The following is a 206,151-nucleotide window of genomic DNA, read 5'->3' on the forward strand; positions in this document are numbered from 1 at the left end:
AGCCGTATCAGCCCCTGGGCAGGCGAGGAAGTGGTTTTATTCCTCTAAAGATCCTGAATCCTTCCATAAATCTGGCCCTGGCCTAAATACAGCAAACAGCAATAATGCAACCCCGTAAATGCAAGGGGCTGCTTTATTCTAGCTTTTCACGATTTTAGCAAACCATGAAATAGCTGTTTCCCCTGAATATCCCTGCTAACGAGCTCAGATTGCTTGTGAGTCTAAGCTTTTATGAGAAAGCAAGTGAAAATGTTTCCAAATATCTGTCTGCAGCTCTCCTGGCCATGACACATGCCTTGAAAACCCAAAAGGGAATTTGCATTGTTTTGAAGGTGCTTTATGATTTTTAAAGGCTTCTGGACAGTAGCAGAGGGAGACGTAATGGCACGTCTCCAGCACTTATTTACCCTTCTTTTAAATCTGCCCCTCAGGCAACAAAAAGATGCACAGAAACAAACTGGCTGTTGTTACCGCAGATGATCAGGGACAAAAGGGTGTTAAAGAGGAAAGTGGATTCAGCTTTAGCCAGGAGAAGAGCCCTTGCTGCTTTTTAACTTGTTCTTGCTGTTGCTTACTCTGCAAGGTAGGAGCAAGGAGTCAGGACCCCTTTGCGTCGGCGAGAGTGTGCTGCAAGATGCCGGCAAGAGCTCGGCAGCGCTAGACTGCGTGTGTGCGAACCCCCCGTCACCGTTCCCAGCAGACGTCTCAACGTGGGGAGACGATGGGGGCGCCTGGTCCCCCGGGGAGGGAGCCCAGGAGCCGGGCTCTGTGCCACGCGGCGCTGAAGGCGGCTTGGAGTGGAGCCCGGCAGCCGGCGCACAGCTTCGGCGCTCTCCTGTTACGCCACCTCTTCCACCCTCGGCACCCTGCAGACGCTCTGGTTCCACCACGGAGGAGAAGACCTAGAGCCTTCGTCTTGTAGGAGGTGGCTGAGATACAGGCAGGGGGAGTAGAAGCGTATGGATAGGTATGAAATAATATTGCGTCGCTGAGAAACCTTCCCCAAAAGTGTTTTGGTTTTAAATAATATTGATTTTACTCTGGTGGTCGCCCCATCACACCCCCCCAAACTCAGAAGCACCAAGACACGTGTGCCCGGGTGGTCTGGCCGGGTTTCCTCGCGATGACACTGAGGGACTGCAGCATCCTCATCACAGCCCATGAATCGGTTTTGGACGTGCCCTTTTTATACCTCTTAGGAGCTGGTGGTGATTTTTCACTCCATCCTGTTCCCCTTCTCTGGGAGTTATGAGGATTCACTCTCTGGCTGTTGTCTCTCAACCCTGGTGTCCCAACTAGCTGGTGGTAGACGTCAACCAAGAGCTTGAGGACCCGCTGCCCGTGGTGCGTCACCACCGACTGTTTTGCTGCCTCTTTTCCCGCCTTCTGCTGCTCCCACAGCCAGACCTTCCCGCTCAACCTCTGTCCAGCCCAGTCTCAACACTTCTACTGTGGGTACGTCCCGTGTGGATGTCGCTCCGGTCCTCCAAGCCAACTTATAACTGCCGATGAGTCAGTTTATTCCATCCCAAGCTGCTTGCGCATCGCTGATGTCTCTGACGGAGATTCGTGGTGGTGGCTCGTGCAGATGATGCTTGTGGATTTTGGAGAAGGAGGTAGAAAACCTTGTGCCTGGGCACCAGGAACTGCCATCCCTCAAGGGTCCAATGTGCTGTTTCACAGAATCCCAGAATCGTCTGGGTTGGCAAAGACCTTGAAGATCCTCCAGTCCAAGCATTAACCTCACACTGACTGTTCTCAACTCCACCAGATCCCTCAGCGCTGGGTCAACCCGACTCTTCAACCCCTCCAGGGATGGGGACTCCCCCCCTGCCCTGGGCAGCCCATTCCAACGCCCAACAACCCCTTCTGCAAAGAAATCCTTCCGAAGAGCCAGTCTGACCCTGCCCTGGCGCAGCTTGAGGCCATTCCCTCTTGTCCTGGCGCTGGTTCCTTGGCTCAAGAGACTCATCCCCCCTCTCTGCACCCTCCTTTCAGGCAGTTGCAGAGGGCCATGAGGTCTCCCCTCAGCCTCCTCTTCTCCACACTGAACCCCCCCAGTTCCCTCAGCCGCTCCCCATCACACCTGTGCTCCAGACCCTGCACCAGCTCCGTTGCCCTTCTCTGGACACGCTCGAGTCATTCAATGGCCTTTTTGGAGTCAGAGGCCCAAAACTGAACCCACTCATCGAGGGGCGGCCTCACCAGTGCTGAGTTCAGGGGTAAGATCCCTTCCCTGTTTCTGCGCCTCTCTTGGCGCCGAAGGAGATTTGTCCCAGCTCCTGCAGAAATAATGTCACCACCTCGCTGCCGGCATCGCTCACTCCTTGTGTGCTCTCCTACCGACTGCTCCACGCTGCCGAACCTTCACCAGCACCCTGTAAATGAAGATTTTAGTTTAATTTTTTTTCTTACTTGGGTGTGAACGAGCTTGGCGCAAGACCCGGCCCAGGCGTGCCCCTATGGAGGAGCAGGGAACATACGCTCCATCGATGAGCAGCGTTCGCTCAGGACTGGCAGGTCCCATCCCCCTAGAGCTGTGTTCCCCCTCCAGCTTTTGCTCCTCCAAATATTAAAACCTTTTTTTTTTTTTTCCCTTCCAAACCACCGCAGCAGCATTTGCTCGCATTGATGGAGCTTCGCCCCGTTCTTCATCGGCCCCGGCCCTCTGCCCTTGGCCTTGCGCATCCTGGTAGACGCGGAGGACGCGGCTGCGCGATCAAATTAAGATGCTTTAAGCCCCGCGGGTGTCTAATCCGCGCTGGCGGCCCCCCAGGTGCGTAAGCAGCTTTCCCGTGGCCGCTGCATACATGCTTCCTCCCCACCTCACTCCTCTTAGTCGGGTCGTTGATCCACAGGGCGTTAAAATCAGCCAGGAAATTCCTGCCTTGCTTCAAGGAAGGGGTGGGCGGTGGAGAGCGGGTAGTGGTGAGGATTAAAAAAAACCCCAGCCCCTCTTAAATGCAAAAAGTGCAAAAAAACCCCTCGAATCTTGTCAAAAAGGCGCTTGTTTGTGGCAGCGCTGTGCTGTGGACGGGGGATTTGCCGCACCGAGCGTGATCCTGAATGAGAGCAAAAACTCTTCTTTGCGTATTTTGGGGTGAAAAGGGGGAAGTGGGAAAGGTGCCGTGTGCGAGAAGTGAAACGGGCGTTTGGGAAGTAGAAATACAGTGCAATTAGCGTCGTTTGTTGCCATAATTAACAAAGCCCTGTGGCCACTGGGCTGTGATGGCTGTGCGGGTACCCCCTGCGCGCCCCTTGCAGACGCCCGTTGCGCGAGCGTGGGCACCCGTGTCTCCATGTACCCATTGTGCGGAACAGGTATGTGCCCCTCACCCGGGCGCAGGCACGCACCCGTTGCACACTCACGCGTGCTCGTTGCACGCCCCACGCGCCTTTTGCACACGCAGCACGTGCACACGCGTGCGCCCCCCCCCCCGCCCCCGCCCATTTTGAGGAGGTGCTCGGCGCTGCACAAACCCGGGGGGGGGGGGGGGGGGGGGGGGGGGTGGCGCGCAGCGTTGCGCATGCGCGCCGCACCCTCACCACGGTGGCAGCGCCGGCGGAGCGGTGCAGCGCCCGCCCCTTAGCGACGGCGCGGCGAGCCAATGGCGGGCGGTGTCGGGCGGTGATTGGCAGGCGCGCGGGAGGGGGCGGCGCGGTCCCGCCTCCTCCCGGCGCGGTCTCTTCACGGCGGCGGCGGCGGCTCCATTTTCTCCCGCGCCCGCGGCCCCGCAGCGCCCGGCTCGCCTCAGCCTCGGCCGGCGGAGAGACACCCGAGAGACGCTTCCCCCCCCGCACCCCGTTCTTCCCTCCCCCGCGCCGCCATGAATGAGGAGTACGACGTGATCGTGCTGGGCACCGGCCTCACGGTGAGGAGGAGCCGTCGCCCGCTTGGGCCTCGGGCCTTGCCGCGGGCGGCCGCCGCCCTGCCCCGCCCCGCCGCCCCCCCCCTCCCCACACACCCCCACGCCGGCGCTTAGATCCTGCCTGTGTCTGGCCCCCCTCCCCATCGCTTCCACGGGTGCGGATCGCCGCTCCCCCCGGGCGTCGGTGGCCTTTTGCCCATCTCTCACCTGATTATTCCCCCCCTCGCTCCAGCTAGGACGCCTGGACTCAGAGCCGCCCCCCCCCCCCCCCCGCTTCGGGTACCCGCGTCTTGCTTCTCTCCCCAGGATACCAGGGTCCCTTCCCCAATTTCCCCCCCTGATTATTTCCCCCCCTCTTTTCCTCGCACCTTGTGGGCATTTTCTTCATCTGTCACCTCACCATCGTAGCGCCCCCCCCTCCCGCCCCCCTTCGGCTGGGGTGCCTGGGTTCCTGTACCGCCCCCTCCCCAATATTACACTGGGGTGTCTGATTTCCCCCCCCCCCCCAGGACATCAGCGTCCTTTCACCCATCTCTCATCTAATTATCACAGCACCCCCATCACTAACACCCTCCACCCACCCCCTCTCGGCCACCTGGGTTCTTTTCCCCCCTCCGTAACTAGACCCCCGGGTTGGTTTCTATTTTTTATAGGGTTATAACAGTCCCCCATGTTTGGATGTTTCCTCCATGTTCCCCCCCCCCGCCATCCCCGGCTGCCTGAGCTCCCCCCCCGCGCCCCGTGGGGCCGGGCCCAGCTCCCGGGAGGCCCCCGCTCCGCCGCGCTGCCTGTGGGAGGCCCCAGGAAATGCAGTTGTTTAGCGGAGAGAGGGCGGGGGACGACGGACAATAAAACGCCAACGGGGATTTATTGCCTGCTTTTTATTATTAATTTTTTTTAATCATTATTATGATTTTATTTTTCCCTTCACACCCCCCCCCCCCCAAACCCGATGTGGCTGCAGGTCCATTGAGCCGTACCCTCCCCAGAGCCGAGCTCGGCTTAGGGTGGAGGCAGACCTGGTTATCCCCCCCCCCTCCCCATCCCCGCTCCGCCTTTGCAGCCTTCGGCTCTCCATCCAGCCCTGACTGCAGCAGGAGGGGGATGGGGAGGCGGGCGAGCCCTGCACGCCTGTCAAATTTGTCTGTTTTTTTTCTCCCCCCCCCAAAACCAAAAATCCTTCTGCGTTGTCGCTTCGTCTCGGTCATCCCTGAGGAAAGCTGACAGCTGATGGCACTTGGGGGTGCGGCGGAGGGAGGGGGATGAGCCATGGTGGGGCTTTGTCCTATTGTGGAGGATGCAGCCCGCGCTGCAGGCTGCCGGGGGCGGGGGGGGAGAAAAAATGGCAGTGCCGCTGCCTGTGAGGTTTGCTAGTGGGGATTTCTTCTGGTTCCTGCCTTCTTTCGAAGGGGGAGATGCCTGGGGCCACTGGTAGCTTATCCGCTGTGGGTTTAGTAGGGGCTGAAGGGTGGATTGCAGGTTACGAATAAGAGGCATTGTTTGAAGAAGGGGGGAAGCAAATCCAATATGGTGGAGAGGAGGTTTTCCTCGCTGTTAAATAGCCTTTCCTGCTTTTGTTGCCTCCTGTTAATGGGCAGAGGTGGCTAGACAAAGAGATATCTTTGGGGTTGGCTGTGAGGGATTTCCCCCACTTCCCCTGTTGATGGTTAATTGTAAATAGAAATACATGCGCTTCCTCCTGTGGCTTCGTGCTGTGATTGACAGGGCTGTCACAGTGGCGAAGGCATCATGTCTGCTGACAGAGGACCGGGGCACGGCCGCTTCAGGCAGATCTGGTTTATCATCTCCCTCTTTGGAGTATGGGAATAATGGTAACAAAACCAGGATATGGCACAAAGAAAATGTGCAAAGTGTGGGAGCGTCTTTCCAGCTGCTGCCGTAGGGTAAACCCAACTTTCCTGGTTGCTTTCATTCCTTTCTCGAAAGGCTCTTCCTTTGAGGTAGCAGGAATGACTTCTGAAGGCAAAAGCTTCTTCCCTTTGATAAGGAAAGCTGTAGTCTGCCCTAAAACCTGTCTCTGGCTCAGCAAAGCAGGGAAACGGACTTTTGGGGAGGTGAAATATAATGAGCTGCTGGTGAAGGGGCCTCCAATAGATCTGAGCGCCATTAAAATGTTAATTTATGCTTTAGAGTGAGCTGCGGTATCAAGTTGGTAAGCACCGTGCTTAATCTCAAACTGACAAATGCCAATGTAAATTCGACAAAAGGCCTCTTGTGAAATCACTTTTAAGACAAGCTAATGCTAATGATCAGCAGTTGAGTTAAAAGGAATAAATTACGGCCGTATTTTAAGGTGTGCTGACCAAACTCCAGAGCCTGAGAGTGTGCAGGAGCGCTTATTTTGCATCTGATGTGCAGGCTTTCCCTCTGAAATACCAATTAGAGCAGGATGGACTTCATCTCGACTTGAGCAGCTTGTGTGGAAAAGCAAGTGAATAGAAACCAAAGGTCCTGGTGCAGCCGGGATGTTCCTGATCCTGAAACTTATGGTGTTGGCTCAACCATTCTGCCTGGCGAGTAGCGTCGGAGCGGAGCCTGGTTCAGGCTGGGCTGCCCAACTCTTTCTGCAGGCAGATGAGGTGTCAAACTGGAAGCTTGAAGGTTGCTCCTCCAGCTTTGGTCTGGTACCAGCGCTGGCAGAGTCAGGCTTCCTGAGGAAAAGGAACTGGAAAAATGTGCTGCGTAAACACTTTGAGTTGTTTCCTTTTCCAAAGAGCCTTGAACTGTCCTGATGATGTTTTCAACCAGCCGTTCTTAAAGCTGGCCCTTGCAGAAGTGGACTGTTGTGTTGGGAGTCCCATCAGGCTACTGTTGTAGCCAAGTGAGTTTGTGTCTCCTCTGTTGAAAAGCCCAACTTGCCACCTCAAAGTACCAATCTTGGTGCTGCCTGAACAAAACGGGATTAACTAGGGGTCCTGTTTGCTTGATACTCAAGCTCTGCACCCTTCTGGTGGGCTCCTCGTTGGGTTGTGCCTATCTTGTGTCTCGTCCCACGAGAGTTACTGGTTGACTTGTCCCAGTGTCCATCACTAGGACTTGTACAAAGCCCATAAACCAGCTGTAATCCAGACCATCTGGGAGAGGCAGCGAGCGGCTGCTGATCTGGAGGGCTTTTTCTTTCTCTTGCCAAAGTGAAAGTTCAGTTGTTGGTTTAAAGAGAAAAAAGAAATCGTTGGAGCCTTTGTAAAAGAGCCACAAATACATCTGTTGCAGCGGCCCTTATGCTTGGGTCTGCAGGGCCACCGCTACGTGAGTGCATACATAAATTCCACTTCTGATGGATCTGAAAGTGCAACATGAATATTTTGAGCGTTAGTCTCTTCTTGAACCAGTAACGAAGAGCTCAGGCAGCTTTAGGACTGCGATTACTGGCACTAAAATGTTTGTTTTTAACTTTTTCCCTTATGTATGCTAATCAGAAACCCCATTGCAGTGCCAAGCTTGTAAAGATGTTTTTTAGCAGTATGGGGAAGAATCATCCCAGCGCATTTTTTAATCCTGAATTACTGCTGATACGCCAGCCTCAAACTTACACAAGGTGTAATTAACTTCGTGGCACTCGTACGAGAGCGCTACGTTCCTCCCAATCCCTCCGTGCGCTGAGTGGCGAAGTGTCAGGCTGTGTGTGCTAACTACAGGACCTTTGCAAAACGTTGTGGGTCTGGCTGCCCTAACGCGAGAGCCCGTAGGTCTCTTTCCAGCTGCCCTGTCCTGGAGGTGCTGGTGGGAATGACTTCTCAAAGTTGCTCAAGTCTTAATAGCTTTAAGATCCTTGGCTTAGGCTCGGTAGGTGCGTCGTGCATTGCAGATTAGGCAGCATCTTTCTCCAGGCCTACTGCACAAACTCGTTTTTAATCGGGCGCGGTAATCGGCAGGCTGGAGAACACCTAGTGTTTTTATTTTCAGACTTGTCTTTTCAGTTCGCCTTAATTTACACCTTTCTGGTCTGGAAATGGCTCTGTACTTGCTCACAAGGACATTCAGGAGTGGGGTGTTGCGCCCTCTGCCAGGCAGTCGTTATCTGCTTTCTGTGCTCCAGATGACGTGGGTTATTTGATGTGAATTTTGGGCATAATTAAACCATCCTGTTTAGGCCTAGTAGATGGACACCATGTTCCTGCTGAGTTTTCACTCATTGCAGGCACCAGTGTGTTGAACTAAGCTTCTTACCTGCCAGCTGCCTCACCACGTTAAAGCTATATAAATCCATCACAGAGATACAGATTTGCTTTCTCTAGGAGCAAAGCAGCCAAACTCTTTGGTTCAAGATGTATTTAATCATATATGCACAGGCCTCGCTGCTTAGAGAGCCTAAATAAAGACATCAAACCAAATGAGGACCAAGTGGAGTGTCACTGTCTCTTGCATCGCCCCCTGGTACCTGAGGGGATTGCTCAAGTGCAGCGAGTGTTTGCTTTTGCAATTTGTGTGGCCAAGCAGAGCTTTGAGTCTTGCTCGTTGGAGTCTGGCATGGTAGACGTAGCCAGCTAGAGGTGGACTAGCCTGGGCGACGCTAACGAGCTGTGTGTAACTTGCTCCCCACGGCACAGCCCTGTCTTTCTAAGAAAACCCTCTTGCTGTGCCAGAACCCGTTCTCCAAGATGAAGGGATTTTGCTAAACGTTTTGCACAGAATCCTCCCCTCAGTGCTGTTAGATGGACTGACGCTGGCTCAAGTCTTCATCGGCCTGTCTGCGCCTCTCTGAACTGCCGCCCTACTTGGAGAAAATCCATGTAAACCTACTTGCTTCCCTCGATTCCTGAAGGCTTTTGCGTGAAGAAAGTCTATTCGTGACCAGTCGTGCAAGCGAGGGAAGAGCTGATGGTCTTAGCGAGAATGGAAACACGATACTTCCGAGTTACCCCTTACTCCTATTTCTTTTTTTTTTTTCCACGGATTTGTATCGAATGTACAGTCTCTTCGTTTCTGGTGCACATTGCTCGCTGGTTCTGGGCTCTCTGGCCGTTTAAAACGGCCGAGTGGTGCTGCAGACGACATCGATCACTGTTAAGACTTGCTCTGTCATTCATTCAGCAACACAATGCAAGCTCTCAGGAGCCCACCGTAACCTGAACTGGCTGAAGCGGTGGATTATAGTAGCACGGCGTGACTGTCATTTGCACAAAGATTGTGTTCGACCCCGGCTGGATACCTGGAGCTTTCCCTGCTGCGTCTTGGTGCCCTTTCTGCTGTCGCCAGCTGCTCGGTTATACCCGTTTGCGCGGGGTTGATGTTTATAATACGCTCAGAAAGCCACAGATTTGAACTCTGATGCTTCCCCTCTTTTATTTGCAGTCTAAACTGTTTCTAGCCCTTCCCTTATCAGTACAGGCTGTTTGTTTTCCTCGCTCCCTGACCCAAACGACATAATGACATATCAAGCGGTTCCTAGACGCAGACTAGCGCACCAGTGGATGGGTATAGCCAGCAGTCAGCTGGCGAAAGGAATTGCTGAGCTGGGAGGATAAATCTATTGTGCATCTCGTGTGTTTTATGACTGTGCTGTTGCCTCATCGCAGAGGCGAGCGACGGTGAAAGGCCTGCGTGGGATTTCAACGCTTCAGGGGCTCTGCAGGAGCCTGGGTGATAGAACGAACCTGTTAAATGAGCCTTGGATAAAATAGTATCGTAATACCTCCACCTTGATCTGTGTTTAATGGGTATGAAATAAGATTGAAAAGGTACTTAAGGCCTCTTATATCTTCTGCCGGTGCCCAAATTTGCTCCAGGGGGATGCTGGCAATTTGGGCAGGCAACCTGTGGAAGGAAAACGCGCTCACTGGGAAGCAATGGGTACGCTCTTCTGAGAAGATAGGGCAAGAAATGCTTTGAAGTTTCCTTAAACGGAGGAAGGAAATCAGCTGACATCTGGACCGAAGAATGTAGCTTCTGCAGCTTTTACTGTAACTTCATTCCTCCGTTGGATACTTATTTTGTTTCGAGATCCTGGTTGGCTTCCTTGTGGCTCAGCTCCAGTGCGGACGCTGGCAGTTCTGTACCACCATCTGGCAGAGCTGGTGAGCCAGAGTTTTGGAAGATCTTCCAGGGGGATTAAAACTGCAGGTTAGAGCAAAGAGTCGAACCAGAGCCCTTACGTAGGGCTCTGTGAATTCATTTTTTAACTGAGGAGATCGTGCTGGCTAGTGGTGATGCACTTGGTGTGATAGTCTCATGTTGTCTGTGGTAAATCATTAACATTTTTAACTGACACCATAAAAGCCACCCGTACTTTCACTTGTGCAGTTCCTCAGCCTTGTAGGACTCGTGGTGCTCTTGAGTAGTGTCTTAACACAGGGTTTGGTGCAGCTGTGTCTGCTGTAAGGGCCTCTGCTGTCTTCAGCCTGTCTGGAAAAAGTGGAGAGGTCTTGTAGGATGTGAGGGATCTGGAGTCCGTGGAGGATGGCATGATGCTGAAAGGAGCAGCTGATGGATCATGGAGAGGCTTTGTGGGAAGCACTGTGGTTAACACTGCCCAGGATCCATGGGGTGACCATGAAGGCTTGTGGGCACCATGTTTAAAATCACCCACGACTTCAGGGATTAAACTCGGAGCGTCCCATTCTTGCCATGCACCAGGCTTTGCTCTGTGGGGCCTTGGCTGAATTACCACGGCGTCCTAGGGGTATCAGGCTGGCATTGCCTTGCTCTCCCAGCACAGAAGATTTGCCCGTTGCCACCTGGAAGCACAAAACCAGCAAGTCCTCACGCCAACGATCCCTGCCAACCATCCACGCACCTACAGGTGTTGAGACACTTCACACCAAAATAATCCCTCCTGGAAGCTGCCTTTACCACGGGTTGGTCTTCGGCTGGTGAAGTTGAAGATGGTTTTAAAACCTTCCTTTACACCGAGGACTTACCAGAGTCAGGATTTGCAAGTCAAGTAAGAAGAAACCGTGGCTGGCTTCCTGCATGGCTGAAAAGACCTGCTCACAAAATTTTCAGCTGAGGCTCTATGTTAACATGCTGCTTTACTGTGCTTAGCAAACCTGACTTCATACTCCCCTTCTGCAACCCTTTCAGCTTGTCCCTCCTCCTTTCCTTCTCCCCCAAAGACTGATGAGCAAAAGCATTGTAAAGCAGATGTGGCAGCAGTTCAGTCTCTTGAGTTCAGTCATTTTGCGCAGTAATAATTGCTTAAACGATTGTTACTTCTTAATCTACTGCTCAGTGCTAATCATAAAGGTTGACTAATTCGACACAGTTGGATCTGTGCCTAAGATGTGGGTCCTTGTCTTAAATTAGAAAAGCATCAAAATACTACTTCTGCAAACCTCCACGGTTTCTCTTAAGAAATATACAATATTTCTAATAGAAATAGATTTTTTGTGTTATAGCCATGGTTTGGCTGAGCGTGCTAACTGATACCCGTATTGGCCAGCGTCGCCATAACAGAGTTTGAAATAACCCTCCTACGCGCCGCAGCAGAGGGGAAGTGACACACGAGGAGAGTCCTGAGCGCTCCGCGGGGTGAGATGGATGTGCAGTAAACACAAAGGATCTCACGAGGACGCAGATCTCTGCCAGGAGGGCCAAGCTGCTGGTTCTCTTGAATGAACGGCTCCTCCACTCCTGGGCGAGCAGATGTGCAGCAGTGGCATCTCTCAGCAGCTGGATTTGGGGTTTTACAGGCTGAATGAAAGATAATGTGAGATGTGGCCGGGACTTATAAATTAGATAATGTCGATGGCGAATGAGAGCTCAATTGCAAATGTAATTCTGCCTTCAGGGAGAGTTGGGGTAGAGCAAGAAAGATCAGTAAAACCTCCACCATAAGTAGTCCTAAACGTCCGAGTATTCAAGCGTTTGTTAAACTCTTTGGTTTGTGAATGCCCGAGCTGGGGACTGGGTTAGTTGCAAAGTTGTGTTTTAATGGGGATTTAGCCCGCGAGTCCTTAGCTGGGTCTGCAAGCTACAATTTGTGTCCCTCTGAGATTAGTCTCAGCCTCTTGGTGTTGTGTTCAGACATAGCAGCTGATCTGCTGCTCAGAGTAATCTTGGTGTTGTTAATCTCAGTGGGTAGCAAGGATAGCAAAGCATCTACTGAGATGATAAAGCTCCCAAAAGCCTTCATTTATTCTTTAGGCTACCACTTAAGATTAGCTGTTGACTCGTGTGTGTCCCAGTGTGGCAGATATCAGAGATTGTGGTTTTGAGGAGACCTTATTGAAGTCCAGGTTAGATTTCATGCTCCTGGTGTCACCCATAAATGAGGGTGCTGCCTCTGTGGACATCCTTAAATTGGTGGCTGGTGGTTTAGGAGTACAGATTTTCCTAATCTGGCCCAAGTGCATGAAGATTCCAGAAATATCCTCAGGGGAGCCCTGCTAGGTGGTGGTTGCGTCGTTAAAACCTCTTGGTTGGCTTGCCCAGAGCAGACAGCAAACCTAGTAAAGGGTTAATGTGTCTCAAACAGGAGTCTTTCAGCATATGTCTCTTAATTCTGGAGTGAGGCAACTGGTGTGTTTTGTTTTCAAAGGACTGTGCGGGTACCCTCAAATCCAGGCACGCAGCAGGCTGCCTGAACACGCTCTTTGAGAGAGCATCGTCAGGAAAAATGGAAGTAGGCTCAAAATGCAGCTAACACGTCCCTTGCAACCTTTTGTTTCCTTGCGTTCCTTTTGTAGGAATGCATCCTCTCCGGGATCATGTCAGTGAATGGAAAGAAAGTCCTTCACATGGATCGTAACTCCTACTACGGAGGGGAAAGCGCATCCATTACACCCCTGGAGGATGTAAGTATGGAGGCTGACGCCCACCTATTGTATCCTCCCCAGGCACACAAAGGGGGCTTTATTTCGAGTTATCCTAGGGGTGGATTCAAAGTAATTACTCTTAAGAGTTTCCTTTGAGTAAGAATGTTTTATGGCACTTCCACAGAGGATAAGTGGGGGAGAAACCAGGGTATGTGTTTATACTTGGTAGATAGCACTTGTTTTCTCTAGTTCCCAGCCCAAATTCAGGCACACAGCACTCGAGCAATGGTTTGGAGGCGTAACGCCTGACAGCTGGATGTTAAAACTCTCTGGCCTTAGCCAGGTTACTGCCGCGCTCACCGGCAAATGGCCTAACGAGTGCCACGTGCTCTCTGTGCCTCCACGTTACGCTTGGTCCTTGGTCTGTGAGCACTTCTGCCTAGATCGGCGCCATCTCGTTTGCTTACAGCTTGCACCCTGTGATTGTGTAGCACCTAAAGCTGTTAGTGTGGCTGATTAATTAGATGTCAGGAAATCACTGCTCTCCTTGCTGCTTAACTGGGTTAAATATTTATGTTGGGGAATATGATTTAAGCCTATGGAGGAGCCTGCCTTCTCCTGAAGTAGGCGCTTTGATCAGATTACCTTCAGCTATGTTAAACAGTATTTCGGTTCAGCAGGTCATAAATTCCCAAGCTTTAAGCCTTGGAGGAAGAAAGACGGGATGAGCAGAATAACGCTGCCCGATTCTTCCTGTAAGAATTTACTGGATGTGCAGCGTGGATTGCATCAAAAATCAACTTGGAGCTAAAACGCTGGCCAAAAGCTTGCTGTGAAGAGCTTATGTTCAGCTGGGGAGATGTGGGGGTGGAAAGTGTGTATGTGTGTGGGAGAAATTATACCCGTAGATATTTCCTCTGCTATTATAAGTTTCGTATTTTCTCCGAAGCTCTACAAAAGGTTTAACCTACCAGGAACTCCACCAGAATCCATGGGGCGAGGAAGAGACTGGAACGTGGACCTAATTCCAAAATTCCTTATGGCTAACGGTAAGTGATACTGAGCTCCCAATTCTGCCTCCTAAGCTTAGCCTGGGTTTGGGTTCAGTGTTGTAATCAAACAAACAGCCCTTCAGCCATTTCTTTGTGAACTTGTTGAAACATTAATCAAAGATTCTGTGATTCTGTGATTCTGTAAAGAGCTGGGGAAAGCTCCCTCGAGCTGACCTGTGTGCGTTTATGCCAGGAGCACCACAGCTTCTGCTCGGTGACTCCTTTGGGCTGGGGACCTTTCGGACTCAGAAGATGGCTCCAGCTTGGGGCACACAGCAATGGCACATCTGAAAGGTTTGGAACATCCATTTTCCAACATCCTCTCTTAACGTGTTTGTGTTTCTAGCCAGAGTTAAGGCCGTGAATTTGTGCGTTGTTACTTTTCTGTGGCTTAGGAAGAAACAGTTGATTCCATGGTGACTGTTAATTCCCTTTGTTCCTGTTTTATGGCTTGCAGACTCTGTCATCCCTTACTGATGCTACAAATTCTCGTTCTTTAATCTATGTTTCCATACTGGGAAAGGCCTTTTAGACCTGATCCACTGTCGGTGAAGTGGTTATTAACGCGAGCAAGTTCAGGGGCAAGCTCCCTTTGCCAAATACCAGCCACTTGCTGCTGGAACCTCTTGTCCCCTGAAGCACGAGGGATTCATGGAATCCCAGAATCATTCAGGTTGGAAAAGCCCCTTGGGATGATCGAGTCCAACCATCAGCCCGACTCTACAAAGTTCTCCCCTACCCCACATCCGCCAACATCTCATCCAAACGACCCTTAAACACACCCAGGGATGGGGACTCCACCCCCTCCCTGGGCAGCCTATTCCACTCTCTCACCACTCTTGCTGGGAAACATTTTTTCCTCATGTCCAGTCTGAACCTCCCCTGTTGCAGTTTAAAGCCGTTCCCTCTTGTTCTGTCACTAATTCCCTGGGAGAAGAGACCAGCACCAACCTCTCTACAATGTCCTTTCAGGGAGCTGTAGAGAGTGATGAGGTCTCCCCTCACCTTCTCCTCCTCACACTAAACAGTCCCAGCTCTTTCAATCGCTCCTCACAGGATTTATTCTCCAGTGTAGTGTGTAGTGCCAGTCGTGCTCAAGGCTAGCGCGGTGGAAGATTTGATTTGATTCCAGTCAAGGTTTGGTTACTCTAGTCTCAGCTTAGTCTCAGCTTGCACAGGAATCCCACTGTGGTGTGTTTCTAAGGGACAGTGTCCCCGTGGGAATGTGACAGTGCGGGGGGACGGGTAAGTGGGTGTGTGACACGAGCTGCCTGCAAGCCAGGGGAGAATTTGTGGTAAGTTGGCTGGACAACTAATACACAGGCTGTGTGAGATCTGAATAGTGAGGATGAGGAGCTGCTGGGGTCCAGACATGACCTTGTTTGTCACATTGAGTGTGAATGAACTACAAGGAGCAAAAAGCAGCAGTGTTCTGCAGCGGATTAACATGCTGCAAGATGGCTTTTACTCAGAGGAATGCTGGAAACAGCAGGAGTGACAAGGAAGCTGTTAATTGCCTGTATGAAAGCCTTAAAACTGCCTAATAATTGCACTAGTGAGTATCTGCCACACCCTGCCTGTTACACAAAGGTGTAAGAGCTGTGTGGGTTGAACGCGGTGCTGCCGTTGAAGGGTTTGCTGTGTTGGAAGAACTCTCTGCCTGGCGAGAAGCGCTGTCTCCCTGGCTCCTGACCAGCTGGTTGACGTGTGCCAAATCTCCTTTCCAGGTCAGTTGGTAAAGATGCTGCTGTACACAGAAGTCACTCGCTACTTAGACTTCAAGGTGATCGAGGGGAGCTTTGTCTACAAGGGAGGAAAGATCTACAAAGTTCCTTCCACTGAGGCAGAAGCCTTGGCATCCAGTGAGTAGTTGCACTTTACTTTGTTTCCTCCTGAGGCTACCGTCTCTGAACAAAGGTGAGACGGGTCTGTGCCACCCACGTATTCTGTACTCGTGTAGGAAATAAATCTTCACGCTCCTCACGTGGTGCTGCGTGTAGACTCCATCTCAGTAACAAGCTGGGTTTAGCATAGGATTCTCCTGCTTCTCATTTGACTTCAAACACCACTTGCAGCTTGAGGTTTGGGCTTCCTGAGCCTTCAGTTTTCTTGGAGGTTTCAGATAGAGCCAGACAAGCTGCCGGTTCTGTGGCTCCTCTGGTGAGAATTTGGCAGTATTTTACTTCCTCAAGAGGTTACATTTGGGGCTTATCCTCCCAGCTCTGCCATAAGTATTTTGTGTTGGGTCCTTGCTGGATGGAATTGTGTGTGTGAAAAATATTGTCACAGCGGGCAAATTGGAATGACTAATTCCGACATGTGGCACCTAGCTCAAATCTTAATTGTCGTCTACTTAAATTTCACTTTTCAGTGAAAACTACTGAACATTCATAATAGTGCAGTGCAGTACTTCAGGAGCTAGCAGAGGGCAGTCTAAGCTTCAGATGCGGGATGTATTTAGCAGCATCTCTGAAAAGTCTCGTGATAAAGTGACTCCTGCAGATAAGGCTCCCAATATGTGGCTTGTCTGTATGTTGGAGCCTTCCCCATGGCAGATATTCCTGTTTGTGGTGAAGTAATCAGTCGTTCCTTCAATTTGGCCACGTTGCCAACTCATAAGTGGTCTCTGAAGAGACTCGTACTGACAGGAGTAGGAGGTGCCTTTGGTGCTGTCTCCGCCTTCATGTTCCAGCAAGTCCAGTCTTGCTTCTCCAATTTGTAGAAAATAAAAGCACATAAACGGTGCCTTGTCCGATCTCGTGTTTGAAGTTTTGACCCTCGCAGCACTTCAGCTCCTTGGCGAGGCTGCAGGAGAGCTTGGCTTTGACGGAGCTTGGATCACCACACTTTAAAGCTAAGTCTGGTAGATGCCAAACACAGGTCTCTGCTTATGGAAGCTCAGGTTGGGCTTTAGGGCCAAGGGGAAAGTGCTCTCCGGGCTTTCTGCCAGCTGGAAGCAGTGTAGAAGCCCAGCCTCCAGCCGTGCCTTGGAAAAAGTTGGCCCTACCACCTCTTGAGGTCCAGTACACCAGGAGAGCTGTCAGCATGGACCAGCTTGGCAGATGTTTGTCTCTCCTGATGAACAGAGAGCCCTGGTTAGCCCTCAAGGCCAGCCTCCACGTTATGGCGCGATGTTTGAAACGCTTGGCCGTTCTTACCCGCTTCTGATACTCTGCGGCAATGGGAAAAACTGTTTAGTAGCTCTGTAAGTTCTGACAAAATACCTTGGTTTTAGGCTTAATGGGCTTGTTTGAGAAACGCCGGTTCAGGAAATTCCTAGTGTATGTTGCCAACTTTGATGAGAACGACCCCCGAACTTTTGAAGGCGTTGATCCCAAGAAAACCACCATGCGTGACGTGTATAAGAAGTTTGACCTGGGGCAAGATGTTATAGACTTCACGGGCCACGCCCTCGCGCTCTACAGGACCGACGAGTAAGTTGGGGTTGGGGGTTGCTCCCCCAAATCCGCTGGGGTGCTGGGTGCTCACAGCACGGCCTTTGGGAGGTGGGGGTAGGATGGCTCGCAAAGTGCTGCGTGAATCTTTAAATACTGGGTCCTCTGCTGATGGGATGTTTAAACTTTGTGGGTTCCTGGGGTTTGTAAAGCATCTTCTTCCTGAGTAAAACCACTTGTGACACTTAAGTGCTTCTAAAAGGGAACTTCTAGGGAAATACTCCCCAGGAGCAGCTGGAGGGTGGGGAAGGAAACTTCACGGGAGGTAAATGTTTTGCTCTCTGTGTTCTGCTCTAAGTCTTGGTTTGTGAAACGTTGCAAATCGTGTAACCGCCCTCTCCAGCTATCTAGATCAACCATGCCAAGAAACAATCAACAGGATTAAGCTCTACAGCGAGTCGCTGGCTAGATATGGGAAAAGCCCGTACCTTTATCCCCTCTATGGCCTTGGAGAGCTGCCCCAGGGATTTGCAAGGTGAGAATTTTTTTTTTTGCACTCCAGGGTTTTCTCAACCCTGTTGTGGTATCTGGTGGGAGATCAGATGTGTGGAGTCAGGCTTCCAGAATTTGACGCCGCATAAAAATACCGTGGTCGTTAACGGTTCTCTCGCTGTCTCAATTGAGAAGTGATCCCTCCGTGTGAGATTGCTTCTTTTCTGGGCTCATTTACCATGATTCCTGTTCGCGGTGGTAGTTCTGGCTTTGCTCAGAGAGAATGTTCGCGGCGTCTTGTCTATCCAAGAAGTCGGATTTGCCTCCATGCTGTAGCCCGCAGCTCTTAAGCTGTAGGACTGTCTGGGTTGCAGATTCTTTGTAGCTGGATGTAATTGCACCTCTGACGTGCTCCAAATACCAGCTGATGCCTCGCAGAAAGAACAGCAGACGGCATCTGCTGCCTGGATGTTTAAGCAGCGTATTTTGAAGCAGTTTTAAGTCTAATGTGGGGTCTGTCCAAGGGGAACAGAAACAAGGGGCTGGAAGGGCTGTTAAAAACCAAACTCGCACCTGTGGAACGTGCTGAAGTGGCTTTATTCTTGCAGGCTAAGTGCTATATATGGAGGCACCTACATGCTGAACAAGCCGATTGAGGAGATTGTGATAGAAAACGGCAAAGTGGTTGGTGTCAAGTCTGAAGGGGAGGTACGGTACTTCCAATTCTTCTTTCCTTACTCCCCACTCCACATCTTGCCTCTCCAAATTGAGGCTGTCGGGTCATCAATCTGAACAAATGAGGTAGAAAAACCCTCATCAGAGCCCTAGCAGAACCAAAACTGCTTGGCCAGTGCTGTTTTTTCCCCCCGTGTCAACTTTTCTTTTAAGACATGTTGCTGTTTTCATGGTGAGTACAGACTACTGCAGGAGTAGGAACAAGGTCTCCGTGGGCTGGAGAGGTTGTCTTCTGAATAAATCAGGTTGGCTAGACTGGAAACAAGCTGCTGGTGTCTAACCTGGGTATAAAATCAGCTCTGCCCTTGACATTAAATATTAGCTGCTGGGACAGCTGGCACCCAGCCTTGTGGCAGCTTCTTCTCTAAAGCTAGTGAGGGTGCTGCGAGCTGCTCAGAAGCTATAAATGTGCTCCCAGCTGGAGCGAGTGCTTCGCAGGACAGTTTAGTATTGCTGGTGGGGTAACGTGTCCCTTGTGGGGGAGGTGATGACGTGTCTTGGCGAGCAGTGGAGGTGCTAATCTGTCCTATGGACTGATGTGCCCAAGTGCAGGTGGCCTGGAGGATTCAAATTGATCAAATATTAAACAGTTACCATAAAAATGAGTTCTAATGCGAACTGGTCAGTTCTTATCTGTTTGATTTGGCCTTGACTGACACCCAGTTGGGTGGGAGTGTTGATCGGCTCGAGGGTAGGGAGGCTCTGCAGAGAGATCTGGACAGGCTGGAGCGATGGGCTGAGGCCAACTGGGGGAGTTTCACTAAGGCCGAATGCTGGGTTCTGCCCTTGGGCCACAACAACCCCCAGCAGCACTACAGGCTTGGGGAGGAGTGGCTGGAGAGCTGCCAGTCAGAGAGGGACCTGGGGGGGGATTGATAATGGGCCAGCGGTGTGCCCAGGTGGCCAAGAAGGCCGATGGTATCCTGGCTTGTATCAGCACTAGCGTGGCCAGCAGGGACAGGGAAGGGATCTTACCCCTGGACTCAGCACTGGTGAGGCTGCACCTTGATTCCTGGGTCCAGTTTTGGGCCCCTCACTCCAAAAAGGCCATTGAATGACTCGAGCGTGTCCAGAGAAGGGCAACGGAGCTGGTGCAGGGTCTGGAGCACAGGGCTGATGGGGAGCAGCTGAGGGAACTGGGGGGGGTTTAGTCTGGAGAAGAGGAGGCTGAGGGGAGGCCTCATGGCCCTCTGCAACTGCCTGAAAGGAGGGTGCAGAGAGGGGGGATGAGTCTCTTGAGCCAAGGAACCAGCGGCAGGCCAAGAGGGAATGGCCTCAAGCTGCGCCAGGGCAGGGTCAGACTGGCTCTTAGGAAGGATTTCTTTGCAGAAGGGGCTGTTGGGCGTTGGAATGGGCTGCCCAGGGCAGGGGGGGAGTCCCCATCCCTGGAGGGGTTGAAGAGTCGGGTTGACCCAGCGCTGAGGGATCTGGTGGAGTTGGGAACGGTCAGGGTGAGGTTCATGGTTGGACTGGAGGAGCTTCAAGGGCTTTTCCAACCTGGATGATTCTGTGAAGTTGTGGTCCTAGACTGGAAGGACTGGACTTGAGTGGTTAGAGCTTAACTATGTACTGAGTGATAAGGGGAAGATATGACTGATGACTCTGCTGTACGTAGGTTTTTTTTTTTTTTTAAGAGTAATACACTGAGATTTGGATTGGCCAAGTTGAAGCGTGCTGCTGGCAGTGAAATAAGAACCTGATACAGGAACAGCCGCCTCAAATTGCTCTTAGTTTTCCTCAAAATGGGCCGGTTCTTCACCTCTGCGGGGTGGTCACTCGAGGTTCCATCTGTCTCTGCAGGTTGCTCGCTGCAAACAGCTCATCTGCGACCCCAGCTACGTCTCGGATCGCGTAACGAAGGTCGGCCAAGTGATTCGGGTAATCTGCATCTTGAGCCACCCGATCAAGAACACGAACGATGCCAACTCGTGCCAGATCATCATTCCACAGAATCAGGTCAACCGAAAATCAGGTGCGTGAGGTGCCGGGGCGCGGGTCTCGTCGCGCTTGGGTTGAAGCGGAGTGGTCGTTAAACGGCCTCGCACCAAACGTGCTCTGGTGAGGTGTGAATTAAACAGAAAAATGCACTTATTGCTCTTGTGGGTCCACAAATCTTTCACGCCCCAGTGAGGCTGCACTTTAGCTTAGAGCCACAGTGAGGGAGGTGGGAGAAGCTGGGGTTCCTGTGGTTGGAAAACCGTGTGGGGAACCCGCCAAAGGACGTGCCCCAGCCCGGGAGAAGTGGGCAGGAGCCACAAGAAGCTGAATTTTGGAGAGTTCATGGGGCTGCTGGTGTCCAGGCCCCTCAGCCGAGACACTTGAGAGCACGTAGGGCTGCAGGGCAATGACGGAACTCATTCAGGTGTGGTTTTAAACTTGAGGAGGTGCCATGTGTCAGGGAGAGGGGTGTGAAATGGGCTTTGGGGAGGAGGCAGGGCCACCGCGGGCGTTGGCTGGCCGCTGACCTGCCGCCGTGCTGCGCTTCCCCAGATATCTACGTCTGCATGATCTCCTCTGCGCACAACGTGGCAGCGCAGGGGAAGTACATCGCCATTGCCAGCACCACCGTGGAAACCGCCGACCCAGAGAAGGAAATCAAGCCGGCCTTGGACCTCTTGGAGCCCATTGAGCAGAAGTAAGCCCTCGGCAAGGCCCCTCTTCCCCCTTCTCACCTCCCTGCTGCGAGCACTGGGGGCTGAGGCGTGAAGGCAGAGGGGATCTGAAGGCCCTTTGGCAGCGCAGAGGTGCTGAAACTCTGAATTTCTCTGCACCTTGACTGCGCTGGGCAGAGCGACGCCCTTTAATTCAGCCGTTCTTGCGCCAACACCGAAGCTCTAAAACCATTCTGAAGCTTTTTTTTCCCCCCCTCCCTGCAGGTTCGTTAGCATCAGTGACCTGTTTGCACCGACCGACTTGGGAACCGAAAGCCAGGTTAGTAAGCGCTGAGCTCGCGTTTGAGGGGGTGAGGCCACAGGCTCGACGCTAAACGGCTCCTTCTCTTTCCAGATCTTCATTTCTCGCACCTACGACGCCACCACTCACTTCGAGACGACGTGCGATGACATCAAAGATATTTATAAGAGGATGATGGGATCAGAGTTTGACTTCGAAGAGATGAAACGCAAGAAAAATGATATCTATGGGGAGGAGGAGCAGCAGTAATGAGAATCTCTAATTAGGAGAAATTAAAATCGGCTAATATGAATATATAAGGAACTTAATGAACACTGTACGAAATTCAATATTGTAAGGCCTGCTTTTGTAATCCCATCTCTGAGAGATTGAAGAGTACTGCACTGGTAATGTTCCCCTTTTGGATATCATGTGTTAATTATTTCATTCTAGTAGGGCTGCTGTCCAGAATCTGGCAAATTACTGACTGATTTAATGACTAACCTCGTAAGCGAAAGGCAGACTGAACCTTTTTTTTTTTTTTTTTTTTTTTTTGCAGACGTAGACGTTGGTGCAGATTTGAAATAACTCATTGACAGCTGTGTCTTACCTTGTATTTTTAATCATTTGTAAACATCCTTCACAATTATGTGCTTCTGGTGAGCTAGTAGATGTGACAGTTGTCACTCAAACCTGATTATCAAGGAAAATAGAAACTGAGCACTCCATTATTGTGGACAGCATCCCTAAAGTCTCTCCCATCAATCTAACTCTGTGGCAAGTTGTATTATGGACAAAGCCCACATCTATTGTAGCAGCAAATGTTGGCTTAGTTCTGGGCACAGAACTTAACCTCCACTTAAGCTTCTAAAACTGTTTACATCGGTTGGGACACAGCTGTGCCTAAGGCTCCTTTGTGTTTTAATCTTAATAAAATTGAGAGAACAAATTACAGAGCAGGCAAGATGTGGAAGTATTTTTCTGTACCCTGGTGGCTTCTCGGATGGACCAAACGGCACTGCGGTATCGGTATGACAGAGCCTGTGCTTCTCGTGTCTCCTGAAGGCTCCAAATGATTTCTGTACTGCGAAGTAAAGCCAAATTCTGGAAACCAGTCCTGGGCTCTGGTCTGATTCACTTCAGTTGTACGAGGAGCATCTCCTTTCAGAGATCCCTTGGATCTCTGCCCACCAGGGGCGAAAGGGGAGTAGTGCAGAGCGTTTCCTCCTAGAAAAGGGGCTCAGGCTTCTGTTGTTGGGCTGCCCAGCCCCTGCTGCTCCGGCAGCTCTCAGGGCTGATTTTGGCAGGGGAAAAGATGCTGCAGTGCAAGGCCTGGCTCTGCGTGCCACTCCCTGCAGCCACCCTGCTAGCACCTATGTCTGGTAATCCCAGAAGTACCTTGGTTGGAAAAGCCCTTGAAGATCCTCCAGTCCAACCATGAACCTCACCCTGACCGTTCCCAACTCCACCAGATCCCTCAGCGCTGGGTCAACCCGACTCTTCAACCCCTCCAGGGATGGGGACTCCCCCCCTGCCCTGGGCAGCCCATTCCAACGCCCAACAACCCCTTCTGCAAAGAAATCCTTCCGAAGAGCCAGTCTGACCCTGCCCTGGCGCAGCTTGAGGCCATTCCCTCTTGGCCTGCCGCTGGTTCCTTGGCTCAAGAGACTCATCCCCCCTCTCTGCACCCTCCTTTCAGGCAGTTGCAGAGGGCCAGGAGGTCTCCCCTCAGCCTCCTCTTCTCCAGACTAAACCCCCCCAGTTCCCTCAGCTGCTCCCCATCAGCCCTGTGCTCCAGTAATAGCACTTGCTTCAAGCAGTAGTAACTAACTCTTGCTTTTAAGGCTTCTCTACAGCACACTGAGATCTCTCTCAGTAAGATGCTCCTCTTCGGAGCGAGCTTTATCCATCCCCTGGCTGGGATCCTGCAGCCTGATGTCATCCTGCTGTCGGGGGGCAGGTGTAGAGTGAGGAGCAGGGCTTGTGTTTACACACAGTGAGGCCAAGGGCTGGGAAAAATGAGAAAACTCCTCGGAGCAGCTTCCTCCCCCTCAGCTGCCGCGCTTGGCCCAGCGACGGGCGCTGGTAAATTCATCCTTCCTTTGGCCGTAGCTGCGCCGCTGAAGGGAAACCGCGTCTTGACCGCGTCTCCTTCACAAAACAGCTCCGTTCCTTCCTCCCTCCCCAGGCTGAGGGGCTTTTGGCGCTTCCCCTCTCCGGGGCCTGGTTCCAGGAACCCCCTTGCCATTTTTAAGCTGTCGCCTCGAGGTGCAGAGCTGTGGCTGGGGAAGTTCTCCCTCGCCTTGCGGTTCCTCTCCTGAGCTGCTTCAGTGCTCGACGTTAAGCTGAGCCTTTTCAGAGGCAAGATGGATCCTAATACACGTGGAAAACGAGCCCGTTCCCCTCAACACTTCCGTTACCCCATTATTCCTCTGGCTCTTGGTGTGTCTCTCCCATGGGGAAGGAGGAGGGGGCTGAGCCTGCAGTCCTGCGTCTCCCTGAGCCCACCTTCCTCTCTCTTTCCTTCCTGTGTGGGCTTCGAAGTCGGGCTTAACACAGAGCAAAGCTGAGTTCTGATCTACGGGCGAGCTGGGAAAGCCGCCATCTTCCACCCCTGCTGAGGGGAGAAGCTGGGGGCTGAATGGGAAACCCCTCTCCAGAGAGCGGCGGTGTGGGAAACCGAAGTTTTTAGGTTTTATTAATCTAACTCTATACAAAAACATCCTGTACATAATGTTCTTGCATTCTTTTATTAAAAAAAAACAACAAAGAGGACAACCCTGTCCTCCACATGAAGAGGTTGGGTATCTTACAAAGGTCGTTAATGCGGCATTTCTCTGGGAGCGTCTTTGTCAGAGCTGCCATAAATAAGACTTTTTTTTTTTTTTTTTTTTGTTCCTGCATCCTGTTTTCTGGCTACTTCCAGGTGCTGGAATGCACTCGAGCAGTGAAATGGTACAAGAGGCAACAGGGGCGACTTGAAATGTAGTGCAGAGCGACTGCCGCAGGCTGAAAACATACCCCCGCCCCGCGGCCTGTGTACTGTAGGTACAGCAACAGCCACCTGGAAAGTGCCTTTATTACCATGGACTTGCATCGCTCCTAAACTTCAAGTAAACAGCTTTTTTATTTTCCTATTTCTTCCAATGTCAGCTGCACTACTCACTTGAAAACACTCCAATAATTTAAAACCGTGTAACGTTAAAATAATCTCTGTCCTATATGCAACTTGAGGGCAGGGAGTAAACCCCCGCGAGGAATTGCGTTAGCCATCTTTAAATTATTTCTATATACAGAACTAGAGTCAACCTTCCCCTGCCGCTTCTCCACACCCAGCTCCTGGGGTGCAGCACCCAAAACCCACCAGGCTGTCGGGGCTGTGGCCTGCAGAGGCCCAGGAGGCCCAAACCAGGGCTCCGGGGAGGAGCCGCGCCACGGCTTCGCTTCATCACCTGCAACACAGAGAGGTGGCCCCAGGTTACTGCTCCGCTCCCCTCCCTGCTCCGGGCAGCGCCAGCTCCTTGCAGAGCTTCCCCGCAGACAAGCCAAGAGCTGCTCCTGGCCTTTCTTTTATTTTTTTGGGGGGGAAGGGGTAGATTCCAAACTCCCCACTTACCAGTAGCTTCTTCGAAAGGGAGCAGCCGCTTTCTGCATCGTCTCAAGGAACGTGTTGACGTTGGCCACGAGGATTCCTTTGCTTTCAAGGACCTCCCTGCTGATGCTGGGCTCTTCTGCAAAGGAAGGAGCGGCACCGTAAGTCCAACAAGCAAAAAGGAATTTGTTCTGCAACCTACAGAAAATATCCCCAAATCCCACTGCAGTTACTGTTTTGCAAATGCGAGCAGATTGATAGTGCCGCTTGGCAAACAGCAAGGTCAGAATTAAGGGGGTGACCTAAAGCCATCCACAAGCTCGCAAAACTGCCAGAATTTAGCAGATGGCTAAAAATTTATTCATTTTGCCTTTTGCTGAAATGAATCAGCTTGCACCTGACCCACACCTCACATAAGTGATTCTAGCAGAAATGGGAGGGAAAATGGGGTGTTTCTGGTCCTTCCTTCACCGCCTCCCAGGCTAATCCAAGACGGTGCTTTTGGGGGGGTTGAGGACACCAGCCCAGAGCCCGGCCGTACCTGTGAGATACACAGCGAACCTGGCGCTGACGTGCTGAACCTGCAGGTTCAACAAGCACCTGACGTACTCGGCTTTAGGGGACCCCCCGGCGTCGCAGGCATGGTAGTGCAGCACCTCGATGAGATCAGCTCCTTGGCCCGATTTGAGGATCAAATGCTTCTTGTGGGCGTTAGTGTCCACCCTGTTGGGAGAGGGGAAAGATGAAACGGTGAGGGGCTTCCCCCCACTACCTCTCTCCCCTCCCCGGGTACGACAGGACCTGCCTTTCCCCCGTCTGTGGTTCTTCCAGCCTCGTGGGGGCTTTTGCACTTGCTACCCAGCACTAAACGGAGATGGCAGAAGCGTCACTGTACGCACGCAGCAGGAAAACAGCTCCCAGGCAGCTCCGACAGACTGGGCGTACTGGTTCTGGCTGGGGGAAGACTTAATTTAGCTGGTATGGGGCTGTGGTTTGGATTTGTGCTAGAAACAGTGTGGATAACACAGGGATGTTTTAGTTATCACTGAGCAGCTCTTACACAGGGCTAAGGCCTTTTCTGCTCCTCACCCCACCCCACCAGCGAGTGGCTGGGGGTGCACAAGGAGTTGGGAGGGGGCACAGCCGGGACAGCTGACCCCAACTGACCCAAGGGATGTCCCAGCCCATACGGCGTCACGCTCAGCCTGTAGAACTGGGGGAAAAAGAAGGAAAGGGGGGGACGTTCAGAGTGATGGCGTTTGTCTTCCCAAGTCGCCGTTACGCGTGATGGAGCCCTGATGTCCTGGAGATGGCTGAGCGCCCGCCTGCCCATGGGAAGTGGGGAATGAATCCCTTGTTTTGCTTTGCTTTTGCTTTACCTATCAAACTGTTTTGATCTCAAGCCACAAGTTTTCTCACTTTTACCCTTCCAATTCTCTCCCCTATCCCCCTGGGGCGGGAAGTGAGCGAGCAGCTGTGTGGGGCTCAGTTGTCATCTGAGTTTAAACCACGACACAGGGGCTCATGCTCCCACCACACTGACATCACAGGATGCTACGTGAGGGCCAGCGATGGAGCACAAGGTGCTCCACAGCGGCGTCCGCTGATGAGGTTGAGCCCTTGTCTCACAGACTATGATGAAACACCCAACCCTGAGCTTCTGCAACACCTCGCCGCTTGAGGACTGAAAACCAGGTCTTCAGAACAATTACTTTGTGCTATCACCGCAGATAAAGGCTGAGCGTGGTGAGGATGTGAGATTTCTCCCCATTTGGTGTAGCATTTTCTGCTCAGAGAGAATCAACCAGTTTCCTCTTTGTTCGCAGGTCGTTACTAGAAAGCTGTCCTTTCTGGCCTGTAATCTGGCACTAACAAAGGCAGCCTGCCCCATAAAAACCTCCCTCTCTGAGTGGAAATGTGATAAAAGTAGGACATTTCAGTGGATAGTATTCACTGTCTTACTTCTCTTTTTCAAATTGCATCATTTAAATACATGTTGTTGCAAATAACCTACAGTAAGTAGCAAATAGCAACAGAAGTAGTTCTGCTTTTCCCACCAGGGTTTGATTTTACACACTCCCCATGACACCCCGGTTCCTCTCCACGTTACAAGCTCAGAGCTCCTCATCACTCCCCCAAATCCCACATGTGATGCGACAGAAAAAGAAACAGCAAAGAGACAACAGGGCAGAGAGAAGCCCAGGAAGGTACCCCAAAGCTAAGGGCGGGGGTGTGTGCAGGAGCTGGGGTGAGCTGGTGGGGAGGGAGCTCACTTTGCAGAGGCAGCTTTCGGAATGTGCAGCTCCTCAAATTAAATTTGTGCCTTTTCTGAAGCCCCTTGCAGGCTGTAATGCTCACAAATGGCGTCTCTGCCAAAGAGAGGGGGGAACTGCCTTATGGAGATACAGCGGGGTGCAAGAAGCAGCTGCCAGAGCTCTGCCTCATCCAGGATCACGTGCAAGACACAACGTTTCAGGCCATCTGATCCTCTCCAGGTCCCACGTCCTGCTGCTCCATCTCATATAGGTATTAAAAAAAAAAAAAAAAAAAAAAAAAAATCTATCGCACTTTATTTGCTAGCTCTAGCAATGCTAGCTCTAGCAATTCCAGCAATTCCAGACTTGAGGCACATGGTCTCTCACCGGTAAGGGAAGTTCTTATTTAAACAAAACTCTTCAAACTTGTGTTGTAAGAGGCCAACACCCAACCAGAGGCACCTAACTTGCCCCGTGTCCCTGCACTGACTGGACACCCCACTCCACCACGCGGGTGCGTTGAGGACAGCAGGGGTGACACGGGTGCCACCGCAGAGCCGTTACCTGATGTCTTCTCTGAGCTTCTTGCTCTCCTTGTAGTGAAGGAGCCACTTCCACCTCCCGCTTCTGTTCAGTTTCTCCAGCACCTTCACCACCTCTTTCAGTTGGCCTGGGGAGACAGCAAGTGCCAGACGGTGACCGAGGGCGGAAGGGGTGTCTGGGGGGGGTCTCTGGCCCAAGCCTGGCTCAAAGTTGGGCCACCTGAGGTTGCTCAGGGCTTTGTCTAAGTGAGGTTTGAATATCTCCAAGGCTGGAGACTCACAACCTGGGTTGTGAAACTGGAATCCTGTACTGGCGTTTGAACACATTTGCTGTGATTTTTTTCCCCCCAATATCTAAAAGGATAAGTGCAACTTGTCCCCGTCACCTCTTGTCCCATCACGACGCATCTGCAGGAGGAGTGTGGATCAGTTTCCTCTGCCCCTTCCTAATGGGGCTGAAGAAAGCACCAAGGTCTCCCCTTTGCTCTCCCTTCTCTAGGCTGAACATCCTTGTACAACTCCTGCTCCAGCCCCTGATCATCTTCACAGAATCCCAGAATCACCTCAGTTGGAAAAGACCTTGAAGCTCCTCCAGTCCAACCATGAACCTCACCCTGACCGTTCCCAACTCCACCAGATCCCTCAGCACTGGGTCAACCCGACTCTTCAACCCCTCCAGGGATGGGGACTCCCCCCCTGCCCTGGGCAGCCCATTCCAACGCCCAACAACCCCTTCTGCAAAGAAATCCTTCCGAAGAGCCAGTCTGACCCTGCCCTGGCGCAGCTTGAGGCCATTCCTTCTTGGCCTGCCGCTGGTTCCTTGGCTCAAGAGACTCATCCCCCCTCTCTGCACCCTCCTTTCAGGGAGTTGGAGAGGGCCAGGAGGTCTCCCCTCAGCCTCCTCTTCTCCACACTAAACCCCCCCAGTTCCCTCAGCCGCTCCCCATCACACCTGTGCTCCAGACCCTGCACCAGCTCCGTTGCCCTTCTCTGGACACGCTCGAGTCATTCAATGGCCTTTTTGGAGGGAGGGGCCCAAAACTGAACCCACTCATCGAGGGGCGGCCTCACCAGTGCCAAGCACAGGGGTGAGATCCCTTCCCTGTCCCTGTTGGCCACACTAGTGCTGATACAAGCCAGGATGCCATTGGCCTTCTTGGCCACCTGGGCACACTGCTGGCTCCTGCTCAGCCGGCTGGCAATCAACCCCCCCAGGTCATCTTGGTCATCCTCGCTGTATTTAGATGGTTTTGGGAGCCCTGACCTGGACCCACAATCCGGATGGGGTCTGAGGTGTCAACCAGAGGGCAAGAATTGCCACTCCTAAAGCAGGAGCAGAGGACACTGACAGCAACTTTTCAGAAGGTGTCAGCAAACCAGTGGACAAGGCCGGGAGCCGACACGGCATGCTTGCATCCAAGCGAGAGGCCGCAGCGAGACTCACCCAGTGTTACCGTTTCCAACACCTCGCTGTCCGACACCACGAAGCCACCGGTATGAAACAGCTCCTGGTATGTGCGACCTGTTATATCTTCGGGGCTGTCCACTCCGGCGAACACCACATTCGGAGAGTGCTTTAGCTTCAGCAAGCACGGGACCTGCTCAGGGCAGACATACTTTTGCACACACAGCTGTGTTTCAACAGCATTTCCACCTCTCCACAGCTCACACCCGTTCCCAGGAGAGCTGGGGAGCCCATCCTGTCCTCATCTGCATCACCCCAACACTCGTGTCTCTACAGACCAACCCCAAAGCCATGGATGGTGATACAGGGAGCTACAGGTAGCTCAAGTCTGCTGCACTATTCACTGCAGCCCACGAGCCAAAGCCTGGCTAAACTGCTGCTTTACACAAGATAAGCCCAGCCTGACGCCTTTGAGCTGGGCTACTCACATTATTTAGTGATTAAAAATGGGAGACAGACGGAAAGCAGAACTGACAGGCTTCATGTTTTTGAACTATTTGTTTTTAACAGCTCTTCGTGAAGCACTGTTCTTTCAGTGGAGAGAACAGTGTATCTGCAGAGACTGACAATTAAATCTGCAGCTATATATAGCGTAAAATTAAAAAACCCCTTTAAAACAGATCCTGATATTAAAAAATAGTGCTGGTAGAACAAAAAAAAAGGACAGACTCAGGCCTTACATTGTGGATGTGTGAGGAAATGTCCTCGTTCCTGATGACGACGAGCAGCCGGTCAGCGTCCAGGCGTTCCGCTTCACAGAAGCTCAGAGGTTCGATCTCCACGCGGCCGTCTGTCTTCAGCAAGGTCTGAAACACAAATCGTGTAAGGAGGTTTGTATGGAGAATACCTTCCCAGCACACACGTGCCTGGGGACGAGGACAGAGGAACGAGACAACGACCCCAACCAGGTGTCAAGGGCACCCTACAGTGTCCGGTTGCCAAAGGCACTGTGTGCTCCAGGCTGGGGCTCCAGCCAGCGATGGAGGAAGCAGCCATTTACCTTTATTGGCAAAAACCTTTGAGAAAACCCCCTTGAGCATCTCACCATACCATGCATTGGGCTTCTTTGCTATTTCAGAGCAGCGAATCCTCCCATGCAATCATCCTCCCCAAGCTTCCAACCCATCACCAAGAGCTCAAGCAAAAGCCACTTTGTGGGGGTTGAGTTTGGGCTGCTCCTGCATGATCTGTTTTGGCCTGGGGGATGTTCAAGTGATAGGACAAGAAGAAACGGCCTCAAGTTGCACCAGGGGAGGTTTAGATTGGATATTAGGGAAAATTTATTCATTGAAAGGGTTGTCAAGCACTGGAACAGGCTGCCCAGGGAAGGGGTGGAGTTACCATCCTTAGAGGTATTTAAAAGACGCACAGACGTGGCGCTGAGGGACATGGGTTAGTGGTGGGCTTGGCAGTGTTGGCTTAATGGTTGGATTTGATGGTCTTAAAGGCCTTTTCCAACCAAAATGATTCTATGATTCTAATTTCTGCTGGTGGGAGCCAAGATGAAATGGCAAGAGGTGGCTCCTGGCTTAAGGAAACCAAATGCCACCCATGTTGGGTTGAGCAAGCTTGCCCTGCGCTGGCTCCTGCTGCCCTCAGCTCTCACCCCAGGGCCACCCGTCCCCGTCCAGGTTGGCGGGACCGGCTGTTACCTTCACTCTTGCAAAGAAAGGGTCCTTGCCCGTCTCCACCAGGTAGAACATGCCGGCGGGGCCGCAGGCCTCCTCAGCCACGCTGTGCAGGCGGAAACGCAGCGTGCTGCACAGCTCCGCGATCATCTCCTCGAAGGCGGCCATCCTCCCCGGGAGGGACGCACGCGTCCGCTCGCTCGCAGCCTCCCCATCTGCCGGCACCGGCCCTGCGCCCCGGCTCCCCGCGTCAGCCCTGCTCAACATCACCCTGTTCAACTCGGCATACTTGTCGAGGATGACGGCGATGTCCCCCTGCAAGTCCTTTAGCTTATTTTTGTACTTGAGCTGGCTGAGGTGGAAGGGAGCCATGCGGCCCTGGCTCGTGGTCTGGGCCCTGCTCCTCTCGTTGCAGAGTGTGTCCTGCCATGAGCTACACGGGTCCCCACACCAGCTGCTTCGCCGGTGCTGGCTGAGCCCGCTCGGCCGTGGGTCTGAGGGCAGGATCGTCACCTGCAAAGGGCTCCTGCTCCGCAGGGAGAGCAGGTCAGGAGTTTCTCGCACAAGCAATGTCTCAGACATCACCTGGGGAGAAAAGTCTTGTGGAAAGATGCTTTTGGAGGTAGAAAAGGGTGGTTTCCCATTCCTTAGGATTTGTTTTAGCTTATAATGGAAACGGAGACATTCCATGTCCAAAGTGTGCTGTGTGATTTCCTCAAAACCCCTCCAAGTCCCCATCAGTGACCTTAACAAATGAGACTGCCCAGCACAGTGGCTGTGCCCCTTGGAAGGCTGCGAATTTCCCATCCTCTCCTGGCACTTTTTGGTGACCAAGAAGTTCTGGTAGACCCTGGCGACCCCCTGGCTGTCCCTAATATTGACGTACAGTGGAACGTGCCCGCCGCTGGTTTCCCTTGGGCCAATGGGCCAGCCCGGCTCAGCCCATGAGCAGCCCACCGAGCCCCAATCCTCACTGCACCCCTCCACGTGCACTGAGCTCGCGGAGGAGGAGTCGCAGTTAGTCCTTGTGCCTGCAGCATCCCTGGATCTCGTGCTGTAGGAACCCCCGGCTGTAAGCAGGGACCGTGAAGTCCCCCCAAAATATTCCTGGTTTGAGTCGCTGGAGAAAGTCTCAAACAGATCTTCAGAGGTCAAGCCCATGTGTCTGTCTTTGCTGGGGAGCTGCTTTGCTCTCGGGAGCACGTCTGAAAGATCCTCAGCGTTGCTAAGCTCCAGGCTTTCTCCATCGAGCCTCCCGTGCGTGTGTAACGGCCACGTTGGGAAGGGGAGAGCGGGGATTTCTCCCTCTCCCACCTCCATGCCAGCACCGTGCAGATCAGCAAACGCGTCGGATGCCTTGGCCTCACCATGGTTGCACACAGAGTGGGGCTTGCACAGTGATACGAGCAACTCCCCCGCTGAAAAAGATGCAGGACTGGCGAGAGGGCTGCTGCTTCCTCCTTCTGAACCTTCCTGCATGATGGGTTCCTTCTCATAGCTCCCCACCCCGTCTGCTGCTTGTTCCTCAGGACTGGTACACCTGGAGCAGGTGCCTGGTGGCAGCTGTCCCACGCAGTAGGACCTTGGGGCACCATCCAGAGCCAAGTTCACGCTGGGGGAGCACGTTTTGGGGTGCACGGTGAGGACCGAGTCTGGCTCGATGCTGCGCAGACCTGCCTTGTGGTTGTGTGGAGGAGAAAGAGGCAGCGAGCTCGGGTTACCTGGCACGAGCACAGCCACAGGGGAGCTCTCCGCTGGCTCTGCACGGCACAGACCCGTGTCTTTTTTCACCTCTTCTGCATATCTGGTCTTTAAGGAGCTGCCTGGGCTCTCAGCAGCCACACTCACTTCTGCAGCAGCTGCCTGCTTGCAGGGCTTCCCATGTTGGCACAGGACTGGCCCCTGCTTGCTTTGCTTCAACGAGTGGTGGTGGGGGTCTGTGTCTTCGCCACGGGGGAGAGGGTCCTGCTCAGGGGGAGAAGCAGGAGCTGAGCCTCCACAGGCAGGTGAGGACAGGCCGTTTGCAGACCTTTGCTGCTGCCTGGGGGGCTCTTTCGTGGCAGACATCCCCTCTCTCACCGAGGAGGAGGGCTCTGATTCCAGGAGGTGATGAAGAGAGGTCTCTGGCTCCTGCAGTGCGTTAGCCACCATCACTGTGTTTGTTTTGTCGCTCCCGAGGCACACATCACCACTCAACTCAGCTTCAGAGTCACCTGCTAAGGCTGTAGAGTCAAAGATAAAGCCCCGGCCATCACCTTCTCCCAAGGACTCATCCAGCACACCTGGGTAGTTGGCAGAAGGGCCGCTACGCTGTTCTTCTACCAAAACCTTGTTCCCTTCTGGGTTTGATTCATCAGTGCTCAGCAAAGCAAGGTCAGCACAAACGTCGCCTCCACACCTTTGGGAAAGGCAGCTGCTCCCTCCCAAGCCGCTCTGTGATGGAGACTGGATGCTTGCCGTGGCCTCCCGGTCCTCTGGAGCAGCCCCAGGATCTGTTGTTTCATCCAGAGACATGAGGAAGACAGAGCTGGAGTCAGGCAACAAAGTTAGCGACAGTCCCTGGGTACACAGTGACTCGAGGTGAGCTGTGCTGCCAGTTTTGCTCCCAGCAGGCGCCTGCTTTTCTGCAGAGGGCGCACGATCGTCGTCTTTCTGCTCTAAGCCATCCCCGAGTGTCTCTCCAGCAGGTCCCAAGTCGCCTGTGATGCTGTCTGGCTGCACCCCACAGACAAGGCTGGGAGCAGATGGTAACGGCAGCATCAACTCGCTGTCATGGGGTGAACCCACATCGGCTGGACTGGCCAAACCAACACTGTCTGTCTCTGCACCTGAGGTGGCCAGAGCCTCCCAGGGCTCTTGCAGTGTGGCCAGGCTTGGTGCCACCTCACCAGGAAGCCCCTGAGGGCCAGTTCCAGTCCCATCTGACAGCACTGGGCGGGGGGATGTTACAGCAGTAGGGCTGGGCACAGGGCCCTCTCTGGGAACGCCAAAGTGCTTCAGACATATGAAATTCACTCGCTTCTGCTCACTGCGTTCATGCTCCGTGTCGGCATCACCACCTTCAGAAAATTCTATACCAACAGGCCGCAGGACTGTGCTTTCATATTCAGAGTCCTCTTTCTCTTTTTTCCCCTCCTCCACCTCTTCCTCCTCTTTTTTTGGATGTCTGAAGGGGTGTTGTGATTCCCTGCCTTCCCCACCGGCTCCATTAGGCTTTGCACTTTTGGGACTCGCTTCTAAGGACATCGAATCACAGGCACGTTGTGGTCCATCGCTGGTGGCCCAGCTGCCATCCACAACTTCCATACAGTGCCCAGCGTCTCTCATGCTCTTCCCATCCTCAGGAGGGCCAGGGCCACCCGCTGACCCTGCTGCCCACCCGCTCTTCTCCTGCTCTCTGCGTCCACCCAGCGCACTCAGTGCATCGCTCCAGGGAGATGTACTGGAATTTGGGGTTTGGCTGCACAGGTTTTCCCTGCCCAGTGCAGCTCGGGGCTTGCTGGCATCGCCGAGCTCAACGGAAGGGCTGGGGGCCATCGTAGCGTCCGACAGTCCCTCCCTGGGCAGCTCCTCCTGAAACAACACAATTCAGAGGTTAATCTTCAAGGGAGGCAAATACAGGATCCGAGACACCTGCGCAGGAGGACATGGATATTTTAAATGCTCAAACTTTGCGAGTACAACCACTCCAACAGCACCTGAGGACATTCATTTGAGTTTGTCTCATAAAATAAGTCCAGGTTGAATCCTGACCCCACGTGAGCCACTACCATCCCCATTGCAGCCGGCAAGCAGAGTCCCACAGACAGCCAGGGAAAAGTTTTGAAACTTTCTATCTTCTTTACACCATGAAATGGCTTAAAAATAGACCAAATTGTGCAGGGGTCATCAGCCAGTGCCCAGAAGTAATATGTGCAAGCAGCATCCTCTTATCTCTCCTGAGTTTATCTGTCCAAGCAAGCTATATGGAGACTACGGACAGTGACCCCACATTTCCCCCCAGAACACTTCTGCCTGCTCCACAGCACCGAGCCCAGGTGGTATAAAACACTGGGATATTTTTTTCTTCATGCAAAACAGTTGCAGCCCTATGGTAGCTGCCTGTTTGTCTAGAGGGGAAGTTTGAGAGGAATTATTTTAGTTCAAGAATTCAGGCTTGAAAAATGTCAGCAGACACCCATGTTTTGTATTTACCCAAGTACCTCTGCTCCTGACCATCTGCAGACCATAGAAACTGTAAAAATTAATTTTAAAAACCCTACCCAGAATGGAATATTAACTAACTTCACCAGAAGGCCGAGGGAAATGTTGCAAAAGCACGGCACTGCCATCTGTGTGGGGGAAATCTCTCCAAGCCAGCAAACCTCAGCTCTCCCAAACGAGCGGAGGAGAGGCTGCGCCGTGTCCCCTGACACGTCTGGACTGCTGCGACTGCGGGCAGGCAAAGGCAGCTTCCCACAGGAGACAGGCAGGCTTTTGAGTCCTGGTCTGGGGTGTTTGTGGTTCCTCTCTTCCCTCAGTTAAGCGCAGCTCTGAGACCTAATCCGAGCTCACACAGCTTGCAGCTGAAACCAGGAAGAGATGCCAAGCTCCAGACTTTAATTGCTCTAGTTCTTTGGGATTCCTCCCCCTTGGAGAGCACCCAAGTGGAGACCCTGCTCCCTTGGACAGGGCTTGAGCCAGAGCCTGGGGATTCCAGCTCAGTCCAAGAGGATATCCAAACCCAGACTGAGGCCTGAAAGCTGCTTTTTTATGGTGACTCTGAGCACATCTGTGTGGCAGTCACTTGGGGCAGCTAAATTCTGGGGGACATTCCTCTGTCCTGCTTTGGGGACCCCCACTGAGAGAGAGCCCACAAGCATGTCTGCTCCACTCCTCTCAAAATATCCTACTCCTATAAGTGCAAAAAGCGTTGTGTGCCTTGTAGACTCTTATCCCCCAAACTCCAAGCTCTTACCGCAGTGATGGTCGAGACATCACGCACACGATCCGCAGGAATGACTGCCAGCTGCTTGTCTTTCACAGCCAGGCTCTCATCAGTGTGGGAAAGGCTCTCAGGACAGCTTGTGGAGGAAGGCTCCTCCTCCCCACAGGACAGCTCCCCTGAAGAGGACGATACCGTACTATAGACAACACCAGGACTCCCATCAGCATCAGTCTGAGAGTCTGCAGGGCTCTCCTCTGGGTGGAAAACTCCCTGGCAATGTGTGCTGCGATCCAGAGAGCTGCTGGGAGTCTGGTCAGGGTCTGACCAAGAGTCTGCAGGGCACGTCTCCAACTCAAACCAATCCTCACCATCATCACTCAGCTCGAGGAAGTCCCCAGTGCTGTGTATTGAGACGTACTTCTTGGGGTTGCTGTGCTGCACCACCTTCCTCATGTTGCTCAGGAGCTTGCTGGGTTTGCTGTAGAAGAGAGCCATCCACATATGAAATATCAGCTTCACATCTTCCATGTCGTGGGGCAGATCAGGGTCCCAGGGCCTGGAAGGGAAAGCAAACAGCCTGAAATATCTTCATCCTCCCTCCAGTTGACTAGCACAAGGTAACTCAGCTCCTGGTTCCCCACAGTGCTGAGCCCCAGTGCCAGGCAGCTGCAAATGCCCAGCTGCAGACACAGATCACTTGACGTGATTTCCAGCTTGCTGAAAAAAAAAAAAAAAAAAGAAACTCACAGCCAAGGAGGATGTCGGTTCATGGCTCTAGGTACCAATTCTAGCTGCAGAGCCAAGGGAATCATAGAATGGTTTGGGTTGGGAGGGACCTTTAAAGACCATCTAGTCCTATCTCCCCCTGCCATTGGGGAAGATGCCAGGGACACCTTCCACTAGCCCAGGTTGCCCAAAGCCCCGTCCAACCTGGCCTTGAACCCTTCCAGGGAGGGGGCAGCCACAGCTTCTCTGGGCAACCTGTGCCAGGGCCTCACCACCCTCACAGGGAACAATTTCTTCCTTAGATCTCATCTAAATCTCCCCTCTTTCAGTTTAAAACCGTTCCCCCTGGTCCTATCCCTACACCCCTGATCAAGAGTCCCTCCCCCCTTTCCTGTAGCCCCTTTCAGTCCTGGGAGGCCACTCTAAGGTCTCCCCGGAGCCTTCTCTTCTCCAGCTGAACCCCCCAACTCTCTCAGCCTGTCCTCACAGGGGGGTGCTCCAGCCCCCTGAGCATCTTCGTGGCCTCCTCTGGCCCCGCTCGAGCAGGTCCGTGTCCTTCTGCTGTTGGTGCCCCCAGAGCTGGACCCAGCACTGCAGGGGGGTCTCATGAGAGCGGAGCAGAGGGGGAGAATCCCCCCCATCGCCCTGCTGCCCACACTGCTCTGGGTGCAGCCCAGCACATGGGTGGCTTTCTGGGCTGGCCATGCACATTGCTGGCTCATGTCCAGTTTGTCACCCACCAGTATCCACAAGTCCTTCTCCACAGGGAAGACACACCGGCTTTAACATAGTAAAACTGGGCATCTGAACATGGGGAAAAAGGCAATTATCATGCAAAGCAAAACGAAAAAGAGCAAAGCCCCTTCCAAAAGCATCTCAGATGTCCAGCAAGAGGCAGACAGCCTTCCAGCCTGACTTACCCATGCAGGGCGCGGATGACGGTTTTCTCCAGGGCATCGTTGGTGTACCTGCTGTCCAGATTGAAGAGATACTCTGCCTCCCAGTGGCACGTCACCTTCATGGACTTGCCGCGGATGTTCACTGTGTGGGACTTGGTGAAATCTTCCTTCTGCCTGGGGGAGAGCAGGCTGCTCCTGCGCCCCATGGCCAAGGCCTGGAAGGCCCGCTGCAGATGGGTACTGTTCTGCTGGTGGCGGAAAGGCAGGACTTTCCCCATCAGGAGTCCTGATTGGGGGTTCCTGGTTCCGTTTCTGAAGGGTACTAGGCCAGGGTAGGGGGCACCTCTGTGATACATGTGTTTCTTGGAGTGTTCAGGCATCTGTGAGGCGTAGGAGTGCTCGGCGGAGATGAAGCAGTGCTTGTTTACCTCGGCAGCTTCTTGAGTCTTTGTTGGGGACAATGCACAGGGTTTTGCAGGGCTGGGGCTGACACTGTTCTTCTTGCTGAAAATCCCAGGGTTTTTCTCCCTGGAAATAGAGACCAAGTCATTTAAGTCTGTTTTTTCATCAGGAGGGAGCTTCTGGTTTGGTGATGCTTTGCTAGTAGAGGTGGCTCCCTTGGCGAGCTTGTCTACCCGGTGGTATTCGTGGTCGGAAGCAACCCGCAAGGATTTGTGTTTGTGATGACTCTGCTGCTCCTTCGCAGAGTTGCTGGAGGAGCTGCAGGACGCAGCGATCACCCTGCTGTCCCTGGGGATAAACGAAGGAATACAAGAACCCAGAGCCAGATCAGCCAGCAAGTTCAAGGCGTGGGACTTGTAGTCGTTCTCCTTCAGATCGAAACCAAGATCAGCAACCCCGCCTGGGTGAGTCTCACTCATTTGGCTATCCGTTCCGTGGCACTGGCTAGAAACTTCGCTTGGGAGGACAGAGAATGGCTCCTTCCACTCTGCGTGAGGAAAACAAAGTCAGAGAATAAACAAAGGCTGCACAGCTCTGCCTCGAGAAGGGGTTCAAAGCAGGCTTTCAGTTTGGCAATGTCTCTCCAATGTGGAATTTGAACACTTAAAAAAAAAAAAATCATCTCCATGGTCATGTAGGCCATGGCTACTACAAACCAATCCAGAGTTGTGAATCTAAGTGACTTCAGGAAGGGGGGTTTATTCTCAGAAATAAAAGGTACTGGATCCAAAGTGACCAAACTCTCTCTTGGCCTCTGTGCACAGAGCAGTTTGGCCACTTAAATACAACCTGAGATATTTTAGGTGTTCCCTTAATCCTTTTTATTTTGCTTTAAATTTTCTTCTAGTTTGAGTATTTGCAATCTTCACAGATAAACCCTGTCCTATGCTTTCAATAATCCACAGTTCCAAAAAACCCCCAAATCTCTAAAACAGAGAAAAACCACCCATGCCCTCATGCTTCCCACTGCACACCCTCTCAAGAGCAAAACCTGCCCTTCAGCTACAACTCGGAGCACACACAGAAACCTGGGGGCTCCCAAAGGCAGCCAGAGCACAGCAGATAAGTGTTCATTTAGTTTTCAGCATTAAAAATGCCCCTCACATGGCTCAAGGCCCATGTTCGTAAAAACAGTATGAAGTCATTAAACAAGGTTAATGCCTTCTACTAAAACCCAGCACAAAAATCTCTCTTTAAGTAAAACCTTATTAAATCACATCTGTGCTAAAGTCCTACGTGTTACATTTAATTTCCTTGAGAACTGCATAGTAAGGCATATAAATTAAGTATTTCTTACTGCTAAACACTCTTATTTTGCATTTTTGGCAGATCCTGGCATTCAGCAGGACCCATCTGACACCCTGCCTGTGTGAGAGCACCGGCCAGATCCGCTCCAGGAACCCCCATGTGACAAGGGCAACAAGGGGCGGTGTTTGACACACACAGGCTGATGAAAAGTGCCACGTTTCAGGAACACGTGGCAAAAAAAAAAGATCAAGAAGAACAGATAAACCGAGCTGAGGTGGCTAAACCAGTCTTCAGAGCCTCCACCTCCCCCAGGAAGGGGGAAAAGAAGGACCAGAGGCAGATCTGAAAGAGGACATCAAAACACGAGTGTGAGGAAACATGACAAATTAACAGAAAATGACTCTCCTGTTCCATCATTTATTTTGGCACTGTAATACTGGTTCTCAGTTTAACAGCAGACTCCCGGCCAGCACCTGCAAATGCTACACCCAGGGGCTGTCCATGCTGCCTCTTAAATCTGCTGCAGTCTGTCTGCAAAGGCTGTGACAATTCAACATTTTTAAAATGACCGGATTTACAACGTAATGGACTAAAAATCTAGGCAGACGCTGGCTACGAGCAGAGGTTATAACGCTCTGTCCTCAACGCGGTTTCCGAGCTCAGCAGCTAAAAATCAAGCTTTTTAAACCATCCGAGCAGTCTGCTGAGGATGCAAACTGAAAGCTCAGGAAGACTCAGAAGAGACCCCATGTGGTTTGTACATTCTGTAACTGTGATTTTCACGATCACCTTTGTGTTTTATGCTACTACACATAACTGGGTGCCCACGGGCTGCGGGGCAGCAGCACTCAGACCCCAAATCTGACCCTCAGCACTAAATGTTGTAAGGCCAATGGTGACCCAACCGTGGTGTTTCACGGCTCAGCTTTTAAAGGAAAGATTTCCACAAGAAACAGCACTCTTACCACTTTCTGCTTGCTTTTTGGCTTGAGGTTTTGATGGGTTGTTAGCCACACTTTTTTGCATCTTACACTTCAGTGGCTTCGTGATGGTTTCAGCGACAGGAACCTTTTTCATGACTGGGGTCTTCAGTGTCTTTGGTCTCTTTGTTTCCAAGCTAGGATCGTCGGGAGCTGAGGTTTCCTTCAGAACAGGCTCAGACTGTGTTTTTTGCACAAATTCTGCAGACAGGACCTCTGCACCTGGGACAGGGAAAAGGGAAAGCGTTTCTTTTGGTTTGAGGCATATTCATATTAGAAAGGAGTAATTGCAAAATATCCAGTTAAGGAATGTGGAAGGACTGCTTTAGAAGTGATTGGCAGCAGCAGAGTACACTTCAGTGACTTGATTTATGCATCTGATCTTACAAAGGGGTTTCTTACCGATGCAAGTGATCTGTAAGCAGTTATTAAAAATTAAGCATCACTCCTTAAGCTCATTAAAAGCCTGCTTTCCTGACCTAGAATATGTGTTCTTGGAGGATAAGCCACGCTAATTCCCACCTGGCACGCTTGCAACCTGAGGGTACTTATCTCAACCTTAGGAAGGCTGAGATTCATCTCAACCCACTTGGAGCATCATAACAAATCAGGTGGAGGCTTGGGCTGGCTCAAAAGGACAGGCTTGGCCTACCCTCAGCAGTGAGACAGGAGCCTTCAGAGGACAATTTGTGCCACTGAGACACCTGAAATGAACAGCTCAGGCCAGATACCAGCTTTCAGCAGAGTAAGCTGGGTGTGATCAATCTCACACTTCTCATTTCCTCAAGGCTACAGCAAGAAAATTGACTTTCAGGGGGTCACAATGTGACCATGTAGGGTAGCTGGTTACACAGGCAGCCTGCAACGAGCACGGCTTTGGCAACTGCTCCTTCCCTGAGCCATCGACAGTCTGCAGACAAGGGATGCAATAACCAGGACTTGTCTGATTGCCCTGTGCACAGTCACAAAATCACAGAATCATCCAGGTTGGAAAAGCCCTTGAAGATCCTCCAGTCCAACCATGAACCTCACCCTGACCGTTCCCAACTCCACCAGATCCCTCAGCGCTGGGTCAACCTGACTCTTCAACCCCTCCAGGGATGGGGACTCCCCCCCTGCCCTGGGCAGCCCATTCCAACGCCCAACAACCCCTTCTGCAAAGAAATCCTTCCGAAGAGCCAGTCTGACCCTGCCCTGGCACAGCTTGAGGCCATTCCCTCTTGGCCTGGCGCTGGTTCCTTGGCCCAAGAGACTCATCCCCCCTCTCTGCACCCTCCTTTCAGGGAGTTGTAGAGGGCCATGAGGTCTCCCCTCAGCCTCCTCTTCTCCAGACTAAACCCCCCCAGTTCCCTCAAGCCGCTCCCCATCACACCTGTGCTCCAGACCCTGCACCAGCTCCATTGCCCTTCTCTGGACACGCTCGAGTCATTCAATGGCCTTTTTAGAGTGAGGGGCCCAAAACTGAACCCACTCATCGAGGGGCGGCCTCACCAGGGCTGAGCACAGGGGTAAGATCCCTTCCCTGTCCCTGCTGGCCACGCTATTGCTGATACAAGCCAGGATGCTATTGGCCTTCTTGGCCACCTGGGCACATTGCTGGCTCATTGTCAATCCCCCCCCAGGTCCCTCTCTGACTGGCAGCTCTCCAGCCACTCCTCCCCAAGCCTGTAGCACTGCTGGGGGTTGTTGTGGCCCAAGGGCAGAACCCGGCATTTGGCCTTAGTGAAACTCCTCCAGTTGGCCTGAGCCCATCGCTCCAGCCTGGCCAGATCTCTCTGCAGAGCCTCCCCACCCTCAAGCAGATCAACACTCCCACCCAATTTGGTGTTGTCTCTCAGTCCGCTGTAAGCAAAGGAAAGCACCAGCATGGACTACGGCACCGGGTTTCAGGCACCTTCACTGAAATCCCCCGTCACAGCCCTGGGGTCATTCCCAGGTTGAACCAGAGACTGTGGAGACATCACCACAAACCTGTGTGGATGCTCTCAGGAGATGTCTGCTTGCTCTGTGCACAGGGGGGTGGTGAGGGGACATGGCTCCTAGAGAACCCTGAGCACCCCAGCTGGATACCCCGGTGAAGCAGGAAGAAATCAGCCCCATTTATATAGCACTTACCTCTTTTCCTTCTATGTGGAAACTGCAAATTGGCTAATTTAAGCATGGGCTCATTGGAACTGGCCTTGAGCCCTGGCTTTTTAGGAAAAGAGAAAGAGATGTTGATTTTCTTCTTCTTGGTTGCTTTCCTGTTTTTGCCACTGTCCCCCATAGGATGCTTTTGCATCTTGAGGGGTGACCATTTCTTCCTGGTCACAACAGCTCGGCTGGATTTCCTCCCGCTCTGCTGCACCCATAGCTTGCTCGCCGAGTTGATGTCTTTTGTGGGCCCTTCATTGCTCTGGTCCAGCCCCACTGTGGGCTCCGGGTTTTCACTTCTGACTTTTCTTGCTGTGTTGGGAGGAACAGGGTCTGGTGGTGCAGCTGAAGAGAAATCCACTTTACAATCAGCCTCCGAATCACAGCAAAGAGACTGAACAGCACCAGCCAAACATCCTAAGGCAGCTGACATTTCCAGAGTATAGCTGCTGGGATCGGAGAGATAACGCTGCAGCTGGGAGAAGGACTGCTCTGAGTTTTTTTTGAAGGGATTAGCACATTCATCATCAGTTGGTGAGAGGACAGAGGAAAGGGGAACTTCACTGCTTTGGCCAGAGATGGGCTGTGTATTTTGACCAAGCTTTGCGTATTCCTGGAAGTGCTGTTTGATTCGTATGCTGGTACTGACTGCGTCCCCCCTCGAAGAACTGGCTTTCTGTAAGGCATAGCGAAGCCCAGGCAAAACTGAGGCTGTTTTTAGTGAGATGTCACTATCGTCACCATCTTCCCTATCACCTTTTGGATCGTGCTTTTCAGCTGCGAAAGGAAAATAATAGAATTTTACTCATATTAAAAAAAGATTATATTCCCCCAATCACCTCACCGTTACATGTGAAGAGAACGTGAAAGCTATGAAAAAGCCCCAGAAGCCTATCCACAAAAAGCTAGCCCCAGGGGCAACGTCCTGGTTTGATGGATGTTTGTAACTGCTGAAAGTAAAAAAGAATTGCACATGGGAGTCAAAAGTGGATTAAACTAAGATGAAAGACTGCTGTTTTATCAGCTAGCCCCATTCCGCAGGAAATTACATGGTGAGATCGCACACATAGTGGTCTAAGTCCCTTCACTCCAGCAATTCTTGCTAAATCCAACATTTCAGACAGTTGAAGCTCTGAAAATACATGGGTTTTGTTTTGGTTTTTTTAAACCTGTTTAACTTTAGGGTTGTCCACGCAGGGTGTTTAGATTAGCACCATTTTCAGATCACTTGTGTTTCAGATCACCGTTCAGATGCAACTTTCAGCAGCTCCATCTCTACCTGGGTGGATGCACTTCAAATGAGGACACTACTGGAGTGGGACGGGGGTATACAGACTTTCTCAAGCAGATCTGGGGACCGTATCAATAAATAACATGAACCTCTGGGTGATTTTCTAAAGCTGGAGGACTGATCCTACTGAAAACAGTTGGTGTTTCTGCTTCCAGCAGGACCAAGGCCCTACCCTGTACGCTGCACAGTATCGTAAGAGCCTTGGGTTTAGCTCCCAGCAGGGATCAGTGAGTCCCAAGGCTCGAGGGTGCCCACCCTCACATGTGTCACCATGGAAGTAGGCTCTGCTTGGCAGAGCAGTGTCCTCTTGGTGTTTGGAAATGCCTGGAGAGCTGGTGTGATATGCAGAGCCTCTCGGCTGAGCTCCTGCACAAGTCACACTTATCCGGCTTCATCTGCTGCAACCCAGCAGGCTGACGTTGGCGCTTTGCACACACAGGCTTGGCCCATCTGCGTGTTATGATCCGACATTTCTTCCCAGCCAGGCAAAGGCGTTTCTCTTCCCCTCCCAGATGTGAGATTTTCTTCATCTATTGGCCTGGTCTTGCACTGGTAATGCTGGTCCTTGTTACTGGCAAGCCCAGGCGTCCCCACGAGCCTGCTCCCAGCTGTCTGCCTCCGCTGCTGGCTCGGGAACGCTGCGGCACGTCTGCACAGCAGGCTGGTTACGCCTGCCCTACATTCCTCCCAAAGGCTGTCTGGACAGGAAGGGATCAGATTCAGAGGCTGCTTGTTTCGAAACGGGAAACATTATTTATGCTTTGAGTCTGAGCTGAGTGACTTCAAATGTGTCTGTCCTTCACCTTCCTCTTCTCTTTGCATCTCACCCCTGCCATCTTCGGTGACTGTCCCTTTTCAAGCCCAAACCCCTCTGCTTATCTTCATAGAAAAGAGAAACCCTAAAGCAAAAAGGGTTTATAATCCCAGCGACAAGAGGTCTTGGACCCAGGAGACAGTCAGGGCTGGCTGGGGCAACACCGCTTGCGGAGGCAGAACGGGACAGCATGTGCAGGAGTCCTGCTGGCACCAGAGGGAAAACATCTGGAAGCCATCAACATTCAGATCACAACACGTAACAACACTGAGCGTTTACTCAATGTTATCCTCTTCCCCTGCCTCTTTGCTTCACCACCAGCTGCTCTCTGGCTGCCCAGGCTTTGCCTTCTCTTTAGCATCAACACCAGCCACGGGCAACGTCTGCTGCAGCCCCAAACCTTCCCACCAGCCATCTTGCACCATCTTTGCTCGGGGATGTTCCTTACTCCTGGTGCCCTCTCCTGTCTCCACCACCTTCTTCCACAGTTACCCTCTTCAAGCTAAATACCTCCTTGCCCTGTTCTCCTCTCCCCCAACACACAGCCCTCACAGTCAGCCTTTCAGGAATAGATTTGTGGGAGTGTGAGCTCTGCGCAGCTGTGGGAGATTCAATATGTTAAGAGTCAAATCATGTGTTACTGGTAAATGATTAAGAGGCAAGTTGGCATTGGCCTGCCAGCCCTGCACAGCTGTGGGAGATTCAATACTTAAGAGCCAAATTGACATTGGCCAGGCAGCTCAGCCAGAGAGCTCTGTTTGGGGAGCTAAGTGAAGGTGGAGAGCTCTGCCCAGAAGAACTTTGCTTGGTGAGCCAGTCAGGAGTTCTGTCCTGTGCTGGCTTGGAGAAGCGTCAGCTCTACTCTGCACTGGCCTGGAGAAGCAGCAAGGTTTGGAGGAGAAACAGGCCTTCAAAGAGAGATACCAGGCTGTGCTAGTGTGGTGAAGAAAATGGCAGCACCGAGACTGCCTGTGTGGTATGGAACTGTTTGTGGGATAAGAGTGTTGATGACCATCTAGCTGCTGATTTGCTTATCATGAAGTAAGAGCTAAGGTAGCGAGAGCACAAGTATGTACCATTTTAATAATAAAGGATTTTCCTTCTGCACTTCAATGGAGAGTCCGTGCCTCAGTTGCCACAATAGATTCCTCTGCTCTGGAGGGTATTTTCTGCCTGTTGAGGAGCTGGTCAGCAAGATCTCAATATCTGAGTGGTCAGCTCCCACCTCCAGTCTACTCTCCAGGCGTTCTTTCCTTTCAGCTCACCCAACTTCAGGCCCTTGCTTCAGGCGTCACAGCAACAACCTGATCCCAGGTTTGACCTGGCACTTGGGATCTTCAGTTTGCCTCAGGAGGAGCCTGTCTCTCTCCTACACCTAGAAAAGAAACTAGAAGAGTTGCCACACTAAGACCAGTAGCATGTCCTTAAAGTTAGGTTGGCTGAATTCAGGCATCAAAGACATTTGCACGCTGTGTTGCCAAGTTGCTGTCATGTCTTCACCCATTTTACAAGACCACTTCATACGTGGATCCTGAAGGAGAAAGTTTATAGCTTAAACACCAAAAATGACAAAGCAATCCATGCTTGGATGTGCCAGTGGGTCCTGCTGGCTCTTCTGCCGATTCATCTTCCGGGGAGGGGAGATGGGTATGTCCTGCGCAGCTCCGTCAGCAACGGCGGCCACGGCTCACACAGAGGCGGACTGAAACACCCGTGTGTGCTGGCATAAACAGTCTTTTGGCTTATCCCTAGGATGACTCAACAAAAAGCAAGCCAGAAGTTCCACAGAGCGAAAGGCCCCTGTTTATACGTTGGCTTGGGGATCTACAAGGCTAAAAGTATTACTGGTAGGGTGGATGCAGTGAGAGGTGCGTGGATGAAGCTGTCCAGGGGAGGCAGAGCAGTAACTTTACGTCCACAAGAGGAAATGGTAGTGTGAATATTTCCACACACAGTGCAGCAAAAAGCCAATGCGTATAGAGAAAATTTGAGGCAAATGCAACAGAGGTTGAAGTTCACTCTTATTTCAAGACCTGCAGGTCCCAACTGTGCAATCTGTTTTCTTATTTAGTGCCTCTGTGTTTGTTTTGCATGAAAAGCAGCATGTTTTGGGGCTGCAAACAGCCTGGATTCACCTCCCAGGTCCCAGAGCCGTCACTCACCTTGATGGCAGCAAAGCACTGTGCCTCTGCCCAACACCCACCTCCCTCCCTCACTGGACACACACCCTGACCGGTCGTCACCGCTCTGCTACCAGCATTTATGGATCCTGCAGCAGAGAAGTCACACAATACAGCTGAGCCTCCAAACCCTTGCTGCTCTTTAGGGAGCATTTCCCCTTCCCCACTTCTCCCCTCCTTCCCCACACCAGCAGCGACCTTTCATGGAGCCCCTTTCACTTGTTATCTCAGCAGAAAATTCACTTATTTTTTAGGGCAGGCTTTTTTCCTGCTGGCTTAGCAAATCACATGAGCTTTGGGCAGAGTCCAGCAAGTCCCATGTGTCATTTTGCCTCCCTGAGCACGGCTCTGGTGCACCTTTAGGGATGTAAGCCAGGCTCTGCAGCAGTCCGACTCCCACGTGCACACACAAGACAGTTCAGGGAGTGGATGCTGCTGAAAACTGACTGAGAGGGAGAAAAGTAATTATCTGTCACTCCCATCAACTTCCTGCAAAGGGGCAAGAATGTGCAGTGAATGGGTGAGGCAGGGAACCTGGTTTAGATCAGCTTAAAACACAGCATAGCTAGAGAGTTGGGACTTCTCTCTCCTCTTTTAAAAACACCCTTTGTGCTAAAGCTGTAGGAGGTTCTGAGCAGAGAAATCAGCTCTTCGAGAGGAATGTGTCTGTGAGGATCCTCTGGTGAGGACCCCACACCCAAAACACAGTGTTTGAAGCCAGCAAAAGGAGCCTCCCTACCTCTCAGGCACACCGACCGGGATGAGGTGAACAGAAACAGGGCCAGGAGGCTGCCAGGCTCCTTGGGGTCAAACCCTATGAAAGAAAGCAAGAGGTTTTGTTTAGACTGAAGGCACCCACCGTCCGTCTCTAAAACACAGCAGGATGTTTAAGCACAGATATTGGTTTCTACATAGCCATGTCTTACCATCATCTCGTGCCAAGGCAGAGGACGTGAGGAGGATAAGGACTCCTTGGTCTTGTAAATATTTGATGATTGCCTATAATAAACACATATAAAGTTAGAGCAACCACTCCCTTTCCTCCTTAGCACACTTTTTATCATGCAGAACGACTGTCAACAAGTCCTGACTGTGTGCCAACACTACCAGCTCATTCCCTTTTGAGGAGGACACTGTTCATTTCATGCCACTTGGGGCAACTGGGGCCTGTAACCAAAAGCATTCCATTTATGTTGTTATTCAGCTCTCAAATTCCTCTCATCTGTTCCTTAAAAAATAAATAAGCTCAGCCAAACTAGGTGTAATTAATGAACAAGGTTACTACTTTTAGTGCCTTCAGTTCAAAAGCTCCTGGGCATCTCAGCCAGGAATTGCTTTCCACAGCCCCAGGGGAAGGTTTTCCCAGCAGGAAAAGCAAAGCTGGATACCAGCATCTGACAAAACACAACCAACTGTTCCAGCCACAAGTCTGACTGAAGTTCAGGCCACGCAGCTTGCTTATTAGCAGCATCAGTATCAATGAATATGTGAAAAAAAATCTGCTGAGTCTAAGAGACGTCTGCAACTTTGTCTCAGAGCTGGATGACCGCATGTCTAAAAAGATATGTGCACTTATTGAGGCTTTTCTCATCTTTGGGTGTTGCTTGATGCCTCATCGCAGAGCTTGGCTTGGACTGCCTTCCCCTCCATGGGGACACCCCTTTGGATCTCTTTCTTCCATGCAGACACATCTTTTCAGGAAACTTACAGGAACTGAATAACCCTGGGGCTTCTAATGCTCTGTGAAACGCCACAGATCCTATTCTGTATATTCAGACATAACAGAGGATTGGACTAATGCCCACAGCCTCACTTCTCCAGGACAACAGAACAACTTTGGAAATGCTGAATAATTTCAGTGTAATATTCACTATTCAGAACAGTAGCTCCGTGCTCTGGTTGTCTCAAGCCAGTGGAGCAGAAGGGATAAGAGCCAGCATCTCTGTTGCATAAATCCAGCTCAATGAAATAGCTGTGGTTTCTCAGGGACAGGATGATTTTCAGGCAGGTGAGGAGGAAAGTCAAGCCATAAGGCAGCAGTCACCTCACACAGAGTTGAGAGAGACATCAGTCAGCACCCAGAGGAGTACAACTGGCCTCAGGCAACCCCACCTAGCCCCAGCCACCCCTTCATTTTCACTTGGGCCCTGCACAAGGTGGGTACCTGGCCACTGAAAGGGAAAGGAGACGGAGGGCATTTTTCATCTGCACCTTGGGGAGCTGCCACCAAAGCAGATTCACTCATGGGCCACTCAACAGCACGCTAAGGGGAAGAAGCACACCCAAAAGGGGCTGTGCCTGCTTCTTCACTGAAATAAGGGAGATATATTCATTCAGTTTGACAGATATATGAGGGTAAGAAAGTTCTAGGGAAATGACATCCTGACGGCTTTCAATACCAAACTGCTCATGGCCACAACTCAAGCATCTCATCTTTGCCGACCCCTCCAGCGAGCCGAGCTCCACTGGGCTTGGCAGGATGTGTATTATAACCCTCAGTGCTGCAAACATGGTGTAATGCACCTGAACATGCAGTTGTCACAGATCCAGCAAGAAAGGCACTTGGACTCTGTAAAGTATTGATTAAAATATCTTTTATTGGCAAGAATGGGAGAAGAAAAAAGGGATAGCATCCGTAAGCTTATGTCCCCTCAGGTATCCCTGCTCACGGCAGGGGGGTTGGAGCTGGATGATCTTTAGGGTCCCTTCCAACCAAAAAATCGTTTTGTGATTCCATGATTCTGTGCTGGGAACCTCAAGATGAGCTGCAGCATGGACAGATCTGTGCCCCAACCAGAGATCCAACCAATGCTGCACAGTTCAGGGTTACCTACACGTGAATGGACATTAAGCTTGTCTTTGCTATCCCCTTTTTTTCTTCTCATGTTGTTACCAATAAAAGATAGTTTCATCAATACTTTAGGGAGTCTGAGTGCTTTTCTTACAGGGATCCCCAACGAACACTTGCTGTGGTACGTTGCTTGTGGGAAGCTGCACATCAGCAGGCAGCTCTTCAGCAGTGCAGCAACAACACTTCCAGGCAGTTCATGGGCCTCTGCCAACTTATAGTGAGGGGAGGATGTGCCCAGCCAGCTGTGAGTTCTCGGCTGTGAATTTACAACCTTGAATCTACAGGAAGCATCAGATGTGAGAGAGCAACCAGCAGCAGCAAAGCCAAACCCAACTTGACCACAAATCCCAGTAGAGGTGCAGGTGCTGTGCTCCACAGGGGAGAGGTTTATCCCCTGGAGTCACAAGGAGATGATCACACTGGGAACAAAAAGACCCCAGTGTGCCGGAAAAAAAGCCTGATCAGATAATAGATCGCAAGGGAAATCTCCCATTAAAAAAAAGGATAATTCTCAACATCTGCAGAGCTCCCAGAAGCTCATGAGTATTCAGCAGCGTAAGTATCCAGCTGAGTGGGGGCTATTTTTCAGCCACGAGGGAGAAAGGCAGGCATGTGATGTCTTTTGCTTGGCATTTATCATTTTGGCATTGGAGGTCTTCGCTTCTGCTTTCTTAATATATAAGAGCCCCTTGCAGTCCTTGTCCACCATGCTGTTTGCAATGCAAGGGGGAAAATCATGAATAAAGACAATAAAATAATGTCATCTGGCATAAACATGGCCAAAGAAGAGGTTTGCCTGGCATAATGCCTTCTGCTCAGCAGGGCATGCTCACCCTAGAAATCAGCTTCCAGCTCACAGTGGGTAATCTTCAGTTAACAGTTTATATACAGAAAGATTAAACTACGTTTGAGAATAACAAAGCAGAAAAATAACACTTAAAGCAGGGAAATTCATTCCATTTTGCATTAGTTCAGAATCTATGAATAACGTTACCAAAAGTTTCAAGAGATCATTTAAAAGGCCACTTTCCTCCCAGAACAATGTTTTAAAATACTTACCAAGTCCTTTTCCTTTAGATTTTCTACTAACCGATCCATTTTATATTGATCCTTATTTGATATTTCTACTTCATACAGACTGAAGTAAACACCCTGAAAGCATACTGCAGACAAAAGAGAGACAATGAACAAACAAGTGCTCCTGTATCAGGAAGATGGGTGTGCAATTGGTGGAAACTGTGTGTTTTAAAAAAAAAAAGACTTATCAAGATTTCCTAAGCTGGTATACGCATTCATATCACAGTGAGTTTCCTCTTCAACTCATGGTTCACAGGAGATGTTTCCTATCTGATCTGTGCAGCTAACAAAAGCAATTTAACCAGTGCTGTGTGCTTCAACAGAGACAGAGAGCTTTTCAGAGGGAAATACCTCATTCTAACATGCCATATTGTCCCCTGCTATGGAGCATCCTTATTGCACACTCTGATCCCCAAAGGAGTTTAACAAAGGCAAGATCTCGGACCAACCTTACTCCTCTGAATTTCACAGCAAAATTCTTCTGTTCAAGTATTTCCTCTCTTTCACCAGCCGATCTTAAGACTGTGGGTCCATGGCACCTTCATCAAGTGTTTCTGTGGCCTCCCCTCATTTTTCCTGCCTCCTCCCCTGCCCTGGCACTATCCCGTGTCCATCTGCACCGTAAGCTGAATGCTAACCCCCAAAACAGGCTGGCTGTCAGCCAGCCCCAACCTGGCTCAGCACAGCTGATACACAGAAGGGAGGCAACACTGCAACAGTCCATATTTATTTTGGTGCAAGATGACATGAAAACGCACCTGGAGATTCTGGAAATCACATTCAGAGCTCTCCACGTGCAACCTGCAGTATCTGTGTCAGTCACTGCATGTCTGCTGCAACACACAGCCACTGGGAGCTCGACACTTTGGGGCTGAGAGCTGCCAGGCCTGTCAAAACTCCAACCCAAAAATCAATCAGCAGTATGAACCCCAAAGCGTATATTAAACACAGGTTACACCACGTTTGGCACCTTGCAAATCAGGTCTGAAATCAGAGTCTCCCACCCTGTCCTGTCCCAGGAACAGGCTGATTAAAGGGCTGCTTTAGGAAGAGGATTGTATCACTCAAGGAGACCATATGAAGTGTGGGCAGGCAATCATCCCTCTGCTGCCTGGGCATCTTTCCTCATTTATCTGCAATCATCCACCCTTCAAGACAGGGCCCAGTGCTATGTGGACCTGAGCTTTGACCCCCCACGGCAATTCCTATGGCACAAGCATACGTTACTCATCACGCCGGCGGGTTTTGTGCACTCACCTTCATTCTCAATGTAATTTTTTTTCCCAAATGCAGCTTCTGGTAGCTTTTTCTTCAAGTCAGACAAACCCATGACATGGTAAACGTCCAGGTTGGGAGGCCTGTGGGGATAAAGCAGCAGATGGTGAGATCACAAGCGTAAAAGGCTCTCAGGGTTAAGCACAGCAAAGAGTCCTGGTTGCCCTGTCACTATGAAACCAGAGAAAGCAGCTCTGGAGAAGGCTGGAGAAGGTGCAGCTTGTTTAGCACTTTGCTGATTTGAGGATCCTGTTTGTAAACACCTCCAAACACTGATACTGGTGGCTGTGTTACTGGCTGTCACTGGCTGTTTCAAATTGCTGTCCGCTGGTTGGCTCTTCTGACTACGGAAAATGTTAAATATCTCATTTTTTTGAATGCCAGTTACCTCAATACTTTATTTGCCATTGTTCTGATCTATGAACACAACTGGCTGATCGTACCTGCACCATCAGGAAGCCCACTTCTCACAAGGAGAAAAATCCCAAGCAGGAATAACTGAGTTGCAATAACATCCCAAAGCAGTTAACAAAAAGAGATGACAAAAGACAGCCATTTCCAGCTGCAGTTCAGGGCCTGAACTCACATCCTCATCCAGCTGTTGCTGTGACACTGCACCGCCGGCTGCCCAACACAACCTTCCTGACACTGATGATTGTTCAGACAGTGCAGGTGGTTAAGTCAGTACAGCTGCAGGAAGATGTTGATCCACGAAGGGATGGGGCAGGAGACATAAAACTGGCTTTTGCTGGTACACAGACACCCAAAGGTGTGATGCCTCCCACTCCACAAATTGCACAGAAAGAAGAGAAAGGGGCAACTTACAGCTGGGCTGGAATCGTAGAGCTGTATGGGGTCCTTAGGGCGATGTTGCACAAAAGCTGGCCCCGGATGGAGAGCTGCCCCCTCCATGGACAGTACAATGCTACAGGCAAAAGTGAGAACTGCTCAGAGAAAGCAGGAGAGGAGAGGAGGGCAAACAGAGAAAGGTACGCTTATAAAACAGAAACAACCACCAGGTGCTCCTACCTTTGTGATTAAGCTCAGGTCTAGAGAAAAGGGAGAAAAAGAGGAACATTTAGCATCGGGAAAAGGAAAAACAGCCCACAAAAGCAATCAGGGTGTTTTGGAAGGACAGCAAGTTGCTTACAGGTTCTCTAGAGCTAAGACGGGCATTTCCTTCGGCTCCCTGTACTGGCAGGCGATGACTATGTAGGGGCAGATCTGCCTGGGCCGCTCGGCAGCGCTGCCATTGGACACTTCATACACGTAATACTGGGGTGAGAAGGGAAACACAGATGAAAAAACAAGGTGAGGAATGAGTGAGGCATCTGGGCCAGCACTGTGCTCCCCTGCTGCCTGCAAGCCAGCTGTCTGCCCAGTCCTGTTGCAAACTTATACCTGGCTCTGCTCGAAGGCCTGGCAGTGGCTGGTCTTTGACGGTGCGTTGTTTCTGCTCACGGCGATGTGGCAGTCATAGCCAGGAGATGGGCACGTATAGCTGGTTGTGTAATTCTCAGATACCGCCTTGACCTTCCCCTGGGCCAGAAAATTTACCAAAAAAAGAAAAAAAAAATCATAATTGTTCACAGAAACTTATTTTAAAAGACCGCTGAATCCTCCTTTTCTCCAAAGACAGTGTTGCTGGCAGCCCCACGCTCCCCACCACTGTGAAGGGGTTGTGTGTGTTTGTGTCCTTCCAAACATAAGGGCCTGACTCAGCCAAGCTTGGCACGGCAGACAAATCTGCACTGCTCACGAGAGTGAACGGGAAGAATGTGTTTTTGGTGCCAGCTACAGAGAGCAGGAGCCAGTGAGGAGGGGAGAAAGGGGCCACACGCCACCTCCATGGAGGAATAGAATGGGGCTATGATCTGAGTCACCTTAGGGCTCCCCCCTCAAACCTCCAAAATGTACAAGAGTCCAGGGAAAAAGGTGACCCTATGGGGAACTTCTGATCTCAGCAGTGGAATTTGGAAGGTTCTCTGCTACCCTGCAGGCCACCAGTCATGCCCAGTTGGATCTCTTGCCTGACACATCCCATAGTCAAAAATCCCAATGAGGTCTCAACAGAGCTGATTTTACACCCCACTACAGTTACGGGCACCACTGCCTCCTTAAGAACTACTTGCACTATACAGTGGCTTCTGAAAACTACTTCACACAAAGACAAACTTGCATTTTACCTTAATTAGCTTACAAATGACAATATAGCCTGATTTTCCGTGATACCAGGGTCTTGGATGAAGACAGTCTGCATACTTGGAAATATAAACCCCTGTGAAAACAAAGCAATGCAAAATAATATGAATCATTTGTCGTGTAAAGCTGATTGCCAAAAAAAACTCCGTAAAGGCGACCCTCCTTGCAGAAATGGGAGTCTCTGCAGAGCCAGTGCTGCAAACCAGAGTCGCACTTGCTGCCATAAAAAGGGTGAAACTCTGACTCTTTTCCTTTTTTTGACTGCTGGTATGGAACAGCATTATATGTTTCAGGGTCAGCTCTAGGAAAAGAGTTAACTTGGGTTTCTCCTGGGAGAAGCAGCCCAGCTAATGTCAGTTTTGGCCACACTACATGAAAACATACTGAGCCAGGGCTTGTCACTTACAGGAAGAAGTGGTGAAGGGCTTCCAGGTCAGACTGCAAGGGGGACAGGTACTTTGCTCCATTTGGAGTCACTCAAAGGCAAGGGGGATGTTTATAGGTGGGGAACACACACTGCAAGGTCCCAAGAGCAGGCCCATGGCATGGCATAGACCCTCCCAGGCCCCTTCCTTGGCTCTTTATGGCCATCTTCAGCACCCCAGATGTCAATGTGAACCTTCTACCCTGTGACAAGGCCTATTCTGATACAGTTTATTCCCCTCCCTTCTCCATGCTCAGGGCATATCATATGTGGATTTATTGGAGGGGTGTGGGTGGGTGTTGGCTCTTCACTCCTGCTTTATATTTGTAGACAAGATGGGTAGAAAAGTACATGGGGGGAAACAGCGACTGGGCAAGGGGAGGGCTACAAAGAGACACACCATAATATTCGTCTCAGTCCATCAGGCCTAAGATATGCACTCAGATAAATAACTAGTTCTTGCTTGGTTTTGCATTCACTGCCATTGGCTGTTCAGTAATTAGGTGTCCTGGCCTGCAAAGACTTGCAGGGTGAGACGTTCTGCTTCTGGCAGAAGGATTTCTTTGAGTAACGTGTCCTGCACTGCATGTCTTGAGGCCCCAGACCTTTGGGCAAGGAACAAGCACAATCTGAAAAGGGCTTTGACATGTCACGATCTGCTCTGGTTATTAACAGGACTGTTGGCAAAAACTCAGCAAAAAGACTCTGAAGAGCAAATCAGTGGGGAGAGCTGCCAAAAAGCCACTTTGGTGACACAAGTTGTTATTAACAAGGGAGGAAAAAAGCCTGAAATGGAGAGATGAAGAGACGATAACATTCCATGGGGAAGAACCCATCCTCATCTGGTTGAGGGGCCAGAAGCCAGAACGCTGCTGCTTGCTTGATCCAAATAAATGTAGTTTCCCATGTGAGAAACACAGGAGTTTCCATGGATCTTTGCAGTAAGTAACAAGGCAGTACCAGGAGTTTGTCTGGGCTTTTGCTTTTGTTTTTAAAGGAGCAATATCCCGTGAAGAGGTCTCTTGCTCCTCTGAATGGAAATCTTACCTTTCGCTGGGTCACCAAGCGTGGAAATAGAACTGGTGTTTACACGGAGGCCTGTCTGACACACCTCTCTTGCCTTCAAAAGAAGAGACAGCCTCTTTTACCATCTATTTTCAAAAATAAGGGACACAGCTACTGAAATCTGTAGCACAACAGTTCGTAAAATACTTGCGACAGGCAAACACATGCTGGTTACAGTCCCAAAACACCTAAGGTATAATGAAAACTAAACACAGTGTCCACAGGAAGAAAATTTGTTGTTTTGGATACTAAATACTTGTATTTAGCACGTGTTGTTACAAAAACCTCTGCGGAAGCAAAAGCTTGGAAAAAAATGGAAAAAATCCAGCATCTCCAGAAATCACCGCAAGCACAAGGCTGGACTTTGCACTTTCTTTATCTGCGTCAACAATTTGTGGAAAAATAAATGCAACAGTGCTGGCATGAAGGCAAAGGGCATTTGCTACTCTGTGCTCACTCCTCCACAGGCACAATTACTACCTTGGGAGCATCTCACCGGCTTTGATTTAATCCACGTCCAAAGCAGATTCATCAAAGTGTGCAAATCCAAATTTGTATCGACCAACGAGTGACAAGAGAAGCAGTTTGAACTCATTATGGGTGAGAAATAAAAGCAAACCAGTCAAACTGTAGTCAGCCCCTTTATAAGGCTCTCATCACACTGAACTTCTGCCTCCTAAAAGGCAAGTGTCTAGCTTAGACCAGGCACCTCCAGAGAGTGATTTAGCCCAAGGATTTTCAACGCCTGCATTAAACGAGGTCCAACTGTCCTCTGGAGAGCTCCTTCTTTCCTAGGGTCTGTACAAGGAGCTGTCATTTGGTGCAGCCTGTGCTAAATTTCAAACAGTCAAAATGAAGCGGGACAATTCCCACTCCCAAACTGAGACTGAAAGTGGTTTATTTTGCTGTAGCTCAATCCAAACTGAACAGAACTAAACTGCATTCAGGCCGCTCTCATCCTGAACAAAACCATCTCTACCGTGGTTTAGCATGGCATCATTAAATCACATTAAAAGTGAATTCCCACTAGATTTCCTGAGCATCCTTGTGAAAAGAGTTTGTCTTTTCACAAAATCAAAGCATCCTTGTGAAAAACAGGCAAGAATAACTTTCCCAATAGCTGTGTCAGGCTCTCTCTCCACCTAGTTGGCAAAACCAAGGGAACTTGCCCAAAACCACCTGAAAAACTCCTGTCACAAAAGCACTTTTCTGCTCTAAGCATACAGAAAAGGCTTCATCTGCCTGTACTTAACCATAAATCCACTGGGACAAAGGGAGATTCCTTCTATCTCCCTGCAGAGGGCAAAGGAGGCAGCCAAATCTCAAACAGTAATTAACTGGAGAGATGCAAAATAAGATCTGTTGCTAAAACCTCCCAGGAGCTGCTTTCAGAACTTGCTCTGGACTATTTATACAGTAGTATTTGCACTGGTAACTGGGGTACAGAGAGCCAGGACACTTCAGTCAACAGATCTGCTGGGCTTTGGTGGGACGCAGCACATGTGCAGGCACTTGGCACCCAACTTCTTAAGCTGAATAAACATTTCAGGTTACCTCTGCTTCATTATCAAACAGGAGAAATGCAAAGGTCTCCTCCAGCTCCTCCTGGCTGTACCCGGCAGCTTCCTTGGCTTGGGCAAAAGCTTTGAGCTGCAGAAGACACAACAACACCTTGTTCTAGTCCAGTCATGTCAGAGCTGAGTGACATGTGTTCATGTGTGAGGACAACGTGTCCCAGTACCTCCAGTTGTGGTCAGTGTGGGGCAGCTGGCAGCAGCCAGGTGATGCTGGACCAGCTCCTGCGCCCACACACCCTCCCTCAGGCCCACGTACAACCAGTCTTCCCCCACAAGGCCCCCGATCCACACATCTGTCTGTCCGTTTGTCCCCAGCAGAACATGTTCAATGTTCTCCAAGGGACAGCAGTGTCTCGCTGTGCTCATCACAGGCAAGTCCAGCCTTATCCCAGCTTGCCCCTCCTGCCACACATCGCTGGCTACTGGGGAGCTTGTTTCACTGAGCAGAACGTGGGCTGGTGGAGCATCACATTTAGTAGCCAGCTATGGCCATCATAAGACAAATTACCTCGGCCATAGAGAAGTTGCCTACAGAAGGGGAGATGCTCGGAGGCACCTCTTTTCCTCTCTCCACTGACCAGGGAAGCCTGGACTATTTGATTAGAGGGCAGGTGCTACCATGCGGCTACAGCCAAATAACACATTACTCCAATTTCTTTTGTCTGATAATTAAAGCAGAGCATGTTCTCAGTGCAGACAGGGAGAACATCATGGGGATAAACAGAGCTGGATACGACTCCATGATATTTTGGGGCTTTAATAAAAGAAGTTGTAGAAGGATAGGATTTTATAAACAGGGTTAGAAGATAAGAAAACAACATTCTCATCACTGCTTTTGCTTATTTTGGCTTTAGAACTCACAGGCAAATCAACGAAGGACTTGGTACCTGCTTTCCCACTTTTTTATCCAGCTCCACAAGGACTATCCCAGATTTAGGCAGCCAAAATATCTAAGCTCTATTTCACTCATGACAAGAAGCAGACTGGTCAGCTCCAGTGCCCAGAGAAGACTGCCTCTCTTCCCTGCCAATGACAGTGGGAGTGTAGGGACAGAGGCATTTTAAAAGTGGTTCCAGACATGCCCCAGTCAGCTGCAGAAAGGGAAATGGGATTAAAACTGGTGCCTGTACAGGTGTGAGGGCAAACAGAAGAAATACCACAGGGAAATCTGCCTTGCTGTGAATCAGCAGAAGTGCAGTAATGTTAAAATTCTCCTGCTAGGTATCAAATCAGGATTTCAAGCTGCCCCAAAGGCCCACTCCAGGAACTGCTGTTGAATGTTTGGCAACATTGGCTGAATGGACCTTTTGTTCCTGATCAGATTGGGAAGGAGGAAGTGCAAGAAAGCAAAGAAAAGGCTCCCTTCAGTCAGGAGCCGCAAACAGGGCTCTAGGAGGCAGGCAGATCAGCCACGTGTTGCAAAGGAAGGACAGACCTGCCAATAAACCAGCACTTACAGACCTCTGCAGCTCCCAAAGAAATGCCACCCCTTCCCAAACTGCCAGCAACACCCTGCTTCCCCACCGGCCTTACCTCACTTAGAAAAACATCGTTTTCCACTAGAATTGCTTGGCTGTACTGAAAACCGTCCTGAGATGTAGAGTCCAAGTAGGAGCTCTGCAGCACTGAAACCGCTGTCTGCAAAAGGGAACTCGACTCTTCTGACTCTGGATGAAAACCTGGAGGGAGAAAGCAAAAACCAGGTGTAAATATTAACTCTTGGCATCCCCAGATGAGTAGGGGGGCTTCAGCAGAGGCGGGTGGTAGCTGAGTCTAGCTGAGTGTGACTCCCCCACTCATGCCTCGTTTAACAAGCCCAGATCTGCTTGGAGCTGATGGCTCCCACTCGGAGCAGCAGATCCCCTCCAGCCACTGCAGCTCTCAAGTCTTTGTCTGCAAGTTAAATTGTCCTTTAGCAGGAGGAATACTGACCTTGCCAGTAAGCCCTTAAAGTTTTTCCTTTGCAACAGGAAAAAAAAAAAAAGAAATTATTAGCAACTACTAGAAGCAAAGCCTGGTGGTAAATTAACTTTACGCTGAGTTTTCTCTTGTGCTAAAAAGTTACTTAGATTCCTTGCACGCTCTTTTAAGGGTGTGAGAGCTGATGCCTGCACACAGGGAAAATCTTGGTGCATGCTCAGTTTCTCAGGGTTATCTGTTTTTCTATGAAGACCTTCACGTCTTGAGTGAATGTGGTTTTCAATACCACGAGAGCAAGCCTTCCTTCAAAGCCTCAAAGGGCTGAGCCTTCTTGAAGCCCAAATTCTCTTGACAACTCCAAAGGAAAACATCCCAGTAAACCACTTCCCAACAGCATCCCACCAAAAAGAGGTCTCAAAGCAGTTGACAAATTAAATATGGATGCAGAAACAAAGAAAAGCCCTGCAGTATTTGTGCTCTTGCAGCTGTTAAAATCCAAGTATTAAATAAAGCAGCCACTTAGAAACACAGGAAATCCTGGGCTCAGTCTCTGTTGCACATTTAAAAACCTTTATTACTGACGGTGATTCATGAGCTATGAGATTTCAAATCCCGAGCTGAGTTTTCAACACAGACACATTGAAAAGTTTTATTTCTTCTGACCCATAAACTTTAGAAAATAAAACAGTCATCTATAAGGAAAGAAATGTAGAATTGCTGAGCCCCACCCGAAGAACAGGTTTTGCACGCTGGTCGCTCTCTTAAGAAAAACCTCAGAGAAATTTTTGAGGACAAATACATAAATTGCCATTTTAATGTCCAATAGGTCCACATTCCTTTGGTGATGAGCAAGATAGCATCTGTTATCAGTCTGCAGCCTCTGTGGAGTTTTGATTCCTGTTTTTAAAGGGTTAGTTTTCATCATTTGTTTCTTTTCCTCTCCTCAATTAAAAAGAAGAAGAAAAGTCAGAAACATTCCCTATGTCACAAATCTTGTTATTCCTCTCAAATTACTTAAGGCCAAAGAAGGAACTAATAGAAGGAACAGGAAAAATAACAGTTCAAATTGAGTGTATTAAACTCATTGAGCTACATTGCTCTAAGCCAGATCTGCCAGTTTGCACTAAGCAAAAGACAAATCCACACAAGGCAAAAAGTGGGGGGAAACAGTATAAAGACAAGTCTAAAAAATGCTTCTAAGAAAAGCATGTAGAGGACAGGTGTGAATGGAAATTGGGAGCAGAGAAAAGAAAGGCTTTAAAAGAACTTTTGCCTCTCTTAACCTCGCTCTGGGGAATGAATGTCTTTTGTGGCCTCTTGTATTCGCTTCTAAACCTCCCACTTTCTGGTGATACCTCTGTTATCATTAGAAGTAGTAAAAAAGCAGGTGAACACAACTTGGCTCTCAAGCACAGAAAAATGAGAAATAAAGGGGTCTTCCAGCTCTCTGTCAGTATTACTGTTTTTTCTCTTTGAGCCCAATGAGGATAAGGGTTGCTAAATTTGCTCAGATTTTTCCTCACTTGTCTTTCATTTTGCTTTGTCCGTGTCTCTTGCATCTTGTGGATCTCAGCGAAGCAGTTAGGGAGTTCAGACTCCTCCAGGAAAATCAGAACAGGGAATTACATCCCAGCTCACAGCTCTGCTCAAAGGCTTTGATGGAACATAACAGCTCTTTTTGCTTCTTGCTGGAGCACCACAACGCTTGTGTCCGGAGTCATCGTCCGAGGAGAGACAGCCCTGTCCTCAGCGTCTTCTCCACCAGCCTAAACAAACCCAGCTCCTTATGTCCCTAAAGCACAGGACTGCAGCGGGTGCGATTTAATTTCACAGCTACTGCTCCAAACTATCTCACTTTTCAGAGTGTAATATTCTGCTCTTCCTAGTGATAGCGCCTCACAACACATCATCAAAAAGTTCAGGGTCTTGGAGTATGAGAAAGACCATGCCTAAACGTGCGAGCTGGGAGCCAGTCCTGTGTTTCCACACTGAGTATGTGAGACATGGAGTTGATGAAGAGAAATCACGGGGTTAAAAACCCCACCAGGTGCAGAAGACATATTGAGGGTGTGGGGTGTTAAATCAGCAAAAGCACTGGCTATTCAGTATCTTTCAGGGGTAAAAACTAAAGGCTTTAAAAAAAAAAAAAAAGCGCCTGGGAAGCTCTTGGAAATGCAACACGAACAGTGATTTTGCAGGTGATAACTCAAACATTTGTTCCTCCCTGCAAGTTCAGCTGCAGTGTAAAAATGAAAGTCCAAAAGGAAAAAAAAAAAAAAGTTGCTGTTGTAATACATAAATACATGAGATGAAACAATCAGAGAGCATGGCACTGAGCCCAGCAGCTTGCCGTGACCCTCATCTCCCTTTTCAGCTTTAAGAGGCTCCTTCAGATCTGTTCCGACCCTACAGAAGAGTCTGCAGTCACACAAATCCACGCAAAACCCTGACACATCCAGGTTCCATTTGAGGGAGCAGAAGGCCCTTGACAGTCTCTGTGCAGACTGTGAGGAGGCGAAAGTGAAAGTGCCTAAACCAGAAGTAAAAGTGAAAGTGTCCATTCCCCTCTGAGCAGCTTGGATGTGCCACTACCACCACACGGCATCTTCAAGAACCGAGATCGACTTCTCGCACGGGGTGGGTTGGAGAGCAGAGATGCATCACAGGACCGGCAGCTAGCGGGGAGCTGGAGAAACCCAGCACAGCTCTGCACCAGCATGGCCCAGCTGAACCCACAGTGGGTGTTATCTGTGCCCTGAAATCCTTGGGGAAGGGATTCACAGACTGTCCTGGTGATTTCCTAGCCGGATAGCAAGGGAGAAAAACCAGTCACTTTTGAAGCTATTAACAGTTGCCAACGCTGCAAGTAAGGCCGATCTTTCCCTTGTGCGGTGGCTGTGCAGAAGTCATCCTCCAAGAGCCTTGCATTCCTTGGAAGACTGCTAACCTCCTCCTTCCTCCTCCTTTTCTAGACTTAAAGCCAGCTCCTTGGATCTTTCCTCCCTGATCGTGTCTGCGAATGTCTCAACATGCCCCGCTCTGTTGTCTGAAAAGCACTGGCCAACGCGGATGTGCCTGACCAGCAGACGCACAGGGCCCATACAGAATCCCAGAATCATGTCGGTTGGAAAAGACCTTGAAGATCCTCCAGTCCAACCATTAACCTCACCCTGACCGTTCCCAACTCCACCAGATCCCTCAGCACTGGGTCAACCCGACTCTTCAACCCCTCCAGGGATGGGGACTCCCCCCCTGCCCTGGGCAGCCCATTCCAACGCCCAACAACCCCTTCTGCAAAGAAATCCTTCCGAAGAGCCAGTTGACCCTGCCCTGGCGCAGCTTGAGGCCATTCCCTCTTGGCCTGCCGCTGGTTCCTTGGCTCAAGAGACTCATCCCCCCTCTCTGCACCCTCCTTTCAGGCAGTTGGAGAGGGCCATGAGGTCTCCCCTCCGCTTCCTCTTCTCCAGACTAAACCCCCCCAGTTCCCTCAGCCGCTCCCCATCACACCTGTGCTCCAGACCCTGCACCAGCTCCGTTGCCCTTCTCTGGACACGCTCGAGTCATTCAATGGCCTTTTTGGAGGGAGGGGCCCAAAACTGAACCCACTCATCGAGGTGTGGCCTCACCAGTGCCAAGCACAGGTGTAAGATCCCCTTCCTGTCCCTCCATACGCTTCCAGGAGCTGCATGCCTCTGCTCCCCTTTCCAGTTCAGGTGCTGGATGCCTGTCAGGAGGCCCAGGAGAGGCCAAGAGACACGAATTTCCCAAAAACAGGATCCTCTTTTGGCTCATTCATTCTCATGTGACCTCTGGATGGCCTCACCACGCAGAGACTTCCAAAGCCAGTGCAGGAAGAAAACCCATGGCTTGTGAACCACTTACTTGTACAGACTTGTACAGAGAAAAAGGTTTGCTTTCCTTCCTGGACTTTTTTTTTTTTATCTTAAAATTTCAGTAGCAGTTGCTGCAGACGTTTGAATGCTGTCAAATCTCCAGAAGTCTGCAACCCAGCATGGCCAACGCACGCTGAACACAGCCACACTGCTCACCTACGGGGCTTTCAACCTGTCCTCAGCATAGCTGCTCCTGCACCATCCCTTCCCACAGCCCTTCTCCATCTTGCCTCTCTTCCACCAGGATTTCCTCCATTTTCCTGGCTTGGTCCCATCGTTATTATGAGCTATAACAGCAGGCACCACCAGCAGAGTCAGTTCTGGCACCACCACAAGCCACTCTGGACTGTCAACAGTTCATGTACTGCCAGCTGAGACGCCTTAAAATCACCCTCCCAACTTCAGCTCTGCTGAAATCCACTTTCTCTCTTCTTTTTATAATCTCCCATCCTGATTTTGCTGCTCTCACTCTTTAGTTTTACTTTCCAATCATTTCTAGCACGCAGTAATTATTATGACAAATTACATGAACAGTCCTTTTTAACTCTGCGTTATAAAACCCACAGTACTACATGTTTGACCAACTATTTATCAGCAAACTTCTTTTAGCCACAGCCTGCTGATGGAGCAGCCACAAAGGTGACCCGGTAAACACACTGACAAAGAAGGATGTCTTTTTTTCCAGGAGTCTTGAGACACCCTTGATAAGCTCAGCCAAAACCTCTCTGATGGAGAGCACTTGGCAGGACAAAGAAATTGAGATAATGAACTGACCTTCCAGGAAAACAGAAGTCAGCAACAACTATTCTGGGAACTGATGTCCTACGCCCGCTTACGTCCTTACACCAAAAAGGTATAAAAAGTAACTCGCTACCTACCCAAAATGAGCTTCTCTGCAAGAGCTTCCCTGTACGAGATCTCACGGATAGACCAGAGCCTTGCTGCAGACCCCTGGCTGACTGCAGACTCGGTGACACGGATCATCTTTGAAGGGAGACTTTTCCATCACCAATTTGCCCCACTCCTGGGAGCGGTTCGGTGAGTGTCATACTGGTAACATCTCACATAATATAGCTGCACACATAGGGAAAGGTTCATTAAGTATATCTTTGCTTTGCGAGCTGGAATTCTGTAAAAACTTGTAATATACATATATTTGCTTTACTCTTATATATACTTGCTTTCCTAGTGGTAATTTTGTAGTGACTTGTAGCATATATTTATATATGCATATATTTGTTTTTACAAACAGTTTTCTAATAATTTGTAATAAAAAAATTCTCAGAAACACAGACTTCCATGTCCTTGTGTATTGTAGAGTCCCGAGAACCCCATGGTCACAATCTTCACCCACCTGCAGGTCAGGTCACCTCACAGGTCGTGACCCTGACTGCTACACCTGCGCACCCCAACTTTTGTGATGAGTCTCGGCTCATTAATGCTGAAGCACAGAAGTCACCTTCCTCTTTCAGTTTAAGCCAAACACTTAGTGAAATTAAGCCAAACTAAGCCCAAAATCACCATGTCCCCACAAATGGCTAGGAGGAGGAACATGTCATGCCTGCAAAGTAACGAGATGTTGACTACAGTAAATGCTTCTGACTGTTATAGAAGTATTTTCAGTTAATGACATGATGTAAACTAAGCTTACATTTACTCTCCAGGAGTAATCGGGCAAGGAGCTGTAGCACAGACCATCACACAGCTAGCTGATACTAGGTGTATTTGCAAGCTGGTCACCCGAGGCAGACCGCAAAGACTGCTCCACGCAGCGTGGCAGAGCTGTCCCCACCATGGAGCAGCTGTCCTATGTCCACAGGGACCGGTCCAGGGTGCAGTTAGCTTGGCACCAAAGCAGAAAATTATTTGTGTTGGCACATTCAAGCCTCTCGGGATTTTCTTGTTTTAGAGTGGGTTCTTCAAAGCCTTTCAGTCTCAAAATACACTCTCTTACACCAGACAAGTGCCTTGTTCCTGCTGCTCCTGCTGTTACCAGCAACTTTTACAGCTTTGCTGCTTCCCAGCATCTTTTCCTTTCACTTCCTTGCCTTTTTCCTTCCCGTTTTTTCCACTTAGAAACAGACAACCTTGTATTTGTGAGGCTGAGCTGGCTGAACCTGCCACGTACAACAGAGCCAACACAGCCAGGATATTACATGTACCAGAGGCAGATGTTGGGCAGGGGATGGGCTACCAGGGCAAGCTTGTGCTCATGGCCCAGCCGAAACAAGACCTCTGGCTTAAATGGGGTGATGGAGGCACCCATTTGCAGACATGAGGAGCGAGTCTGTTGGCAAATGAAAGGGGAAAAGGCCTCCCACTGGGGATGGAAAAGGCAGCACAGGTTGTATCACGGGCTGTCTGGCAGAGCCAGGAAGGGTTCTAATAACAAACAGCGTTTTCTGAAGGTCTTGCTACAGGATGCTGCAGATGAGTTCAAAACTCAGCTTTGTGGGGAAAAAAGTAATCTATTAAATGGAAAGATTCCACCTCTTCCTCAGGCAGTCCCCGAGCCACAAACCTGTGCAAGTGGCATGCGTTTTCAGGAGAAAGAGCACTGTTGTTCACATACTTTTCCCTAAGCAGTCACTCCTGGGGTCAGGATACCAGCCAAGACGGATCTGCGGTCTCAGCTGGGACAGCGCATTAAACCAGCACAAGGTTTTACCCCTGCTCCGACGTGCGTGGAGCCAGGCTGACACCAGATGATGGATGTGCCGTGTCACATCAGCCTGACCACGGTAGGAAGCATCTCTATGCGGTGCTTTCATGGGCAAGACCAGCAACTTATTGAGTCAATTATTCCGCAACTGCTACAGGCCTCCTGCAAGTAAATCATCGTAACAGATCATTACAAACCACCTCTCTGCAATGGATGTTTCCTCGTACTCTCAGAAAGAGACTGGTTGCCTCACATGGAGGTTCAAGAGCTCTTGTAACCGTGGAGCTCTTTTTCCCCCAGAAGAACTGAGCATTCAAATCGCCAGGCAGGGGGGGAATTTTTGGATGGCACAGCTCTCTAAGCTTTGCAATGAACTGAAAAACGTAAGTGGGCTGATGCAGCTCCACGCTCCTAAATTAACGTCCTTGGTTTTAAACCCAGGAGTTATGTCCCTGTTTGGGGTGAGATGGCATCCTTTGTAATCTCCTGGTTTGATGTATTTAAAACACTCTTCCACAGTGAGACAAGGTGATTGCTGTTAAGCTGGAAAACTCAGGTGCTGGATTGTATTTTAAATTACCTCTGGGATCAGGTAGCCCGGGAATGCAGATATCTAGGCTGCAGGAGCTTTTATAACGCTTTTCATCTCAATATCAGAGCCTGGCAGTATTTATTTAGATCACTTTTAGGAATCAAGCAATGCAGGGAACCCCTGGCATCCGCTCAGGAGAGCTACCACTCTGCCCAGAGGACAGGCAACCTTTACACGGACAGCTCTACTTGAGCTCTGCCAACACAGATTTAATCTCACAGTGGTATCTGAATGCCTCTAGTTGGTTGGGGACAAAACATTACTGGTTTCCTCATGGGTAAGGAAGGTTATGTTCCTACACTATGTAAAAAAACCCCTGTGTCATAAGAAATTTCAACAAACCTGCTTGTTTCAAACTGTGCTCCGAATTCCCACCTGAAGAAGGCAGCCCCAACAAGACCATACATAATTACACTGAGAACAAGGGAGACGGGCTTGTTTAGTCTGGGGGAGAAAAGCTGGGGAGATCCAACTGCAGTCCTGATGGGGAGTCAGAGAGACGATGGAGCCTCTCTTCTGGCACTGGCAGATGGAAAAAATAAGGGGAAACACCTCAAGTTGCACCTTGGGAGGTTCAGAATGGATGCGAGGAAGAAATTTTTCCTCTGCAGGGTGATGCAGCCTTAGGACAGGTCACAGAGGTGGGGGTCCCCACCCTTGGCTGGGCAAAGTCACAGCTGCCCCACTCTGATGTTGGTGAAAAATCAACTCAGAGTAGGAGTTCTACACTAAAGAAACCTTCCAGGTAACATTTCTTTGATTTTATAACCTCCCTTCTGTTCCTTTCAGCTGCTCATGTAATTGAGGATGTGGTTATTACAGGTTTTCCCTCGTTAATTCATTGCAATGGCAGTTGTTGCTGCCTTTCATCTCAGCAGATGCTCCTCAAAGCCCCGTCCTGCCACAGCTCCCCTCTTCTATCATCTTATATAGGGTTGCCACCTGTTGTGGATTCACTCAGCTCCAGGTGTCTGCATTGACTCTTCTGAAATCTAGCACCAGCACAAGTATTTTAGCACTTAAACAACTAAAGACAACTCTTTCTTCACAAAACCAGCCAGCTGAGTGATTCTCCATGCTAGTGCAGTAGCCCGATGGCCTAAGACAGACAGGCTTGATGTGCTTTGAGCTTGTGGGAGAGCTGCAGACTACTACAAACTAAAAACCCGCTGAGGACAGGCTTGCCTTCGCTAGGTTACATTTTGAGGATCCCCTGCGCTCAGCCCACAAAACGCTACGTTGAAACCTGCATGTTGAAAGCCAGCCAACCACACAGCACCCTCAGAGCAACATCCAGCCTTCCCAAGAAACATCAGCCTGCTGCCACACCAGCTGGAGTTATTCTGCTGCCTCCCAGGACCCCAAAAAATCGACGCAGGGGATGGCCTGGATCTAAAGCCCACGTGCTGTCAAGGCGACTGCACGTGCTGCAGCAATGTCCGGGGTCTCCTAACACACAGGCAGCCTTGTGAGAGCAACAGCAACAGTTCATGTGTTAAAAACAACCTCCTCAAGGAAGAGCTGTCCCATTTGGGAAAAGGAAAAAAAAACCACAACTTGTTTGCAGCTGGAGAAAGCAGGCATACAGTTCCCCTGCCTGAAATCCTGCAGCTGCATTCCTCCAGACCGCCAGTTACTTACTCCTTTTGCCTTTGAGCAAGCCTGAAAACCTCCCAAACTGGGATATATCCTCCCTTAGGCGTGGTTTGTCACATTACTTTTGCTCTCACTACAAACACTCTCCTTTCAGCATTGACTTTCCTTCCCCCAGTCTCTTGTTCTGCTTGATACAGCAACAGAGCTCTAGCCGCACGATCTCTACGGACCCTTTGGCTGCGGAAATTACCAAGACACACTTATAGTTTCAAATAAAAACAGAACCAAAGCCAAGCACTATAATCCCCACACACATGCTCACTGATTCCAAACACCCCCATCAGTGGTAGCGGGTAGTTATCTCACCACCAAAAAACAAAAAAACAAACTGTGCGAAAATAGCGTTTACCAAAAATAATAGATATTTCACTTTCTTGTCTCAAAACAATTCTAACCAAGAATAATCAGCTGGTCACTTTGGCAGGTGACAGGGTGACCAACATATATATTTCATGTAATAAAACCAGCCCATTCCACCAAAGCTGTAATCCCACCTGCATTTCGGTGGGTGGCTACAATGACCTATACAAGCCCTTGCTCTGATGCTCCTTCTCTTCCCCTCCTGGCACAGCTGGAGCTGTGTAATGAAGAAAATCAGCAAACTGCAGCAGAAATTAAAGAGGCTATTTTTAATCCCGATAGGTTCAGCAATCTGGATTGCTGCACAGCTCCACAAAGAGTTATAGCAACACAGCTCGAAGTCGTGTGGGATACGGATGTTAGGGGGTATCAGGGGTGAGTATCTGGGAACGGGGAACACATAAGCTAGCTCTGCTACCACCAAAACCACCAGGTTTAAGAGGAACACTAAAAATAGACCAAACTAGTATGTAAAACCAGTTTCAGAGCCGGGTAATACAGTCTCTGGTCCTAGGTGAGTACTTACATTTATCAGAGCAGATAGGGAATTCTGACAAAATGATTTTTTGACTGGAAAACAGCAGTTTCTGTGAAACAAGACATTTTCTTGACAACACGCTGTATCTAACAAATTCATTCAAGTGCAGATTGGTAATTTCCAGGCTCAGCCATAGGACAGCTAGCACCAGCAGAGCCCCATGTTTGTCTCCCTGTTTGTTACCAGTCTCTTATAAGCACTGTAATGAGATCTCTCGAGCAGCACTAAGACACATCCACTTAGACCAAACTCTTGGGGTAAAACCACAAGGTTAATGTTCTGACTTGAATTCCCCACAGAGCTGAGCTTCACCCAGCATCTCCCTGCATCCACGATGAGCACCAAACCATCGGCCTACTGATTATTCTGGGCCAGATAGGCTTTCTTGCACATTTTTTTTTTAAAAAAAAGCCCCTTGTTCCCATGGAGTAAGGAACATATTTTACAACTATTTTTGTGCCATCCACCCTCCGGCTTGCTCTGTCTATCCCAGATATTTCTCCCTTAAGGAGTGCAGACCTACAACTCGGCAAGCCCTGCTCCTATCCTGGCCTCTGGGGGACAATTTGTTTGAGGACAACCTCGGAGCTGAAATGGACAGGACCAGAGCAGAAACCTATTTTCCCCCCCGCTCTTCTAGGGCCAATTTCTAGCCCTGTAGGGCAGTGCAATTGCTCTGAGGAGGAAGCAAAGAGGCCTTCTAGCCTTCAGCTCCCCATACAAGTCCCAGAAGGGGAACAGCACACTGCCAATCTGTTTGTATTTCCATATCCCGCTCCTGAAGGGCACCTGCATTGACCAACACAGCTTCCCAAGGACAGACGGAAGGTGTGTGCAGCCCTAAAACCAAAAAAAAGAACCGTCGCTCTCCCAGCTGCACGGGCCTTGGGGTCTGCTACCAACGCCATGTGGGAGCTTGGAAAAGCCCACGTGTCCCCAGTGAGCCAGACAAAATTAAATAAAACAGCTGCCTTCTAGGGGTTGAAGGCCTCCAGGCACCCAGGGGATCGGGGCCGTGAAGCGGAGGGCTTCTCCCCCTCATGCCGTGAGGAGCGGGCACCCCCCTTCAAGCTGTCCCCACAGAGCCGGGCAGCCCCGGCTTTGGAGAAACAGAGGGCCCAAGCCGGCTTGGCCTCTCCTCCCTGGACGAAGGCTGGGATGGAGCCGTCCGCCGTCCCCGTGGCTCGCTCCCCGCCCGCCCCCCGGTCCCCGCTCACCCATGCCCGGCCCGCCGATCTCCTCATCCCGCCGCTCGCCCATGGCCGGGGCTCGCTCCTCGCCGTTCCCCGCCAGCGCCGGCCCTCACGCCGCCCGCATGCCGCCCCGCCTGGCCCTCGGCGCGGCTTCGCTCCCGGCGGGGCCCCGGGAGGACGCGGCGCTACCGGGCCGGGCGGGCCGGCGGGCTCAGGCGACGCGGGGCGGCATACGGGGCGGGCGCGCTGCGGGCCGCCGCCATCCGCCGGCCCCAGGAAGTGGAAGGGCGCCGCGGAGGGACGGCGCGGGCTGGGCGGGGAGGCAGGGCCGGGGCCGGGGGCGGGCGGCGGTAGCGGGGAAAAAAACAGAAAGTGAAAACTGAACCGGAAAGAGAGACGCGGCCGCGCCCGCGGCTTTCCTCTTCCCGCGGGTCACCGCCGCGCCGGCACCGGCCCTCTGCGGCTCTTCTCGCCGGCCCCTCAGCGCCCTCATCGTTCTCCTCCTGCTGCGGGCACCATCCCTCGCCTCAGTCTTGGAGCCGGCCCCTTGGTTTGGGCCTTCCCTCAGCCCCTCAAACCCCCTCCCCGCTGAACTCAGCCCCTCGGCGCCTGCCTTCAGCTCTTCCCTCGTCCCCTCCGGCTTTACCTCCTGCCCTGGGTCCTGTCCCTCACCTCAGTCCTTTCCCCGGGCCCTCAGTGCTGTCGCCCGGCACCTTGTTTCAGACCTTCCCTCAGTCCCTCAACCCCTTTCCTCATCCCCTCACATCATGCCCTGGGCCCCTTTCCTCACCTCGATCCTTCCCCCTCAGTGCCTTCCATCAGCCCCTTTCCTCAGGACGTTCCCCCATCTTAAGCCCTTCTGGCCCTTTTCCTCACCTCAGTCCTTCACCCTCAGCCCTTTCCCTCAGGACCTTCCCCCATTTTAAACCCTCCTGGCCCCTTTCCTCTTTCCTTTTTTGTCACCTTTTTTACTTCAGCACCTCCCTGCATTCCTCATCCCTGTCCCCACTGCCCCCCTCACCTCTCCTGGGGTGGGGCTCCCCAGGGCCCCTCCTGGGGTGGCTCCAGGCCCCATTTCATGGAAGCAGCCCCCATGCAGTGGGGTTGCTTAGTCACCCCTTTTAAATAGGATTTTCCTCAGAGTGTTAAAAAGTGCCCTGTCCCACCCAGATACTTCGGGGTTTGTTCCTCTTGAAAATATGGAAGTGCATGGCCTGGGGGTGGATTTGCGTCAGGAGTAGAGGGAGTAAAAGAATGTTTAAGCAGAAAAAGTAGATAAATAATCCAGTTTCTTTCCACCACCTGGAATCTGTCTAGATTAGCCTGGCAGGGAGATGCCTTGTCTCTTGACTAGCTGTGTGTAAACCACTAGCCCAGGTTGCCCAAAGCCCTGTCCAACCTGGCCTTGAACCCTTCCAGGGAAGGGGCATCCACAACTTCCCTGGACAACTTGTTCCAGTGCCTCACCACCCTCGCAGTAAAGAATTTCTTCCTTATATCTAATCTAAATCTACCCTCTTTCAGTTTAAAACCATTGCCGCTTGTCCTGACGCTACAGACCTCGGTAAAAAGTCTCTCTCAATGTTTCCTATAATCTCCCTTTGTATATTGAATATATATCAGTTAGATTGTAGCCTTCTAGCTGCACAATGGCTTCCAGTTCCTTGTTACCCATGTTGTGTGTGTTGGTATAGAGGCACTTCAGGTGGTCTATCAACCATCACACCTTTTTAGAGCAACACACCCTAATTCTTCTGAGGCATTTCATTGGTGTTTCCATGTTGATTCCTAATGCATCAGCAGCCCCTGGCTCTCTATGGCTCAAAACTCCATCCCCCTTCATCACGACCTGGACTGGAAGCCCAGAGAATCACAACAGTTCTGTGATCCCCTCGAGTTAAATTAAGGTGAAACAACACCAAATGACCGGTTAAAATGTTTTATTTGTGGTAGAGAACAATTTAAACTTGGAAAAGGATAATAAGGAATGTGGTCTCTTATAAATCTATAGGAAAGAAAAGAAAGGAAAGAAAAAGAAAGGAGAGAAAGAGAGTCAAAGAAATCCAGATCACCACCCGTGGATCCAGCATTGTCTCAGGTAATCTTGGGTGGTGGGTGCACACACAGCAAAGTTTCTGTTGCCTTTTTAAGTTCATTTTATCAGCTGTTTAGCATACTAGATGAGGAGGGGCAGGTATTCCACAAATTCATTTCCATGAGAGACAAGGAAAAAGGTGGAGCATGAGTTCCAGTTGAGTCAGTGGGCAGGTGGTTGTTGCCCAGCTTTGGTTTTTCCTCTGTTCCCAGAGATCTCATCACTCACCCCAGAAATGCTCAGCTCTTCTCAGTTCTTGTTACCACTTCAGTGACGATGGTGTGAAGTCATTAGCAAGGCAGGCATTGGTGTCTGGCTTGCACAATCGAGCCACAAAATATCAGGCTTAGCAGTACTTGTGCTGAGGGGAAACACCTGGTTTAGTCCATGTCTCGCCCTCTGAGGCTTCTCTAAGGAGTTTGTCAATGCACCTGCAAGGGAGTGGGGGGTGCATCCTCCGATACACTCCCGCTTCCTTGGGGGACATCCCTTAGACTAGTCCAAAGGCCATAGCTTGTCCTTGAAGGTTTTCTGTGTCGATGAATGTTTGAGGCATTACTTCTTTCAGTTCCTTACGCCCTTCCCCGCTAGGTCTAGTTTAAAGCCCTCCATACAAGTCTGACCAGCTTGTTGGCAAAGACCCTCTTGCCCAACTTGGTCAGGTGAATCCCATCAGCTCCCAACAGATTCAGTTCCTCATGATCACAGAAGCCAAAACCTTGAGTATGGCACCAGCTAGGCATTCACCTGCTCAATTTGTCTCCTCCTTCCTAAACCCCTTCCACTGGGAGGATAGAGGAGAACACCACTTGTGCTCCAGATCCTTTTAATGTTGCTCTGGGGGACATATAGTCTCTTTTAATGGTTCTGAGTTGCCTTGTTGCACTATCATTGGAGCCTACATGGAATAGTAGAAGTGGATGATAATTTATAGGGTTCGTCAGGCTCAGCAGCCTCTCAGGAATGTTGTGAACACGAGCTCCTGGTAGACAGCAAATAGTCAATGTTGCAATAGACGTTGGAGCAGGGAACAGGGTGATCTAGGCTTGCCCAACCTCTTACGCAAGGAATTTTATGAACACAGTGTGCCGAATGATGGGTCAACGGTTACACCACATGAATGTGTGTTCGGCTGTGCCAAGCAAGTCTGGTGTGTGCTTTGGGGGGAGCCCACCTGGCATTTTTGGCAATGAGATCTGTGGTGCTGAGTCCGCACAGCGATGCACATCGCGGACACACTGTGTGGTCACCCGGCTGAGCTAATAAATTTGTGGAGAGGCTGATTCCTGATCCTTGCTGGTGCTTGCACAGCCCGTTTGGGTGTCTCTGTGCTCAGCTCCCCAGTGCCCAGGCTCTGGTTTAGCACTGCCGGCCTCGTTGGGTGTATTTTGGCACGCTGGGATAGTCATAGTGGGAAGGATTGGCAAACAAAGGAAAAAAGGAGAAAGAACAACGAGATGACAATGTGACGGCTCACTTATAAGTCACTTATTACTCAAAGCAATGCTGCAGGTCAGTGACATGCCGTTACAGATATTTCGCCGATCCTGAGAATTTGCTGCTGCAGCAGCAGAGAGTGCAAAATGCTACTACCCAGTGAAAAAACGAAGGCGTGGGAAGAGTAAGTGATTTTTCTGGTGTCCTGTAATCAGGAAGGGCCATGTCGATAGCAGTCTCGTGCTCTGACTGCCTAGCAGTGTGTCTCCTATTTGCCAGATCCTGCTGACCTATCAAAGACTGGAATTCTTGCTGGTGTTGCTGGTTCGAAACCCAGCTAGCCTAGGAGTGAGAAAAATGGCTTTCCGTGTTCCTGTGTACTACTCGGGAGAGGTGAGACAGAAATATCTTTGCAGGGTCAGTGTCCCCGGTTGCCCTGTGAGAGTGTAATATAAACAGCCCCGTGTAACCGTGTGCCTCGACCTATGAGACACAAGGAGGGCTCTGACCTTCTGTAGCGTTTGTAAGGAAGAGCAGATCCGCAGTCAGAGCGCCCGGGTTTCCACCTTGAGTGTGATCGTTCAACCACCACCATGAAACAGGAGAATTTTAGTATTAGGAATTATTTCTGAGGAGGAAATGTAGGATTTCTGGTGAGAGCTCCTTTCTCAATAATCTATTCCCGTTTCATCTATTAGAAAAACAAGGAATTTCAGGGAATTTTGTCATCGTTTTGCTGGGGAGAGTAACATCTGGAGCCTCTGGAGATCAGACTGTTTCAAACTGGAAATTCTATGGTGCTGTTTGGTGCCTCATGCGTTTTTGGGTGGTGGCACGTGCGGTCTGTGCAAGAGGGGAGCCCGTGATCTAACTGTGGTGTGGACCTAGTTCCTGCCAATACTCTATTTTGTCTTCCTTGAAAGAATGACTCACAAAGTTCTGGCATACTTGCAAGTCTAAAATAAAGAAGTAGTCATTTGAAGATCTATTTCCTCTTTTATTTGGAAAAAAATGAATGATGCCCACAGATGCTGCCAGTCACTTTGAGAAAGAAAATAGTTGCAATGAAATGAGTCAATGGGGAGGTGGAAGCAGCAGTTCCTGAAAACGGCAGTGTCCTCCTGCTGAAAACCAACACACAACAATAAAGCAAATAATTAGTTTGAGATCATTATTGAATGTGTGGGACAGTGTCAGGAGGCCCAGCTGCTGTGTGAAGTGTACAAACACAGCCTGTAAATGTCAAATGGCACAGGACCTGCAGGCTCTCTCCCCTTGTCCTGCCATATGTGAATCATGGGACAGCAGATGACACAGAAACATGTGGAAACACTGAGTTTCTTTTTGGTTTTCTCCCATTTTCTTATAATATGTGGCATGAGAGATTGGCTAGGCTTTCACTTGGTTTCCTAAGGAAACGAGGCTTGTGATCGTACTATTTCTGTCTATCTCTTCCATTAACTTTTGAAGCCAGTAGCCAGTTTCAGCCCAATTTGACAGCGAGGTAGTGGTTTCACAGACTCTTCTACAATTTTCTAGAAAATCAGTGGTCTGCTTTTCCTCTCCTGCCCATGAGAACATCCAAAGGGTGAACTGTCCCCTTAGCTGCTGCTGCTGCGGAGGTCCAGATCGGACGAGGTCACCAGTGGCTCAAGGTAATTCTGAATAAATGTCTGCATTTGTGTAGACCTCAAAGCCAAATCATGAAGCCCATGGCTGGCTGATACCGCTGATGTTCGGTGTGACTGTTATTTCATTGGAAATGTAAGCCAAAACATCTTGCTGACAGATATGGGGCACGCTCACCTTTGTGAAACTATTTGCATGTGCGCCCAGTGCTGTAATAAAGAATGCCTGCTTTCTGAAACTCCAAAATGAGTCTTAAAGAGTTCTTCTGCTGGCTATTATGGTAATAGCATGGCTGTCGGGACAGATTAAAGCAGGTCTAAAATGCAAGCACATGGAAATAACAAGTCTGCACCAAGAAATTGCCTGGTTTTGAATGGAAATGAGCCCGAACCAGAAGCCTCCCTAGATGCAGCATCACCAGGCTGATCTGGAGGGTCAGATAGGCCCCAGCATCTGTTTGAGGAACTCGTGCTGTGGTAAAATACCAAGTTCAGAGTCCTTTGGCTTGGAGAGTGTTGGCTCAGAACCTTAACTGAAAGAGAAGGCGGGGAAAGACAACTTGTGGGCTTGTTTGACCTCTTTGGTAGCCCATTAAATTTCATCATTCCTACTGGTATGCCTGGAAAAACTGCAGAGCTCTTTTTAAAGGTGCATGTTTAGACCATGAAAAGTTTATGCAAAGACTTCTGGGCACCTGAGAAGGGGTGGGAGCAGGCAGTTAGCTCAGAAATGACTGCTGCACATCACCACGAAGTTTGAGCCCTTCTGGTTTAATCCAGGTGGACAGAAAGAGGTTTGCTCCCACTCATTTCTGCTCTACTCTATTTTTCTGTAAAGGAGCGTCACACCAAACTGCAAGGAAAAGCGTGGAATGACCCAAAAGTCATTCTTTAGTCTATTTATTCTATTTTTTCTACTTTATTCTATTCTTTTTATACTTTATTCTACAACACTGTCATGGTCTATGTCATCCCCCATAAAGCTGTCTTGCTCCATCCTTCACTTGGCTCAAGCAAAACTTGCTGCAAGAAAACCAAATTTTGCCCAAGACCTTTAATTTGATCACGTCTTTCAAAATAATAAGGGAAAGTCTTCCAAAATACCACAGCAAATACCATCTCCAGCTCTACACAGATGCAGGAATCCTCCAGCACAATAGTACATGTATGTGCTTTCTTGGGGAATGACCATAACATTTATCGCGTGCTTTCCAAGTCTGTGGGTGACAGACAGATCGAGATTAAATGCAGAGGATTATTCCTCCCAGAGAAATAGCTGACTGAGTCTTTTCCCTCAAAATCTTCCTTCTTACCTTCCCAGCACATGCTTATCTAGATAGGCCAGCACGTTTTACGAGCCTACTGATCTGTCACAGGTCTTCTGTCTCTTCAAGGAAATCCTGAGTAACTCTCCACTTCATGATGTGCCCATTATTGACATTCTTGTGTTTGTTGGAAAATATGTTGTATTTTCATTGCCGTTGCACTCTGGTATTTGTTCACAATGTATTCATGCACTGTACACATCCCACAGCAAAGCACAGTTAAGATTTTCAGTTTCTGGTTTGATTTATTTTTGTGTTTGTTTTTTTGCCTATTTTGACACCTTGCAACTTCCTAAGAAACCAACTTTTTGTTTGAGTTGTGATGACAAACATTTAAATAGTTCTAGTGGCACTGAGGAATCAGAACCAAAGTTGTGAAAACAAACAACCAACCCCCACAAAAGCCTCTAACAAATCCCAGCTTGTTTTAGGGTGTTTTAACAACAGTGTAAAACCACACACCACACAGGCAGCTACAAGGTCCACTCAGGATATGAGTCAAAGATGACAAGAATGTGACAAAGTGCAGATGAGCATTTTCAGCGGTGAGCAAGTGATTTTTTTTTTTTTTTCAAATCCCTTTGCCATTTTTTCCCCCTTTTTTAAAAATAATTATTGAGGTAGTTATTACAAATTAATAGCTGTGCTGCTTATCCTTTATTTTTGCAATGTAAACCTGACAATCTTTGAAGATAGTGTTTTATGTAGTACTTTCTAAACATTAATTATTACTCCTTACCAGACACAAGACTGGAGCCAGGGGATAGAAGCTCTTTCTGTAACCAAAATGTTACTGTTTGATCATGGCAAAACACCAGGCTGTGAGTTTGAGACTGTCCAGATTTAAACAGAGTCTCTTTTTCTTCTCTTGCAGTAATCAGTCCTGTAGTAATTAAACAGGAGGAACATTTGCAGTTGAGCTGATACCAGTTTGTATGAGGCTGGAGTTAGTCACGCCACTCTTGTTTCAGACTATCTGCAGATGCAGGCAAGTGATCCTGTTCAGCTAAGTTTCCTATTTACAGTGGATGATTTTCTCATAGATGGAAATTTAAATTGTATCCATGATCCTCCTCCACAACAGCTTCTTTCCCACTTTGACTGTGCTATTTCCAACCTCTAATCTATCTCCTCCTGTGTAATCCTGCATTCTCCCTACCGAAGAGTCACCTGAAGAGGTGCTGGCTGGTCTCAGAGAATAAAGTTTCTCCTGCCATGAGCCATGTCAGCCCATTCAGTGATGCTTAAACTCCTCCATCAGGCAGACGTTATAAATCAGTAATACTCATATTTTACAGAGGAGAAAACTGAGGCAGCGAGCTCTTTGCTGGAGGCCAGATGAGGCATTGGAGAAGGTTAAAATGCCATTGTTTTTAGCCTTCTTCTTTCAGGTGTTGTGTATATAGGAATGTTTTGAAATAGGAACACTTACTCCCGATCTTATCAGACTGAGGCAGACACTGCATTTATCTCGTCATATTATTGCCTGTATCATAATGTCATTATCTACAGCTGATTAACCCCCAGCACTGTCTGAACTGCAGCTGACATTATAGGCAGGTCCACAGAGTATTTCCATCTCTACCTGGCACTACCTGCTATTCCCCTGCACTAAGCAGATGAGTTTATCCACTTCTTAAATTTATCCCTGGACCCACCTTGAGGCAAGAGGTGAGAGAATTTATGTGGTTTTCTGAGATTGCTTCCAGCTCTGTTGTCTGTATTTCTGTTAACGGTGCTGGCGTCCCAGCTCTTTGCATCTTTAAACAGGGAATGGAAACCCTGAATAATGTAAAAACATTTACACATCAGTCTCGTTCTGCCTTTGAGGCTGGCATGAATGCCTGCAACATATGGACATAAAAGCTAATATCTCACGTTTTGAGAGGTCTCATCCTGGGCTAATCCTCATACTGTTTCAGTTGACAGGGTGTAGGAATTTGAGTTTTTATGAAGTTAGGGCAAAACATACTTGATTTTCTTACTACATGGATGTGGCAGCATGTCCACCACTGTGCTGACCAGAAGTTTCCCACTAGAGTTATTTCATTTCATCCTCCCACAATAGAAAATTGGTTTTCTTCAGAATTAATGTTTTCAGGAGAAAAATGTCCACTGCTGGAAAACATTGATTTTTCCCTCAAAGTGGGGAACAAGCACAGGGTGGATTTCTATTTTAGAAGTGTAGTCACTGCAGAATAGCAAGAAGAAATAGAATTTTTTTTTTTCTAAAATTCTCAAATATGATTTCATCCTTTATCGTGCTATGGATGGAAGGGGGAAGCAGGTGTTCTTCAGCAGGCTGTGTACCCTAAAGCATAGCTCCCAACCACCTGTGAAATGCATATACAAATGCAAAGCCAGCGGGCAAAGTGAAAAACACGAACAGAATTGCAAATGTATCGCAGGACTGTGAAGTGACTGGACATTAGGAAAACATGTTTCCCAGAAAGAGTGGTCAGAGAGTGGAATAGGCTGCCCAGGGAGGGGGTGGAGTCCCCATCCCTGGGTGTGTTTAAGGGTTGTTTGGATGAGCTGTTGGGGGACGTGGGGTAGGGGAGAACTTTGTAGAGTAGGGCTGATGGTTGGACTCGATGATCCCGAGGGTCTTTTCCAACCTGAATGATTCTGGGATTCTGTGAAGGAATCCTGAAGAATCTCTCCTCCTCAGAGCAGCTCTCCTTGCAGATCTACTCCTGCAGAGACTGTTTGGGGGGAAGGGGATTTTTTTGGTCTCTGTTTTTAATGTTTCTTATGTCTCCTTGCTTACTCCAGCAATTTGGGAAGGACGTCAGGGGAAGACTGCAAGACTGGGAGTGTAATAAAAGTAGGACACACAAGAAAGCTGATACACGCCTCCTCTCTCAAGACCTGGATGTAAATGAGAAAAGGTTAATAACACTTATCACATGGCACTTGCCCAAGCTGCTGGCAGCTCTTGACAAAGCTTGGCTCCGCTAGCAAATTCAAGGCATCAGTGTTTTGAGTGCGTGGCACCTTTTTGAGAGTTCAGGAAGTGCAGAGTCAAGTTGTATTTCTCAAACCGGCACCCAAATTTAACTCCTTGCCCACACAGATGCCAACTCACAGGTCTGGTTGCTCTTCAGGTAAATTGCTTTGCCAAGGCAAAACAAACATACAGTCACCAAGGCCTCTTATGGAGCCCGCATAAATATCAGCTACCTAAATAATCTGTTGGGAATTAGGACAGCAAATGCTTTGTGTTTCTGGATGTAACTACGCAAGTGTGGGGCAGGAGAGGGAACCTGACACGCAGGGGAAGAAAATCCACGGATGAACGGCAGATTGCTGTACAGCCTGGGTTCTTTCTCCTACATCTCTAATGCAAAAAAAAGTCATTTAGAGATGGAGGAGGAGGGGAAGGTGGAAGATGAAGTTTGTGTATTACCTGGCTCTTTAGTTTTAGTCCTAGGTGATAAGATGGGAGAAACAGAGGAGAACATGCAAGATTTTAGGGCAGACATTTCTATTTCTATTTATTTCTATTTCTATTTCTATTTCGTGTGATACACTGACATTTGGCTCCGGTCTCCTGCAGTTTGGTTGCTGTGGCTTCTCTCCCACTCTGTGACCCTGGATAACTGATCAGCAATTTGCTGATGAGATGCAGTTGCTGTGCAGGGCTCCTGAGCCCAGGAAAGGGATGTGCTTGGAGCCCTGCCCCTGCAGCAGGTGAGCTGATGTGATGGGGACTGGATACCTGAGACACCAGGAACGCTGTCGATGGTTTCATCAGCATGGTCAAGCCTGGTACGTGGATGTCTCCTGCAGGTTCTGCTGCTGCCTCCATGTGGACATGGTTATTCTGGAAGCTTTAAAATAATGATTTTAATGAATGCATCTTACCCTAGCTCCTACCCTGAGAGAGCAGAAATCTGGGGTAGACAGTGAAGTGGCGTAAGGAACTGAAAGAAGTAATGCCTCAAACATTCATCGACACAGAAAACCTTCAAGGACAAGCTATGGCCTTTGGACTAGTCTAAGGGATGTCCCCCAAGGAAGCGGGAGTGTATCGGAGGATGCACCCCCCACTCCCTTGCAGGTGCATTGACAAACTCCTTAGAGAAGCCTCAGAGGGCGAGACATGGACTAAACCAGGTGTTTCCCCTCAGCACAAGTACTGCTAAGCCTGATATTTTGTGGCTCGATTGTGCAAGCCAGACACCAATGCCTGCCTTGCTAATGACTTCACACCATCGTCACTGAAGTGGTAACAAGAACTGAGAAGAGCTGAGCATTTCTGGGGTGAGTGATGAGATCTCTGGGAACAGAGGAAAAACCAAAGCTGGGCAACAACCACCTGCCCACCGACTCAACTGGAACTCATGCTCCACCTTTTTCCTTGTCTCTCATGGAAATGAATTTGTGGAATACCTGCCCCTCCTCATCTAGTATGCTAAACAGCTGATAAAATGAACTTAAAAAGGCAACAGAAACTTTGCTGTGTGTGCACCCACCACCCAAGATTACCTGAGACAACGCTGATCCAGGGGTGGTGATCTGGATTTCTTTGACTCTCTTGCTCTCCTTTTCCTTTTCCTTTTCCTTTTCCTTTTCCTTTTCCTTTTCCTTTCCTTTCCAAGAGACCACATTGCTTATTATCCTTTTCCAAGTTTAAATTGTTCCCTACTGCAAGTAAAACATTTTAACTGGTCATTTGGTGTTGTTTCACCTTAATTTAACCTGAGAGGATCACAGAACCTTTAGGACTCTCTGGGCTTCCAGTCCAGGTCGTGACAAGTGGTAGAGAAGGGTGGTGCTCTCCTGGGTAAATTAAGTTGGAATCAAGCAAGTCAGGCTGTAGTTTCAGCCTTGCACCAATTTCTTTTTGTAATTTTTGGTAAATCACTTCACCTTTTTGTGCTTCTGCTTCTGCTGTCTTACCTACTTGTAAATGTTGCAGAGCAGCCATCGACAGGATGACCCAGCAAGAGGGGAGAGCTGAAGCATAATAGTGATTTGCAGAAACAGACTCTGCAACTCAGAGTTATAAAGCAGGTATGCTTATTCCGACGCCGGGGTGCAAGGGGATTTCTCCACAAAGCTTGCACCCCCACAGCACATTTTACCAAAAACTTACAGAGTGTGGATATACATATTCATTGGATTACATTACACAAACATACATATGCATGAGTAAGGCTGGGTTAGTTCCAAAGGCTGCTGTCAGCAGTTTATGTTCTCTTTGCACCTGCGCATTGCCTCCTGGTGGTTGTCTTTGGGGGTCTTTTGGAGGAAGGCTCACAGTCTTCTTCACCTTGTACTTTTCCTCAGAGCATGCGCAGATTCTCTTAGCCAATGTCTTGAACCACAAGAGTGGTTCCCGCTGATTTACCATCTCTATCTTATCTAAAAGCACCAGTCTATTAATTTCTACCGCCCATATATGGCTATCTATCCATTACAAAGACTAAACTTGCTAGAACACATCTGCTTTCCAAGGACATGTCTCTTATTTTTGCCAAACGTAGTAATTCTTGGTGAGTTTCCACAGAAAACTCCTTTGTTTTGATGAACACAGTAGCCCTTGGTAAGCTTCCCCAGAACGGTCAGGGCAAGCAGGATTATGAAGCAATATTCAGAAATCATTATAAGTTGCTATAAGTAAATAATTGCAAAGTAGGTGATCATTTCCTTGTATCAATAGAAATCCCAAAGAAACACCAGCCCTTACGGAGAGGCCAGGAGACCCGGCTCCCTGCTCCGCGTGTGACACGCTGTTTCCAGGAGGTAATATCATCCCTGACAGAATTACCAAGGAACTCCCTCTGGTCCTTGTGACTCTGGAAGAGCAGCTCACTCAGCCCTGGGACCTGAGTGGACTCTGCTGCCATCTGGGACCCCGGGGAAAATAATCCCACCACATTTTTGGTACACACGTTGCCCCAGTTCTATCCCCCACCCAGAACTCACTCCAGTCAGCTCCAGCACACCCCAAATCTGTCTTTGCCACAGCAGCTCCCCCAAACACACTCTCACTCAGCTCCTGCACCCCATCCCGTGGCCGTATGGGTGACCTGTCCTTCCCCTCCATGCTGAGCCCCCTCCCCAGTTCTCCACAAGCACCAGCCCCCCAGCCCTACCTCGCCCCAAAACACCCCATGTCCCTGCATCACCGTCCCAGCATGTCCCCATGTCCCCACACCAGTTTCATGGGCCCCTCCAGCCTCCCCTGTCAGCACCCCAGTCTCTTTGCACCAGTGCCACCACCCCCCCCTATACACACCCCAGTGACCCCAGTACCCCTTCCCACACCCCAGTTCCCCCAAATACCCCTTCCCCACATACACCAGTGCCCCAGATGCCACCTGCCCGCACACACTGGTGCCCCAGTACCACCTCTACACACACCAATGCTCCCAATACCCCCCTCCCAGTGCATACCAGTCCCCTCTTCCCCACATATACCTGTGCCTCCAGTCCCCCAAACGCCAGTGCCCCCAGTCCCAATTCCCCCCATACAGCAGCATCCAGTACCTGCTCCCTACACAAACCAGTACTCCCAGAACACCCTCCTCACATACACCAGTACATCCACTACCCCTCCTGTCACACCAGTGCCTCCAGTATCCCCTTCTCCTCCAGTACCCCTCCCCACATATACCAGTAACCCCAGAAACCCCTCCGCACATACACCAGTGCCCCCAGTACCCATTATCCCCATACAGCAGTGTCCCCAGTACCTGCCCCCTACATAAACCAGTATCCCCAGAACCCCCTCTAGACATACACCAGTGTCCCCAGTACCCCCTCCCCACATACACCAGTACATCCACTACCCCTCCTGCCACACCAGAGCCTTCAGTATCCTATTCTACTCCAGTATCCCTTCCCACATATACCAGTAACCCCAGACCCCCTCCCCACATACACCAGTGCCTCCAGTCCCCCCAAACACCAGTGCCCCCAGTCCCCATTCCCCCCATACAGCACTGTCCTCAGTACCTGCTCCCTACACAAACCAGTACCCCCAGAGTGCCCTCCCCACACACACCAGTACACCCCCTCCCGCCACACCAGTGCCCCCAGTATCCCCTTCCACCCCCAGTACCCCAAGTACCCCTCCCCACATACACCAGTGCCCCCACTACCCTCTCCCTACACACACCAGTACCTCCACTACCCAGTACCCCCAGTCTCCTCTCCTCACATACACCAGTGCCCCCAGTACCCCCAGTCTCCCCACATACACCAGTGCCCCCAGTCTCCGCTCCCCACAGACACCAGTACCCCCAGTCTCCCCTCCCCACATACACCAGTGCCCCCAGTCTCCCCTCCCCACCTACACCAGTGCCCCCAGTACCCCGCGCCGCCCGGGCACTACAACTCCCGGCGGCCGCCGCGGCCGGAGCCGGGGGCGGGGCGGGGCGGAGCGGAGCGGAGGAGGCCGGAGGAGGCCGGAGGCGGCGGCCCCCGGCGGGCCCGGGCCATGGAGACCCCCGCGAGTAGCGGCTCCCTACGGGGCGAGATCGGTGAGTTGGGGGGGGGGCGGCGCGGTCGTGGGGTTTCTGTGCGTGGAGGGGTAGGGTTGGTCTGCTCCGGGAAGAGACGGAGGCTGGGTTTAGCGTCACGGTTTAGGGGTGGGCAGGGTGGTTTGGGGGATACACAAGATGGCTTGGGGGTGGGCAGGATGGTTTAGAGTGGACAGGGTGGTTTGGGGGATGGACAGGATGGTTTGGGGGTGGGCAGAGTGGTTTGGGAGTGGACAGGGTGGTTTGGGGGATGCAAAGGATGGTTTTAGGCGTGGGCAGGGTGGTTTGGGGATGGGCAGATTAGTTTAGGGGATGCACAGGATGGTTTGGGGGGTGGACAGGATGGTTTAGAGGTGGGCAGAGTGGTTTGGGGGATAGACAGTGTGGTTTGGGGGATAGACAGTGTGGTTTGGGGGGTGGACAGGATGGTTTGGGGGGTGGACAGGATGGTTTAGGGGTGGGCAGGATGGTTTGGGGGTGGGCAGATTAGGGGATGCACAGAATGGTTTGGGGGTGGGCAGGATGGTTTGGGAGTGGGCAGGGTGGTTTGCAGGTGGACAGGATGATTTAGGGGTGAGCAGGATGGTTTGGGGATGGGCAGGATGGTTTAGAGTGGACAGGGTGGTTTGGGGGATGCAAAGGATGGTTTTAGGGGTGGGCAGGGTGGTTTGGGGATGGACAGTTTAGGGGATGCACAGGATGGTTTGGGGGGTGGACAGGATGGTTTAGAGGTGGGCAGGATGGTTTGGGGATGGGCAGATTAGTTTAGGGGATGCACAGGATGGTTTGGGGGGTGGGCAGGATGGTTTGGGTTTGGGCAGGATGGTTTGGGGGTGGGCTGGATGGTTTGGGGGGCGAGCAGCCTCTCTCAAGGAAAGGGATAAGAGGAAGGTGAAGATGCTGTTGGGACAGCCCCTACTTCTAGGCATGGGGAATTATCACTGTTACTCCACCAACTAGTGTGTGAGTGTGTGTGTGTGTGTGTGATGCAAAGAGGCGGTGTTGGGAAGCTGGAGGAGAGAGGATGGCTTTCTTCTCCTTGAGAGATAGCGGGTGGGAACCACGCAGCCCCCCCGGAGGGCCCAAACTCTGCCTCCCACCAGCAGTTGCCTGCCAGGTTACCTCCACAGAGCTGGAGGTGATGAAGGTGCTTGCAGAGCTCCTGAGAAATGGTGTCCCTGGGATGGGGCATGGCAGCCCGGAGCAGTGGGCCGAGCCCGGCAGCCTGCCCCTCAGCAAAAACCATCGCGGGCGCATGGCTGTGCCACGCAGCTGGTTCCCCTGGTAGGGCTGCTTTCGAGTTGCATCAGGAACCGGCCGTGTTCCCCTGCCTTGTGCTCCAGCTGCTGAGGCAGAGCTGTTAGGCTTGACCCATGCTGAGCCCCAGATTTAGGTCTGACCCTGGCTGCAGTCAGGCAGGGTCAGGGAGGGAAGACCTACAGGGCTGTGGGAGCCCCATCCATGGGGAATGATGTTCTCTGTCACGTGAGCCTGCAGCATAAGGAATTGTGCAGTGGGAGAGAAGAAATTTGAGGAGCTACCTGAAAGGAGGGTGTAGAGAGAGGGGGGATGAGTCTCTTCACCCAAGGAACCAGCGCCAGGCTAAGAAGGAATGGCCTCAAGCTGCACCAGGGCAGGGTCAGACTGGCTCTTAGGAAGGATTTCTTTGCAGAAGGGGTTGTTGGGCGTTGGAATGGGCTGCCCAGGGCAGGGGGGGAGTCCCCATCCCTGGAGGGGTTGAAGAGTCGGGTTGACCCAGCGCTGAGGGATCTGGTGGAGTTGGGAACGGTCAGGGTGAGGTTCATGGTTGGACTGGAGGATCTTCAAGGGCTTTTCCAACCGAGATGATTCTGAGCCTGCAGTCTTCAGGTTTGTTTTTTGGGGCTATATAATAAGCCCTTAATGAAAGGTTGCTGGAGCTTCTTCTCAGTCGTGTTGGTGACAAAGGGATGCTGCTCAGTGGCTGGCGATTCCAGAGCTCCATCCTCATTTGGACTTCTTGCTTCTCCTGACATAAACCACGAGAAGCTCCAGGGAAGGAAAAACATCCTGCCCAGGGATACTGGCACAGGGAATGAGGATCTAACAAGCAAATAAAAAAGCCTGCACACTGTGTGCTGTGAGAACACAGGTACCCGTGGTTCCCTTTCAGGGGGTGGTTTCAGTCCACCATACACCTCAGCAGCGGGTTATTCTTTGGGTCTGGTCCATCTTCCATAATTGCTGGCTTGTGTTGGCATTTACTGCTTTAGGCTGGTAAATAAAATGCTGCGTACAGGGATGGTGAGAGGGAAGGTCAGTCCAGCTCAAACACATGACAAGGTGTTTTACTTTTTAAAAAATAAGGCAAATCACCCTTTTTCTCCTACTCCACAGCGTGAGTGCCTGCCTTGAAATGGGGATTTTACAGAGATGTATTCAAAGGGGAGGAGCTATAGCTGTGAGGTCTGTTTTGCTGATGATTTTTAGCATTGACCTGTATGCAGACAGTACCATACTGCTCCTATAAACCCTGCTTTCACAGGCTGTTTTTTTACAGAGAGGATGCATTTATCTTGCTGAAGGTCGTGTGAAAATGCGCAGGGCTGTTCTTTACTCATTGCTTCCTTGAAAGCAAAACCCACCTGAAAGGAGATGATATTGTCAGGTAGTGCTGGGAAGCTAAGCTCAGACTTGCCCCATGTAGGTGCAGATGGCTCAGCGAAAGCGTTGAAACTACAAACTTAGTTGTTGAAACTCCGTTGACTTTTGGGGAAGATGATAGTTTTTAGGTGGGTTGAGTTGCTCTCTGGAGGTGTCCTGTTTCCAGTGATTTCAGATGGAGCCAGGAGGGAAAGTGTTCCTAACACTAAATAGTTCAGAGCTCACTGGGGTGAATCTGGACCTGGTGAATTCTGCTGGGGTTTGTATTTGGATAAAGTTTCAAGCAAGTACAGCAAAGCATTTCAGAAACTCTAATTACAGACAGTCCCTGAGAGGGCAGTGATCAACAGGGAACCCACAAACATGAAGCACCCGATTTAAAATGACATGCTGAGTGAGAGCGTGGTGAGGAATAAGCTCCTTGTTCCCAGCTCTCTCTTCGAGCTCCCGACTCATGTTCCCTGTCTGCTTTTCTCCAGCACAGAGACCCATTTGCTCTGCATGTATGGTTGTATTTATTTACTTATTTATTCTTTCCTCTCTAGGCTTCTGGGCTGATCGAACACCAGTCCATGAAGCGGCCAGGCGGGGAGAAATCCTGCAGCTGCAGCAGCTGATAGAGAGCGGAGCCTGCGTCAACGCGGTCACCTACGACTCTATCACCCCGTTGCACGAGGCGAGCCTGCGAGGGCAGACGCAGTGTGTCAAGCTCCTGCTGGCTGCAGGGGCCCAGGTATGTATTTGGGTCTGATCCAGCCTGGAACTTCCATCTTGATGTCTCAAGTTATTTCTGGGATCTGGATTGTCCTCATTGAGCTCTAGGCTCTTCTTCATCACCCTGGGCTTTCTTGACAGTCAGCAGAGGATGGCGGGTCTTTTCAGAGGGTGTTTGAGCTCAAGGAGGACTTAAAAAACTACCTGGAAGTATTTCTCTCTGTTTCTCCCCCTCTCTCCTCACTGACTATTAACAGAGCCTGGGGTGACTAGAAATCTAATCTAGATGACTCAAGTATCTAAAGCTAGCTGGTTGAATCAAGGGGACACGTAGCTTCCGGAGGGGATTTATATTTATTATTTTGTTTCTTCTTCTATTTCTATAATTTTATTATGGAAACAAAAATCAGCTAAACAGAGCCTTTGGATATAGCTAGCACTGACTTGTCTTCAGCATGTGAGAAGTCACAAGCCCTTGAAGACAGCTGTCCTCAGAGAAAAGCTGGTGAAGTGGAGCACGTGTGTGCTCTGTGGTCCTTCTCAGTGCAAAGTCAGGCGGCTTGGCTCAGTCTGCTGATGAAGCTGGGCCTTGCACTAAAGCAGACAAGGAGTTGCCTCGTGTTACTCAGCTGCAAGGCTCATAACCTTCAAGCAGGACAGTGGCAGAAAAATATAATGGTGGAAATAACATCTTAAACTTGTGACATTAATGTACATCTGTACCCTGAGAGTGGTGGGAATGGCACAAGCCATGTTGCTGGCAGTAGCAACCAACTCTTTCCTGAGCCCAGGCTATTTCTAGGGTTAAAAGAAGTAAAAACATAGGCAAGAGGGTCCTGCCACACAGCAGCCTGTGGGTACCTTAACATTTTTTTTTCTGCCTTGGAGGTGGATGCCAGGAATATTGATGGCAGCACTCCGCTCTGCGATGCCTGTGCCTCGGGTAGCATAGAGTGTGTGAAAGTGCTGCTGTCCCACGGCGCCAAGGTGAACCCTCCCCTGTACACAGCGTCTCCTCTCCATGAAGCCTGCATGAATGGTAAGTCTGTGTGGTCTTATCTTTGCATGGTTATTTGCAGCTTGGAAAAAAAAACCCCACCCAACCAACAAAAGCAGCTGCCAAGTACCTTGAATTGACCGTTAGAGCTTGCAAATATTTCAGCTGCACATCTCCTGTTGAACACAAAACGCAAAGTGCTCTGTTATGGGTGAATAAAGCCATCCCTTGTGTTGGGTGCTTTTATCCCACATGAGGGATATGGAATAAGATGGTAAGCAGATAAAATACCAGCTTTTTGATGCTCTATGAGAAAACCTTGAGCCAAACCAGTAGCTTTGCTCTTGCAAGCGGAGGGGTGTTTGCATTCTTTTTCTCTGATCCAAACTGAGATGGGATAAATTGTTCTGATTAAGACACAAGACCATCTTAGTCGGGTGGTCCTGTCCCAGATCCCTCCTGACTGTCAGATAGGAAGAAGGTGTCAGGGACTGTTGGGCAGTGTTGCTACCCTCTTTGTTCCTTGTCCCTCTCACGGCCTTTTCCAGCTGAGGGTCTGTCCAGGGGATAAGTGAAAACTGCAAGGGCCAAAATAATGTCCCAGCTGGTGTGGGCCAGCTTCTCTCTGCTTCCCCTGTTCTCTGCTCAACCCTCTTCCGGACGTTTGGATCTGAGTTATGGAACAGGAGGAAGCATCAGGGTGCTATGACAGCAGCAGAGGCAACGAGAGTGGCAGAGGTGTATTTAAGTATACAGAGGGGTATTTAAGTAATTCCTCCCCTGAACTTCCACTCGCATGGACACAACAGCAGGAAAACCTGGATTTGAGAGCAGCATTGTCTCTGTTAGATGGTTGTGACCAAATCTCTTAATCGTTTTGTGCCTCAGTTTCCTCTTTAAGATGTAATACCTCCTCTCTCCTCCCCTTCACTGTTTTTGTTATATGCTGTCCTGGACAGTTTCCCTTCGACTATGAAGGCTGTGGGAGACAGCATTTTTGACAAACAGGTAGTTACTTAACTATGTAGCTGTGAGCTCTTGCTTAGCTTTTCCTCGTCAAGCCTTTTTCCCAAGGCTTGATGATGATGACTGCCCGCTTGCTGTTAAGTCATGTTATTAGCGTTGGAAAAAGTAAAGCTGGAGTGGTCTTGAAAGTGATCTAATCCACCCCAGGCAGGATCAGCAAGACAACCAGCTCCATGAACAACAGGTGATTTACTGCAAACCCTTGAATTCAGGTTTGTTTGACCTGACTCCCTGCAAGACCTGTTAGCTCTAGCTCAGTGCCATGCAGGTGTGACTCTGTTTCTTGTGTCCTGATCTTGGACTTGGTCCTACAGTGTATTGTGTTGGCTCACAGGCATTTCTATTTTGCAGCTGTCACCCCAACTATTAAACAGGCTGTTTGTGGGTCGAGCTGATCTCAGCCTGCCATCCCATTTGAGCTGGATTCTTTCTTTTGACTTGGATCTTCCCTTTCTAAAGGTAGCTCAGAGTGCGTGCAACTCCTCATCGACGTTGGTGCGAACTTGGAGGCTCATGACTGCCATTTCGGGACTCCCCTACACGTGGCCTGTGCCAGGGAGCATCTGGACTGTGCAAAGTTGCTGCTCAAGGCAGGTATGGCAGCCACAGGGTTTGCTTCTGGGTGGCAGGAGGTGGTGGTGTCTGTGCGCCGTGTTTCCCTCGGTGCTCTGCAGCAGTGTTCTTGTGGAAGAGCTTATTCATTCACAGCATGATATAGATGACAAAGGTGAAAGCTTTCGCCTTTAGCTGAGCAAAGCTTAATACTTAAACATTTTTTCAGCATGTGCCTGTCAATATCCAGTCTGTGATGTTCCCAGTGACATTCCCATTCTCTTATTTTAATAAAATTCAGAACTCTTCAGCCCCCTAGGGCAAAGTTTCAACTCCTTCCCAAAAGTGATATCAACTGTTGTACACACATAGCAGAGTCATATGGTTTTGGGTAGGTGTTAGGAGAGGTGTTAGGGTTTGATGTTGTACAGAAAACCAGAGATGAAATCACTTCATACCTCAAGGAGATCTGGTTAGTGTTATGCCCAGATGAGTTCACTGGATGTTCAAGTCAACGTTCTGTGCTCCAGGTTTCACATCCCAGTTTTCTTTGGGGGAATTTGGAGTTGAACTTCTTTTCTTTGCCTGTGCTTACCAGGAGGTGATTTGGCCCAGGGGTGGGGATTTGTTTTGTTGAATGTTAGTTGTCTAAAAATTACACATCTAATCTAGCCTGTTCCCTCCAGTTGCCTGTCTTGGGTGCCCTTTAATTGATTCCCCAGAAATGCATTTTTCTCCTCGTTAATTATAAGGGGAGTTCATTGTGGCTACACATATCTAGAAGTCAGTTGTTTGAATGCAGTGAGGTTCAGCTCATCTCTGCTGAGCTCAGATCAGTTGATAAAATGCAGGCGCTTGTGGGGGGATTGGAAGGACCTTTTGCTGTCAGTTTATAAAAGCCAAACTTTCTTAGCAAAAATATCTCTAATTAAGACTTGATCCCACAGTAATGTCTGATGGTGAGCTGCCACATCTTCTGAGTCTGGGGTATTTCTGTTAAAATAGTTAACAAAGACGTCACTGTTTGCCTTGAGTGGGAGCACTCCACTGAGATGACTGGGAATGGCTCTTTGCTGGCTTTGGACAGCCCGGAGTCAGGAAGCAATTCTGAACTTCACACTCAACAGCTCATTCACCCAGTAACATGGGCTAAAATCCTTTCTCTGCAAGGAAAACATAAAGCCAGAGAAGAAAACTCATGCATTGCCAGCACCGAGAACTTGTTCAGCAGTTTGCTTTCCTGTTTGTGCTGTTTCATTTGGATCTTGTTCTAGCTGCTCGTGCATGTTTTAACGGCTTTTTTTTCTTCAGTCAAACCAGTACTTATGTTTGCGTCAAGTAAGGCTTTAATGAAAAGGTTTGTTTTTCTTTCTGCCCTCAGGGGCAAATGTGAACGCTGCTAAACTTCACGAGACAGCCCTCCACCACGCAGCAAAAGTGAAAAACGTGGATCTGGTGGAGATGCTGGTTGAATTTGGAGGAAACATTTACGCAAGGGACAACCGAGGAAAGAAGCCATCGGATTACACCTGGAGCAGCAGTCCCACAGCAAAGTGCTTTGAGTACTATGAAAGTAAGTGACATATGATCCCCTGTCCCAGGAATTCAGTGACTGCCAGCTCCGTTGCACCACATCATGATTCTCAGTCCACTTTGGTTTGTAGATCCCTGATCACCATCCTGTGAAGGTGTAGAGTTCTTAGTGGCAAATGTATGCCAGCTGGCTGTAGCCTAGCTCTGCTTAATTGTGGTTGAATGACAGTGGTAAGATGGTCCAAATCATGCCCTCACTGAATTCTGGTCCCTCTCATGTGTCAGCATCAGCGTTTATGCTTTGGTGCATTAAATCAGGTTGAGGAAATCTCCCTGTTGAAAACTCATTTTATTTGGAGCAGGGAATGCGTTAAACTTTAGCTGCGCTGGCTGTCTGATTTCGGAGGAGACATTTGACTGAGGTTTGAGGATGGATTTAAATCAGTCTTTGCCTTCGTTACCCTTCATGGACCTCAGAAGAGTAATTCACAGACACTTCTGAGACTTTGCAGACCGCTGCTCAACACCACTGCATTAGATGATCCTAAAAGTCATAGAATCCAGAATGGTTTGGGTTGGAAGAGACCTTAAAGCTCATCTAGTCCAAACACCCCCCTGCCATGGGCAGAGACACCTTCCACCAGCCCAGGTTGCCCAAAGCCCCATCCAACCTGGCCTTGAACCTTTCCAGGGAGGGGGCAGCCACAGCTTCTCTGGGCAACCTGTGCCAGGGTCTCACCAGCCTCATTGTAAAAAAAAACTTCTTCCTTATAGAAAAAAAAATTTCTTCCTTATAGAAGAATAAAGTATTTTCTGGCTTTGCAGTCCTTTGTGTGGTGAGCACCTTCTAGCCCTTTCTCTCTCTGACTTCTTCCCCTGTAGCAGTCTCTCCTCTGAGTTATTCATTACTCTCTTTTCTTAGAGAGCAGTGAAGTGTGCTGGTCTGGCTGCAGCTGAGCTGGCTGAAGAGATTGAATCCTACGTGCCCATAAATACTCCTTATATCTTGCCAGAGTTTACTGCCCACTAAACCCAACTGGCAGAACTGCACATGTAGTTGCTTTTCAACGCAGACTGTTATAAAAGTACTGTGCTAGCTTTATTAGGATTTTTTTTTCTTTTGATTTGTATCATTAAATTTGGGACTAGATCCAGGACAGATGCAGATCTTCGAGGCTGGTGATTGCCAAGGCTGTGGGGGTAGGGATAGCAGCTTCTTAGGAGTGACTGCTTCCAGAGCGACGTGCCCGACTGTCACTCTACATCCAAGAGCATTGACACCCAGCGTTGAGGCTGCAGGCTGCAGATTGGGGTGTCTGGAAGGGACTTGGCGAGTGTTCTTGGAGCTTTCAGCAGAGGAAGGGAACTGGGAGAAGTGCACTGCAGCTGTGCTCGCTATTTCTGGTGGGATTTGCATTAGGAAAACTGCCAGTCAGAGAGGGACCTGGGGGGTTGATTGCCAGCTGGCTGAACAGGAGCCAGCAGTGTGCCCAGGTGGCCAAGAAGGCCAATGGCATCCTGGCTTGTATCAGCACCAGCGTGGCCAGCAGGGACAGGGAAGGGATCTTACCCCTGTGCTCGGCACTGGTGAGGCCGCACCTCGATGAGTGGGTTCAGTTTTGGGCCCCTGACTCCAAAAAGGCCATTGAATGACTCGAGCGTGTCCAGAGAAGGGCAACGGAGCTGGTGCAGGGTCTGGAGCACAGGTGTGATGGGGAGCGGCTGAGGGAACTGGGGGGGTTTAGTCTGGAGAAGAGGAGGCTGAGGGGAGACCTCCTGGCCCTCTGCAACTCCCTGAAAGGAGGGTGCAGAGAGGGGGGATGAGTCTCTTGAGCCAAGGAACCAGCGGCAGGCCAAGAGGGAATGGCCTCAAGCTGCGCCAGGGCAGGGTCAGACTGGCTCTTCGGAAGGATTTCTTTGCAGAAGGGGTTGTTGGGTGTTGGAATGGGCTGCCCAGGGCAGGGGGGGAGTCCCCATCCCTGGAGGGGTTGAAGAGTCGGGTTGACCCAGCGCTGAGGGATCTGGTGGAGTTGGGAACGGTCAGGGTGAGGTTAATGCTTGGACTGGAGGATCTTCAAGGTCTTTTCCAACCAAGATGGTTCTGTGATTCTGTGGGATGAGCCATGAGAGAGCACGCCCGTGGCTCTGCAGTGCCTTCCTTGGGCCTGGGTGCTGTGGGAGGTCGAGTGCTTGTAAGCAGAGCCAGGCTTGTGCTCACGGTGGGGGCGATGCCGGGTGTCACCCTCCCCGGAGGTCTGTGCTCCACAGGAAGATCAACCATCCACTGGGCTGCAGCCCTAACTTTAGATCCTCTTTTCTCATTTCAGAAACACCTCTGAGCTTGTCACAGCTCTGCAGAGTTACGGTGAGGAAAGCCGCCGGGCAGCGAGCACTGGCAAAGATTGCCAAGCTAAATATTCCTCCACGATTAATCCAGTACCTGTCCTACAACTGACGGGGCGAAGGTGGCCGGGAAGGACGATATCTTTAGCTCCTGCAGTATGAAGTATCTGTCTCTTTCTCTTCTACCTCCCCCCAAGAAACTAATTTTAATTTAAGCAAACTGGTGTAAATAGTATTTATGAGGCAGTGCTTCCTCTTCTCCATGGGCAAAGACAGGCTCAGGCAACACGTAGCACTGGCGTGAGGTTGTAATGTCTCCTGGGGTGATCTGTTACACTGTCACTACATTCGAGGCTGTAGTGCTCGCTCTTTGAGAGGGATTAATCTTGCCTAATTTTACCTCTCTCTAGCCTAAAGGCATCTCCATATGATCTAGCCAGGCTCCCTTTGCAGTCAGTGAAGAGAAATAGATATTTCTGGAGCATGATTCATCTGTCCTGTTTTAGATGCCCGTGCTGGGATGATACAGTGTGCCTCGGGAGCGCCTGTCTCCGCTGGCTGCAAGGGGATTTGGAGGTAAAACCCTCCGACACGGCCCCGTCTGTGTTTCTGCAGTGGGAGCACTGCATCCCACCTCTTGACAACTCATGTGGCGACTGCCTAATGCCAGGAGACAAGGCTTGAGAGACCTGCGTGCTCTAGCTGGAGGCAAATTAAGTCCCCAGCAAGCTCAGGACTAATTAGAGGTACTGCAGCCTGTTACTGACTTTCCATGAGCATCAGCAGGCTTTGGCTCAACACCAACAGTTGAGGACAAACTGCTGCCAGATCAGGGTTGACTTTGCCTATGCTCCTTCCTCACGGAAGGTGAGCCAGCTCTTACTGTAGTGTTCCTCTAGGGTATTACCATGTCTAATTTTCAAGCCCAAGCAGGAAGCAGGTCTCTCTGCACGTCCAAGGATGCTTCCCTCCAGATGGCTGGTCCCAAACAATATTTCTCCACTCGCTCTGAGACCCTGTGGCCACTTGGTTGGTTTTATGTGCAATAAGAGACAGAGCTGCTGCCCAGCGGTGCCTGAAGTACGACAAGGGCACGTCCCTTGTGTGGCGGTGCAGCAGATCCCTGTGGTGTATACCCACACGTGAAGGGCAATAGGAGGGCTGGGCTCTGCCTTGCGTTTTTAGATTTTATTTTTATTTTTCCCCCTCTTGAGTTTCTCTCTCAATGCTGGAGCCTCTCCAGAGGTTGGCAGCAGGAGCCAGCCCTGAGCCGTGTGCTGCTGAGTGTTGTGCTCGGATCCTTCAGCTTCAGCAGGCTTTGTCCTTCAGTGATTTAAACCTTCAGGGTGACATTTGTAGGAGCACAGCCAAAATTGTCGTCTGCCTTCCAGGTGAGACATTACGTGTTGTCTGAAGGCGGCAACCTGCGGGATATTGTGGTCCTAAGGGGATGTTGCTCCCTGATGCCCCCATGGCAAGTTTTAGCACTGTGATGAGAACAAATTCCTGCTCTGACTGACAGCAAATGTTACAAAATCTGCTCCCTGATGTGGCGTCGAGCTAACTCAAGGCTCTCAACATCCATCATGCTGTGAACGAATGAGTGAGAGCAAACGGTCGGTCGCTTGCCTGCTGCCTGCAAGGTCTCGGGCTCCCCCAGCCAGCACGTGGGGCTCAGCCTTGGGAGGGAGAGGGAAAATAGTGTAGGCACAGGGTTGAAGAGCTGAGGTGGAACTGAATGCACTTTAACGGTGACCAGCAAATCACTTTGTGTTTTTTAAATTTTTGGTTAGGTTTGTTCCCCCAGCACCCCTTTGTTGTTGTTGTGTTGGTTTTTTTTGCTGTGATGTATCATATAGAGCTGGACAGAAAAAAAGCTTGAGATCCTGCTGTTTGGGGGATTGTCTGTTATATTCTGATTTTTGTGTTTTAAAGTTTCAGAAATGTGAAATTGCCAAGAAGCTCAGGGAAGCCCTAGAGATGTTTATTGTGGGATTCATCCCCATGATTGATAGGATGAAGGTTTTGTATTGTATCTTTCAAGAAAAGCTTCCTCTGCCCAAAATGCATGTTGTTACAGATAAATACGTATTAGGAAAGTGCACCTTTCAGTAATCTGGGGTGAAAACCTTCCCTTTTGGTTCAAATTCAAATCCCTTGTTAGGCTGCTTTTTTAACATTTCCTAAGCTGGTGAAATAATGAAATGGTAAAGTCCAAGTTTCCAATGTAAAAACAAAAGACTCCTGGAACAACTGAGAATAAAATTACAAGTTCCTATTTATGTCATCTTTATTTTTTCCTCTTTTTTAAGTCACCTCTCTGGTAAGTCCTAAAGTTTGGTCATTTTTTTTTAATCTCTTTTAAGAGGGCTTGCTGATCGATGCATGCATCCAGGAAGGATTTACTGAGAGCTGAACATCTCTTATTTTGTGACAAATAGTGGCATTTTTTTCAAGACATCTGGATGTTATGTCCATTTCTGGAGGGAGAAGTGTTCTGGGAAAGTCCTTTGAGAGCCAGCAAGCTGCAAAAACCACCCGAGCCCTTCCCCTGTGTGCCGTGGTCCTGAGGCGGGTGGCTGGATCGTGCCGTGGCTGTTGATGATCCAATGGGTGTTTATTTGTGTGTTTCTGGGTTTCTAAACCGCAGGTGAAAATTGAGATTGAGATTCTTTTTAAGCTTTTATCCAACCTGTCTAGCTTTTGGTTCTTTTAATCCTTCAGGGACTTCTCAGCTGGTTGTGAAGCATCTTCTGAGTTACTGCATTTTACAGCTCAGAGTAAAGGCGAAGTAGATGCCAGATTAAACCAATGCAATATTTTGGCTTACCTTAATATCTCAGGCTGCCAATTTGCGGCAGTTAGCAGCTACTACACGAGTAGCAGCCTCATCCTTGCCACAGTATAGTCTGGAGAGCTGGGAATCACTGCAGCCATCTCAAATTCTGATGAAAATTAGAAGTTTTGAAGATAACATTGCCCTAACCAGGGGGGCTGGGGGGCTACACGGGAGTTCAAATTTGGATTATGGTCTCTCTCGACATGCAAATTGCTGAGAGTACCTCCACTGACTAATACAAGACGCCGTGGCAGGTTGTTGGAGAGTCATCCCCATCTGCTAAGTCGTGAATGATGGGAGCCACAGAAGCGGACGGCTCTGAATCACCCGTAAGACATCCCAGAGGCCCCTTCCCATCTCTGGTTGCACCATCGGTTGGGAAAGGCAGTTGTGGCTTCCCCCAAGAGATTCCTCCTCCAGTTATTTTTGCACTGGTTGTGTTCCGTTTCTTACGTGTGTAAGAAAGAAAATCTCAAGAGGACCTTATCTCTGGAAGTTTTATGCATCTCACCTGGGTGTTGTACCCTCTGGCCGTGACTTCTTTCTGTTTTGAGTTAAAAAACTTGGAGATCCCAAGCACCCAATTCACACTTAATTTATAGGGACTGGGTGCCTTTGCTGTTTCGGTGGCAGCCAAAGGACCTGTGGGTTTGTAAAGAGTTTGGGGATTGTTGGGAATGAAAGAGGCTGTCTGAATCACGGATATTATTAAGTGAAACTCCTCGACTGACTCTGCTTGGGTTACACCCTCTGCTTTATTTTTATGTCAGATTCTGGCAATTATTTGACTTCACCCTTTAATCCAAATGTCAAATCAGGGCATGAATCCAACGCAAACAAACCCAAACCCACCAGGCCAGTCCTGCTTTCATCTGTCCCCTTCCTGGGCTCCCCAAACTACAAACCCAATTGAACATTTCAGGCCGCGTCCGCTCTCCTGTGGGTTTCTCCACCAGCTTTGCTGCGGATCCAGCAGCACGGGGAGCGGTCTGAAATAACGCTGCTGCTTCGGGGAAGCCCAGCTGAGAACAGGGCTTTGCTTTCATCCGTGAAAATCATCTTTTGGACAGTCAGCCTTGCTCCTGGGCGCTGCCGGTTGCTGCTGGCCAGGCTTCTTAAGGTTGTCTCGCGAGCGGGGAGTTTGATCGTAGCAGCTTTTTTCCAACTATGTGAAGTTTGTCCAGAAAAAACAAGGTGTGACTGAAGCCGATGCCTTGGAAGAAAGCCTCGTGGCACTGAAGAATTAACTCCTTGTAATGCCAGCAGCCGTTGCTTTCCCCGGATGAGGCGGAGAGGAGCGACCCTTCCCCTCCGCACATGAAGGAAGGGTTTGTGCTGTTGGTTGCAGCTCTCCGAGTCTCGGTGTGAAGGAGCAGCGGAGAAGGGAAGATACCAAACATAAACAGTGTTGATTTTTTTTTTATTTTTTAATATATTCAGACTTGTACAAGAGCACAAACCCCAAGAACTGCCCTAACCTTAGCAGCAGCAAACAAAGACCTCCGTGTCCTCTGGAAGGTGGCACCTGAAGATGAGTAACGCAGCAGTTGCATCACGTTTAGAGCAAGCATGAGCTTGAAGTAGCTGTTCTACCTCTTGATTTAAAAAAAACCCCACCAAATGCTGAAGACCTTGAGCAGTTACTTGAGCTTTCACACACCCCCTTCATCACTTCCCATCTTTCTTCAGGGGAACAAGCGATCTTGCAGGCCCTTGAAGAAGATGGTGCCTGTCCTGCGCACTTGAGCGGGAGCCAGTGTAAACTGAGTTTGGGGAGGTCTCTGCTGACTTGGGCTTGCTTGAGGTCCAGCCTTGGGCAGCTTGGAGGCTGGTAAATGTCTTGTTCCCTGGCCTGGGGGTGGCCGGAGCACTGATTGTTTTGAAATCAAGGTTTTTAAGGCCAAGATTGTTATTTTCAAACTTAAAGCCAGCACCTAAATCCATAGCAAGGTAGCAAAGCATAAGGAAGTAAAAAAAAAAAACAAACCCTGCTGATTTCTTAGGACCTCTGGAAACCTTGACTACTTCTACGTGACACCTTTAGGTTTTCCTGTGCTGTTAGTTAACCCCAGGCCCTCCTCCCTGCATGCCACCGGGGACAGAAACCTCATGTGTCCTGCAAAAATACCCAAACCAACTCACTTTGTCACCCAACAGCGTAGATGCAGCTTGTGCTTTGGTAGGTGCCCTGTAACTGTGATACCCTGACGCTTCTCTGGGTTTAGGTGCTGAGACACCGGGCTCAGAAAGCGTTGACTTCTGTTTGGAAAGAGGATAATGTGCTGCGAAGATGCTGCTTGTATTTATACCTGATTGTCTGTTTCTTCTGTTCGTAGCACACCGTGGTGGTAAGATTTGGGCAGGTGCCAACGTGCTGGAGTGTTACTTGTGATTAAAACTTGCTCTGAAAGGTTTCATCTGTGCCTGGCTGTGTTTCTTCTGTAGATGGTTGTGGTCAGGGTGAAACCAGCTGAAATTATCCTCCTGAGAATGAACCAGCCCAGGTCTGTGCTCGCTGACTGGTCACGCCCTGAGTTACAGACAACAGCTCAATGTCCCAAGTGGCAACTAGTAACAAGATGTGTCCCTCAAGGGTCTGTACTGGGACCAGTACTCTTTAGTATCCTCATCAGTGGCACAGTGGGGTTGAGTCTGCAGATGACACCAGGCTGAGTGGTGTGGTTGAGTTGCTGGAGAGAAGGATCCATCCAGAGAGACCTGGACAGGCTGGAGAGGTGGGACGTGCAAACCTCATGGAGTTCAACAAGACCAGGGGCAAGGTCCTGCCCATGGGTCGAGGTAATCCCAAGTACAAATCCAGGCTGGGCAAGGAGGGGATGGAGAGCAGCCCCAAGGAGAAGGACTTGGGGGGGTTGGTGGGTGGAAAACTGAACATGAGCCAGCAACATGCGCTCGCAGCCCAGAAAGCCACCCGTGTGCTGGGCTGCACCCAGAGCAGTGTGGGCAGCAGGGCGAGGGGGGGGATTCTCCCCCTCTGCTCTGCTCTCGGGAGACCCCCCTGCAGTGCTGGGTTCAGCTCTGGGGGCACCAACAGCAGAAGGATATGGACCTGCTTGAGTGGGGCCAGAGGAGGCCACGAAGATGCTCGGGGGGCTGGAGCACCCCCCTGTGAGGACAGGCTGAGAGAGTTGGGGGGGTTCAGCTGGAGAAGAGAAGGCTCCGGGGAGACCTTAGAGCGGCCTCCCAGGACTGAAAGGGGCTACAGGAAAGGGGGGAGGGATAGGACCAGGGGGAACGGGTTTAAACTGACAGAGGGGAGATTTAGATGAGATCTAAGGGAGAAATTGTTCCCTGTGAGGGGGGTGAGGCCCTGGCACAGGTTGCCCAGAGAAGCTGTGGCTGCCCCCTCCCTGGAAGGGTTCAAGGCCAGGTTGGACGGGGCTTTGGGCAACCTGGGCTAGTGGAAGGTGTCTCTGCCCAGGGCAGGGGGGGTTGGAACTAGATGAGCTTTAAGGTCCCTTCCAACCCAAACCATTCTATTATTCTTTAAAAATAGGCTTGTTTTTATATTGGTTGCAGGTTTTTCAGGGCACACTGTCTGAAATTTTTAGAGGACACTGAAATGATGAAAACCAAGCCCCTCCAGACACCCAAAAAATTTTAGTCCTTGTTTCCCAGGGATGCTTCCCACGTCTTGTTGAAACCTGGGGAGAAGGGCTGGGACTGGGAAAACCTCTTCTCCCTGGGCAGCTTGTGAAGGGATTGGGGGAAATCCTGAGCCCTGGAAGAAAAACAGAGGCTGGAAACAACGTCCCAAAGAAATTGGAGGAAGGTGAGGCTGTTTGAGGACAAAGGGACAGTCCCGCTCTTCCCTAAGAGATGCTGTCAGCCAATCTGCTCACCGGGTCCTTCTCGTGAACTGAAGGAGCAGGTTGGGGTGGGGAAAATGTTCCTGTGGGTTTTTGGGGAGGTGGTTTTTGGGGAATTGGCACCAATTTGTGATGTGGGTATGAAAAGCTTTAAAATCTGCAGGTTTTGTTGCAGCTGGGGTTGGGGGAACCTCTTTCCCCCCCGTGGTACCGCTTGGCGGTGCTGCTCCCCCCAGTAAGAGCAGCAAAACCTCCCTGGGGAGTGGGAAATATTTAACCAGCTGGGTCTGCACCAGCCACGTTTTCGCAGGAGAAAGACAAATCCTGGAAAAGCTTTGAAAAATCTGCTCCCTGAAACAAGCCTGGGCGGTTTTCCGTGGGCGGACAGCAAAGGCATCACAGGTCCCCCCGAGCCAAGATGATCTTTTGTACTAGCAAAGCTCTTAAATCTGCAAACATGGGCCCCGTTTCACCTGTATTTGGGTTTTTTTCCCCCCTTATCCTGCGTAAAAATGAACAGCAACAACAAATCGCCTCCAGACAACTTAATTCCGACCTCCAGGCTTCAATTCTCCCTGTTTCAAAAAGGTTTTTCACATTCCCCAGATCTGTCAGTAATAAAATTCCCTCTGATCTCGGCTCAGGGGGGATGCGTTTTTAAGGAGAAAAACAGGAATTGAGGGAAAGATGTACAAACCCAACTTGGCTGGGGACAGGGGGGGAGGACAAGGCAGGTTGTGCCTCCCTGTATGGGTTGGAAACAGGGAAAAAATTAGGGATGGAGGGGCTGCAAAGCAGATATTTCTTCCTTTCAGCTTTGCCTGGGCTCTTTTTTTTTTTTTTTTTTTTTTTGGCATCTTTTCTTGTGAGGGATGATTTGAGGCTAGTATAGACCAAAGCGGGAAATTAAGGTGGTGGGTTTTTTTTTAAGCTATAAAAAGGGGAAGATGTTGGGCTCTAAAGCTGTGGAGATGGGGATGGGGGTTTTTTTATTGTTTGTTTATCTCCAGGAGTGATTTATAGAGCTACGGCACCATCCTCCTGCCTATCCTGGGGGGAGAAAAGAAGGAGAAGACCCCAAAATCTCCTCTGGCTGGGATGTGGTGGGCTGTGGTTATGTGGGGCTGCTGGCACGCTGGCGAGCGGGGCCGCGTGCGTGGTGGCTGAGGTCATGGCGCTATTAATTTCCCGTTAAAAGCCCCAATGACTCTGGCGCTGCAGGGATGGAAAATGAAGCAGCTCCGATTGCGGCTGCTGCAGTTAACCCCTGCAGGGATGCCTGGCTTTTTGGGTTGAGAGAGCCAAATCCCATGGTGCCAATGGTAGACTACAGCCCTTGAAGGTTGATGGTCACCACCTTGGCCACTCTACAGCTGCTGCAGGTTCTCATCTGGCTCCTGGGGGACTCAGGGTCCTTTCAGACATCCAGGAAACCCTCCTGGCGCCTGCAAAGACCTCATCCAATTTAATCCCCTGCCAGCCGGCCGGGCTGGAGCCACATCTGCCCACTCTGCGACGCTGGAAACCCAGCCATCACTGAGCGTCCGGGGTCCGGCGGCTGGTGGCATTTCATGCTCCAAAGCCCCCAGGGCTGAGACAGTGGGCTTATTTTGGTAACTTGAACTTGGGAAACCCCTCGGCTGTGGAAAGGGGAGAGAGGAGCCTTGTGAAACGCCGTGGCAGCTGGGGGCTCCCGGCGTCCCTGTGAGGAGCCCCAAACGTCTTCACAAAATCCCTTGGGGTTTTACATTGAGCCTTGGGAATGCTGGGGAAATGAGATGGAGGGGCTGGGGAGGTGTCCCCCTCCTTGCAGTGGGGCACAGGGCATAGAGCAGCTCTGGGGCTGCTCTCAGATCATCTCAAGCCCCAACAAACTACCTGACATTTGCAGAACATGGAGACCCCTGTCCTGGTCCCCTCTCCTGGTCACACTTGTCCCCATCTCCTGGTTCTTCTTGTCCCCTCTTCTTGTCCCACTTGCCTCTTCCTCCTGCTCCCACTTATCCCCAACCCAAAGACTTGTCCTTGTCCCCTGGTCCCTCTTGTCCCCTGGTCCTGTTGGTCCCTTCTCCTAGTCCAACTTGTCTCCATCTCCTGATACCACTTGTCCTTGTCCCCTGGTCTCACTGGTTCCCTCTCCTGATCCCACTTGTTCCATCTTTTGGTCACATTTTTCCCCTCTCCTGGTTCTTCCTGTCCTCAACTCCCAGCCCCACTGGTCCCATTTCTTGGTCACGCTTGTCCCCAACTCCTGGTCTCATTTGTTCCCCTTTCCTGGTCCTGTTGGTCTCCTGGTACAATTTGTCCTCTCTCATGCTCCTACTCATCTCCATCTCCCTGTCCCCTCTCCTTGTCCCACTTTTTCCCCCTCCCTGTCCCACTTGTCCCCTCCCCTGCCCCTGCTCTCAGGGGCAGCAGAAGCAGTTTTGGTGCAGACCCAGCAGGATTCAGTGCAGCATCTTGGGGCTGGAGCCTTTCCCTGTGGGGAAGCCCAATGCAGCCCCCCAGGTGCCATCACCAGATGCCCTGGCAAGTGCAGCCAAGAGGGTAACGTGTTTGTGGCTCGGCTGTGAGCTGAGACTGGGGAAACTCATGTTATGCAAAGCAGCTCCATGCCTCAGATGCTGCTGGGCATCTGCATTGCAACGGTACTGGTAGTCCCACGTGGGGCAAAGGGGCTAATGCCAAAAAAAAAGGGGTAAAACCAACCACTCTGGTCCCAAAATCAGGCACTTTGCCCCAAAGCAATTCCTCATCTGGGGCAACCTTGGGCTTGGTGCTGGATTTGGCACCAGATGGCTCCGTTCAGCATCATCTTGGTCATCCCCAGACACCGTGGCCCATCCTGCCCCATACCCTGTGCCCAGTTGCGGGGCAATTTGTGTCTTCTTTTTTTTAATTTCTTTCCCATACAGTGATTTCTCCTTTCACAAATGACCTGAAAGTGGAAATGCAGTGAGAAAAAGCACTTTAAAACAGGTTAAAAACCACCTCTGAGAAATGAAAGAGTTTTCTGCCAAACTAAATACTAGAAAAGATGTATTTGCAAAGGTGTTTGGTTTTTTGGGGGGTTTGTTTAGTTATTTATCCCCCCATGCAGAACCTGAGTTGCTGCAACCCAACTGAGCTCTCCTCTGTGGCCATCCCCTAATCCCTCGCCTCGCCAACCCGGATCAACCCCACTGCAAAAATCCTTTTTTCCCCACTTTTTTACAGCAGCCGGGTGTCGAGGGGCCTCCCCTTCCCGCGGGCAGCGACATTTCCCAGGCAATACGTCATGTTTGCTTAAGAGCAGAGTTATTGCCGGGGAGGAGGCGGGGAGTCGCAGCCCTGGGGGGCTGCAGGGAGGGGGGCAAATGGGGAAAATGAGGAAAAAATCCCACCCTTGCTTTCAACATCCTTTGGGAGGGCTCAGAAAAGCTCCTTGGTCCCATTTGGGGGGGGTCTCAGTATGGTTTTCCCAACGTTTAATTAATGTGTTTTTAAAGCCCTGTTGTTGAAATGTTATTAAAATGTCTCGTTTTGCTCAAATAAAAGGGAATGGGGAGAATCTGTGACTGATTCAGCAGCACTGGAGCAGAAACATCTCTGGTCTCCCACAGTGGGATGGTTGGGGGTGCTGGGGGGATTCATGAGCTGCTTTTCTCCTAAAAGTGTAATTTTAGAGAAAAACTGGGTCTGGGTGAAGCAGAACTGTGAGGGAAAGGGGAGAGATGATGGGGGTATGGTTGGGCCCCTGTTTTGGGGTGGTGCTGGAGCCCTCGGTGACTTTTTTTTTGGAAAGGCTGGAAGGAAATAAATATACAGAAAGGTGGTGGAAGATTGTTTGCCAGTGGTGGAGATGGGATCAGCTGCTACAGTTTGGATCCAGGAGATCCCCCCATGTCCCAGCTGAGGGATACCCCACACCCCATCCTGCAGGAATTTTTCATGTCCTGTTCTAGGTGATCCCCATGGCCTATCCTAAACAAACTCCCAGCTCCCACCCCAGGGGATCCCCCATGGTCCATTCTAAGTGGTCACCTCATCTGCCACCCATGTGGTCTCCTCACAGGTCCCATCTTAGATGATCTCCCAGATCCCATCCTAGATGATCCCCAGGTCCAATTGCTTGGAAGATCCTCCAAACCCCATCCTAAGTCCCAAGTGACCCCCTCCCAACTCCCATCTTAGATGATCCCCCAGGTCTTATCCCAAGGGATCTCCCAGCACTCATCTGAGATAATCCCCCAAGCCCCCATCCTAGATGGTCCCCCATCTCCCATCCCAGGTGACCCTCCTCCAGATCCCCTCTTAGCTGATCCCCCAGGTCTTATCCCGAGGGAATCCTCAGGTCCTAGCCCAGATGATTCCTCAGGACCCATCCCAGGTGACCCCTAACCAAGGTCCCACACTAGATGATCCCCCAGGACCCATCTCAGGTGACCCCTAACCAAGGTCCCACACTAGATGATCCCCCAGGACCCATCCCAGGTGACCTCTACCCCACGTCCCATCCTGTAATCTCCATCCCCAGGTCCTGGAGAACACCCTGACCAGGTTTTGGAGTGGAAATGGCCGCTCTCTCCCTTACCACCCCATGCCCCCACTTTCCACCCTGCACGGATCCCTCCCAACCTCCCAGGCACCGAGTGCATCTGCTAGACCAACTCAATTAATTTAATCATTAACCAACGCCCGATCCAAACCGCCCTGTGAGTCACGTTTCAGCCCAGCGTGGTGGGAGGCAGCGTGTGAGTGCTGGGCTCGATCCTGCACGCCCCGTCAGCTCCTTCCTCTCTGGCGGGGTAATTTGGGCCTGGAAAGCTGGGTTTGGGAAGCAAAACCCCCTCCCTTGGCAATGCTGAAGCAAACAGGACCCTCCCATCTGTCCGTGTGTCCATCCCAAGCAACGCCAGCAGAAATGTTCCCGTCACGCTCCCAAGCGTTAAACTGGGGGAGAAACAGGCAAATATCTCTGGTGCAAAATCACAAATAAACTTTCTTCTCCAGGCTGGTGCTGTTGCTGACGGGGCTGCAGGGCTGGCATTTCTGGCTGGGGTCCAGCCTCCCGTTAAAGACGGTTGTTAAGAAAAACCAGCTCAGGATAAGTGGCGTGAAAAAATACTCTGGTAATTAAACAACCCCAGAATAGAAGGAGAAAAGGTCAAGCCTAAAAATACAGGGTATGGTTTTGTGCTGAAACATGGCATTAATAAATAATCATGTTTTCGGGAAGGTCTAATTTTAGCGGCTCGGGTACAATAGCCTGGCGTGACACCTTCGCTTGTCTTAATCTTGATGGATTTGGGGTTTTTTTTTGCTGAGCTTTGCCCCGCTCTTGTCCCCTGCAGAGCTGCAGGCAGGCTGGGCGCGCGAGCGAGAGGGCAGCACGTGGTGAAGGCGCTGGGTGCTGGGCTGGGGGCCGTGCCTGGGGTGGAGTGAGCGTGGGCGTGCTCAGCCCTGCCGGCCGGCATGCAGGCACCCGCCTGGTTTTCCCAGTGTCGGGAAAACAACCGGGATTGCCAAAGATCCCAGCCCCAGATATGAGCTGGAGGTGGGGGGTGAAGTCCTTGTGGTGGCTTGAACATCCCTGGAGCCGCGACGTCCCCTGCAAAACAGCTCTGCCCCGCTCACACCGACTCTCTGTTTGCTCGTTAGTGACTAAACATTAATTTTCTTATGAAAATTAGAATTAATTTTCCTTCAAACCCCTCTGTGGAGGGAATCACCCCAGCCCGAGGCAGGTTGCAGTGGGGCTGCTGCTGCTGCAATTGGGTTTCACCCTCTTTGTGGGGAAACTGAGTCACGAGGAGCATGACGGGGTGGATTAGGGCCAGGAAAGGTGAATCCTGCTCCACTTATCTTTGGGATGGGGATTAAGGCTAAATCCAGCTGCCAACTCCCCTCTTAGCTCGGGGGTGAGAAAAGGGCCCCCAGCACCCTGGGGGTGCAGATGGCAGACCCCAAAAGCGATGCGGATTTGGGGTGGGGATGGCCACAACCCTGGGGCCTGCGGTTGGAGGGTGTCCAGCACCCACGAGGGGCATTTTTCCAGCTTGTAGGGAAGAAAAATGGGAGGAAAGAGGATGAGGGTGATGTGGGGCTGAGATGCACTGATGTCGGTGATTGGGGGGGGGGTTGTTTTTTAGTAGGGACCCCAAAGAGAAGCTGAAGGAAGCACTGGCAGCCATGGGGGGACATTTCTTTATTGGACTCGGCGCGGTGCCGAGGGACGCGTGGTGGCCACTGGCACCTCTACAGACACGAGAGTTGCATCTCATGGGAGGGCAGCCGAGAGGGCCCCCCTGCCCCCCAATATCCATCTGCACCCCAAGCCCCATCCTGCCAGGTGGGATGCCCGCATCCATGCAGACACTGGCTGGTGATGCTCTAGCTGGGACAAAAGAGGATTTTTCCAGCCTGGGATGGTGGATAGAAGGTGGTAGGGTATGGAGAGGCTGGGGGACCACCACGACCTCTGTTCCCTATGAAGAAATTAAGGAAAAATTAAAAAAAAATCACCATGAATGTAGATTTTTCCAACCTCCAGCAAGAGTTGCAGGGCAGGAGGTGGTCAGGATGGGGGAGATACAAGATTTGGGGCGGCCGTTGAAAGGGGTGGGGTGGACCCCCTGGTCCGGGACTTTCCATGGATGCTGGATTGGGCGCAAAACCGCATCCCAGCGAGTTACCTGTGGGATGGGGTTGGAAGTGAGTGTGTGTGGGGGGGCTCACTTCTCCGTCATCATCCTCACGAACTCCTCGTAGTTGACCTGCCCGTCGTTGTTGCAGTCGGCCTCCTTGATCATCTCATCCACCTCCTCGTCCGTCAACTTCTCACCCAGGTTGGTCATGACGTGCCGCAGCTCCGCCGCGCTGATGTAGCCGTTGCCGTCCTTATCGAAGACGCGGAAAGCCTCGCGGATCTCCTCCTCGCTGTCCGTGTCCCTCATCTTCCTCGCCATCAGCGAGAGGAACTCGGGGAAGTCGATGGTGCCGCTGCCGTCGGCATCCACCTCCCCCACCATGTCCTGCAGCTCCGCTTCGGTGGGGTTTTGCCCCAACGAGCGCATGACAGTGCCCAACTCCTTCGTGGTGATGCAACCGTCTCCATCCCGGTCAAAAAGGGAAAAAGCCTCCTTGAATTCGGCGATCTTCTCCTCCGACAGCCGCTCGGCCATGGCGCTCCCTGCTCGCACGCTGCTCTGCCCCGGCACGCCGTGGCACTGGCGGGGAGGTGCACATGGGGCCTCCTCCCTCCAACCTGCCTCTCCCTGGAGGAGGAGGAGGAGGAGGAGGAGGAGGAAGCAGGAGCTGGAGCACGTGGGAGAGGCCGAGCCACGGAGCACGAATGATTCAGCTGGACCCCGGCGGAGCAGGCAGGGGAGTTTCGGGGTGCTGGAGAAGAAGGGTGACCACCAGCCCCCTTGGGCCACCCTGGCTGCGGTCCTGCTTGCTCCACCGGTGGCATTTTGTGGGACCGGCTCCTAACGAATGCCCTTAATTAAGGGATTTACGCTGTGGCTTGCAGCTGAGTGGTGGTTTCGGGGAGAGGCAGGTGGAAGGGGGGTGATACACACTATTTCTGGTTATTTTAAGGCAATTTGGGTGGGGTTTGGAGTTGTGCAAAGGCCTCCAGCGCTTCATGGGGGGGTTGAGAGGGCCCCCCCCACTTCTCCAGTCTCTCCAGCCCCAGGGCCACCACAGCGATGTTGGCAGCAGGTCAAACCTGCCGAGGGAGGGTTCCCTTGAGCAGGTCCAGGCAGAGCCTGGCTGCCCGGGCCGATGTGCTCCGCACTGATGGAGACCTGAATCAGCCGTGACGCCTCTTCCGGGCTCCCTGAGAACGGCCCCACGGCCCCTGGGGCAGCTGACGTGGTGGTGCATCAGGTGAGCAGTGTCAGGAGTCCTGCCCTGGTTAGTCAGGGGTTAATCCTGGGGCTGAGTGAGGGTTAACCATGTTGTAATGGCCTGCTTTCATTTTTACTCATCTCTTACAGCCAGGAGTACAGGAGGGTTCAGAGACAAATGATGATGAGGGCTATTTCTCTGTCCAACTGTCCATCCATCCTACTGTCCATCCATCTATTCTCACAACCTTCCATCCAGCTCTCCACCCATTTATCTCTCCATCCATCCACCCAACCATCTAGCCGTGTGTCCATCTGTGCACCTAACCACATTACCATCCCTCCCTCCCTCCCTCCCTCCCTTCCTCCATCCAGCCAGCCAGCCAGCCAACCCTCCCTCCATCCATATGTGCATCCACCCAACCAACCGCATTATCATCCATCCATCCATCCATCCATCCATCCATCCATCCATCCATCCATCCATCCATCCATCCATCCAGTTGCCCAATCATCCACCGAGTTGCCCAATCATCCACTCAGTTGCCCAATCATCCATCCATCCATCCATCCATCCATCCATCCATCCATCCATCCATCCATCCATCATCCATCCATCTCTCCATCCACCCCTCCAACCATCTGTCCATGTGTCCGTCCATCCATCCTTGCGTCTGTCCATCCGTCCATCCATCTACCTGTCCCTCCAACCATCCATCCCTCTTCCCTACGTGCCCATAACAGCCAAGCAACGTCCACCAGCTGGGCCAAGAAGCGAATGGACCAAATGATCAGGCGTGAGCAAAAGAGAGTTTGACTTTCTTGGCTACAAGAAAATGCTGCCAGTTTGCCCCAGTATAACCCAGTGAGGAATTAGAGCTGTGGAATTTGTGGGAAGGCCACAAATCAGAAGCCAGCTCATGGGACAGTTGAGGAATGCGTGGGAAATGGGGCCTCCAGGTGGGACAAAGTCTGGGAGGGGATCATCGTCTGGAGGAAAACCTCATCTGGAAAAAACTCTGGGCACGTAAAACACAGCTGAGCGGTGCTGGGAACCTGTCTGGCAAGAGACACGGCACTACTCGCCCCGTGAGCGCGTTTCGGGGAGGGGAGGTCCTGGCAGCTCCTCTTGTGCAACAAGCTGCTCACTAATTGCCTGTCTAATTGCCCACGCTTGCTGTTCTGCTCCAGATTTAATAAGATCGAATCAAAATTGCTGTGAGAGAGCCCTGGGCAGCCAAGGAAGGAGCCAAGAGGAGGGGGAGCTGGCTGGAACCCATCTGGGAGAAGCAAACACCGACAGATAACTGAGTGTTTTCAAAGCCCGGGAGGTTTAAGGTGTTTTTTTTCAAGTGATGGGGGGAGTTGTGTGAGCTCCAAAATGAGGGTGGGCTGGGTGGGGGGACCCTGGGTCACTTCGCTAAGGATGAAGGGGTTGCTCTGTCCTGGGTGTCCCTTGGTGCTGAGCGAAGCTGGAAGCTGCTGGAGGTTTTGTTTCCCCATCACCAGCACCCATTGTGAGCACCCATCACCTCATCACCAGCACCCATCACCTTTCCATCGACAGAACTCATCACCTCCTCATCACCAGCACCCATGACCTCCCCATCACCCATGATCTCCCCATCACCAACACCCATTGCCAGCACCCACCACCTTGCACCCATCACCTCTCCATCACCAGCACCCATTGTCAGCACCCATCACATCACCAGCACCAGCACCCAGCACCCATGACTCCCCCCATCACCAGCACCCATCACCAGCACCCATGACTTCCCCATCACCCATGACCTCCCCATCACCATCACCCATCACCTCCCCCGACTGTCAGCACCCATGACCCCCCCTATCACCAGCACCCACTGTCAGCACCCATCACCTCATCACCTCCTCATCACCAGAACCCATGATCTCCCCATCACCAGCACCCATCACCTCCCCATTGCCTCCTTCATCACCTCCTCATCACCAGCACCCATGACCTCCTCATCACCAGCACCCACTCTCAGCACCCATCACCTCCCCATTACCTCATCACCCCCCATTACCAGCACCCATTACCTCCCCCATCACCAGCACCCATGATCTCCCCATCATCAGCACCCACTGTCAGCACCCATCAACTCCCCATTACCTCCTCATCACCCCCCATTACCAGCACCCATCACCTCCCCATCATCACCAGCACCCATCACATCTCCATCGCTACCACCCATTGCCAGCACCCATCACCAGCACCCATTGCCTCCCACGTTTACAGCAGTCTTTCGGAGAAGGTCAAGCCAGCCCTTGATTTAGACTGTGCTTAACTCCACCCTCATTAGCATGGCAGGATAATTAACCCAATAAAACTTCCTACTGGCCCATAAAACCCCCTGGTTTAGGGCCGAGTCCTATTTACAGCATCCGAGATGATCCAGGGGGTAGATGGGACAGGGGGGAGGCCTCCACGGGGGAGGCAGGAGCACGCAGCTGCTGGGGATTTTGGCAGCCGATTTTCCCGGGATGTCTCCAGCTGGAGCTGGAGGGGGCCGATACTTTGAGGACGGCGGGTGCAGGCAGCCAACGTTAAAGCCTCACACTGAGTTTTGCAGGTGGCTTCGCCCCGCTCAACCTCTGCGTCTGGCTTTGAGCCTGATCCAGGTAACGGCTTAAAAAAACCCCAAAAAACCAACCCAGACCAGATGGTTAAAAGCACCCTGTTGGATTATCCCAAGCGGAACGCCAGCCCAGATGTGCGCAGATGTGTGCGGTGATGTCTGGGTTTGCATTTGCAGACGAGGTGGTGGAGCTGAGGAGGGGGAAGATGATGAATTTGTGGAAAAAAAGAGAAAGTTGGGAGGCAAAGAGGGAAACCGCTCATATGGGGAAACCTCTGCGGGGCCCTGTGCCCCCACGTGTGTCTGTGGGGATGGGGAGGAACCTCCGCAAAGCCTGGCATAAATCACGTCGGGGTTTAATGTGGAAAATGGGATTTTGGAGAGGCTGAGCTTAGACAGGATCCCACAACGGCTGCGGGGGGCTCCAGGGGTTGTCAGCTGCCAGGTGTAAAATTTTGTGGTTTCTTTTAGATATTGTTTTAAGGGAGGTTTCTAAAGCGGAGGGTGAACTGCAGGGTCTGTAAGGCAGCTCCTAAAGTCAGGCTTTTCTAGCCCAAGTGAAGGGTCCTGCTTTTGGGCCTGCCAGATGTCATCAGGGTGGAGGAGGGAGGGATCGGGGTGCTGAGGAGATGCTGGGGACATGCCCCGCTCTGACCCCAACTCCGGGAAGGTCTCACCTATAAACCCGGGCGGGTGTTTGGCTCCGCACGTAGCACCCGAGCTGGGAGGATCCCTGGAGGTAAATACGGGGAGCTGCTTGCCAAAGGCGGAGGTGGCACAGCCACCTTCCCTTTCGCTGGCCACAATGGGGACGGTGCTATGGCAAGGATGGAGGGTCCCCCCTCTGCCCTCAGGATTTCACCCTGGGGTCCCCCGACCCTGCGTGTGGGAAGGGGGGGTCTGGGCTCAGCTTTAGCAGCACAGGCGAGGAGAGGGCTGGCCGGGATGTGAGGGAGTTGAGCACGGGAGGAAACCAGAAAAACCCGGCTTGTTTAGTCTAGCAAAGCTGGGCCTGACGAGGCAGCCAGCTGCGGTCTGCACATTCCTGGAGTGGGGATAGGAACCACCGGGAGTCGGTGGGGGAGTGAATTACTTTTAAAGTGAAATGAAATTCTTGGCTAATTTGCTGTCGACTACACAACGACCAGACAGAGGTTTGGGCTCAGCCTGATGGAGGTTTGGGCTCGGCCTGACACGGGGGAGGAGAAGCAGGCGCTCTGCAGGATTTCCTCTGTGTTGAGGATGAGCCATGTGCTGTGGCAGCTTAATGCCTTTTTTTTTTTTATGGCAAAAGAAGCCTTTTTTCCAGCTCGGAAAGGGCTGAGCCTCCTCCAGCTCAAAACTCAGTTTTCTGGGGCAAAGTTCAGCTCTAAACCTCGTCCCTGCGAGGGGAGCTGTGCCTTCCCTTCCCGGCAGGGCCCTGGGGCTGCTTCTGAAGGTTGGTCTAGGAGAGGATTTTGAATTATTTGCTAAACGGGGACCATTTGAGTCGTAGGAAGGTTGCAGGAGGGCAGGGATTATCACCACTGCTCCCTTTTCCCCCCAGAAATGAGGAGAGTGATGCAAGTGCCGGGGTGAGTCAGGCAGCTGCACCCCATTTTACAGGCAGGGCGGCGGCACGGAGCCATAAACCACCAGCCCGGGTCCTGCTGGGACGCAGCGGCGCAAGGAGGAACCGCGACGGTAAAAAAGGGATTTGGATAAAGGCACAGCTTCCTCCTGTGAGCCCTCCAGGAGGGCCAGGAGGAGCGCGGGAAGGCGCTTATCTCCCCCCCAAGGAGGGACTCAGACGCAGCAGGCAAGAGGCTGTCAGGAATTTAATTGTACTTGGCACTGAAAACTGTACAACACATTTACAGAGAACCATCCGCTTGTGTCTATGTACACCCTCTTCCCGTTCCCAACGTTACCGGCCACACTCGCGCCAGGCAACGACCTTTTGCAGGGGAGTTGCGGCTCCTCGAGCGGAGATTTCAGGTAACACTCAAGGCCGGGCTTGCTGTCCTCGTCCTTCGACTGGACAGGAACAACCTGTTGGCCACACTCACGGCCGTCACCACTTTGCAGAGCAGTTACGGCGCCGGCGTCTCTCAGCCGAATCTTTGGACCGCTAGAACATGGCAGTGTCGCCGTTAGGAGTATATACAACCACTATTCTCCTCTGTCCTTACACCTCTTCAGCTGCAAACGCGTCCTTTGCTCTACCTCTCTACAACATGCAATAACCCCTTGGTCGCCTCCAGTCCCGCCTCCCCGCAGAAGGCGTTTCATTTCCAAAAGGCAACACGAACAAGAAAAATCTACCTTCGCTCCCTGCTATTCCCCTCTAGCTGCTGCTCTTCTTCCCTCCCCAAAACCCTTTTTACAACGTGCCTAAAACCTTCCTAAACCCCGCTGCAATGCAGTTCTCTTTCAGGAGTCCGGAGCGCACACAAGCCGTTGACGTCGCTAAGGGACGGTGCGCTCCGCAGAACTGTGGAGTGACGTGAGAAACCGTCCGTGCACACCTCGGAGCGAGGAAAAAGGAAAATTCCTCAAAAATTCCTCGAAAGGAAATGCCAAGTCTTAACAAGGACAAAATACAAAAGTAAAAAAAAAAAAAAAAGAAGAAAAACAAAGAGAACCCCAAACTCAGAACAAAACAACTAATAAAAAAATTAAATATCTGGCAGGTTACAAGAGTGAAAATGAGGAATGTACAAAGGACACACTAAGATGAAAGATTCCAGTAGGTAAATTGAGAACCTGTTGAACCTGGGGTCTGGTTTTTTAGGGTTTTTTTTTGTTGTTTTGTGGTGGGTTTTTTTTTGGTTGGTTGTTGTTTTTTTTTCCCTTTTTTAACACGAAAAGTTGCATGGATTATGATAACCACACACTGCAAACATGTGCTGTACAAGATAAGAAAATAACATGAATTGAGGTTTCGAGTCCACTTTAAAAGGCCTCTTGCAGCGTTGATCTGACCCCCCCCCATGCAAAGCAGGGTGCTGCCAGGCTCGTGGTGACGGCCCCCCAACTTCTGCTTTAAGTTTCTTGTTTTCCAGCCTCAAAAACCACACGTGGAAATCTTTCTGAAACCAAAATTTGCTCTTGAAATTGGCTGTGAGCAGTCAAAAGCGTGAGGGCTTCCAAATCACTCACAGCATTAAAACCAGGTTTAAAGTGGCCAGGTTTGTCTAAACAGACTCCAGTTCAACAGTGTTAACTGTATACCAGTAGCTGCCATTACAACATAAAAAAACAAATATTCTGTTCAGTAGAGTGACTCCAATCATGCTCACATTACAAGAAAAATGTACACGTTATTTATAAATAAACAGTCTTCTACCAGGATGTTGCTGGGCTCCTCTTTACACTAGTGTTTCTTTCCGCTTCCCGCTTAGCTGCTTCTCCCTCGTTTTTCTGTACCCGGACGATGTTCTGTGGGTTTTCAGGCCCTTGGCTTCCTCCGAGTCCAGGACGGAGCTGCACTCGGAGGTGCTTTCATCGAGCTCCATCTCGGTTATGCCAGACATGGCAGATTGCCTCTTCTGGGCTCTGATGTTGGGCGCGGAGGGGTTGTTCTCCTCTGACTCTTCGCTCAGCTCCGGCAGCTCCTTCAGCTCTGCCGCGGCAGCAGCTGGCTGGAAGGGAGCGATGGCCGTTCGGATGCAATTAACCCATTGCTGCTTGTGGAAGACATCGTTGGCCTGCAGCGTGTGGGACTGGCCTGGGGAGGGATCTTGGAAACGAACTCGGAAGATATTTTTAGCTGAAGATAAATATAGGAAAAAGCAGATCAGTTCCTAGCTCAATATTTAGAGAGATTCCATTGCTAGACAAGCGATCTGGACTGCCCTGCTCTGCTTCAGGAAAAGCTTTCAAAACCCTGCCAAAAAAAAAAAACCCAACCCCAAACACCACAACCCAGCAGAGATACGTTGAAATAGATGTTTTCTAGTCTGAGCATCAACTGCAAAACACCATAAATAAGTTCACAGCCACCAAATCTAAAACCGCAAAGCCCAGCAGCGACGGTCTAAAGGTGGATGTTAACACGTTAACCTCCATCTGCGGGGATTTATGGGTCAGTGTAATCTCTCCTCACCAGCAGATTCCCACACAGATGAACTGGTTCGGTTCATACCTTTATCAGAATTGCCAAAAGCTCCTCGGAAGGATCCTCCCATTTTCACATCGCCATCCTGCAGGTCTTCCAGGAGCAGCTCCTGGACAGGGATCGGCTGCCTGTACACTTGGTAGGCCTGACGCTCATTGCGAGTGACTGGCCGGGTCAGAACCAGGATGTCTTGGAAGAGGAAGACGTAGAGTTTCTGAAAGGGAAAATACATTTGAATATGAGCGAAACATTGTACTTTGTATTCAAAGCAATCACACATCCTCTGGGATTATCTGAAGTTTCTGGGATTATTCTGAAGTTTCACCCACGTTAACTTTCTGACTGTTTCCTGTTACAGCAACGCTGGGCCCTGGCAGTGGTGGCACAGACCACACTTATATCAATGGGTTTATTGTTTTAACAACCCTTCAAAAGTGTATTATGATTTACAGCTGCCAAGAATATGATGATTAGAAGCAGTATCTTTTTTGACAATACAAAATGCTTCATGTGTACAGAAGCATAATGGCCTAATTAAACCAAAAACCCCCCCACCAACTAAAAAAATAAACAGAAAAAGATTTGATGTTTAAAACGAGGTTACTCCTGCAAGCCAGAACAAAAGGCAGCAAACCCTCGAGTACAGCCAGGGTCTTTCAGCACTGCTGCAGTGGGAGATAAACTTCGGGCAGTTCACCTCAAAGCCAAAGAGGCCTTTGCAGGAACACTTTTGTTTGGAAGAGCTGTGCGCCAGAGCTCATAATGGGGAATGTCAGAGCACCTGAAAGTAAACAGCCGGCAGGAAATCCCTTTTGATGGAGAGCTTGGGCACAGAGAGCACTTTCTATAGTAATTTTGTGCTAATTATTTTTCAGCTTCTGAAGGCCAATTGTAAAGCTGTCAGCAGGAAACTTTCCCTTACACCCTGCAATGCTGACTGCCATCAGGTGCTTTCTCTTCTGCTTTTTAAGTTTAGCTAATTGTCTAAACTAATCCTAAGGATGGAAGGGCTCCTGGTCCTGCTGTAACGGACGAAGTTTTAACTACCTCTGACGGGAGGTTTTCAAACTTGAGAATTAATTACCACGAACACGAGGGACTTACATGTCCGTTTTTATTCTTCAGCTCCCCATGGCACAGTAAAGCTTTGCTGCCTTCAATCCTCGGGTCTTTTTGCTTCTCATCCAGGTACTCCAGCTTGTCAATGTAATACTGGCACTCCGATTCCCCCTTCTTCAGGTTGATGTCAGAGAGGACTCCTTGGATTATAGATATCTACAAACCAAACCAGTTACAAATGATTAAATAGTGAACTCTGCTTGGAGAGCTTCCCTTTAAGTGCTATTTAAGAACTCCAGGTGATGGAATCCACACGGACCCATCTCTCACTTGCTTTCACAAAGGGTCACAGTCACAGATTTCTGTCCACCAAGACAACCATGCCACAGAATTGCTGAGGGTTTAAGAAAGCTTTCTGGAGCTCCACAATGACATGCTTGTGTCAGAACAACCATAATGAGATCACGATTACTTACAGCTTCTTCCAGAATCTGGATATCGGGGTGATCTTTGGGAGTGTGCCTCAGGATCTCTTTCAGGAGCAGCGGGTATTTGACCAGCCGACTTCGAGGAATGTCCAAGAAGCTCCAAAGGTCTAGTTTGCGGCTGAAAGGGGACTCAAGGCAGCGCTGGAGGAAGTCCTGAACTCTCCGGTCCTGCTTCTTCTGATCCAGAAGTGCTTTGGCTGCCAGCTGATTGCTACAGTAACCTTTGTAGGCATGGAGTCGTGGTAACTGCAGGAGAACAGAACAATAATCAGGAGTTTAATTCCATGTAGGAAAAGCAAAGCACATGAACATGTCAAACTCAGGGAGTTCTACATCCCTTACTGCGATACTTTGCCCAGTAAAAAAACCAAAGCTAACAGACTATCTTGTCTATGCAGCTAGTCTTTTGTGAGGAGAACCAAGGCATTCTGCATGCAGTGCCTTTGAAGTTCAGATGTTTGAGATTAACAGCAGTAAGACTATGGAAATCACATCAGCGAGGAACAGTCCAGAAGATACAGACATTTCTAACATAAATCAGCAAGTAATTGCAGTCACACTAGTGTAAGTCTCCGGGGTGAAATCGTGGCCCATTACGGCTGACAGAGTCCCATTGTTTTCAGTGTAGCCAGGATTTCCGTTTCAATCTTTCGCTCAAGGCCACAAAAGCCCACAGCTTTTCGGCTTCTAGCTTTAAGTGTGCTTTAAGCTCTTTTTTAGCCTGCTGTCTCCAAGTTATGTACTCACCCACTTCACAAGAATGGGCCCAATCTGCTCCACTGTTCCATCTGGTTTTGTTGCTTCTCCTAAACTTGCCAACAAGTCTGGAATTGAAATACAAAAATAGAAATTGCAACAATGCCCCAGTAAGTGGTTCTAACATGAGAAAGCATAGAGATTAACTCTTAGTCAGCACGCTATGTGAAAATGATCCAGTTGCTCTTACCTTCATGCAGAGGAATATAAGAATCCAAGTCCCCAAATATGTGGGTGAGTTCCTCCTCAGACATGATAGAGAGTTTCAGCATGGGATCATGATAGGCCTGTCAAAGAATGTCAAGTATTAAAATATATTCAAATCTCCCAAACCCAAAAGCTGACAATTTAAATATGAGGGGATAGATCACGCGCAGAACAGATCAGAAGCCAACAGAAACAGTAACACCGACTTTGATGGGCAAAAGATTCACCTCGGTATGAAGGTATCAAATGAAAAGGACTTTCCCGTCTGACCTGTTCCCATCTGGCAGAGGGATTCCCCACCTAGCTCTGCAGGACTGCAAAGGGCAATCCTTTTTTGGCTGCATTTGCTGCAGTCAAACCAGCACTGTAGGACTGCTCACGTCAACTTTCCAGGCCAGCTTTCATACTGTGGATTCTGGGCCTGATAAAGCCGTTACGTAATGTTTGCAGGTGCAAAGAAACTTCATTATTAGCTGTAATATGATTACTGACTGCAGGAAAAAAACCACTCACCTTTCTGGCAAGCTTCAGGTCTTCGATTAGGTCCTGCTCTCCCCTGGACATTTCGTATATCGCCTGTGAGGAAGGGGATAAAGCACCAAGAGTCATTTTTAATCCCAGTCTTCCTCTGAAAGAGCCTTTCAGCTCACATAATGCACATCCTGTCTGGGCAGCCTGAATAGGCAGTTTTGCCATCTGAATCACTGTATGCCACCTGGGCATGACAACCTCAAGTAAATCTGCCGGCTTTCCCAGCTCTGAGAAAGCAACATTACTTACAACTGTGTGAAAGCTCTGATGCTCACGCACAAGCCAAATTAAATATTAGCGCCTTTTAAATCACTGCTTTTACACAGGCAAGCACGAAAAAAACAAAACCCAGAAAACCACAGAGGTCAAATCCCAGGCGTCTTTAGTCAGCTTCTGTGTTGTCACTAGAAGATTTGTCTAAGAACTACAGGAAAAAGGCAAGCCAAGGCCTTGCTATTTGGCTTTCAACCAATTGTCAAGAGCTTTAAGAGAAAGACAGCTGGCTTTACAAGGAACCTGACTTTGGGTCTGCTGCAAAGCAACCACTGTGGCTGGGTCTCGAATTTCAGAAATGCTGAGCACCCCCATGGAAAGAGTTTGGCATCTCTGAAGGGTCAAACTGGGGAGACAAACTCCCTAGTGACTCAAGAGAGAGAAGCCTACCTTTTCCCAGGCCTAATGCAGAAATAAATCTAGCAGTTTAGAAATGAAGGTGCACAGGAAGATAAAGTCACCCACAGATGCTCACGACACCCTTCCCTGCCAAGGAAACTGCACAAGCCAAGGTTCTGGCTGCCTTTCTCAGTCCTGCTGTTTAACAGAAGCCTACCTCCTGGCGCTTAATTTCTTTGGTGCTCAGGGATTCTTTCATGTTGACATCTAACATCTCAGACCAAAGTACACTGTTTCTTCTTTTAGGAGGAGTAGGAGCAGCGGATCTGCTACATGACTTCTGGGCACAGCCAGGAGACTTGCTGTCACTGCGAAGGGCAAATGACTATAGGGATTGAAAAAAAAAAAAAAAGAAAAAAAAATTTAAAAATACGTAGAGCCAATTTGAGAAGTACAGAAGTATTCTAGTATTACCCATACCCCTCCCAATCCTTCATCCTCCTCTGTTGTACAGGGCAGGAAAACACACCCAGACACTTTTCCTCAGATAAAGGAACACTTTAATCAAGCTGCTGAGAAAGCCCTGAGAGCCCAGAGACTGGCAAGCTTTTCCATGTGCCTCTCTCTCCCTGCACTGATCCAGCAGCGGCGCTTGGGAGGAGGATGGGCAGGTAAAGCTTGGGTCTATTTCCAAGGTATGAGGAAGTAAATAAACTAGGATCATAATTCTACCTATAATGAGGCTAATCAGGAGCCACTTGAACTTTGCTCTCGTGATTTGCAATCTTACTAAAACCCAGACATAGAAGTGCTCTTATCTGCACGCGTGGGGTAGAGAGATCCTTAGACAACACTTCTCTAACGTTACTGAAGGCTGAACAGCAGGGTCAGTTCACATTTAAGCACGTGGTCCAATGCGTGTATCTCAAATACTGGTACAGTTTATCAACTAATTCTCTTTATCTGAATCAGTCCGTTTTTTTTTTACTGCTTAAACCCTCAATAACCTGGTTATCTAGCAAGCTACCTCTGAACTCCTGAACTCTTCTTCATCCCCAAGCAAGCTTTTTGTCCTTGCATGAATTATTCAGTAGATTTCCAAGAGATGCCTTGAAATCCCAGTGTCTGTTTTGCCCCCATACAGCCAGTACCTTCCCAATATCTCTAGATTTCCAGGACTAGAGGCTCTGCTTTTTACCTGTATCGTCTGCCCAAAGCGCCGAACTGCACCATTTCTTACAGGAGAGATCAAGTTCGCCAGGGATGTGACCCGTGTTAAAGGCCGAACCCGCTTATTGCTTGGCTCCTGTAAATAAAGCAGAGAACAAATTGTACTGGCTGTGACTCCCACTTCATTTCTCAAGCTGCCCAGGCAGGTTTAAAAAGCACAAACCCACTTAAGGAGTGGGAAACACAGAAAAGAGAGTGTTTTGAAGTAGCCATTCATCTTAAATGGAAAGCAGAGGCTGTAAATATTTGTCTGAACTTTAAGGCTGCAATTAAACTGCAGAGACTGCCCAGTGTAAAAGAGGCAAGATAACACACACGTCAGTCAGAATTCAAAATAGGGCCCAAACAGGGACCGTTATGGTCTGAACATAAATAGACTGAAGCGTTCTCCTCTGCAAGGCAAGTGACTGTCATCTAAAGATGGAGCTGTGATCTGCTTCTCCATTTTATCATGTTTGCCTTTGTAGAAAGAATGTGTTTTTCCATTTTAATTTTATTTTGGAGAGAAAAGTAGCAGTTGGAGCCCAGGACAGCCTCAGTAGCTATTCTAACAAATAGCAAATGACCACATGCTGAACATTCCTGTGAGCGACTCGCACACACACGAAGTGGGTACAATTTAAAACCTCCAGTTTACAAAGCTTCCTCCCCATTCTGCTCCTCACCACCCCCTACATGTCATCATAATTTTTCTTATACGTTGTTTAGATTCAAAAGATAGAGCTTCTGCTTTTCCACACCACTAATCCCTGCCGGGAGCCCAGAGCATTTTCAGTTCTGTCCTGACCGAAATGCTGCCAAGAAGAGGAAACGCCCCATGGAAACCTCCTGCTGCTTAAGCTCAGATCAGTTTTTAAAATCATGCTGGCAACCCTACATATTTTACATCAAAAATATTGTGTTGTAAGGACCCTACAGGAAAGATGTGCACAATGGGACACCAGGAAGAGACAGACTCAGAGTTTAAGGCTAGGAAAAAGGCTAGATGAGGTACCCTGGTGCTCTTAAATGTCTGGCAAATGGTTGAAGGTGACTCATCATCACAAGGAAATTTCCTAGTATGAAGTTCAGAGGAGTTGGTAGAAGCAGCCTCTTTTTTGAGTTCATCTCAGTAGAAATTTTACCAAAGTTTTATTAGGCATTTTTTGTTAATTACAGTTGAGTCCCTCTTAATTTTCAAAAGGCTAAAAGGCGAAGACTGCTTAGGACAAGCTCTCTGCTGCCTCTATTTCCAGCCTGAGATTGCAAGTTACAGCACCCAAACCCTTTGCTTCTGTGGAGCAACAGAAGTGACAAATGCTGAAAACAAAAAAGGGGAATAGGAACACACAGAGCTGGATTCCAGTCATGAGACTGAGGAAGCATAAAAGCTACGTATGTAAGATTGGATTTCAGCAACATGACCCGAGGAGTGGCCCGTCTGTCTGCCTACATGCAGTGTTAAGCAACAGAGGAGGTTAGCTCACACTGAATTAAGCCTTCAAAGTTGCAGGGGGGAAACATGAAAAGAAACAATTTATGAGTGATGCAGAACAGAGACCTCTTGGCACAGCACAAAGTGTGTTCAAAGCTGTGCTTGAAATGTTTGGGAAATCTCAGAACTGTGAGGGTATTACAGAAATGGGGAAAAGCTGTAAGAGAGTGTTCTCAACCCCGGGACCCCAACCCTCAGCTGGGTGTCAGTACAGCACTGGGAGCGCTCCAGTCGCTTCTTTCCTTTGCCAACGGTGAGCCTCAACTGCACTCGAGACAGTCTCTGAGGAAAAGGACTATGCAGAAGGCTGGAAAGTTAGGCTGGGCTCAAAAGAAGACAGAGAAACTTTAATTGATTACAGACATTTCTGAGTGGAGGAAAAGGATAGGTAACTTACTTCTAGAAAACTATATATTGGCATGCTAGAATAAAGGGACACAAGCCAAGAGAAGCAGGAATGTAAGCAGAAAATACACAGACATAAGCCACACACATCTCCGTCAAGGCCAGTGATATAAATAGCATGGAAAAGAAAAACATGACACTGAAAATTAATAGCAAGGAACTTCAGTACTTTAGGACGCTTGTAGAGTCTTTCGCAGCTTGCTGTTAAAGGGTCAACTCTGCAGCCTTTCCAGACACAATGACACGTTATCTGTGCCGAGGGACATGTGTGAATGCCTTCCCAGCACATCTGTGCCAGGCTGGAGCGACACATGCACACGCACGGGGTCTGGCAGAAGCATTTGGGACAGGCGGTACAAAGGGGCTCCCTGGGATTCTAAATCGCCACTTTTCTGAACAGCCGATACATACTGAGACATGCAAAGACAGGCTTGAAAAGCACAGCGCTCTCGAACGAGGAGGAGCCCGGCTCCCGAGGAACCCAGCTCTGCTCTGAGGAGGGAGGAATTTCACACAGATCGGCACGACCAGAGTGTTTTCTGTATATGTGATGGGCTCCCCTGGGGTGTTCAGCCAACAGAAAAACTTCTGTACGCTATAAATTCAGCTTAGCGAAAGACTATTTCCCCTCTCAAAGAGAAACAAATCCCACTTTCTGTCCTGTGAGTGTTTTCAGACATGAACGGCTCAACTGCCAAAAAAAAAAAAGCGCATCTGTTTCTTCTTCTTCTCTTTCCAGAGATATCATTTGATCCAAGGCAGGGAGGGGAAGAAAAAAAAAAAATCCCTCTCCTTCAAAACCTCACCTTCTCTGAGATCTGCATTTCAGTTTGAGGTCATGTACTCCACTTACAGGCAAACTCAGTCGCCGTGTAAGCTGAGACTCAGTGCAGTTCATACTGTGGATAACTTTGGCTCAGTAATTTCTTTTTTTTAGTTCTGTACTTGCAAACAACGATTAGCCTGTCTCCACACGGTCTTACTTACAGAAGCCCAGATTAGAATGAAGTCTGCAAAGTTTCTGTAACAAGCTGGCGGTTGTAAGCGCTACAGCGCTGACAGATAATGAAAACCCCAGTGAGTCCAACAGCACTTCTGCTTCCATTCAGAATTTTTTTTTTTTCCAGGAGACTCTTTATTAAATGTGAATATAAATATATCATAAACATACACACAAAAGCTAAATTTGTACCTCCAGCTGGCAGGCAAGACTTCACACTAGTGGAATTTCTTCAAGTGCTTCTAAGTGCAGGTTAATCCTTCACATTGTGAAAGATTGCACCTTGCTGCTCGAAAGCCAGGCTCTACTTTTGAGCAACGAACATTTTCCTCTAGCAGCATGCACGCCTATAACCTTTCCCCCTATGCTAGGTAATAATTAGTGTTTTTTACAAGGATCACTTACTAGAGAGCAATGTCCTACGTGCCAGTCCCATACCAACGCATACAAACATGGTGACAAATCTGAAAACCATGCGCAGCAAAACTTTTCCTATTAAGCCAAATAAGCAGAAAGGGATTTTAATCACCAGCTCAAATCACTCCTGCCAGAAATCACCACCTGACTATCTTAAGATTCACGTGCAAGGAGCTTGCTGAATCTCAAGCTCCGTTGTGAGAACGGTTGCCTGCACTCAAACCGAACAACCAGGCTCCGCTTGACACATCGGTACAGAGACGACAACCCTCGCCTTTCTCAAACCCGGCCTTGCACTCTGCTGATAACTCCAGTGGCTCTTGATAGCACCTCAGTACCTGGCACCGACGGGAGTGTTGGCTTAGGGGTCGTTACTCAAGCCCAGACCTGGTTTAACTTCACATACCCAGCTGTTATACCCTACAGAAAACACACGTTTTAAGAATTAGAGGTGATTTACTCTCCTTTAAGAGGTCTGGTTTCTGTTATTTCTCTCCCAACATCTGGTTTCCCTTTTGCACAATCAGATTGCCCAAGTTTGGCTGTTTTAAAGCCAGGATTTTAAGAGGCTGGCAACTCACGCCGGAGCCCTCAAGCCCCAGAGCTGTCTGGAGCCGCCTTTTTTTCTTTTCCACCTCATCTCACCGCTAATCTCAGCAATAAAACCCTGCCCAGGGCAGCCGATCCCTACCTGGCTGCTGAACTTTTGCCTTCTGTCATTGCAGGAGGCATGCGAGCATCTACTAGGAATACAATTATTCTCATCTTCATAACAACAGATGATAAAAATAACAATACTTCCAAAAACCCCAACCCTCCAAACGCCAACCAACTCCCGTGATTTTTTAATTATTTTTTTTTTTTTCCGTTTATGCAGCAAACAAACGCCCTAATTAGGAAAAATCCTGTCAGTGGAAAGAGCACACAGAGCAACGGGTATTTTTAACATGAAAATCGCGCTGGGAGGAGTGGGGTCAGGTGAGGCGCCGAGCTCGGTTTTGGCTTCCTGGTCCCACTCCTCCAGAGGCTATGAAATATATTTTTTTTCAAAAAATTATTTTTTTTGAAAATCGTTGTTGGCACCTCCCTCCGTGGCCGGCTCTCAGCGGGCAGCGCACCCGGCTCCTCACCTCCCCTCAGGCGCGGAGGGCGGGAAGGTGATGGGGGGCTCCCAAACCCACCGCTTTCCCCTTAAAAAAAAAAAAAGCCCCTTTTTCCCCGTCTCCTCCTCACCTCCTGCTCCCTAAAGGACTGGTTCTGCGCGTCGATCACCCGGATAGTCCTTTTGATGGGCAGCAGCCCCCCGAGCTCGTCGTGAGCCACCATGGTCGCCGTCCCCCCCCCCGGTCCCGGCCGCCTCAGCCCGCGCTCATCCCCGCTCTGCGCCCGCCGTCGCGCCGCGCCCCAACCTCACCGGCGGGGGCGGGGCTACCGACGAGACCACGCCCCCCTCCGGCGCCAAGCCACGCCCAGTGACTCTTAGCCCCGCCCCCTGCCCCACAGGCAGGGGGCCAGGACCCCCGGGTCCCTTTCCCGGCCCCTATTTCCTCCTAAACTCCCCCAAAATAGGACTTCTGAGAGGTTCTACTTTAAGGCAGCACGATGCAGACACCCACTGAGGGGCGAGTGGGCTGTTCCATCACACTCTGTGATGGAAAGCGCTTTGAAAAGCACCGGGCTTTCACTATTTGCACTGAAAAGACAAAGCCAAATGTATGTTTTGGGGTTTTTTCTCTCTTTTTCTTTGCTGGCACTCGCAGTGCTGGGGCCTGCCACCACCGCCTACAGCCGTCTTGCAAGTGCAGCAGTGGGACATGCTCCTCCTGACGGCAGCTCTTGCTGCTGCCACTGGAGCATAAATCATCTGCTGCTGAGGGTTGTTTTTTTTTGCCAGCCTCAGCCCTCCTTGTTAAAAAAAAAAAAAAATAGAATTCTTGTCTAGACCTGTGCTTTTAAGTCTGCTCTCAGCTTTAAAGGTTGTGCTGGCACAGGTCTGTTAGCCAGGGGCTGGGCTGAGCCTCTCCCCCTCTTCTAACAGGGGATCCTGTCCCAGCAGGCCCAGCTGTAGATGCAAAGGGTTTGTATTTTTTGTTTGTTTGTTCAAGTCATATTATTCCTGGCACTGCTACAAATCTCCAAAATAAAAGGTCTCTTGTGCTGGTAAAAATAAACTGAATTTATTTGGCGATAGGAGAGCAGCTGTGTCGCTGCCTACCTATGCTACCCAACCTGCTTCTTGGAGGAGAAAAATTTGGGGGTCCCCTTCCGAGCTGGTCCCCAGCTCCCATGTGGCCACTGCGGGAGGGGCTGAGGGTTTGACACGACATTTTTCAGAGTAATGGGCAGGAGGAAAGTCCTGCTGTCCCGTCCCTGGCTTTTTTTTTTTTTTTTTAAGCTTTGTTTTCTTCTCTCCCGTGGAGAGCTGCTCTCAGCAAATCTGCGGCTGTTTAACCTCTGCTCATGCGAGACCAGGACATTTAGGATCATCCACCGCAGGATTCTCAGAAATTTGGGATCCAGCGAGTTTCCATACCCTTATTGAAAGGACAGACTGTGACTCTTTCAGATATGCATAATCCTTTTTGGGATTAGTGAAGTCATCCATTTTTAAGACAACAAAAGACCAAAGGGATGATGACTCCAGGGAGGAGCAGGCAAGCCCTCCATTGAGTTTGATCATTATTTGGGGAGCATCAAACATGTCCATTTCTCTGACAGTCTAAGATCAAAAGTTTGTTAAACTCGGTCTAAAGATTTAGGAATGCTTCTTGACCCCAACAGCGCATCTCTTTTCACTGAGATGTCGACAGGCCGTGCAGAGTCAACTAAAAATAGGGACACCAGGAGCCGAGAGGGAAGGCGTGAAGCAGAGTCATGCACACAAAGATGGCACTTAAACGCTTCTTGTCTGGACCAGAACGTGATGTCCTGCGTCCTGAAGCACTTCATGCCCTATGAAGTGTTTTCTGTGACGTAAGCATTAAATAGTCCTTCTCCTTCCCGAGCCCTGGGGGAAGGGACCTGCTGCCATGCACCGGGGAAGCAAGTGATTCACCTTCACCGGAGGGGAGATCCCTGACTTTGTGTGACACCTTGTGAGGCTAAATAATTCGTGGTGATGCAAGCCCCAGCTGATGCAGCCTGCTGATGTCATGTTGTGGAAACACAAACCTCTGGCCTGATGCAATGGGGCTCCCTGTCTGCCTCCTGGCATGGCACGGGCAAAGGGTTACGTGCCCTGGACAACTGCCCTTTGTTCAAAGCAAGGGGTGGGTAAGGCCTTAAAACAACAACAAAACAACAACAAAAAAGACAAGGGGTTCCCAGCTGCTCCTGTAGCAATGGGATGATTTCTGTATGCCTGCTATATCTGTTATCAATCAAGCACCATTTTGAGGCAAAATCCACCCTGAGTGGTGGACACACACTGTGCAATGGGCACTCGCTGACCAACACGCAACAAATCTGGAGAAGCCTGAAGGGAGCAGGGGTGGAAGGTGATCTTCAGAGGTAAAATAACCATCCCCCAGGTCCACAGCGGCCCCTCTACAGCGATATAGAGGGCTCAGAGCACGCTACGCTACCTGCACATTACTTACCTGCCTCTGCTCTACTTAAGACACATGCAAGAGGCAGTGTAAATATGACCTTTAAGTTTGTAAAGTTCACTGTAGTGCAAACACCACTCCAGTGGGCAAGCCATCCTGAACAAGGCCGTGGTACTTGGGAACCCTCTGATGAAAGCCAAAACAAATGTGAAAAGAAAGAATTGTTCCCTGTGCAGCAGGAGCAACGAAGTTGGATTTATGGATTTGTACCCTATACACCATAATCCCAGCTTCCCTCTAACTCAGGACATATTTTTCTACCCAACACCAACTCCCTCTGTCTTCCCAGTCCCCGCTTACCCATCTGCCCTGGCCCCAACCTGCTTTGTCCCTTCCCCTGCCCCTCCAGCCCACTGGGCAGGGATCAGCCCGTGCCATGGCAGCTCTGAAGCCATGAGAATGCAGCCCGGCCGGTCGCTGCGCTCAGCGACGGATAACAGACAAGTTCTTCCTGCTCTCCTGTCAGTGGGTATTAATGACATTCCTCTCCTATACTCAGATGGGGATTTTCACTTCTAGGAGCAAAATACTTTGGTGACTCCTATCCTACTATCAAATTAGGGAGCCAGGAAGAGTTCAAGTGACAGAGTCGTCACCCAGTCCTCATTGTTTTACTCTTATTTTTAGCTTGGGTTTTCATTTCCACAGAGAAGGGAGGACTGCTGTTACACGGAGCTGTTTGCCTGAAGTCCAGGGCGGCCTCATACCTGCGACATTCCTTGCTCCTGCAAGTTATTCTGGGTAGGGCTGCTACTAAATAAAAATGCTCTCTGGGGTACTGACATGCCATTTTGTTATTTCAGCCCCAAAGCATCACCAAATAAATTTTAGATTAACAAATAATGAATCCTTAAGGAAACACGCATCCAAATTCCAGTGTACAATTCCCGACTGATGTAGGTTTTTGCAGTTAAAAATACTCAGTTGTTTAAGCGACACATGGCATCTGGCTAGTGCCAGGGGTTGCCAAGCATGGCATGCAGGAATGCTCCCCCAACAGCTGAATATGTCCTCCAGCACCTGTGTCCAGGGTGGCCAGCACTCATAACCTGATCCTGGCTCTTCTCTTGCATGAGAACAGCAGGCAGATACAGTTAATATTAAAACCCTAGCAGTTCTGGATTGTGATTTTCAACCTACTATCAGCAGAAGAGAGTCATTACAGCACTCTCTCAATATCCTCATAGTTCAGGTCTGGCCAGGTTACACAGCCCTAACCATCAGCCAGGACACTTTGGGGTTGCTCTATTTTATACCGAACCCTGTAAGAAGGATGTTTGCTGCTGCTGAAAAGAGCCAGCGACAAAAGATCTCAGTTCTACCACTGACTGGAAAGGAGAAGACTTGAGCTGGTGCATTAACAGAGCCTGGAGGCAGGGGGGTATTCCTCAGTGGGCAGTTTTCCCACTTTTCACAGATCCTGGATGCCTCTAATGTGCCTGACATCTGGATTCAATTTTTTCAAAGAACGAACCTGCGACATTTTAATCCCTTTGGCGGCTTGAAGTCTCGGGGAAAACGAAAGCATCTATTACATTCATAGCATATTCATTTTCATTGTTTTGCGTGTATGTTTTGAAATCCTATTTACTAGGAAGCAAAATCCATCTTAAAAACTCACTTTACAGCTATTCTTAATGTGCTAGATATAGCATAACATGCAGAACACTCGAGGACTGGAATAAATAAGATCTCCATGGGCAATCTGCTTCTCCCATACATGTTCACAGACCCAGGACAGTCAGATCCCCTCTGCCGTACACAAAGTTGTTTACTGTCCATGAGCTGTGTTTAACATTCCGCTCCCAGATATTTATATGCAGAGCCAAATTCAGAGCAGTATTCTGGAAAATGAGCAAAAGTAGGCTATGACCCATCAAGAGACTATTGGATCATCTGAAAAGTTTACGAGCCGGTCTGGAATCCAGCATTTATTTTGGATGGTGGGAGGTCACTATAATTAGCTGCCATTCAATGCCATTATACAGTTACAAACACAAGAACACCCCCCCAACCCAGCCTACAGCGCAGATGCATTTTTACTGAAACACAACCTATGACATTCTGCAGACCTCTGTAGAAAAACGAGTTACCTCAGCCATCTCTGAAGCGAACATTTGTGCGCTCAGGCCAGAAAAGCAATTTCCATCTTATGAATATGAATGCAACACCAGAAAACATGGACCATCAAATCTCGTGATGTTATTAAACACAACATCTACCCTAACCACAGAGTAATGGAGCGAGAAGCTACAGTTGACTTCAGCTCCCAACCTGCTCACGTGCCAAATGTTGTTTTTCAGAGTTGCGTGGTGTAGCCAATGCCAGAGATGTTCGTTTTGATCAAAGTCTATTTCCAAATACAAATTTGTAACTTATGCATGGGCACGTTCTTGCATGAATCAGACACGCCAATAAAATTCCCATAAAAGTCCTCTAGAGCAGTTGTATCTTTGGCGGGGGGAGGGGGGAGGGAAGGACTGTTTTTGTTGTTTCTTTAAAGCTTGTGGGTATATATTCTAAAGGAAGGAGCTACCGCTGCAGTTTCTTACGTTATTTAGTGATAATCTTTAGGCTGTGTTATCCCTGCCTGAAGCCAAGCTGCTTGTGAGGACTCTGGCCGTGGAAAGACATTCATTGATGGCTTCAAGTGATCTGGACCACAAGAATGCAGACACACAGGGATTCTCTCCCCCTCCTCTTTTTTTCCAAGTAACTTTTTACGTTTAAAAAAAAAATAGTAAAAATCAGTGTTTATCTGCCTTCCCTGGAGAGCTTGTCACCGTCAGCTTTATCGTCACAGTCTCTCTCTGCTGCCAAAACGAGTACAACTCTAGGGCTTGTTTGGGCTGAACTCCTATCCAGACTGAGCAATATTCACGGAACTGGTCCCAAAAAGGTGAGTAAGGCTTCAAGAAGGACACAGCAGGGTGGTTCATAAAAAGGGTCCTCACTAAGACTTCAATTCCTCTCTGAAATCCCCGTTCCTAAAGCCTTACAAGGACATCTCATAACCAACAGAAAACACCATCCAGAACAGATGTGATTCTTATACATTACTCAGCCTGGCTTCATTTTGCCTCGGGTAAAATACACCACCGCATCCGTCTATTCCCTGTCATCCACTGAAAAGTATTTATCTAGTTGCTAATAAACATGAATATATACACACCTTCAAAAAACACAGTGCTGCTTCCTCCCATGAATCATTCAACACATTACATAACTGTGGGGGTAATATGGAACCGTTTCATATGTGACCACTTAAAAAAAATCGGTCATAAACCTACCTGAAATGCAAAAATAGCGCTCAGTTTTAAAACAAATATCTGCTTAATAAATTCCTGCCCTCAATTTCTTGTGTCTGTCCCTGCACTGCAACTCGCTCTCCCTTTTGTCTTACCCAGTCAGTTAACACCCCACGTTGTAGTATGGCTCCAGACATGATCTGGGGAGAAAATACCTTCTTTCTCCTAAAAGGATGGTGTTTTGGCACAAGAGAAGGGGTGGCTCAGTGCTGAAGGAAGTGGATGCTGTAACTATGGTCTCAGGTTGTAACTTCCCACTCATATTTTGGTAATGTTTGGAGGGTTTTAGGCTGTATGTCAAATTAGAAGCTTAACAGACCTACCAGATCTGGTTCATATTTGAGCAGGACTCTGGGCAGCAAGGAGGAGGTTAACAAGCCCAAATAAACAAGAATAGCAGGGGTGTTTCAGTCTGGGCTGGCCTGAGCTCCCCTGCCATTTTGCATACCGTCTTCCTGGTATGCGGAACAATGATATGTGAGGTTTAAACATCATTAAAGGACTGCTCAACCTTTTCAGAGAGACAGGTACACATCCCAATTAAATAATCCCTTCCCCCTGCCTTTATTTTAAAAACATACATTGAGTCGGGTGCCAATGCTGGGATACTAGGATGCAACTCCCTGCTCCAAAGCAGCCCTTCACCATCTATATGGCAGTTTTGTCAGCACAATTATGTCTAGGAGAAGTGTGAATGCAGTATGCTGGCAAAACTCCTCCGTTATTACAAGTATGGTGACAAAACAGCAGCTTGTCAGCTGAGCTATATTTGCTGGGGGAGATAGTGGAGCTGAAGTAACAGTTATGCTGTGGAGTTAAACACTTTAGAGAGACAAACTCTGAAAAATCAGTTCCCATCTGTAAGATGGGGATAAACAATGTATGGTCTGACTTACATGTAACTTTAAGTTATCTTGATCTTCTCTTGTGACCTTATTTCACCAGTGAAATAGATATATTCGTGTCTGATGGAGCCATATTTTAGCCCGTTGGTTTACCCTCATCAAATCTAGACAGAGCAAAGTATAATCTGTACTACAGCGTGAGTGCTCAAGGAGACTCAGAAGTCCTGGTGATGTGTTTTGAAAATCTGACTATAAATAGTTGACTGTGATGCTTTTGAAACTTGTAATAACCTCGAGAGTTGGTATCAAAAAGTCTGAAAATTACAATCCAATCAGTACTGTTAATGTATTTTAACAAGAATACTGGAGTATTTTGGTGGGTGTGCCTCAAACTCTCAAATACCCAGGAAAGCCTGACCCTTTCAAAAGAACAAGTTAAAAAGTCAGGGTAAACAAAAGCTGCAGCCTGAACTTTGACTATATTAGCCTAGGGATTTCCCTTTTTCCTTGGAAGATTTCTGTTAAAACTCGTAAAAGGCGAGTACACAAATTACTGTTGATATTTTAGTTTCACCTTGAAGTGATTGCTTTGTGGGAGAAACTCTTAATTCATGCAATTTTGTGCTACACATAAAAAGGTAGTTCAATTGAAAAGAAAAAAAAGAAAAAGAAAATCCTTTTCCCCGAGGGCAGATTTCCTAGCCATCACACTCCCATCTGCATCAGAAAACCAGAAAGACCTCAGAAACAAAACAAGCCCAAAACACAGTCAGTTCAGAGGCATGGGCACTGCTGTGTCATAGCCCTCTGCAGATAATCTTTTTTGCTCTTTTCCCTCCCCTACTGGGAAATTACAGGGGTAGTCTTATCTGGAATAGGAGATCTAGTCTAGAAAGGTCAAAGCCCAGAGTTAGCCTGTTGGAAAGGACAATCGGTCATGGAAAGCATCCAGCAGTAGCCAGGTTAAGTGAGGCTAATAAATAATGCACAAATGCAAAGTAAGTAGCAACAACAGAGGATGCACTGGTCATTAGGTCAAACAGGAAATTCCCCACTAACAAATTACTTTTAATCCCAGTCTAATAAACTGTAAAACCCACTTAGTTAACTCTCAGCTCAATAGCTACCTTCTTAGGAAAAACCCTATTTCTCTTCCTTCCCCTCTTTAGAGAAGTGGCTGACAGTAAGATCTTCAGGGCAGATGGACAGTGGGAAGCAGTTTCTCTTTCAGAAAACCAGGCTTGGGTAGTCCCTGAAAAAAAGGTGCAACTCTGCACCTCCCCAGCCTCATTTTTCTAAGTCAATTTAATCCATAGCTTGAAGAACAATTTACCACCCAGCCAGTCCAGCTTGTTTGCAATACAATGAAGAGCACTAACTAAAGTCAAACAAAAGCAACCTTTGAAGGGGTGTTGCACAGTTTTGCTTCCCAACACTTGAAAACGCTTATGTTCTTGCAAAGCACGGGTTACATGCATTTATTTCACACAACATTAAAACCGTGGCAGATCTAGGATTGAAATGATTAAAACAGGAGATCAGAGAGTGTTATGGATATCACTAGCAGGACTCAGCCCACCCCAGAGGTGTACGCAAGAGCAAACACAGCTGTACACGTCTCCAAACTGTTGACGGTGAAATGCAAACACAGAAAGTACATCGTTCCCCAGTAGAAGCCACTATAGTCGACAAAGTAGATGATTGCACAATATTGTAGAGCAATGGGTTGTGCTTACCTTAAAGTCAAGGCTGCAAAGACTGGCTACATCATCGTCTTTCTCTCGGCGCTTCCTCTTCTGTAAGAAATGAAATAGAGTTATAACTGTACACTCAATTTGTGTTCAGAAAGAAGGCTCTAGTTTTTATAAAGCAGACTAGAAACATCTTCTTTCTTTACACCCCCAACTAACCATAACTCAAAGAACTAAAGGTTGAAAACAAATACAAAACATGTTTATGCTGTTTCATGAGGTTTGTCACCTGATTGATACCTATAAATTATACCCCTATAAGCTTGTTTCTCTGCACTCCCATAATTGTGGTTGTGATTAAAGTCTTAAGTAGGAAATCTCAGTAGCAGGGCAGAATTCAGCGGTTACCACTGTGAAATGATTTGAGATTCATTTAGTTAAATGAAACATTTTTTGTGGTTTCCGAGGTCAACAATCCAGCAATAAAGTTGGGCTTTTTGAAAGAGTTAGGTCAGACTTGGTGAGCATTAGGATCTGAGGTCTCTAGGGGACACCAGAAGATACCATGCCTAATTCTTATGAAGTTTGCTCACCAGCACGGCTGGGCTTGGGCAGGGGTCTGTGAGTAAGGGGATCTACAGATTTCACCCTGGAGGCAGTGCCAGCATAAAGCAGTTTGGCACTAAGTTGGTTGTTCCTGCTCCTCAGCTACCCCCTAATACCCAAATACATTTTAGTCAGGGGATTCTTACTGTGTATCGGGCATTTTTTTATAGCGCAGTTCTCTGAACAGCTGAATGTGTGTATGTGAGGGCATTTTGATTGCCTATTTAATTAATTACTTTGGACATGGCCAGTAGGCAGCTGTGGCTGAAGCATCCCTGCTAGGAATGCAACAGGCTAAAAGAACGAGCTTTTTTTGTGAAAGAAAGATGAGGCTTTGGCCAGGGAGCTCTCAGCTATTTTCCTCTCCAAAGAAGAGCACAAGCCGGTGGAACAATGATCAAAGACATCTGCACTGAGCTTCCTGATACCTCCCACTATTTCTGTACTATCTGGGCTTCTACATTATTTTTTCATTACCCAGATAATGGAAAACCAACTGTGGACTCATCCTGTTAAGACTGTGCCAGCCTGCAGATCACCTGGTCTGGAAAAAACATGGGTCACGAGCATAAATTGTTTGGTCACCCATGAAACAAGTAGTTGATTTTCATCCTGTGTTTGACCCTTGTCCTTCAACATTTCAGAATGAGTCAAGTTCATCCTCTTCCACTTCATTAAGTACAAAGGAAAAAGAAGAGAAACTACTTTGTATTTTGAGGTTGGTCTACGAGTTGTTCATCTGTTTAACAGAGTAGACATTGAACTAGGTGAAATGAGGAAAACAGCCCCTTCTGCAGTGGCAGAGGGAACTACTACCACAAGTCCACATTCAGCAAATGTCAGTTTTGTGCTCTACCAGTCCAGCAGCTTGACCCTCTGTCAGGAGCAACTAATCCCTGTTTTCTTAGAATTTAATCATATATTCAAGTAACTTAAAAGTTTCAGCTTTAATAAAGGTTTGTCATCACTGAGAGTGTATTTAAATTGTTTGAATACAGGTATTCATTCAAATTATTTTTAAATGCCAGCCTAGTTTCCATGGTTCCTTTGAAAATCAGATGCTTTTGGGGGGATGTCCAGCTTCCCTGGCGGGTTCTCAGAAACCTGTTCTCTAGTTTGCTAGTCCTTTCCTATGATGTATTTTTAGGCTCCAATGTGTCTTCTCGCCTGTCCACACTCTGCTGACTCTACCATTTAACTATTAAATAAACACATGTAATGGTGAGATATTACAGAATTGGACTCACTAGTTTCTTGTATTTTGGGTTTGGGTGCTGTGGTTTTTTTCACAGCTATTCAAACTAGCTACAGAAGTGAATTCAAGTACAAAGTTCCCCAATGATTTCAGTTTTTCAGTTTTTTTTTTTTCTCTATATTTGCAAAGACAAGATACTGACTCTGTCAATTGAGTGAGTCCCTTCACTGATAAACTTGCTAACTAGAGGAAAAAATTCTCACATTAGACATTATGTCCTACCATATTTATAGCATTGACACTGAATTAATGTCCCAGCACACTCCATACTTTTTGAACAGACCTTTGGCAGGCTTGAGAACACATGCAAATGCAGACATTTGGTTTTTTAGGTTTAGTAAAATATTCAGGGTTGGTTATTTATCAAACCCTGCAATAAAAGACTGCTATAACCACACCTTTTTGGTCTGCAGATTATTTTTCCCATATGTAAGTCAAGGATATTAGCATCTATTTAACAGAAGAAAACTTGCAATAAAGACAAAGACACCACGCCTTTTTGGTCTGAATATTATTCGTTCCTTATGTAGTCAAGTATATTAACATCTTTAACATACAGCTCCAGACCAAAGCCCAGACACGAAAGGGAGGCCAAAGTTTTGTTTTTAAACTGGCTAGACTTATGCAATAAGTATTGCATTGGCTGGACCCCATTTCCTTTGCCCATTATAGTTTCATACAAAAACTTAGACATTTCACTACAGAGCCAGCTGTATCATTCCTGTGTGGTGCCAGAACAGAAACAGATTCCAAGAAAACGGCCTCTTCAAACTGCTCAAATCTGGGTGTTTAAAGCAGCATGATAGAAAAGCAACTGCTACGGTACTGTTTTCTCACATTTTTGAGACTGTCACGATCAGAGATCTGATACGTTAACCTTCTCACGAAACTCAAGTCATGTGGAAAAAGTTACTTCTACGAAAGTTATTAAACTGTAAAAACTGTGAGACCTGATTTAGGCTCTCAAAGAGGTGTTGTAAAGGAGAAGCATAAAAAAAGCTAATCAAGACGGGAAATCTAAATATTTTGTGACTTTATTTTAGAGAGACCTAAACAATGCCATGAGCATGAATGTTAATTACATTTCAAGGATTCCGATTAAAGCTCCAGGAGTGTTTTTTAAGAGAGTACTGGTTTTCAATTTGAAAACAATTCTAGTCATCTAGTTTTCCTCTCTGCTACCAAGGGCTTTTGCCTAAAACCAGGATATTTTGTTCTTTAGGGCTTAGTCTGGTTTTTGCTGCTTATTGCCCACCTGAGTTCATAAAACACGAATAAGGCTTCAGGTGAGGAATGTGCATCAGGACTGTTAAGTCAACAAAGATCAAGTGCCTGTTTCTCATAAATGAATCCTCCTTAATGAAAAGGAAGGAGGGAAAACAGACCATGAGTAACCTTGCTTCCAGTCAGAAGCCAACCAGAGGATGTTTTAACCCAAACTGCATTAGTCTTTTCTTAGAATTATGCAGAACACGCACTAGTCCTTCTCTTTAAACCCACTCCACCCCTGCAGGCATGAGAAGGACACTTGGCTTAGTTACCCACTTCCCCTGAGGCTCAGGCCAGGTACATTTTACAGACTTTTGGCCAAACAGCTGCACAAACTATGGCATGAAGAGATGCTCTTTGTGACTGGTATATGAGTACTTGGTGGTCATGGGGGAAAAAAAACCCCCTTGTGTGACACACTTACTCCAGCATATGAGACATGACACCAAGAAAAGGAGAGTTCTTGCTTGCCTATGGGCTGCTGCCAAAATACAGCGCTCTGGTCAATGTATGTCAGCATTAATTACATTGGCAAAGCCTCTAAGCAGACACCTGGTCCCCGGCCATGCAGTAAGGGTATGTCTGCTGGGCAACTGAACTGCACAGCTATGCACTCTCTTTCATTATTCTTTCCCTCCTGTATTTGCTTCTCTTCCAGTGTTAGGTGTATTGGTCCAAGACTAACCTCTAACTAGTCACAGGAAAGCTTGGATCTCCAGAAAAGGGCTGGAGTTCAGGGGTGCTCACTGTCTGTAGCTGCAGACAAAGCTATTTGGGCTTGAAGGGAGAAGTGAAGGTGGACTAGGTTGATGAGGGACATGATGGAGGAATGCAGATAAGCAATTAAGTCCTTCAAAAACTGCTTCTTTGGTTTTCTGTCATGACATACAATCTGTTCTAACTGTCATTGAGAATTGGACTGAATATGTGTATAGCCAAATAAAAGCAGATTAAAAAACATGCAAAAAACAGGAATAACTTGAAACTCAATCAAAATACTTTTAATTTGTGATGTTAGAGCACAATAATTTGAAAGAATATAATTTATAGGGCTTTGTAATATTCAAATGTATATGTTTAATGTAGCTGTAGTCACCAGATGAAAGTTTCTAAAATTAAGCAAAAGAAAAATCTACAAGAGATTATAATTTTGTTTAATCCACTCCCATACCAGACTAGTGTTTGTGAAGCCTCAAAATTGCACATGGCTGCCCTTCAAGACACAGCCAGCAAAGTGCCTGTCTAAATGCATGCGTTCACAAGAAGTCCCAGCTGAATTTAGATGGGATTTCCTTCATAAAAGGTAGTCCAGTCCTTTTCCTCACCTCCAGACACGTTCTCACGCCCTTCCTCGTGCCGACACAGGCATTCATACAGCTTGTGCAGTCAGCTGGATCAGCTCATCCAAAACTCTTTGTTTTCTTTTTGGTAAGGCAAGTTTTTCAGCCAGATCAGTTTGCTGGCTGAGGATGGGATCACTGCTTCTAGGGGCAGTGGGGGGCAAATCAGCTTAGGCGGCTCATGAAAATGAGCTTTAAGATGGGACAAGATCTATATACACCATGCTAGGCACTGGGCACCTACTTCAGCTGACTAATCTCCTTGCAATCCTCAGTGCATGAAGAGGGTCAGACTTCATGAAGCAGCAATTCAGAACAAAAAGCCAGTGTAGGTCCTTTGAACCACTCTACAGTGGTTCGTCTTTCTCTACTAGACCTAGAGGCTGGATGTGAACCACTTCCCTAGCAAGTGATGTAGGTTAAAGGATGGAGAAAAGAAAGTACAAGGCTTACAGCAGCAATGCCATGCACTCGCTCTAGGTAGCTTCTCAATACCACATAAAATACAGATTTTTGTGTTTAAGGAGAAAAAAAAAAAGAAAAAAGGTTTACTTCTACACCATGTTTTACATCTCATCTGTTGCACTGCCAGCTTAGTTAGCAGGACTGCTGAAACACATCAGAAAGTAAGAAGTTTATAAAGAAACCATGGTGTCTAGGATATCCTGCCTTCTCTTAATCCCTGTGTGCAAAAAAGCACCCTCCAGCTACAGCTCAGAAGCCTCAGTGGCTCAAAAAGCCAGGTAGAGAGGAATGTGTTGATTTTCCTTCTCCTCCAGGCAGAGGGACCTTCACCTCTGTATTCCTGCTTTTGCTTGCATGCTTTTGCAATATGAACCCATCAGTTGTTTTACTCACCAGAGTGAAGTCCCAGTGCGGTCCCGGAGTCAGAAACGTGAAAGAGCTGCCTCGCCTGAGAGGGTACCTGTGAGCAGAAAAAAAAGGAATAAAGTAAATAAATTACAGGTTGCTGTAGCGATTGATTAAATCTGTTTTCCGCAGCTTTGATGGTATCATACATCTGCAGCTCCTAGCACAAAAGTTGCAAAGACAATGATGAAGCACAGTCTTTGGGAAGGGGAGACCGAGAGGAGTTGCCAGTATTCCCCACCACGATTGCAGGTGTTAGATTAAAAATCCCAGTTTACTACAACAACTGGCTCTGTGCAGCAGAGGCAGGCAAAAACCTCCCACTGGGCCCTGCAGGCTGGTCTGGAAGAGAATCTCTTTTTGACCACAAACCTGCCAATCTGACCAAGAGAAAGGATAAAACAATAATAATAATAAAAAATAACAATATTGTGGCCTCATTTTCCGAGGTTAATGAAGCTGAAATGAAAGGAGGCAACAAACTGCACCTTTGACAATGCAGCCTTGTAGTTTCACAGAAAATTACAACCAGGAATTGAGTTGTGGTCTTTCATTAAGTCATTCTCGATCCAAGAAAGTTAAACCACCAGAAAGCACTACACACAATAGACCGTTTGTATAATCCTTGCTCTTTGAACAATGGTAAACGAATTGCCTTATGCAAGTCATTTATTGTACTAGCACCGAGTTAAGCAAACAAGTTACGTTCCAACTTTCACTGTCTGGTGGACTTAAGGTATGTTTCCAGCAACAATTTTTTAAAGCTTATTCTGGCCATAGTATGGAGAAACATTTTTGTCTGTCATTGGGTTTTTTGCATGTAGAATTTTAGTCCCAAACAGGCCACGCACTTTTTTTTCAAAGGCAGCCAGCTGCATCACCTAATGGGGAGAAGATTTCTCCCTTGCTGTCACAAACTCAGACAGAAAAGGCATCTTTGCGCCAGCTGCACCTTTCTTCTTCATACTGAGATCCCACAGGACTATCAAAAACCTGGAAATAACATAGGAATGCAAATCCTTCTGACTTTCAGGGGCCTTACACTCCAGCATTGCTCAGGGATTACTGAAAATTAATCTCACAGAGTATTAGTAGTATTTAATGTCAGCAACTCTCCATATCGGAAGAGAAAAAGCATTTGTCTGTAAAAGGTTTGTGCAGGGTGGGGTGTTCTGGATTGGTATTTGGAAAATATAAGTCAACTACCCAGAAAATACTTTTGCACTTCTACCAGCCAATGCAGAGCAACAAGATAAATATTTTATGAAGCGTACCTTATTGGAAGCAAGATGTGAAGGAATACAAGATGCTTTTGGTGAGGAGGCAAACATTCGCTGCAGCAGATGTAGATTGCACAGGTGAGCTTATTAGCACTTTTCCTCCAGAAATAATTTCCACGCTGCCTCTTTGCTTACCATATGCCTGTTAGTACATGTGACGCCGTATTTTACTTCAAACTCAAATCTGAGAAGAAATCTAACTAACTGCTGAATGCCTGAGCTGATTCTGTGCTCCCCACTCTAGGAGGTGTCTGAGCAGCAGATTTTGTTTCTTGGGTTGACCCAAAACTGTTATCTGGCAGCTGGTACCAAAAACACAAAGCCACTACGTGCAAGAAGAGCATATTCTCTTCATTCCCCACTTGTGGTGAAGGAATGTGTCTGATACACATAAAAAGATAAAGCAGCCTGAGTAGAAAATGATATATTTTGATCCAGACGGGGAGTGAGAGCTGTTTGGCCACCTCAGTAGGTCCCATGGAATAGGAGCAACACTTCCCTGCAACTTCTGGGGTGGCTGAAGTCCCTTCAGGACCTGTTAGGGAGCATTTCACCAGCTCCAAGGGTTCAAGCAAGGTAGCTGCCATGTGAGCAGTGAAAATGCTAAGCAAGCAGCATCTGCAGTGGAAAACCAGGGAGCAGGAACATTGTCATAGGCTTCAAAGGGGTTAGAATAGTAAATATGTCATCTGTGTTATATATACACATAGACTTAGATACCTAAATATATAGATATCTAGAATAAATACCTAAAATATATAAATATAAAAAATAAGCTTGTTCAAAGTACCATATGCACGAATTATGACTTATGTAAAATCAGAGGAAGCTGTTCTTCAGACCACACAACCTTCAGGTATTTTAGGATCAGCCAAAACTTTTTAATACAATGACTATGTCTGCGACACTGCTCCAGAAACGAAAGTGCCATTTCCAAGAACTGCATACCAGTACACTGATTGCTAGATGGAGAAGAAACTCCTGGAAGGAAACATTCTTTGGGATTTATAAGAGAACATACCACTCAGGAAGAAAATCTGGGAATGAGCATCAGATTTCTTTGAAATTTAAAATAGAGTCAGTTTGTCTCATGAGAAAGAAAAATCCTTACTGTTTCATCCCAACATCTAACTTGCTAGGCTGCCCCGACCAAAGTTTATGAGTTTGATTAAACCTTCCTTGACTATAGATAGAAAAGCAAAGAGATAATTAATGGTCTGCAAACTGTGCCCTGCACAGCTATTAAGAGCTACCAGAAGGGACTAAGCCTCAGTCTCTAAGGTAAGCATGAGCTTTCATGCTGGGAAGCAGGACCATAATTTTATTCCATGAATCTTGATCTCCAACACCAGAGGCAGCCAAATTGCGGCTTGGAAGCCACACAAAACTTGCAGACTGTTCAGAGCAACTCCCAGTCATCCCAGTATGGATGCGGGCTGCTTGTAGCTGCCCCAGCTGCATTGTCTGGGGTGCTGGGTGCACCCTCAGTTGTGCCTCCCCCGCCCGTGGGGAGCAATGGGAGTGCAGGTATGAAGCTGCCGTTGAGAACAAGCATAAGTTTGGCCCATTTGTACCAGCCCACTCAGCCTCCAACCAAATGGAGATTTTGTGGGGTAGAGTCAAGTAAGTTTGGCGACAGCAGCCTTTCAAAAAACTGAGATTTAAAGGTATTGCACTGCTATCATCATGTCCTCTTACACTCATAGGTTTAAAGCAACCACTGTAGGTTTCCATTTACTGCCCAATGCATTTCATTCCTATTATACAGGCATTATAAGGTTTTAATCCAAAACAGTGTTTTATTTTGGCACACACACTGTAAGGCAATGTCCCTCATGGGGCTGCCTGTGCAGTATTTCACTTTCCCCTCTGTTCAAGCTGGGAAAGACTCGTATGAATGGGTGAGATGCCTCCCGCTCTGGCTTCCCCACTGCCCTTGAAAAAGGGTTTTTTTTTGGTGTCTCCTGGGAACCTGCTTGATGGTATCTTCCAAAAGACAACCCACGGAGATGATCACACAGGTATTAGCCTCTCTACTGCTACTGCTCAATATTGAGACTACATAGCCACTGTTCTTTCACGCAAAGGAGAAATGATCACGCATGAGAGGCATTAACTCGGAAACCTCAGCATTTTAAAACGAATTGTAGGGGTGGGGAGTACAATAGGATTATAGTTCAAAAATCTACAGACAGCTTTTTTTCCAGTTGTCCACAAGAGTTGGAGGGAAATTTCTCCATCTCAGACCCCATCATCTAAACTTTCTCCCTCAGTCACTCAGCTGCTGGGAGAAATGCAGCTGATCCCTCCCACAAAAGGCATGTCATATAGAAATATCTGTCCCAGTTAAAAAGTTCCCTTCAGTCCTCCAAACACCCAACACAGATCTTCTCTAACAACAGAGCCCATTATAGACTGGCTGTTCTTTCCTCCTCTTCAGTGGTCTAGTAAGAGGACTCAATCAAGAGAAGAGGGCAAAGTACAAATCAAAGTGCTTCTTCTCACATGCCACCAACATCAACAGGGTTCTGGGAGTAGGAATTCTCTTTTTTGTTCTAGATCTTGGTATCACAGACATTTCCTGACCATGTTTTGTTAACAGGAATGAGCCTTTTGCGGTGTAAAGACATCTTACTGATCCTCCTTCCTTTTCAAGTTTTTGGCCAAGTATGGGGGAGTTGAGATCTGCCAGGAACTGTCAGGAGTGGCAAATGGACAGATAGCAAGGGATGCAGACTCTTGTGCTAAGCAGAAAAAATACCTTTAGGAAAGTCATCTCAAAGCTTCATCACACCTCATCCTGGTGTCCCCTCTCTGGTCACTGCTTGCTAACTGAGCCTTGATGAGGTACCATTTAAGCAATGCTCATTGGGATGATTGCCTGCAGAACTGCTTGATTTGTTGCTCTGCCAGAGCCTGCAAAGCTCTTCCAAAGAACAGAGCCAAAGTTAGTCACCTGCATGACTACCACATGTATTACGTGCAAATGGATGACTCATGAGCACAGCGCTCGGATGGGCATCCCTTGCAAGGTCTGTCAAGAATCTGAAGACAGCGCTGGTGAATTAAAGGTCAGTGATGACCGTAAGAGCAATCCTGGAAGTTTTACCTAATGCATCTCACAAGACATGAAATAAAGCAGAGCTGCATGATGGAGCACTGCGCTGTTGGTCATTGCTGAAAACACTGGATGATTAATTGAAACAAGTGCAGAGTGGCCTTGATGTAATGTTTTAGTACCTGAAGACAGCAGAATAAAGTATCATGCTGGTGCCAGCAGTTGGACGGACTGAATTGCTGTGTTTACTGCAAAGCTCTTCCAAGAGCCCAGCCCTGTTGTAGGGTCATCCATAGATATCCCTGCTGTGTCACCCAAGACTAAAGTTGTATTCAGTCACTTCCCTGAAAAAGATTCTTCTTGATAGACTGTCTCCAGCATAATTTTCTTGTTTAAGACAGGATGAGCAGATACAGACTCTTTCCTTATCTTACCAGGCTCAAGACAAGCAGAAAGTGTTAATTATAGCTGGCTGATTCATGTAACTTTGAAACCTATTTCAAAGTGATTAAGAACTTCAGGGTTATGAAGATGATTACGTGAACACACAAAAATAATTTTCGAAACGTAAAATGTTGCGGCAACACGCTGGCAAAGCAAATCTCTCCAAACTAAGAGCAGGGGAAGGGCAGTCTTGTTGAGACTATACAGAAAGAACAAACACTTCTGTTTTGGTACCCTCTGTTTGCTTCAAGAAATGAATGTTCCAGGCTGCTTACCAGCAAATGATGATACCGCCAGTCTTGCCAAGAGTAAATCTTTCCAGAGCCTGTTAAAACAGAGATTGCCATGCTGATGGTCTATAGAGAGATTAGCTATGAAATCTTTTTTAACCTTAAAAGAGGACCTGTCATTTGTGTTTTCAAGTTGGCCTGCAAACAGGTTTAGAAAACCAGCTACCAACATCGAGAGAGGCAGGGGAAGTCCTAAACACAAAACCTGTTTGGCAACATAGCAGAGGAGGAGATGGGGCCCCAATAATCTTAATAGAGGAAGTTTAGGCAATTTAGTAGATAACATATTGATAAAGGTGAGTGGGCAGACTCAATTGTTTCACATTGAAACCAGACTAAGGAAACGGTCATTGTTCACTGCCTTCCTTGAATAAACATCAGGATCCTCTCGCCAGCACAGGACGGTATGGATGAAGCAATGGCACTGAGCACTTGGCCAAACTTGTCCTCAGAATTTAATTTCAAGGTTGATGATTCCTTTCAGAGTTGGACACAGTTTGAAGTTCAGAAGGGAAGGGTAAACAGCAGTGAAAAAACACACCTAATCTTAATTTATCAAAAAGCAAATGTTTCTGTCAAACACTGTGTTGCTTCTTAAGGGTTTTTTTCTGTTGACTTTTGCTTTTTTTTTTTGAGGAAAGAGGGAAAAAAAGTAATAAATAAGATTTTGTGGTCAACAGAAATCCAAAAGACATCACAAAGGGCGTGCTAGAATAGATTCCCATTAGTCAGACTAGAGGCTAAAGCACAGAAGAGCTTCACTCATCAGGTTAGAGCAAGTTCCCATTAATGTTATTTGAAACATTTTTCTCCCTTTTTACTGTAAATCTGCACCGCCTAGTCAGCATCATTCGACAGTCTGCACTCTTTTTTTACTTATTTTTGATGACTTACCCAGGAAACTGCAGAAATGCTTTGATCTGGCAGTTCTCTTAACTTTTTTAAAGTTCCAAAATACATTCTTCAGACTGGGCAGCAATTCTGTGTTTCCTTCCCCTCTGACTTCCAACACCCTTTTTTTTTTTTGTTTTCAGAGCAAGCTGTTCTTAAATATAAACCACTTGCACCAGCTAAGTACTAAGATGGTGAATATTACAGCAACATGAACAGATTAAAAGTCTCTCCCCAAATGAGCAAGCCACACTGGTGAATCCTGTTTTGAATGACAAGAATAGAAAAGCTCTACAAAGAGTCTTTTGAATTTTAATTTAAAGCTTTTCTGCGGGGGGGGAAGAGCCTCTGGATTTCCAACTTACTATAGTTAATATTTCCACTTCCAACAATATCCAGAGGCCTTGGCCAGTGTAAGAGGCCTCCCAAGCAATGTGCAAACAAACTCTGACTAAGGGCACTTAGAGCAGCGCTTGTCAGGGTTCCTTATCTTAAAAAGCTTCAGGGTAAAAGCCTTACTTGAAGAAAAAAAAAAAAATCTATTGACAGACATTTTAAATATCTAAAAGCAAGACAGAAGAACTCAGTACTTCAGTGGCCAAGAAGAAAATGGTGTGGGTGAACTCCACATGGAGTTCAAGTTTGCAGACTACTTCTCCGTCATTAATGCTACCTCATTAGTGCTATCGCTGCCAGTAGCACACAAAAGGAAGCGGGATACTTACAGCCGTAATTATATAGAGAGCAAAAGAATGATGGGTTGCTCTCTGGAAATGTGGTTTAGAAAGCTGCAATAACTTTCTGGCAGCAGCATCATCATGGTTTGCAACACTGGTGCAATTAGTAATTCTAGCAGTCTCAGCTTTGAAATAGCAAAGCCATGAAAACCCACGGCAGTGGAGTTAAACAGCAATCAAAAACACTTCAATCCATCTACCACTTGGACAGGGCCGAGTAGTGCTACTGCTGAGCTGAGGACTTCTTGTACTTTTCAGACACTCTGGAATAGCCATTATGTTGTTCTTTTATGTTGGAACAACCTCTGCTTCTAAAAGGAAGCGCCTTCAGACACTCTGGGCAGGTTTAAATTATACAAAGAACATTACATTTTTGTTTAAATAGTTTTACGAAGTTCAGCGCAGACCAAACGGGAAGAGTGATTTTCCATTTTAGAAGTGTTTGCTCCTCACAGGTACTGGTGGAATATTAGAGCTATTTGTCTGAAGAAGCAATCAGCAGCAGCACTGAACACGAGCAGATAAGCCCCAAGGAGATTAAACATGCACTGATATCCTTAAATAATCACACGTCTGACCTCACCAGAGCTGCACATTAACAGTCTCTCCACAGCCAACAGAGCAACATCGAGTTTCATCTGAGGATTGAAGTGATATCTTTTCACCACAGACTTCCCTTATGACCCAAGCATCTTCCTTCCACTTCGCCTTCACACTTCCCTCCCCAACTGGGTATCTGCTCCAAGCTAAATTCAGTAAACGCTAAACTCCCAGCGCTGTTGCTAAGGCTGGCAGCCAGACCTTTCTGTAAGAGAAAGAGAAGGTCTTTTCAGGAGCACGTGGTCAAGTCTCCTCTCTTCCCCACCCCGATCTCTTTCCAACTGTTACTTCCAACGTTTATGCTTAGCACACAGTGGCATTTTTCAAAGGCTTCTGGTGGAATGACGCACTGCAGCACACCGTCAACTGAGCACTGAAACGAAACATAACAATAGCCTTTTGTGAAGATTATTTGTAAGAGTACAGTTTCACAGTGATGTAGTTTACAACATGACTGTGCAAACATCTGCGCTGGCCAAGACGTAGCAAACATAAGCCTGGGTAGGAAAACCTTTGGTCTGCTTTGCTCATGAGCTGGCCTGCTGAGACAACTCTCTGCAGCTGCACAGACCGTCTTCAGCTGCCATCACGGCCTAAGGTTGCCCCTAAACACACATGAAAACATGGCAAGGAGGTGATGGCAACAGTGGGAACATCCCAGAGAACCTAGAGAATACTAGAATGGTTTGGGTTGGAAGGGACCTTAGAGATCATCCAGTCCCAAGCCCCCTGCCCTAGGCAGGGATACCTTCCACTAGCCCAGGTTGCCCAAAGCCCCATCCAGCCTGGCCTTGAACCCTTCCAGGGAGGGGGCAGCCACAGCTTCTCTGGGCAACCTGTGCCAGGGCCTCACCACCCTCACAGGGAACAATTTCTTCCTTAGATCTCATCTAAATCTCCCCTCTTTCAGTTTAAAACCGTTCCCCCTTGTCCTATCCCTCCCCCCTTTCCTGTAGCCTCTTTCAGTCCTGGGAGGCCGCTCTAAGGTCTCCCCGGAGCCTTCTCTTCTCCAGCTGAACCCCCCAACTCTCTCAGCCTGTCCTCACAGGGGGGTGCTCCAGCCCCCCGAGCATCTTCGTGGCCTCCTCTGGCCCCGCTCGAGCAGGTCCGTGTCCTTCTGCTGTTGGTGCCCCCAGAGCTGGACCCAGCACTGCAGGGGGGTCTCATGAGAGTGGAGCAGAGGGGGATAATCCCCCCCCTCGCCCTGCTGCCCACACTGCTCTGGGTGCAGCCCAGCACACGGGTGGCTTTCTGGGCTGCGAGCGCATGTTGCTGGCTCATGTTCAGTTTTCCACCCACCAACCCCCCCAAGTCCTTCTCCTTGGGGCTGCTCTCCATCCTCTCCTTGCCCAGCCTGGATTTGTGCTTGGGATTACCTCGACCCACGGGCAGGACCTTGCCCTTGGCCTTGTTGAACTCCATGAGGTTTGCACATCCCACCTCTCCAGCCTGTCCCGGTCCCTCTGGATGGATCCCTTCCCTCCAGCGTGTCACCGCACCACACAGCTTGGTGCTGTCAGTGAACTTGCTGAGGGTGCCTCAATCCCACTGTCCACGTCTCCAACAAAGACATTCAACAGCGCCGGTCCCAACCCCTGAGGACACCACTCATCACCACTCTCCACTTGGACATGGAGCCATTGACCATAACTCTTTGAGTGCAACCATCCAGCCAATTCCTTATTCCCCGAGTGCTCCATCCATCAAATCCATGCCTCCCCAATTTAGAGACAAGGATGTCATGTGGGACTGTCAAATGCTTTGCACAAGTCCAGGTAGATGACATCAGTTGGTCTTCCCTTATCCACCAACGCTGTAACCCTGTTGTTGAAGGCCACCAGATCTGTCAGGCATGATTTGCTGTTCATGAAGCCATGTTGGCTGTCACCAATCACCTCCTCATTATCCAGTTACCTCACAACCTGTGGATGTATCTCATCAGGTCCCATGGACTTGTGCACCTTCAGGTTCCTTAGATGGTCTCAAACCTGATGATCTCCACGGTGGGCGGTTTTTCATTCTCCCAGTCCCTGCCTTTGCCTTCTGCAACTTGGGCACTGCAGCTGGAGCACTTTCCGGTGAAGACTGAGGCAAAAAAGTTGTTGAGTACCTCAGCCTTCTCCGTGTCCCAGGTAACCAGATCTCCTGTTTCCTTCTGGAGAAGGTCCACATTTTCCTTTTATCACCAACATACTATTGAAGCTTTTCTTGTTGCCCTTGACATCCCCAGCCAGATTTAATTCTATCAGGGCTTTAGCTTTCCTAACCTGATCCCTGACCATTCAGACAATTTTTCTGTGTTCTTCCCAGGCTACCTGTCCTTGCTTCTACCCTCTGTAGGCTTCTGTTTTGTGTCGGAGCTTGTCCAAGAGCTCCTTGTTCATCCATGCAGCCTCCTGGTGTTTTTGCCTGACTTCCTCTTTATCAGAAAGCATCACTCGTGAGCTGGGAGGAGGTGATCCTTGAATATTAACCAGCTTTCTTGGGCCCCTCTTCCCTCCAGGGCTTTATCCCATGGTGCTCTGCCAAGCAGATCCCTGAAGAGGCCAAAGTCTGCTCTCCTGAAGTCCAGGGTAGTGAGTTTGCTGTGCACCCTCCTCACTGCCCTAAGGATCTTGAGCTCCATGGTCCCTGCAGCCAAGGCTGCCCTTGAGCTTCACACTCCCCACCAGCCCCTCCTTGTTGGCGAGAACTACACTGCGGAGGAAACAAAGGAAACCTGGATGCCTCAGGGGGTCTGTAAGTCCAGGCCATGCCCTAGCTGTGATGACAAACATCACTACGCACTGTGAAACTGTGGTGCTCCAGAAGTACGATCCCTCTTACAGGGCACAGGAGGGAGCTGGTGCCCCTACAGACTCATCAGCATTAACGTCTGCATGCCAGTGACAGCCCAGAGTGTTGCCCAGCTGTTCCCTCACCTGGGCATTTGCCCTTGCCTCCATCCATGCTTTGCTTTGGAAGATAGCAAGAGCAGGCTCTCCTCCACACAGCCTTGTGGCACGCAGGGGCAGAGCTCCAGTTTTGCGAGCAGGTATTCTTGCCTGCAAGCACATAAGTGAGGATGATGGCAATAGTCCATCACTAGAAAGAGAAAAACTTTATATTCCTCTTAATAAAGAGAAAAATGAAAGCTGCTGACAGAACTAACATCTTCTGATACATGATTAAGCACATGCTGCGTGTAGTAATTCTGCCCACTTCACAGAGCTATTTGTACTCTCATTTCCAGAGATATGATGTAAATGCTGAAGCAGAGGGGGGAGGAGGACTGTAGGGAGAAGCAGTGCAGCTGCTGACAAAATATTTTGCTTGTCAGCAGCCGTGCAAGCACTCTCATTGCTGCAGGATCATCTCTGGCAGAGGAGCACAGCTCCCTGCGCCAGAGCTAACGCACCCCCAGCTCTTGAGCCGCTGAGTTTCGCGCATCAGGCCCTTGTCAATCAGGTCTGTCGGGCCACGCACGACTTCTCACATGAATGATGAGCTAGAAGATAATCCTAACAATTAAAAACCAGGAACAGAAATAAAACCACACCAACACCACATGCCAAACCTCGGCTCCCCTTTTCCTACTGAGTGTGTAGCCAGACCAGGGCTCATCTCATCTGTCAGCCCCCTGACGGGGAGGCAGTTGTCCAGGCTCCCCTGTCACTCCTGGAGAGAGGCTGACACCTCCAGCCAGGCATTTTAAGCTGGCTTGGCTATGCCCTCGAGGCGCCTCTCTTTCTGCATCGGCTATAAAGGAACCTTGTGTGCGGCTCAGATTTAAGCAATCAGCTTTTAGGTGACCAAAGTTAGGTGAAATTAATCTTCCATGCAATGCTTAGGAGATCCCAGCTGACAAAATTTCTAGTTAGAGCTCAGACGCAATATTCATAAATACATTTTTGACTCACTTGATCATGTCATCCTAGCTGTACAGTTGATAGCAGGTACCTCTAAAGGCTTAGAGAAATCTTTAGTCAGGCTTTATTCTAAATAGTTCACATCCTCTTCAGCAATTTTGGTCCCAAGGTCAGAAATGAGCTATGCTCCAGAGAAACCACCAACATTTAAAAAGCCCCTTATTTCTTTATGCAGAGATGTTAAACTTAATGTGACCAGGTGATAATGCACAAGCACAAAAAATGCCACGAATAAACATTTAAGTATCTGGACTGAATTCAAAGAGGAAAGAGAAAGGAAGCAAATGTTGTAAATAACAGCCAAGCTTACAGGAAAGCACTGTCTCATAGAGAGTAGACTTGAAGATAAGGCCGCCTTCAGTGTTTTTACGTACCAGAGTGAAGGCCACTGCCTCTGGGTGCTTTAATGAACCACTAACCCTTTCAGATTAACTTTACCTGACTTTTTTTTAATTCCCACAAAACCAGACTCTTGAGGGCTCCAAGTGAACTTTAAACTTTTCAAACATTTCCAGGCAGGGAGCAAAAGGCTTCAAGTTCAGCTGAAACTAGTTGTATTTAAACATCACTGTTTCCACTTAGTGTCACCCCCGTGAGCCCCTTCCCCTGCGATACCTATTTTGAACACTCTCGGGGGAGAGTGATCGGGACAGAGGAATTCCAAGTGCCCAGAAGCCATGGGAGCGAGCTCTGCTGCCCGGCAGCCATGCCAGCTGAAGACGACTGTATTGGTTCAAATCCAGACAACTATTTTGAGTTCTTGTGGGAACCAAGCTTGATCCAATAAATATTAGAAGTTATCACAAGAGAACACTCAGGAAAACATACATTTCAGTGCTGACAAGCACAAACTTTTCTCTTTTTTAACTCAAAGCAGCTATGCAAACAGTCACTTCGGCTGTATGTTTTTCTTTTTTTATGCAAACTGTCACTGCAGCCCCTGGTATGAATGCAGTTATGCCAGCTGTAGGGCTCAAGGGCTGGAACAGCAACTTAACATGGTGTTACAAGTTACTACTGACCAGCTGAACCACTATAAGAGTCCATGGGCATCTTTGCAACTGGCAGCAAATGTGAGAAAGTCTGAGCAAGAGTTCAGTTAGGTTTGTGCTCAGTGAAGGACAATCATAACATCACAGAATCATTCAGGTTGGAAAAGACCCTTGCGATCATTGAGTCCAACCATCAGCCCTACTCTACAAAGTTCTCCCCTACCACCATATCCCCCAACATCTCATCTGCTGAGGCTGAACACATGCACAAAAAAGGTTATTAAACAGCTGAAATGTGGTTGCTTGCTTGTACTAGCATAGCTTTTTCCTATTATACAGGACTATACTGCAGTTCAAGGCTCTCTTAAAACTGGAGGAGGTGGGGGATTTGTAACAGCGGTGGTACTGCCACGTGTGTATTTAAAGGAAGCCATCTTGCCCTTTGCTATAGCACCAGTGTGAGGACTCATCAGCACTAGAATAATGTGCTTGTAATTACTTATGATTCATAACAAAAACAAACCAAGCCACAGGATGGCTTTGGCTTGAAATAATCTAAGCCAGCATTTTTCCTACTGCTCAAGGCAGTTCTGCAGAAGCCATAAAATACAGTGTGACTGGGGTGGGGGCAGGTCACATCCCTTTTCCTGCCCATTTTGGTGGAGGAGAGGCTTTCCTGGCCACAGCCCCACCAGGAACACCCCAGGTAAACAACTGACCGGCAGGACTCCTTGCCAAAAGCTGCCCTGGATCCAAGGTCCACATGGGATCAAGACAAGACTAGACAAAACCTTGGAAGAGATTTACTGGGGGCTACTAAGCAGACAGCTTGAAAACTGGTAGAAACCGAGATGGTACAAGAGAAAGGAGCATCATAAATGTCAGCCTTGTTCTTTCTTAGCACCCAAATCATCGTTGGAAACAGCACATTGGGTCAGAGGGACCCTTGTTCTGAACAAGCTCTTATGTTCTTAGGAAAGTTCACCTCCTTCTCATCTTTGGCAGGGCTATAAAAAGATGCCCTGCATTGCTTTGCAGGCTGAAGGAGATTAGCACTTATCCCACACAGGAAAAAAGAAACAGGGGCAGGGTTAGATTTGGGCAGAGAAGAGTAAGCCAGCAGAAGCAGTCTAGGAACTATGGATAAAAAAATGGAATCACAGGAAAAACAGAAAAGGAGACAAGAGAAAAAAAATAATCAGAAAATACCAAGGACTAAGGAGCTGGGCAGGAAATGGCTACAGGGTGGAGCTGTATAAATGTAATGTCTATACAATTTAAGGGTAATATCGGAAGAGAAACAGGCCTTAGTAGGTGGGTGGTAAGGCAGCACTGAGTGACTTCATATTTTAAATATTTAAACATTACAAGGACTTGAAGGTGTACTTTGCTCTTACAAAAGAGATTGTTTAATGCTTTTACTTTCTGAAGGCACAGTCCCTTTCATTCTTTTCTTACCAAATGTAAAAATAAGTAAACACATTTAGTGCTGATATCCCAGGCAGCTCTGCAAGCCAGTAACAAATCAACCTGTGCTAAGTTGACATAGGCCAGTAACCACTCCAGGAGAACTCATTTTCTCAAACAGGGTTTGCACTGTTTTATTAAATTCATTTAAGGCACTTTAGTGCACCTTCTGTGCTTAGGCAAGATAACCGTTTCCTTTCACAGCGACTACCTTTTTTCACACTATTTTAACCTTGAACTACCTCTTTTCTTTTGTGAGTTTGGAGGCTTCACATTCCTCGATGGTTCCCTTTTCATGCAGCATTGCAGCCTTGCCCTTTCTGTGAGAGCTTCAGTATTTGGTCCCAACTGAAGCTGGTCCAAATGGTTGGTACCCATGTCTGACCTAAGTTTGCAGTCACAGAACCCCAACCTAAAACCACATCGGTGTTTCTCAGTCCTCCCTGCCTCCATGTCCATTTGTAGGTGTTTAGGACATATCTCATGATGCTTCCTCCTGAGGCCCTCCACTCTCTCGTGCTGGTGGGAAAGGTTTAGAGGAGTATCAGCTCTCAAATGATTTGGTTCAAGCCCTAGATGACAATTACCAGTTTGAGATACCTTCCATTCTCCTGATCTGGCCAATTTAGCTCAGTTTGCACATGGATGGTGGTAGAAATCAAGTTAGACCTCAGGCTAGAAGCCAAATTTTCTTTATGGGGATGACAGTCTCAGATGTTATTTGGCTATCTGACCGTATAGGTTTTAAAGGCAGTAGCAGATAAGGAACAGACTAAAGAAAGGCCTGCAAGGGGAGGAAAAGAGCTTGAAACTCAGACAAAACAATACAGATGAAGGATTAAGAAATCAGAGAAAATGTAGTTACTGCAGTAGACAAGGAACTGCTGCCTCCAGGGATAATTTTATGGAGGCTGGCAGGGAAAGGCAGCTGCTTGGGGGCCAAGGAAGACATATGAGCTAGCATGATGAGAAAGGGAGGAGAGTTCAGACAGAGTCTCTAATCTCTTTCCATGGGAGAAGTATAAATACACCTGAAGTCTGTTTCAAGTTTTAAACAGAGAGCAATAATGAAGTTTTAATAAAAGCGTTATAGGCATTTCCAGTTATTACAACAAACAAACATACCACCCACACAGAAAATAAATCTCACAGTGCAAGGGGAAAAAAGCACCTCTCTAGAAAGAGTGTACAATCTTTAGAGAAGAGAAGAGAAAGTCTGCTAGACTTGTCCACAGGAAACCCATTATTAAAACTCACTCAGCTCAACCAGTGGTTACTCATGTTCAAGAGAACATTCTTGGAGAGCTAGTACAAAGATTACTCCGTCTCTTCTAAAGATTATCCCGATGCAATTCTTTACACAAAGAAAATCTATTTAGGTTCCAGAACAATCTCAAATCTGCCCCCTTACGTGTATGAATTAGTATTGCAACAGCCCCACTACATGCAACAACAAAACACAGTACGCTCAATGCAGAGAGATAATCACTAACAAATCAAAATGAATGTCAAAAACTGAGTGGGAGATACATTAGTCAGCTGAAATAACGAGCAGCAACACAAAACGTTACATATGTAAACCTGGTTCAGAAAACATGGCTTGATACAATGATAAGGACTATTGCATTGACAAGATTGCGTATCTCAACACTTCACCTATTACAGAGGGCAACTTTCTTTCCCAACTGTTGATACAGCACAAGCTAAAACACCAACTCATTTTACTGATATAAACCACCTTAGGGAAGGGGACGTGACACCAACAGCAGCTGGCAGCCTTCTAGGCAGGCAAGCCAGAGGCCAGGCTGTGTTGCAGTTAATAGACATTTTGCTGAAAGTCAGCACTTCTGCATCGGTCTCGGTCTGTCCTTAACTGCTGAGTTTCAAAGCTGACCCCTCTGTAAAATAGTGTTATAACAAAGTCAGCTGCTCAGGCCCACTGCTTCCACAGATCACTGTACAAAGTGCAAAGTTACCATGAAACTAATGGCAATGTCACTTGTGAAGGACTTTGAGTACAGGCCAGTAATTAGTTCATGCTTTGTAGTGCTCTGGGTGATATTTTCCAACCAGTTTAAGGGACTCAGGAACACAAGTGGCATTAAAAAAAAAAGTTGCCTGTGGGAATTAAACCACTTAGGCTCACTGGAAAACCTTACATCTAGAGGTTTAAACTAAGCCAAGCGCTGTAACTGACTCTTCTCACTGAGCAAGATATGGATGCAGTTACAAAGTCTTAAGACCTTCACGTGTGCGGGGGAGGGAAATCAGCTTAATTGTAACTTTATGCAATAGGCTTTTGTGGTCTCTCTGATGTCAAAGACTAACATAATCTGGGTTCTCAGAAATAAATCTGGAACCACCCAGACAATTTTGCAGAAGAGCTTTTAAGTGAAGACACAGGTGATGAACGCTCCCAGCCCTGCTGCTTGCCTCCTCCAGCCCACCCATGTGATGAGAGCCCAGGGCGTCCAGGACGCCTTCACGTGTGGTTCCCTACTTGCTTTTCTTCCCCCAGGTCACCTTTGAGCTGAGTTTAAATGGTTTAGGAAAAGGACATGGTCAGGGAGTATGTCGTGGAAGAATATTAATTCAGTGTGGGAAAGGAAAAAAAGTCAGCCAGTAGTATTCGAGAAATTATTTCCTTTCATCCTGGGTGGGGAAGCACTATCCCTTTGACTCAGTAAAAATAAATGAATCCTAAATGTAGCCTAACCAGGCAATTTATTGTAAATAATAAGCTGAAAGTCTGAGTGAAAGGAGGAAAAGATCTGTTTCCCAATCCGGTGGTGACACCTAGAGGAAGAGGATTTCATTGCGTGCTTCGCAGCTCCTGAAGGGACAGAAAAAGAAATTATAAAGCTTTGCTTAAGCCAGCATTAGCAGTGGCTCTGGAGTCCCTTATTCCATACTTTGTAGTTCCCTGTGTGTGCTCCAGCACAGGAGAACACAGCGAGAAGAAAGTTCCTGGTGGTAACAGCGCTCCAGAAAGACACGAGAAAAAGATGGAGGAGAAAAGGGAGAAGTGTGAGCCTTTTCCAAATGGCACTGGACAGTCTCTGCCTTCCTAAGAACTCCCCTGCAGCAGCTTCTGCTGCCCAGCCACCCCACACACCGTAGGAAGAGCAAAAGTATTTTGCACAGAAGCATCAGCAGGATGCAAATCATGCTCAGTCACCTCTGGGATCATAGCCCAGGAGTGCCCAGGCCCCCAAAGGCAGGTAAGCTCTTCCCTAATAGACCTTACCTCCATTCCCCAGACTCAAGGACTTGATCTCTGCATGTCTGTCTGGTTGGTTTTTTTTGTTTGTGTTTTTTTTGTTTTTTTTTTTTTTTTTTTTTTTAACTTTTCTCTCTCAACTTTGCACATCATGAATGAACTGTTACACCTCAACCGTGGAGGTGGGGAGAAAAAGACATCAGAGAGTCCAAGCACAAGCCAGCTCCATAGGAAACCAGTCTGCATTATTGTCTGTCCTTGGGACTGCTTGCTAAAACATGCAGGAAACTTTGGCTGAAGTTGTTACTACTCCTCCACATAAGGTGTGGCCCACCTGGATTTGCAATTCTAACTACATTATTGGCTTTTTGCCTTTTTTGTTGTTGTTGAAGACTGCATTTTCGTTGGCTTCACCAAAATAAAGATTAAGAATAAAGGTGAGCAGTGAACCGTCCAAATGGAGCAGGGATGGTGCTTGTAGCACAAAGTCTGTAAGATCGTGACCGCACAGATACACTTTCCACCCCTTTTCTGGGTGTAAAGGCTTCTGTTGCAGAACTTGTTGACAAGGACGGGGAACAAAGAAATCGCCTTGTCCATCTGGGATCCATCCAAACATCTGACAGGTCTGAAATAATCTGTGCCTTTTTCCTCCCTGTTAAGACTACTGGGAGGGCCTCTGTCCTTGCTTTAATTTCTGGGAAGACTTCAAAGTAACCCTGAATAAAATTGCCTGAGGAGGGCAAGACACCAGGAAGTCAAGGTCTGTGATCAAGCCTGCCTTCCTGTCCATTTGCAGGTAAAGTTGAAGGTTTGGTCAGATAATTACTTACAATTATGTCAGCACATTTAATAAGGTATTTCCCCTCTCACCAGGATGTGGTAACTGTGGGACCACCAAGTCTACGGCACCGCAGAGTTAAACAGATTTGCTGGCAACCCATAAGTTCAGGTGCAGAGAAACTGAAGAATTATTTATATTTCTCACAGCAAAAGGATAAGGTACCCTAGCTGAAGCAACGAATCTGCAAATTTTAAACAGTTAAAAGAACAAGGTATATATTTAGGCATGTGAATCCTACATGAAACTCCAGCTGCTTTCCAGGGACTGCCCTGGAGAGTATAAAAGCTGGGAAAAGCAAGGAAGATGTGCAGCTAGGAGGACAAACTTAAAGACCATTTAAAATCCTATTTGGAAGCAAGTCACAAACCTTCACCTGCCATTTTCTCCAGCTCACTGGTATGTTAATAGCATGACATGGTTTAGTTTTGAAGATTAATCTAATTCCTAAGCTCAGGCCTGCAGCCTTTGTGTTCAGGGCTTGTCAGGAGGTGACAAAGTCACGCTTGAATGGGATGCTGCCCATGCGTGGCTGTGAAGACATGCAGAAGGTAAAGCAGCAGTTGTCCACTGAGGACACGCTCCTGCCACATTTACTGAATGCCCAGGTCTCCATGGCATTCCACTGCAGGAAGCATTTTTCCCCATAAAATGCAAAGCAGAAATCCCTCAGTGACAGCCATCCCCATCTCTGGAAGATGGCACATTGGCCAACCCGCTGTAGGACCTGCTCTTGCAAGACAACACTCATTTCAGGAAGACCCTAGGTGATACTACTTGTTTCCAAGCCAAATTCAAATTGAATGATCTATCTAGAGTCTTTTTCAGAAATCAGTGGATTCATTTTCCTAATCTGAAGTATTTTATATTTATATCCAGCTGCTAGTCTTGATTAGCAGATGAAGTAATTCCTGCATTCACTTACATTTGAGTTTTTTAGAAGACCCTTCAATTACAGCAGTAGAAGGCATCAGGGTACCAGCTTCACTGTTATGGACACCCACACTAAATACAAACCCACATTATACAAGAGACACTACCTTCAAGAAAGCTTCGATGCAGACATGAATAAGCATTACTTCTGAGCAGAATTTTGAAATTTAAATAAGAATTCAGTGTATTAAAGAATTAATTAAAGAATTCAGTGTATTTAAATAAGAATTCAGTGTAAACATTCAGATGTTTACATCTTTTAAGTCTCAAAAAGCAGCCAAACATTGCCAGTATAAAAGGAACACAAGTCCTCAAATTCCATTAGCTTCCCTGGGAATTGTCCATGTAGAGCTTAAGCACTGTCTAATCTTCAACTGATTTTCACTGGGGTAAAAGGCTTCTCCATCCTCATTAACTGATTTACCTCAGCAGTCTCAGGATCATCACCAGCTGTTTCCTCCCCACTTATAATTTATTTTTTAGGGAAACTTTCATATAATTGTTTTATTTCTCTCACCCTGTTGCTTCCCAGTGTTTGTTCATCTCTCACTATCATGTTCCTTTCTGGGAAGAGCTCTTCCTTCCGCATATTATTGTCAGGGCTGCCTTATCACTACTTTTCTTTCTCAGGCATTTCAAAACTTTCCCTTAAGTTTCATTGCTGCAGTGGCTTGACACTTACCAGAAACCCCATGTTTCCTGCTGTTTCTTCAGAGCAACACCACAGACGATAGCAGATTTAAAGCCGATGCAGAAATTAAAATATAAAATACACTGGCAGATCTGCCAGGAAAGGAAGAGAAGGGGGAAGGGAAAAAAAATAGAGAGAAGTCAACAAGTAACTTTAACCAACTAATAGCAAAGCTAGAAAACAAGCATGAATGGTAGGGATGAAGTTTTTCCAGTATCCAGAGAGGAAATCCTTGCAGGTCAGCCATGATGGGAAGTTTCCATGGCTGTCAGATTGACTGGCACTTGAAATGAAACCATTGTACAAAGCAGTCTAGGGTAAAATCCTGGAATACTATGGTAAAATCAGTGAATTTACTGGGAATTTCGCCATCTGTTTCAGTGAGATCAAATTTTCACCTACGCATTGCTTTGAATTCATAACAATGTTTTAGAAGAAAGGTGGTGCTGAAACACCCAACAAGAAAAGATTTGCAAGTAAGGAAACCAAATAGTAATGACAGCTTCTCAATACAACCAATGATTGTAAGAAATTGGGTGGTTCTAGGTCCATTCAAGACTTTTAGCTAAGATCTAAACTGTCTTTCACCAGCACGCCTCCCTCATTTATGTACTTTCAGTCATAAGCTCCCAAACTGTGCTTGCTTACTACCACAGACAGCAATATCCACTACAACTGCCAAAAGATACCCTTTTCATAGTTATCACCTCATACAATATATAAATATATTTTAAAATTGGTTACCCCCAACTGTCTTTCTCCAAGCCTCCAAAGATGAGCCCCTATTTCGGAATCCTTCATTGATAAAATCATGCTAATAAGTTTTTTAGTTAGTGCCTGTTCATTATCTTCCTACAGAAAGATTCACAGGTTAATCTGCAGCCACTGGACATGCACACTAAAATTTTCTGAACCATTTCTCCATACTTCTATTATGTGTGAATCTAGACAACCGCTTATCATATTTCCATGTCCTAGATCAGCAAAGACTGAGTAAATCTTTCTTTTCAGGCAATAGAAGTTTACCTACAGCTTACCCTGAGTGCTTTTAAAAAAGATACTGATAACACAAAAGCCCTAATATTTTAGTAAGTTAAATTCAAGAAGAAAGTCACTCTTCCAAGTACATGAGGAAGGCAAAGTAGTATTTTGCATTTCTCTTGTGGTATTGTATTAAAAGAAACTTGTGTGAAGTGGAAGACAGCTTGGCAGATTTATTACTTCATAAGAGCTGAAGGGGACTTCAGTGCATGCCATCTGCTTTGACACTTCTGAAAAATGGTCTAAGGCATTTGCTCACATCCTTCCACATGTAAACGGTTCCTGAAAATCGAGTCCAGAAGAAGAAACATTTTCAAATCCTGATGGGTTGGGTTTTACTTGGCATAACTTTGGCAAGACAAAGAGCTGCCCAGAAAATGGAAACCAAAAGAAATTACGCAAAAGTTTCCTAATACAAGAGAAACGGAAAGCCTTGACATCTGGTATGATGTCAAATGTGGGTACTGAGCATTTTGCTCAGTAGGAATAAGAACAATGTGAATACTTAAAGTACGCAGCTCTGACATTTGGAAAGCTTGATCCAACGGTGGAAGTTGAAGACATCCCACAAGTTCTCTTGGTGAAAGAGCAGCACAGTCTCATTCTTCTCCCAGAGTTGCAAATGCACCTTCCTCAGCCTGTACAAGCTTCTCCTCTCTTCCTACCCCTTTATTTTCTCCATAGCCTTCCCTTTCACAAAGATACCTGGGCCTAGCCCTGCAGAGGGCTGCCACAGCACTGTTGCTTTCTCAAACCTACTCACATTTCCAACCCTCCTTTGCACAATATCACACATTAGAGCCTGTCCACATGACAGGCAATTATGCAGGTTAACAACAATTTTGCCCCTACTTGACATGCCCAGTGCTCTATTAAAACTCAGTCAAATACCAGCTCTGTGGAGAAGCAGATGAGCTTTGAGGCTGTCAGTTTTCCTCACCCCCTTCAGTAATTTGCTTAGTTAAGTTTATCAGAAGTAATTCTCCCTCCTTACATATTGACTACTGCCAGCCTTAGAGTGCTTGGAGATGTCTCTAGCAAGCTCAAGAGCAGCATGAGGCTTGTTGGCTACCACCTGGAAACCTGTGTGTGAGAATGAATGGCAGGTGATTTAATAATCAGAAGCCTTATACAGGTCTACCTGGGCAGGAAAAGATTTTTGGAAGCAGTCTTTACATTTTTCATATCTTTGTTTTCAAAAAGAAAACAAAAACTTGTCAAGAAACTAATTTTCCCATTCTTTTCAATCTGAGCTCTTGAAAACACTGGCAGCAAAGCTGAGAGTTTAAACCCTTTCAAAGGGTTGACAAGCAATGGGAGCTGGTGGAATATTTTAATTTCAACAGTTTCAAGGCTTCTGTGTGAAGCTAGGGCAGTCAGGGAAGCAGTTGCACCTTAGTCTGTGCTGTTTTTACATCCACATGGCATGACGGAAAGCACCAAAGCACCAGGATGCTGCTCTGAAGCGCTCTCTCCACATTCCCAGACAGTTAAGAGCTCAAGTTCTTACAACTCCTCTTTATCCAGTAGAGGTGTGAGTACAAGGTCAGTTATGTTTCTGGAGCTGAGGAGAGGATTAAGTAAATAAAACCAGGTCTTTTCTCCTTCACAACTCAAACTTTTCTTTCACCCATAGGCAGTTCTCATCTAAGCTCATTAGACCTGAGGACTAATGTGGTAGCAGCACACACGATAAACCTAGGCTGCCTCTCTGGCAGTGGAATACAAGTCAAGAGGCACGATAACTTTGGTATAACTTGGGCTTCACACTTAAGCATATATCAAAATCTTGTTCTGACAAAAATAAGTGTTTGTTGGGAATAGATGCAGCCTTTCCTGACAGCTAAACTCTGCTGCCTGTTTGGATATGCCTGATGTAACACTTCCCCTGACTTTAGCAAGTATGTAGGACAACAGTACAACTTCTTTGGCAAACCTCTCCAAAAATAATTTCCTAATCCTCCATATTAGCAACATTATTCTTCTCTGCACCCTCCAGCCCCACATGTATTTGCCTTCACACCACATGTCTTTGCTTTCATTTTAAGGCTCCTCGCAGGACATCCACTGATATCCTCAAAAAAGCCTGTGCCCACCACCTTTGCTTAGAAGAAAGGCTGCTAACTTTCTGCTCTTCTTGATTAGATGAACTCTGGTATTTCCCAGTGTAGTCTCAGACTACCTACCCTCTACAGTATCTAACAATCATTCTTCCATTCCTTCCAAATTCTCCTGTTCTTGTGCTCCCTTGCCTGCCTTTACCTGTTGTCTCTTGCATTACAGATGCAAGATCTGGTCCTTTGAGAAAGACCAACTTTATGGTGTTTCAGTTTCCTCTGATCACACAGGATATAGTCAAGACATGCAGAGTCTCCTCCTAAAATGAAGATAACCGAGGTAGATGCCTGGATAGTCTCTCACTTGCATGACTTCAGTAAAATGAATCTCCTCACTTGGAGTCAGATCAGCAGGACTCTAAGGATTAGCTGCTTTTTCTTGGCCTTTCCCTGCAAAAGCAGCAAGGCCCATTTCATAAAGCTCTTCTTCACATGCTAATCTTTGAGATCAACAGTGCCGTTGATTTTTATCTCTTCTCTTTGCACAGCAGATTCCAGGAGATCAGCGATCATAACCAGCAGCTGTTAAACTTGTTCAAGGGATCTGGAAATATGTGTAGTCTGTAGTGACAGGGCACAAAGCAGACATTTTGTAGGCTCTGTTGCACTGTTGCTTGCAATTGCAGGAAACACCTCTATGCTCTATTCCCATCCAAGTAGGAGATTTAGGCATCAATATAATTTGTGATTTTGGAAAGAATATTTTGACACTCCACCTCACCAGGAGAGCGATACCAATCTCTGCTGCAAGTGCAGTTAAGTGCTTTGGTTTTTTTCTTAAGAACTACTGCAGCTACTCACAAGTAAAACATGGGGGAGAGTGAGGTCTTCTCCCCATCACACCGAACCATGTCATTGCTGTGGGCTTATCCCAACCTCTGCTTGATACCTAGGTCAGAAGCAAGCCCAGTCAGAAGAGACAGCTAGAGTTAAGAACATCCCTAACTGTAGAAAAGATACTTTCAGCACACACAAAGATGACTTCACTGGGTGCAAAAGCACTGAAGGGCTCATGTTTACAGGAGAGATGCTATCCTTATCTTTTGACTCACAGGACTGAAGTTAGCTAGGCTCAGCAGTAATATCCTGTCTTCATCTGCTGCAAGTTACTTATCTGAAGGGAGCATTCTGCAAGGCATCTGTGATCAGCTTGCCCTGAAAATATTAATTGAAGCCGTAATAGCTAGGCTCAAGCAACTGAATGTTGAGAATAATGATTTGTGAGTGAAGATAATTATTTGGTAAGTGTAGCATGACTTCTGTTTTACAAGACAATAACAAGCAGGCTATCATCAGCATATAGTAATTAAGAGACTGGTGTTACCCACAATCAACATTCATGTAGAGGGCACAATCAACATTCACATAGAGTGCTGAAAGGTTTTAATAGGTTTTAATAACTGACTGGTGGCACTTGCCATATAAGCTGGGAAAGTAGCAGTCCATGGTTTAGAAAAAGCAAGTTCCGAGTGATTTTACAGGTCGGTCTGTCTTCCCCAACCCTCATCTCATCTTCCCGATGAGAAATTTCTGTTGTTTCCAACATCTCCAAGCACTGAGAAACACCAAGCTGCACTGGGAGCACACTGGGGGTGGAACAGCATTCCCACAGGCACTACCAACATTTCCTAGAGATACTTGTTCAGAGGCCACTGGAAGTACATGAAGTATATACTTCAGCTTGGTTTATTAATTCTGCCTGTGTTTTAACACATTTTGCACATCCTGACAAAAAGACCTGGGAGCTATTCCAGCGCTGTGCAGCTGACTAGTCAGGTATGCTCACACCTCCTTTGTCCTTTGCAGAAAAACACCAGGTACAAGATAGTTCCCCCACACCAACCGTTGTTAGTAGATGTCCAGTAAGGTCAGGATTTCATTCCAGTTTGCTGGATTTTAATACTCGATTTTAATAAACCCTCTGACACTCAAAGTGTAGGGAAAGAGAAAGATGACAGTAAAATGGTACTAGCTATTTCACTGAAAGATAGTCTATAGAGGAAGAAAATAGCGTCACAAGATCACTGCTGTCAGTGTGAAGCCTCCCAGTTTTAGGGAGTTCTTGTGCAAAGTTGCTGAAACATTGTGGGGTTCTTGTGCAGAGGACAGTCCAGGGGAAGCACAAATAACAAAGTACACAAGTGGGGTTTTAACCCTTAAAAACCCCAACCCCTTATTTGTTTTTTAGGAACGATTGTCAAAGTATCAGCATCCTCTTACAGTAACTTCAGGCCAAAATATGGATGCACAATTTAGGAGAGTACGGGTACTGCAGTATTACCCATCTCCCGTGTGCTTTGCGTTTGAGGCCTATGGAAGGACACCTGAAGTGGTTGCATATGAACCTCCTGTGCCTTGAACACATTCGGACACAGACACTCACAGCCTGCTTTTGGAATAAAAATCAGTGGTAATACAAGAGCCTCTAGACATTTTCTGAAAGCTACACTGTAGCTTCCAATTATGTCAAGTGATGTATTTTAATAGCTACCTACTTCAGTGGAGTAGAAGTTTCCATTTGTGCTAACTTTGATGTGATAATAGGAAGGAAAAGTGCATGTTTGCACTCTTCATTACTATTTTACCAGCCCAAGAAAGTCTGATGGAATATAGGCTTTAATCACAACGGAGATCAAGAGCAAACAAACATTCATTTCAGAAAAGCCATAATTAGGGAGAAGAAAGGAAAGGGAGAGCCATTACCATCAAAAACACTTGGCCTTCACAACAGAGTGTTAGGTCACTGGCTAACAAACAACTGACTTTAAATAGTTTAAATGTGTATAGTGAATAAATAAAAGCCAATTGAAGTGTTTACTGCAGATTGTGCAGAACAAGTGGGTGATCAGGGAAGATTTTAAAAAGCTTTTTTTTTTTAATATGTAAACATATAATTCACAAAGGACTCTCTTCAAACCCATCCTTCTCCCATGTGGACAACCAGTTTCTTTGCTGCTGTTTCTGCTACAGAAACAAACCTCTTCTTGAGAAACCTCCTGCACAGGCCGCAGTGAAGGGTCTCACTTCACATTACACCTCTCCAGCGTGACCGCAGGCTGCCACCAGAAAAGGCCACTTTTCTCCTTTCCTCCCAGCCAGATCCCTGCAAACCTAATGCAGCAATCCCATAGCCATAAGGAAAGGTGGTTCAGCTGCTGATTAAGTGTAAAACTTTACTTTTTTTGGGTACAGGTTCAACAAAACCAACTACCCAGCTCACCCTGCAGCCACGCAGTGACTGGGACAGCTGCAAGTAAAGCAGCAGGAGCGGAGCTGGTTTGGGGAACCCAGACCCCACCTTTGGCAGCAGTTCACAGTTGCACCATCTGTGAGAAAACACAAAACCAGACTCTCAGCTCTTCCCCAACACCTGCTACTCTACCAAGCTCTTTTGTCAGCCTCATCTGTTGATCACACCAGACAGAAGCGGTTTGTCCTTGTTTTCTCAAGTCAACACCAATCAGCCTGCTTCAGACCACCTTTGCTCAGGGGCTTACCATGACACCACCCTTGCTTTCACAGCTTGACAACTGAGCATCTTTCCTACTTTCCACCCTAATGAGACCTGCATAAAACCACTAGTTTCTTTTAATCCTTCCATACAAAGTCAGCCAGTTCATTGGATTAATCCCATTTGAATAACTACTGAGAACTGACGGTTACAATTAAAATATTTACAAGTACATGAATACGTACAATCAACCATGACTCTCTTCCCTTCCCACTGCAGATAGCTTGTCTCAAAGTGACACAACACTGTCTCTTGTTCAGAACTCCACTGTCTTTGCAAGGTCTGGGACTCAGGTGCTGAGCAAGTACCAACAGATCACAGAACAGGCACAACACCACACGCGCATCATAGGATCAGCGATTGAAAAGAGCTGTGGCTTTGTACTACCAAAGATGCAGACACTCAAGAAGGGGGAGGATGAGGCAGGGCTTTAATTAGATGTGTGACTTGACAGCCCATCTCTATCCTCAGAAGCTCAGCACAGCAGTACTCCAACCTTGCACGATCGCCTCTGGTGCTTCTGCAATATGAAAGCTCCAGTATGTATCTAGATATCGGAGAGAACAGTTGACTCTGGACAAAGATTAAAAAAAATTTTGTGAGCTCCAGGCTTGCCTGGGGTTGGAGGGTACTTGTCTCCTCCCGGTGGGGTGCTGGGCCATCCCAGCTGGAGGGAGCTCCAGAGCCAGCCTCCACACAGGCTCCTGCAGCTTGGCAAAAGATGTATGCAACATGTAAGTCGGGGTTAGATAGCATGTCTGGGGCAGGAGAGAGGACTCACTGCTTTATTTATGTGTGTTACCTCCGAAGAGACAACATGCCCCTGAGCTCTCAGCTTCACCTGGATTCACCTTGAGACTAGATAAACTGTGAGGTTGGGAACAAGATTACAGAGCAAACAAACCCCAAAACAAAGTTTCCCTTATCTGTCCCAGAAGCCTACCTACATTTTTTTGGTCATCTTCTAGTTGTCAGAGCTGGGGGGACAAGGTTCAGAGAAATACTCATCCAGCCACCAGTAATGCTGTCTGATTCTGGCTCAGAAACTAGCTGTTCTTGCTAAACCCATTCCTCACTCCCCCCTTCAGGACTGCAGCTCTTTGGACACACTCTATAGATTCCTCTCCCTTTGTTCAGCAGAGCAATTACCTCATGTTTATACCTTAAACCTGATTCACATTGCTGTGCAAGAGCTACAGTGCTATTGCCAATGGGGGAAAGGGATGAATGGAAAATTAGATGTTAAAGCAGTCCCCAGATCAGAGCTATCAGGGGAAATACTCACTGTTCATGACTGTGTGAAGTCACTGTCTCTAGCATGCTATCAACTCTCTCCTCCCTTTTTAGATGCAACTCTGGGGTTAGGCAGACAAGAGGCTGACTACAAATACTCTGTCCAAACCACATCGCTTCACACCTCCCTGGCCACATACTCCACTTTTGGAAGTGTCAGGAATTCTCTAGCATCACAGAAGTGAAACTTGATGCTTCCAATGAAAGTCAAACTAATACTTAAGAAAACCTCACTGAAACAGCAGATTTGAGACTACTCAGGAATGTTGGAGCTATGAGAGACTAAGGGTGCAAAAGCAAAGCAGGGTCTGCAGGAAGACCTGTCTAATAAAGGATATTACCTCGCCCTCAAACATTGCTGAATGTGTTTAGTGCATTCACAGAGTCTCTCAATCAGAGAGGCCTCAGGCCTGCAACTGGAGCTCCATTTCTGCCTGGACAGATATTTGACTAAAATCAGGCTGAAGGGCAGAGGACTCCTCCTCCAGGGTCAGATTACAGGGCTGGAGACAAAAACTTTTTCATGCATGTGTGCACACACTCAACAAGGTTAAGGCAAATTAACAGGGGTAGTGAGGTAATTTATCATGCATATGTTTAAACATATTTATGTTCTAGTGCAAAAGCGCTTGCTTAGGGAGTAGAGGCCTTTGCTTAAGTGCTCCATGTGGCTCTGCTGGAGGCCCAGCTGAATTCAACCCCCCAGCTTGTGGATTTTCTGTTAAGAGCAGCCCTGCACAAGAGGCTGGCAGTTCAGACCACAAACACACTGCAAACAGTTGGAACTGCTGCCTATCCTAGCCCGCAACAGGTGGATAGATGCAGTCCCCATTAACAAGGGGAAAGTCACACACTAACCTATACCAGCCCATGCAAGGTTAGACTGGCTTAAAGCTCAGGAATTGAGTCCAGCAGCAGGACCACTCAAACATAAGACACAGATTTTGCGTATTTGGCTAAAGTGGTTTTTAAAAAAACCCCAAACCGCTTCCAGGTTGTGGTGTTTTGTTTGTTTGTTTGTTTAAAAAACAACAACATCCCTCTGTCCTAGTTTGCCACTTCCCCAACAGCTGAAGGGATTAAACAATTTAAATTCTGTTATTAGTGGTTTGAAGCAGGACAGTTGGCTCTGCATTACTAGGGTGGCAAAAACACAGCAAGCAGGTCAAATGATGCCAGTCAGTATTTGTGAGACCCCATCTGGATACTGGGTCCAGCTTTGGGCCTCTCAGTACAAGAAACAGCAACGTCTGGAACATGCCCAGCCCAGGGCAAACAAGATGGTGTTGGGACTGGAGCATGGGATGAATGAAGAGACTGAGAGTGTGTTCATTCAGCCCGGGTGAAGGCAAAGGGGGATCTAACTGCTGTCTACAACTATCTAAAAAGGGGGTAGAGAAAAGACAGAGATAGACCCTTCTTGAGCACGCACAGCAGAATGAAAAGAGGCAACAGGCACAAGCTGCAGCAAGGAAAATTCCCATTAGATAGAAGGAAAAATATTTTCCCCCACAATGGGTGTGATCAAACTCTGGAATAGGGACCCTGAGAGGTAAGAAAATCGCTGTCCTTGGAGGTTTCTGAAGCTTACCTGGCCAATGCTCTGAGCAACCTGACTTAAATTTGAAGTTGGCCTTGCTTTGAGCAGGTGTTGTACTGGAGACCTCCCAGAAGTCACTTCCAGTTAAACATTTCTATTACTCTGTGAACAAGCCTCAAGCCAGCAACTTCTTGAATTTCTCTATCTACATCACAAGATCACATCTAGGTGCCAAGCTGGCATCCTCTTGCTTGTGAGTCTCCAGATGAAGGTTTAATACATGCATGTCTTATCTGCATGAACTCCTTTCCCAGTTTTATCACAATTTCCCTGGGCCTCTCCACACAGACAAGCCTCACAAAGGAATGCACGACCATCCCAGAAACTGAGCCAGTGTGTTTCATCACCTCACCAAATCACTGAAACCTTCAATTATGCTATGCTTTTCAAGTGTGGTAATTAGGGAGCTACGATTTGATCCTCAAGATGATACTGCCGCATGCTTCTATGAAAACATTTATTTTTAAAAGTTCATTAAAATGTTCTGCCATCCAGATCACACAATGGTTACCAAGACCAGCGATTACAATACCCAAGCTCATCGAAGTTTACCTTGCTTTCATTTAAGTCACCTAATAAAGAACATCCACTCCAGCCTGTGGGGAATTTCACCAGGTTTCAAAACAAGGGACTGCCCCAGTCACCTTCTTCCCACTCATTCCCATGGCACAAATTAAGCTGGAGGAAGAGCAGGAGCATCTCTCACCACTCCACCCCAAGCAGCTGCCAGGCTGGGATGCAAAGGGCTGCAATCCTCTATCAGGCACAAAGAACCCGGGCAGCAAGGAAAAGATCCTGATCACATCTAGGAGTGAACCTCTACCCAAAAACCAGCATTTGGAAGTAGAAACTGGGCTGAGGTAACTAGAGCCACATTTGTCAGAAACAGGTTGTTTCTACATCACCTGTGCGCTCGGAGAAGTCATTTCCTAACCTTGAGGTCAACAGAAAACACAAGCCTCTGCTGATCAATCTGGGTTTGTCTAGATACGAGTCAGCAGGACATGGGTCACTCAGGGGTCAGCTGCTGATAGGGCATGAGCTACTTATAAACACACCCAGGTAACATTATTGGGGTCAACACAGATAAGCTGATCTTCAGGTTAACTTAAGTAATAACAGTTTCTTTCACTGGGTGGTCTTGGGAAAGTCTCACAATTTCCACATATCAAAATAACACTGATAAATAGCACACACAGGGATTTAAAATTCAGAGTAAAAACCAGGGCTGACAGTGGAGCTGAGGCGGGTCTCTCCACACCCAGGAGAGGGAGTTGATCTGGTGTTATGGCCCGCAGAGATCCTGGAGGCTCAGCCAATCTCTCCAGGAGATGGAAAAGACACCCCACCTCCACATTAGTCCCACCCCGAGGAGCAACAAGGGTCCTCTCCTCCTTCTCCCAAACTGATGTGGGCTGTAGGCAGCCTGCCAGACACCACCACAAGAGATGAGGGAGGAGGAAAGTCTGCACGAAAGCCTAGGGGAAGTTTGGCACGCAGGGGCAGAGGAGATAAGAGCAGCTTACCCCCCTTATGGGACAGGAACAGGCAGGGAAACCGGTTATGGCCTGAGGAACGCCCCTCCCCGACTCTTACCGTCTGAGATGCGGTGTTGGTGGACCCCTTGCCTAATTATAGGGGACACATGCACCGTATAAGACAGGAGGGAAAGCCTGCCGGGGGTGGGTTGGGGGGTGTCCTCTGACACAGAGGGAGGCGTCCCCTACAACCTGGGGTGGGGTGTAGGGGGCAAGGGGGAAGGAAAGAAGTGTCCATCTAATAAGGTAGTAGGGCAAGGGGTCCCCTACAGCAAAGGAATTCCCCTTATGAGATAGGAGGGCGTCCCGTACAGCCGGAGGAAGGGAATTTCCCTTGTAAGAGAAAGCAAGGTGAGAGGTCCCCCCCAGCCTGCCGGGGGTTTCCGTTTACAAAGCAGGAGGGCGTAGAGTCCTCTGCAGGCTGAAAGGAGCCCCCCCTTATAAGACAGGGGAACGGTGGGGTCCCCCTTCGCGGGGCACGCACAGCTCAGGAGGAACGGCGGGCCACTGGCAGGGCTCCAGCCCCTGACGGGGGGACAGGGAGGGATCGCGGCTCCTACCGGCTGCAGGAGGCGGCCGAGGCCGCCACACCGGGGGTGCTGTCCGCCGGCGGCGAGCGGCTGGCGCGGGCCCCGGCACTGGCCCTGCCCCGTCTCCGCCGAGGGGACTTCTGGCCCACGGGCTCTGCCTCCATGATGACACGTCGCGCCGGGGAAGGGGAGGGGGGGGAAAGGCGGGGACCGGACCGAGCTGCACCGCTTCCGCTAGGGCTGATAATGGCGGCGGCAGTAGCGGCGGCGGCGAACCGGCGGTTTGAAAATGGCGGCGGTAGCGGCGGCGGCCAATCAGCGCGGTGGGCGGGGCGAGTTGCTAGGAGACTCGAGGGCCGCGTCTCGGCGGGAAGGGGGGCGGCGGGGGTGATTGGCTGTCGCCCCCAACGAGCACAGCGCCCCCTCGTGCTCCGTAGGGTGGGAGGACCCCGGCTGGGGGGGGGAAACTGAGGCAAGGAGCCGTTGTGCCCGGCCATCGCTCGCCCTCTCCGTCCCGGCCGGCGCTGTGCTCCCTCTCCTGTCCTCCATCCTTCCCTTCACCCTTTTCTCTCAGCGAACACAAGGCCAGCACCCCACAGCCCCGAGGAGGGGAGCAATGCCCATCAGAGAGAGGCAGAAATCAACATGGCGTCAGAGGAGAAACAACTCCCTCCCAAAAAGAAAAACCCATACGTCAGAAATCAGCTCAAAACTCAAAAATTTACCCCAGACACCCCCCTCAAAACACACAGGAGTGATTTAAATCCCCCGTGAGCTTGGGGATGTTGCCTGGGTGTGGGCATGAGACTGAGGCAGTGTCTTCCCTCACAGAGCATCCTGCCTGTGCCCTCCATCCCCTTTCCCCTCTCACTTTTACAGGGTTTTCACTCTCCTCAGACAACACAGGATGTGCTTGGACCACCCCATCCCTGCAGCATCACGAAGCCACGTTTGCATGGAAGAAGTTGGAATTTTTGTCTCCTGCTCGGCGGTGCAGGGAGGGTGGGATCTTGCAGGCTTTGGGCCGTCATCCCAGAGCCACGTCCTGGCACGAAACCACTGTGTAAACCATTTGCAGTGGGGTCTTCAATTCTGATAGCACTAGAAAAAAGCAGACAACTTGGCTAGACAGACATTGGCTAGCAAACCCCAGAAACTCTGCCTTGAAAAGTGATCAGGAGCCCTCACGGTTCCTCCTGACCCACTTCGAGTTAAGTGGTGCTTTGAGCAAGATTCTGGGTGAATGTTTAGTCATGCTCAGGTGAGGGTATCAGTTGGGAATGCATCCCACTTGGCTGAGATTTTGATTTTCCTCCATTTCAGCCCTTTCCCTCTGTGGAAAGTGGCTGTCATGGAGGGCGTGGGGTCTCTCCCCTCATGGGGTGGCAGCCCCAACTGGTCCCAGAAGAGAGGGTGGGCTATGGTTTATTGTTGCTTATAAATTGGAAGTATCTCCTCTGGAGTGCATATCTGCCTTAGACCAGACACTTTTGGCAGAAAGATCTCCATTTAACAATACTGGCACCCCAGACAGCTGTGCTGGAATGGCCTTTTACAGTTGATCATGTTCATTGCAGTCACAGGTTGATCTCAACTTCTGTGTAGCAGTTGGATGAAATTCTCTGAAACCCATTAAAAACCCCACATATGCGCAAGGCATTTCACTGACTTGGCTGTATTTTAGTAATGAATCAGAAATGGATTCTTCAGAGATACTTAAAAACACGTCGAGCTTTTGAAGTGGAACCAGCAACTCGATTCAGAAAAGCCCCCTCTTTAAGCTGAATACAGCAGCCTGACAAAAGGTTTAACATAACCATATGTGAGACAAAGATTTGTAGGTTTTAGAAAGAAGTTGTGCTTCTATTTTGAAATATTCCATTAGGTTGGGAGAAAGAGTAAGCATACCCAGTACACCAGGCTTACTCTCAGCAGAGTACGCCAGAGGAGCCAGACCCAGCACTGATATGATGCCAAAGCTGAGGGAATTAATTTTGCTTATTTTATTCCAGTGCAGACTTAACATGACAAAACTGTGAAGTTTCTATTTTTGTTCAAACCTAAACTGTTTAGCAAGTTGCATTGCCTCACTTGGTATTTCATTTATATTGGCTTATAGTTACTGATAGACATTCAGTACACTTCAGACATTCATACACTTCATCTCTACCAGCCAAATTCTTTCACTTCTTTCCAGTCCTTCCCCACAGCTCTCTCCTGCCTCAGAGACCTCCCCTGCTCGGTTGGACCCTGGTTTCTGCAGCAGCCATCTACAAACTGATATGTCCTCCTGCTTTTGAAAAGCTTCCAGTCTTTCAAGACCTCCTGTTTTTTGCATTCTGCAGTGGCTGCAGCTGCATCCCTGAGCACTGCATCCCCCCCGTACAGCAGGCAGCGAGCCATGGACTTAGAAAATGACTTTTCCATCTAGTTGGAGAACTCAGCACAGACATTGGTGAGCTGAGAGGTGCTTGTGGCAGGCCTCCTCTGCTGAAACTATAGGTATGTAGGTCTTGAGGGCAAAGCATATCTGAGGATGGGGTCACCAGCTGCGTCTCTCTTGGTGAAGTCAATACTGAAGGCTCTGTTAAACCAAGGATGGGATGGGAGAGGACACCACCTTGTCAACAAGTTCAAGTGGGATGCTGGGTATCCAGGTTGTGGTTGGTGATGTCAAAGACCTATGACATGGCCTTCTTGTCTCCTGTGGAGCCTGAGTGCTCCAGGGTGGGGTGGGAGGTCAGCGCGGAGCTGCCTGTGGAAGCTCCCTGTCTTCAAGTTGATTTGCAGAGCCACAGCTTGGATCTGAATGACCAAGAACCATTGCAGCATCCACCAATCAGTAGGCAGAAGAAGGGGGTTCTGAAAGGCTGCTACAGATGATCATTCAACCCAAATATAGATTTTTGAAGGCCATGCTTCATTCGGAGTCGATCACAATTGGATTGAGCCGTGGCCAGACTAGGGAGGGAAACATACCCTGAAGTCTGAACTTGAGCAGAGTCAGGTCTGCCTTGTTATCGACCTCTGTCACACCTGCCTGTCTTTGCCTTTTAGTTACATATTCAGGACAAAGGAATTCTCCATCTGTTTTCAAGTAGCAGAAGAGTGGCAGAACTCAGACTGCCTCCGCTCTGCACATATTGTGCTTTATCAGCCATTTTGGAAATCTCATCAACCAGTGCCCCAATCCAGCTTTACCTTCCCAGGGGTGCAGCAGGCCCAGACTGTTGGCAGCACCTCCCTTCCTGCTGACATGTGGCTCCCTGTGAAAGTAGAACAGGGGACACCAATCTGAATTTCAACCGTAGTGAAACATGTTCGCTGGAGACTGTAGTAAAAGGGAGGACAGGTGGCGGTGGAAAGAGAGGAACATCAGGGAGAAGTAGACTGAAAATCAAGAGTCACTGTTACCTTTCTCTAGCAGAGTCTTAAGTCTTTATATTAAATGAATTCAAATTACAACTCTCCTCGAACTCACATCCACAGTAGTCACAGGATCTGCTGAACAGTGGAAGACAAAGGGGAACCTCAAAGCATGGGCCACAGCTCAGAAGAGGGAAGAACCTCTCCTTGTTGGCCACAGGATTCCTAGTGCAATCATTTTAGGAAAGCCGAGAAGCCAGTCCAGCTCAGGGATCCTTTTCATGTCTCTTGTAATCCTCTTTATTAGATTTCCAATGATTTTTGGTGGAAATGCTCTGGACAGTGGGTCCCCCAGTCCTCTTTCACTAATGAAAGACCCAGAGGAACTGGTTCATTTGCTTGGTTTACAGGAACGGGGCGTTGTTGTTGGACCCCATGTTCGAGGCAGTACCTCCCTGTCCATCTGCACCGCACCCTGTCTGGCAGAGATGGAAAAGCAGAACCCCTGCGTAGGACCAGGGAGAGGCAAACCAAGACACTCTGTGAAAGAAACCTTTCCAGAGTTTCCATTCCCTGCTGAGAGGCAGTAGCAACAGCAACGATTTCATCAGAGGAGCCAGAGGCTGCACAAGAAAATGCTTTCTGGCACTAAGGATATGTGTCTCTCACACATTCCTCCCTCGCTCTGCCGTATGGCAGCGCCTATCAGACTGGAGACATCCTGCCCAAGGGGATCCCCAGCTTCTCATCGCAGGCAGCCAGGAAGGCGAGCACTGGGCAGGAAGGGTACGTGGCTCAGCTAATCTGCACATGAGCCAGAGTCTTCAGCTAGACACGCCAGCCTCACCCTGTGTCTTCTTCCCCTGACTTACGCGTGAGGCTTACCAGCTGCGTAGCCCTGATAACTGCTACTTGTGTAGTTTATGCGCTCACCAGAGCTTGGAATTTTAATAAGCATAAGTGGATTTAGGATGCTATATAAAGATATTATCTCAAAGTCAGGCATTTAACTCAACTCTGATTGGTACAGCCAGCCTCTTTAGTGATGGTCAGGACAGAAGCTCTGCCTTGCTTCAGGCCACATCCTGACGTTATGGCCGAGTTCCTGGTAGTGTCTGAGGCTGTTTACACCACTGAGGCTGTATCTGAGGCTGTTTACACCACTGAAGCTGTATCTGAGACTGTTTACACCACTGAAGATGGACTCGGGCCCTGGTACCCATCAAAGATAAGTAATGGTTGAAGATTATGCCAACATGGTATCTGTGGGATCTCACAAGTGGTGCACAGCTAGAATTACTGACAGAGCAACAGCCTCTCAGGGGCTTACGAAGAGGGTGATGAGAATCCCACTGATGCCACAGCACCCACCTGATCACAAGTGCTGTCAGGGGTTGCAAAACAGTTTCAGTGCATTTTCGGAAGGTCGTGATGCTTCAGGAGAAATGTTAAGTTTGAGCTTTGCTCCATGCTTAATCTTTGAGGCCAGGAAAGATTTTGCTCAAAGGAGGGCTTTTGCCTGCTGAGCTTTCTCCTCCCTGCTCTCAGCAAGGAGTAGTAGAGACTCTATTGACCTAAACGTCTGTCTTGTTAGGACTATTCCCTTTCAGAAAGATTTTTTGGATTAGGCAGGGGATTAGTAACACATGCATTAAGGACTTGTGGTTCTCAAACAAGCAGACTTAATTAGGCAAAGATTAAAGCACACTTCATTGACATCGATCTCTTTCAGGATTCAAAGCGTCAAGTTATTTTGTAGAATTTTATACACTTGGCAACGTTGCTCATTTAAACACTTACACTACTTCGAAAGTAGTCATCTGGAGGATTCAAGGCAGCTTACACATTTATAGTGCCATAAAACCTAAGGCCATAAATTGCACATGATTAGGGTGTGTGTCACCATCACTATTTAGAGCCATTTAAAAAAACCACCAACCTGTCTTGTATTTTCATCTAGAAAAAAACCCCTAGAAAATAAGTGCCATAAAACTACATGAAAATTGCCCTTGCGTTCCAGGTAGTCAGGAAGCATTAGGCTAGATAATACATGTGGTTCACAGCCACGGCAGGAACCCTGCCAAGTGACACAATCAACTCATGAGAGGTTTCAGAGCTCTTCCATGAGGCTTACGAGATACCCAAGCTGGCCAAACTGCCGCTGTAAGCCTCAAGCAATGCATTTCCCAATTGTTGCACACCATGCAGAATTGGTTTATTTTAGAAAAAAAACCTTAAGCAAATTAGTTTGGATAATCCAAGTCACTCTGCTCTTCCGTTCTCACTCCTTGCACCTTCTACAAACATTATAGTTGGGCCTCGCTTGTGTTTTGTCTTAGCCAGAGAGCTGACCCATGTAAAAAAACCAGTTTTAATAATAGTGCAGCCCCGTGTGTATTTTTACAATGCATTCCAACTTTCAGAAGATGAAATAAAAAGTGTTTTGCTTTTACATCTTCAAAACAATTGCTTACATAGACTTAATGACAACATTTATCGTTGTCAGAGATTTACGACCATTAGAGAAGCCCCGTGAACTACGAGTAATCAGAATTGTCAGTCACCTATTAGCTTTGTCTGTGGCAGTGGGAAAGGCTCTTACTCAAAATTTCTCCTGTGCACAGCTCGGCACAGCAGGGGAACAAGTCTCTAGCTACAACATTACGACGCCCTTTTGGCACTGCTATGGATTTAATTTCAGCAGCTCCAGAACAATCCTTTTCCATAAGGGAGCAAGGATATGTGCAGGAATGAGAAGATCCCCTGCAGCCAAGAGCAGCCTGGACAATCAAATGTGTCTACCTACCTTTTCCAGCCATGCACCAGCTCTCTTTACATCACACATTCAAATTAATCCCAATAACTCAAATTAAAACTCTGTGCTGAAATCTAATTCTCCTAAAACACTTGATGCAAAGCTCCAGTTTTCAGCCCCACTAAAGGCAATGTTAGTAGCTCTGACATTAAACACAAAGTGAAGCTCTAAGGCTGAGTTCTTAAACTGGTCGTGAATTTGGCAAGAGCTTTTCTAATCCTGTTTTGCTCTAGATGTTTCTCACATACAGACAGGTGGGAAGGAAAAGTGTCACTGAGAAGGGCCCTTCGTAGAGGGTCAATAATGAATTCAATCGATGGTGAAACACAGCACCAGGCAGTTCCACGCTGAGGACTAACAGCAATGCCCTAGTGAACGATGGAGAATCTGGCTCTGCCTCTTTGACTGAAAAAAAAACTTGCAAGACTAGTAGTAGGGTCAGCTACTAAGAGAGCAGAGAGCTGCTAGGATCTTCTGCAGAACCAGATAAAATCACTTTATTGGCAGAGGGGAAAGACACAACTCAGTTTCTTCAAGAAACATGTGCACACACATGCTCTTGGCTGATGAGATGGTCTCAGCTTTGTAGACAGAGAAATGCAGGAGAGAGCTCAAGAATTAAAAAAATGGGTATCGGAAAGACGAAAACAAGTCACGCAGCAGGAAGTGAGTTACTTGGAGTCCTGCTGAACAAATTGAAACTAAAAGTGCCTGCGAGCTGACGCTAACGTTGGACAACGTTCAAGGGCACGAGACAAACTGATGGCAGGGAAACGCATTGAGGGTTATTGAGTATGTAGAAACCACATGCAGTTTGGAAAGTCCCTGAGCTGAATAAAAATCAGAGGAGAGACTTCAGGGGATACGTTATATACATTTTCCTGGCCCTTTATACTTCTTCAAGCAGCTGCTTGTGGCCAAGGTTGGGAGCAGGGCACCGGGAGGCAGACCTTTGCTTGACACATTACAGCCACCCTGAAACTCATTAAAGAACATAAGTCCATCTTTCTACAAGTTATTTTAGAAGAAAGCTCTTCCTTAAAGTGTTTACCTCATTACTCTGAAGACAATTAAAAGAAGAGTAGAAATAACCCTTTGCAACTGGAGAATAAATAAAAATATATCCTTGTGCGCTCACTATTGCTACAGCCTAACGCTGCCGCGAAGGAGCCCGTACCCCACAGCTGGTTCCTATCTGCTTTAGGGAACGCAGAGCAGAAGCACAGCTGTGCAGACACAAATAAAGAGATGGTGCTTTCTCCACCCTCGGTTACGGGAATAGCTTTGAGGCAGAGCTGGTTGGGGGAATTCTGCTGGAACTGTGTTCTGCTGAAATATGCAGTTCCACTCCAATCGAGCCGTCTAGCAGAACGGGATGGGTCTGCCAGGGTTTTATTTGGAAAGAAAAATCAGGGGAGTGGGGGAGAAGTTGGGTTGTCAAAACATCCCATCCCGATAGCGTTGAAATGAAGGTTTTCAGTTTTAAATCACTTTTTGCTGCAACTTTTTGCATTACAATAGAGAAAGTCAGAAGCTCTTACTGATGCTTAATGCTTCTTTTGACAGTACTGTATTAGTAATTTACTTTTATGGCAAGTTTAATTCTTTTTTTGTGAGTTTATCTGAATGGATCCCCCTGCATCCAAATTCTGCCTCACAGTGCATGGACGTGTTTGCAGATGGAGTTTGGCTGAAGCAAAATCTGTACATTGGAGGGGGGATTAGGAAACCACACAAGCAAAACAAGTGGAGTTGTCCCTGCTTGCATCCTTCACGTGCATGAAGCAGAAAGGGCTGATGCCAAGGCCAGAGAGAAGGAGCAGTATAAAAACAAACCGTGCATGGACAGAAACACACACAGTGAAACGCTAGAGATATGCAGGCTAATGCTTGGATAAATCATCTCTGGTTATCAGTAACAGATGCCTGAGCTGAGGTTGGGGCCTCACTGCGTGATAGATAAAGGACAACCGCTATCAGGAGCAGCGCTTCAAAGTCAGCCCTGGAAAACCTAAATTAGGGTAACAGTGGCCTGAGGCTTCCCTACAAGGAGAAACAGGGGTGTCCAGAGGACTAGTTGGCCAATCGATAAGTGGGTGCCCCTTGGGAAGTTCCTCACCTGCTCATCAGACATGAGGCTGAAGGCCACCCAGCAAAATTTGCAGGACCATCATGTGATGGCCACCAAAGCTCCCGAGGGTCGCAATGGCATTGTGAGATACGTGTTCAGTGCCGGCTGAGCTTTGGGAACCGCTGGCACAGGGCACGTTTGTCCCCTGTCAGAGGCTTGTTAGTGGATAGTGGTGTTAAGTGGGATGAGCCCAGGTTTGCCAGGTCACTGGGAAGTTCCCATTAATGGTGTTAGTGGCTTTATGCCTCTGGACAACAACGGAGGCAGGTAGAGACTTGCTGGGGAACGGGATCTGGCAGTTCAGGCTAAAGTGGAGGATGGAGATCTCCAGGACTGTTGTTCTGCGTATTTGGCCAGCGCTGAATTCACTTGAAAAGACAACAGCTGCCTTCGGGGGGATGAGGGTGTGGAAAGTTGGCAGCTTTTACTCCCCAGAAAAAGGCGTAATGAGATTCAGTGGCTGGAAGCTGATGCTAGGGAAATTCACAAGTGAAACAGGGAGCAAATTTAACTAGGTGAACAATTAAACATGGGAACAAATTATTTCTGAAATTGCGGATTTTGGAGCTACTCGAATCACTTTTTTCAATTCAGCCAAAAACCAAAAATATAAAAAAAAATCCCACATTTGGCTCAGCCTGAAGCAAAGTGAGATTTTTTCCCCCACTTTTTCCTACTTCAGCAACACCAACAATTAATAGTGAATTAAATATTTTCACTTCCCAGGGCCAAAATCTTTTGATTGCATGGGGGCACACCTAAAAAAAGGAAGCGATAGGCTTGATGGGTGACATTTAAGTGCCATTCTCCAAAAAAGCACAGCAAAAGAAGCACCTTCTCTGTTCCTCAGCAGCCTGGTGAGTCAAGTGCTTGTCCAGAGCGTGGCCACAGATCATTTTTCCCCACCACCTCAGGGCACTCGTCCAGCATGTTTTGGGACACCACCCACATCCTCATGGGTAAGGATTTGCTCCATAGAGGCGAGCAGCAGCTGGTGCCAGACCACATGGTGGGGACAGCAATAGGAAGACCAGGCAGAACGAGGAGGCGATATTTAGGACATGGGAGTGGGAAGAAGGAGGCAGCAGCTGTGAGGTCTGGCTATAAAAAGGCTGGGAGCTGCCGCAACGGGTCCTCTGGGGGGGTGGTCTCTGTCCTTCTCGTTGATGCTGTTCTAAATATGTCTTGGAGCTGAGATCACAGGCAGGTTGTCTCTGTCACCACCAGACTATAGCAATTCTCTCTTCTGCTTTCCATTTTCCAAGAAGGAAAGAAATAAGACCCAAAAATTTTTGACTTGGGATTTAATCAAAAGCACATCATTTAGCAAATAAATACTTCATGTTCTAAACTGCCCAAGTTCTTCATTTTCTCTTTTCATTGATGAACAAATGCCTCTCGGAAAGAGAAGATCTTGTTTGACTGGCAAGCTTGGTGCACACATTTTGGGAGGCTCTTGGTTTAGGCCAGAAATGAATAGCTTCTCTATACTCAGAGGCCACCTTTATTCCCAGTAGAGGTTTGGAGGCCATGACGGTGACAGCAGTGTTTGCATGATGCTCTATCTAACAGAAGAACCCTGCCTGACCCAATTATGGCTGAATTCCCCTACATCCAAAACAGTCATAGCCATGTACCCAACCTGCTTGGCTTGAATTCCCTAAATCCATGCCATAGCCCCAAGCAGGAACAGGGTAATGCTCTCATCTGCCCTCAGAGACAGAGGCTGGGCTGAACATGCCAGTGGAGGAGAGCTCTTCCATAGACACCTTCCTCCTGCAGGTCAGCTCATGTCTTTGTCCATCAAGGCTGCAGTCTTGTCCGCATGCCTCAGCAGAGCTGGGGGGTGAATATCCCCCAAAGCTCCAGGCTCAGCTGAGCCAATACACAGTGCTGACAGGGAAATAAATCTCTAAAGAAATTTACCTTTTGGCTGAGGATGTTCTTACAATCAGGTTGGTGTGTACAGGTCCTTGGTGAGAGGGTTAATCTTGCCTCCTAAAAATACCTTGAGGTCAACTTAGAACAGATTGCTTCGGGACTTGTGCAGGTGAGTTTTGAACACATTCAAGGATGAAAATTCACCCATCTTTATGTTCCTGCTGCAATCTCTGACCACCTTCACGGTGAGTTGAAAGGTCTCCCCTTCTCGAGGACAAACAAGCCCACTTACCCTCTCTGCTTATGTCCCATACTCCAAATCTGACCAGTTCATCAGTCTACACTGGACTTGCTCCAGTATACCAGTATCTATCTTGTACTGGTCAGTTCAAACTGAACCCAGTAAGCCAAGAGGTCTCACAAATGCTGAACAGAGAAAAAACTCCCTGACCTTGACTGCCTGGCTGAGCTTGTGCTGACACAGTCTGTGACATGGTTGCCTCCCCCAACCCCAGAGCTGTCAGCCTGTTGCAACTATAGCCGAACCAAAGAAGGTTTGGGAACCTTTTAATGGGAGAAAGAAGAGGTAAATAAGGGAATTAGTAAACAAGTTACCACTAACCACTCTTGTCTACCTGCTTCTAGTAACCACACAGACACTACTGAGACTTAAGGGCGTCTTAAGTCTTAAAGACGTACCTACCCATTTGCAGCATGGGGCCAAAACGGGCTCAGAGTCCTTGTCAGCTCTTGGCAGGAGGGCAAACTGAACCCTTAATGGCCAGCGGGTAAGGCAGACAGAGGGTCTCAGCCTCCACCTGCATGTCCCAGGGGTGCAAAAGTCAGCAGATTCCCATGAAGGTCATCGAGCATACAGAACAAAGACCAAAAATTGCAGGATTGTGTCTAAAAATAGACAAGATACAGCGTATCAGTGGCAGTGCTCTGAATAATGGTAAGGGGAAGATTGTTTCTGCTGGATAAAGCAAATCATATGGGGGCTCACAAACTTGCCCAGAATTTCCTTCTTTTTAGTCAAACCCAAGCTTTGACATCTATTTTTTCCCCCCACCCCCAGCTGAGTTTTTTTTTTTAAAAAATTAAGAAAAATCTCACACTGCCCTGTACCCAAGGCTGTTTAATCACAGAAGTTGCACCAGCTAGACGCTAATAGATCATTTTATCCCCTGCTATTTCTAGGGATGAAAAGGAAAAGGAGCTCTGCTCCTTTAAGCTAGCAGAAAGCTTCTTTATATTCAGGTGGAGTCAAGCCTTCCTGGGCTATAAAGTTGCAGGGAGAGGCAGGGGCAGCAGCTGTTTTGCTTAGATCTTAGCAAGCCTCCAGTCTCATCATGGTAAGAGCATGCCTTGTATTTGTATTAGTCTAAACTTAAAATATAGATTGTTTATTTTCCAAGTGTACTGAGCTTGCCTGCTCCTTTTCTCTCCTTTCTCTTAGGGATGTTAATTCCAAACAGATTTGTTTAATTGCTGATTACCTTCTGGTTTATTGATTCAATGTTTGCTCCTTATAAGGGAAAAGTGAGGGACTTGGTTGGAGAAGAGCTGTTTAAGTGGCCTCTTGCTGCTTTTCACTCTGAGTTTGCAGCTCCTGAGGTGGGGTCTGTAGAGTTGCAAAGTTTCTGTCTCTTTAATGCAAGTTGAGTTTTACTTTTTTGGGGAACCAGCATATCTCAATACACAACTATGTGATAGACTAAAGTTTAAATTTTGACACTGCTGGCCCTTTTCCCAAAGTTTAACACTTGAAGTCTTGTACTGCCACAGGGAACTAGTGCAACTTGCAGAGACCTTTAGGGTTTTTTTTCCTAGGGAGTGAGCTGCCATGTTGCCTTTGTCTGCTACAAACCCTTGGGATTAGATATTAAATGAATAAAGTCCCCCTTCCTTCTAGCTTTTTGATTGAATCTTTGCTAGAAAGAGTTTGCAGCTGTAAAACTGAAGTGGATTGATCTGGTTGCTAAAAAAACTGCAACCCTGAACAGTGCTGGCTGATCTAGCTGAAACTTTTTGTAAAGAATAATGCAACTGTCACCTTGTGAATGCAAAAGAGTAACTTGTTGGAAAATCTGATGGTATCCCTTTGCATGTTGCAAATGGAGGAAAACTTCAAAGTAACTCCTAGCAAGCCAGCTTTTGAACTTTTCCTTTTATCTGCTGACTTCTAGAGTCTGTCTTGGCTATAAAACAGTTAAACATTTACATGGTATTTCCAATGGGAAAATCAGCTGGACAACAATGGGCTGCCTATAGCCAGAGTCTGTAAAATGCAGTTCATCTTGAGGCAAATGTTGGAGATCTGGGATCTCAAAAAAACCTTCAGGCATATTTTGGGGGCGAGGAGGGGGGGAGAACTGCAGAAAAAAGTTGCACTTTCTTCTTTTTAGCAGGCCACCTTTTTTTTTTTTTTTTTTAAATTCTCATTCCCTGTGCTCTGGGCTGAAAATACCAGTGCTCCCTTGAAGCAGGTGCTGGGACTAGTGAGCTGGGAGAGGATAGTGAGTGGTGGAGCAGCTGTCCCAGCTAGTGCTGGTGAAGCGGCTGTGGCACTGACCCTTGCAAACTGTGGTGAGGAGCTATTGCAACCATCTTGCTGAGAGGGATGGGCAAATGGCAGTCAGCATTTCCCACATAGTGCAAATATCAACTCGGAGAGGGAGGACTTAAACACAGCTTCCACACCCAGCAGAACTGGTGGTCCCGGCCCAGACTGGGATTAAGCGGTGTTTGGCCAGCTGTGGGTAAAGGGGTTGGTGTTCCTCTGTGCTACCAGGAGCATTCATCCAGTTGGTGTCTAGCTTTACGGTGGGTGACCTGGGCACACAGTGATCATTGGACTTGCTTGAGGGTTGAGAAATATCTTGACACATCCATGCTCGGACACTAAAAGGGGAGAAGTCACACTATATCCTTTTCCTCATGGCTACTGCCACAAGTGTTTGGTGCCCAGTGTATAGCATTACTTAGAGGGCCCTGATTTTCAAGGGACAAAGTCTCTCTGACAGGAGAGTTGTGCCTAGGAGTGTGTACACAGAGTGTCCTCTCAGCCCTGAGGCAGCTGGGCTGCCAGTGGCATTTATTATGCTCTGCTCAAGGTGGGCTACTTGGAGCTGGGCTAATCTGTGGAAGGCCCTAGCTGTGGGTAGGACTGGGCAGTGGTGTGAAATGAGGTGAGACCTGAGCCAAGCTGCCCTTCAACACTACAGATAATGGGATCAGCTGCACTGCTTGTCATCCCCAAGTGGAATCACCAGCTGCCTTTCACAGTGATCCCTTGGAAAGCAGGGCTGCCCCATGCCATGCGTGGTAGTAATTGGGAGTCTCCGCTTGGGAGCTGGGACATAAGCCTCTGTCATTGCTGCAGCAGCTCTTTGATCTTGGAGTGGTGAAACAGCAGAGATACCAATTACCCAGGGAAGCATGTAACCATCAAAAGTCCCCAGAGAGTCTCCAGAAGACGCCAGTACCTCCAATACTGCCCTGGAGGTAGAGGCTCCTGGAGGGTGACCTGGTTAAATCAGGACTCCAAGCCTCTCCCTGGGTGTCAGCCTGCCCTTGTTCTGGCCCCAGGTGACTGCTGGTTTCCTCCAGCCTTGTTTCCTGCTGTGACTCCCAGCTTGGCTGTGGGTTTCCCAAGCTTGGCTTCTCCCTGCTTGGTACAGAGCTTTTTTAGTTCAGGGAGCCTGAAGCTGTCATCCCTGATGCCCCATTGCTGTGGGACCCAGGGGAGCGACAGATGCTCCACTCCATGGTGGGGCCAGCTGGGCACTGAGCGAGGAGCTCAGCTGCTTCCTGTCTCAGCATGAAGCCCATCACCTCCTTCCTTCCTCCTCCCCTGAACTGGGAGAGCCCTTCCTAGGGTTGCTATGTGTGCAGCTCAGCTGTGTCCAGCTGCCCTGCAGATCATGGTTTGATCCTTGCTCCAGCTCCCAGTGGTGGGCGGAAGCCGCCTGTTTCCCTAATTATCTGCAGTAGCAAATGGCTTGAACAAGAACCGCGGGGGCTAGTGCTAAGCCACAGGATGTCTAAAAATCGCCTTAACAAGCTATTTCCCCTTCCAGAGGGAGTGTATTTCCATCCACATCGGGCAGGCTGGCGTGCAGATGGGCAATGCCTGTTGGGAGCTGTACTGCCTTGAGCATGGGATCCAGGCGGATGGCACCATTCCTGGCCCCAAGCAGGTGAAACCTGTGGAGCCGAAGTCCGAACAAGTGGATTCTTCTTTTGAGACCTTCTTCTGTGAGACAGCATCTGGGAAGCACGTGCCCCGGGCAGTGTTCATAGACTTGGAGCCCACTGTTATTGGTAATAGTGGGGCAGTTGGGTGTTGTGGCATATTTAACTGTGACTCCTGACCTTTCTTGCTTGGGGCTCGTGTTGCTGCCTGTATTGCCCAGCAGCTCCTACTCCTCTGCTCTAGTAAAATCCATCAGAAGGAGACAGTTTGCATTTCCAGATGGATCTGGGAGTGACAAACCTATTACTCTTACTACACTGACTTGTCTGTAGCTGATTCCTCCTTTTAAGAGGCCTGCTTGTCTTGAACAGGATCCTCAGCAGGTGTAAAGTGGCATGAGTTTATTAACCTCAGTGTCTCTGGACTGAATTACATCATCCTATGGCCTGATGTAGCACATCTGGTTTTAATGGTACCTCTGAAGTATTTTTGGGCAGATGAGTGCTACACATTTCATGGTTCTGTGAAAACTGGGTGTCTTGCTACTGCAAGATTTCTACTTCCCCTTCCAGCCCCAGCTCCTTTAGTGATCTCTGGGTGTCTGACTCAGTTGTGGCACTTTGATTTAAAGTACCTTCCTAGAAAACATACTACTTCTTTGCTCAAGGAACTGGTGGAAATGACTCCCAACCACCTGCATCCATCTACCTGCTTCTGCCTTCTAAGCTTCTCCTGAGTGTTTGCTCCTATCTTACCATCTAGAATGTGTGACTCATTATTTCATCTAATGGAAGGAATGTAGATTTTTGTTTTGGTTCCACTTAATTTAATGCCTTAATAAGGTGTCTAAAAAATTAGGAACCTAGTGAGCGAGCCAGTAGAACATGAAATGTATCCAATATTGAGTCTGAGTGGATTTAAATACCCTCTGGAGGTTCCTCCAACCTCATTGACTGCATGGAGCCTAGAGAAACTGCTCCTAATGCCTGTCTTCATAAGGTGCCTGAAGCTGGGTCAGATACATCTAGCAGAAGTGTCAACATTGGAGGCACTCTGTCTCCTCTTCAGTATGCTGTAGAGCAGAGAATGGAGATAGTGCTTCCAGCCACCTCAAGATGCTTTGAAACAAGCAGAAAAACAAGCTGCATGTGGTAACTATAATCCTACAGTAATGCTGGAAACATGGGCGGTGTCTGAGCTCTAAGCCAAATTATATTAGGATCTCAAGGTAGCTGCTGGGTGAAGATGGAGGAGGTATAGTAGGACCTTGGCAAATTAGCCTGGACAGGTTATTCTTACTCTTTCCATTATTCCCAGTCTGAACTAACCATGCCATGACTGTCACCTCGCGTGGGTTCCTGGTAGATTTGCGGTGTGTTTTACTGTCACACTAAAGTCCAGAACCTGTAACTGTGTGCTGCTCTTTGTGACTGCTCCTCCTTGTGTAGATGAGATCAGGACTGGGACCTACCACGCGCTCTTCCACCCAGAGCAGCTCATCAGTGGCAAGGAAGATGCTGCCAACAACTATGCCCGTGGCCACTATACCATCGGAAAGGAGATTATAGACACTGTCCTCAGCAGAATTCGTAAGATGGTAAGAGAAAAGAGAGTCTTTCCATTAAAATAACACACCATGAACAATACAATTAAACTTTGGGTTTGGGGTAAAAGTCTTAAAAGAAAAAACCCTTTATGCAAGCTCCAAGGGTGGCAGCTGCTGTTGTGATGAGGTTTGGGGCTCAGAAAAACAAGGGGTCATCTGAACCTGTGTATCTGCCCTAAAAACAACTGTCATTGCATGTCATACATGTATGAAGTGACACAACACTAGACCCAAGAGACAGAAGGATTCTTGACCACAGAGAAGCCACACTCTGGTTGTGCAGTTGTGGATATTAATTCTAAAAGGACAATTGGTAGCCAGGCTGAGAAGACCAAACTCCACATTTGACAGGAGTGAAGCAGGATTCTAACAATGTACTTGGATGCCTGTCAATGAAAGGTTTTGAGATGTCTCATAAGGGTCTAGAACCCACACGCTACCTCCCATCACCTCTCAGGTGCAGAGATGTGTGTTGATAATGGAGCAATTTGCCGAGAGTTTCCATCTGACCATACAGAGCTACCTATGGTAGCTCCATGGAAGTGCTGCACTTAACAATGTATACTTAAGATGCTCAGTAGGGCAATATACTGAGTGACTCCACTCTAGGGATTGGGTGACTCTGGCCGGTAAGTGCTCTAAGCAGTATTTATTGTGGTATTATTTGGGATAGTTACTCCAGTCCTTAACAGAGAGAGGTAAATATACTTTTTTTTTTCTTTTTTTTTCTGCAGGCTGACCAGTGCAGTGGACTCCAAGGGTTCCTGGTCTTCCACAGCTTTGGGGGAGGCACAGGCTCTGGGTTCACCTCCCTCCTCATGGAGCGGCTCTCTGTGGAGTACAGCAAGAAGTCCAAGCTGGAGTTCTCTGTGTACCCAGCCCCGCAGGTCTCCACAGCAGTGGTGGAGCCCTACAACTCCATCCTCACCACCCACACCACCCTGGAGCACTCGGACTGCTCCTTCATGGTGGACAATGAGGCCATCTATGACATCTGCAACCGCAACCTGGACATTGAGCGTCCCACCTACACCAACCTCAACAGGCTGATTGGGCAGATTGTCTCATCGGTCACCGCCTCCTTGAGATTTAATGGTGCTCTGAATGTTGACCTGATTGAATTCCAGACCAACCTGGTGCCCTACCCACGGATTCACTTCCCGCTCACGACCTATGCGCCCATCATCTCGGCAGAGAAAGCCTACCACGAGCAGCTGTCGGTGCCAGAGATCACCAACGCTTGCTTTGAGTTCTCCAACCAGATGGTGAAATGTGATCCACGCCGTGGCAAATACATGGCATGCTGCCTGCTGTACCGGGGTGATGTGGTGCCCAAGGATGTGAACGCGGCCATCGCAGCCATTAAAACGCGCCGGTCGATCCAGTTTGTGGACTGGTGCCCCACGGGCTTCAAGGTGGGTATCAACTACCAGCCTCCCACGGTGGTGCCTGGGGGTGACCTGGCCAAGGTGCAGCGGGCTGTCTGCATGCTGAGCAACACCACGGCCATTGCGGAGGCGTGGGCCCGCCTGGACCACAAGTTTGACCTGATGTATGCCAAGCGAGCCTTTGTGCACTGGTATGTGGGGGAGGGCATGGAGGAGGGGGAGTTTTCGGAGGCCAGGGAGGACCTGGCTGCCCTGGAGAAGGATTATGAAGAGGTTGGAAGGGACTCAGCAGATGGAGAAGATGAGGCTGATGAGGATGAGTATTAACAAACTGCAGTGTGTTCTTTAATGAAGTCAAACCCCAGATGAAATACAAACCCTCTGTCATCAGGCTAAACTGGTCCTGAGTGCCTGGAGGTGCCAAAGGGTTGTCCTGAACCTCAACGCCACTGTTTGACGTATTATACCTTTTCTGCTTGCATAGTCTACGTGCTCATAGTGCACTTCTGTAGCATGGGTGTCTCGAGCTTTATCACACTGCTGTTTACTGATGGGTGAAGCTGAATAGGTGCCTGATTTAGTGTTGGGGACACATCCTGCCTAGGCAGAGGAGCCTGGTTCCTAGGCCAGGGGAATGTTGCAAGCTGCCTGCTTTGGCTGAAATGTCAAACTCTTGCTCTGGCTTTTACTGTAAAAGCACCTTTTAACTAGAAATGCACCTGTACACTTCTATGCAACTGTCTTTTTTTTTTTTTGTATTTGAATAAAGACTTTTTTTGGCTCAGTTTTTTGGATTTAACCAGGGTGTTTGTGTGGGTAGGTCCCTACTGCATGGATGTTGTCCTGCAGAGAATAGCAAATGCTGATAAGGGTGTGCTCAGGGTGAGCCAATCATCAACCATAATTATTGCTGTGAGGGAGGTGTCCTATATCCTGCAGGGACTGCTCTGTCTGGAGCTGGATGCTGCTCTTACCTCCAGGAGCAGCCCAGAGGAACCATGTCTGGGAGCAGGCAGGGAATCCCCAGTTTGACCAGTGCCATAATGGGGAGTGGTGCCTGGGTAAAGAGCACCTTCCTGGGGGTGTTCCGCCTCCTCACCATCTGTGGCAGAGCTTGTTTGTTCCTTGATCAAATCCTGGTTGTTGGGGCATTGCTGTAGTTCTGGGCTGGGGTCTTGCTCAGGAATGTTGCCAACCTTGCTGAAGTTGGTGTGAGTGTGAAACCAGCCCATGTGCCTGGGGTTGGAGTTTGCCCTGAGGAGGGGAGCCAGGCCCATGTGATGGGGTCACTCAGGAGGAAAAGCAATGAAATACCCCTGGTAAGATGTGGAGAGGGAGTGTTCATAAGCCTGGGGGCCAGGAGAAGGGCTGGCTCCATGCTGCATTGAGTCTCTTTGTGCCCTGCTCACAGCTGTTGTGTTACATGTTGCGTTCTGGAGATTTTCCAAAGTGATGCCCTGGAAGGTACAGCCAGGGCTGGTTAGAGGGAGGGGAAGGTGTTGCTGTGCCCTATACTTGGGAGATGGATGTGGAAGGACCCTGGAGCTCACTGTGGGCTGGAGTTAGCCTAAAAAAGCCATGGCTCTGGCAGCATGAATGGGCAGTAGCTGGACCCATAGGAAGATCCCTGTTGGACTGAAGCTTTTTCTGTGCTCCTCACTGCTGTGAGATTACCTGTCCCATTGTTCCTGGGGAGGCTGAGCATCAGGCTGCCCTCTGAGGCTGGGCCTTATGGGGATGGTAACCAGCTCCTGCCTCACTTGATGGGTCCTCTCCTTCATCTTCAGCTCTGCTAGGGTGATGGGCCCCACTGAGACACCCCAAGGCCTGTCAACCCAAAGACATTGGGGCTAGTGACTCTCCTCTCATCCATCCTAAGTGGCCACTTTCCACCCCCTGATTCCTGGGGACAGGCCAACCTACCTCCTGGGGTTGGTTGTCCCCACACTATGCCCCTAGCACTGACAATAACCCTCACAGGAGAACAGTAACTGCTCCATTTGCCAGAAATGAGACTGTTTGGGGCTCAAAGATGGTTTTTAAAAGAACAAAGATGACTTCTGTCTCTGTGTCCATGGATAAATGTGCTGGGAAGTTTCCAGGCATGGTCTTGAGGGCTGCCACCTTTCCCTAGTGGCTCCATTCCCTACGGACAGCTGGGGCTGGAAGCCACTGGTTCAATCCCCCCAAAATATGAGTGACAGCAGCCTGGGGTGGACATGGAGGGAGCATCACTCCCCCTTTGAGCCATGAGCCAAGCCAGCGTGGCTGAGCAAGGTCAGGAGTGCAGCCACATGCTCCTGCAGCTTGGAAAGCAATGAGCACAGCAGCGGGGCTGATGGAATTGGAGCAGTTGTCTATTGCTGAACTCAATTACTCCAGTATGTCTGTCAGCACAGACCTGCTCCTGCCCTCCTGCAAATGCAGTGAGGGAGGGGAGGAAAGGATTTTCCCTGGGGTAGAGTGATCCCATGGCTGCTGGGGAGTCGATGTCTCTGGCTCAATGGCTGTAGGCAATGCTTTGGCCTCTCCATGAGTGGTAGATCATACAGACTCACACCCAAGAGCAGCACACACTTCATTGCATGGCTTCAGCTTTATTTTCCCTACCTGTGTGCTGGAATAGCAAAGCAGGTCATGAAAAATGTTCACTGAACAGCAACAGACAAAGCAACCTGTGGGATCTGTGTTTCACAGACTCATTCAGGTTGGAAAAGCCCCTCGGGATCATCAAGTCCAACCCTCGGCCCCACTCTACAAAGTTCTCCCCTACACCATATCCCCCAACATCTCATCCAAATGACCCTTAAACACACCCAGGGATGGGGACTCCACCCCCTCCCTGGGCAGCCTATTCCACTCTCTCACCACTCTTGCTGGGAAACATTTTTCTCCTCATGCCCAGTCTGAACCTCCCCTGTTGCAGTTTAAAGCCGTTCCCTCTTGTTCTGTCACTAATTCCCTGGGAGAAGAGACCAGCACCAACCTCTCTACAACGTCCTTTCAGGGAGCTGTAGAGAGTGATGAGGTCTCCCCTCAGCCTTCTCCTCCTCACACTAAACAGTCCCAGCTCCTTCAATCACTCCTCACAGGAGGAGTTTCCACCACATTTCTCCAGCTGGTGACCACCATTCATTCACTACTTCATTACCACAACATGGGTAGATCACAGAGGACAGTGCAGATTTGTTCATCATTGTCCTGCAGGGAGGAGGCTCAAGGTGCCTGTAGAGCTCTGCCACTGACTTCTTACAAGGTCTTGGGCAAGTTCCCTCTTCCTGGGTGCCATCCAGCCCTGATCCAGCAGCACCTGCTGCCTCTTGCTTCCATCCCATGGCCTGAGGCTGTGTCTGGAGCAGCTGGGGACCTGTGCATGGTCATCCTGGGGCCTGTGGTGATGAGGCTGCTTAGGGGGTTGCTGTTCAGCACAAGGACCACAGTCTTCATGTGGCTGGGGGACAACCTGTCTCACTCCATCATGACTTCTGGGCCCAGTTTAGGGCCACCACACACAGATGTGATAGAAAGGATCCTGCTGCCATTTCAAGCAGATGAGCCTGAAGTTCATGAACATTCACAAAACCGCCCTGGTGGAGCTGCAGGGCTGTCAGGGCAGTGGGCAGGACCGTGCTGTGACTGCAGAGGTGCACGTGTCCCCAGCCAAACCAATAGCTGGACCTTTCTTCACTCCCAGCATGGATAAGAGCTGTGCAGCAGCTCACACCATGCAGCTCTGTATTCAAGAGTCATCAGGCACACCAGAAGATTTAAAATGAGAGGGGAAAATAAAAAAAAAAAAAAATAGTAGTACTTTTTCCAAGCAGGAGGTTGAGTCTCCAGGAATGCAGAGTTCAACAGATCCATGGAGATGAAGCCCTTCCTGGGTCTTAAAATGAGATGGTCCAGAGGTGACCCCAGGCCACCTGACATGGGACAACCGCTCTGGCTGCTGTGCCTCCCTCCTGCAGCCCTGCACTACAGGCGGTGAGGTGACCTGCTTTGCCCATGAACCGCAAGGAGGGCAGGTCATGAACCCCAAAACAAGATCCCTTTACCAGGACACCTGTGCTGAGCAGAGGAAAAAACTCCCCCCACCAAAAATTCAAACAACCCTCACTCAGCTCTTGGTCAAGTAACCAGGAGTGGAAAGCAGAGCTGGCTTTGCACCTGCTCAAGCTACTGTCCCCTCCTCCCTTGCTGGAGGGTGGTTTGGGCATCACTTTGGGCTCTACATCAGCCCTCTGCAGAGAGGCATTTCCCAGCACATAAAGCTGCATCTGGTTGGACCAGGAGGCTCAAAGGGGACACAGGAGAGCTCTTTCCCTCTTCTGGAGTCATCACATCACCAGCCCCCCCAGTCCAAGCAGCCTTGCTCCCCCAGCTGGAGGAACAGCCCCCAGGAGCTCCCACCGTGTGAGACTGCCACCCCCAGGAGCCCAGCCAGTGGAGACAGGCTTTAATAACAACCACCCCCCCCCCACCACCCTCGCCTCAGGTTGCTTAAACCTTCCTCTAGTGCAACCAATCCAGTGCAACCCAGAGCCAACACTATCAGCCCTCCAATTGCAGCCTGACTGCAGATGCACCTTCCCCACCACATCCCAGCCAGCTGCTTTTCTTGGATGCCTTACTGGGAGGAGAGTCCCCAGGGGAGAAATAATCCACTACAGTCTAAGGGATCTGCAGAGATCAAGTTAAATCCCCTTTTTCAGCTCATTAGCTGTCTGTGGGGATACTTGCATCAATCCTGTCTGGGGAACAGCCATCAGCTAGCACAGGAGGAAAGAAGTCTAACTGGGGAGACAGCTCCTTGCTTTAGAACACAGAGCTGGGCCATGGTTTAGGTGCTTTTGCAGGGGTCAGACAGACAGTGGAAGTATTTGAATTCTCCTCTCAACTCCAGTGACACTTCCAGGCAGGCCCAGCCCTGGCAGCAGGACATGGATTGCTTTAGCAGGGCTCTGCACTGCAGCAGGGGACCAGAGAATCCTGATCCCGCTCCCTGCTCTGCCTTGGAGCAGAGAGCAGCACAGAAAACCCAGAGCTGACTGCATTGGAGTACACAGAGAGGCTATGGGCAGCCAGTGCCTGAGGGGGATCATCACCCCAACATTAGTTGTGACACAGTAGTTCCACCCCAGGGCAGACAGCTCACATCATGCTGTCACCCACCCCACCTCACAGGGCTCACCCCAGCATCTACAAGCAGGAAAATGCTACAGGTAGGACTGCAGCAACCAACACAGCATGGAGCCACCCTGCAGCCAACACCACCACCCCCCCAGGAGCCAGTTAGGGGGCACATCAAGACAGGAGAAGACGATTTCAGGTCACCATTTATTCAGTCAACACTGTGCACATACAAAGAGTTGCTTTTGGCCAAGCTGTGGAATTTCCAAGTTACATTTCCTCAGAGCCAGCCCACAGCTCCCTTCACCAGAAGGAATCACAGGACTAGCACACAAAAAGCTTCATCCAAGCTGCCTTCCACAAGTAAAAATCTTATTCCTCATCATAGTCATCTCCATCTGCTGAGTCCCTTCCAACCTCTTCATAATCCTTCTCCAGGGCAGCCAGGTCCTCCCTGGCCTCCGAAAACTCCCCCTCCTCCATGCCCTCCCCCACATACCAGTGCACAAAGGCTCGCTTGGCATACATCAGGTCAAACTTGTGGTCCAGGCGGGCCCACGCCTCCGCAATGGCCGTGGTGTTGCTCAGCATGCAGACAGCCCGCTGCACCTTGGCCAGGTCACCCCCAGGCACCACCGTGGGAGGCTGGTAGTTGATACCCACCTTGAAGCCCGTGGGGCACCAGTCCACAAACTGGATCGACCGGCGCGTTTTAATGGCTGCGATGGCCGCGTTCACATCCTTGGGCACCACATCACCCCGGTACAGCAGGCAGCATGCCATGTATTTGCCACGGCGTGGATCACATTTCACCATCTGGTTGGAGAACTCAAAGCAAGCATTGGTGATCTCTGGCACCGACAGCTGCTCGTGGTAGGCTTTCTCTGCCGAGATGATGGGCGCGTAGGTCGTGAGCGGGAAGTGAATCCGTGGGTAGGGCACCAGGTTGGTCTGGAACTCAGTCAGGTCAACATTCAGAGCACCATCAAATCTCAAGGAGGCAGTGATGGAGGAGACAATCTGCCCAATCAGCCTGTTGAGGTTGGTGTAGGTGGGACGCTCAATGTCCAGGTTGCGGTTGCAGATGTCATAGATGGCCTCATTGTCCACCATGAAGGAGCAGTCCGAGTGCTCCAGGGTGGTGTGGGTGGTGAGGATGGAGTTGTAGGGCTCCACCACTGTTGTGGAGACCCGTGGGGCTGGGTACACAGAGAACTCCAGCTTGGACTTCTTGCTGTACTCCACGGTGAGTCGCTCCATGAGGAGGGAGGTGAACCCAGAGCCTGTGCCTCCCCCAAAGCTGTGGAAGACCAGGAACCCTTGGAGTCCACTGCACTGGTCAGCCTGCAGCATCAGGAAAGAGCCAGAAGGACCAAGTTACTCAAGTTATTCTGCTGTTCCTGGACTTCCATTAAGCTGAACTACAGTGTTCAACCAACAAGTTTAAGGCCACCTGTTTTTTACGGCTGCTTACACACACCTTCCCCTTCTAAACAGGTAGGATCTGTTGGATGCAGCAAATTCAGCTACTTTTAAATTATCTCCTCTTTTAGCAGGAAGAAAGGCCTGGCCTGAGTGTGACATATTGGCTCAGAGAGAGACTCTGATACTGGCACTCAAGATTAGGAAAAGTCTGAAGGCCACTAAGAGCTTCCACCTAAATCAAGACTACCTTAGTGTTATCACAGCACTTCTGAGGGCCTCTGTGGGTGAAACCTTGTACTCCAGAGGCAACCACACAAGGAAGGAGAGGCCTAAGGGGAGGCACTAGCCAGAAGCTGAGCTGTGACATTGCTTAGGATGAGATAGATTGACACAGCAGACCCTACACTTGCCAGTTACATCACAGCTACTGCTTTTCCTGCTTAAGCTGGGGGCATCTTCAGTCCCTTGTTTTCCCTTCAAGTCCCAACCAGCAAGACATACACCCAGATGCATCCCATCATGTTGTTGCAGGTCACTGTGGCCTGGTCAAGCTGACCAAAGTCTGCTTGCCCTTCCCCCACCATTGCATCTCTTGATGGTTGTGGCAAGAGCAACCAGAGTGCTGGCGCAGAAGGCCTTCCCCAGGGTTGTTACCATTTTGCGAGCCCTGTCCACAACAGAGTCAATGATGGCCTTCCCAATGGTGTAGTGGCCCCGAGCATAGTTGTTGGCAGCATCTTCTTTGCCACTGATGAGCTGCTCCGGGTGGAAGAGTGTGCGGTAGGTCCCAGTCCGGATCTCATCTGGAAGAAGTTGAGGTCTCACGAGTGACACTGACACAAGAGCCACCGTCTACCAAGTTCCTGGCACTAATGGAGATGCTGTATCACATGGAAGCTGGCAACCTCACCAGCAGTTCAGGTGGCCAACACTACACTTCAGGTCAGAGAAGATACTCCCTGCCCCCCCAACCCTGCAAGAGGTTTGGAGTCCTTTCATGACTTACCAATGACAGTGGGCTCCAGGTCAACAAATATGGCTCTGGGCACATACTTCCCTGATTCTGTCTCACTGAAGAAGGTCCCAAAAGAAGAGCCTGTTTGCCCTGGGGATACATTGGAGGAGATGATGCCATCTGGCTCAATCCCATGCTCCAGGCAATACAGTTCCCAACAGGAACTACCCATCTGGACACCAGCCTGGCCAATGTGGACAGAAATACACTCCCTCTGCATGAGGATGGGAGAGAAGAGGAGGTTAGGAATGTGCACTGAGGAGTTCAACTAAAGCTGGCACTTCTGGGTGCCTTTACAGAGCACATGGCCAACAACCTATAAACAAGAGGAGCATTAGCCCAGCTGGATGGCAGCCAGGACATTTTCTCCATTGCAGCACCAAGAGCCGCTGAATGAGCAACAGTAAAGGATTAGACCTTCAGAGAGAGGTTGCGATCTCCCACCAAGGCAGATGCAGAGATTCGGGAGCTGCAGTAGGTCCCTCTGCATCCCAGCACTATCCTTCCATTGCTCTACAGCCCTGTTCCCAGGAGCAGGCCACCAAGCCCTGCTGTTGAACCTACAGCACATGGTGGCTGTCAAGTCCAACTGCTCATGGTTTCTTCTCTTTGCTAATCCTGCCTTGAGGGGGAAAGTCAGGGCACAAGAGCCTTCCCAGGCACTTCACCCGGTGCTCTCCACTGGGGAGGAGGGAATGACTCAGCCAAGCTGGCCCCAGACCACAGTGCAAACACTCCCCTGCTCCCTTCCCAAGGGGGTAGATGCAGATCTCTCCCCACCCACATGGGCAACAGAAGAGGACCTCTGCCTCTTTCCGACAGCAGAAGCCTGTGTTGTTGGGCTTCAGGCATTGACTGTCAGAGAAGTTTCTCAATTCTATTTAGACTAGAGACAGCCACACAGGATCAGCTGACTGGAGACACCTAGAGAGGATCCAAACTAGGATGGGTAGGGACCAGTTATTCATCTTCTCCATACAAGACTTGCAGTTGCCCCATGAAGCAACTGCTCTTGGCTTGAACCAAAGGGAGGTGTGCCTGTGCAGAAAGTGTGGCTGAGCTGTTGAACACCTTGACACAGGAGGCTGTGAAAACCAGGCTTTTGAGTTCAGAGAGACTGGACTGGAGACTTCCACTGAGGCTTGCTAGGGGAAAAAAAATCCAATGTCCAATTTAGGACACCCTGAGCTACAAGATAAAACAGTTTCAGATGGGCTTGCCCAAGTCTTAGCCTGCCCTCACCACCTGCTTTTAACTGTGGCCTGGGGAGGACACTGGGCTGGAAACCCAGCACAGCAACACTCAGATTATCTTCTTGCAAGAAACCCAACACAGCAGGACCCCTACCAAGCACAGAGACAGGGCAACAACATCCTACACAAGAGCAGAGGGCCCTGCCCTGAGGGGTGATATCTAATGGATCAGCCCTCAGCCATCACTACATTGCTCTTCCTACACCAACAGCCCCAGGACAACCTCAGCCACTCCCAACACAAGGGCCAGAACAGGGGTGCTGAGCCAGTCCCCAGAGGGAGAGAGATCTTCAGCCCCTGCTCCAGGTCTACCCCAGCCCTACAGCAGTACCAGATGGGCACCTGACCAAGTCCTGTATCCCCTTCATGCAAGGGGATAAGCAGCTCTGAAGGTATTTTGCCAGGCCAGGAATAGGTAAACACCAGGCTTGCAAGGCCAACCCAGCTCTGGAGACCAGCTCTCAGGCACAAGCTCTGCACCCCCAAGAGCCCTTTCTTCAGGGCTCACATGCTCCTCCAGAGACCACAACCACTTTCACCTCCAGGGAAAACCACAGTCAGGGACAAAACACCTTCCCCCAGCTGGAAAGAAAAGCCACCTCCAACTACATTCCCCTGCAGAGCTGGGAAGGACCAGCCATGGCTGTCCAAGAGCAAACTCAAGACCCACAGCTACTCACCATGGCTCCAAACTACCTGAGCTCCCCACCACCTCAGCCAAAGCACACCCTGCCTGCCTCCCTCCTGGGCCTTTTATAGCAGGTAGAGCTGGGTTCTCTGCTAAAGGGCTCCCTCCCCATACCCCCTCCTCGTGCAGGCACCTGTGGGCAAAGGGTTCAGGTGTTTTTGCCCTGGGAGGGGGAGCCATGGTGGGTAATCAAGGTGCTTTGAAGGACTTGCACCTGCAGACCTGTGGGGTTTGGAGCTTCTTTGGCTTTTAAGTACTCATTCAGCATTGCTTTCCCTATGCTGTCTAAGAGCCCTTCCTGTGAAATCAAGAGAAGAACTTTGAAGGGTTTTTTCTGGGATGAGTATATGGCTTTCTTTCTTTCTTAATTTAAAGCATGAGGCTTATTTTTAAGACTTTCTTTGCAATCTCCAGGGCTCGAAATGTGCTTTCTACTTTCCATCCCCCTTTCCCAAGTGCAAACAGCACATCTGTTGAATCTCCTGGGGATGGACAGGAGTTGCAGGATTGGGATCCTGCCTTGGGGGTAACATCATGGGTTTGGGATGGCTTCTCCAACACTGGTGTCCCAAGAAAACTGGGCTCTCCTATCCCCAGGGCAGTGCTAGTTTTTCTTCAACCAGAGCCACAAAGGCTGGATGCCCTGGAGGGCTTGATGCAGCTGTGGAGAGAGGTGACAGTATATGGCATAAGACAAGGACTGAGAAGCACCAATGAGACCATCCCATTGCAAATGGACAATGGTTTTATTTTCCAGGCAGGATACACAAAAGCAAGAAATTCACTGACATGGGATGTCCCAGAGGTCAGAAACAGAAATTTTGAAATCTGATCTAGTCTTAAGACATGGGGGCTGGCTCTACAGGAGCTACAAAAGCTCGAGCTAGTGCCTTGGACATGGGTGGGTTACCCCCTGTCTCACTACACTTCTTGATTTCCATGGGAGTGTTGGGGCCTGCCAAGAGGGAGAACAGAAAACGGGAGTCCCCAAGGGGTACAGTCAGCAGAAAATGGCCAGGAAGACAAAGGTCCATGAGTCTAAGCAAAAGCACGAGAGGGACACAGAGCAACCATCCATCAGCCAGTGGAGTTGGGGCTGGGAGTGGGGGCAGTTTCTCACCTTCCTCTGAAGAACAGTGTTGGCTTTTCTATCTTAATGTGCTCCTGTGCATGTCAGGAGTTGTGTTGAGGGTGATCCACACACAGCTCCTGGGTGGCTGGGGGTAACTCTGTTCCTGGGAGAGTTGGTCACAGCCCCACCTGGACCAGCTCAGAACAGGACATGACACCCCAGGAGCAGAGGCCTTCATGCCACCAGGGATGTCTCTTTCTAGGTTTATCTGCAGCCTGAAGTACACCTCACCCCTTCTGCTTAGGGTTCAGCTCCTGATGTAACTCTCTGCAAGGCCACCATGTCCCCGGTGCTCTTTGTCCTGAGGCCCATGGGCTAACTCTGCCTGTGGTGACTGCTGGAAATCAGCTCGGTTTTTCTAGCCAAGCCCCCATGGATGTGAACGTGGGTTCCTCCTTGCACAGTGGGAGTGTGTTTTTGGCCAGATGCTCAATGCCCGTTGGGTTACACTGTCTGAATCCTTTCCTCAGCTGGGTGGGCCTGGGGCCTTCTTGATCCCAGGATGGGGTTCAGGACCTGCTGTCCTTGGGGGTTGCCTACACAACTGCAGCATCTCTGTTTTGATCTGATGTGGGTGAAGGAGGCCTTTGAGTATTGGCACGTACAGGAGAAGGAGGACAAGGGGGTTCCTGGAGGCCAGGGAAGACCTGGCTGCTGTGGGGGAAGATTATGAAGAGGCTGGAAGGGACCTGGCAGCAGGAGCAGAAGGATATGTTGGCCTGAGTGAGCCTGCAGTGGCTGTGCACCCATGCCTGAGCAAACCGCTGTTTTGGAGTGCAATACCAAGAGATTGGGTTTCATCCCTGCATGAAATGGCAGGAAAGACTAAATCCTCACCTGGACTTTACAAAACTGCACATATCACCCCAAACAGCAACGCTGTCATTCCCAAGCATGTTGGCCTTGGCTCTGCGAACTCCCAGACCCAGGTGGGTGCTGAGGGAGATTTCAGTGTCCAAATTCCATTCAGCTTCCTCAGGAAATCTGTCTCCTCTGATCTCCGCCTGTGTCTCAGCCCCTCCAAGCAACCCTCAGTCTCGCTTGGCAGAGGTTGAGACGGAGGATTAAGTTTGGAAGAGTTTGTCCGAGCCAGTGTCGGGTGTTGGTGAGACTCCCCTGCAGGGATGCAGCTGGGGAGGAAGGATCTCTGCTTTCCTCATCATGCGTTATCAGCTGGTATCTGCTATCCCCATCTCAGCTTTGCACGTGCAAGCACAGCCTGGTGCTAGCAACCACCTTGCCTCCTCTGCTCCCATATTGTCGCTTCAATGTTAACTTCCTTCATTAAAGGGGAGCAGAAGAAAGACCCAGTGTGAGCCCCGGGCATGGGATGTTTTGATTTCCAGGCTTTAGCATGGGCCTGAGATGTTCCCCTTGTCTAATCTGGTGCTGGAAAAGAACCCCAAGCAGGGCTGGTGCAGATCCCCACGGCAGCTGGTGGTGGGGAAAAGTCTTTTCCCAGCCTCGGCCAGTGCTTTACTGGAGGTCACTGGGGAGCACAGGGGAAACTCTCTTCAACATTCTGCTCAAAGCAAAGATTTCTCCCTTGGCTCTGAGCAAATCCCTCTGTCGCTCCTTGCTGTGCCAAGGCTCTTCTAGATAGTCCTGTGCATGAGACAGGCTGAGCCTGGACAACCTGTGGACACCTCTGGCCAAATCCACAAAGGGACAAGAGTGTGTCCAGCTGGGTGCCCAGCCAGGTCTGACCTTGCTCTGCCCTGTCTTTGCCTGACCAGATGTGAGCGGGTATGTGTGCCTCAGTTTCCCTGGGTGCGAAATGAGGACAATGTCTAAGTCCTGCTGAACAAGAGCAAAAAATACCATGGGGGGATGGGTGTGTAGGCTATAAAAATGTATAAAGCTCTATACAGTGTACCTAAAGGGCCATGTAGTCCAAGGCTACAGCAGATTGCAACAAGGAAAGACCTCACTGGTGTATGCTCGGAGCTGAAGAGGGAAGAGGTCATTGCACGGAGATGCTGTGAACATCTTGGTGTGTTGTCTGCTGGAGATGTGTGCTATGAGGGGGAGATGCTGAAGGGCCTGGTGCACTATTTTGTTTTTGTTTTTGGGCTTCAGTTGCATTTGGGTCCTGAGTCCCTGGGCTGCGGACCAGCTAGGAGCCTTGGCCACCTGAGCGTGGTCTTGCTGGGGTTGAATTTGGCTGTGTTGCCTCCTCTGGGTGCCCAGTGGGGTGGAGGGGAGATGTCTCCAGCTGCATCTCTGCAGATGGCTGCTGGGTCCATCCACCCAGACTTCAATTTGATATCTGTCCCCTCTTAATGCCCTACCTGATGTGCTCCCCATGGCCATGCCCTGGATGCCTGAACGGGGCTGGTGGGAGCTGCTTTGCTGCTCTTGGGAAACGTCTCCTGGGGAAGGAGGGCCAAGTTTCTCTCCACCTCCCACGCCTGCTACATGCAGGGATGGAGGCCAGAAGATGCACTTTTATTTTGGAATTGGACTGGGAGGTGAAGAGAAAGGGAGATGAGGAAGGGATAAATAGTCCAAGGTAAAGGAGTGGGAGCTTGGTGAGCTGGGACTCATTGGAGGGTGGAAAAGAGTGGAGTGAAGGGGGATGGTCTGTGTATGGACAGCTGAAACTATACCAGCTGAGAAACTGGTTCAGAGGTCTACCTAAAAAAGGGAGAGCAGTGGAATGGTGGGCAGGTGTAGATAGGGCAACATGGACAAAGCCAATGGGATGGTTCTGGAGTAGCCAGGGAGTCACCTGCAGCTCTTGGGGTCCAAACTCACCTGAGGCCATGGGGTGGCCCTGTCCAGGGCCCACCGACGCCCTGGGGACACTTGTGAAGGGCCATGTGGATGGGGAGGTTGATGCTGTCCCAGCTGTGATTGCTGAAGGTGCCCGTGGGGAAAAGGGTGGTTGCAAGACAAACTTAAAACCTAGCGAGGCCCGTGGAGGAGAAACTGGGAAATCCTTCTTGAGTTCCCCTGACCAGTCTTGCTTTTCCCTTCCCAATGCCATGATGCTTGTGTGTAGGGACAGCTTGTGCATGGGCACTTGGGAGGGAGTAGAGTCTGGATCGTGATGGGAACAGGGCCTTGAGGTTGAGTTGGAGGGAGGTTTTGGAAAGGGAATGGGTCCAGACAGACCTGACTGAGCACCCGGTGGAGGCGATGGGAGAACAAAGCATTGGAAACTCAAGAGATCGTAGCTTTAATTAGGGACCTTCCTGAGGCATCATGCCCCCTTGCCCTTCTGCAGACACAAGCCTCTTCCCCGCGCATGGAAATGTCAGGGGCGGGGGTGATGGAGGAGATTGGGAAGGAGAGGAGGAGGGAGAAGAGATATGAAAGTTAGGTCACTCTATGGGTCAAAAATATACAACACTTATATCATACACAGCCGTTAGTCCTCTCTGGCTGGCAGGCTGGGGCTGGGTGATGGCCCCACACAGCCAGCCCTGCTCCAAGTCCCCCCTGCCCTGCAGGGGGTCACTTCCGCCGCCCGATTTGGGCCATGAGATGCGCATTGGCAGCAGCCTTTGCCCGCAAGTTCTTGGCTTTGGCGATGTTGAAGAGGATGTTCATGATGTTGGTGGGGACGTCAAGGGAGAGGGTGACCTTGGTGCGGCGATCGCTCTTGGCCCGGTTTTGGTATGTCTTCCCTTTCACCTGTGCCTGGGACACATATTTGTAATGGCCTTCCCCTGGGAACGTCCTTTTCCCCATCTCTTCATCCACTGTGTCCTCCCCCTCTTCCTCCTCAGACGCCTCCTCCGGTGATGGGGAGTCAAAGCCGCGCTTGTCCAAGATAGCATTTTCCTCTGGGTGGCTCTTTCGGGCTTCAGCGAGGGCTGCGTTGAGGCAGCTGAAGATGGAGGCGGTGTTGTAGAGGTGGAAAGCTCGGCCGGTCTCTGCAGCACAGAGGAGGGCGAGGAGAAGCAGCAGCCTGGCGTGGGGCATTGTGGTGGCCTGCCCGGTGGAAAGAGTGAGGGGGAGGCAGAGATGGGCATGAGCTTCCTGTGGGCCTTGGGGCAGAGCATCATCATCCCCCCACCCTCCCACATCCCATGGACCTGGGTTCATCTTCCAGGTCCTGCGCTCTTGGCTTCACCTCCCAGGTCCACCCCCAGGTCCGATCTAATTGTTAGGGCAGGTGGGAATGAGTTGTCTTGGGGCCTCCTGCTGCAAGGTGCATTCCCCCAGCCCTTGTTTTTGGGGTGCTGGATGGGAGGTGGGACGTCCAAGGTGCTTGGCAAGACTGCAGCCTCCATGAAGGGGAGAATTTGGCCATTCCTTTGCTGAAACACAAGTGCTTGCTGCAGGAGAGCTGGTTTCTACTGTGGGTACCTCCTTGCCTGGGGAAATCCTGTTGCAGCCCCCATGCAGCCCTCTCCACCTTGCTAACACCTCCACAGAGTAACCATGGGTACCACCAGCTGCTGTAAAGGTGGGTTTTCCTTTCAGCTCCTCTCTGGTCAGCCTGAAGCCACCAGAGATGTTTCTGTTCTCTTTGAAGCCAGAAATTGCCTGTCCACCTTCTCACACAACTCTGTCTGAAAAGGGCATGGAGAGTGGGGGAAAATCAGCCCCAGTGCTGGAGGGGTGATCTGCCACCCATCCAGTGTGATGGCCTCATGTTCCCTCTCCAGCCCTGACATTGGATGCTCCAGGGTTGCCCATTACCTCATGGCTCCATCCCCAAGACCCCCCTCCACTCTGGGTTCAGGACAGGCTGCCCCATCTGATGGCACATTTGGGGCACAGTCCCCTTATGGACAGCCTTGCCTGAGGATCTGGGGGCACCTACAAAATCTCAGCACAACAGCATACTTCCCTGCTTGAAATACAGGCATTCTGGGGTCTTGCGGGGGGCTGAAAACCTTGGGATAACCCTCATGGTCTGCAGAACCTCCCGGTCTCTGAGTCCTGTCTCTGGGAAGCGACACATTTCTCTGTACACCCACCCGACCGCTCAAAAAGACCACCAAAAAGGCCGCAAGGGATCTCCCGGTGGGGGTCTTTGCCCATGTCGAGGTCAGACAAGTGTCCCCAGGGCCAGCCCCGAGGGCAGAAGGACCCTCCAGGTACTTGGAGGCAAGCTGGCATTCCCAACCTTCGGGCCCCATCTTGTGGCAAATGCATCATACGGCAAGCTCTGGCTGGGGGACAGTCCCCAGGGGTGCGGGACCCCACCTGGGACTGGGGTTAAAGCGTTGATTTGGGGTCGTGAGCTGCTAAATTATTTTCCATGGGGATGGGAGCGTGGAGGGGCTAAGGAGGCTGGGGGAGTCCCCTGGGAAACTCTTGCAGAGCGGGATGGCTCCTGCGAGTCTCCATGGATGTCTGTGTCTTGGGGCTACCGCTGGGGATGGAGGCTGTGCCTCGCTGCACGAGGGGCTGATGGGTGGGGGAGATGTCCTCAGACTGATCCAGAACCAGATCAACCCCCTTGTCCCCAGGAGCTCTCACCCTGGACCTGCTCTTCTGCCACTGAGCCACTGTCCCTGAAACTTGGGTCACCTTAACTCTGCCCTTTGTTGTCCCTCAGAGGGGGAGATTTGGGTAAATTGTACAGGCAGGATTTGAGGGAGCTGCTCGATTTCCACTTCTTTGCCTCACTTGCCCCTGCACAAAACCCCACAGAGCTCCCCCAGGCAACAACTGTCCCCTCAACTCTGCCCTGCATCCAGACGAGAGAGGAGGGATGTGCACCAGCCGTGGCATGACCCAGGCAGTGCCAGCAAAGTTGTCACTATAGGATGGGGATGGAAAATCCTTCTGAGGCACACAACTCCCATGTGAGGGCAATTCGGGGCTCAAAACTCTCCTTCCTTTAGCCCTGAATCATTCCTTTAAATCCTGGGACTCAGTTTTTGCTTGCAAAAGCTTAAGAGGACAAACATCTTTCTTCTGCCCCAAAATCTCCCCCTTTGCAGCTGCCTTTCAGCCGCAGAGGAAGCAGCACCCCCACAGCAAACTCATTGCAGCCCCTGCTAGCAGGATGAATTTAGAAATCTAAATTTCTCACCGCTGCCTGCAGCCTGTGCTCTCCTGGGGGACACTGTTTGGCCCCATGCTGCTGGATGGAGAATGGGAAAATCTTTGAAAGCCCTCGCAGAGCCGGCACAGCTGGTGAGAGAGTGCTGAGCTGTTTCGAGCTGCCACTGCCCTCTCCAGAGCTGCAGAGCAGCATCTCCACTTTGCCTCTCCTCAAAAAGCTGTTTCATGACTGTCTGAAATGGGTGGCTTGGCCCCGTGGCCAGCTCAGGCTTTTTCTGTTTAGCAAAACTCTTGGGGGACCTCGGCTGAGTGAGGGGAAAGGCACAGCAAGGGGGAAATGTGGCTGAAACACATCCGCACCCAGCACCTGGATTCCTGGTCTTTGGCTGTGGGGTCGATATCCTGACAAAAAAAGCAAAAATCAAGGCAAAGCAGCAAAAAAATACAGCATCCAGCTGTGCTGGTGGAAAACAAAAGCTGATTTTTTTTTTTTTTTTTTTTTTTTTTGCATGGGGATTTTGTGTCCTGGCATGCCAGAAAGTTTTTTTGGTCCAGAAAGCAACCTGGAATTGGGTTTTCCTCCCCTCCCAAAAAAAGCAGGAAAAGAAGAAAAACCACCTGCGGCAGATCTGAGGAGTCAGAGTTAAATCTGCGGCTGCTGGAGGGTGACCTGCAGGTGCTATTCCTGCTGGTGGAAATTGCCCCGATACCCGTGAGAAATTGCAGGCATTATATTGAGATGGTGCCGACAGCCCGGCAGGACCATTTGTATCGGCTGAAGATCTGCCTCTCGCCTTTAAAAGAGAAAAGTCAATCGCTCCGGCAAGGCAGCTCTGCAAACTGGGGACAAAGCTATTTGCTGGTTATCACGGGCTCCTTGGCAGCAGAAGAGCTGGATTAAGCTAATTTTTCTCCGTCAAAAAGTAAGTCTCAAATAAAATAATACTGTGGATGAGACCCGTAGACTTTTAAAACTCTTTCTGCCTCATGCTGCCTCCGCTTTCCTAATGAATCTCTCCTGACGATGCTGATTCCCAGGGCTCCAAAATTGAAGCTGAGCCGGTGGGGATGGGGCCGTGCCCTCCTCTCCTCCCCATCCCTTTAACCACAGTAGTGATTTGTATCCCTACTTTTTGATTTCCCAAGATTTCCAAACCCTTCCCATGCTGCCCAGCCTCATCTGCCTCCCCAAATTGGTATAATAATAAAAAAGAGATTTCTTTCCTTCAGAGGGAGTGTGGGGGGAGTCTTTTAACACAATATTTTGAACTGCTATTCCCTCTCCTGCCTTTTTTTTTTTTTTTTTTCTTGCAGAGAAACGTGGAACCTGATCTCCCAAGGAAAGCACTGAAATATTTAAAGTTTGTGCAAATGAAGCCGTCTGCTGGTTAATAAATGAAATCCAGGCACTCACCTGGTAGTCCTCGTTGGTCGGGATGGGAAGGGGTTGCTGCGGTCTCACTCCGAGGAGAGAGGCATCAGGCGCGTTCCCCTGAACTTCAGCACCCTCGCTTTTCTTTTATTGTTATTAAGAGGACTGTGATATTTTTTCTCTCTATGGAAACGCTTTTCCCCTCCCTCGTGTATATATAAAAATGAGCGATCACGGGGTTGGAGTCGTAACTCCAGACGTGGAGCCTTCATTTGGGCATGATTTCATTAAAATGAAATCAGAGGGAGCTGGCAACGTCACGGGGCTGTGGTGCCTCTCCCCATTCAGAAAGAAAAAAAGGAGGGGCGGGGGGAAAAAGACGTCTGAACCCAACAGCCTGGTGAGAGTCACCTGAAAATGGGGCTGTCGCCAACGCCAGGACTTTGCAGGGTCATGCAGACAGGTTTTCCCCTGCTTCTCCAGGTAGCCAGGCACTTGGTGCAAGAATATTTTAAATGCAAAGGTTTTCATGTCCCCTAAGGATGCCTGTTGGGGTTTTCAGCATTGATTAACAGTGTTATCCCAATTAACGTGTTTCTATTTGAAGAGTGGGGCTGGTGCAGCACCTTGGCAGGGTTTTGCCCTGGGCCAGTGCTCCTAAATCCCATCTGCAGCAGGGACAGGCTTGCCTCACTCACAGTGCTCTGCCCTCTGTCTGGTTTCCCATCTCTGGGTGCTTTTGTCCTCTCATATAAGCAGGAAAACTCCTGGAAGATTGAAATTTTGGGAAAGTTTTTCCGGGATATGGTAGCACTGTCCCAGGTGCAGAACGGAGGTAGGGATAAAGTGTGTCTTGAAAAAAACCCCTTCAAGCTTCCCAAACCCACTGAGGTCCAGCAAAATTAACTCAAATTTCTCCAAGAGAGCAGCCAGGAACTCAAACCCCAAATCTTAGTTCCCAGGACCACTTTGGTCCTGGTGTGGTCAGAGAGAGGGTTCCTTCTGGGCACGTCTAGTAGCCCAGAAGTGCTACAAAAAGGATGGGGATGGAGATTTCCCTGCTGGAAACAGGCATTTCTCCATGGGATCCCAAGCTGAGACACCCAAAGGAGTCAGGTTGCTGGTGGACAATGGACACCACAGATTTGTGGCTGGGCTGGGGGCTCCTGGTGGCCCCAGGACCCTGCTTGGCCTGGCCTGCTTATCAGAGCTCCTCTGAAACCTGCTTGGAAATGTCATTGCCACCTTCCTCTAGCAAAGAGCTGGTGGGTTGCAGGTATCCCTGGGAAGGGACAAATCCTGCCAAAAGTGGGGAAAATCCTCTGAACAACCCCACAAAAGGTAACAGCAGCCAGTTGCGACCCTGGTTAGGCTCTGAGTTAGGATGGGGAGATGCTCTTGCTCCCGGGCCATGCACCAGCGATGGTCACACCTGTTCCTTTGAAGAAGAGGAGCCATGACTGTGGATATTCTTAGATGAGCATCTTTGAGCTTCTCACCCAGCCTGTGAAGTTGCTGGCCACTGCCCGAGAGGCAGTGACCAGTAATGTTGAGAGCTTCCCTTTGGCTTCAGTCCTGGGTAGAGCGTTTTCAACCTTAATCACCTCCAGCTGTTGGCTGAGACACGTCCGGATCGACTGCTCCAGCAATTCACTCCTCTTTCATTTTCGTTTGAAGCTTTCATCTCCTGGACTGATATTTTCTTTTCCCCTTCTTCACTGAGACCTGGAGGGTGGTTTGGTTATCCAAATCTTTGGAGCCTGTTGTAGTATTTTTGGGCAAGCAAACCTGCTTGCAGACTTCAACGCAAAGAGCCGGGTGGGAAACTCCATTAGTGGGACTTCTTCCCAGCAAGAGCAAGGGAAATCACCATCTAGCCTGCAGTCTTCTCTCCTCTCCCTCTGGCAAACGCTTGTGGGCTCATTTATTGCAGAGGGAAGAGCTTTCTCTAAGGGCTGCGTGGTCCCTGGAGCTGATGAAGCCCTTCAGCTCTTGCTCTGCAGTGAGGAAGCAGTGATAGATGAGAGCTATTTCCAACCTGTTCCCCGCAGCGGAGGTCCATTAAAAATTATTTCCCTTTGTGCTTGTTGTGGATGCGTGAGTGCTGATTCTCAGCAACCTTTGGATTCCCCCTGCTTGGTTTGTGTCCTGCCTTTCCTTGACCTCCATGGATTAAGAAGGGCTTGAGTCAGTGCCATTACCCGGTAGCTTAATTAGTGTTGGTGGACTAGGGGACATCGCAGGGCAAGGTCTGAAGCTT

At 48.9% G+C, this 206,151-nt stretch overlaps 9 protein-coding genes and 1 long non-coding RNA gene across 22 annotated transcripts; 4 read left to right on the plus strand and 6 right to left on the minus strand.

Annotated features, from left to right (window-relative positions):
* The first annotated feature begins 3,671 nt into the window (after positions 1-3,671).
* GDI2 (GDP dissociation inhibitor 2) lies at positions 3,672-22,266 on the plus strand. Its single transcript, XM_074869656.1, has 11 exons — positions 3,672-3,872; positions 12,518-12,625; positions 13,536-13,635; positions 15,366-15,500; positions 16,874-17,072; positions 17,437-17,568; positions 18,134-18,233; positions 20,061-20,232; positions 20,751-20,895; positions 21,137-21,191; positions 21,267-22,266. The coding sequence occupies exons 1-11, from the start codon at positions 3,828-3,830 to the stop codon at positions 21,420-21,422; spliced, it is 1,347 nt and encodes a 448-aa protein (XP_074725757.1). The 5' UTR covers positions 3,672-3,827; the 3' UTR covers positions 21,423-22,266.
* A 1,620-nt stretch (positions 22,267-23,886) lies between these two features.
* On the minus strand, positions 23,887-69,797 carry TASOR2 (transcription activation suppressor family member 2). Of its 3 annotated transcripts, XM_074869657.1 has the most exons (25): positions 69,604-69,797; positions 58,299-58,444; positions 56,743-56,838; positions 55,171-55,243; positions 53,684-53,775; positions 52,899-53,036; positions 52,648-52,772; positions 52,527-52,546; positions 52,323-52,422; positions 51,480-51,580; positions 50,205-50,308; positions 47,221-47,293; positions 47,034-47,108; positions 46,318-46,383; positions 41,992-42,786; positions 39,862-40,098; positions 37,208-38,135; positions 35,592-36,117; positions 30,659-34,207; positions 29,687-29,812; positions 28,986-29,139; positions 27,564-27,669; positions 25,286-25,467; positions 24,769-24,883; positions 23,887-24,604 (listed from the first exon to the last, which is right to left on the minus strand). In XM_074869657.1, exons 1-25 carry the CDS (start codon positions 69,644-69,646, stop codon positions 24,601-24,603), a joined length of 7,974 nt encoding a protein of 2,657 aa, XP_074725758.1. In that variant the 5' UTR covers positions 69,647-69,797; the 3' UTR covers positions 23,887-24,600. The 3 variants fall into 3 exon arrangements, with proteins under 3 accessions (XP_074725758.1, XP_074725760.1, XP_074725759.1); XM_074869659.1 differs by lacking the exon at positions 46,318-46,383 and having other exon boundaries at positions 69,604-69,796; XM_074869658.1 differs by lacking the exon at positions 23,887-24,604 and having other exon boundaries at positions 24,765-24,883.
* Positions 69,798-73,252: 3,455 nt separating this feature from the next.
* Positions 73,253-80,741, plus strand: LOC141943925 (uncharacterized). Its single transcript, XR_012629096.1, has 6 exons — positions 73,253-73,295; positions 73,391-73,504; positions 74,651-74,766; positions 76,939-77,052; positions 78,840-78,955; positions 79,624-80,741. It is a non-coding gene; the product is annotated as an uncharacterized LOC141943925 (long non-coding RNA).
* On the minus strand, positions 73,524-83,432 carry LOC141943924 (uncharacterized). Of its 2 annotated transcripts, XM_074869660.1 has the most exons (6): positions 83,372-83,432; positions 81,212-81,434; positions 79,786-79,897; positions 77,723-77,846; positions 76,804-76,947; positions 73,524-74,235 (listed from the first exon to the last, which is right to left on the minus strand). In XM_074869660.1, the coding sequence occupies exons 2-6, from the start codon at positions 81,421-81,423 to the stop codon at positions 74,186-74,188; spliced, it is 642 nt and encodes a 213-aa protein (XP_074725761.1). In that variant the 5' UTR covers positions 81,424-81,434; positions 83,372-83,432; the 3' UTR covers positions 73,524-74,185. The 2 variants fall into 2 exon arrangements, with proteins under 2 accessions (XP_074725761.1, XP_074725762.1); XM_074869661.1 differs by lacking the exons at positions 81,212-81,434; positions 83,372-83,432 and adding an exon at positions 80,556-80,677.
* An 18-nt stretch (positions 83,433-83,450) lies between these two features.
* ASB13 (ankyrin repeat and SOCS box containing 13) lies at positions 83,451-98,618 on the plus strand. 7 transcript variants are annotated; one of them, XM_074869664.1, is made up of 8 exons: positions 83,451-83,557; positions 86,746-86,933; positions 87,803-87,953; positions 89,397-89,531; positions 90,871-91,062; positions 92,172-92,352; positions 93,350-93,387; positions 96,090-98,618. In XM_074869664.1, coding segments are annotated over exons 1-7 (891 nt in total). In that variant the 5' UTR covers positions 83,451-83,514; the 3' UTR covers positions 93,351-93,387; positions 96,090-98,618. The 7 variants fall into 7 exon arrangements, 5 of the variants coding, with proteins under 5 accessions (XP_074725765.1, XP_074725768.1, XP_074725767.1 ...); XR_012629097.1 differs by lacking the exon at positions 92,172-92,352 and having other exon boundaries at positions 93,350-93,528; positions 95,732-98,618; XR_012629098.1 differs by lacking the exon at positions 92,172-92,352 and having other exon boundaries at positions 93,350-93,528.
* A 7,611-nt stretch (positions 98,619-106,229) lies between these two features.
* Positions 106,230-107,209, minus strand: LOC141943658 (calmodulin, striated muscle). Its single transcript, XM_074869308.1, has 2 exons — positions 106,709-107,209; positions 106,230-106,501 (listed from the first exon to the last, which is right to left on the minus strand). Exon 1 carries the CDS (start codon positions 107,195-107,197, stop codon positions 106,748-106,750), a length of 450 nt encoding a protein of 149 aa, XP_074725409.1. The 5' UTR covers positions 107,198-107,209; the 3' UTR covers positions 106,230-106,501; positions 106,709-106,747.
* A 5,059-nt stretch (positions 107,210-112,268) lies between these two features.
* NET1 (neuroepithelial cell transforming 1) lies at positions 112,269-168,714 on the minus strand. 4 transcript variants are annotated; one of them, XM_074869668.1, is made up of 12 exons: positions 168,552-168,714; positions 137,528-137,594; positions 132,245-132,304; positions 119,420-119,527; positions 118,439-118,606; positions 117,592-117,654; positions 117,062-117,158; positions 116,863-116,939; positions 116,104-116,361; positions 115,673-115,843; positions 114,596-114,782; positions 112,269-114,220 (listed from the first exon to the last, which is right to left on the minus strand). In XM_074869668.1, the coding sequence occupies exons 1-12, from the start codon at positions 168,683-168,685 to the stop codon at positions 113,820-113,822; spliced, it is 1,791 nt and encodes a 596-aa protein (XP_074725769.1). In that variant the 5' UTR covers positions 168,686-168,714; the 3' UTR covers positions 112,269-113,819. The 4 variants fall into 4 exon arrangements, with proteins under 4 accessions (XP_074725769.1, XP_074725770.1, XP_074725771.1 ...); XM_074869669.1 differs by lacking the exon at positions 168,552-168,714 and adding an exon at positions 147,761-147,787; XM_074869670.1 differs by lacking the exons at positions 132,245-132,304; positions 137,528-137,594; positions 168,552-168,714 and adding an exon at positions 123,981-124,119.
* Positions 168,715-182,699: 13,985 nt separating this feature from the next.
* Positions 182,700-186,690, plus strand: LOC141943659 (tubulin alpha-1C chain-like). Its single transcript, XM_074869309.1, has 3 exons — positions 182,700-183,040; positions 184,361-184,509; positions 185,253-186,690. Exons 1-3 carry the CDS (start codon positions 182,839-182,841, stop codon positions 186,231-186,233), a joined length of 1,332 nt encoding a protein of 443 aa, XP_074725410.1. The 5' UTR covers positions 182,700-182,838; the 3' UTR covers positions 186,234-186,690.
* Positions 186,691-191,408: 4,718 nt separating this feature from the next.
* On the minus strand, positions 191,409-193,648 carry LOC141943661 (tubulin alpha-1C chain-like). The gene is made up of 3 exons (XM_074869310.1): positions 193,468-193,648; positions 193,116-193,264; positions 191,409-192,380 (listed from the first exon to the last, which is right to left on the minus strand). Exons 1-3 carry the CDS (start codon positions 193,646-193,648, stop codon positions 191,409-191,411), a joined length of 1,302 nt encoding a protein of 433 aa, XP_074725411.1.
* A 6,360-nt stretch (positions 193,649-200,008) lies between these two features.
* On the minus strand, positions 200,009-200,479 carry UCN3 (urocortin 3). Its single transcript, XM_074869311.1, has one exon. It carries the CDS (start codon positions 200,477-200,479, stop codon positions 200,009-200,011), a length of 471 nt encoding a protein of 156 aa, XP_074725412.1.
* Between the last annotated feature and the right edge of the window lie 5,672 nt (positions 200,480-206,151).

The sequence above is a fragment of the Strix uralensis genome, chromosome 5 (genome assembly GCF_047716275.1).
Source record: "Strix uralensis isolate ZFMK-TIS-50842 chromosome 5, bStrUra1, whole genome shotgun sequence".
In the NCBI taxonomy this organism is placed as follows: domain Eukaryota; kingdom Metazoa; phylum Chordata; class Aves; order Strigiformes; family Strigidae; genus Strix; species Strix uralensis.

What these genes read in the sequence shown, in the direction of transcription:
- GDI2 (XM_074869656.1), top strand. Translation starts at nt 3,828, where the DNA reads ATGAATGAGGAGTACGACGTGATCGTGCTGGGCACCGGCCTCACG. An exon ending in GCGCTCTACAGGACCGACGA is followed by an intron (nt 17,073 to 17,436) that starts GTAAGTTGGGGT and finishes CGCCCTCTCCAG; the next exon opens with CTATCTAGATCAACCATGCC. An exon ending in CTGCCCCAGGGATTTGCAAG is followed by an intron (nt 17,569 to 18,133) that starts GTGAGAATTTTT and finishes TTATTCTTGCAG; the next exon opens with GCTAAGTGCTATATATGGAG.
- TASOR2 (XM_074869657.1), bottom strand. Translation starts at nt 69,646, where the DNA reads ATGGGCGAGCGGCGGGATGAGGAGATCGGCGGGCCGGGCATGG. An exon ending in ACGATGTTTTTCTAAGTGAG is followed by an intron (nt 56,839 to 58,298) that starts GTAAGGCCGGTG and finishes TGTCTTCTGCAG; the next exon opens with CTCAAAGCTTTTGCCCAAGC. An exon ending in TGTTTGATAATGAAGCAGAG is followed by an intron (nt 55,244 to 56,742) that starts GTAACCTGAAAT and finishes CTTCTTTTGAAG; the next exon opens with GCAAGAGAGGTGTGTCAGAC.
- LOC141943924 (XM_074869660.1), bottom strand. Translation starts at nt 81,423, where the DNA reads ATGGTAAATCAGCGGGAACCACTCTTGTGGTTCAAGACATTGGCTAAG. An exon ending in CTCTCACCTCTTGCCTCAAG is followed by an intron (nt 76,948 to 77,722) that starts GTGGGTCCAGGG and finishes TAATTACTACAG; the next exon opens with GACTGATTACTGCAAGAGAA. An exon ending in TGGCTCCAGTCTTGTGTCTG is followed by an intron (nt 74,236 to 76,803) that starts GTAAGGAGTAAT and finishes GTTGGTTTTCAG; the next exon opens with CAGGAGGACACTGCCGTTTT.
- ASB13 (XM_074869664.1), top strand. Translation starts at nt 83,515, where the DNA reads ATGGAGACCCCCGCGAGTAGCGGCTCCCTACGGGGCGAGATCG. An exon ending in TGCTGGCTGCAGGGGCCCAG is followed by an intron (nt 86,934 to 87,802) that starts GTATGTATTTGG and finishes TCTGCCTTGGAG; the next exon opens with GTGGATGCCAGGAATATTGA. An exon ending in AAAGTTGCTGCTCAAGGCAG is followed by an intron (nt 89,532 to 90,870) that starts GTATGGCAGCCA and finishes TTCTGCCCTCAG; the next exon opens with GGGCAAATGTGAACGCTGCT.
- LOC141943658 (XM_074869308.1), bottom strand. Translation starts at nt 107,197, where the DNA reads ATGGCCGAGCGGCTGTCGGAGGAGAAGATCGCCGAATTCAAGGAGGCT.
- NET1 (XM_074869668.1), bottom strand. Translation starts at nt 168,685, where the DNA reads ATGGAGGCAGAGCCCGTGGGCCAGAAGTCCCCTCGGCGGAGACGGGGC. An exon ending in GCTTTGGGCAGACGATACAG is followed by an intron (nt 118,607 to 119,419) that starts GTAAAAAGCAGA and finishes CAATCCCTATAG; the next exon opens with TCATTTGCCCTTCGCAGTGA. An exon ending in TCCAGATTCTGGAAGAAGCT is followed by an intron (nt 115,844 to 116,103) that starts GTAAGTAATCGT and finishes TTTGGTTTGTAG; the next exon opens with ATATCTATAATCCAAGGAGT.
- LOC141943659 (XM_074869309.1), top strand. Translation starts at nt 182,839, where the DNA reads ATGGGCAATGCCTGTTGGGAGCTGTACTGCCTTGAGCATGGGATCCAG. An exon ending in CTTGGAGCCCACTGTTATTG is followed by an intron (nt 183,041 to 184,360) that starts GTAATAGTGGGG and finishes CTCCTTGTGTAG; the next exon opens with ATGAGATCAGGACTGGGACC. An exon ending in TCAGCAGAATTCGTAAGATG is followed by an intron (nt 184,510 to 185,252) that starts GTAAGAGAAAAG and finishes TTTTTTCTGCAG; the next exon opens with GCTGACCAGTGCAGTGGACT.
- LOC141943661 (XM_074869310.1), bottom strand. Translation starts at nt 193,648, where the DNA reads ATGGGTAGTTCCTGTTGGGAACTGTATTGCCTGGAGCATGGGATTGAG. An exon ending in CCTGGAGCCCACTGTCATTG is followed by an intron (nt 193,265 to 193,467) that starts GTAAGTCATGAA and finishes AACTTCTTCCAG; the next exon opens with ATGAGATCCGGACTGGGACC. An exon ending in TGGACAGGGCTCGCAAAATG is followed by an intron (nt 192,381 to 193,115) that starts GTAACAACCCTG and finishes CTGATGCTGCAG; the next exon opens with GCTGACCAGTGCAGTGGACT.
- UCN3 (XM_074869311.1), bottom strand. Translation starts at nt 200,479, where the DNA reads ATGCCCCACGCCAGGCTGCTGCTTCTCCTCGCCCTCCTCTGTGCTGCA.